The sequence below is a fragment of the Chaetodon trifascialis genome, chromosome 22 (assembly GCF_039877785.1).
Source record: "Chaetodon trifascialis isolate fChaTrf1 chromosome 22, fChaTrf1.hap1, whole genome shotgun sequence".
Classification (NCBI taxonomy): domain Eukaryota; kingdom Metazoa; phylum Chordata; class Actinopteri; order Chaetodontiformes; family Chaetodontidae; genus Chaetodon; species Chaetodon trifascialis.
Genome location: NC_092077.1, coordinates 12,894,182 through 13,144,274, shown reverse-complemented (window position 1 = coordinate 13,144,274; position 250,093 = coordinate 12,894,182). Strand labels below are relative to the sequence as shown.

At 43.6% G+C, this 250,093-nt stretch overlaps 1 protein-coding gene across 3 annotated transcripts; it reads left to right on the top strand.

Annotated features, from left to right (window-relative positions):
• Window positions 1-10,344: 10,344 nt before the first annotated feature.
• plxna4 (plexin A4) lies at window positions 10,345-241,424 on the top strand. Of its 3 annotated transcripts, XM_070992584.1 has the most exons (32): window positions 10,345-10,803; window positions 35,378-36,729; window positions 47,737-47,919; window positions 142,552-142,680; window positions 153,441-153,541; window positions 172,046-172,169; window positions 175,684-175,837; window positions 178,502-178,601; window positions 178,806-178,920; window positions 187,424-187,624; window positions 188,449-188,545; window positions 190,149-190,339; window positions 193,708-193,859; window positions 200,867-200,990; window positions 202,410-202,546; window positions 202,993-203,160; window positions 203,438-203,531; window positions 205,571-205,810; window positions 206,397-206,543; window positions 207,329-207,563; window positions 208,066-208,208; window positions 210,478-210,746; window positions 216,094-216,160; window positions 217,029-217,175; window positions 218,328-218,487; window positions 221,628-221,731; window positions 224,589-224,688; window positions 226,792-226,982; window positions 230,499-230,668; window positions 235,277-235,489; window positions 238,774-238,924; window positions 239,469-241,424. In XM_070992584.1, exons 2-32 carry the CDS (start codon window positions 35,482-35,484, stop codon window positions 239,562-239,564), a joined length of 5,751 nt encoding a protein of 1,916 aa, XP_070848685.1. In that variant the 5' UTR covers window positions 10,345-10,803; window positions 35,378-35,481; the 3' UTR covers window positions 239,565-241,424. The 3 variants fall into 3 exon arrangements, with proteins under 3 accessions (XP_070848685.1, XP_070848686.1, XP_070848687.1); XM_070992585.1 differs by lacking the exons at window positions 216,094-216,160; window positions 217,029-217,175; window positions 218,328-218,487; ... (5 more) ...; window positions 238,774-238,924; window positions 239,469-241,424 and adding an exon at window positions 214,859-214,927; XM_070992586.1 differs by lacking the exons at window positions 187,424-187,624; window positions 188,449-188,545; window positions 190,149-190,339; ... (18 more) ...; window positions 238,774-238,924; window positions 239,469-241,424 and adding an exon at window positions 182,048-182,198.
• Window positions 241,425-250,093: the final 8,669 nt, after the last annotated feature.

Sequence of the window (250,093 nt, the reverse complement as noted above, 5' to 3'; positions counted from 1 at the left end):
GCTTTGGCACTATGTGAATATATGTACAATATGTGTGAGGACCAGAGTGAGGAGGAAAATGGGAGAGATCGCTCACACCGCTTCTCTTCTTTCAATCAATAACCCTGTGATTCTAATAGACATTGATTGCATCTGAATCCCAGATCCCAACTCGCAAATGTGATTATAAAATGGCCAGTCTTGACACTTTATTGAAAACAATGAGGCTGGGAAGAGAACCGGGAGGAGGGAGGGAGTGGGAGTGACTGGCTGGGAAAGATGGATTAATCTTCTGCCTGTCAGCTTGCTGAAGTCTTCCCCTTCATCCACTTCTCCTTTCGCCTGTTTGTGTGCATGTGTGTGTTTACGTGCAAGGACATGTGCATGGTCCTTGCAAGATGTCAGGACTGGTGTGTGCACTGTGGCAAGTGAACTTTGGAAATAGCGACAATATTGACGAGTACACAGTACTTCCATTGCAGCAGGGCTGCAGTGTAAAGCTCATGCAGCTTGGCTTAGCTGCTCCGTTGTGGGCCTGCAAGGACCGTGACGGATGCATAGATGGACCTGTGAATCTCTATGAATCTGTCTAACAACCATCTCAAATCAAACACAATTCATATAGTGTTTGTCATATTGTTATTCTGGAATATAACGCAACAACAAGATGGACTAATGTGGAATTATGTTATTTAAACTTAAAGTCCAAATACATCAACCCTGTCTCCTGCAAATTAAGTTTACAAGCCTCTAATTTGATTTCCCAATTACGCTCTATTGAGAACCGTAATCACTGCCTGGGTTATGTTCACAGGCAACGTTTCTCAACTGAATGAGGCGCCACATTTATGTGCCACACAGAAGTCATAGGGAGGTGTTTGGGGTAGCTGGTGGCCACGGAAAGTGCGAGACTGTGCTTAGTTATGGCAACAAAAGCACTTTGGTGAAGGCTGGAGGAAGATGGCTTCAGTTAAATATCAATCAGCACATTGTGTCTTGCACATTGCAGACTTTTTCGTTATTAAACTAAGATCATGATACTTCACAAACTGTAACCAAGTGCTGCATGCCAAAACATTAAAAAAAAAAATTAATAATGCTGCATTAAAAGCAGATATTGTATTGCAAGAGCTCATATTTTGGCAGCCTGTAAACATTTTACTGATACTGAACATTTTGGCACTTGCCAAATAAGTTAACTAACAACACTCTCTCATTATGGTGGAATAATTAATTTGGGTGGCATAACATTCCCAAATTAGTCGCATACGAAAGTCGTCTGTAGGGGACGAGATTGTCATAAATTTGTCTTATGGATGAAAGATCAGCATTTTGTTTGCTTTCACTGACTGATCATAAACTGAAACTACTGGCTCAATCCACCACGGCGTTTTGCAGTAATTGCTGATGTAAACAACTCTTTGACACCCTCAGAAAACATCAATATATCGAGATGCAGTTCTTGTGGCATGTTAGTGCCTGAATTAAAAGATCTGTCAATCATTTTGGGACATGTAGTCGCTTCAGTCTTTCATTTTGAATTTCACTGGCGTGGCTACCGTCTTGTTTATGTTTAGAAATTGCGCCTTTAAAAAACAATTGCCGAAGCAGTAATCCATCCAGCTGCGGGTGATACTGTAACACTCTCAATATGTGTCGTTTTAACTTGAAATGTAAAAAATCCTAACCCTCACATATTGGCTGATAGCTGGCCACTTACTTTGGGGTCTTTCATTCGTCTGCTGCATGAACTCCAAATGTTGCATGTGGGAGTTCACTTGTTTTAATTCCTGTGTAACACGAGTGGGAGGTGGGCTGATGGTTGCTTTGTGGTCACATGACACAGTGGAAGCAACAATCATAGAATATGCAAAAGAAACTGGGAGAGGTTACCCAGTTTAAGCACACTAACGGGTGTAAAGTGTCCGTAAATGCTCAGGAAGTGATGCAGTCATGCTACTTCAGAATTCGAGAGGTGGTTAAACAGCGTCTGCATGCATTTACCCTCCACACCAGCCCTGCATTGCAGAGGATATCTTTTATGTGTGTCTGCTTTTCTTGTACATTGATGACATTTCCAGGATTTATATGCATGTCCATGTGTTTGCATGCATGTCTCTCGTCTGTGTAGGTGTATCAAATATGGGCTTGTATTTTCATTGAATGCGGTGCCAGTATCATCAGACACCCATGACTAAACTGCTGTGTGGTTTTGGATGGTTCTGGCAGGTATTGTATACTAGTTTACATAATTCCTTCTGCACTGAAAGCTGTGATGAAGCTATTTTCTAACCCCCTTATTTGGGTGACACAACTGTAGACCGAAATATCAGCCTCACCTTTTACCACCGCGCCTCTCGTTTACCTGCGAGTAAAATTGCTTTAAAAAAAAATCAAGTTATGGTTTCTTTTGAGCTGGAATTTAAAAGGAAAGGCTCGGTAATGCAGGAAAGGCTCAGCTTTTATGTCACAATTTATTCATTTGCTTCTACTCTGTGGTTTGAACAGTTTGTTCCTAGAGCAATGTCATTGTGGAATGATCAGAATGAGTTTTCCCCCTGACCTTTATATAGACAGGAAGCTTGTACATATACAGTATACCATTCGGCTTTGTGTGCTTGCTGCTTTTTCTTGCATTTATATATATATTTTTGATTGTAGAAACATCACAAGCAACGCAGAGAGGGATTATAAAGTATTACTACAACTACAGTACAAACGATTCAATGAAGGATTATCAAAGGCACGGTGGATCCAGGATGTGCGCATTAAAAGGGATTTCTTCAGTGACTGTGACTGCACGTGTAAACAACAAATGCTGTATCTTACGCATCCATTGATTTTTTTCTTTTTTCTTTTTTCAAATAAAGATGCTCTCCTGCATATTGTTTGACAAACAGGCTCGGATTTGTTGCTTTGTTGCCTTTTTACTATGTGTTCTCATTCAGCTTTTGTAAATCAAAGATATGCTTTATCGGAATAGTATGTTTATGCTCTTGTTATTCAGTGCAGACAGATTATAACAATATGATGTTTTGTCTCCATTCATATATTCATAGCTTTGGTGCAAAAATATTGTCAAATATGGAAGCATTGTAGTGTTTTGTCGACATGCCAGAGCATTCTCAGTTATTGTTTGTTAACAAAGTGCAGCAGAGCCTCTCTCAAAACCTGCATGCAAAATGAATACGATATAGTCTGTCACTCATTGCTTATGGTAACACATACAGCACTTTCTGGCAGGGTGCGATGACACTGCGTGTTTATGACATGTATTCATGCATGCATAATTACACCATTTACAGCTCTTCCATCAGACTTTGAGGACAATGATCAATTTAAAATGTAAATGTGTTCCCTCCGTGTTCAATCAATTAGCAGTGAAAATAACATTTGTGAGCAATTTAATGTTTTCCCTCCACATTCCTCCCTCTTCATCTTATTACTGGTGCTCATCGTATATCATCATGCACGGGCTGAATCAAGATCAAATGCCGTGGATGAAGTAGAAAGCACAGATTTTAAACTATATTCAGTTTGCTTGATGTGCAGCAGCAACACTGTGATCAGTGGAGAGGGTGAGATGCAGCTACAAGGATGGAGGAATTGTGGGAAGGGAGGATTAATCATTCAGTTTCTCCATCCATGTGTTTCGAGCATCAAAGTTGCGTGCATCTGGGTCTGTGATTTGCTTGTACTGTCATGTCCTTAAGAAACTTTCCTGTCTTCGAATATTCAATGTGATGTATTCAGACACATGTCAGAGTGATTTTAAGTGACACGTGTTTGTGTATGCAGTGGTGTAGCCGCTTTTTGAAGATGGTTTTACTGCAGGTCACAGGACCCAAAATAAGCTCATTACATGCACAAAAACATCCTTAGAAATCATTCAGTTAAGCCAGGAATATCAGGACAGATAAATATCACATGGCAAGACAATCTGAGGACAGGGACCTTCAAAATAAAGCTATTACGGACATGAACACACACATAAATGGATGCATTCCAAAAGGGAAGTGGAAAGAGGAATACCGACAGCATGTAATCTGGACCGGTGCCTGTCGATATTGAGCTGAAAGCTCCTGGTCAAGTTGGTGAAAGATGCTATCAATAGCTTATATGCACAAACCCCAGCAACAGATTCCCAGAATCACCATCGTGTGCGTGTGACAAAAAAAGCCAGCACAGATGAATGAAATACAAGTGACCTCTCACACTGGACAGTCTGGCGCGCCCCTTATCAGTCTACGCTGCCATGTGAAAGAGACAAAGACACTGTTATCATTTAGCTGGCAGCAAAAGGGACCTGGGGCCCTGACACACCACGCCAACAGTGGGCTGCTGGGTGCCACTGGGCCATCACCAAGCATCTGTTCCCCCTTATTTTTCACCTCCACTCCTTGTCTTGTTTTTCCACATGCAAAAGACACCAGTTGACGATACCAGCACAAAGCAAAGCGCACAAAAATGTGACAGAGCTGATTCGAACATTTTACCTCACATATTTTAAATGAGAATTTTGAGCAAGTGAAAAATACTGTTTATTCAAATGCACAGTGATGTGAAAATTGTAGCTTAGCTGGTTTGCTGCCTCTCTGCAATGTTCTTTGGATTGCAAATGCAGAACACTGACGAGTCATTTCCTGTATCACAGGCACAGAACATACCTACATGTCGGCTATCAAATCATTTGCAGGCTTTGCACGAGAAGGCTGAAATAGAAGGAAAGATATTAGACATCCATAGTGGTCAGTTTTGAATGATTCTACAAAACCCTTGATTATGTTCAATTATATATTTTTTTTACTTACAATACAAGGAATAATATCAGGAACTGTGCGCTCACTTTGAGTTTGAATCCATTCTCTAACTTTATTTTTGGTTGACTTGGATACTTACATGTATAACAGGAGTCCCCAGTTTCCAACCCCCGACCATCTGCACTGCCCATCCGAACGGAAGAGTTCAATTCTGGGGGGACAGACGCACGGTGGGGGTGGCTCGGTCTGGATCTCCATGGACATGAGCTTGGATCTCTGGAGAAATGGCTGGCAAAATACTGACTCACCTGGCCTTGGAGTGTGTTGGTACAGACCCACACACACACGCACACACAAACACACACACAAATGCACACAGCTATATGGACAGACAGACAGGCAGCTGCTAGCCTGATGGGGAGGCTGATGGAGATGATACATGCATGAATAAACACCCAGGACATGATGGAATAAAAACTGAAATGCACATTTACACAAAAAGCAGTAAGTCATCAATATGCAAACTAACTAATTATATGACTGAGTGACATATTCAACACACCCGTCCATCCACCCCCATGCACCTGCCCATGCACACACACACACACATACAAGATATACAGAAATGTCAGCTTCAATATAATTTACTATCCAGTCGCTCACAAAACAGACAGAAAATTGAAAACCTATTTACAATCCAAATCAATGGGATATCAGAGTGTCATTCATTGCGTCCATACAGCACATAAAACTTCATTAGCTCAGCGACACGCTAATAGATTTTCAACGAAAATGAGATATCATGGATGAAACTGACATATCCAGTGTTTCGGTGTGATTTAAACCAGGAGGCAATAAGCCTCAGAGAGAGTGAAGGGACTGGGCAGACACTTTTATGAAGATGGACACACTAAATCCAGCATCACCATTGGCAGCTCATAAATATTATCATCCTCAGGATAGAAATGACTTGTAAATTGACCATAAAGCGGATATACACACGCTTTGTATGCGTGATTTAGCAGCCTGCTGTATTGAGGGATATACAGTGACAGATGTGTGATGAATGTCTATTATGTGGGTGATACAGTGTATGTGTAGGGTGTGTGTGTTGGGCCTTGCAGGGGAAAGGGGAAGACCCCCGGGAACAGTGTACCACTGTTGGGTGATCTCTGTATCCCCACAGGCTTAAGATAAACCATGTACAGCTGTGTTTAAAGGGGTTCACCGAGTTAATTCAAAAGGACACAGGGACCCGATGCAGGCTTAGGCGCAGCTACACACATGCACACGCGTGCACAGTTTTTCGGCAAGATGAGGAGAGCCACTGAAATAACCCCATGCCAGCTGGCAACAGCATCCACACAGGCGCACAGATACACACGCGTACCTCCCTCCAACCCACTTGACTGCATTAAAAAGGAGGCTTCATCAAAGCTATTCATGTTGCCTCCATAAGTCATCATCTCATTTGCAAGACAAATGGGGAAGTCAGATTGGTCAGTGCATTTTAATAAAGAGCCAAGCACCGAGCTTGCATCCTCTTCTCCTCCTCTGCCCTCCCAGACGCAGGCTTTCACACAGCAGAGCCAGATTTACTGAGCTCCTAATATACCAACATTCTAATTTATACTTTAACACATGTATAACAACAAGCTGGCAGGCCCTGTTGCTATTTGTCACTATGCTTCTAATTCAATAAAACGAAATGTATCAGTGTCAGGAGAATCTTGTTGTGGGATTGAACCAATGTCTCGGCTTAATGTGCAGTAAATCTAAATCTAGGTTTTCACTTTGTCCAAAAAGTACACCCCAAACACCAGGAATGACTACAAAACTTAACTTTTAAAAGAACTTGGACAAAATGTTGAGAAAAAAAATGGAAATTTGAACATGTACGATGCCATGACAACTGGACAAACTTCATCTGCTGAGGAAGCTCCTGTGATACCGATAAAAGCTCAAAGCAGCTCCTGATGGATGATGTTTTGCCAACTACTGTTTCCAAGGTAGAGAATGAGGGTAACAAACATCACTGAAAACCAGTTCAAGAGCAAACAAACATTGTTTAGAGATTCATCTCCAAGCAATAAATAAATGTGGACTACTTCTGCATCCCTCATGTGTACAGTCTTGAATGACCATAAAGTAGTTTACCTGACCTGAAAGGTCCCTGTCACCATTATAAATATAAGGTATTTTTTACCATCTGAGAGAACAATGGACATTAAAATATTTGCCTGACATGCATGTCAATTTTCTACTTATCTGATCTATATGTTTTAAACCAACTGTGCTAAAAAAAACAAAACAAAAAACAATCTTGTGTGTTTAGGCTGTCAAGGCAAACCTATGTGTCCTTGGATTGGATTCATGTATGCTCATGCAGCACACAGATAGGATGGATGCCGATGATAAAACACAATTATACAGGCCCATTATCATTTGGTCCAAGCATGTTTGATTTACCGGTGGACCAGTCACCTTAACATTAATTTCATTAAGGTCATGCAATCCTGACCCTTCATGGAATGACTGTTGTCACTGTAGATTGCAGCACTATTGATTTGCTGTGCTTTGAAAGCTATCTGATATTGAGATCAACAGACTGTTGATTTAGCGCTGCGCTTGTGCTGAATAATTAAATGAAGCCAATTGGTCTGTTGATATCTATGCATTTTCATCCTCCAAATGACTCCGAGGGATACCCTCAGAGTCTGTCACATGGGCCAAAGTATAATAAATGAGCACAGACCTGACATACTGAAATCAATGACCTGTCAAAGAGAGAGATTTGGCCAAGTAGCGACCACCCCCAAATGCACAGCTATTGTTGATTTATTATGTGAATTGATTTACAAGAGGTCAGTCTTCCTCAGAGGTGACATTGGACTGTAAGACCTAAAAACCTTTCCGTTTGCTTTCATGTGTTTATTTGTTCACAAAAGAAAAAAAAAAAACAAAAAACATCTTTCATAATCCTTGTATTGATTTTTAAACTCCCACCCTGTCCAGAAGCAGTGCCCCTTCAGTGCATCTTTGCAAATTTAACAGGTCAGGCCAAGAGTGTCATACCCACAGAAGTTTATTTCAAATTCTGATATAAGTCCAGCAGTTTCAGGGTAAATTATAAGGGAAATGTACAGAGATATATAGGACACAATATCTTATTTGATGTAACACTGAAGCCATTAATAGCCATAACAGCTTGGTACAAGCAGATGCAGAATACGTGAGACTGCTCACAGCATGGAATAAAGTTTTCTAACTAATTTAAGACACCTGCGGGCAGAGTAAAACTTTCAAAGTCACGTCTACAGGCTCATTTATACATTTTTATCAGGCCTACTGGAATAAAATATTCCTCCACAAATCAACAGGCTATATGATTGAGCTTTAGCATGGAAAAGGTATAGTGGCTGGTCGTTTTACAACGTGCACTTGTTTTACAGTACCTCAAAAATATTTAGTCACTGAAGAAAAAAAAAAGACAGGAGGACGCGATGACAGTCACGTGACTCCAAAGTAGCGCTAATTGGTGCTGACACTTCCTGTTCCTGTAACATCATTAAATTCCATAAAACTCACCTGTTGTTTACTTTAAACCCTTAACTGGAGTTTAAATTAGTACCAGCCATGCATTTCAACACCGAGGTTTACTTATTTGATAGACAGCTGTGGAAAATATTCGAGGTGAGTAAGGTTTTTCAAATGTTTGGATGGTGACTTTTGACAATGTTTGCTATCCGTTGCAGGCGCCATGTTGGTAAAGTTAGCTTAAGTGCTAACTAAATTGGCTATGCTAGTGTTAGTTGTTTTGCTGTTATTTTTCGCCTGTAAAATTGTAGTATACATCCCATTTCCAGGCTTTCGGTCCTTCTTTTACACCCAAGAGACCAGTGACTCCACATATATGTGACCAATATTTCTGAAATATTGCTTAACAGCTTATTTTGTTTCATTTTGACCTCATAGCACGTCTCTTTTCTCATAAATTAAGCTAACTGTCACCAACATGAATGCTCAAAGAGGCAGCAGATCATTGAAGGCGAAGTTATTTGGGCTGACTTTTTTGTGATGTTTGTATAATATGCATCATAGTATGGCTTTGTACAGTTTAAACCCGTTGGTTCAAATCCCAAACGGTGAGTTGCCATAATGCTCACAGAGCCGGTGAAGCACTTTGCCTCAGTTTGTATTTATCAGTGTCAGTGTGGCTGTAAAGTTTCTTCGGCCTGTAGGTGGGGCTCTGATGCAGTGTTTCAAAGCGAGGAAACCCTCTGGAAGTGACAGCAGGGAGGGAGGGAGGGAGGGAGGGAGAGGATGCTGCAGCGGCCACGGATGCCCATCCAAAAGACCCCCGAGTACACGCTGCCTCCCTGAGGCTCGTGGACACTGGATAAACGGTCAGAGGGCGCATGCTCATTGTTTCATTAAGTTACTTATTTTCCCAGTTGTTTACCTCGAACCTACTGCCAAATCCCCAAACCCTCAGTCATATCATTGACTGTTTAAAATGCTAATATTTTGGGGGCTTGATCGGGAAGTTATCTCATGAGATGTAAATAAAGAGCTCAACATTGGCTCGATGTAGTGTGCAATATTTAGTAGATGTTTTGAGTTGTCTTTATGTGAAGGGAAGGAGTAGGCTTGATATTATGTTTTATTAAAAGGGCATTATTCCTGTACCCCCACATCGCTTATTTCGCTAAAGACATGATTACATAATTAGGTCTTTTAGAATATTAATTGCTTAAAATGTATGGGGGGAGGATGCACTCCTGAAGCATGTTAAAAGATCATCAAAGAACAAAAATGCAGACTCTAATCCCCTACAACTATGCAAGTGTCGTAATTATGTTGCTGTGTTGCCTAATCTCTATCTTTAAATGATCCTGCGATTAGATATTCAAATCCGATGATCTGATCATTTCACCCTGGCATTGTAGGGTATTTGTGTAAATTCCCCTTTGGCATTGCCAAATCCCATTCTCAACGGGATGGATGCATTACATAAACCTTGCATAAACCCCCTATTTTAACAAAGCATAAGCTCTGTTTAATCTCACATCGTCTGTCATATTGTTTGTTTTCTTAGGTGAAAAATATCCGTCAAAAGGTGGAACTGTTAAACCTGAAAAACAACTTTTTTTTTTTTTTTTTTTTTTTTTTTTTTAATTTTTCATAAAAGTGGTGTACGCGATTGCTTAGTGGGATTGTCTCCCTTCAGATGACACTTTGGCACTTTGTCTTCAAAGATATGAGATCACAAACATGATCATGGTCATAAATGGAGTGGGTTTTTTGTATGGAGCTCAGGGTATGTGCCATAGAATTGAAAATGTAACCCAAACGTAGCCCCCTCCAGACCCGAGATGTTACTGCGGGCGAGTCAGGATCCTTGAAGAAAAAACAAAACACAAAAAAACAGTCGCTTTGTGCAACGGGCAAAGCGCCATCTACTCAGTCCCTCCCGAGCCTCAAGATCCGCCGCGAAGCTGCAAACTCCGAGCCAGCGCACCTCTCTCTCTCTCTCTCTCTCTCCCCGTCCCTCCCGCACTCCCTCTCTTCCCTTCGCACTCCGCTGCAGCACCCTCGGCACCTCAGTTGAGCAGGAGCACCGCACTGAGTCACATCTATATACACACACGCTCTCTACACGCACACACACACACGTACACGCACACACACGCACACAAGCACAGCCTCCTGCGGTATCCCATACGGCGCAGCGGCTTTTCCAACGGCATACCAAGTGCGTCCTCGCCGGGGGATGGGAGGTGCTGCTCCCGGGTCTCAGAGAGCTCAGAGCGGCATAGTAGAGTCCTGCTGATCGGGGATGCTGCTGGAAGTCTGCTGCTATTTCTTTTTCCCGTGCAGGAATCGCCTTCCATCTACACCTCTACCGGGGATTTAAAGTGGACAAGACGTTTGATCAGGATATAACATTATTCTAAGCGTTTCTCATTTTTGGGGGGAGTAAAAGGAGTTGGGGATTGCTCTGGACGTGCCTCTTATCCGCAGTGTCGATGCGGCTGTGAAGTGATATCTGCATAGATTACAGGTAAGGAAAGAGGCTCGTCACGGCGTTAGTTTCCACAAACAGGACTGCTTTTAGAGTGTCTTGGTGCCATTATAGCCAGGTTTTGGGTGTGAGGTTGCCACTGCACCAGCCAGGTGACGGAGGCGTGTTGCACCTGTTCTAGCTGCGCCAAGCCCGCTCTGCGCACTCCGGAGATCGGGCGGGTTCCATTCCGAACCTGTCCATTTGGATCGTATCGCTAGCCCCAGGGAGAATTGCAGAAACATGTAATGACCTCCTTTTTCTCTCAACTTGGGACCCTGTATTGACTGGATTCCCTCCGTTTGCCGGTCCATATCACCCATGCCCTTCATCCCCTCTAAGCCAGAGAGAGCTGCATGTCCACAATGTGCTTGTTCCTCATCCGGCGTTAAACTCTGAAGGTTAAAAACTGAAAGATTTGTAGGGGATTCCGCGTCGGATTTACGCAGTGCCTTCGGGGATAAACCTGGTGCGTAGGACGAGCGTTTAGTGGCATGTCGACTCGTGGACCGCATTTGGGATTTCGGCTGTAAATAATGGAAATGGCCAAAACTAAAAGAGATTGTGTTACGCATGGTTTTGTGCAGGATGCTTCGCAACTGAGATTCTGTGACATGTTAAAATTAAAAGGCAGATCGGAAAACATCGTGAATTAACACAGCGTGGTTCTCTTGGAAAACTTCGTTAATCCATGCTGCTTTTGGAGCATGTTCTGCATTTGTAGGGATCCACGTTGGATTTGATGTAGCCTGAAACTACCCAAGCATGGCACCACGAAGAACCTTCCGAAACGTTTTTATTTGTATTTCTTTGGTAGTATCGGGGGTTCACAGTTGCTCAGTCCCCGTGAATCATTTTAACACACTTCTGCCTTTAAACATCTCCTTGTTGCCAGTGTATGACTATTTTTTTAGAACTCAATGTAGCCGCGCATTTATAATTTTGAGAGTAGCTGTGCCAACTGTGACTTGTATTTCTTTGAAAACGCGCGTTGCATTATGCAAAATGAACCGTAACAGGCGCATTTCTTCCCGTGTGGGTTCAGGATCGCTGGGATACGCCAGTCTCCTCTCAGAGCTTTTGAACTTGACCGCAGGGTTTGACTTTAGGGATACCCAAGTTACCAGAATGCTCTGTACTGTAACAACTCTACTGGGACATACTCTCTGTGGTATGCAGCAGGCTACTGAGTTTAATGTGACTTTAGGTAAAGTCACATTAAACGCAGTCACTCACTGTTATGACCTGAGTCATGGAAGTGCTGTCCTTTAGGGTCACATGCTGTGTGTACTTTGAGGTTAAACTTGTTCTTTTTGCAGATTATTAAAAAGTACTTGAAGGACTTTTGCTTTGATGCAGTAGTAACGAGGACAAGAGAGTGTTTGCGCCGGAGTACTTCACTATTTTCATAAATGTCAGTCATGTCCTGCATTCAGTAGATTATTTTGAACCCCGTTGCGGTGATCTGTAAATGTTCAATTCACTCGCTAGGCTAGATTTTTACGGCACTGCCAAATTACCGTTAAACAAATTTAGTGTCTTTCATTTATTGAGATGATTTAGAGGTATAACATTCACATCGGTCACCCTTCTCTTGATTGTTTCGCACTTTACCCTCTGTTGGAGTTGCGCCACATGGAGTAAGCCAAGAGACATGATGATGAGACATGAGTAATTTTTCCTGAGTTTTGTAGATCAGTCAATGATGTCTTAAAATGAAGCCTTTGTTCCGTACACAGTATCTTACTTTGTTATCAACACATTGGTTTTTACCAACATCCTAGCTGTACAGAAGGTTAATCACCCCCTTTGGCACAGCCTGTCTGTGTGTCATTTCCTGCTGTCGGTGTCATCTATGCTTGAATGGGATGGTTTGTTGGAGCTTGAGCTCATTTCTAGACATTTAAGCAAAGGAAGTAACAGCGGGGGCTCTTCAGCACGCGCTGAAGCCATGTAATGTGACGTTGCTCCCCGATTCCAAATGCAACTTTTTGTCTCTCTCCTGCTCCGTCGCTCCCTCCTTCCTCACCTCCCTTCCTCCCATCCTCTCGTGCACCTCATGCACAGAAGGCAGCTGCTCCAGCCTATGCAAAATGCAGATCCCTAGTACAGCAGTCACACTGAGTACTCTGAGCCCCTCTGCCGGTTTCTCCCTCCATCTATCCACCTGCACTCCAGGCTCAATGCATCAATTCAGTGTTGCCCCTCCAAACACTGTTTGATATAACTCTAAACTTAATGTACAACATTATGTTGTTGTTGTTGCACAGATGTCTTGCAAGCACTGTGATGATACATTTTGAGTTGTGTGGGTTTATTTATTTGGCTAATGATTCCAACAATAGGCTTACAAGCTTGTGTTCAGTGCACTGCTGCACACTGAAAAGAGTGTGGCTGAAGGGACGAGACTGTATCCTGGACAGACCATGAGGGGCAGTGTGGCTTCACAAGCTGATGCGGTGGATAGAGTGATCCCATTAACTCGGCTTTTGTTGACACCAATTTTGACTGTGTTTCAACGCTACAGTAACATTATATGTGGTGCGTTTATTGGGTAATTAATCAAAAGATCCACATGTTTATTAACATGTATGACAATTTTCAGTTTGATTATTAGGAAATAATCTCTTCATAGCATAAAGTTTATAGCATTTACACATGTGCTTTGGTACGATGGGGCAAGTCATGTGGTATTATTGGATTTCCTGCCTTTTTTTTTTTTGAGATCTGCATTGGGACTTAAGTCATTCTGATGGCACTTAAGGCAGATACAGCTGGTTGATGTGTAGTTTATTAGTTGTTGTTTAATTGTGTGAAGCTTCTGTTAGGTAAAGGCAAGTAGCTCACTTACAGGCCAAAGTTTCCTCTACTCCAGGCTGAAGTCCCTCTGCTTCTCTGTGTCAGTGCGACGGTGGCTGACAGGCCGGCTAGACTGTGTGAATTTGTTTGTCTGTTTTTCAATATTACTGTAACGTGCATCTTTGCTCATTCCTGAATGTTTCCATTTGTGTGCGCTTGTCCTCTTAGATGTATATACTTGTGTGTGTTTGTGTGTGTGCTCTGCTGCTGTCAAGGTCTCAGAGCAAAGTCATTTAGTCCCTGAGCAGTTTGATAATCCTATCCCATCTGTGTCTTGTCTCCTTGTCCTTTCACCAAATTCCAGCTCAGTTCTAAACTCTTAAAGGCTGTAAGAGCACTACTCAGTCACCCTCCCTTATGATCACCCCCCCCCCCTTCCCCCCTCCCTGTGTTCTGTCCATCAATGCCTGCCTATAGGAATTGGAGCGGCAGCCTTTATCGGCCTGTAAGCACCTCACATTGACATACTACCCCCTGTCTGTCGGCCAGTGTTACGGCTACAAGGCTGGAGTTTGGACCTGCAGAGCACGGCCCTGTCAATATTATGGCTTGCTAATGGATAAACTCTCACTCCAACCTTGGCAGTAAAGACATTCATTACATTTTAGGGGTGGTGCACTTGCACGAATGAGCTCCATAGAAAATCTTTGCAGTGTCTCCACGTCAAGTGGGAAACTATGAATGAGTATGAATGGGGAATCATAGAAAGATTCACCATAGTGATAGAAATGCCTGGTAGCAGTGTAGGCAAGACTCAGCAAGAAGTGTGCATGTGTGTGGGTGTGAATGATGCATCTGTGACTGGCCTGGCGAGGCCCTATACGAATTTCCTGGTCACAGAGATGTATCGTCATGTCAGACTGAATGATGCGTCTGTGGATTGGACTTGAATGGAGCTCTCTGTTTGTTCTCATTCTCTTTCTGTTGCTCTCTTTCTCACTTGATGCCTCTCTCTTTCTCGCTCACTCACTTTCCCCCTCTCTCTCTCTCAGGCACACACACCCTCTTAAACCCCTCTGGGCTGCGACAGGACTACCAGACGCAGGCTAGTGTCCAATTAGCCCCCCCCCTCCCATGCCACCAAACACCACAGAGAAGATTGCAAATTGTGTTTTTGTGTCACCAACTGTTCTTCCCACCTTAATCTGTCTCCCATATTTTCAGATGCTTAGACACATGACTATTTAACAATGGCTGCAGGGCCACAATTAAATCTAGCGTGTGCCTGTTTATTTGCGAAGTCCTAACATGTTTTTTCTGTAGGATGAGAGCTTTAACAAATTTAAGTGTATCTGGAGATGCATTTTGAATTAAAGTTATTCAATTTATTCGCCTCCTAATAGCTCTATCTTTTGTTATCTTGTCTGTATGGACTTGACCTTAGAGTAGCTTCAAATCTGATGTGTGATGTACGTGCAAGATTCAAAGTCTATTACATTTTAGTTGACACTATATTAGAAAGATGGTATCAGTGAGTGACGGCTTGATGGTTTTGATCTAAATTCCAATTCAGGGGGAGGATTCTCTGCTACATTAAGAGAGTAATTGCTTACAAGTATGTAATTAACCCTTTTGTAATGCACCACAGAGCTGCATATTGATGTTTGCCATAGCAATGACAGCAGAGATGTGAAGAGAGGATCTCCAAACAATAGGTGTTGTGAATTCTATGGGGAGAGATCAATACGCGTCACAACGTCCAATTTAATGAGAACCTTTGTTCTCCCCTGAATAGTTTACTCAGCACATGTGTGAGGCCTAGAGAGAGCATATATGTATGTATGTGTGTATGTGCGCACATATCCTGCTGTTCAGAACTTCCTTTTTCTCCTTGGCAGCCAGGGTCCTATTAAGCTGTCACGAGCCTTTATAATGGGGCCCAATGCATGTACATGCTACTATATCACAGTCGCACCAATTTTATTTTCTCCCTCCAGCCTTTTCTCATGCTTCCTTTCATCTTTTTTTTCTCAATCCCTCTCTCTCACTGACTGTTTCTGCCTCCAGCCCTCTCGTCCCATATCTTTCTGCCTCACTCTAAGCTGCCAAGCGCATAACTTTATCTGTGTGTGTTTGTGTGTCCCGACTGTCGTGACATTGGAATGACCTATGAGGCGGGATATAAAGTGAGAAGGAGACATGGGATGTTGCTGTGTTAGATGGGAATCAGGGAGATGTGGAAAGGCACCATCGTATCAGCCAGACTGCTCCTTTTGATAAGACCATATTAAGCGTTTCTCCCAGGTCTCTATGATTCATATGGAGCCGTGAGTCTGATATATAAACAGCTCTCTTTGATGCAGTGGCAGGTGACACGCTGCGCACATTGGCTCTTAACGTTTGTGTGTGCCAAGCCGAGCATGACAAGCAGTAAATTAGTTTTGTTTCAGATGCATGAAATGATGAGAAAATTGCAGACGGTCTTAGGGCATTTTCTTTCCCCTCCTGCTCTCTCTCATTTGCTCCTGTGCCGACGCCTTAAGTCCATGCAAGGATTAGGCCCCTAATTCTGTTTTCATCCTGTCTGTCGCAAAGAAGCATGGGCACGCATGCTTAAGTATGCATGCATGCTTGCACACACGTTTTATTAATCCATATCAGACAATACCTCAGAGCTCTCAATATTTATCATGTAACCTACAACCAACTGATGAATTCTGTTTTCTCTATGGCTTGTAATTTATCCCACGGGGTCTCTGTTCAGGCTTCCAGGTCCTGCAGTGTTTGGGCTTCTTTTCTCATCAATCCATTCTTTCAGTAACAAGGGCTTCTTTAAGTGAAACTGCAGGAGCAAATCATGTTTTGATGGTATGTTCCTTTAAACATGCAGTTCTAATGTCTTGTACTACATTATTATTATGGCTGTGAGTCCACAGTTCAACTAGTTGAGCATTAGGGCCTTGAGTGCCCTCAAAGTGGTGTTAGTAGTAGCTAGGTACATCCCAAACAACTAATTTCCCTCATGTTTCACAGGAAGTTTAATCGTAGACTAGGCTAAAAGTGAGAAAAAGTGAGGTTACTGTTTTTCCAAAATAAAAATTTTGTATCAGTGCTATTTGAAATGATTTCACATTCTTCAAAAACCAAATTGTATTTTAACTGCTGCTGAAATTTGTGATATTTTAACGTTAACATGAATAAGATAATTTTTAATGTGTACATGAATAAGATTCATGTCACTGATTAACCAAGTATTTCTGGTCCCGACTATTCGGGGTAATGTCTGTTTGTTGACAGGACTGTTTGTGTTCTTGGCACTTCAATCTGGTCCCAGCCCTGCTTTAACCTTATTGGTTGTAGGAGCTCTGGGGCGACATTTATGAGTGCTGTCTTTCAGAAAAGTTGTACTTGCTTCAACTTGAGCAGAGGATTAGTGCTAACGGCGCTCTGTGCTAAAGAGGTGAGTGACTTTTGAGAACATGCAAAACACCACCACCTAGAAGTAAAAGTAAGTAAACTAAGTAAAAGAATGCCAGCGTTAAGCTTTTGGTAGCTGCTTGGATGAAGCTTTTGTGAGACTGCCTCCAAGTTTTGCTGTGGGAAAAAAGACTGCGTGACCAGTACTAAAATTGCCATGCAAAATGATATGTTATTTAGAATAGTTTGTCTCTTACTGAAGTGTAGTGCTGCTATGATTGACAAGACCCCTGTTGGAATGGCCCTGTTGAGTAGTGTTGGCTGTCAAATATACTGAGAATGTGATACTGTTTGATTACTATATTTTTCCAATATAATATTGTTTCTTAGCAGGAGGGATCCTCTGTTGGGAGGATTTCAAGTTAATGATATGTCTCACCACCCTTGTGTCACCCCCACATACTCTCTGTTCCACTCGTTCTTGTCCCCTCTCTCTCTCTCTCTCACTTCCTGTCTGGCTTGAGTGTCAGTGGTGTCAGGGGGCATCAGTATGCAGCGTTACCACAGTAATTGTGAAACAGCAGGCTCAGTGAGGACCCCTGCCGTGCTATAGCCAGAAGGCAGTGGTGTGGGGGGAGGTTCTGTTTTACAGTATTACCCTCTCTGCAACACCCCACCTTCTCCTGTCCCCCCCCCCTCCCCTCAGGATATATCATACTCTAGCAGCATAATGTTGGGATGTTACAGAGAGACTTAACAAGGCTTACATTGGGTTTTCGTGTTATTCTTCTCTCTGTGTGCTACTCCCTTTTGAGTTTGGGATTTTGCCTTTCTTGAGGTTTTTTTCCCTCCTGTTGATGGGATTTGGAATGGCTTGTTTCTGTGCAAATGCAGTGATTGACTCTTAGCCAGGGCCCAGCTATCGCCAAGTGCTGGGGAGAAATTTGTTGCTCTCCTGGAATAAAAACGTGTTTCATTTGTTATTCTGGTGAAGCCTTGGACTTTCATCGCTGACGGGTATTGATTTTTGATTGCTGTGATTAAACTTGGAAGGGAAAGGGCGGCCGTGCTGGCATGTGAAAGTTTTGCCATGTACCCTAGCAAACCTCTCTCCCCAAACTGGTGAATCTGCAGGATTTGTGAATTCACACTTCCTATCATCCCTCAACTCTGACACATATGTTTTATGTGTGTCATCCTTCTCCCTCCCCTGTTGTGAAGATTCTTGGTACAGAGACTCACATCAATTGAACGCTGAAAGCTTTTTGCCATCTCAAGCTCGCATTTCTGCTGAGTGTAGGGAGGACCTATTAGATCTTTCCACTATGGTGACATGCACCATCCTTACCTTACCTGCCACCCACGCAACTAACAGTGTTCCTATGGCAACATAATTTGTCAACTGAGAACCCCTCTACAGAAATTGACAGTAACTGGACCCAGAAGATTCATTATTAACATTTTTATCAGTGAGAGAAAGGCACCAATGGTCTGGGATGGGGATTAAACAACCATTCATGTTAACATTCATTTGACAGTCTATGCAAGATGTCCAATAGTATCTATGTGGGCAAAGTCTTTGGCTGTTGAAACCAAGCCTCTGTACACACACGCAGCACAGGGAGTTGTTGTAGACATCAGCACTACTCCAATCCCCAGATGACAGGACTAGAAGAGGAAAGGTGAGCCACTTTGTTGTATTGCATCAAGCATCCTCCCTCTGACTTTTTCTCTGTTGGCTCACAAAAAGGCCATCTTCTCTCTCTCTGAGCCTACAAATGTAACAGTGGAGAAAGCACAAGTCCTGACAGAGGTTTCCATCCCTCCCTCCACCCTCCCCTTTCTTTGTGTCCATCCGTTCTGCATTGTCATGGCAGTCCTTCCTGCTGAGCTTTGATTGGCTTGTTCTGGGCCCACCGGCAAATCTGGCAGCCAGATAGGTGTGTGTGTGTTTGTGTGTGTGCGTGCATGCAAGAGGTTTTGCTCCATGTCTCCAGGAAAAGCAATGCAATGAGGTAAAGCTTGCAGGAAATCAAAGTATAAAAATGACCATGACCAACTGTGCAAAGACGAAAGCAGGGGAGGAGGAGAGGGAGGAAGAGAGAGAGGAGGGGTAAAACGCTGGATAACAATTTGCATCCTCTCACTTGCCACTGTGAACAACAGCTGGCTGGAAAGCTTGTCTGATGTGTTTATGCCATAGGCTTTGAGGGTTGGAGTTAAAGGGAGAGGGAAAGTTTGTGGGGAGACAAACAGTGGGGCGGGAGGGAGAGGCTGTGGGAATGAATGTAATGGAGCATGAACCTGCCTGAACTCCGTTTACCCACCAGTTTGTTTGTTTGCTGATGTTCAAGGGTGTTTTTCTTGTAAAATCAGAGTTGACTTTATAGTGTTGATGGCAACGGCTCTTTTGCATGTTTTTTAAAGCAAATGAAAGCACCCATAAATTACACTGTAAATTGTAACAATGACATTCAATAACGACCTTCTTTAAATTCATTGCTGTTACTGTAGCATGTTCGTAGACACACGTAGAATATGTGGGCACCCTGTGTTCTGTTACACCTTTTTAAAAGCGACATGTTTTGAATAGTCAACTACTGTCACGACGATGTGAAGCCAAGGAGGACTTGCGGCGACATAACCTAATTTACATTGACTGTTTGGTACATGAAAACACATACCTCTGCAGAGGAATTTAGCCTCGGCCCCAGCGAGTTTCTGTCCTGTAAATATCATTCATGTCAACATTTTAAGTTGCTATTACGACGGGGGAGGTTCACATTTTTCTGTAAGCTCCGATATATCTGGCCTCTAATCAAAGTCTAACAATCAATGGAATTAAACTGAAAAGTGCACACTATTTTTAATCCTCACATGGCCAACTGTGCAATCGTACAATCATCTTGATGACATGAATGCTTGCAGTTTGTTAACATGGGAATCTTTCCCAGTTCTACAATCCATCCCATATGACATGAACGCAGCATAAAGGCCTGTTCTCAACCTCCTCTTCTTCTTGCAGCCAGACATCCCCGTTCCTCGCGAGTTAGTTTTCTGCTTTGTGAGAGACGACCCCAGCTCTTGGTCAGTGGTTCCTGTTTAGATGGAAAGGGACACAAGCAAAGCACAAACAAAAAAAATGTAAAAGTGGTACAGTTGGCAACCTGCTCCATAGCAGAACTCACAACTCTCTCTCCTGTTGACAGCTCTGTTTTGTCTTCCTACATAGTGGCTCGCTCGCAAACCTCAGTTAGCCCACCCACCATTTCCAAAACCCAACGGCAGCAGTTGTGGAACAAAGCTGTTTTGCAACACTACTCAAGTTTCTCGTGTGATGTCTGTACGTTTGCACATCTTTCAGCAAACAAGTAGAAAACAAGTTACGCCTTGTTTCTGTTGTGGGCACTGTGATGTTAGTATACAAGGCCAAAGGGATCCTGTAGCAGTGGGGGATTTTGTGCCTGTGATGCCGTACACTGCCTGTGGTTTGTAATCTGTGTGTGCATGTGTGTAAGTGATAGAAAGTGTGAATGAGTCTGTAGCTTCTTCCAGAGTGATGACAGAGTGGATTTATGAGTCTGTGAATCATTTAATCATGGCCCTCATCCCACTAGACCTCTCTTCCCTCCTCCTCTCAGATGCCTCTTTGTGCCCCAGGATATCACAGACCAAGTATGACTCTGACATGAGGCTTGTGGTGCAGGTTTATGGCTGAATAGACATTCTTCGTACACACGCGTGCATAACCACACATTTAATCATTTTTGGAATATAATTAGCGACCCCAACAGCAGGTAATGTTTAAATGTTTGTTTTGTGTTAAGTAGAGCTAACTAAGAAACAGAAACACCTTGAAATCACACAGTATTTTTTAGTAGGGCAGACAAAACGTATAATAATGAGAATAAGACCTTATCTTAAACTCATTTGTGGAATCAGACCAATACATTATCAGGATGGTTGGTCAACAGATGGTTTGAGAAACATGCAATCATCAGTCTCTATGAGTATTAAATCACGCTTTTCGGATCATGCCTCTGAATGTCCCGCTTAGATGCTTTCATCAGTTCAAGGGCATCACCTCCATTGACCTGCTAGTTTACACTCTTTTTTTTATTGAGCAGCAATTGAGCTCTGACCCTTCCCTTTGCAGTCAAGCACAGCAAGGTGTGCAGGAGAAATATATAGGTGCGTGCATTACCCTCTGCGACACCCCCGTCATGTCCGATGTGTAGGCTGCAGAATCTGTTTATCTATTTAGTTTAAAGTCACTTTCATGGACATGTGCTGCATGAATCACTACCATTTTCACAGCAAGCCCAAGGGCAACTCTTTACTATAGTTATTGACACTTAATTGTAGCTGCTGGCATCATTCCAATATTAGTTTCTGTATATTACAGATGTGTACTTTCCTCATTAGACAGTAGAAGAATGACATTAAAGGGGTGTTTTTACACAAGTGTTCACATTAGTTTCGTGTTTAATGATAATTGGAATGGAGTGTGAAGATGTTTATTTTGGGGAGAAGCCCAGATATCACATAATTATTTAAGCACCATTGTTTCTGATGTTAATGACAGTGTTGCTTTACTTTCTCAGCACTGTGTGAAAGCGTCAACCATTGACTTTCTGTTTTTTTTTTTTTCCTTTGACCTTTTATGGAAATGACACATCCACTTCTCCACTTGTGCTCATTTGTCATGCCAGCTGTTTCTTTTCTGTCTCTGCTCTTTCTCAGGCAGTAGTTATAATACGGCACCATTTGCTGAATGTGTTTAAAAATGGGATATCTCAGCAGCTGGAAGGGCACTTTTGACACATCCTGTCAAACTGCTCATTTTTTAGTTTTCTGAGACCATTACTGCAGGGCTGCAAGTCTCTGCAGGTATAGACATTCTGTCTTCACTAGCATGTCCCACATTCTCCATCTATCCCACATGGCCTATACTTAGGTAATTTGCACTGGATGGGCATGCAGACAGGATGACAAAGTATGACAGAGAGAGTCAGGAGAGCCAGAAGTAAGGTCATGTTTTTCTTTCTAATTGAGGCAGTAGCAAAGTTGAGAGCAAGACGGAGTCAGAGAGGTACGTGAGAGATGAGACATGTTTGTATTGTATATATGACATCAACGTCCCTGCTCGACTCTTGCGCTGAACTGCTACTAGCTGCATCTGTTGGGTGTTAACACAACAGAGTACCATGAACAACAGTAAAATCCAATGTAGCGTTCAGTGTTTCCAATGTGTCAAATGATGTGTTGATTCAAGTCATTGGCAATTTTCTCCCTGAATTAATGTACTTATATAATTGTTAAATCATAATAGTAGTGATTTAGCCATAGTTCAAAGGATTAGTAGAGAGTTTACTAAATTTAGTAGGCAGTTAAACGTGAATTTGAAGGGAAATAACAATTTAAAAGGGCATTACAGGCCAGTTGACTGACCTCATTCCAGATGTGCATAGTAAACCAGGAGCTGAGATCTTTAAGACTCTTCCTCATCACCACTATGGATTATAAGGGAAAGCTGTAATCCATGTGCTTCAAGCAAAGCAAATCAAGTGCTGCACTGATGAGGCTCACAGATGTGCATGTTGCTCCTCTGTGAGTGTGTGTGCGATGGAATGGGATAAGATGGGATGGATTAATAGGACTGTTTTTGTCCAGTTGTTTATTCTTTGTCCTTTGTACTGAGCTCAGCACACCACACATGCACACACATTTGGTTAAACACTTGCACACCTGACACACAGTGATCATCTCCACAGACTGGCACGTACCTGAAAGCCACATTTAAAAAAAAAAAAAAAAAGAAACAAACAGACTGAGTGAGGGGATCAGAGAAAAATTAAAACAGCAGTTTAATGCTTTATTGTAATCACCACAAAGCCTGCTAAATTATCAAGCTTTCATGTCTTAGAAGTTAATCTCAGAGGTCAAGTCTGCTTTAGCTCTGTTCAGCAACAATAAGAGAGGAAGACGGGGAAAGCAGTGGATACAGTCAGTCACTGGGAAAGGGATTTAGAGGGAGAAACAGACAAATATGGAAAGATTACAAAGACTGAATAAAAAGTAACTGGCGTGAAACTGCCTGTGTGGTCAATGGTTGGTGATCAGTAGCTTCATTTGTCATGACGAAACATCTGAATTGGGGAAGGCCTGATCCTGTTTACAGCGATTCAGCCAGAAAACCTGATTTAGCCAGTGGGTGTGTTCAGAAGCAGTTATTTTGGCGTGTGGAGATAATGTAATTTTCTTTTTTTCCTTGGTGCCACACAAGCTGTAACCAGTTGGAAATAAACACCATTTGGACAGTGTTGTCAACGTCTTGATGTCTGAAAGTGGAGTGAATGATTAAGTATCACAGGATGTTAATGACAGCAAGGGTTATTTGGCAAAACTGAGTGTACTATACCTGATTCTCATATGGCAGTTAGAACAGTTGAACTTTAAAATAATGGTATGCAATACCAGATTGGCCAGTTGTCACCAATCCAGCTATGTGAGTCAGTACTGGACTGATATCTAATATTGGTATTGGTGCATCTCTTATTGTCTCTTGTGCAAGACTTTGACACTGATGTGGTTGCGGGGCTTTTGACACTTCTGTGGGCTCCTTTATTCTGTCTTTGTATTTAAATACAAGCCTTCCACATTTGTTTTTCATATATCCACTTCCATGATGCCGGTGGTTTAGTTTTGAGCCTATTCAAATGTTACAGTGAGAATTTACATGTGGTTTCTTTAAGGCACCAGTAGTCTCTGGGCTTGTCTCAACCAGCTTTCCAGCTCTTTGCACCATTCCCTTAGGGGTTGAGCTTTTATGTGTGTATGTTTATTCGTGTCTGCCAGAATGCCTGCATGTCCTCCTATAGAGTAGAGAATTTGGCATGTCATAACAGGAAAAGCACATACAGGTGTAATTAATAACAATTGATGATGGCTGAATTGCATGTGTGTGTTCCAGTTGGACGTACCTGTCTGTCGCTTACTGGAACGCTTAAATGAAATCAAGTCATTATTGTTGTTGTTATTAGCCAGGCCTGTGCTTTTGACATGTCAAAATGTCAGCTTAACCATGACAGCTTGCAAACAGCTTTGATAAACATGGTGACAAGCCTGGCTGTTAATCAGCATTTGTGGTCTTGGTTCTGCTGTAGCCTCATGGTGAAGTTACTTCTCTGTGTTCTCTGTGTTTGGAGGGCCACCCCAAATTAGACACACTCTGAAATGAGGGGAAACACCAAGGGAAGACTTATGACAGTTCTTTAGTCTCTACATGAAACATACAACCTCTCTCAGGTTCCCTCCATCCTTAGTCAGGAGGTTTCACCAGCTCACTCCCCCCTTTCAAATAACCTCCACTGTTATGATTGGAGGCCTAAAGTGTGCTGTGTGCAAAATGAAGTGTTATAATTCCTGATTTATTACCTGCTTCAGTGGCACTGATATGCGTGGATATTGCTGAGCGAGAGGCGCAGGGAAAAGTGGATAGGGACAGGCAAGAGAGGGGAAGAGTGAAGAGCTGATGTGAAAGAAGAGCTTGAAGGATGTCACCTTTGCTGGAAATCAAGTCTTAGCACAACTCAGCGGGCCCGACTGCATAAAGATTAAAACCTCAGAGGTCGCAGCGTGTGTGTGTGTGTGTGTGTGTGTGTGTGTGTGTGTGTGTGTGTGTGTGTGTGTGTGTGTGTGTGTGTGCGTGCGTGCGTGCGTGCGTGCGTGCGTGCGTGCGTGCGTGCGTGCGTGCGTGCGTGCGTGCGTGCGTGCGTGCGTGCGTTGTTATTCTGCTGTTTCTGAGGCAACGAACAATGATATCAATATTTGCGAGTTGTAAAATCTGGAAAAAATGCATTGGGTGATATTGTTCAACTCATTCTCATTCCTAGGTTGTCAAATGCCGACAACGTTCTGTCACGCCCCTTGGTGACACATACAGACAGAAAATCTTAGTTTGGGTTATGTACACGATGTTTTTTAAGTTGTTTATATAAGACTTTTGGTTTCAAACCGGACACAAACCCTGGTCTCCTGGGTGAAAGCCCTTTGGTTACCCATCCATCTAAGACAAACCCTTCCATATGCAAACCTTTCCACCTTTTCTACATCACCTTGCTCTGAGCAAGGTGATGCAAGCTCTGTGTATGAGAGCCAAGGGCTGTGAGAAAACATTGCTATTTGATGACCTGGGAATGACAGCGGTTTGTATTATTACATACTGTTAACATAAACATACTTGATAGGGATCCCTTAAATTTGGTTAAAAATTGTGACCAAGATACAACCTGGGCAGGACATTGTAGAGAAAAATAACTGCTCTCTGCCATTGCAACAATACATCTTAATTACTTCAAACATGTTTTTGGCGTTTCTCCAAGTCCACAGTCCTTATCAGCCCACATAGAAGCTGATATTGATGTATCTATGATGAGCTAAAATTGCCTGGTAATATTGGCCACGTGGATGTAATCAGCAGACTCTACTTCAGATAGACACAAGCCTTTCCATAGTGCTTGTTGAGCAGCAGCACAGCAAAATCCTACCTTAAAGGTGAAAACAGCAGAACCATTACACACACACACACACACACACACACACACACACACACACACACACACACACACACACACACACACACACACACACACACACACACACACACACACACACACACACACACTACCCTGACGTGTCTTGTTTCAGTGTTTCTCATACTGCAGCAAAACATTCAGACTCATTCCAGCTTCAAGCAAACTACAAGTCATAATTAATAGCTTTGTAAAGAGGAAAAAGGGATCCTGGAAACCTAAGATGAGACAGAAAGGAGGGGGGAGAGAGAGAGAGAGGTGAAACGTTACTCTCATGAAAAAAGTGAGCCCTGGAAGGAGAGCAAGGACAGGGAAGTAAGACTGGATGGATGGAGAAAGCGGGAGGATGTGTTGGGACTTAAGATGGTGCCAGTCGGCAGCCGATGGAAGCGAGAGCTGATTTGTCTACACGGCCCTGCATTCCTGTCTGCCCGTTAGCGTGGGGAATAAGGGAATTGGGATAGAGAAATGGAAAAGGAGAGAGAGAGAGAGCTAGGGGCTTTGAATTTGTTCTATGAAAGCAGCTGTCAGACAGTGCCTAGCAACACCATTTAAGAAGGATTCTTGGCTGCATTTACAGTAATTACAGCGAAATATCTGCCTTTTAATTCCGAACGGGCTTCTGTGGCACAACATGGCCATAACTAGGGGCCTGTTCAGAAGGATGATCGAGAGGATATCTTCTTTATTAACACAGAATGTTATGTGTGCTTCTTGTTAAATATAGATTAAAGAGAAATATTAAAGCTACGCTCTACTCTCCACAGCCTCACATTCGAATATGAGGCTTTTTGAAAAAGTCATTGTTTATAGCGTTGCTTGTCAGCAAGCGCAAATTTGCAATAGCTGTGACCATATACGCGCATGCATCCACACCAACGACCTTACAAACACTTGCCCGCCATGGCAGATTTTGCCTCATAGATAGCATTTTAACATTTTAAGCTATGTATTGGTTTGTTATTCTTTTATGCATACAGCTAATTAATAACTGCAAATGAAGCTCTTTCGGTCTTAACTTTCTAACATCATTTGTGCGATTCCAGTCCCTAATGCTCACTGATGAGTTGCTCGTGTGTCTTTGCTGGGACTCAGTCATCTTAATTGAATCCAGAGCTTCATTAAGTTCACCCTGTAAATGGCCCTCTCTGATCACTGCTGTGTGGTCTGTGTCAAACACAGAGGCCCCTCCTATTCAGGAAGTCGGTTGCAGTCTAACCCAATCAGAGCGAGGTGCTGACGGCAGGCCAGTGGGCTCTTCAACAGTCCTCCTAATGACATTAGAGCCTCTTGATCTGCACTGATGATAACACACTCCACCAATCTCAGCCTGCATCAGCACCCACTGCACAAAGGCCCAGCCCGAGCCAAGAGTGTGTGTGTGTGTGTGTGTGTGTGTGTGTGTGTGTGTGTGTGTGTGTGTGTGTGTGTGTGTGTGTGTGTGTGTGTGTGTGTGTGTGTGTGTGTGTGTGTGTGTGTCTGACTGACCTTACTTTGGAACCAAGGACTGTTTGAGAGCTGTGCTACCTCAAGGACTCTGTCTTTCCCCACTCTCTTTGCAGTGTAGTAACACCACTAGTGTTATTGTAACCACAACACAATGCAGAGATGATTATTTCTGTACAGAAAATATTATGAAGGGGCCGGACTCTGAGCGTATGTTTAGAAAAATGAGCACGTTTGGACCCCATCCTACTAAGGAGGATTAATAAGTCTCAGATGTGAAAGGGTGAAAGAGAAGGAGTGGCAAAAAATGAAAGAGATTTGAGCAAGGAAAGGGGATGGGCAGATGTCAGCTATTTCTCTAAAATCCAGAGGGGTTGTCCAGTTGGATGTTTGCCTAGACCCCTTCTTTGAAATGCTCTGACTCACTTTAAGAGAGCGAAAAGGAGAGGCAGACAGACAGCAAGAAGAAATGTGTGACACAGAAATTGTCTTTATGCTTGACACACTTATACTGGATCAGTGATTCACTGTGCTTGGCTATGCTTCTTTCATACAGTATCTTTTCAGGACACATACTTTTTATGCATTTTTGCCCCCTTTTTGCTGCTCCCACTCTTGTCACAAGAGTTTGTGGACAACCAGTCACAAGATGCTTTTTTTTCTTAACCTAGTGGTGAAAATCATACCTGGTCAACCAGCAGAGGTCTTAACTGGTGGAGCAACAAGGACAATGGTCCGTCACGAGCTTCCCACACATGCCAATTGTGTTTGATGGACCGCCTGGCTGAGCCAAAAGCGTTGCTTTCTTACACTGAAAACCTTTTTCTTCCACACCAGCCAAAATACCAAATAAGGATAAGATTCCCTTGAAAATTGAAGGTGCAGATTTTAAAACTCAGTGCGGCATGTTGTTGCTTGTAAACAGTGGTTTGATTGCTCCATCTGTACTACATAATGTCAGAGTCTCTCAGTCAGTTTTCTGTCATTCATATGATATGTAGCCAGTTGACAGTACAATCCTAAGGCTTTCTTTATAATATCAACAGCTCTGTGGTGGATTAGACCTCCTAACCCCGATCTAGACAGGGTATCTTGTGACAGTAATCCATGCTGCTAATCCACGTCTTGATGTAACCAAGGACACCCCGCCTTCCCTTGCTATCCTCTCTGTCCTTCTTTTTCTGCTGCTGCCTCCCTGAGAGAGATGAGTGTGCCATCTGTTTTGTGTATCAGCAGGGGTTAGCTTAGCCTGATAGGCATGTTAGACCTGATCACTCCATCATTATTTAAGTTTTTGCGGATTTGTCTGTTCACAGGTTTGTGTTTGTGCGGGAATGATAGGGCTGCACAATTACTCTTTATTTAGCATCTTAATTTCCTCTTGCTGCGCTTAATGATGGCATTCAGCCACACTGATTTGTTTGTTAATGTTTGTCATTCCCCTGAAAGGCTGCCCCCAAAAGTAATGGTTTTAATTATTTTGTAAGAATGAAAACAATTGTTAGCAGATGATAATTTTACAAATAGCCACCAGAAAATGGTGCATATGCATTTGTGTGAGGTAGAAAGTATTCAGGGTGTCAGAATGGTGGTAATGAGTCATTGGCCCTGTCCTTTGCTAAGTCTCTCATTACTGCAGACAGGTAGACTGTATTGTATGTGTTGTTGTTGTTGTTGTTCAGGTTCCCCTCTTCCCCCCAGCCACCAGCGAGCTGAAAAAGCCTCAGTTTACTTTGCTCTAGTTTAATTTGGTTTTTGCCAGTGTAGTAGTGGGGGGGCATAATGTACTGTTGTTGGTGCCAAGGTACAATGCCAGTTTGTGTGTGTGTTGAGGGGGCATTCCTGCTCTGTAAGCTCGCTGTGTTTGTGTGTATTTTATGCAAAAGTGTCAGGCTGGAGTGTGTGTCTTGCTGTGCTATGGTCTGGATGTTTGTGTGTGGATTGGCGAGTCTGCGTGTGTGTTTCTGTGTGTGCATTTGCGATTGTGATTATGCTGGGTAAGTGCAGGGACACTGTTTTGCTCCAGTCCCAGTGTGAGGCTGCGATGCAGAGTGACGCTTATTCCTCAGATCAGTGCCAGAACTCAGCAGGGAGGTGGTGGGGGGGTGGGTGGATCGAGGTTTGGGGGGGGGGGGAGCGGGGGTACTTCACCACTCCAGTCAGTACAGCCACTGATCTGGGACACACATCTCTGTCTGCTTGTTTTCTCTTCCTTCGTTTGCTTGTGTCACTGTCTTTCTCTCTGTCTTTTCTGTCTTTCTCTGACTCTCTCTTTTCTAACTCCCAGTCCCATGCTGAGTCTGATGCAATACTGATCTTCTACTACTACTAGTATGACTACTACTACTACTCCCTCTCACAACCCAAGCCCACTCAGTGCACCCAGGATATATCATATGCCGGACCAACTACCCATGTTCAGCGGTGAGATGACAAGCAGTAGGTTACGAGACATGTATCCAAGCTGCCAAACGGACCTCGTAGTAGCAGCTTAGCAGTGTCATAAGAGCAGGTGCATAGCCCAAGGCAGTCTTCACAAAAGCCTTAAGAATACCACAACAACAATCCACCACCATGACCCTTGCCAGCTGATGTTATGTCAACCAGAAAGACACATGCCTGTAATAGACAGCAGCGGCCATTCCCAGTGGTGCCACAAAAGGGCCCTTGGTCTGACTTATACCTACTACTATAACCTACAACCTACCTACTATTTAGGTACTGTAGATGTCTGGCAATGGACTGATTTCAAAGTAGTCATCAAAGCTTAAAATAAGTTGTAAATATTACCACATGCAAGTGCGACTTTTTATGGGAGAGGTGTGATCTGTTGCAGTGAAAATGCCCACATAAAATATTCTGTATGAGTGGAGTCTTTTTCTCTGACGACTAGCCTGCATCCTTGGATGGATCCAGCCATCCTTCCCTCCATCTCCCTATTCTAAGCAAATGGACACAGAAGTGAGTGACCTTCTTGTCGCCGGCGCAAGAAATGCTCTTAACATCTCCATTACTTCCCCCGAAACCTCACTGACCTTTTTTACTTTTCACTTTGCGTGGCTGAGCTCTATTGGACTTCACTTTTCCCCACATCCTGTCGTTATGTCTCTCTTACATCGTTGTCATAATTTGGCTTCTGTGTTGCTTTCAAGTCTGTTTACTCATTATGCAGTTGGGTTGGGCAATTGAATGACTATTTGGACTATCAGCAAATTACTGAGTCCTTTGCCGTTTTTTTTGGGGGGCAATTTTTTGTCATTTTATATTTTGCTAATTTAATGGTCTGCCTGTGAAGAACGAGTGAGCTCTGCTGCTCACTGACAGACTCTCGCTCAGAGAGCTAACACCAGCAACGGCAGAGACAGAGACTGCGGGGAAGACAGCACGTACAGCCAGAATATTTTCACATCTATCTCGGTAAATTAAGGATTTATTTCGACCAAACCAGAGTCGGTGATGCAACACTGGAAATCAAGACCGTTTTGTTGAGTTTTATTTCACTTCTGTCGAATTGTTGAAGTGTGTTTTACGATGAGTTAACAAGGCCATTGGGCTTGTCCTAGTTCAGTAAAAGGGTGAAACTTGAATTCAGAAGACTATATTTTTCTGTTTTGAAGAATAATAGATGTAGGAATATTCCCTTTATGGTTTTTGTTTTGTTTATTAGACTAATAAACGTAGCGCACATTTTGCAGCTGAAATTCTGTGCATGCACACTCATACAAATATGTCTGCCGTCGTCAGTTGTTGAGCTGGCGGTGGCTGGTGGGAAAATTTGAACACATGGCCCAGCCCTATTCTGCAATTGCCTTAATTGTTGTCTGGATGTGCACGCAACCGTCATTCATTCACCTCCTTTCACCCTGTGACAGATTACCTTAGATAAATGTGCAAAAATCTGTTTTTTTTCTTCATGAATATAAAGGATTATGTGTAATTACCCTACTTCTTACTCACTCATAATCTCCTAATCCCATTTGACTCATAGTATTTTTATGAATGTGATAGTTATTTTTAAATGTTTTTACTCTGTGAGAACTTAAGCTGTTTACCAAAGACTTTGACAGTTCCTTCATTTCCAAGTCATTTCTTCAACATAAATGCCTCCCCTCCATCAGTGTATAAATAGCAGGAGATTATTTTGTTGAGACATGCTTTTTGTTGTGGCTCCTTCAATTGTCATGTCTGGCCTCGGCTCTCCATTACACAGTCTTTGCCAAAGCAAAATGGCTCCTGACACATCCATAATAGCTTTGCCTAATACTGTTGTCCTTGAAATTAGCTTTCCAGCATCAAAATACTCGTGAAACAGGGCAATTTGTAGCAGTAGATCTTTGATCCCGACTGGGGTTTTTGTGTCTTGTCTGAAGTTTTGAGCAGTATTTCTGACAGCCAGACTTAATGTATGTGTGGGAGACTGAGCAGGTTTAGGATGTGGGGGGGTTACATCTTATCCATCTGCCAGCACATTTCTGGGGTGTTGCCATGATGACGGCACTTCTCCTGATGGAGCTGCAGACACATCCGTAGAACTAATAAATCTCCTCTCCTCTCCTCTGCTGGTTGTTTGGAAACCACATTTGACAACTGAAAACATGATAATGCCTTTCATTGGTGTAGTCACACATTTATAAATGTAAATGCACTTTATGTCTCCCTTTTGGGCTGTAGTTTCACAGTTATCATGTGATTCCCGGCAGCTGACAGCATTTAAAACCACAGAAAACAAAACGGGGAGGACAGAAACACCCCATTTAACTGAGCTAATATTCAGTGTTGAGCCTCACAGATGGAGATAATACACACAAACACAGACACGCACAGTGCGTCAGTTTTCCCCCACGGTTCCAGCAATACTGAAAATGTACGTTGGGGAAAGAGTTTGGTGCTAATCATGAATTCATTAGCACTCTTTGATGTCGATGTGTGAATCCATGATTGTCTGTGAGTGTGTGTGTTTGATGTGTGACTAAATCTGGCAGCCACGTCAGGTCACAGAACAAAGTTCGCTCTACCTTTTGCCTCTGATCTGCCACAACTTCTGGTCTAAACAGTCAGAGCAAGCATGAATATAAATTCTCTTAAATTGATATTTTTTTTCGACCTAATTACAAGTTATTTTACTGTCGTGCCATAGTTCTTGTTCTGTATCATCACTTTCTGTTCTTTTTGCCACCTTATTTTAATATGCATATATTATAGCAGGCAGAGGGTAAAGGCATGTACTAATGGCATCCAACTGGATAAAGATAAACTATGTGTTAGAATAATCAGTCTCTCTGTGTGTGTACATGTGCGCGCGCGCTTCTGATGTATAAATCGTCAAAACCAAAGCACGCTTTAATTAATAGCGCTTGATGATCAGCAGGCAAAGGCAAACAGCAGCTAAACGAGCTTGCCCCCCCGTCAGGGAGGATAATTGCATTTCACCAACAGATTCATGTGGCAGACACGCTGCCATTGCAGGGTACCGCTGATGAGGGTGTAAATTTTTTTTTTTCCCTTTCAGAGTTTTTAGTGTTTTGTGCTGCAAAACTCCCATTTATTTCTCAAGGGAGACCACTGGGAGCCTTTCTTTGGTTTTGTTTTGGATGTCAGCTGCGTTTGAGTGTGGCAGTGTTTATCCTCATGAGGATAGGTGGATGTGAAGGTGGTATAACAGCCTCTCCCTCTGTCTCTCACCGTGTCTCGCACCGTTCTTTTCCCTCCTTCCTCTCTGTCTCTTTTTCTATTAATAATAACTGCTGAATAAAGTTGTCTGGGAACGCTTCAGAGGAACGCTTTGTTACGGCCGTCCTTCCTGCTAGGTAAATGAGAGGTGGGAGCTCCAGTGCTGTTCCCTGTGTGAGATTAATATGCATCTCCCCTTTTATTTTTAGAGGAACATTAGGGCTCACTGCCCTGTCATTACTCCTTGAGTAATAGCAGCAGCCGCTTCCAGTATTCTTTAAACTCCTCTCTCGGCTGTCGCTCTCTCTTACACCTGCTTCCTCTTTCGTGAGTGGACACAATAACAGAAACACCTTTCATTGCAGTTGCCTCGCGGTAAATACAAATTTAGTGAATCTTTTTCCTCAGGCTCCCAAATGTGTTGATTTTAACTTAGCTCTTTTTTTTTTAAAGACACTGAATTTGTATTTACCGCAGGGTTAGTTTACGATACTTGTTTCTGTTATTTTGTCCACTGCCTGTATATCCATCTCTTCCTTCAGCCCCCCACCTTCATCACAGCTATGGTAATGATCGCTCTTTGACTCACACTCATCCCTGCACAAACACACACATCTCAACACACATCACCTTTTCTATCTCTGTATCAGTTTTTATCCCTCTCATCGTCCTCTCTGGTCCTCTTATCATGTGTTGAGAGGCTGCCTGCTCTGTTCTTTCTCTCTCTCTCTGCCTGCCAGGAGATGGAGTGGAGATTGGTAAGATTGCAGTGAGGTTGCGTTTGACACCACCACAACTTGTGATTGCTTGGATATGAACCTTAGATGAGATCTGTGGCTGGATAATATCAGGGAGCACCAGCATTTGTGGGTGCCAGCTTTCATAGCATTTATAGTAAAAAGCTTCTAAAGAATAGACTTAAGTTATTGTAATGGAAAAAAATATAATTGGCATGTAATGCCAAAATTAATAAAGAGGAAAAAAATAGAAAAAAAGTAATCGTCTCTGCATTTTTTTTTTTTTTTTTTGGCAATGTCGTGAAAATAATTGGAAGTTTTCTCATTTCATATTTTATTCAACATTGTTTTATTTTTTTTTTTGCTGTGAGCTAAAAACACAACCATGACATTGTTCAATAAAACTGTCTCTTTTGCTGCTGGAGATTTGCATTAAGTGTGACAGACAAGCTCTGGCATAGCTTTACTATGAGTGACACTTCAAAGTTTTTCCCATCTTCACCCTGTACCTCTCACACAGCAGCATGCAGATTGTTATAAATCAATTTTGAAAAGAGAAGATGTTGGTATTACTTGGACTATTTTTACATATTGCTAGATCACTCTGTAAGCACTTGTTTTAGGTCAAGTTAATACCTTGGTTGCTGAAAAATCTTTTTCTCTTAATTTAAAGCAGATGTTAGACTGTTTTGCATTTGTTTTCCTAAAAGACAAATTGATATATGTAAGAAAACATTTGATTATTCGATATTCGCATGTCAGTAGGAGGTAGGTTGACGACACCAGAATAATACTGTGGAGTTCCAGCGCAAGAAGCACTTTGGATTAGCGTTGCAGGACTTTTAATCTTGTGTGTCTTAGTGTATGTGTAAAACTAACACCTGGATATTACCCAGGTGAACACCACTCTTCATAATATCCACCCTGTCACAGGAGAGTCCTAATGAGCAGGCGACACACACTGGGGAACACCATGTTTACAGGAAATGCTGTCATTTCCTCTTGATAATCTGTGCTGGTTCATGTCTTATACTGTGTGCTGGGGTGGTTTGAGAGTGTAGATATAGCAGTTCTACCCACCACATGCATTTTCATTAAATTGGCATGGTTTTACATGAGTTGTGAGAGCGTGCCTGTCTGCTGTGGCTATACGATGCTGAGCCTTTGCAAATGACCTGAGGACGATAGGGAAGCTTATTTCTGCAACCACTTGCATTTCTTCCCTAATTGTTCCTCTTCTGACCGTAAACCCTTCGCTTTGTGTGTGTCTGTGTGCGTGTGTGTGTAGGTATGTTAAAGAGAGAAAGAAGGTCCTTTTCTCTCTGCTAGCAGTGTCAGCAGGTGAGCCGCCCTATTGGGAGAAAAGAGAGAAATCGCCAAAGCATGCAAATTGCTACTCCAAGGGGAGAATCAATTAGGTGCATAGCGGCTGGAGCAGAAAGGCAAGGAGGGGCGGAGAGGGGCAGGGGTCCATGCAGAGAGATGGTGCAGAGCCATGCTGATCACCTCCTCTGAGACAATGCATTACTCCTCCTCTTCTGTCCCCTTCCTCAGTCCGTGGACTGATCCTATTGGCTAAATCTCTCTCTGCACACTGCATTTTAAACATCCACTGTGCCTCAGCCTCATTCTTTTTTTGTCCAGCCCATTTCTTTTCTAAGTATAGATTTTGCTAGAGTCTCAAGTGTGTGGCCTCTTCACCTGTTTTGCTCATTATTCCTTGTAATGATGCTCTGCTATAATCTGTACCAGATAAAATTAGAACATAGATCACATGATGGAGTCTTCATAAGCATACTGTATAATGTATATCTATCAATACCTTATGACAGTTGGCTTGATAGTAATTTGTTGGTAATGCTTGTGTTCACGTTACTGGTTTTCACTGGGTTCTGTCTCTTCCTTCTTTAGGTACATAATGTCCTCCGTCTCAAGAGAGGCTTGATCCTGATTGGCCGACAGTACTGGACTGTGCCTCCTTCCCTCTCCTCACCATTCCCAGCCTCAGCACAGCCATGACGTCCCTCACCAGGACACGGACCTGCTTTTTTGTTTGCTGCTTCCTGTCTAGTCTGGCGCTTCCTGTGACATCACAAACAGTGGTACAAGCCCCACAGGCGCATAGCGCTGGCTCCCAGGTGATCACAGCGTCCCTTCAGGAGGAGGAGGAGTACGCATCATTTCGTGCTGAGAACCCTGAGTGGACATTCAACCATCTTGCGGTGGACTATCGCAATGGCAACGTTTATTTAGGAGCTGTTAATCGCATATACAAACTGTCCCCGGGCTTGGAGGTCCAGGTGTCCCATGAGACTGGCCCGGATGAAGACAACCGTAAGTGCTACCCACCACGTATTGTCCAACCCTGCAGTGAACCACTGACACTCACCAACAATGTCAACAAGATGCTTCTGATGGACTATCGGGAGAACCGGCTGCTGGCATGTGGCAGCCTCTACCAGGGCATCTGCAAACTGCTCCGCCTAGATGACCTCTTCAAACTGGGAGAGCCCTTCCACAAGAAGGAGCACTACCTCTCTGGTGTCAATGAGAGTGGCTCTGTGTTTGGTGTCATTGTCTCATATGGCAACGCGTCTCCGGACATGCTGTTTGTAGCCACAGCAGTGGATGGTAAGCCCGAGTACTTCCCTACCATCTCTAGCCGCAAGTTGGCCAGAAACTCGGAGGAGGATGGCATGTTTGCCTATGTCTTCCATGATGAGTTTGTGGCTTCTATGATTAAGATCCCCTCAGACACCTTCACTGTCATCCCAGACTTTGACATATACTACATTTATGGCTTTGCCAGTGGGAACTTTGTCTACTTCCTGACTTTACAGCCTGAAATGGGGGGCGGACCAACTACTGGGTCCTCCTCTGCTGGTCGGGAACAGGTCTACACCTCCAAGATAGTCCGCCTTTGCAAGGCAGACACCGCCTTCAACTCCTATGTGGAGGTACCTATCGGATGCATTAGTGGCAATGTGGAGTACCGATTACTCGAGGCGGCCTACTTGTCCAAAGCTGGTGCTATCCTGGCGCGCTCGCTAGACGTGGCGCCGGATGACGATGTTCTGTTCGCTGTCTTTTCAAAAGGCCAAAAGAGGCGTCCACGCCAGGCCTCGCAGGACTCTGCGTTGTGTGTCTTCTCTCTGCGGAAGATCAACGAGAAAATCAAGGAGAGGCTGCAGTCATGCTACAAGGGTGAGGGCACACTGGACCTGGCTTGGCTCAAAGTCAAAGATATTCCCTGCAGCAGTGCGGTGAGTACACACACACACACACACACACACACACACACACACACACACACACACACACACACACACACACACACACACACACACACACACACACACACACACACAGTATTTACAATATAATGGTCGTTACTTTTTGTTCCACACATACTTTCTCTACTGTCACATGACACATGCACTGCGCTCTAAACAGCAGGCATAGAGCAGTTCTATTTAAGGTGTAATTTAGACTGTATTAAGAAAATCCAATGAGTCTTCTATTGTGATGATTTCTAACCACGGGACACTACAGGTGAGTGTCTCTGGAGGAAAATCAGATATGAAGGCTCTCCCACATGTTACTATAATGAGCTTGGGTGCTCTGTGGGAGGCCTTCATGAACACCATGTTCTTGGGTGGGTTCATGCCCCATCACATTACGATGAGATATTAACCGTCCACTGCCTCTTTTAATCCGCTCACCCTTTAAACAATGCAGCTGAATGCTCAGCCAAATTACCATAATTCCATTCTCCATAACAGAATTACAAATTCACTGATTCAGTTCATTTGATTTCTCACTTTGTGCACATAAAAAACAAGGTTAAATTGGGTGTTACATGTTTAGACTGTCTTCACAAGCAGCCAAATCTGTTTCTTGTGTTTTTTGTGGTTGATCTCATATTATGTCATTAATAAAAGCTGCCAACCTCAAGAAATACAAAATGACCTTGATCGGAGTGCATGTGTTAGTTATCATGTTCTTCTGCGTGCTGTTGCGAGCATGGCTAAATGAACCATGCTCACTTGACAATTTTGAGTTCACAGAGGTGTAGATAATGGGTTAACGCTGTTTTTCAGCACACACAGCAGTTAAAGGTGTGTCACTGCAAATGGTTGAAAATGTTTGCCTTGGCATTTTTTGGGGAAATGTTCTAAAACTAAAACATTTTTATACATGATGAAATAAAATAGCACTTGGTGCATTCAAACTCCATGAGCTTTGTATCTTTAGGGAAGAGGACAATACAAATGTTTAAAGAAATATGATCATTGGAACAACAAATAGTGTTTCCCTCACTCAGACAAGTCATCTGTCATATCTACAAGAGCTACAAATGAAAATTTATACAGCCACAAATACTTTTAACGAGAATTTCATCTCTTGGTCATGGTCGTATTTCAGAAACATAAATTTGATCCCCTCACTGCTGCTCAGTCCATATTGTTCTGACCTTAGCCATACACTATCTCCAGACATTATGAAGTTGACCCTCTCCCGTGTTTAGTTCTGGATTCGCAGTGTTTATCTATTAATCCGTCTCTGGCATGGCACACGTTCCGGGGCGCTTTTGTCTGCTGCTTGAGGGCCTGATAAATCATGCCTGGGGTGGAGCTGTCAGCAGGGAGAGGAAGTGTGAGGGAGCACACAGGGGTTAGCGCTGAGGAATGATGCCATTTCAACATGCGCCACAGTATCGCCACCGCCACCGCATAAATTAGACCCCGCTGAACAAGTGACGGTGGACTCTGCACGAGATAGATGAGTTCTGACACACATACACACACGTGCCACCTCACTTTTAAGTATGGCTATTCCAGAGATGGAGAAGGTACTGTTAAAAGGCAGAGAGAGGCTCTTGATAACGTAGAATCATACCAATAAATAAATTGTTATATGAAAGGCTTATTATGTGATTTATTAAAACATAGATCAGATAATTCTAGGCTGCTTTAGAGTGGATTTCATGCTATAAATAGGGAGCCATATTTCAAAATATGAGCCCACAAACACACACATAAATCAGAGGCCTATTGCTTGAGCATTAGTAAATTAGTAGATGTAGATAGAAGCCATATATATTTCCTGTGAGTGTTTTCACAATGAGAACATGTAAGCTATGGAGACGAACTCATCTCATGTGCGTCTGTGATGGATGGTTATCTTTCTAATATCCCATGGTCGATTTTTATTTTTTATTTTTTTCCCTCTTTCTTATGAATCGTCGCTTGTTAGCTTCTGATTAATTCCTGTGCTGCCTTAAATGATGCATGACTGGGGGCGCCATGTCTCTGATATCATCAGAAATGTAGCCTAAACTCATCGTTCACGTCTTCTCCACTCTGTGCTCCCCATGGGTGCAGAGAGCCAACATAGACACGCACACAGTGCACGTACACACGCGTGCTCATCGTCTTTCTTGAACGTACCAAACAAGATTGCTTTTAAAATTGTGGAAGTCTGAGTGCTTTTTGGGTTTCTACGCTCATAAGACACTCTAATTGAAGAATCACACAACCACATAAATATCAAATAAGGGTCTTACTCACTCTGTTACAACTCTTACACTTCTCTTACACAGTCTTGCTTTGCTTTCTCTCATTTAGCCCTGCAAGAAAATGTTAAAAAGTCAATAAAAATGGTTTGTTTTGGGATCAAAGATGGGATTTAGACCAATGGAGATTGGTATGGAATAGCTGCAGTGTAAAACTGTAAGGTCTAAATCCATGTACAGATACTATACAATATGTGTACTATGTAAAGCAATTTTTAAAAATAACTATGCCCACTGATAAGTTTTTTTTACTCACTTAAAGGGAATCTTTCAGCTCATTTACATTTTCGCCCAGTATTTCTTTTGACATTGGTAGTACTTGAGACATTTTCTGAGCTTGTAAGAGGACCTCATGTGCAGTGAGTTGGGGAAACACAACAATATTTGGATGTGTCTGCAATATAATTAGCTTAAACCGTCTCCTATCAAACAATAATTTTTGATAGAAGTGTTTCAGAAACAATTGATTGGATAATTTTTAGAATAAAAAATCCTCTTGTGAATAAACAATGAAGCCATTCATCATCTGTGATTAATTTCTAGTCATTTTGGTGAAGCTGAAATGCTGAGATACCGATGTTTTCGAGTGAGAAATAATAATTAAAATCGGGATAAATATGTTCAAGGACGCAAGTACATTTACAGGCGTGAGTAAGCCCTCGCTACTGTCAGACCTTTGTTGCCTTACACCATCTTTAAGAGGCTTTCAGTTAGAGTGGGAGAGATGAGAAGTTGAGAAAAAAGTACGTACAGAGAGTGGCATGATGGGTGAGAGAGCAGCAGAGAGGATAGATGGTAAGAGCAGGAGTGAGTGGGGGGGATGCGTCCTCTCTCCCCCAAATGGCCACGCTTGGCTGAGCCACATAATGCGTGCTCAACAGTATAAGTCTGCAAAGGGCCTGCATCCATAGATCATTGTGAAGTGGCATGTGACCTATAAAAAAAACGCTGCCTGCTCCCTACATGTTCACTGTGTCAGCAGAAAAAAAAACAGAACAACAAAACAGCGGGATCGCAATAAATTCACTCTCTGCTCTCTTCCCTCTCGTCCTTGATTCATTGCTCACTGCCGGTGCTGCTCTTTTCTCCTTTTGCCTGTCCTTCCCCTCATCTTCCTTTAAAAATAGTTGCCACCATCCCCAGCTTCTCATTCTGTTATCCTCCACCTCCTTGACTCTGTCTCTCTCTGCCTTTTATGTCCTCTTACAATGCTTTCCATAAGCACACAGCAAAGTGCTGTCTCTCACCCCCACCCCGCCCCCTGCAAACATGGATGAGAAAATTACAAGGTCGCCTGTAAGTCCCTGACAGGCCGCGGCCATCCCCTCATCCCTTCTGCTAATGATCATTAATTACATGTCATTAACTAACATGCCACGGGCTATTCTTCCACATTTGTCATGTGCTATCGACTTCACATTCTGAATTCACTCCAATTAATTAGATTATTCTACCCGGCTGCTGTTTCTTTGAGTCTTTTTCTTGATCTCTCTCGCAGCCCTCCCAACACACGTGCTCACCCCTCCCTCATTTCATCTTTCACTTGAAAGGAACTCTTCCAGTATGACATTGTGCCCCCCCCCCCACCCCCCCGTGCTAATTTTTCATGTTATTAACGCCTTTCTTTCATCAGTTTTGTTCTGTGTTTGACCAACCTTTGAATGGTGTTGTCTCCTGTGCTGACCATCTCCATCCCTCCTCCTCCTCCTCCTCCTCCTCCTCCTCCTCCTGATTGCGGAGCTTAATCAGTAGCTGGCTGCTGCTGCTGCTGATGATGAGTCAGTCTAGGCCACATCCTCAGGAAGGGAAAGGCTAGTGGATTCATTAAGAACATCCAGACTGCCCCCCCTCCCCACTTCACCCCACTCCATCCACATATCCGCTATCCTGCTTGCTGGCTGGCTCGCTAATTAAATCTCCATACATGATACCACTTGCTAAAGGTCAGAATCCATCACAATATCATTATTCTGTGATTAAACAACTGTCTCTCGCTTCCTTCACCATACTCTGATGACTTGCCCCCACCTGAACACACCGACTGAATTGGGTGTTGTTTTTGGCCTCTTAAAAAACTCTTTTTTGCGCTCTGCCTCTTTTCCCCCACTGTGTAACTCTCGTACTCCCCAGTGAGCAGGACTGTACAATATTTAAAAAAGCAATTTTGCAAAATACACTGATTCGCCAGGTACATTTACAGACCATATCAAATGCAATCCAATATGTCAACAGCTAATCCAATCCAACAGCCAGTACAATGAAGTCCTACGTGTATGGAGTTTATCATAGCCATACATTTGTTGTATAACATTATACTTAAATATGTCTCTTTAGCACAAATGTAATACCTTTAAATGTGATACAGTCCAACACGACTCCTCACATGTTGAGTCATAATGTTTCTGACACAGCATTAACAACAAGAAAATATGAGAGCTACTGTTTTGGAAGCATTGGATGTTACTAAGCACACCTAATAAACTGTCAAGTCTGTGTAGGACGTTTTAACACTTGAATAAATACAGTTTTGGCTGAAAACAAAAGGTAATGCCTAGTAATCCTTTCAAAAGCAATAATCAAAGATTTTCTACCTGTACACAGCGAAGCAGAAAACCTGGGTTAGAAAGTTAAGTGACACGTCTCTCTCTTTACGATATTGAGTTCTATTTTCAGCTCCTAGTTTGCTTTGTGAATTCCTCCCCCCCCCATCTCTGCATCTCTTAAACTCCCCTCTTGCCTCTGACATTCTCCCTCTCCTGGCTCTGCTTTAGTGATGTCTCAGTTTCTCTCCAAAAATCGTCATGCTGTTTTGTTAGTTCCTGATTTGATTGTTTTCCCTAACCAATATGTAGTATGTGGCATAGCTGCTCAGCTAAGGGTTGGCAGGTACGAGCAACCGCAAACATGATTTAACAAAATATCACAGGCTTATCAAAGCTTGCCTCCTCACAATGAAACCTGCCAACAGAACACGCAAATAAATCAACTTTGTTTCAGGCGCACCCTGAGAAGTCTAGTATACCCATACACCCTCTGATACACATTTACTGCATTTCCCACCATTGTTTAGTATGAATGTGCACACACTCGCACCATCATTCCCCGTTTTGCATTCTGTAACTGCACTGATCTGCCAAGATTGATGGCACATCTTCCCCGTGATGACATCACTGTGCAGCATTGAACCAGCCCCGTGTGTGTGCGCCCATTTATATATTCTTCCTTTTTTCACTTCTAATCATTGTGACTGGTTTTCGAAACAGTCCCCAGGGCGCCATACAAAGGGGAAGTTAAATCTACTTGGTGACAGCTCTTGTACTCTGTATTCAAACTGAATTTTGAGCATGATTCAGTGAGAGCACTGGAAAAAAAAAAAAAAAAAAGCTCTCTTATGGAATGCCCCGCGGATGCCTTAACAAAACGACAAAGAGTACTGAAGCCCAGCCATCAGAAACAGATCCTACAATTACTCGTGCTCTTACCAAGGCAATAAACTGCTCATTTGAGCTCAAGAAGAAGAATTCAGTGTTTCAGATCGGCCAGATGTGTTCGTCGTTGAAGCACAATCCACGTCCCTGTCTGTCATAAAACATTCTTTTCTTACTGTGATTGCAAAATGCCACATTTTCCATCTGCAAACTGTTTTCTTGTCAGCCGTTCATCCTAACTCCGCACTGACCTGCCCAACATGGCTTGCTCTTGAGCTAATATCTGCACACTGTATACGTTTCATCCTAGAAATATGTCACTGCTGCTTGCACTCCTTATAATGTTTGTACATGTGTAATCAGAAGTAATTATGCGTGTTTGTAAGAACATTTGACCAGCGGGGCTTTGATGCTGAGTCCTCTCTCTTCCTTTGGCGCTCCGCATCTCGCTTTGTGTTTCCTGAAACAGGCATCTCAAAGCAGAAGAGCCCTCAGAGGACTCAATTGGGTATAAAGTTGGACAGTTTCCAAAATAGACACTTTTTGCGAAGAGGGAAATAGGAAAATGATTTATGGAGACAGGACACAAGTGGGAGAGTGCATCTCACATCTGTGTGTTTGTGGCTGTGCGCACTTCATGGTGTGTGTGATTCTGTGCTCTGTGACGCGTTGCTAGTGTGATGGAGGGCACCATGGATCAGTAGTCAGACAGACTACGTCTTGGCAGAGTAGCCAGTGGTCCATCTGATACACATCACACACGCATAAGCACACACAAGCACACATACACTCTTAACTCACAGGCATACAAACAAATAAAGGCGTCATGAAATAAACATTTCATAGCAGATTGGATCTGTGGAGACAAACACATTCTGCATAAAGCAACATGAAACTGTTTTCATTCAGTCCAATTTGCTTCCTGCAATGTGCTGGTGAAATACATCGGAATGATTCCTTTAAAGGATTAGCAGAACATACTTTACATACCTCCCAATCATTGTCAACCAAACACTCTCCAGCATAGCTTGATGTACAGCTCAAGTAATGAATACCATTTTTGTATCGGCTTCACTTCAAAGTGACTCACTGTTGCTGCATGAGTCACCCAGCCGATGTTTTAGCATAGTTAAATTGAATGTTGACATTATATCTTACAATGAACACTGCAAACCCACTTAGTCAAGACATAATTCTCTAGTGGCGCCAATCATCCTGGCAGGTCAGTCATTTAGCACAGTAGGGCTAGAGGAAATACTGGATATTTAAGTGGCTGATTATGCAAAGCGCAACCACAAGGATGCATTTTTTTCCCCTCCATTTTACTCATCCAGTTTTTATTTGAGAAGTTTTCTCATGTAATCATAACCATAAACAACTGTTGCGTGACGGCTTTTTATAATAAAAGACAAAGTGAAGAATCAGCATAGTGAAATAGACTGAGGAATAAAAGTCATTGAAACTGCCACGTCAAGTTTAATAACCGCGTTCAAAAAGAATGGCTTGAAGTGCAAGAAAATGCGCTCCTTGGAGCCTCCAACGGTTGAGCAGCGACATTAAGCGAAACGTCTCTGTGGTTTAATGTGTGTCATTAACTTCGTGAACTCGCAGCCAATAGAACAGGCCCCCACAACAGTGCAAGCCCAGATTAGGCCATACATCAGAGAGCGTTGGAGAGCGGATCTCTTTCAGTCCCCACTAATCGCATTGAGCAACTCTCTCTCTCTTTCGCGTGCGCCCACTGCCCCCTCTTCCTCGCCACTCTGTATCTGCTGATCCCTCTGCACAGTCCAGAAGAGAGCTCTCTTTGTGCTGGTGCTGGCAGGCAAACAGAAGCAGAGAGATGGATATGGCTGAGAGTGACCTGATTCTGCCTCAGTGCCTGGCCTCTGTCCAAATACAGAGACTCTCCTCTCCTGTCCCTCTGTCTTTCGGGAGGAACCCCCTGTCTCTCTCGTCCATTGCTACGCTGCGGGACGCCAGCTCAGATACCTACCAGACCTGAGCAAGAACTGAGGTTGTAGATACACGGCATTCGAGGTGTTACTCGCTCTCTGACTTGCACACATGTTCATATGTGTACAACTAATGCTCGCTGTAGCAGCAATAAGTTGTTCAAATCATGTATCTGCAGTAACCATAGACAGAGGAATATGGACGCCTTGAGCCAAAATTCACTGCTTTCCTTACTTTTTCTCTTTAATGTGTTCAAAGAAATTGATTGAAGGGAAAAAAAGTAGGAAGTAAATGCCCAAATAACCTTGTTTAAGGTAGCCAGTCCTTTGTGATGTAGTTATTCTGTGTGAGCGGTCAGCACCACTTTGTTCTTTGGGGTTATAGTGCATCATTTTGTTGAGACCTACTACAGTTCATAATTTGTGTCTCTACAGAAGTTAATCATCTGTGCATACAAGCAACTCATGAATAAGGTCCCTGGAATGCAAAAGACAGAGAAAAGGAAGAAAAAACATCAAGTTTGCCTGTAATCAGCTTGTAAAGCAACGGCGATCAGAAATGTTGGTGAGAAAAAGCAATGAAAGCCCTCTGAGTTTGAAAATGCATTAATGAAATGGGTTGAGAGCAAGAAAAGGGGCATAAAACATGACAGAAGCAGTGACAGCGGTGTCTTATTGGCAGACAATGTCAAAGGCCACCTTGATATTATTTGGTATTCTGACTAGAGACGTCTTTGGCATCACAACTACAAATGTCATGTTTTGGTGGAGGCGTAATGAAAATGTGTCTGCTTCCTGAAAGGGCTGACAGACAGAAAGTATATTTCATAAGATTGCAGAATGCGGGACGGAGATGGCGGCCGTGATTGGCAACCAGCAGAAATAATACAGCATGTGTCAGTGACGAGAGATGAAAACACACACGTTTTCAACACGTATAAAAACATCCTCATTTCACACATGCATCGCCCCTCACTTAGGCAGACACACAAATAAGAAACAGAAAGATAATGAGCACTGATGATGAAATCCACATTTACTTTTTTGGAAAAGTAATCAATCTTTGGAGAACTGGCTGCACCTTTGTTATCGTTTGATGCAGCATTCAATCATTGAGGCCCCAAATACTAAAAAGTGCCCCATTTTGCCTCTGATAGACCCTGTTAACCTCTTAACCCCGGAATGATGAGGCTCCTTTATAACTCTTGGCAACACAGAGGCGGTGTTTCTTTCTGTCACAGAAAACAAGGAATATTAATGAACGCACAGAGCGAGAGCTTTAGTGGTGACTGTAGAGCACATACAGTAAGTGGACACTCGTTGAGATCAGTGCTGGCTTGTTAGCACGTCAGAAAGGAAGAGGAATTGCGTTGATTATGAATCGTGTCAGAAAGGCAGGTGGAGTAACACGGCAAAGCGCAGTGATATTTCATTGTGATTCTACGGAGTGACCCTGGCTCTCATCACAGCACCATTAATCTAGCAGCGAGCCACCGCACGACTTGTAGGACGGAGAGTGCATTCTTGACAACAGCTCATTCTCAAAAGGTCGCGGCAGAGAGAAGGCAAGGAGAGGGCAACGAATTGGAGGAAAAATTGTCCACTTTATTATGTTTTTGTTGTGCACCGGTATTCATCTTTGTTTACGCTCTTTGGCATCTCAGTCTTGCATCGTTATCTATCATCTCTCCTTCCCTGCGTCTTTGGTTTTGCTCCCCTTTGTCCTCGTCTCAACCCTCTAACCATGTGACACGATCTTGACCCAAATTCAGGTCTATTGATCATTCATACCACTTCATATAACCCCATGTTATAGCCTAAAGCTCACTGTGGCCGAGACCAGCAGTGTTCCATTTGTCTAATGAAAGCAGACCTCATATTTCCTCTGTGGATCCGTCTGAGGCTTCTGATGATGATGGCCTTTAGTGAAAGCTTGTGAGGAGACACTTGGCGCTTGCAAGATTGATTGAGAGCCCAGGGGGTGCGCTTCCAGGAGGAAATAAGACATAAAGTAACCCTCTGCCCCCCCCTCCCCCGAGCATCCCACCTTTGACAGCTCAAACCACGAGGCAACTGTAGATCTCAAGTGGCTGGAAAAGTTTTAAGCCAAATGAAAGCCAAGATCTTATTGGTGCATGTTTGTGCCTGTGTGAGCCCCAGGTAGTTCGCCATAAGCTTCAAGTAAGACTTTACCTTTTGCCTTGTTTTGCTTCATCTGACATTTTCCTGTGGTTGTTATACATTAATTTGATTTCAGCTAACCTTGCGTTTTGCTTATTATTAGCTATTATGAACCAGTGAATGCCCAATCGTTCATATCAGACCATAATGTATTACAAGGGCTTCATTTGAACATTGAAATCAGTTGGTAATGAATTGCTTTTCATAAAGTCATTACAGTAACGTTTGTGTTTCATAACTCATACCCAGTATCTCACCTCAGTGCCGACGTTTTCTGTGCATTTTGAAGGAAAGTAAAGGCGGCGTCTGCTGCCAAGGCATTTCTCCCCACAGCAACCCACCACACTGCCAAGCTATTAATCAAGAGCAATGCCTGCTTCAGTCCTAAACCCAGTGTTTCAAATCCATCCATACACACAGAATAATGACCAATCCCCAGCGCCATTATTCTCTTATCAAAACCCATAAGTCATTCTGCCCACAGTGACTGGTATGAATATCCCCCCTGCAGGATGAAACATACGCATGCAAACACAAAATGTAGAGAGGCATGAAACATGAAATACACACATCTCTATTTAATCACAAAATCACAGCAGCATGTCCAAAGGGAAAGCATAAGAGATGAACCTTCGTCACGAGTTGCATGACAGTTTTTACATATATGTTTTTAGATATTTCGATGCAGTGCGGTGATTTGCCTCAATGTGACGATGCAGCACTTCTTTTTTTTCCCATGTTTTCCTCTGCTCTCTTAAATCATTTCACATTGAATATCCTGCCGCGCTGGCATTTCTGCAGTTGCTGTTGAATTGGGTGGACGGTGGGGAATTGTGCCTGACAGAGCAGCCTCTGGCACTGTTACAGAGCAAGCGCCTGACTGCAGTCTTCTTCCATCTTCATCTCCCTCTTACTTTTGTTCCACATTTGCAGTTCATTGCATGTGCACCAGCAGATGCGCACAAATGTACAAATGCTCACACATTCTCTCATGGTGACTTCCCCCTATCCATATCTGTTCCTTATAAAAAAACACACTCAGACGCAAAAAGTATTGATTCATATTTTCAGTAATCTCAAGCTCACTCTTTGTTACTAAATACTCATCTCTCTTCTTCATCTCCACTGCAGCTCTTGACCATTGATGACGACTTTTGTGGCCTCGACATGAACGCGCCACTGGGCGTGTCCGAGATGGTGCGTGGCAAGCCCCTCTTCTCCGACGCTGTTGACAAAATGTCCTCCGTCATTGCCTACGTCTACAAGAACCACTCACTGGTCTTCGTGGGCACTAAAAGCGGACAAGTCAAGAAGGTAAGGAGCAGGAATGTGGGAAGAAGTGTCTCAGAGATGGCTGAATTGATGAAGGCAGAGATTTGGTTTCTTTCTTTTCGAATGTAGAGTACGGGCTGGGAATTGGGGACTGCTGGATTGGAGGAAGTAGTAGTAAGGCAGATTGACTTTCAGGCAAATCAGCTGAGTCGGCTGTATTTGCAGGAGGATGAGGTGTGTGTGTGAAATAGAGTGAGAGTGAAAGGAGGAAGTGTGTGTACTTCACTGTGGTGAGAATTTGAGTGTGTGTGTATGTGTGTGTTTTGAGGAAGGGGGGTGTGGGGGGGATCAGGAGAACCCCTAAGGGGGTTTTATTTCTAGAGCCAAGCCTATCTGGTATCTCTCAACATCCTCCTCATCCACTGCACCATATATCACACATACACTTGTATACACCCAGTATCAGGAGTATCCGCTGTACTTTTCCTTCACTTTGGACTCGTAGAAAATCCAGAGCCCTGGGGGCGGATTGTAGCACACATCAGCATGTTGCAGAACTTGCTAGACAGCACAGATCAGCATGTTGCAGAATCGATTAGGCAAAGTTTCTTATCTGTTTTTTGGGGCAAATTGATGGATCAGAATAGGATGAAATACATCATTTATTAAGATATGACTTAGCTGCATTACATTGTATCAGTACAAGGAACTACACAGTCTGAAGCACATGTGTTTTTTATGATTTAGCATTAATGACAGTTTTGCGTAATAATGCAATAAGGGGCAATCTAGATTATTTTTAACTGAGTAGTCATTTTATGAAATGGGCTCGAATGGCTTTGAAGCTGTAAACCTGTGGAATTCTTTTTGCAGCTGGGACCGTCAGCCATAGTGAACATCTTCGCCTATAACTGTCTCTTCCTTGAAAAACATGTCACATTCTGTGTGACAGCAAAGCCCTTGGCTAAACAAGATTTGTCCCCTCAGAGTTAAACAGCACTGGATAAGCTGGGTTTTGGCGTGTTGTGGCTTCCACCTTAGACTTTCCTCATGCCCCTGTGCCCTTCCCCGTGTGGCAGCCCTTTTCTGGGCTAATGGGATGATGCACTGCTGCTAGGTGTGATAGAAGGGTGGTAGCGCCTGTGCTTTTACTCCAGCTTTCTCGCACTCACGCACACACACATATATATCACAGGGCCATGACTGAGACTAATTGTGGGGCGGCTAGGCCAGTGAGCCTCACAGGCCTGGGGAAAACAGCATTACACAGAGAGGAGGAATGAGAGAAGGATGGAGTGAGTGAAGGAGGCAGAGGAGAGTTGAGCTGGAGGGGAGAGATTGGACAGAGATGGACTGTATTCCTGAAATGCATGTCTTAACAGGAGGAAGGCTGGCTGTTTGTATGTGCTGTGGTTGAAACTGGAAAGACAGAGTGGAGAAAGTTAAACAAAGATGCGATTAAGGCCAGAACAAACAGCTGATGTCAAGGGGTGTGTTTCTGCCGATACACAGGCAGACCGGAGCGTTGGTTGTCACGTTGTTTGTTTTTGTTGATTATGGACACCTGCCTGTGTTTGTTGTTTTTGCTCCGCACAGGAGCAGAGTGGTAGAGGCGGCGTTTTTCCATGTTGTATGACAATAACCAACACAGAGGCAGATGTTTCAAACAGGGGAAATATGTAATCATATTTAATACCTACTGCTAATCTGTGATGGTGAGTGCCAGTTAGGAAGGGAACACTTGAGTTTTTAAAGCACTCCAAGTTTCAGGGTTTTTTAAAATATTGTTTTTACTTTAGGATGTTAGTAGCATTTCTTTCCTGGTTCTCATGCTGCTTTTCTTTTTCTTTCCCTTGGCTCCAGACATCCCTCTCAAAACCGCATATTGACACTTTAGAGAATCACGTCTGCAGGATTTTGGCATTGTACTGACTCAATCTTGACATGAATGAACTTCAGATCGGGCACGTATGTTATATTCAGGCAAAGAAACCCCATAGACACATACCATCTTTGGCAGAAGGTGGTCAATATCCTTTGTCAAGTCAGGCGTACACACATGCACACACAGCCCCATTACAATCCCATCCTCCCCTCCCATGTACATACTTCCCCTCCCCTGTCGTTAACCGTATACCATTAGATGACATCACAGGCAATAAAGGACAACAAGACAATAAAAGGTCTGAGCTTCAGTCCACCTCCTTCATCAGTGACTTTATAACCCCTCGGCTAATGGATGTTGATTTATCTACACTTCTCCACCTTTCTTGTTCCATCCCTCAGACCCCCCCTCCTCCTCATTCCTCTCCCTTCTTCTCTCACTCACTCTATTTCACTCTTTCCGTTTTTGTCAGTGTTATTTATGATCCCGTGACTAACACATCACAATGAATAAATGTAAGCATTACGGTAAAAGAGAGCGGATGGACTTTAATGCATTGATGTTTGGGTTGAGCTAAATGTTAGTGTTTACAAGCTCACATTTATGACATCATGAAGTTGAGCTGGGCAGAGAGCTGAGTGAATTAAATTCAATTTGCTTGTGAAATTGTTTTATGTTATGGGAGTGAGAGTAAAATTTCGCTAGTATAATGCAAGGCCCATGGACCAGACTGCAGACATGGTTGCATTTCTACAGTATACCGATGAGGGCAGTCACTAACATGACACATCCCCCAGCTCCTAAAGCTAACCTTATACATGCTTTACCTTAACTTCAACCTAACTACAGATGAGTTGGCAGGACAGTGTGTGAGAAAGCCCCAGGGACGGACTTGGGCGGTTAGGCTCCATTAACGTTGAGTATCTTCATGTAATGCGGGCCCACGAAGACAGGACATGCTTCTCTGGAGTCTCGACGCCTGTGGTGATGGAGTGATTCTCCTGGAAAAATCTGGAGAACGCTGTGGTCTGGGCTGAGGAGTGGGGGGTGGCGTAGTGGATTGTATTGTTGTTCTGAGAGACGAGCAGAATGTCGGTCTTGTGGGAAAGCAAAAGTGACAGAAAATGTGCAAAGTAAGGTTGGCCGGGAAAGAAACAACAGACATTCACCAGCCAAAATTTCCTCACTTTCTCACGCTCTCACAGTCTACCAATTTTAAGTTTGTCCTCACAGAGATAGCAGTACGAGACCACACACATAGATAACCCATGACTTGGATGTCTCAGATGCTGAGTAGCTGTGTTGTGTAAAGTCCAGATTGACACAGTCCAAGCTGAATTTCGTAACACCCTGCTGTCAGCATAAAACAGGCAGTGCTGTCGAATCAGTAGTATTGTGAACATACCCACAGCTACTGCCATGCCTGGCCTTTACTGTCTCACACAAGGCTTAAAACCTCACAGCACACAGCGCTTATATGATCTGTACACCTCCATGCCTTTTCCTCTCTCTTTGTTTCCACCTCACCTCTAGCTCTTTTGAATTGAATCTGCTCTTCACCATACCACACTTCCCAGCATCTTTCTCCTCTTATTTCTTTGCTTCCTTTCCCTTACTCCACCTCTGCTTGCCCTCTCCTCGTAATTTCCCTCTTCCTTTTCCCTTCATCTCCCTCCCTCCCTCCGTCTATCTGTCCATGGCTGAGTGGAGTTGCTGTGAGAGCTCTTTGATGACTACCTCCTGCCATTGGAAGTGAATGGACCATATGGCTTCTGTCAGCCTGTCCGTCGGTCAGTTTGTGTGTGCGTTGGTCTGTGGCTATTAGGAGATGGAGATGTGATGGAGATAAAAGGCTGTGGCTGGGTAAGGTTTAAACCCATTTGGTGCAGGTCAGTGCACAGGAGCAGGTCAAGGGGAAAGCCTTAACCCCCTGCAGGCTTTGGTTTAGTTCATGGTCATCTGGTCAGGCTACACATTAGCATGACAGGTACACTTGTGTATGTGGACACATATGCATGATACTCACACACTGCACACTATTGCACGAATCAAGATAAGCATGCATGCATCATTGAACACCCGCACACCACAGGCTGCTGGACAAAGGCTGACCAGGTACCTCCATGGGGCCGTGGATGGAGAGGTGGACTAGGAGACGAGAGGGAGGTGTGAAGAGAGGGAAAAGATGAGATTGAGGGCCACCTGCCGAGGTGCTAATGCATCTCCACTCTGTCTGTCCCGATGGGGGAGCATTGGCGCTCAATACAATGAGCAGCTAACCTTGAACTTGACAGAGACAGAGGCACAAAAATGAGCCAGGCATGGCATGCAGAGTGTAGTGCGGCCAAAGAAGCTGAGGTTATATGTGTGTATTTCTGCACTAGCTATTACCCGTTTTCACAAAACACAGCCAAAAAAGCAGTGTTTTGTATAAACGCATGCTTTATGAGTGATGGTACAGAAGGAAGAATAGAAAGCAGAAAAAATGTCTTTTCCACAGGGCATTTGTCAGTATTTGGCCAGGGGGCAAAGAGCAAGGTGTTTGGTTGTGACAATTCGTTCGTGCAGTCACCACTTTTCAATCTGTTCCAATCAGACAGAGAAGAGGCAAGAATAGGCAAACACCAGGAAACAAAGAGGGAGGAGAATTTGTGTGACAAGGAAACAAGAAAGCGAGAGGAGAGGATAGACACGAGAGATGGAGATGGAGACAGGTGAATGAAAGGGTAGTTTGCAGAGCCTCTTGAGGGAGAGGAGGGAGACTTGCACGAATAGGGTTGAGAGAGAGAGAGAGATCTGTCATTTAATGTTGACAGAGGAGATGACATGAGCTACAAACAGGCCAATTCCGACGCTGAATGGTTAATGGTTGTTGTCGGAAAGGGAAAGGTCAAGCTCTCACTTTTGACTCAACCTCTGCCGATTTTGATGGCAAGTTTCATACCCTGTACAGCTCTCTCCAGCTACAGCGATCGTTCTGCCTTTCACCACCTGTCTGTCGTCCTCCTCACAAGCATGCTATTTATCTTTCATTTAATGTTTCCGCTCACTTGATTTCCTCTGCCATGTCACTCTTTGTTAACTCTTCCTCACGTACCTCCTATCCACGCCACACATGTAAATTCTGTAAATGAAAATTTCCACTGAGCGTCTCAGTTTGTTCAGCTTGACTGCACAAGTATTTGAAAAAGCCGACGGAGATGAGAGAAGCTCATTTCACACCACTGCGTCGATGTGTTTTCATATGAAAGTTTAACAGTAAAACTATATCTGTAAAAAGTTGACATTACCTCTCTGTATGAACATATGGGGACACTGATTTCTATTAACGGCTCAAAGGCTTTGTGTGCTTAAGTGTTAAGATAAAAAGTCAGACTGGATTTATGCGCAGCAACATTTTAAAGCACCTTAAACCTAATCAGGTAAAAATAGTTTAGATTGCAGAGCAACATTGACTGAAATATATGTCCAATTACTTTCCTTTGAGTTTATTACAATCACAATTAACGCTGCATTTCTGTTGCAGTTTCTGTCTGATGAATGAACAGGGCGGCTCTGCTAACTGGCTTTGCTGTTGGCACAATAGATTATAGATGGTTAGATAGACGCGTGTGTGGGAGTGAGCGCTTTTACTTGAGATATTTATTGCTCTGGACCAGTCCCATATGTTTTGTGAGTTGATTGTGTCCTTGTTTTGCATTTGTGCGTGCGCTCGTCTGTGCGTGTGTGTATGATGGGTTGGTTAGCCCCAGATGCAGATTATTGAAATGGGCTGAGCTGAGCCGTGGTCAGTGGAGCAGAGGATTAACTGCTTAGAGCTAATGATGAAATATGCTTTAGGACGAGCAGGCATCATGTGTGCGTGTGTGTGTGTGTGTGGACAGTGGTTTATGTTTGAAGCCCCCCCTCCCACTCTTGTTATGCTACAAACACAATGCTCCTCAACACAGGTGCACACACGTGCACACACTGCTACTATCACCCGGGCTGGTAGCCATTACAACCGCACCCAGTAGTCCATTCATTCTGGCCAGTGGTCGAAACCCCTGCTGCATGTCAATGTTCCCATACTGTTAAGTATTCCTCAGCAGTCTTCCTAGTTGCCTTGGCACTGTTCGTGTGTGTGTGTGTGTGTGTGTGTGTGTGTGTGTGTATGTGCGCGCGCGCATGTGTTGCTGCTCCCACAGCAGCTAGCGTAGCAAGCTCAGTCGTGAGTTGCCATGGCAGCACAGGCTGTTCGATGCGCAGGGTAGGATGTATAGAACGCGGGGAAGACTCACACACACGCAAATATACGAGAGTGTATTGTAATATGCTCTGTATTTAATTCCCAGGGAAGCACACAGCACTGCACACACGTCATGCCGACACAGCGGCGCGCATGAAGATGATCCGATCCGATGATAGCGGGCTGGTGTTCGATGACAGGTGCCGTCCACCTCACAGCTATAAGGCTGATTGAACACACAATATTAATGCGGCCGTGTTCTCGTCTCCCTGTATTAAGTGTTGTCTGTTACCCTGCTTTGCTCTGCTGTTTGTTCTAGAGATAGAAAGGCATGTCAAGGGGAATCAGTCAATGGGAACCCCTCGGCAGCCCCCGCCACCCCCCTTCACCTTATGCTTCTTGTCGTAGCTCTTTTTTTTTTGCACCATTGTTCCTGGCCAATTGTTTCTACATACATCTTCTTCTGGTAATTGCCTGGTGCACAATGTCTGCCTAGGCGCCCTTCCAAAGTCCAATTTCTCCTCTAGATTTAGGGAGCTTGTAAATAGTGTGTGTGTGCGTGTTGTACTTGTATATGAGTCTCTATGTATATGTTAGTCAATTCTGTGCAGAGAATCACGGCAGCTAATGAGAAGTGAAGTCCAGTAATGGCCTGGGAAGAGGATCAGAAGGTAGTGGCTGCCTCGTGTACTCTCAATCCCCACAATACTTGCCGTGCCTGCTGCCAACACAAAAACCCTCGTCCAGTAGCCAGGCGGTCTGACTGGGCAGCAGGCAGGGTCCATGTTGAATTCAGTCAGGAAGCACTCGCTTGTTGATGGATATGGGGCAGAGTAGGAGGGAAGAAGGCAAAGAGAGGGGAGGTGAGGAATGGGAGATGTGGTGGCTTGGGGATTGGAGGATGGAGCCGATGTAGAGTTGAAAAAAGACAAGGAGGAGACGAAGAGAGAGACGGTTGGATGGATGGATGCATGATGGCGAAACAGAAAAGACAGATGGAGAGATGCAGAGAGGCATATATTGCTGGGAGATTGAATGTGGAACACATGGCGAGGGTGAGAGATAGAAAGTAGAGACGGACGGATGCAGAGATAAACTGAGGGCTAAATAATCCAAGAGAGGAAAAATGAAACGGTGGAGGGACATGGAAACAGAGAGTGAGGTAGAAGTAGAAAACAAGGGGCCCCCAGGGAGTGATAGAGCATGTCTTCCAGACCATTACGGAAGTTATCCCTGCACACACACGCACACACGCACATGCACACACTCACGCATGCAAGTACATACACCTCAACTTTTCCATCTGGCCATTCACCGAGACACAATGTTTAGCTGATGAAAGACATGAGGAACGAGGGGGAAAGCAATTTCTCCTCTGATTTAGACAGAGTATCACATGGCGCTCAGGTTAGCAAAGAGCAACCGCTGTGCGCCCTGCCGTCCTGACTCAACAGATACACAGAGTGTCCTGATATGGTGGATGACATTGCTTGTGCTTTCATCGCGTTCAACCTTTGTGTGTGCGTACGTATGCAAAAATAGCTGTTCACCTCACGTGTGTTCAGGTGTGTATTTATAGATGCCATTGCTGCAGCGTGGCCTTATCCCTCCTTTTCTGGGCTCCTTTATAATTGATGAGCTGCCAGGGGCTGAGCAGGGCAATAACGCACACATACACACAAACACACACACAACCAACCTTGGTAACCAGCTGCTTCACTGCACGTTGACACCATGTTTGCACACATACACACGCACACTAAGTCAGAACCACTCGATTGCTTTAAGCTCCTGTGTTGCTGCAGCTTGTCACAAAGGTGAGCCTCCAGCTATGAATCATGGTCCATGTAGTCCTGGATGCTGTTCATATTGCCTTCTGATTAGCTGCAGCAGCTCTTAGTCTCTTTTTTTATTTAGAAAGATAATTTTTTTCTGAAATGAGAGGCAGAAAGAGAGCGGGTGATGGCTGCAAAGGGGAGAGGGCAGCAGAGAGAGACTGAACGAGTGAAAAGGGCAAAATTGGTGAGCAAGAATGATGGGTGAAAGCTAGAGATGGAGAGAATGTTGAGAAAGGGTAAAGGGAGACAGTCTGATGGGAGCAGAGGGTGAGAGTGGTGAAATAGAGTTTGACGTTCATTTCACTCTTGTGAGTCTGCACCTATTGAGAAGAGTACCAGTATGTGGCAGCCTATTGAGCTGTGAGTGATTTGAGTGGCTATTCTCTGCAGTGTGTACGTGGAGTTGAAAGGCTTGAGCCAGCAGAGAAGTTGGAGAGAGAAAATGACTAACTTCAGTCTGATCTTTTGCATTTCCTGGCAGTTTGAACTGCAGTTGACTCTGATGTGTTGCTGGCTCCGGGTTAAGACAAGGTTGGCTGCTGGGAACGATGAGTCAAGGTCTGGGGACATAAACAAATCAAAGGGCTGACACTGAATTTGGAATCTGTACTTTGATCGCGAGTATGATTTGCGCCTGTCGTTTTTTTTTTTTATCTCTTCAGTGGATGGTTCCTCTCAGAATTCTCAGACCTTGGTGGAGAACAGTATTTTGTCAGTTCAGATTACTTTTTGTGTAGTAGTGTGTGTGTTTCCCCTTGTGTGGAGTGAAGGACTGCAGCAATCTTGCCATGTTTTGACTGTTAAGAATATGTTGAAGTCTAGTATGTGTGTGTGGGCACGACGTGAACATAACATGGAAACCTTGGAAAAGCAGTCGTCCTTTTTGTGATGTTTCTAATGTTGAATTGTTGATGAGGCTGATACAGTCACTTCCAAAGTCATTTTGGTCCATGCACAAGTTTCTGCTGAGCATTGCCAGACCACAGTGAGCAATGCAAAAATTGTGGGTTGGCTTTGTGAAGCTGAGAAATGCTTAATTTGTGGATCATTTAAATATTCATGCAGCTTGTTCATCAGTGTCTCAGATAGCGGGGAATGCAGTCTCAGCCATGTTAAGACACCAACCCTTAAGAAACAGCAAATGCAAGGATGGTGTTGAGTAAATTTTATTATCTGGTGGCAGGTGAACTACAAGCTGCAACACCAAATACTCCTTCTTTCCTCCTTCCTTTCTTTTCTTTATAAATTCTACCATTTCATTTGTTTCGACTCAGCTCTCCCTGTTCTCTGCCTCCTCCTAGCTTCACAGCGTCGGATGCTCTCCTCCCCATGCATATCTTTGCTTATCATTCTCTCCTTCATTTCTTCCCCTTCTTTCTATTCTAATTAACATGTTGTTGTGTGGCTGTCCAGAGAGAAAAGCTGGCAGCCTGTGTGTGTTTACAAGCTGCTCAATGAGGATGGCTCTGCCAGGCAGGCATGGGGCCTATATAATGAAGCAAGTTTGAGTCAGTGAGACTCTCTTTGGGTTACCTGTCTTCACTGACACTGGTGACTGTGGACAAAAAGTAAGCTAGCTCGCAGCTGAAGCTGTTAAGCCTGGATTAACGCACAAGCACGTTCATGTGAAGCAACATCTAGTTTGAAGAAGCTGATTGGTTGGTAGGCGGGATGATTAAACATTTTGATCTGATCTTATGAACTAAACCTTATCTGGAGCGGGTTAGCCATCTTTTCAATTTAATAGTAGTCCAGCTTTGTGATTCTGGAAAGCCCAAAGTTAGCTCACTAATCTGGCTTTGTAATAAAAGCTGCTGCCTCCAAAGGTATGCTGCAAATGCTCTCTGTCTGCAGCAGCACATATGCACACGTATATGCACAGACACCCTGATCTACACCCAGAGACGGGACAAATGTGAAGACTGACTGCGCTCATTGTGAAGAAGCAGACAAGCTGGAAAACTGGAGTAAAATCTACCAACATCACAGACATACTCTAAAAATTCCTGCCCCAAATGTATACTTGCATGTTTTGGGGCTGATCGAGGCATTTGACATCACAGCCATGCATCAGATGACATCACATAATTGCTTCGTTACATCTCTCAAATATTAATACTCACACAACACATCTTGAGTTTGTCTCCCTGCTTTGCCCCGTCAGGCTCACCCTCAAAGCCTAGATCTTCTCCCTCCGTTAATTAGCATCACTATTAACATTTTTCAGCCATATCAAGTCTATGTCAAGGCAGCAAATGGGAATGTAATTATGTCCGAGCTTGCCGTGTGTTCCCCTCTCTCGTCTCCTGATGGATCATTGAGTAGGTAACCACAGAGAAACACTCCAAACAAAGCTGTCTCCCGCACACATATACACACACAATTACACGTTTACACAGACTTCTACCCATGTCAAAGGTGACTGAACAGTTAAGAATCACCCTCTGTGGCTGCTACTGAAGGAAGACTCCACTGCTTTTTTCCCCCCCTGCGCATTGGAAGAAGCGCTTGAATTGGCATTAATTACTCTTGTGTAGCAGACTGTGAAGGCATGGGCTCTCCAACACTTGATTAACAATTCCTAAAAGTGATTTACCATTAATTAAATGGTATAGAAAAAAAAGTTTATAATAGCTGCACCCCAACAAAATTACAGTGTATTAATTATCATTTCAATTTTGTTTCATGCGTTGGCATTTGCCTGTGTGCGAGAACCAAATCATTGCTTGGCGATTGTTAATTTGTGCTCCAGCAGTAGAAAATCAATACAATGTCTAGCAACTAATCACACAGTGTGTTCCTGTGTAGCTCAGTGGATGAGTGGCTAGCGGTAAGCCTGCCAGGGCCAGAATGTTATTTCCCATCAATGCCTCCCATATACCATAATTATGGTATATGGGAGGCATATTATTTAGTTTTACAGTCATAACCAGCCATAACGTAAGGGTCATGATAATAAAGGATAAGTGAAGATTAATGTCCTTTTCATTCCAGGACTGGCTTTATCAGACGCAAAATAATGTTCTCCGTGTCGAGTATGTCTCTCTTTCTTTTTCATTCCACTCTACACAAACTTTCATCACTTTGTAATGGATTTTCTCAAAATCGTTGATGGATGACTGGTTGAAGCAGATCCATTTTCTCCCCATTTCGTGTAGGCAGAAGTGCATGTAGCACCCATAGTTCTATGATAACTCTCAGGCTTTGGATTCCTAGAAGCAGCTCATCCCTCTTTCTCTTATTCTTCACCTCTGTACCTCCATCCTTTTCTTCCTAACTTACCTCCCCTCTCCAAGTCCCTGTGATTTATGGCTGAGTCTGTGGAGCTATAGAGGACACACCACTGCAGGTGAGCCCTCTGCCTCCCCTCCCTCTCTCACTACCTCTTTCCCTGCAAGCTTCTAGCCAATCATTGCACACCGTAGGTCTCTTGGGGCGACGCGTGCCCCCATGCACCTTTCTCTCTCCTCCACCTCTTCCATCTCTCTTTCACTCTCTCTCTCTTTCTCTCTCACTCTGCAGAGAACAGTTTGCCTCACAACTGGGTCATTCGCTCTCCTCCCTGCAGTAAATGCTAGCAGCCAGTCAGGGAGGCGAGGCTAGGCTGCACTCTGTAGCTAGGCTCAACTGCAAGGGAGACTTGTGAGACTGCAGATGGAAATGTTTGCTGTCGAGGGTGTTGCGTACGTGGGTGTATTCAAACCTGTTGCGATCGAAGGTAGATTAAGATGGAAAAGGTGTGTGGATGGGTGTGTGTGAATGTGACATTTCCTTATGTTTGTGTGTGCATGTTGGTATATTCTGTGTTGTGTTTGGAAGCTTCTATAAGCTTCCACATGTATTAAGCCTCCTGCAAACATCAGTTGCATCTCCCAGCACCTGTTTATTTGTTTGTTTGTTTGGGGTTATTTGCACATTCTTATATTGCTCAGCTTGTCCTCCTACGCATCTCACAGACACACATGCTCACACACACCCTCTAATGTTGCTGCAGTGGTGTCAGTGAGTTGGGGTTTATATTACTATGACTTGCCCATTAAGCAGATGCCAGCGTAAACATCTTTAAAAGGGTCCCTGCGTCTGTCTGCCTGACATCAAGACTTTGAAGTGTGCCTCAGGTACCCGGAGCTGCTTCATAGACACAATGATGGCAGAGATGGAAAGTGAGAGAGATTGGGGGAGTAAATAAATGAGATAGAAGGAGGGAGAGAGATGAAAAAAACAGCAGAGGAAAGTAAAAAGAGACGGAAAATTAACATCTGTAATCTTACACACCTATCCTCGCAGTCTTTTCCTCTCACCTCCTCTCCTCGCCCTTTCTTTTCCCATCCTCAACACAGACCTTAATAAGTGGATTTTTATCTCAGCTACACCAGCGCTCCCAAAGGATTGTGGGATTTTTTTTCCCCCCTGCTGCACACACAGAATGGTAATTGCCAATCTGCAGTTAGAGACACTCCTTGTTTTTTAAGGAATAAGGTAGAATTGTTTAAAAAAAAAAAACCCTCTGCTTTTTAAAATGTTGGTTGTGGCTTGATGTGGTTGTTTATATTAGCTTAACTGCCATCACACCTCCTTAATCTGTGTGTATCTCAGAGTTCACATAGCATCCTCATCACTGTCTGGACTGAGACACATTTTCAGTGGCCTGTGTCGGCCGAGGGTTCTCCTCCCTTCCTCTCACTCCTCTTTCTCTCTGAATCTCGCCTTCACACGGGATGGGATGCACGGCGCGGTACCCAAGTTCAGCCATGCATGCAGATTACAAAAACTGATTTCTAACACGTTACGCACAAAATGATTCAGTTTCTGCCCTAAAACTACACACCTGACATGTTTGCACTAGACATCTTAAAGCAGCAGAAAAGCACTGGAACAAGGACCCTTGTGGAGTTGATTTAATCATGATTTCTGTTTGACACATCTGTCTTTCTTAGCTTGCTAGTATGTGTATTTAAGGCAGTAACAAGCTTCATTGAGGACATTCTGTTCATGTCCAGCTCTGGCCTTGATATGGATGACATACTACATATCTCCTCTTCGGCCTGATGAGTATGATATGGCTGTTGTCAGTTGTGTCCGCTATGGTACTATGCACTTATGCCCTCCCCACACACAGGCGCTCACTCTGCCCCAACTCTCTGTTGCATCCATGCCCTCCACTCCGTTTCCATCAACTCCTGCCAAATAAAGCCAGGGAGGGAGCCAGTGCAACTCTTCATTAATTGTTTTTAGGAAAACAATACCCCCTGAGCCTTCAATCCACTCGCACAAACACACTCAAAGCACACACTTTGTGACTCCTTTTGAGCAGTTGCACATGAGACTCAATCACCCTCCATCTTTCCCCTTCACTCGCTCCATCTCTCAGTAAGTGCCAGCCAGCCTGCTTGATATTCATTCCTGCTGTGAGACTGGACTTGTGGTTTAAAATGGATTACAAAACAGACCTACAGTGTGTTGCTGCGCGTGTGCATTTTTGTGTATCTATTTGAAGTCGTTTTTATAAACATTCATCACTAAAATAAAAAATACAATAAAAGCAGAGGGACCCGGCATGATGCGTGAGAAGTTGTCAGATAGTTCTGTTAGTGTCTGCTTCCTATTTCCTGTCTCTAATGTAACAGAAAACAAATGATCCAGAGGGTGAGGCTGGGAGAGAAAGATGATCCCTCTTGTTCAGTACGATACTCTTTTGCGAGCGAAAGGATAAAAAGCGTTGGGAATACCATGTTTCCTCTCGTATCTGTCGAAATATTGTCTGCCAGTATGACATCAGCCAGTACAACCTCAGTAAGTCAGGTCTTGCTGCTGTAATAGTCAAAGATGGATTTAGGTTAGCCGTCACAGTAGCACTGCAGCTCCACAAACTGCTGAGAGATGTGTGTGTTTTTAGTGTGTCTTTGTGCTGTAGCACCTGCCTGAATCCTCTAAAAAGCCAACACCATGGATATTTTTTATCCCTTTCTCCACGTCCTTGATTCCTGACACTTGAGCACCCTGGGAAATGTGACTTCCAAGGACATGCTGATGTGCACACCCCCCAACCCCAGTTCCTTTTTCCCTCCGTCTGGTTTCATTGTTGACTAAAACTCAGTGCGGCACCTCGTCTACTACACTCTTCCCTGGAGATGGAGGCCTAGTTTTTGCTCCCCATATGTAATCAACTTCTCCCCTTTCATTAATGTTAAGCCCTTAGCACATAGAGGAAGGGGAAAGAGCTTAGTCACCGAATGTGCTGAATATCAATCAGAGAAAAGGTTTTGGGTTGAGAGAGGATGTGGAGAGGAGGTGGGAAGAGCATTTTGAGAGGGAAAGGTACAGCGAGGACTCGCGAAAATGTGCATTAAATATGTAATATAACAAAAAAGAAAAATGAGATGTCGGAGAGACAACATCCTTTAGTCTCATTTCAACATTCCTCCCATCTTTTTGTCTTCGTCTCTTGGTAAATCTCTCTGTCTGTGTTTGGCTAACAAGCCCCACACTTTGCCAGGCAGGCACGTGGCTGTGGCCGTTCCATCTGGTTTGGCTCTCCAGATCTCTCCTCGTTAGGCCATTACTGCCGTTTAGTCTCAGCTGCCCGCTCCTACAACTGGCAAACCAACCAAACCACTGTCCTCCTCTCCTTCTGCCGCCACCATCATTGCTTGGCCCTCGTCCGCAGTAGCAGCTTAACTGTCAGCCCCAAGTCCTGTCCAGTAAGATTTGCAGCCACATTCAGTTTAAAAAAAGGAAAAAGCCGAGCATTGTGTGCATTCTCAGCAGAACTGTTGTGACCAGTGAAATTCATATGTGACCAAACCCCGCTGTGAAGCAGACACTTTTTGGGATTGCAATTTCATGTTCAATTTTTAAAATCTGTAAATGAAATGATCAAAGGTACATTTAAAACAGCGGCAAAAACAAAAAACACACATAATGCATCATTCTTGCATCGCTTTGCATCATCAGCACATTTTAAATGTGCATTTAAAGGTGGAAACTGCTGGTTTAGCTCGTATTTATTCTCACTTGTACCTTGTGTTGTGATACAATGCCCTACAGTTTAGGCTCTGATTCCCCGGCGGCTTAACACACTACAGATGTAACTGTGTGTGTTAGAACGTGTTGGCAGGCACCCTGTTTCACACAGCGTGGGCCACAGACTTGGCCAACGAAGACACGCCGAGGGAGACACGTTCAGAAATAGAAACATCAGTCCTATCCAGACGGATGAAGAAATGGGAAAGCAAGGAGGTAGTGAATAATGCCAGAGCATGGGAAGGAGCCGTTGCCCCCTTATATTGCCCCTCACAGCTTTCCTCACATGATTGGCTGATCTGTTCGTCAGTCAAATAATGTCGTAGTGAGCTGATGTCTTCGTGTCGCTCCCCATGTTGCAGCCGCCACTCATTGGAGATTTTTTGCTTCCAACCTTGCTCAAGATCATCAGGCCAGCGAGCAGCTGCTGAATAATCTACTCCTGTCTCATTTGAACATAGGGCCAACATGTCTAGCAGTAGTTGAATAATGAGCTTGCGATGCCAATTTGGGAGTTTTTGTTGGTGCAGAGATGGTGGGTGGGGGTGGTGCATGTTGGATGATATGCAAAATGAGCAAAACGAGCAAATGAGGAGGAGGAATGGAGGGTGCATTCTCATCTCGTAGGAAAACATTATTTAGGCTTCATTTTTCCCAGAAGAATACCAGCAAAAGTGCTCGAGCCCTCCAGAGCTCTGACTCAAAAAAAAAAATCAGTTTTTCCTTTTTCTTCTGAATATGTATAATGATATTGAAGATAAACTCTGGACCCTTCTTTCCTTTATCTTATCCTTTATTTCTTTCCATTACTCTAATGCTCCCTATTACTTCTCTCCCTTCAGGAGAAAAATAAACACACTCTGGGTTTGTCCAATAATTGGTGATTATTTTTAGCCATCTCTCAGCATGCTGAAAGGGCTGTTTTCTAAACCTGGAAGTCTTTCACAAAAAAGGGTGTTTTATCAAAAGTCACAATTGAGGTGTTAAGATACATGTTCTTTCTTAAGTAAATACAAGTTGAGAGTGATGTAGTCAATAGGCTGTAAACCATAAGAGCATTTTCCAACATCCTTGCTGATAAAAGTGGCTCAACCCAGACTGAACTGAACTGTTTTTGCTGCATCACCATGGCAGATAACTGTGAGAACAGCTACTCAGTGTTATCCAGCCCTGTGTATTACGTGCATGGTGCTGCTGCTGTCCTCAGTCAGAAATAAAGCATGTTTATATCAGTAGAACTCTTCCTGCATAAGCAAATCATCACTCACTGTTCCCACATAAACATACATGGATGTGTTCGTGTGCACACACTCTGCACACTCAAACACTTAGCTTCCTCATGTTAAATGGCCACTAATTCTCTGTATCAGGGGATTATACATAATTGATTTATGGATGAGGAGTGAAATTACTCATCAGTTGAAAGAAAAAAGGCATTTTGTCTTCTGGCTGAAGCATGCCAAACTGTATTTTGGAGTTAATAGAGGAGATGTGCTCAAGGCCATCTATACAGCCTTTGTTAATACACTGCAGTACAGTAAGTACTGTATGTCTAAAACTGATGATGATTTTATAAAATGATGACGCATGCTCAATCTGAAGCAAACGGCATTGCTCAGAAAGTGTCACCATCCAAGAGATTAGACCCTGAGGCCAGTGTAAGCAACTAACTGCTACTAGCAGTAGTCTGCTCCATTGTGTCACATGTTAAAGGGACATGAACCCGTGTTTGTCTTTTTCTTGTTGTTGGCAGGCAGGCTCATAGCTAAGCAGACGGAATACACGCTCTATAAACTCTTTCACTGACTCTCCACCGTGTTTGTTGCTCGACTCAGAGCAGTTTAGAAAAATATCGATCTCAAGCTATAAAATGGTCCCAACCCTGCCTCACACTCACTGACCGCAGTCACCTTTTTTCCCTGTCTTATTTGGATACGCCCCCTTGCAGCTGTGTGAGCGTGCGTGTGTTTGTGTGTCAAACAGAAACCCGAGCCAGCGCTGAGCACTAACTCATCAAAGGTAATTCATTGTGTTAGCATACAGTAGGCAAAAGATCTGTGTCTACATTACAGTTGATATGGCAGATCCATTTCAGTGGAGTTTGATGTTTTCCCTGGGCCCTCTGTTAATAAACGGCTGCTTTGCTGAAAGTGGAGGCATTTCTCCCCTCGAGTTGCCTGTACAGTGATAGCACATCCAGACTGCTGCTGTTGCTAGGCTCTGTTGCTAGGTAACTATTTATCTACTATTATGGGATTCTGTGGGGCTCAATGGGGAAGTTAGCACAGACAATTTGGCCTTCTGTTTTGTACACTGTGTGGTGTCATGTTATGCATATTCAAGTCGCAAGTGTGAACGCTCTGCTGCAGTGGAGGTAAACAACAGCTGCAAGTCAACTGCTGCCTACAACATATTCATGTATAAATATACAGCACAAGACCAAAAAACAGAACAATAGAATACAAGGCAGTGTCATGAATCATTCAGATGCACAGAGCATGCTCTCTTTCTGTCTGAAACAGTGATAGACGTTTTGTCTGCTGTTACAGAGGCTGGTAAGGGTCAAGGGGAAGGCCGAGTGCTAATTGAGAGCTCAGCTATTTATACAAGAGTGACTTCTACTGTATCTCTCGACCCGTCCTGTCCACACGCATACAGATACACACACACAAACCTCCTCTCAATCCCTCTACCTGTCAGCCGGCAGTAGATCGTTTCACTCCTTCTCAGTCCTTTCAGAGGTGAGTCTCTGACCTTCCCGGCCCATCCATTAAAAGTATTACTGTTCAATCTAATCTAACACAGTCTACGGGACTACACACAGATGCCATAAACACACACACGGCACCATTATATCATCAAAGTGGGCATGCTCAATGTCATCTCCAGCAGTGTGGGCTCACCGTTGAACGGGGAAAAAGGAGATGATTGATGTCAATCAGTGGCACATTTGCATGCCAATGGGACTGTGAATAGGCATTTACAGAGTGAATAGTTAATTTCCTTGCAGGCCTAAGAAAACCTCCTCTTCTCCTCCTGTGGGGTAAGAGACACTGAGTGTGCAGGTTTTTGCTGATGGTCTCCACATTTTCATAATATGAATTGGATTAATTGCATGAGTTGTAGGATTAAACGGGCATCTGTTGACAGTAAGGAGAACTGAAGTGATGGTTTTCATGCGAGTAATCTCTCAATCAGAGGAAAATCTACACTGTTCAATGTTGTAACAATGATATTTCCTTGACACATAGAGCACGTTACTCCTTACAACTACAACTAATCAGTTTTGATTCCCCAAGAGCTTTAGCTAAGGTTGAATATTTTCTCTGGACACAAGCATAATCTAGTTGCTATGAAAGTGGTATGCCATAAATCTTGGCTTGCCCTGTGAAACTGACTTATTGCATATTCCATGGATATGGTGGTGTGTGTTTACACAAGCCTGTGCTTGCTTGTGGATGTGGTGAATCAAACACAGTAAAGGAAGTGCTTTTACTGGAAATGAACACCCATAAAGACAATGGAAGAGGTCTTATGTGAGTGCATGTGTGTGTACGTGCATCAGTCGGTGTGTGTTGTTCAGACCTCTGTCCAGGTGATGAATGATCCAGGGAGCTGAGTGGAGGAGAGTGTCTGTAAAACACCCGTCGTTTCCCTGTTCCTACCATCCTCCATCCTTTCATCTGTACTCTCTTTCTGTAGCTAAAATCCCCTTCGCTTTCTCTCTTGCAGCCTCCCATTTTGTCTGTTTCTCCGTGTCATCTATCTCTTTTTACTCCCAAACCTCATCTCTGTCTGTGGCGCTTCAGGCCAAAGCTCTGGCGGTAAACAAATGAGCGCAATATTATTTTACGGGACAGCGACTTCAAAGTTTCCCTCTGTTTGGAACAATTAACAAGGCAATGACCTGAGGGAACAATGCAAGAGGAGACGAGTAGAGGAGAGAGAAATGGAGGAGGGGAAGCATATTTGGCAAAAGACAGATGAGGGGAGTATGTTTAAAAACAAGACTGAGCCAGTGGTGCTTTGTGAAGAAGAGAGGGAAAGAAAGATGGACACGAGAAGGTCAATATGAAAAGCATGAGCAAATGAAGGGATAGAGGGATTGGACAGCGAGGAGGGAAAGTTGGGTTTTGATATAGTGTGATTTGGTGATATGATTGATAAGGTGTCCAGGATTTGTAAGTAAAACTGGGGCTAATTTTCTGCATGAACAGTGTTAAGAGACTTCCAGATAGAGCTGGCCTCCAAGGCTTGCATTGCAGCGAAAAGTCAAAGATAATGAAAAGTCAAAGATGACTCAAGGAGAATTTTGTTAAGAAGCATCTTTAAAATTCGGTTGTGTGTGCCATTAATGGCATACACTGACGCTGAGGCAGACGCTGAGGCAGACGCTAATGATTTAGCTTTGCAGAAACCTGATAATGCTTTCATGGGTTTGAATCAGTTTTTAGCTTTTGATTCTGGGTCAGTTTTGGAGGAATTTGGCAGCTATGGAGCAGGATTTCCCTCTGATTTGCAAGAACAAAGTGTTTTTGATTTGCTACAATTCAGAGTGATGTCTCTGACTAGCTTCTTCTTCACTGCAATGACGGCTGATGCACATGGGTATCACAGCACTTCCAGCGTTCCTCCATACTTAGGGGAAAAATATAATTACCCAAGAACGAGGGCGACATGGTAAAACTATCCCAGGACACTTGAGTGCTTATATATATAAAGGAACATTGAGGATATATCAAATAAACTTCAAAATGTAAATGTACAGTGGGGGAAATGCTTCCAGAACCAGAGGCTCCATCCACGTTAGACTCCATCACTCACTTGGATATATGATTTTGTTCTGCTGCACCTGTCCGCCTCGACCATTATGGCTGTTTGTCTTTACCCCTCAGATCTCAGCCAGCCACCAGCACCCCACACATACACTACACAGACACTATTTAAACGCCATCAACACCACCCAGCTCCCTGCCTTTATATCATGGCGTCTTGCCCTTGTTTGTGCCAACTACCCCGTGCTGTGCCAACTAACAACCTCCCTGCAACCCTCCATACACATACAGACTAACGCACACATGCACAGGGAGCTGCACCCCCCCCCCCCCCCCCCCCCCAAACCAGCTGAGATGAAAAGGCCGTGGATCACACAACTGCTAAACTTTGATCAATCTGGCAACAAGTGTAAATAGGATCATTAATAGGGATTTAGCAGGGGGCTGCCGTCTGCGATTACACATAGGCAAACACGCACATGTGCTTTTTTTCAGCTGCTAGTATTTTAGATAGCTCCTTTTGCTGCACACACACACACACACACACACACACACACACACACACACACACGTGCACACACACAGACACAGTTCATTTTTCTGTTTCCAGAGACAAGATGCAGCATGCAAACAGAGTACCAACAGGGTCTTTAATTGGGGTGTAATCTGAAAAGTGTAATTTGCCTAGAGTGGATAGAGAGATCTGACAGCAAGAGTAGAAGAAGGAGGGATGGGAGGAGAGGATTACTGTGGGGTTGGAATAAGAAAATTGTGCGGATGAGCGTAGAAAAACAAGATGGCGAGCATGGTGGCAAGGCGAGGGAAGAGGAACACAAAAAGACAAAATGTAAAGAAAGTGGGATTCAGTGACAGAAATCGTGAAGCGAGGCAGACAGAACGAGAGATGAGCTGAGAGGCTGCAAAACAGTACGCTTCATATATTTTCCCCAGTATTATATCATGTGTCACTCATGCTGTCTCCATTCTGTCTTATTCTCTCATACACAGCCGCTCCTCAGATTACAGCCATTTGCCACATTTGATCTGGTCCTAAACAAGTCTCAATCCAATTCAAATCCACAAATCAGTGAGTCTTCCCCTCCCTAAACTCCTTAGATTTCTATTGCCAAAACCCGATTACATCGCTTTTATAACCCACAAAACCCACTGCTGCTGTGGCTTTCGAGCTGCAAGCCTCTTATCTATCAAAATGGACTAATGAGTTTGAAGCTCACCACCGCCAAAGCCAAGGTAGAGAGAGAGAGGAATTGTGGCCGTGTTGCACATGGCTGGTTGATTCCTCCCACGAAAACACGAAAATTTGATCATGGAGATAAAATTGTAGGACAACTGTGGTCTCCCAGCAGGAGTGAATAAGGGCTGTAATTCTAAAAACAAGTAGCTTTCAAGCTCTGACTTTTGTTGCCCTTTATAGCCACCATAATGTTTTTTTTCCTCCATTTCTTTTTGTGTGTGTAATGTAATTTTGTTTGTCCTTTGTTTGCCTTTTATTCACGAGAAATTAATCCCTAAAATGTCATAAAATTAAGTTACTTCTGCTATTGAATCACTCATTCATGAATTTACTCGGCAGTCTACTCAGCAGTGGCTATAGATCACGACTGGAGACTTAAAAAGGCACCGAACCAGTGACTCCACTATGCTACAATAACATTATCTTTATTCATTGGCTTCGTCTTCTGTGGTAAGATCAATTATGATGAGCATGTGTTTATCCAGCCAAGGTCATAGAGTATCACTCTATTGTTGAGCTTTTCAATATGTTTCTGACCTCAACCCTCACCTTCACCTCCTGAACCTTGACCCCTGACCCGTGACCCTGGTGTTGTCTATAATACTATTGTTTGTCTAGTGAGCAAGGCCAAAAGATTGAGCAGGGAAAGGCAGCTGTTGCTACTTGTTTTAATGGGCTACTTAGGCTTTACAAGTCTGAACTTGTGTCTTCTGGGTTGTTGCTATCTTCTATTATACACCCCCCCCCCCCCCCCCCTTATCCATCCTCTTACTCCACCTTTGGCTCCCTCCTTCTTCTAAAATGAAATGAGCCTGGCAGTTGGCATTTTGCTTTTTGGACGGCAGCCCCCCCATGTTCAATTATTCATGCTGAACTCCTCGCTCCCCACAGCTATGGAAGCTAGAACACACACACACTCTCACACACACACACTCTGCTCTGTAAATGCATGTGCCATGTGTTGGCAGTGATATTTTTGGGGCTTTGTTTTGCGAAGGGGAACTGGCAGCTTCATATTGAGTGCCACACACAAGTGAGAGACTATTATTGGAGATGAAGGCAAAGGGTTTCTATTTCTCTCAGCAGTTTGGACGTCATTTTCTATGAGACTTCAGACTCGCATTATCACAATTCCCAGTTGTTGTTTTTTGCCTCTATTTGAGGTTCTTTTGAAACACTGTCCTCACTTTTGTTTATTTGCCAATCTTCCATAATGCCCATCAAACACCGCATCTCCTTTATTTCCCGTGCTTTTCAGGTTCACCTATTTCTCATTCATCTATTTTTTTCTCTTCAGTCCATTTCCCATCCATGGTCTGCTCATTTTTCATTCATCTGCTTTTTCCTCCAGAACCCATTCATCTCCATACTCTCTCCATCTCCCCCTGTGTGCAGCTTGATGTCCCTCCCCTTCTAATCCACCCTCACGCATGTTGTTATTCTCTCTCAGTGCTGTGACAGTGGCTCTGGCAGGGTTAGGTAACAGTGTGCAGCGTGCCCTACTGAGCTGTGGTGAATTATTCAGTCAGCAGGACATGAGGCTACGCTCTTATGTCAACTGGAATTACAAGTTACAAAATACCGTATGTTCAAAAGAGAAAGTGAGGCATCAGCTCAGCAGTGTGTGTTGATAAGAAATGAGAAGTGAGAGAGTCAGGTGTGCCCTGAGATTTAGCTTCCTTAAAAAAGAAAATTAACATAAAGCAAAGATATAGCACGTTCAGTATTTGTGCTATCTCATACTACATTTTCTTCCTTCAGTATTGTGATCATAGTGCGCTGTGATGTGACATCTCAACAACTGATAGTTTAGCGCAGCTTTTAAATTTGTTGTCTTGTGCCGGTGCAGTGCTGCATTACAAAGACTGCCAAAATATGGGTTAGCATATGTGCTGATTTAAGCAGCAGGGCACAGGATATTCAGTCAGGGCTGTTTTGTCATAGAGGTGCAAGAGGTTGGGAAGAAAAGCATGTCTAAGAAGAGGAGATGAGTCAGTGGGGCAGAGGAAGGACAGCAGGAAGAGAGCAGAGGGAAGAATAAGATCAAGGTGAATTACCGGGGACTTGATTTTTAAAACTGCCAGAAAAAGCTGGATGAAGCGAGGGGGTGATGAGAAAGGAGGAAATAATGGACATGTGAGCGAGTGAGACAGGAATGGACAGAGGACTCCTGATGTGAGTCATCTAGCCGGTGAGGGATGGGTCACCATGGACACAGCCGCTGACCCCTGCACTGATGCCCGATCTATTGATCCCATTAAAGCTACACCTCTGTGTTTCTCTTCCTCTCTTTCTCTGTGGTTGCTTTCCTGTCTGACTGTATTAATCTTAATGAGATCAACATCTCTCTGTGCGTCTGTCCGTGTGCATCAATTTCTGTCCATCTGCCTGACTCCCTCTGCGCTCCCGCCCTCCTATTTTAGCATCTATTTTGTCCTTTTAACGGTTGGCTGCATGTGGTTTATAGTTTAAGTGCCACAATAGCGCGCATTATGCAAATCATGATTAAATACATGATGATGACATAATACCATGAGATAACCTAATAAATACAAATATATTGGGCCAAACATAAATCTGAATAAAACTAGGCCCCCGTGTTTAAACCCATTCCTGTCCGTGTAACTCTTAACGTCAGTTCTGTCCTCATTTTATGTCCTTTCTGCAACTCTATCACTCAGTAGGTTTGAAATATTTGTCTTTTGCTAATGGGGCTCACTGCAGAGAACAACTGCAGAAAGGCCATCAACAAAGAGCGCAGGTTTCGCTGGATATACTGTACGTGTAGGAGAGAGAAGTGCAGTCCGATTACTCACCAGTGAGATCATTCGCAATTAGCCCCCTTTGTGCAAATATAAAAGGTTATCAGCCATGTGGTGAAGTGTGCACACGCAAACACACACACGCAAACACACAAGCATCCTCATTTAAAGCCATTAAAGTTGTTTCTGTGGGAAATGTCCTCGTCGGCAAAGCTTTGCCGTTCTACACTGAGACTTGATTAGAGGTTGATTTAATGCTCTCCAAACAATGAGCTCCTGTTTATTTCCAATTAGCATGATGGATGCAGACTATAACAAACATACTGCCCCCCCCCCCCAATCTCCCACCTCCTGTCTCTTTCTCTCTCCCTTTCTTTCATTTGAACACAGTTTTCTTGGATGGCACTCACATGGCAACAGCTCGTTTTAACATGAATGTTGCCAGGGAGGAGCAATTTAACGACTGTGGTTGTAGCTGCACCATATTACTTATTAATTGGATGCTCAATGTACCTAACCTCTTTGAGGATTGAGCTGGATGCTGCTTTGTGTTGCCTTGAGAGATTTATTCAGAATTTCTTTGGTCATTGAGGTGATTCCCAAGGATATTTGTATTGTTTCCATGCATTTTTGCAAAATTTGACATACAGTGTAAATCATTTTTAATGTGTATTCTCTGTATGAGTAGTGGATCCCTTACTCTTAATATTTCTGTGACTAGAGGTGTGACTGTATGTTTAAGGATGGTATTTGATGGTCATTGTGTTCACACTATCTACAATCAAAATGAAATAAAGTCCATGTAGTCAGATCTGAGCACCTCTCCAGATGACAGAGATAAGTATGTACGCACACACACGCTGTTAGGACACTATAGGTTCCACTAGATACACACATAACCAGGCAAACTCACATAAACAATTACAGTTTAGCCAATGCAGTAGTTTCCTTCTGATACTTTATAGAGATGAATTATCTCAACTCTGTAATCTGTATCAAATTGCACCCAGGGAGCCCCAAGCTATCAGTCTGCCGCACATTCACCTTGACACATCCCATCATTTAAAATCAGATGCACTCAAAGCTCTATTTGCAGGCAAAGAGGGGGTGGCAATTTTATGCATTTCTGATCTGAAACTTGAACAAGCCCTTTCCTCTCCATGCTGGCTTTCAATAAATTCAGATGATTTCCCGTGTCATTAAATGCGGAATTTGACTTGCAAATCGCCTCCTTGTGCTCTCTGTGACGACGAGATGAACACACAGTGCAACACACACACATCCAGACATACAGAAGCAGACAGACAGCACTCGTGTAGCTCATGTTTAATTAAGCGGTTTGTCTGTGAGAGAGAGAGTGATGGGCCTAGCACACTGTTCGCTCAACGTGCGTTTTCTTCAATAAACTTTTCCTTTCACTACTCAATATCCTGTGGCCCTATAGGGGGCAGTACCTATTGGTGGCCTCTTTTGTCCTCTGCCAGCATGACCAAGGTAAACATCCTCTTGGATTATCTCTTTCATTCTTTATCTCCCTCTCTTCCTCCTTTCACCCTCCTTTCTTCACCCTCTCTCCCGCCTTCTCATCCTCTTTCACACTCACTCCATCTTGATTCTGTGTCTTTTTTCCGTCTCAGAGATGAAAGCCTCCCCACAGCTCCTTTCAGTCCTCCTGAAGCGGCCCAAATGAGGTAGCTTATCTGATGAATCCCCCCACTCATCCCCCCCCAGAGACAGACAGACAGAGAAAAACACTTTCGTACACACATGCTTGCAAATACATGTCTTGCTAGCTTACACTCTCACAACACTGGCTCACTCTCGGCTGTAAAATAGACCCATTTATACACACTCTTTTCGAGGTCCATAACTCACTTATGCACCATATAAACATATGCATAGGCGGATAATAAGTAAAACACCCACACAGACACACATACGGTGTGCCTGGAGGCATGGCAGGCCTGGTGGGAGATCGGCGGGCCTGGCATCATGGTATGAGGTGCCTGGCGTCGGGTCCCCAGGGGCAGTGGGCTGACTGTGATGTTAGGTTATTGGGCTCCGCACAGCAATGCCTTTTGGTCTGCTCTGTAGGGGGGCGTGAGGGAGTGCGTACGTATGACGGCTTTTATTAAACAGTAATCCCAACAGCTGTTGTTCAGCCGAGCATCTCCCCTTCCCCCAATTCGCTTCCTATGTTCTTTCTCTTCCTTCCTTCTTTTCAGGCCTCCGTATATTTTCAGACAGGAGCACAGCACGAGCCAACCCCATCCACCAGAGACCCCTTATTACCAACTCATCTCCTAAACATTATACGCTTATACGACTGATTTACATTAGCAGATTTGTTTAGTAGGAAATGTAACGCAAGCTGGATTCTATTTTTAATCAACATAACAAGGAAATTAATGTAACTAAATTTAACTACAAGCTGTAAAATGTTTGTATTGAACAAATCTCCAAATTAATTAATTTTTCCACTATGTAGCAAATAAAGCAGGACTAACTTTTTCTATGGTTATGTTAAGGCATGTCAAACTTGACGGTGGTCATGGTTAACTAAAACTGCAGTGTTTCCTGAACCAAATGTTTTAGTAGCCGAAACCTCACAACATGTGGGTTGTCAGCACCTAAACTCTGGGCTCCAGCGTCACAATCTTGCTTGTTTGAAACAGTGTTGCCAGTGAATGTAATTCAGCCAGCAGTGACTTTCCCTCCCAAACATATTTACCAAAGGAGGCATCGGCAGCAGTGTTTAAGACTATTTTGTAGGAAATTGAATTGATGTACTTCCTTAAAGCAGTTCAAGTTCAATCCCAGTGTATCTATGCTGGCTATGATGTTCAGACCGCAAGCGACACCGTTTCCAATAGACATGTGTATCTCTTTGTGTGTGTGTTAGTAAACCCTTTAATGTAGCATAAGAATTAATGACTCAGAGTGCAAAGGGTAAAAGTGCAGCTGTACACTAGCACCTGCACTCCACTCACACGACCCCTTATACCTGCAGCTGGCTACCGATTGAGCTGTTCCTCACCCAGGGGACCCCCTCAATGAGGGACACACGTGTCTCTCTCCTAATTACCTCCCTTACACCAGCTTGCCAAGTGTGCACCCCTTCCTCCTTCTCTGGTTCTTAATAAGAAGAAAAGATACTGTACTTTCATCTGTCACCATGCGTTCATACATCTTCCCATCCGTTTTTACTTCCCTCTCTTGGCTTCCCTCCCTCTCTGCTGTCTGTCTGTCACCCAAGACATGCTGTCCCACCCCAGCTCTCTCCCCCAGGCTTCTGCCCTCTCCCCTGGGTACCATGTGGAGGAAAGGCCCCGGCTTTGTCTCCCTGTCTAGACCCTGACACCAACCACAAGGGAAGAGAACTTAATGATGGGTTCAGCAAATGTGCTTACTGGCTCTAACCCACATGGGTGTGGGGGCGCACACACACACATTCTTTCTCCTTCTTTTTCCTTTCTCTTGCCCTCCGTCACACTCACTCACTCACTCTTTGTGACAGGAATGACAATAGTGCCGTCTGTTCCCTGTATCATTAACATGTCCCCCACTGTACTTATCCTGTTGGGTACATAATTAAAGATTATTTTAATCTAATAGTCATACAATTTAAGTCTGACACTGAAACTAATAAACTGTGCGCATTATCCACTCTTTGACTCAATACTAATACAGCTAAATAGTCTCCATACGAGTGGTCGGTTGTTGTAGCAGGAGAGTGTTAACCTAACTTTGATGTGATTCTTTTGATGGATTGTTTCAGTTTCATCATGCTTGTTGCGGCAGAACATGCAGGCGAGTGAAGAAAACCTCCATCCAGAGGCATCACGCTATTGACATTCATGTTTCAAAGGAGTAACATTAGTATTCACAGATATCTCCGAATCATTCAAATGAATGGAGGCACATTTAATGTCTTTGCTTATGTGTGAAATTGGGGATGACGTGTTTTTCATGCCAATGTTAAAACACTGGGCTTCGGCATGGATCTGAATATGAATTGTCACTTTTTCAGGATGTGAAGGTGTTTTTTATGGTTGTTCACATCATCTCGTGTGTAGTTAGGACTTCCATATCAACGCCGCTCTCAGCTGAGGGTGTTACATTGTTCTGCTGATTGTGAAACGTAGACACAGCAGCTTGAAAAATCTCTTTGAGGAAGATTTAGACCACATAATTGAGAATTCATTTGCAATACGGTATTCAAATTCTTCCTGAATGTATTTGTTTTCTGTTTAAGGCGATTGAATGTCGAAAAAAAAATAATGAACTTGCGCATTCTAATTAAAACTATATTTACTCAATGTTTCTCATGCATGCACCATTTAATCCTTGAAAGTCAATGACATTGTAATATCCTCAAATGGAAGTCTGTGCAAGATTTAAAACCCAAACTTTGAGCATAACAACACTGCACTGCGGCTGGCTTCACCTCTGGGTGACCTACAGCAGTTTGGTGACTCAGATGTTATACAACTTTTCTCCATGATTCACATGTTAAAGCGCTCTAATTTAGTGTGTGGCAGTCCTGTGCGACACACTCGGTGTCACAGAAAATACAATAAAACAGGAAATACTATGAGATTGCATGGAGCTAAGAAAAAAACAAATAAATCTACAAACCCATACCCCATTGTCTATGAGGAGGTGAAAATCAGGACTGGTATTAAAAATGCATGAGTTTGCCTTTGGTTGGAAAATGACTTGACTGGCAGGAGGCAATATACAAAGATTGTCTCTGACTCTTGTCTCATACTGTCTGTCTTCCTCTGTTTATTTCCCCTCTCTTTCTCAAGCACACAGTCTGTTCTGAGCACTAATGAGAAATCAGGCATGGCTGCCGAATGCTTTGGTCATGATGGTCAGGACAAGAGATGGACGTTGCCCTTTTCCTCTCCTGTGTTTGTTTGGCTGTGATTGTGTGAGCAGTGAGCCAAAGGACAGGGTCGCTGGTGTTGAATGATAAACTGCATATGAAGTGTGTTCAAGCCATCGGTCGACGAGGCATTGCACATTTATGATAATGATTTGATCATGTATATTTTTGGCATCAGAAAAGGGTTTGAGTTCACGAGCTAAGAAAGAATGTTAAAAGTAATATTGATAACACTGCGCACCGTGTGTGTGTGTGTGTGTGTGTGTGTGTGTGTGTGTGTGTGTGTGTGTGTGTGTGTGTGTGTGTGTGTGTGTGTGTGTGTGTGTTTGATTTGTTGTAACTGTCTGTAGACAGGGTGTGAGTGTCTGGGAAGAGGTCTGGTTGATGGAGGGTTTAGGTCTGGTTGGCTGTCAGATTCAGTGTCTTCCAGCATGTCTGTGAGTATGTCTGCATCAAAAATATGATGCAAGTGTTCAGTTCTCTTTTTAATTGTGTTTTTATTTGACATTTAACTCTGTTTCAGCTGGAAGGTGCTCTGTGCTGTCGTCAGTAGCCTGCTATGCTCCAAATTTGTATTCTTGATCACATTGTGGACTGTAGTTTAAGTGTATCTCTTTCCTTGTGTTTTGGTTTAATTGCAGCAGCCCTGCTCTTGTCTCTCTCTCCCTCTTTGTCTCTACCTCTCTCTCTCTCTTTCTGTGTGTGTGTTTTCTGGCCACTGGCTCTTGCTCTCTCTACAGGCAGTCTAATGAGCACACAGACTTCTGTGGAACACACAAATACAGCTGTAACTGCAAGTGCGCACGTGCACACACACACACACACAGCTTGATTGGGCCCTGCCAGTGAATCTCTCTTCAACCCTAATGAGCAATGCTGGACAACCAGTATAACAATCATATCTCTGTTTCTGTGTTTGTCTGTTTGCACTGGAAGCTGTGAGCCAATGCTAATTCTACAGTAAACTCTCTGTGGCTCGATGAGCACGGTTTTACTTCAGTACTCCTCAGCCGCACAGCCACGCTGAAGAGTAATATACATCTTAGAGCTCTTTGGTGGTTTTTGTTGGCATAATAAGCTGCTTAAATCTGAAAAGGAATAGTATAGAGGAGGCCGGGATGGGATATGGGTGGAGTGGTTTAGCATTATGAAAACAGCTGTGGTTTCTTCAGTGTTTGTTGTAAGAGTCAAGGATAAAAGTCATTTGCCATTTGTTTGGAATTGAGTGATGAAATACAGATCCTCTGTTGAAATTGGGCCATTTTTGCTGGAGGGACTGCGTGTGTGTTTTTTGGGAATGTGTTTTGGCAGAGTTCCTCCATATATTGTGCAACTGTTTGAGTACTTTGTCCCTCAGTGCCCTTCAGTTAATGTCCTGTCTCCACATTTGTGCGTCTGTGTATATTCAGCAGGCCAGCAACTCTTTTGTTGCTGTTGAATTTCTTAATCTTGAAGAGATAGCTTCAGTGTGATAGCCTTGACATCTGACCTCCAATTGCAATCCGTAGATGAGTTCCTGACACTCTACTCTAGCAACGTTTGCTATTTTGGTCTATTCACACATCACTTAATGCATGTGCGATAAGGAGGAATAATCTCAACAAAGTACAGTTTTATGAAGTAGAGATCAGTCTTTTTGTCCCTCTGCCTCTTCTCCAGTCTCCCAGCAAGATGTCGATCACAAGTAGATGTAACACAGAACTTGGTGGTGTAAAGTCATTATCTGTTTGTGTGTGTGCGTGTGTGAATTAAATTAATTTCAGTAGACTGGCCATTGTCTTGTAGCAGACACAACATCTGGATTTTGTAACAGCTCACTCCTAATAGACAAACAATAGTATTATTTACCCCGATCAAGGCTCTTCCTAATCATGTTTTAGAACATTATGTACTGATACTAACTCTGCATAATCAGGTCTTGGCTGTCTTGATGGAAAAACAGCAGAAATATATCAGCAATGCAGCAGTGGAGGATAAAGCAACTTTACTGTAGTTCAGTTTGATTTTGTCCTCTGTTTTCTTCTGTTTCAGTGAGCCTACAAACCAGTTTTGTCGTTTATAGCCTCACATAACTTTTTATAACATTTTATAGCATACTGTATATCACAGGAAGCAGTGCCAACAAAGATTGTTTTCCTGAATATATTTGCTTAATGATGACCGCCACATAGCTAGCCTCGTTTTGCTCTGTGTATCTTTAAACCGGCTGTGTGTTTTGATCACCAGAGACGTGTTCAGGATGGGCCACAATGTTGTTTTGTTTGTGTTATTTTTTTCAGGCTGCAGGGAGCAGCAGCTTTGTCGTACTGGGTCTCTTCCTCCAGCATTTCCATCTCTCTTGCCTCTCCTCTCACCCCTCTGGTGGACATCTGTGCTCTATCACACACAACACAAAGAATTAAACACAGACGCACACTTTTTCCTGCTCCCTCACTGTTCATGTGGCACTTCGAATCCACAGCCAATTTAGATTCTTTGATGACTGTGCGCGTGCGGATGTTCATGTATGTGTGTTTTGTGTGTGTGTTCTAATGTGTATACACCTTTTCTAAACATAAAGACCGTTTTAATCATTTGACACACATGCACACACTCTCCCATCCACGCCTCAGGGAGCATGTCACTTAGTTTGACCTGTGGAGTTTTGGCACCAGATGTCTCCAGCTGGCACTGCTGGAGACATATGCTACATATCCATCCGTGTGTGTGTGTGTGTGTGTGTGTGTGTGTGTGTGTGTGTGTGTGTGTGTGTGTGTGTGTGTGTGTGTGTACCTCGGCACTTTCAATAAGCTCCAGTGTTTGCTTTTGCCTTATTTCCTTTGATTTTCATTTCCAATCTTCTCTTGGTTGCGTTCCCCTTTCTTTTTCCATTCCACTGTTGTCTTTCCCCCCGATTCTGTCATAACTCTCTCCTCTCTATCAGCGTATTTTCTAAATAAGCAGTGCCTCTCCACATTTAAGTATCAAGACCACTGCCGCCGTTGTGTTAAAGAAAATTGTTTGGCCCAACTCCCAGCTGCTTTGTGCTGTAACTCACCCCGAGGGAAAATAGAAAAGCTTTGTAGAGTATAATATCCACCTATGTGTACGTTTGTGTGTACCTTGTTGTTTGTCCCTCCGCACACAGAGAGGTGTGACAGATTTCCATGTGGACACATGGACACAGTGTCACTTACAGTAAGAAAATGAATGAGCGTTCCTTACACTTTAGTAACCCTTTTGGTTTGCCCTCCTCTCATTCATCATTTATGAGGCCATTTATTCTTCAGCATGCACAAGGATGTTCCTTTATTTTGTAGCGTTGAATAATTCAGCTGCTTGTTGTGATGGATGCCCACGATGATAAGGGATAGTAACACATGTGTACACGAGCTTGCACATACACACGGGCGAGATTCCCCTCTGTAATCTATGGGGATTCTTCTTCCGTTGTTTATCGCTGCTGTGTGTGTGTGCGTGTTTCCCATGGTAGATGATGATGAGTCATAGACTTGCCTGATCATGTACTGTTTAGGAGCAGCACCTTTTTAGCGAGGACAACATCCACTATTCTGTGATGATATCAGAGGAGCATGTGTGCACTTTTACACCTTTTGTGAGTTGGTGGCCATCCACTTTTGTGTGGCTGTGGCTCGTTTCATTTTGTGGTGAAGCGAATATGAAACGATCAAGGCTCACATATCCACCATTAACGAGTAGCATGCATATTGTAGCATAAAGGCGTATTGAAACTGCGCTATTGCATGACCTGCTGCTCAGTACCAAATGGCCACCGTGACCCTCTTTTTCATCCGTAGGTCCGAGCACTGCTGAAATAAAAGCAGCTGTGTAAAACAGAATTCTCCTCTGCTTTCATCTTCAGCATTGCAGCTGCCGAACAGCTTCTTCTCCCGCCTCGAAGAGCAATCAGAAGTCTATACAGTAGTGCACCTTCACAGAAACGAGAGGAGGGTGACAGCAGGGCGAAGGTGTAAATGTCATCACATTAAATCAGATCTAGATACAGTCAGAAGATGAGACCTATTTTAATGCCAAGTGTGAAGGGGGTCAGTTAGTTTTATTGGCATAACAACAAAAGTGCGAGGTTGCCTTTGGGATTGCTCACTACGTTGTATGTTGTAATAGCTTCAGTTTTGAGTTTCCACTTCTGTCTGTTAACTCAAAGGTCATCACTGTCGAGACGATTTGCAATTTGTCAGAGACACAAATTTGCATATCAGACTTCACCTACTTCTCCCTCTTCATTAAAATTTAACTCTGAGTGAATTCACTTCACCTCCGTGAGTGAATCCCCTGATCTCGGCAACTCCATTAAAATGAATTGAAATTTGGAATGAATACAGGTGTGACCAAGCCCCTTCTCTTTCTCCATCACACACACACACGCGCACACACACACACACACACATACGCACACACATCTCTGTCTGATGGAAAGTTGCACCCTCTCCTGTGGTCTCCAGCTCTGTCAGCTTTCCGTCGTGTTGAGACAAACAGTGATTTGCTCCACTGTTTTTGTTTACAGTTTGTTACATCATGGCACCTTTCACCGTTCTCCCCTGTTATTACAACTGATTTGTCTGTTTTTGCTGTTGTTCTGGAAATGGAGCCTCAGACAGCGAGAGAGAGAGAGAGAGAGAGAGAGAGAGAGAGAGACTGAATTCATACGCAGCAAGCCAAAGCACAGGAGGAAAAAATGGAGAATAAAAGAGTTTTTGCATTTGTCTGTTACGAGGGTGTGTGAGTTTCTGTTTGTGATGTGCGGCGCGTCACTTCAGTGTTACTTGTGACAGGCGAGTGGGCTGGCTGGCTTATTCGTGGACCTCCAGGCCCCACGAACATCATACTTCATGAGCATCTCTTAGCAGGTTTACCTCCCACCTCTGCTGCTGATGTTGCCAGTGTGGGGGGGAGTTTCACACAACACACATACTTACACATACTTTAGGTGCTTGAGCCCACATAAAGGCAGAAGTATAAACTCACACATACACATCTCTGACCAAATTTAAATTTACTGCACTGAATAACCACTAATGAGGTTCGTGTCCAGACTTTCAGTCGTAAAATACTGCTACCCTCTAGTTCATAGAACATGGCTAAATTTAAAAGATGTTATACTATGATATCATTAATAATGGAACACACATATTCATGGTCACACAGGGACCCGCACTGCACTGATGGTAACCCCCCAGTCCTGATTTATCATTCATAAGTGGAGACGCATCTGAATTTTAAATGGGCACAATCCCCCCACAAATCAGCCAAAGTTGTAATCGTGGTTGGTTTGTTGTTGTTGTAACTATATTCTTTCTGGACACCAAATGAACAACGGAAAAGTTTTGATCTTTCGTAAAATGTTTTTTTTCTCTCAATTATAGTTCTGCTCTAAGTGCGATGAGATCACATACACATGACATCCTTTGACAACTTGGAGCTGGATCCACAAATGTGATAATGATTTCATTAAGCAGAGCTGAGACAAAGTTGGTTCCTCTGACTCAGTCCACACAAGCAGCGCTTCGCCCATGGGGGTGTCTCCCGCTCTCTGTTAAAGGTTGTGGTGCAGACTTCTCTATATTTCTGAACAGCTTAAACAGCAAGGCTCCCCAGAGATCAATTAATAGTTTATAGAAGAGAGGAGAGAGCAGTGAAATTGCCTGTCTTAGTGGTTCACGCTCTGATGCGCCACCGCCAACTTTTGCTTAATTAGGCCAAAAATATCTTTAAAAACTTGACTGCTAAAAACATTTTTGTTTATGTTTTCACAGGTTCAAAATTGAGTTTTTAATGTTTATGTGGCTTTATAAGAGAGTGTGTACTGCTGTGCTAAATCAGTTATTTTCAAGGCTTTTTCAACAAGAAGGAAAACAAGCCGGAGTCTAAAAGCCCGCTAATACCCCTAGTGGATGCGCTGTGCATTACAACTGGGCCTGGTCACCGCTGATGGTTTGACTGATTGAGGAAGCAATCAAGCATTGCTATACTTATTATATTCATGTTAGCAGGGCTGTAAAAAATACCAAAGTGACAACTGCAGCACTGAAATTTTGCACCATCCACAGACGAGGGTAACACACTCAGTGCCCTGTTTTTCTTGCCAATCAGGGATGAGTGTACTGAATATTTCAGGTTGTGAAGACAAAATGTTGATCAAACCTAAGATATGCTCAAATGCTCTATTTATTATGTTCGACATACTGTAAACATACTCTCTGCTGTATAAAATGAAGGTTGTGTTGGGCCTCAGTGACCTGTTGTCGGAGCTCAGTGACCTGCAGTCGGAGCAGACGCAGTATGTGTAGGTCAGAGTCAGATCAGCACCATGGACAGTGACCAGGGAAGCCCCTCAGATCGGTATCAACTCATGTCATCATGTCATGGAGCCATCTGAAATAATTCTGAAATCTTCTGGTCAGTTCATAGTGTAAGGATCCAGTTGCATGTTTAGTCAAGTCTTTGTCAATATAAATGAAATGCTCACGGTCCCTCCAGCTCTGAGAACTTAATTGGATTTTGTTTGACCAGAAGGTCTAAGTGTATTACGGAAGTATGGACTGTTTCCTCTTGTTTTATTCTTCTTGGGTCAACATCATCTCTTTTAATGTCATGAATTTATTGCAGATGGGCACTGCAGCGATTCTGCCAGGGGTCAGTGAATGCTGTAGCACTGCAGTGGTAGCGGCTGCTGAAGAGCACACTGTAGAGCAGACTGGAGACTCGAGGCCCAGTCTGAGCCCAGGCATAAACACACAACTCATGATAGTCTGCCCTCATCTGCACTCCAGATGAAAGAGACAGCAAGGGAAAGAGAGGTTGATGAAAACAGTAACTTATGTAGTCAGGAAAAGAGGCAGAGGACAGGAGAACAGTGACAGCATGTCATGGTGTTGAAGAAAGATGAAAACTGAGCTGTTCTGAGACAGATTCATCCCTTCTTCTTTAATAGCTGTCTTATATGTAGCCCTAGCCTTTTTCCCTTTACAACAAATTAATCTTTGTATTATAACCTGTTAAGCATATTATTCTTCAGCTCTGTGTTCATTTTTGTCTTGCATGAAGCTCATTGCCGATTAATTATTCAAAGTAAAGGGAATGTAGTGCAGCTGGCCATATTTCTTTTTTAGCTTTTTTAGCTTATTATTACACTGCCTGCTTAAGATCTAGATGATGCATGTGCTGTGCTTTCATATGCAACACGATTGTAAATGGGTGAGCGTGTGAAGATCACGTGTGCAAAGGAGAAACATATGTGCAGGTCTTGATGTAAAACACGTCGCTAACATGACACTGTGTTAGCATGCTTCTCCATTTGGTACTGAAAGATTGTAAGAAAGGAGACAGTGAGCATTGCGCAGTGCTTTCTTATGTGCATAAATGCGACTGACGTATCGGTTATGTCATTTGTCAGTCATGGCGTTGTGTGAGCAGGCATATATTACATGTATACACAATTAATTGTATCTGAGGCTCACGCACTTGCACACAGGGCATCTCCAGAGGGGCAGCATACATCTGCTCTTCCCTCATTAACTCCATGCAGAATGCCATTTGTCAGCTGCACTGTCATCGGCTTCAGTCGGCCACATGTGTGTTCAGAGATGGATCAGGTGGAAAGCTCAAATCCCAGCAGGCTTCCTTGACCCCGCCTCCACAGACATCAGTCCAGAGCCAGTCGCTCACCTGCTGCTTCACCTTTGACACAAACACCTGGGGAAAAGATGGGGTGCACTTTGTCCGTGGAAAGCTGTTGTAGCGCTTTGATGGATTCTGTTTCCTCACTTCCCTTTTGTCATGTAACACTACCACACCGTGTTTGCATCCTTCTCAAACTCTCTGTGTTTCTGGTGGTTTAATATGCTCTCACATCCACACCCTCCTTCTCCTTCCAACCCCGTCTATTCCAAGGAGGAAACACACCGGTGGTTTTGACCAATCTTGTCCCATTTAAATAGGCCAAGCCAGAAATAGTGTGCCCATGTAATAGTCTGAAATCAGGCCTCATCAACTCGAGTCTTGGTTAATGAAACCAAGATATGTGCAGTTCATTTCCTTGTCTTAACCTTGATGGCAGGTTCTCCGTGTTCATCGGACGGATACGCTGGCTGGAAAGATCTGATATGTATTTTCATCATACTTACAAGGTTTGTAATATTCCTTTCATATGGGAGTTGTATTATTAAAACATGAAGAGATTGAGTAACCTTGAGACTCTGACTCCAACACATGCTCTCTTCGCCGTTGCCATGGTAACGCAGCAGCAGCGCCTTGCAGTGTGATTTTCTCACAAGCTCACTGCAGTTTTCATTCCAGTGGATTTTGTCTCCACTCAAAGTTTCCACCTGCATGGAGATGACCCAACAGCACACACACACATAGAGAGAGAGAGAGAGAGAGAGAGAGAGAGAGAGAGAGAGAGAGAGAGAGAGAGAGAGAGAGAGAGAGAGAGAGAGAGAGAGAGAGAGAGAGAGAGAGAGAGAGAGAGAGAGAGAGAGAGAGAGAGAGAGAGAGAGAGAGAGAGAGAGAGAGAGAGAGAGAGAGAGAGAGAGAGAGGTGACGGGATGTGTTTGTGGGTGCACACGAGTCTGCATGAACGCATGTGTACAATATGGCAGGTAGTGTGTGTGTGTGTGTGTGTGTGTAGACAGAGAGAGATAACCATGATTGGGTGTGTGACTATCAACGTGGCTTCATGTGAAGCAGCCCCCTCTCACTTGCCTATCTGCCTCTAGAGATAAGACCGACACACACACAGTCAGGCATGCAGCATGTACACACAATTTAAAGTTTGATCACTTGATATGTATCTTTGCTCCATCACCACCATCATTTCTTCACGTGTTTTTGGGCATCTGGGGGCCGCAGGGAGCAAAGAGTCATACCATCATGCCATACACTCAGTGTATTTGAATCTGGCTCATGACCTTTATTTCATGTTCCCATCTGTCCTGTTACTCTCTAGTGTGTAATACTCAATGTAGCTCTGCAAATATATGATAATATTTATACAGACCAATCTTTGTGCCAGATATCCATGTATGAAAGTAGTAGTATGCACTATAGTGACATATCCGATCTCACCACATTGTCTAAGAAGACTATTTCTGGCTTTCAGTGTCTCATGACAAATCTGCGTATGCTCGGTGGCTGTCATTCTGCCTTTCCATCTGATTTAGTCCACGTTAACAACATTCGGGGGGATGGCAACACCTGTCGATGAGCACTGCAGAACAGGTGCCATCGCGCCATGGGAGCTGCTGAGTCACTCTCACACACACACATACACAATAGACGCCGCTCGGAAAGAATCTCAATGAACCATGACTCATTTTGTTGTATGGCCTTGTCATGGCGTTGACGTATTTGGACAATCGTTTTTTTGTTGGTCCAACATTGAAGCGATGGCTGAAAATATGCACCAGTCAGCTTTTTGACCTGGACTTAATGTTTTAATACGAAACCCAACATAACCCACAGCACAGATGATGAAACGACAGGCTGTCTGAGCCACCAACATGCTGACACGTTGACTCCAAAAAAGTTGGGACGCTGCGTGAAACAGAAATAAAAACAGAATGAAATCATTTGCAAACGAACTGTGTTCACGGACAACGGTTTTACAAACTGTTCCTGAGCCCGTGTGGTAATATCCTCTATGCAATCATGTTCCACAAAGCGGTGAACCTCACTCCATCCTCGCTTGTGAACGACTGCGCTTTTTGAGGATGCCAATGAACCTGTTTGCCTGTTGAATGTTCCAAACAGGTGTTTTTGGAGCAGTATTTTGTTGCCCCTGTTTGAAACATGTTGCTGCATCAAATTCAGAATAAGCATACATTTAGAAAAATCCATGAAAATGATGGGATCAAGCATTAAATACAGTGTCTTTGTGCAGTTTTCTGTTGCCCGGCATCAGGGCTGTAGGTTGAAATGCTGTGGTGTTATAAGGATCAGTAATGGAGAGACACAAAATTTCCATGCATTATGTGTACTGCAGTAGAAACTCACTGGCTTTAGCTTTAAACTCTCCATGCTCCACTCTCTCGCTGACATTTCTATATACGTAGAGTGAATTGGAAAACCCCAGGGGTTTATATGGTCTGAAGCTCAGCAACTTCTGCTTGTGTCTAACCTCTCTGTTACTACATGAAGCTGGGAGCTCATGCTGTGTCTGTCTCTGCTGCAGTTATAGCTAAGCCTCAACCCAGGGGAGCATCTCTCCAAGCCGCCTGAAAAACAACAGCAGCGAAAGACACTTTTGGACACGACAGGAACAGCATCCTCTGTTGGTTTATGTTTCTCCCACTCTCTCCTCGGCCTGCTGTAAATTCCCAGCTCTGCTCTTCCTTTTCTTGGCGTCACTTGCGCCACATCTTCACCTTCTCTTCTCTAATTCTGTGCTTGGCGTGTTGCTGTTGCTTGTTACTTTGATCCCATCCTTCCACGTATATCCTCAGCTCTTTCCTCCTCACCCTCCCTCCATTTTTTTCCTTCCTCTTCGCCACCTTGAATTCTACTCCTCCCTTACTCCTCCCTTCCTCCCTCCCCTCCTGTCTCCTGCTATATGCCAGCCAAGCTCCCGCTCCCCACTACGTATCTTTACCCGGGCAGCGCTGCCAACAATTAGAACACATTACTGCCAATTGTGCCACCTGCGGCCCCCTGAAAGGCAGAAAAAGAGGAGAGGAGGGGACGGCACTGTGCCAGTGGAGGTGGGGTGGATGTGTATGTGGTGGGGAGGTGGAGTGCTTTACAGCATTCTGGATACTGCCACAAAGCACAGTGTTTAATTACCAATAAGCACTGGTTTAATCAGGGGCCTGAATACTGCCGGATAGACAGACTGCAACTGTCCCCTTCTTTGTGGGGGGCTTGGATATGTAGGAATGGTAACTGTGTGTGTGTGTGTGTGTGTGTGTGTGTGTGTGTGTGTGTGTGTGTGTGTGTGTGTGTGTGTGTGTGTGTGTGTGTGTGTGTGTGTGTGTGTGTGTGTGTGTGTGTGTGTGTGTGTGTGTGTGTGTGTGTGTGTACGTGTGTGCAGGGGTTTATGGTTAAGCTGTCGTTTGGTTGTGGAAGAATGAATCGCAGGCTTGGTTAGATTGGGGAGGGGGGTCTTGTGTAGGGGGTCCATTATTGTTTTGAAAATAATTCACTGGTTGTGGAAATGAGATAGTGGAGAGACAGAAGCACAGAGAGAGAGACATTGTGTGTGTTTGCACACATTCACACCTGCATTTTGGCCAAGGACTGGCTCAAATCACAGTGAATTGGATGTGTTGTGCGAGGCTTGAGTGAAAGCAGTCTCTTTTCTGGTCTTGTGGAGAAAACGAAGAGGTGTCTGTGAGGAGATTTAGCCCGGAGCCAAAACCAATTCACAACCACTCCACACTGGAGAGGGGTCTTATCCCCCCAACCTGCCCTCGCGATGACAGGCCCGAGCCTCCTGCACACACAGACACACACATAAACACAGTGATAGATGCACAGTGGTATGCTGTAACTTGTGCTGCTTGCATAAAATATGAAAACGTGCACTCCCTTCGACACAGCTGCACCGTGTGCCAAGGTAGTATTAAAGCCTCAGTGTTTTTCAGTGCAGGCTGAAGCTAGTGGCCAGATGAGAATGTAATCCTCCATTGTGTTTTAAATGGATCAACCTGAGAGCTTAGTGAAGGCTGGAGAGACTGCAAGGAGACACATACACACACACAGTGTATTTACTCGTATTCACTGTTTTAAGTTGTCTCCAGTATATTATAGCTACTTCATCACTACTTCTATTATGTGTGTGTGTGTGTGTGTGTGTGTGTGTGTGTGTGTGTGTGTGTGTGTGTGTGTGTGTGTGTGTGTTACCTTGCAATAACAGAGCTACAGCTGGTCGATAGGATGTAGTCTGCTTTCCAGAAGTGTCTGTGTTGTTTGGAGAGAGTGTGTGTCCCAGCTGTAGCACACACATAACTCTCCCCAATGAATAAATGATGTTGTGTCATAGTGCTGTGGCCCACCTCCCTCACAGACACACACTCCCCCTCACTACACACATGTACACACAAACGAACGTGCATACACGCACATGTTCACTAGCACAGATGAGACACACACACACGCTCTCGCTTGACACCTTGACCCTGGTCATTGAAGACCAGATGTTTTGAGGTGCTCTTGCTTAAAAGCTGCAGATTCTTGGAGTCAGTGACAGGCAATTTTCATTCACCCTCATTCTACATCCATCTATTCCTTCTCTTTTCATCCATCCCTCTGTCCTTCTCTCTCCTCTGCCCCCCCCCCCCAGTCTTCTCTAGGGTCTCGATGAGTAATTGCTCGGGGCTTCAGAGAGAAGGAGGGATGGAAAGAAAAAGAGAGAGGAGGGTGTATGAGAGCGAGTGTATATGAGAAACAGAGCAGGAGTGAAGGGAGGTTGAAATGAAGAGGATTGAATGTATGTGTGTCGGTGTGTGTGCACTGTGGAGGGTATATGTGCGCATGTGAGGAGCGAGACATTGTGCGTGCATGTGTGTGTGTGTGTGAGGCACAGTGGGATCATTGATCTGCTGAAAGTGCAATGTGTGTGCTGAATTAGAGGAGCAGGCACAGGGCTTTGAGCTTGTAAAACACTCCCACAGTTATAGCTCTTAGCGCTCTCTGTCTGTCTGTCTCTCAGTCACACACACACATAAACACGCGCACTCACACACACAGATCTATATTTGGGTGTTACTTACACTATCCAGACTGAGTGTGTGAGTGCTTTTATTTATGCCTTATCTGTGAATAGGTGACTGTGTGGGGATATCAGCAGCTTTATTTGGACTGTGCAAACCTGGCTGCTGGGAAAATGGATGGAACATTTTATGTAACCTCAATCTAAGTGAAGCAAATGAGTCAGCAAATGACTGAATACTTTTCCTATTGAGCTCTAGGTTTACAGTGTCAGCTGCACATTTGTAGACCATAAAGAAGTTATCAGTAATACATTCTGACTTCACAAGTTTGCTGGCAAATAAATGGGTTTACATTGCAGGATGGCTGTGTAGTATAAACCGTGAAAGTAAGAAGGTTAATCAGGTGAAATTTAAAAAAGCCCTAATTCAACACAAAAGAACCCACTCATGGAAAACATTTGAAACGATTAACAGGTATAATTGAATGAACAGTGACTCAAATGATTGACAGATTGAAGAAGTAAACTTTTGGTCCTCCCCTCCGTCCTCCTCATTCAGCTCTCAGCCAAGGCGTGTTCCCAGTGTGACTGAGCAGAGCTATGCAACTCCTAATGGACACAATCTGTCTGACATGCATGTGCAATCAATATTAATTCTCTTATCTGAGACCCAAGCTCCATCCCATTGTTCAGCCATTCAGTCACATGTCACCTGCTTCAGCCTGATTGCGAGCCTGACATGCCAGATTAGCTTGGCGGCCAGTGGGAAGATAGCAAGGCAATCGGAGCTTATCTGTGGCGTGGCACAGTGCAAGTGCTCGACAGCAGAGACTGGCATTATGAGGATAAAGGCTCTGATTTTCAGATGTGTGAATTCAAATATGATGGGTAGGGTTTTAATTGCTCAGACAGTTCACAGTAACAATGGTGAAAACTAGAGTGATGATGAAGCTAATGATGACTCACTCCTCGTTCAGAGCTCAAGTCCATAACCATTCCTATTGAAGACTACTGCAAGGCAAGAGCACAGTTTTCAGTGATATTATTTATGTTCTCAAACCCAAAATGTCTCTAATTTTTAGAACAAGGCTCTGGTCATCCCTGTCTGTGGACAACTACTGAATCAGTGTGAGGCCAATGCTTTCCTCGCACAGTGACGTCCAGTTTACTCCTTTTGGTTGGCAGTTTAAGGTCTTGAGGTGCAAAATCAAGTGATATAGGAAAGCTTGAACCTTGGGTGAACCTCACAAAGTGGTGCACAAGATGTATCCATCACTGTTTTGTTGCACTTGTTAATATGATTATAGAACCTAATGTCCTGGCCACTTTGTAGGCAGTGCTTCTCATTATGAATACTACAATACAGCTGATGACAGTTATGACAAAAAATGATTGCATAGGCATTTATGATCCCAATGGAAGTGACAAGGCTCGAAAGGAGAAGATAATGTTTAACATGCTGACCACAGTAGGCCTGTGGAAAACAATTCAAAAATACCATGAGCAGCCATAAGACGTTCAGATCCAACCCCAGCCCACCTGCTGTTGACCATTAACATAATGAACTAGCACCCATCTCCATACAAATTACTGCTTAAAGCTTTAAGAGCATCTGGGAGCCCTAATGTAGTGTCTCCAAACTTTCCAAAGATGATGTATTGATTGTGCCAATCAATGGGCCTAAAAAGCCATAAGTGCATCTGGTAACCATAATGGCGGCACTTAAAAGAAGGATGGATGAGTGTAATATGCACTAAGCATCATTGTCTCTGATGGAGGAAGAAGGAGGGAGAGGTGGATGGAGGAATGCAGAGCAGGAGTCGTTAAAGCAGCGACAAATAGAAAGAAATGAGTGCGAGGGGAAGGGAGAGGGAGAACGTGTGAAACAGACATGGGTGGAAGTAAGATTTGAAGCTGTGCTGGAAAAGAAGTAGGAGGGTTGGTTTTTGATGGCATGAAGTGAGAGGTAGTTTAAAGAGAAACAGCTCCTCTCCTTGTCTCATGTAAGAAAAAGCTCTTCTTGTCCGTGGTGCCGATCATGTATCTGATGAGCAACTGCATGTAAAGTGTTGTTGTGGCTTCAGCGTCGTCCTGTCTGCCCCCCTTTCCTGCTTCTTTGCATGTTAATGATTAATGTGCCGGCAAGCAGGGGGTCCTCTCCTCCATCAGAGCTGTGGCTGTCCTTCCTTTCACTATCCATCCATCCATCCATCATGCTCTCTTCCCATTCTTTGTTCCACATTTACCGTTGAGCGGTGATTTGTGTCAGCTATGCTCTGATACCGAGACCCAGTTTTGAATATGAAGGATTGCAGACAGTGCACATTAGGCATGACAACACATTGATCCCCAACTTCTTCTGTGAGCGGAAAGGAAATGAGTATATCGTAGCAAATAAACAAAGTGAATTCAGATAAGGAACTGAATAAATGTACCCTAACTTTTTGAAAATACAGATTTTGTATCCTGATGGCAAACTTTTCCTGATGTTTGCCGTCCTCTATTGTATCCTGTAGCTTCTCAACTCTGTTCAGCTGCACCCTGCCCTCCACTAAAAGCCCACCTGGCCCTCAGCAGCTGGGCTACACTACAGGCCATTTGGGCTCATCAAACATTCATTGACCCAAATCTCTGTCCTTCCACCTACCCACCCCTTATTTTCCTCATCTTCCCTTTTCAAATAGCCTTCAGAGATTATCGAGCATTTTTAATTTGAATCTAAAAAGCCTCATAAGGCTCTAAAGAAGCGAGATCAAGAGGGATGAGCCCCCAGGTTCTTACGAGAAATACATTTTTTACAGTACATGCTGGGATTGTACAGTTCCTGATGGAGCAACTAAAATTTAAGCTTTGTACAATGGACATGGGAATTTCTCTCATTACACTAAACAGGTTGGATCTGTGGATATACCTGCCCCAAGGGTTGAGGCTTTAGGACTGATTTATATGTATAGAGGGGTATGTCTGTCTGGGAGGAAGCGAGGAAAAAAGAGGTAAAAGAAGGAGGAGATGAGTGCAGGAACAGTAAAAGAGTATTAGAGAGGAGGTGGAAAGCCCTTAGACCTAATCCAGGAAAGATGGTCTCACTTAGCTTTTAGATATCCCACCACCTTGAAAAGCCCTGAAGGCCTCCAGTGGCGCATTCCCAGCTCATAAACTCATGCATGTTTTAGAAGGGCTCACCTCTGGGTTAGGGGTGGTGGGGGGTGGGGGGTGGGGGTATTGACTGGTCTAGGATACACAACATCCCACAATGGAGCGGGAGATGGAATAAGAGCCACAGAGAGCATCCCTAAGGCAAACTGTGTAACTCTGACCCACCATATTTCATACTCCTTTATCCTCTCCTCCTCCCCCTACATGCTCTCAAGACCCCAACACTTCAGGGAGAGGGGCTTCGGAGGGCAAAGTGCTTCTCCCCTGACAGCAGATGTTGTGTGTTTGAAATAAGGGGACCTTCTTATTGTCCTTCCTTTGATTCATAAGTGGCCCTATCTTCTGTAATGGAAATAATGTGAAATACCAACGGATCTCCTCTGAGTCGACACGTCACACTGAATAACACACATAACCAAAGGGGTACGACAGGAGGTTTGTGGGACAGCGCCCCCATTTTCTGCTTTACAGAGACTCATGGAGTAAAGTGTGTTTTGATTGATGATCCCAGCCAATAACTGGCCCAGCATATGTCCATGCACGTGACACTATTGATTCCCAAAACTCCCAACCCTCCCCCTACACACACACACACACACACACACACACACACACACACACACACACACACACACACACACACACACACACTTAAGCTTGTGTTGACACAATACAGATGACCTAAACACAGAAGGGAGATTATCAGAGATCAGGTATCACATTTTAGGAGCTCTTTTGTCAGTTTCCATTATGTTATGTAGATTAGTGCCTTACAGCACGTACTCCATCATGAAAATGAACCAAATACACAGCAGGTGTGTTGCAGCGTGTCTTGTTATCCAACTATGAAAGTTTGATTATTTTCTGTTTTCACTTTTTGTGTTTGCCAGAGCTTGATGGATATTTTTGGACGCGGTCCACCTCATTAGCAGCCAGTTTTTAAAGCCAATTCAGCTTCGTATTCCAAATTTGTATTTGATCAATTTCTCATCATTTACTGATTAAATTTTCTCTCCCTCTCCATCGAGCAAGAAAAATGTTTTTTCAAATGCTGTTTAACTGATTGGGCCAAAGCTGATAAGCACCTCATGACTTTATTCAGTAATAAAAATGTCATTTCTCCAAATTACTCTCATGTAATTGAAACCAGCGTTCACACATGGACACCAACTCTCACGGGCACTCGTACCTTCCAGATAGTGTTTACCAGAATTGCAGCAACAACTTCTTCATGAGTCCCTCCCTCAAATATCCAAAATATCCTTTCAGTCTCTCCTCTTCCATTCATAAATCTCAGTCAATGATGTCCCCAGGCCAACTCTGTCTTTCGACCCCAGCAATCAGTAAGTGGTCTAGACATATTTAACACTGTGGCACTGTATCACTTGGAAAGGTCAGGGGTTAAACACAATGCAGAGGTGAGAGGCATTGCCCCGGGTGTCACCCCTGGGGCAAAGGCTGTCTTGTGTGCACACACACACGCACACACACACACACACACACACACACGCAGAGGCTCTTTATGCATTCATGACTTGTCTCTACCATTATCCAAACAAAGGAGTGTGTCAGGTGTGGAATTGAGTGGTTCACTGGTTCTATGTATGCCATGATCATCCATAACTCTATAGCTATTAGTTGTTATACATCAGAGGTCTTCATTATGTCTGCCTTATGACAGGCCTCTGTTAAACAGGCTTGAAGGGTCAAGACTCCTTGAGGTTAAAAATCCCGGACACATTAGAGGAAGATATAAATAGTGAACAAAGAAGGGCAATACATGTTTGTCCTGTTGCATCACTGTGTGAGATGGTGAAGGATGGACAGACAGTATGATATTATGGACAGCAGTTAAGTGTGTTAGACACTTGATGACAGCAGTGGCAGTAAATATTTAACTGGGTCAAGTACCGCTGTCCCCCCCAGGCACGATGAGCTGGGGATTTTTGTGTGCGTCTGCCGCTTCTCATGTGGTTTTTGTGCATGTTTGCGTAGGATGTAGTGACCCAAGCTTACATTTTTGACGCCTGTCTTCATGCCAGCATAAGCACGAACAGAGACACACACACACACACACACACACACACACACACACACACGCTCTCTGGTGACATCTGACCTCAATTTAGAGTCAGAGGTAGCCTGAGGGAAGGTGATGAGTTGAATGGAGACAGACAGACCGATAGGGTTAGAAACTGGACATTGGCTGCTATTGATGACACACAAAGAGCTTCGTCTCTGTCTGCTCAGTCTTTCATCATCTTCATCATCACAACAGAGGCATCCGTGTTTCTTTCATCAAGCTTTCTCTCTCTTATCTAGTTCCAAAAGTGATTAATGTTTTGACCTTCTGGTTTCTTCTCTTCTTTCTCTTGTCTGTGCTATATCCGCCCTTATTTTTTTCCCTTTCACACTTGATTATAGTAGTATAAAAACTGCAGTTTTTGGTTGAAACTCAATTTCTTCGCCATTGTGGGCAATATCTTTTCTGATGTTGCATTGAAACTATGCAGTTGGGCTGAGTTTAGACGAATTACACTTGGTTATAGCTGCTCAAGGGATGGAATTATAAAGGAATATTTGTCATTTGTCTCTTAAGTTTGTATATAAGACAATGATGCACACACAGAGACATACACAGCCGCCCACTCACCAAGCACAACAGACACACAAGATGCAAGACAGATCCAGGAGCAGATGCACAGGTATTTAATTAGGACTGACTGCAGCTGTTACTGTTTATTACCTAGACATTGTGAAGATAGACGTCTGAAATACACACACACAGGTCAACCATTTGTTTGAGGTGGCATCCCAGGGGAACATTAGCAGTGTGTATTTGCTGGAACAGTGCATGTGCGTGTGTGCGCGCATGTGTGTACAGAAGTGTCCCCAAATACACCATCCACCGATGTGCAGGGTTGCAGAGCCAGGCACGTCCACCGCCTGCTCTGTGGTAATGGTGTCCTCTCTATCGCAGCAGAAGCTGTGTGAGTGGGAGACCATAAATGCTCATATACATACGTCGAACAAACTAAGAGCCCATTCACTCAACGTGCACACACACTCACACACACTCATGCACACACCAGATGGCCTGCTGTTGTCTCTTATCCTCTTCTCCCTCCTAGTGTTTCTCCATATCTGTATTTTTCTCTCCCTCCCGTTCAACTTCGCTTGCCTGTAGCTCATGTGCGTTGCTATGTCCCATTTGCGCTTTTCCACATTTTTTATTAATCTCTCTCTTCTGCCACATCCTTATTTTTGTGTATCCCCGTACTCCCTTTCTCCCCCCTCCCCTCCATCCCTTGTCTTCAGGTGACAGGTCCCCTGCTTGCAGTTTACGCTGTCGTGTTCTCTGTCTGCTCTCTGTCAGCATCAACGCACAACAACAACACACACACACAGTTGCGCAATTGGGATGCTACTCGGCTTTTTGCAATTTCAGAAAACCTGATATTTGAAACTGTCGCAGCGTCTGACTTTTCAGCAATTTTACATTACCATCATGTAGGACTATGGCTTTCCGAAGGTAGCACAGTTCTAAACCCAAGCGATGCTCTATTACTAAAAGTGTATCTTGAATATCACATGCTCATCCAATGTAGAATAAAAAATGGCTAATTAGGATGCTATGTTAGCTTGAGTTCTTGGAAAAATGATCAAAACATTTACATCCACTACTTCACTGTTCATCGTCATTATATTCCAAGCTTAACACAGTGCACTAAATCTCCTGCTTTTCTCATTCTGAACGCACAAACCTGTTGAAGTTGTCAGTAGTCACATTGCATCGGATGCGCATTATAGAGCACATTGATAAATAATGTAAGTATTGTGTGTACTTTGTAGACACAGTCTATGTGTTGCTGCTTCTGATGAACCTGGGCAACGTGTTTGTTTCAGGTTCACCGGTTAACAGCCATTAGTTTCTGTTTGCGCATGCCTTCCTCTTCCTTTTATGCTCCAGCATACATACATACAGGTCGTGTGAGCACACCCCACCTTAACTCCCTTCATATTTGCACTTTGTGTTAAGAACTAGGCTAGTATGATGAATGTTCGTGTGATGATCCATGGCTGTTCTCCATTCCAGTAGATCCCATGGGGAGCCCTCTGCTCTCTGTCTCGCACAGGTTTGCTAGTGAGCTAACGGCCTCCTCCATGCTGAATGGTTACTGTGATGAATGATTAACATGCACCCTTGCTAAATGATGGCCAATAGATCATTTATATGGTAACTGGAGAGGAAGACCTTACAGAAACCAATGGGGAGAGTGAGTGAGCATGTTGCAGCCTCGGCTGCATCTGTCTCCGACTGTCTCATTCACCACAGTAGCCTCTTCCTGTGCTATTTCCCAGGTTCAGTGATTTCCCAACTGCCCAGCTAAAGTGTCTGTATTGTTTTCCCTACATGCAGTTCTGCGTTAACCCATCTCTGCTCCAGCACATCACCTTATTAGCCGATGTGTGTTCAGTCGCTGTCCTCAGTGCTAGATTGCTGTGTGCTTCTGGCTGACTGATTCCTCTGCTCAGTTTGGGTTTCTGTGTGTGAGTCAACCTTAGTCGCGCTCTGTTCATGATCCAGAGCCTCTGTATCCCCCCCCCCGTTCAGCTTGTCTGTCTGCTTGCTGGCATCTGTGTCATGTTGCAGTGGCCAGTGTCAGCCGCTGAGGTAGTGCTTTGGCCTTGGCAGACTCTCAGACTAGCACATGCCCCACAGCAAACAGCACTCGCACCTTGGGTCTATTCCATTGGTCATCAACAGTCTCTTCTGCGCCTCTCAGCATCCTCCCGCATATGTCCTCTTCTTCTTCCATCTACTGCCCCGCTTTCTCTCACTCCTTTCCCTGCATGGTGTGCTGTGAAGACAGCCGTGAAACACAGCCTCATTTCCCCAGCTCTCTCCCAGGGAAACCCAAATGAAAAGATACTACCAACCTTTTCTTTCTCCTGCCACGCCGCTCACCATAAATGCTGACAAGAGACTGCAGTACCATCTCTGACCTTTTACAGGGCTCTCAGAACACACACATACACACACCATTCCTATTACAGGCAGTGCCTTTGAATCAGCAGAGTCTGGGATGGTGTGGAGGAATTTAATGACACACAATGTCGCTTCAATTTTAGTGCTCCACGGCCAGGCGACCAGGTGCACCATTTGTCCTTTATTCAAAGGAGAAAGGGGGGCTTGAGTGGCCCTTAACCGGCCTGACTGTGAGAGAGTGAGGGAATGAGGGACTGAGTGAGGAGGGGTGCGTTCTTGTACTCAGATTTGAATGAATATAAGATCTTTATATCTTTCTTTCTGTTAAATTTACAGCATGGCCGCCAAATCCCACATTTAAAATCCATAGTAAAGCCCCTCAAATTCCCCCATCTCCTTCCTGTCTCCCTATTGCCGCCCTTCTAAGCTGTCCATATTTCATGATGGCTGGGTTGTCCTTTCATCATGCCCTATGACCCCACAGTATGTCTTCCAGGTATAGAGGATGAGGAACAGAGAGGCAATGGCCTTAAATATCCTTTATGGAAATACTGCTCAGCCTCCTCTCAGACCCCGTGCACAGCCCCTCCTCTGGCCCCCCGTTCCCCGATCAATAAATAATGGGGTGAGGCGGCGAGAGTGTGCAGCTAACAGATTGTGAGAGAGGGAAGAGAAAGCAAGGAGCGAGGGAACGAGAGTGCTTGCTGCATTGCAACGAGAAGCTGTGGGAGCTGTCAATGGTTAGAGAAACCGAAAGACAGGGAGGGAGATGAGAGGCTGAGGAGGAGAGAACAACAATGGCAGAGAGATGAAGTGAAAAAAGGAAGAAAAGGTGTTAAAGAGAAGTGAAAAGGTTTATTTTGTATGTAAAGTGAAAGGAATAACAGAAGGCTATAATAAGTTTGCACCATAAAATACAGTTACTGTATGTAGTACACATAAGAGGAAGATAAAATGGTGTAGTTTGGGGTCTCCTGTGTAGATATAAGAGATCAGAGAGGATGATGCAAAATAGGAATTTTAAACAACATTCCTTAGAACTGGGGCACTTCAAAATCACTGCAAATCAGACCGCTAATGTTCAAGAGTTGGCTAACACAGAGCGAGGAAAGATGGAGGCAAAAAGGGAAAATAAAACAGCTCTGCTCAGAGTTTACTGCCATCAGTATTTTCTATGTCTGCCAGTTGTAAAACTCTTGATGTTCTGGCCACTAATTTCCATTTTCCTTAGGCCCAGGCCTGCTGCTGTTCCTGTCAATTGTATTCTATTGACAGGTAATTACCGCCATATTAAGAACAGTCATTAGTTGCTGTGAAATAATGTCGTGAATTCTACAGGTAATTAGTTTGAGCCACAGTCGAGTGTGTGAAGGCTGTGTGCAGACAAAAACAAGAAGCGCTTAAGCCCCCTCTGTTGCTCCCTGAAGTATTTGAAGTACGGGCACACACGGCAGTGCACTTCCTCAGACATACTCACGCTCACATGCACAAACACACATACTACAATCCTCCTTTCCCCCAAGTGTTTACTTAGTGCAGCCTTATTTTAGGAGAACCAGTCTCAGTACCCATTTCCCCTGGCACAGAAATGTCAGCTGTGGCTCATCTAAATGACGCCCATCTGTTGAACCTTAATCAAAATTTCCATAATTTTCTTCATGCACTATTATGTTCCCTCCCTCCCCTTCTCCCTCCATCTCCCCACTGTCCGTCTCTTATCTCGTTTGCAGGGTTTAAATGCTAATTCATAAAATGGGGAGTATTCTCAGGGTGGCCACATATGTTGTGGAAATGTGAATTTGAAATATGATAATGAAATAAGTGGCTCCCACTGTATCAGACCTGCTCCCTCCATGAAAAGGGTCTTGACCCGCTGTGGTACTGTTATAATAGACGGAGGGTATGCAGTGAGGGGTGGAGTGATGTTCCTCAATGTGTCCAGTCTCCTTTGCACTGCACTTTGCCATGATGACTGCAAATGGCTCTGCATCCTTTGGGGCTATGGTATGGATTTTCCTTTCCCTTTAAAGCAGGTCTAAAGTGAAGTATGTCGCGGGGCTCGCTAATCAGTTGACATCTAGAAACACCCTTTGGTGGCTGACAGGACAGGCAGTTGATGTGCTGCTTCAGCTGATTTAGTCTCACCCTTTTATTTGGTTGCAGCAAGCTGGACAGTTGATAATACTCTTGCTTTTGTGAACACCGCTTCTCCACCTAAATAGCTTGTGCAGTCAGGCAAAACCAGCTGGCTATTAGTTGGGTAATGGTTATTGTTTGTGCTTTTTAGATCATATTGAAGAAATGTGGATTTGTGTTATTGTTCAGTTGATTAATTTAAGACTAAAAATAATTAAAAAGATATTTACAAAAGAACATAAATAGAATTCCATTTCACGCCCAGTGACCTTTCATACAGCAAAAAATACTGGTATTACAAATACTAGCATTAGATGTTTTCCACCTTTCTGGCCTTTTTTTTTTTTGGAGAAAAATGTATAACTCACCCAAACATCATAGTCAGCGGTACATTAGAAACAAGCCCCATCTGTCTCAGCCTGATGAGACCTAAATGTGAGCCAGCATCCCCACAAAATACATTCAACTCACGGGTCCAGCTCTAAGCAGGGAAGAGTTAGCACTTCCTGTCAGCCCGAGACACAAGGCTATTTGGACTGGGGCTGACCGTTGTTTACATTTCACCTCTGTTCAGATTCTCTGTCCTTTAAACACTATGCCAAACACACTTGCAGTCAGCTCCTGTGTGCTGCAGTCTTCAAACTCTCTCAGGAACAGTGTGCAGACAATCGTCAGCGAGCTGCTCTCATGTGCTGTTTTTCCCCTTGTATCTCAAAAAACTGAAAATGTCACAAGTTGTGTATCCTTAGTGACTCATCTCCAACCTGCAGAGGGAACTATTGCCATTTTTCAGCTCCTTGCTAAAGCTTATCCATTAAGACTGTTGTGAGAGACACACTGCATCAAACTGTGTTTTGGCTGCACAGTTACGGTCTTTTATCTTTAATCCCAGCAAGGCTGTCCTCTTAAAGCGTCTGTCTGAGGGCTCCGAGGGGCAGACTGCATGGTTACTCATGATGCTAAACCAGCACTTAACAAGGGCCTGGGAACCTTAGGGCATTTAATGGCATGTGCAAGTTTTTTAGCGCCAGACAATCATCCTCAGTGTATTGATGGGGAGCGCTGCGTCCGTAGAGTGGCTTAGCTCGTGAGGCACTCAATTTACTGTTCTCTCAACAGAGTCAAAATGAAAGGTGTAATTGACAAAAATTGTTTTCATTTGCCATTATTTAAATAGGGATTTAGTAAGGGAAATTGATATCGGCAGGTGTTCTCATCTTATCATGGTAAAAACATCACAGACAAAAAGCACACAACCCCTAAAGGTCCTCTCACCTTTACAGAACAACACAGGGGACCCGAATAATCTCGCATATAACACCGAAAACAGCAATTACTGGCCACTTCAGGGCCTATTATGGCTGACAGTGATTAATAAAACCAGTGTTGCTACATCAACGAAAACGGGAAGTGAATGTAAACGGTTGACCAAAGAGGCCAGGACGGCAAGAGAAATCTGGAGCTTTCAGATAAAAATTCCCTCTTTGCTTTCAACTAATTATCCTTCTTGCCTCGTCAGTCCCCAAACCAAGCCCATTCTATCACAGATAAGCCTCAGGGGACAAAGCTCAGGCAAAAAAAGTATGAATATTTATGTTGGTGTGTGTGTGTGTGAGGTTGAGTGTGTGTGTGTGTGTGTGTGTGTGTGTGTGTGTGTGTGTGTGTGTGTGTGTGTGTGTGTGTGTGTGTGTGTGTGTGTGTGTGTGTGTGTGTGTGTGTGTGTGTGTGTTTAATTACGAGTGGGATGCATACCAGTGTGTTTGTACATGCATAGTCTTATGTATACAGCATACTATTGTGCTGTTTGTCCAGTGGATATTCAGGAGGGAGTGGGGGAGAATGGAAAGAGAGGCTGTGCCAGCAGGCAGCATTATTCCCCGCGGGTAGTGTTGATTAATGAATCACATCTTTCTAACCTGAGGCTGCTACTGTGCCGCTGCACTTTCGCAGTACTGCAGAGCGCCAGTCAGCCCCGTGCCAGCCTGCCTCGCTGGCACAACATGGCACAGGGTGTGGGTGCTGTCACCGCTAACAGGGGCTGAGAGTTAGCACGAGGGGAAGAAAATTAGATTCCGGGTATGAGCGGAAACTGCCTGACAAATTCGATCATTTCAGCCTGTGGGTGTTTTTTTCGCTTCACACAAACAACCCCCCGCGGAATGTTGTTGAATTAGTTTGACATATGTGGTTATTATGTGGTGTAAATTGAGCATTTCATTTTTTGAATTGTTTTGTTGTGCCAGTCTTGATCATTTTTGCTCAAAATGGATTATTGTGTATCCCTGTTTTATGCCCACTCAGCACTTTATTAATATATTTTTTCTTTCCTTTTCTCCCTTTCTTCCATATTCCCATGTTGCCTCTGCTACTGCACACCTTTTGAATTGGACCTCTCCCAATATCAGGTATGTAAACACATTTAAGACACACTGTGCAGCTGTTTGGACAGGCAGCTGTAAATGTAAAAAAAATAACATGTTAGAAATTTAGCTTTATGCATATCAGGTCGCTTACAACAGGAAGCCTTCATAGTTGTGTGTAATATTTTACTTCCTGTGGTCTTCCTGTTATGCTAGCTACACAACCTCATCACAGCTTTCGAGCCTCACACACTTGCTGTGTGTGCCCAGACTTATCCAGCCTGTCTGGAGGTTCAAGTTGGTGACTTTATGGTGGGCCAGGTCAAAATGTTCCTGTTGCACCCACTTCATCTTGTGCCAGCTGAGCCTTTGAGTGCTGACTGAGCATTACAGACAAAAATTAATGTGCGGCCATGTGATGTCGCGCAGGTGTGTGCGTGCCTGTCCTGTGTGACCTGCATGCCCATTCTGTTTGGGCCATTGCCCCTGGCTAGAAGCTGTTTTAATCAATTTTCAGCTGGCACAGCAGGCACCACACCTCGAGCTCAGCATCCGGTATGTGTTTGGAGCTTCTGTCCTCCCTCTGCTCTGTGCTGTTTTTCTTGTGTCTTTTTTCATGTTATTCTTTTGCAGCATGTGGAGCAGTGGTACTTGAGGTATGAGCAGACAGTTTGCATATACAGCCAAGATCAGCCTCGTTCTTTGAATTATTTCTTTTCCATTACCTGAACCTGTCCTCACGCTGGCCTGGATGTGGATGGATGTTGCTAAACAGTCGTGTCAACTCTAAATATGTAGAAAAAAGTGTGTGTTTGCTCCCCAGTGATAACACGATGTCAGCCTGTACTTCCCTTAGATGCACACACCTTAATAACATTGCTTGAGGCAGATATTGCTGTGCAGCAGTGTTTACCTCCTACCACACATTAGCTCCACAGAGGGCCCAGTAATGACTGTGGGACTGAGTGGCAGAGCGAGTGTTTGTGTGTGCATGTGCACATGCAAATGTTTGCTTAATGTTTTATGTTTAGAGAGTGATTGCTTTCATAAAAACTACATGTGTATGTCATGTCTCTCTGTGTAAGACAGCAAATTACTGGTTGTGGACTGGTGTTAGTTTGTCGGTGTTTGTGTGGGCAGGCTGGCATTTGGCACACCGAGAACTCTGAAGAGGAAAAAAATCCATATCAAGTCTACTGCACATCTGTGCTCATCTCAGCTTCCTTCTCTCCTCTCTTACCCACAGACACACAGACACACACACACACACATACGGTCTTGCACAAGCCAGTGAAGTTAAAAAGTCCACCACGGCTCTAAACGCTCTTACAGCCTCTTTCATAATGAGTAACTCAGCACTCCTTAGATCTAATGGCAGTTTTATTAGTTCTCCATGGTGATGTCGCACACTGATTGGCTTTTGATGAGGTTTCCCAGTGTCGCACATCCTCACATGTCAGGCAACGATGAAATTTTCATAATCTGCTCGGTCTAAACACACACAAGAAAAGAAAACACAAACACATTAAACACAAACTCAATTATGCAAGCAGCCACTCATGTGGTCTCACACTGACCTAGATGGAGACATGCAGACAAAAACGCTTGCACATCAAGGGATCCTTTCACTCATTTCACATTGTGCTGTTGGCGATGATGACCCTATCATGCCTGCCTACCCCAGAGGTGTTGGTTGCTTTGCTGTTGCAGTGGTAACCTGTCTTTACAGTCAGTGAGCAAGATTAATAACTTAATAATGCTCGCTTTTTTCCCCTTATCTTCTTCACTTCCCTGTTGTTTTCTCCATTTATCCAGTATTAAGACAGACTGTAGTTCCCTATACTGCTGTGCATGTGGGTGTTGCATAATGATCATCATTAGCCTTTTTAGCAGAGCTGCCCTGCTTGATCTGAAGGTGATTGATTCAGTGCTATGCTGCAAGCGCAACACTCTCTTTCTTTTAAAAAACACATCTCACCATGATTTTTTTCCCCATGTTAAAAAAAGCCGGTTTTGCCCTCTGAACTGCCGCACATTTTTGTTGAAGTACCATTGCCCTGATAGAAAGTGTTTCCATCCGGATACATAGAAATCTTGAAATGAATCCTTGACTTCTCTGATATCGATCATATCTGGGTCAAACAGCGGTGTCAAAGAAATCCCCGTGTATTTATAACCTGCCTACTTTCCCAGGTACGTCAATTTTGCCGCATGTCAATTATATGCATACATAGTGTAAGACAAGTGTCAATCACAGGATGAAAACAACTTCCGTGTTCTTTCCTGTGATTTGTGAAACATTCGGAAACTCGTTGCCTCGCCCCACATGGCAGAAAGCAGGAATATGAGACTGGGAGCCTATATACACCAAAGATTTGCAAAGTTTCCCCAGTTTCACATTTTCTCCCAGAATTCCTTTTGACATTCAGTTGCCAACAGACATGTCTGAACTGAGGAACTGTTGGTGTGCATATGATGTGACAGATAACGGCATGCTGCTGAATCCTATTGGCAGATTTCCTGCGTCTAAGTGTGTTTATGTCATGTATTGAAAATGTCTTGTGTTGAAATATCTACAGTGATCCACCATACTGGACATACTGCAGATCATAATTCCCCTTTCTCTCAGTGTTTGCAAGCACATGTAAACGTCATTTTACCTTTTTTTTCTTGAGGAAAATACATTCAGAAAGCAATATGCACCACCACAGGAATTATCTTGCCAACGTGCGCTGTCGCTCTTGCTGTTATCATCAAGATTTTAAGTGGAAGCCTATTGACCTTTTAGCCAGCGCTTTTCCTCGCCCATTACAAAGGAGGCTGTTAAGCTCTTAACAGGACTTTTTAGCTAGATTTTCAATTGCTGTCTCTTGGTGAAAAACCCTGCCACGAGATGAAAAGCACTTAATCCGTCAGGTGATGTCAGAGGGCTGTGACGTGTCAAGAGAGAAAAAGCGAGTGAGCAGGACAGCCTGTGATTTTTTTATTTTATTTATTTAATTTTTTTGCTCTTAGTTAACTAGGCTTTGGTCTGGATATACTCTTTTTCTGTATTCCCCTTTTCCCAAGTCTCAATCATATATTTTTCTAAAATCCTCCACCTTTCTTTTCTGCTGTTTCTGCCTCACTAACCTTCTGCAACATCTCTCACCCCTGCTGTGCCCTCCTCTAAAGCCCTTCCAATCCAACCTGGCAACACCTGCCTCCCCCAACACGGAGCCACTCCGTCTCTCGCTCTGCATCTTTGTCTATCTGACTCCCACCTAGTGTACACCGTCATCCTCCCACACAATTTAACTGATAGTGTAATGCATGCTAATTTAGGCAGATGAGATGTGTAGCGGCAGAAGTGCCACATCTCCCAGCATGGTGTCATCGGCTGGTGTGATCGCTCTTTACCTGGAGGAGATGCTGTGGAACAGCAGGCTGGGCAGCTGGAGGGAGGGGGTGAAAACGGAAGATGGGTGATTATACGTAAACCTGAAAATAGGAGCAGAAACATCTCAGAATTATCTTGGTTTTCCTGAGAAACAGGGCACACCAAATGACACTGAAGTGACTCTGCAGCTTGTATTTTGAGAGTGCTGTGCAGTTTTTATACCCATTTCAAGTGCTTTTTAAAGTAGATACATGTAGTGCATGAGAATATCTTAAGAAATAACATGCACGCGTGCACCATATAGATTTGAAACACCAATTTTAGGAGAAAGATAAGCATTGAACACATGTTAAGCTACAATGATCGACTGTATCTAATATCACACAGTGGGCATTGGCACCTATACCATTAAAAGAAAAACTCCTTAAACTCATTAAGGTCACACAGTCACCTGCTTGTCTGAATATGAAGTGCTGTTTCGAGGTTTGTCCCTCAGTCTCCCCTGTTGTCTGCAGTAGCCGTGTAGCTGTTTCATGGTGGATGCAGGTCTGGATGTTTCTCATGACACAGCAGCAGCCCATCTGGCCTGATTGAAATTCCTTGAGTGTGTTTGCTGACTCATTGTTTATCTCTCCACTGTCATACTATCCTGACTGACAAGATAAGACACGTCGAGGTCATACACTGCTGCACACACACACTCCCGGACCTTGAGGTAACTGCGCCTGCATAGTCAGCTGTCAAAGGTTCATTGATTTATAGCTCACTGGCACCTGTTAAATGAATCACTTCTCCTCAAATTATTAACGGTTAGTTATTGAGAGAGTATTTGTGTTTTTAAAAGTTAGTTGCCGTTGTGTCATTTGTGCTGTCACTCCTCCATTAAAAAAGCAGATTTTCTTGGAGATGTAGTTAAACAGCTACAGCTAAATGAGTTGACAGGCAGCCTGCAGACAATGTGATTCAAGGTGACACGTAAACATGACGAGATAAGAGGTGAAAAATATCCCTTCAACTCCTGTAACGGCTTATTTGCTTTCTCGTGCAACGCGGGACGCCAAAACCCCTGGCAAGAGTTTGCGCCGAAGAGAGGATGGTAATAAATTGAAGTAAAGATGGAAATAAATAGCTTTAGCAGATTCCGCTGCAGTGCTCTGCCCCAGCCATGTGGGTCTAACTGTGAAGCCATTATTATTACTATCATTATTGAAACCATAGTGAGCTGCTAGTCTCACAGCTATCTCAATATCACATTAAAATGCCAATCATGACAAGTACTCGGCACTCACTTCCTCTCGCGCTCCTCAGATTTTCCCTCAATCTCTTTGCTCCTTTAGAAGGAGGGACTTCTGTTGTAGCTCTCTTCTCGCTCTCTCCCCACTCACTGGAGTAAGTGTACAATCCTAACTGATTGGGGGGAAAAACAGAGGATTGCATAAATAATTTATCGTTTTCGCTCTGTGGGTGAAACAATATGATTTTCTTCCCTGTTTCTCCTCGCACCGCTCTTTGTCTCTCGTGTGTTTGCCGCTCATCTTCTCCACTTATCCTTCCTCTTACTCTCCATCCCCTTCAGTGTTTTCTTACCATCTCCACCTCCTTTCACCACACGCCACGGGGAGTTTTGGACCTTTCCAGTACTTACCAAATTTACTTGTCCACCATAAATTCTCTTGCAGTATCTCCAATGGAACATCTCTCAGTCCATTTCCCCCTACGGCTTTTAAAATATGTATGACTGCCATTGCCCGCACTAGATCACAGAGTGGACAAAGCTCATCTAAATGGGGCTTAAATTATGTAGGGTGAATACCAGCATAGTGCTGGCATGCAAACCAGCTGTTGAAAAGTGTTTCCATGGTAATGTACTACGATCTGAGAAAATGTGCTTTTCGTCGTTTTACTGTAGCGTGACAGCATTTCAGTGTGCACGCCTGTGTCTATGTGCGCCAGTGTGTATGTGTGTATGCCCTTTGGCAACGTGTCCCTCACATTTTCAGTGGCCAGGTTTTGATAAAGCTCCCCATTCAGTAGAGGAAGGCTTTGAAGCAGATGTGTGTGTGTGTGTGTGTGTGTGTGTGTGTGTGTGTGTGTGTGTGTGTGTGTGTGTGTGAGTGTGAGTGTGAGAGAGAGAGAGAGAGAGACAAAGGGAGAGCACAGTGTAATATCTACAACAAGGGTGCCAGAAGTAGGGGGTCCAAAGGGGCCATTCCTCCCTACATTTCAGCACTGACTCACATTCTTTTTAAGTCTATTCTCGCAAATTCCCCTGTTTCATTCCCGTCCATTCTAAGACATTAGGTAGAATAAAGCAGGAAAAATTAAAGAGGAAGAATATTTACATTTTACAGCGAGCATCAGTGGCCACCGCCACCATGATGAGTGGCCGCTTCGGCCGATCCAGGCAGGACAGATAGAGGAAGAGACGTCGCTTTGAAGGCTTTGGTAGACTTGTGCACGCGGGACCAATTCGTAGCCTAAAACCCTGTGAGTAAAGGCGGCTGAAGTGTTGAGGTTTCATGCCAGCACGGTTTGGAAATGATCAGACCTATTTCTGTTTGTTAAACACGTTACCTGGATCTTTTTCTCTCCCCGCCCTCTTCTTTATGAAAGCGGACCAACTGTCATGCTGCTGCTGCTGCTGCTTTATTTCAAAGTGAAATGAATGTTTCTTAATTGGACATTAAACCCGTAGCTGAAATCTATTCAGCCAGTCAACACACACGTTGGGAAAGTTCATGTGAATTAGTATTTGTTCATGTGAAGTCTTTGGTTTTATCAACCGCTACACACACACTCCTGAGATGAATCCGCTGCCCTTGATCTACGATGCATCCTATCTTTTCTTTCTATGTGTACTACATATCTTGCCTTTTTGTATAGCTGGTGTCGGCCTTGTTTTCCTTAAGCATAATTAAGGGTTATTACATCTTTGGTCTCATTTCTTAGTTGTTGCCATCATTTCAATCACTAAAACCAAGCAGGTTTTCTAGAGACCAGCTTCCTGCTTGACCTGCTATACCGTCACTGTCCACACACAACTTTCCTGCATAATGAGGGGATTACTGGGACATGTCTGCTGGTCTGATCATCTGAACGCTTCTCTTTTCTTGCCTCATCAGACTTTGTTGTAGCTACGCCTCCATGTTCCCAAATCACAGCAGTCGCTTTGGTGAGTTAAACGTTTGGTCAGTAGAATAATGGGCAAAACTACAAAAACAAGACCGAAGCTGTAATTTTCCTTTTCATGGCCACTGGCTGACCCTTTATTCTGCTCTGTTTCTTCATGTGGTCTCGAGTCCTTTTTAGTGACACACTGGATTTTTCATATTATCAGCCATGTTTGCATATTGAGCTTATTCCTGCTCTCTCTTCTCAACTGCTGAACTTGTCCGGCTTCCCTGATTAAAGTTGTGATGATTAAAATGCACAGCAGCTGCCAAAGAGATCCAGTATTGACTTCAAAACGCCCCCTTTGAAGCTATATGTTCTTTAAAAAAGGCAGCTACTGAACATGTCGTGCAATATTGTTCCAAGCTCATATCAAACTTGACCAAACAGCAATTAGTGGAAGCGAACCTGCGTCCTGTTCTTTCCTGCCGACTGGCTGTGAGTCACTCCACGCCTTATGAATATTCACAACTGCGGCTGGTCTGCTTTTTGTTTTCACCCTCTGTCTTTCTTTAGTTGTCCCTCTCTGAGCAGTGGCCCTTTTTTTTTTTTCCACCTACGCGAAAGCACAGATATACAGAAGCGCGCACACACACACATACACACTTGTCTCACTCACTCACACAATAGTGGTTGGAAAGGCAACCTGATACTCGCTCCATTCATGAATATTCATCCACACCTGCTTCCGGCAGAAAGTTTTTAGCAGGTTTCATTGCAGCTCAGACAGAAGTTTGGACCTGAGCTCTTTTGTCTATTGTGTGAGTGTGTGCTTGTCCCACAGCTGTTGTTTCAATTCATATTAAAGGCTATAACCATGCTTTCTATATATCCTTTTCTCAGTATAATTCTAGATGCACAATGAAGTAATATCTTTTGCTTCATAAAAATATATTAACGTAATTGGTTGATATTTTGACCTTGTGGTAAAATTATGTTTTTATTCTCCTGGTGGGAGCTTACATATCATATTTCTACTGCCTATGAAATAGCAAGGGTTACTAAATGGTGACAGGCTGATTTGTTTTGTGCTAATAGCTCGGCCATTATGCAAATTATGGCCGAGCATTTTCTTGCCAGCCTCGGGCTATAAGGAGCTTTGGTGGTACCCGCGGTGTCAGGTGTACAGTACTCACTGATCTATACCTCAAGGAAAGTCTGTGATGTCATCAAGCAGACAAGAGCAGTGATGCAACATCAATGGAGGGTTTGGAAATCACTGTAGGCTAGAGAGAGCAAGGTTGAGGGGATTACAGTTTGGTGAGAAGGGTTTTGCAGATTGACGGTGTTGCCCCGGGCTGTTGGGGTGTGTGTGTGTATGTGTGTGTGTGTGTGCATGGAGGCTGGCATTTATGCATGGAGTATGTGTTTATGTCTGAGGCAGTTTGTGCCAAACCTTTTACAGCTTCAGTTTACAGCTTATTTGAAGGTGTTTGGTTTAGTTACGCCTGCCTGTCTTCCATCTTTTTTTTTTCTTTCCCCCTTTCATTCTCTTCACTTTTCCAACCTTATTTTCCTCCCGTCATCCCTCACTTCATTCTTAACACTATCTGCCCTTGCTTCTCTCCCTGCGTGCTTTCTATTCCTTCTAATCCTTCTCCTCTCCATCCCTCCATCCCTCAGACAGCCATCAGTGTTTGAGATGCTGTGTTGGGAGAGTTAAGAGAGCAGTGGAACATGAGACTCACTCATTAAAGAGAGGAGTTATTGGCCCGATCCAGTCACACAGCGACAATATCTCCTTCTCCACCTCCTTTTCCTCTCCCTCACACACGTGCACACACAGACACACAAACCAGCCCCCTTCCCAGAAAGCTGCCAGCGTTGAGAGGGTGCGTTTGGGGGACGAGCAGAGCAGGAGAACACGACATGCTCATTAAAGAGAGAAGTTATTGGCCTGGTCCACTCACACAGACAAAATAGCAAGCAGAACTTCTCTGTAGTGAGTGCCAGCACTGGTGGGAAAAGTGGAGACAAAAGAGGAGGGAGGGAATAAGTGAGGAGGGAGTGATGGAGGTGCATCAGAGGAAGAACGGGAAAGAGAAGTTTGTCTGGCTTGGCTCTTCGGATGACGGTGCGGTTGTCTTTCCCTTCTCTTTTTTTCTTTATGTGTATGTGGGTAGGTGGGTGGATGGTGCTGTGTGTGCATGTATTAAACCAGTTCCAGGATGGGAAGATAAAAGACACAGAGGACCCTTTGATGTCTTCCTCAAAGACCATATCAGTTAAACACCAAACCAAATAGCACTCAACTTTTTTTTTTTTTTTTTTGGACAATGTTATTTACACATCAGAGCAACATAACGCGCACTGACTTCAAACATGGCTGCCCACTTGGACAAGTAAATGATTGAATATCCTCAATCATTTATCTGTATATGAAGAGTCCCATTCCAAAATTGGATCAAATGGGAGACTTGCTTTGAGAAAATGATTGCTTTCATTACCATAAAATGCATGTAAATATATATAATTGAAATGGAATCAACTTGTGTAGCGACATTGATGCTGCCATTAAGTCATTTTAGTCTATCTCGAGACTGTATTCAACACTGGATGAGGTATTTAAGCATTGTATCCCATTCCCTCTAATTTAGCTGTCCAACTGCACAAAATCGAAAGACGTGTGTTAAGCTCTCTGGTCCATTCCTGCCTGCTGGGCTGCATATTACATGCACAGTTGTCCCCCTTTGGCTCTGTATGACCATCCTTACCGGTCAAAAACATATGTTGATTTAACCTTGGCCTCGTCACCAAAATCACTGTCCCTTGGGTGTGGGTCTGATCGGATGGTGCACCTCATCTTAAATCACCAAACAGTACTATGACCTCATTTTGACGTGGCGTCGATGATCTCATTGCCGAGCACATAATAAACTTTTCAATCGAGACACAGTTGCAAATGCGTCACTGGACACTGATGGCATGTTGATTCGGTGTTACTCACCTGTTTATGCAGGACGATGTCATCAGCTGATGTGTTTAAAGCTCATTTTGGAGCTCATAGAATAAGTGATTACATTCCTCTGTTTTAAAGTTAGACTTGGGAGATAAGTAATGCTAAAAGATTTTCTGCCTTGCTCAGCCTTTGTTAGTGTGGCCTCTGTCTCTCAGTGTGCCTCCCTCACGCCTCTCTTTTCCCCGTTAGCCTCTCCACACCTTACCTTCTCCTTCTCTCTGCAGATTGCTGCTATTTGGACATAATCCACACAAGTACTGAGATATCTTTGCTTCTCTCTTGCTCTCATTCCCACAGTGGGAACCAACATGGCGGCCAATTACACTGCTAGACAATGCTTGCCATAAATCATCCATTGGACTGTCTGACACATGGGGACGCAGCACTAGAGGAAACATGCTTTCCTCTATTCTCTTCTCCTCTTTCTGCTCACTCTCTCCTTCCTTTGTTCCTTCCTTTTCTCTATTTATGAACTGGTTCAGAGAATCCTATGTTGCATTGCAGCCATGCTTTGCCACGTTCAATCTGCACGTCTGCTCCTGTTTCTTTTTGGTGCAAAGTTCTCATTGATTTGTCTTTTAACCTGTTCTCGCTTCATTTAAATCACATTTCTTTTCTTACCTTTGATGCTTATTTTAGGTTTTCATCAAGGTTGTCATTTTGTTTTTATCTTTGTCACTGCCTGTCTCGCTCCCCTAATCTAACTCGGCATGATTTAATGACGTGCCCGTTACTGAACAAATGTTTTTAACTGAGCTTTCAAGTAGGTTAATTATTTGGCTCAATGGTATTTAAGTACAGTAGGTTTTTGTTGTAGTTTGCGTCCATCATAAGTCTTGTTTGCACATTAGTTGTAGGCTCTGCTATTGACAGCCCTCTACCCTTCTTCTTCCTCTTCCTTTCTTCCTTTTCTTCTCCTCCACTGTGTCTCTGAACTCTGTAGTAGTGAGGAGGCTCTTTCTGTTTTCTCTTGTCTCGCTCTCTTTATATTTTACTGCTTTTCTCTTCCTCTGCTTGCATGTCAGGGAGGCCATAAGGGAGAAGAGGTTTTGATGGGGAGAAGCGGGAGAAAGAAGAGAGATGCAGCGTTGGGTCAGAGGCAGAGTTTAATGGGAAATAAGGGAGATTAATTGAGGAGGGATTTGGTTTTGTGTTGGACAGTTCTGTATAAAGTGCATGCATTTTAAATGGTATGAATAACTATTTACAGATGTTTACATTCTGCAGTGTGTTTTCCATTCTTCTTCATGTGACATTGGCGGGTATTCCAGCAGGAAATGATAGACCTGAGAGAGTTGGATGCGCTTGCATAAAGATATTTCTTGTGTGTGTATTCTTCTGAGATGGTGTCTTTGTATTTCTGTGTTCACTCAGAGGTGTGTTTACTTGACTCAGATGGCAAAGGATATGTTTGGTTGTGCACTGGTGTGTGCATGTGATAGGAAGGCAGCAGGTCAGTGTTTGTGATCAGGGCTGTGCTGGTGCCCTCTATGGTTTGGTGTGAGTGTACTTTGTTGCACAGTGAAGGACCATGTCAAGATGGTTGTGCGTGGATGTGTGTGTGAGAGAAAGTCTGGCCGTGTGTCTATACATTAGTGCGTGAAAAAGTGATTCTGGAGGTGAGTGCATGCAGACGGGCCTTATCTTCTGTTCCACACACACTGTTTCACTCAAGGACATGTTTTAGACATCAGTGTGAACATGCTCTCTCTCTACACACACACACACACACACACACACACACACACACACACACACACACACACACACACACACACACACACACACACACTTTTCAAAAGCAACCACTTTGGCTGGAACAGATCAGAAATCTTACAATTATTTTCATTTTGAAGCTTCATGCAACAAGAATTTGCAGCCATGTATGCTTCACAATAACAGCTTGACCTTGACGAAGTGTTTTTAAACGTTTCCTCCGTATGTTGAAAGGATTACACGACGTTCTCTCCTCATGAGCTGTGTGTTGAACCTGGGTTATGAATTCTCTCATCAGCGTGCCTCCACGTGCAGCGCAAGAGTGCCTGGATTTGCCTTCAGTTTGATTTATTACTGGTGCATCTCCGTTGGAACAACATAAATACGACCAGCCTGCAGCGATGTTGTAGGAACATTGATAGAGAATTCGGGTGTGTTGCTGTTGTAACAGTGGAGCCTCCCTCTGGCAGTGTGTGTTAATTAAAGTAGTGCATGGCAACCTTGAGAGAGGCCTGATAACACTGAGCAATGCCATGTTTATGACTTTTGCAAGCCTCTGAGACACACATGCACGTGCATATCAATCTACACAAACCTACTTGACACACACACAAACGTGTGAACCCACATGTGCAATCAGTAATTAGCCTTTCCTGTTTTTTTTTTTCTTTGCACTTTTCATTTAGATACTAATAGATTCTGTTAATGTCTGGGTCTTGCACTATAACACCTCTTCATCCTCCCATATATGCCTCCCAGCTCTCTTTACTATGTTTACGCAGGCACAGCAGCAGTCATAAAGAGCTTCTCCAGCGCACTGCATTTATTCTAATCAGCTGTTTTATTATTGCATTTTGTTATGTAACTCCACAATGATGGAGTTGAGGACTTCTCCTGGGGGTGACATGCTCCATCAGATTTTTTTTATATCTGGGTTTACTAGAGTTTTCCTATATATTTTATTACTATTTCCTTCTTTAACTATGTAGTTGTGATTATTTATATTCTGAGTCAAACACATTCTTCTAATATTCTCATAGCTCATAGCTCACACCCCCCTCTCCCTGTGGTATTGGTTTCTTCCAAAAGTTGCGAGATGAAATCGGTTCACAACAGCTGGTGCACACGCACACAGCTCTGTGTTGGCCATCAGTGCTGGAGGAGATGAAGGCCGCAGCTTCACGGTGTGTTGCTGAAGTGGTTAGCACTTTTTTAAACGTGTGAAAATGAAGTGCAAGTAGTTGTACACACCTAATTGCATTTGAGAAGTATAGACATAGTCTGCTTTGCAAGATAGTTGGTAGAGATCACAAGAGTAGTAGCCATCTGTCAGTCGTCACAGTCAAGACAAAGAAGAGGACACAGGAAGTGAACTTGCAAGTGAACAAACATATTAAGCCTATTATTATTATTATTATTACTATTATTATTATTAAAATGGTCACGAACATTTACTCGGCTATTATTCCCCCCTGTCCCCAGGTGATATCAGTGTGCGTAGGTGTGGTTACAGGCTGTATGCACTGAGGCTAGTGGTGAAGATGGATCTTTGAAGGAGGCTGAGCCATTTGGAAAATAGGTTACTTCAGCTCAGTCTGAGCTTTTATTCGAAATGAAGCGGACGCTGCTATGTGATGTCAGCCCAGTCTCATCTGGACGCATGCTGCTTCCTATGCATTGTGTCTGAAAATGGGGCTATTACCATGTTAGTAGGCTCCTTTCATCTTGGCTTTATTATGTATGTGCTTCAAATTAATTTGCATTTTGGATATGATCATATGAAGTTATCCCCCTTAAAAGTTTCGTGTGAAGCAGGCACCAACATCTTTAATATATATGTTAAATTGCAGAAAATGTTCTTTTTCTTTTTTTTTCCATGGAGGACCTCCATGCTGCAGACTTTTGGCTTGCATGACCTCCCTGTCTTTTAATACTTTTTGTTTTTGTAATGTTAAGCAAATTTTCTAAATTAAATGTGTATGACTTGTCTTTAATCAGCCCACCTGTCATCTTAGATGAACAAATAAATGATTAATACTATCATAAATCTATGTTTTGAATAAGATGCAATTCATGATGATTTATAAGGTACTGAATGGTGACTTTGGCCCACATCAGCACATGGCAGTTCTGGTGTTAATAACATTTTAGATCACAGTTTTGTGATAGAAAATGCAACTGCAGAAAGAGTGACAAGTCCTAATGGCTAAGGCTCTATAAATAAGGTTCCATCTGTGCAATTTGTTGATTCCCAGAATCCATATTTATCTCCCTCTGCAAATAAAAATCAATGACTGATGATGATGAAGTGTGATATCAGATAGTGTCAGACAGTCTAAATGTCTTTGGAAGTTAAAGGGATAAAGAACCAAGCAATGTTGTATGACAGGGTATAGATGTGTGACCTTCAGTAGGATCCATCCCAGTGGAAATACACCTTTCTGAAATACCAAGATACAGAAACACACACGCACACACACACACACTGTCACATGTTCATGTATTTTTTTTTTTTTTTGTCAAGAACAGGATGCTGGTAATTGGGTTATGCTGTCTTTCAAAGGGAATGTGAGCTGCAGTAATGATGGGATCAGCAGGCTGCCTGTGTTACATGTCAAAATGTGATCTAGTTGTGTTTCGGCGCAAGGCATTAGAGGACGTCCCTGAATCTGATCGTATCTGTGCTCTATGTGATTTCCTCTTGTCATCCAATACCTCAAATCTGAACCAGAATCAGCTGGTGAGATCACTCAGATCGCATTCAGTTTGGTAGCAGAAATAGTGAAGATGAATGGGGCAGGAACTTGGCTCGGGCGCGTGTGTGATGTCTGTCTCCTCATCTGTATCTGTGTGTTGTGTGTGTGCATGGATGTTGCATCTATATGTGCCCGATAAGAATCTATACACTCTGTGACAGCCAATATAAATCCTTTTATGAACATCTTTATCAGTGTGATGGGAGTCCCAGCACCCTGGCCCTGCTTGGGTCAGATTGTTACATCAGTGTGACAGCTCTGCCTTTACTTGTGACTCTACCCGACAAAGATATAGATAGACTTTATTACTCCCAACTGCTTCTAAGGCCGCATAAGCTGCTTTTATCATAGCAATATAGTGGGAATTATGATCAGACGGCATCTTGTATCACTATCAAAGCATAGAAATAATGTTTTTGGTGTAAGTAAAGGTGAGAGTGGAAGAAACTTTCTTAACTTTGGTATGATTCTGATCATTACAAATTGCATCATTGATTCAAAAGGAATTGGCTTTTTGCTTGTTCAAACCAGATGGTCAGCAGCTCAACAGCAGCTCTGGAGCTGATTCAGGATCATTCTCAAAGACACACCAGCGTCGTGGATGCTTGCCAGTGCAGAGGCTTGAGCCTTGTGTTTCCGGTTGCACCTGACACGACTCTTTGGGAGTTCTATCTTCACACAAGCAAAACAACAAACAGTAAAAATGTCTAGTTAAACCCACTATCATCATCTTTTTCATGTTTGCTCCACAACCCTGTAGCCTTCTATCGTTCCTCTTCAAGGAGAACAATTTCCAATGCACAATACACTATTCTCTGTGTCGCATACTGTGTCTGAATTGTGCTTGAAAAAGGCCAGAATAGAAGACACGTGGAGAAATGTTATGAATATTATATAACATAATATGATATATAACTAAGGTGCAGAATGAGATTAACCTTAGACGTGAGAGGTCCGACTTTTTTTAGGTCTGCACCAAAATGTCAGGAGGTGACATTTCAAGCCCAAATATTGCTCTCAGACATGATGTGACAGTCATACATCCATAAAAAGAAATTCACAGTGACAACATGGAACAAATGCATGTCTTTCTTTTTGTCATCTCTGCAGTTACACGTACATATGACACTGTAAATAAGATGAAGCAGAATTAGTTCTTTCATCTCTCCAACAAAGTACAGATGTCACAGGCAGTAATGGCTCCTCTCTCATTCTCTTGGCATAACCAGGACTGACATTTTTATAATTACAATTCTCCTTCACCACTGTGGACCAAACCACTGTCATTATTAATTCATTCCGGGGGATGTAGGAGGAGAGGAGGGAGGGACAGACGCAACAAGGAAGAGGAGAGACGGAGGAAAAAAGAGGAAGAAAAGGTCGGAAGAGCAGAGATTGCAGGGAAGAAAGAGTTGGGGGGGCTCGGAGGGCGGGATGAAGGAGCAGAGGATTGAGATAAGAGAGGAAGAGACGGGAGGACAACTCATTGTTGATGCTGAAGGACAAATACGTTTGCGTAAGAAAGGAAGTTGGGGATGAACTCTTGTCTCATCGTCTCTCTGAGTAGATTCCCTCAGGGTTTCTGTTGCTGGTAGGGGACTGCAGGTGGACTCGTCCTCCCCTCTCTTCCTCTCCCTTTTCCCTCCGTAGTCCTCGCCATGCCGCACCAGTCCCTGTTGCCATGGTAACACGGGGCGAGCCGAGCCACGTAACAGAGGGATGCAAGCAGGAAGACAGCGAGAGAGAAAGAGGCAGAGAAAGAAAGGTCTAGAGGGATCCACTCTTCCATTTCTGTAATCTACAGGGAAAGGGGGTGTCCCCCCTCAGGTCCACCTCAGTGGAAAAACATATTGAAGAGATATGTGTGCTTTCAGAGAGCACATGCTTTGGATGTCCATGCTCTCGTCTCTCTGCTTGGCTTGATTTCTGCATTTTTATGCTGTATTCTTTTTGCATGGCCGTTGAGGCTTCACTGCTTAGTTTGGAATAAGCAAACCACAGATATGTTGAAACTTTACTTTTTCAGGGGGGGTTATATCTTTCAGTTTGATTTTGGGACAGCTTTTTGGTGAAGGTCTGGTCAGGTTTAAGCACAAGTTGGAAAAGCATCACGTTTTGGCTTAAAATACCCGGTGTAGTCAGCACAGGCATGGCTGGAAAATGTCACTTCTATTAATATGGTGGTGTGGTTGTGAACAGTGATCTGCTGCTTGGCAGGTGTCTCGCCTAGCTGTCACACCGTAACCATCGCCTCCTCCTGAATTGAGCTGAGAAAAACTCAGCTCACATGCTTGTACCAGTAATTTGAGCCACGTCACTTTGATACCTGTTGTAGAGATGTTAATATGATACGTATGAAACGTACAAATGTAAAGTATCCAGGGTTTGCAGAGTTCAGCGACGCCAACGTTTATTCAGATTTGTGATGAGCGGTGCTTTTGACTTCGAATGCCTGTATCATCTAACTTTATCACCACAGTAGATATATTTATGTCCATATTTGTGTTCTTTTTAGTAATTTGCACTGCAGATCACCCACAATGAGGTGAAACTAGTTTATAACTGTGACACCAGATGGTCCATCATCTCCACTGAATGTTCACAAAATTTCATACTTCACATTTTAGTTATCATATAATGTGTTGGCTCTTACAAAGCACAGTGTGTTACCTATCATGGAGTGTGTGTGTGTGTGTGTGTGTGTGTGTGTGTGTGTGTGTGTGTGTGTGTGTGTGTGTGTGTGTGTGTGTGTGTGTGTGTGTGTGTGTGTGTGTGTGTGTGTGTGTGTGTGTCTCTTTATTGCCCCATGCCAATAGAAGCTCACTCTAAAAGCCTCAAATGCTTTTATAGTTAGTCTCTTGGTGTCGGTTGTGCGTCTGTGTTTGTATAAAAGCTGCCAGGATAAGCTTATTAACACATTAACAAAAAAAACGGGGCTGTTAATCAGATGGCATTTTAGGCACAGTTGGAAGTGACGTGTGTGCACACGTGTTTGCGGGAATATGTGCTTTCAAACAGACAGGCACACATAAACAGAACAATCCAAACAACCAACCAACTCATTACAACTCTCCCCGCTTAGCAAAAGGCAAAGATAACAGGGAAGCAGGCAGAGCGAAAGCACTGCGGTGCTTATTCAGCAGCAGAGCTTGACTTTTGAGACCAACATGAGTACGATTAGAGCACTTTATTGAACCATTTTGAATAGCTGCCTGGCCTTGTTTATGAATAGATCCCGACTCCATGGTCCCCTGCTCATTCACTGCGGCGTTCTGAGGAAATGTCTTTTGCTGGAACTAAAAGTCTAATATGAGAAGTGTTTGCCCCGTCGCCTGATACAAGACACACCGGTGGTGTCGTTCTGTATCCACTATCACTGAAGAGAGGGACAATTCTGTTTTGAATTAGCATGCAAGTATTGTGATAGTATGGAATCAAGAGATAAGCAGATCGTCCTGGTCCTACCTGAGTCCTCCTCCTTGGTTTTTCGGCTCCCAGCTGCAGTAACTTGTACCATGATGTGTCCTTTCCTGTACTCTCTGGATGTTCCATCCATTGTTCAGTGTATTGGAAAGAAAAAACATTTTGTCTGTCAGATATTCTGATATATGCAATGAGTATTTGAGGTTGGAATGTCAAATTTGAGGGTAAATTTGAAGAGTTGTTGGAGGCCGTGGACCTCGGAGCTCATTAGTGCGTGTCCTGTCTAAAAGCAGATCTTCAGCTGTGTCTTTTTTGTCTCTGACAGCGTATGTGTCACACTATGCTTCGCCAACAAACAAGCAAGCTGCTTTCTTGTTAAGCAAATATTTCATGACCTCCCATCCCGAATTTACGCTTCCCTGTGATCGGGCTAATGGTCAGTAGTCTGCTGATTGTCGTACCAAAGTGTGTGTCCACATCCGCGCACAGGGAACGCAGACAAACTGCACGTGCGCATGTATGTGTCTGAGCGTGCGCACGAACATGCACATGGAATAAGAATTAACCCTGTGAAGTGAGGGGGATAATTCCATGGTAATTAGTGTTCTGTGTAATCAGTTTTTATTTTCCTGTGCCGTTGTTAGGCGCTACAGACAAAACAAAAGGAGGCTTGCACGCATCTCTCCCTCTCTCGCCCCCTAATTACAAACATATCCAATTAATTACACACAAGTCCCGCTTTCATCTGTGTGCACCACGTGAGAGGCAGAGATGAGAATGCAAAGCAGCCAGGCAGGAGCAGCGACGCACACTAATACACAAGGAAGAAATTAATAATTAGTCACACACTGGCATTATATGTATGCATATGCACACTTGACTGATGTTGATTTGACTGTCGACTAAAAGTTGTGCAGGGTAGCTGTGCGTGTGCAGCATATTGCCTGTGTGCCTCTTTGCATGCTGTTGAAGAGACAGGTGAATTCTCCTTTGATTATTTTGCGTGTGTGTGTGTGTGCAAATGGCTTGTGTCTTATCAGTAAGGGGATTAATACACACCTGCTGTTTGAAATAAAGCAATTTAGCAGGATGGAGGATCTGAGTAGCCTCCAGCACGTCTTCCAGCTCTAGTTTCTTCTCGCTTTTTCTGTTGGACAAGTTGAACATGAAGTAAATTCGGGTAAATTTTAAATTTTCAGTATGCAGTTTTATGCTCTTCAGATCTTTAAGATTATATTTTCATATGATGTCTTTCTGATTTACTGCCCTCTACCCAGACCTGTGTGCATCCAGTGCCCAGGTACCTGGCAGCCTTAGTGACTTGTGTGTAGCTCTGTATCTCCCCCACGCCCTCCCTTTCTCTTACTCTCCCTATAAGGCATTCACACTATTTCTTTAGTTGAGAAAGTAAAGGCCTTTGGGCCTTATGTTTTTCAATTACACACGGTGCAGAGATTGAGGGGAACTTGGGGAGGGGGTCTACAGAGAGAAATGGAGAGAGTGTTAGCTGTCTTCTAGTCTGTGAGTGTCCCCTCAGGGAGGCTGTCCAGGTAAAGCAGAGGCGTTTGTTCTTATTTAGTGCCTGTGGCTGGCTGTGATTTAGCCTGCCCTGGGCCTATAGGGCCTGAGCTTAGAGGAAACAGCCTTGTTGAGGAGAGAGAGAAGGAGGATAAAGGTGAGCAGAATAGAGGCAAAGGTCCGGCAGAGGATCGCGGACAAGAGTGGAGTTTGAAATAAGACAGAGATGAAGCAGGGAGAGGTAAAGAGGGACATTAGTAGAGGAGGCTATTGGAAAGGTACAAGGAAATGAAAAGGGTGCGATGAAAGATGAGGAAAGAACTGAAGAAATAAAAGGGATGGGTGAATTGGCTGTTTCAGTGGCTCAGGGTATGACTGCAGAGAGGCTTGGTTGACTGGCATGGGTGTTTGCCACTTGTGTCTGAGGTCATTCAGTGCATGCGTGAGAAAGATTAAGACAGATAGACAAAGCTTAAGTCATTGTCAAGCTCTAGTGACAGTAATGATTGTGTTCTATGCCCCTTAAACGCCTTAGGTCATTGCATTGAGCCTAGCCCTACTCCATAGGCATTTCTGCCCCAAGGCCAAGTGTCTTTGGCTGTGAAATGGTTCTCAGTCTCACCCTCTCAATGCCAAAACCACCGTGAAGTGGACTTCAGCCTGTATCAATGACTCCTCTTCATGGACTCCTCCATTATAACCAATTCAAAAGCCGTGGCTGCACGCATTCACATCAGCGGCATTCTTTGGCTGGTCTAGTTCCTCCTTTTTATGAAACCCTTTATCACTGACACCCACAGAACATCAGATCAAGGTTATTTATGCTTTTTTTTCCCTCCAAGGTTGATTATCCATGCATTCTTTCAGAGAGTGCGTGTGTGCGCGCGTGAGGGTGGAATCACAATGAGCCATTGTGCGCTTATTTGAGTTTTGACCACCCTCCTGACCCCCTGTGATGATTGACAGGCCTTTTGTCCAATAGAGAGGACTCACTCAGACCCCCTGCTGTGGCTGCAGTTTTGTTTTGCTGTGGGTTTTTTGTGGAATCTGAAAAATTGTTTCAGTCTAGATTTCTTTGAGGTGTCATCGGATGCCTGCTCCCATGGAAGCACGCACAAGTCCACGCACATCCACGTGCACGCAAGAGACACGGACGCTCACACACCTTTGATCTTTACACACACCACTAGAGCCCCCAGCCCCTTTGCCTCTCCCACTGTCCATCCCTGTCAAGCCGTGGCAGCCCAATGGCTTTTTGTCCATTCTCTCACCCCAGTGGCAGTAGCTTTGTCCTCCTTTAAAGCATCGAGTAGACATCTGCCTTGCATAACCCCAGGTGGCTTTGGAAGTGTATGTCAGAGCCAATTTACTAATATTGAATACAGTGGCACACACATGTCCCACAGTGCCATGAATCATCGAGTCTGTTCTTTCAGCAGCTTTTATTTTACAGTCGGTTGAATGTATCCACTACACGACGTATAGACGGTAATTTAAATAGAACTAGACAAAAATAGTCTGCGAACATTTGTGTATATGTTTAATCCCAGAATAATACAGTCGCAGACGCTTGCCCTATCACTGGCTTGGCCTGATCTTCATTGTCTTTTTGTGAAAGTGATGTTGCAAATAAAGCATTACCACCAAATTTCTTTCTCTCCAGCGTAGTTAACCCTTACCATTCACTCGGCTGGTTTTGTGGATTTTTTGAAAGGAAAATTGTCAGGTTTTTACCCAGTAGTAATAATAATATTCATATCAGCAGGTAATTACAGTTCCTTCAATAGAGAGCTAATCCACATGTGCCCTCTCTGTGTTATCGGGGTGCATACCAGGGGAGCTTTGGAGGTAGGCCCATAGAAAGACCTAAATTACTCTTTTATTCTGGGAGAAGACACACATAGAGGTTTGTGCGTACACACTCTTAAACGACACCCACATACTTCCGTCTCTGCCTGTTTCTCCCTCCTACACACACCTCCCCTCATTCCTCTCTCATCGGCGCCATATCTTACTCCATTTCCCCCTACAATGGCTGCGCTGTATTAGAACCGTCCCTGAACCCCTGCAGCCATACTCTTTCCCCAGGCACAGACTATGACACAGTTGGCTGGGGCAGAAGAAAGACCCTCTGGCCCTGCCTCATTAAAATGGTAAAGAGCTAGTGGAGGATAGGAAAGCTAATCCTTCTACCAGTCCCCTCCTAGAGTCCTCATCTCCTGGCCTAAGACCGGGCTTGCTAAAATACATTGCCCCTGGGAGATGGAAGTGATAGGGCTCAAATGGGACAGTTTAGGGGCAACAGAGGTGGGTTCAGGGGAAGTTTGAGTGTATTGGTGCTTTAGCTGTACACAGTTAAAGAGCATGATCCTAGATTTCTAAACATCAAATTGTGTCTCATGGTTAACGTCAGAAGAGAAATTTCTTATAACTGAGCAGCCTATGCAGTAGAAAAATGCAATCATTTTGTAAATTGGTGCGACCACAGGAAACAGAGAAAAATACATATGTGTTTGAAAACTACCCACATTATAAGCTGGTTGAAAATCATCAAAGTTTCCCTTTAAGCACAAGTTGATCAACAGCAATGGATGCGGAAAGGTTTCTGCAATAATTTGATTTCTGATATAACAGCCTAAATGTTGGCAATTTCACCTTAACAGGCTTGGATCAAATCATTTTTGAAGCTGACTCTTATCACACAGGATCTCTGGTTTTTGGGATACCAGACGAGCAGCTTTCAGCAATCCAGTAAATAATTTTTGATATTTGACTCTTTTGTGAAACTTAACTCCAGAGTCAATGCAGCCAAACCACACTGCATCAGTCATTCAGTGACTCAGTATGTAAGTTGCAGGGCTTGCAAAGCAAGAGGAAAGAATGTTGTTAATTTCCCCAAAGACTGACATTACACAGGCTAGCTGAGTAGTGACAACAATAATCCCTTTTACTATTACCACACAGTGACAGCCAGCAAAAAAATGCTGTGGTATATTTTGTGGTATTAATTGCATTTATTGATTACAGTCTAAACACCACAGTGCCAGCAACTTAGTAATGCACCAATTGATTGAATGCACAATTAGTGTTACATGCACTGGTTTTACCATTTAGGCAGTATTGGTTCCAGTAACTCTACACACCCAGAAGAATGGGAAAGACGTGTCGAGAAAGTGGAAGAGGCTGGTCAATGTGCTTACTCAGCAGGCTCACCTGAAGACTTCCTGACAGATAACGATGCTCAGCTTTCATCCCACAGAGAGGGAGAGACAGAGAGAGAAAGACAGGAAAAGGGTGAGCGAACCCATCTGTCTGTGTCCAAAGTTAAAGCACTGAGGCAGCACTCCCCTCCAGACTGTGCAATTAACCCGCTCTGGAGGCTGAGAGGAACATTCAGCCCTGCGGCTGCTGCTCTGAGAAGGAGACCCTGACGAAGACCCTCACGGCTGTCTGTTTGGACTAAATTAATGTGTGGCAGTGGACAGCAGCAGTGTTATTTTATTCATATGTTAGTTCTAAATTTGTGCAGTTACTGAAGCATTCCAATTAAATAATGAAACAAAATTGTATTTTAATAAGGAAAGTACTATTGGCAGAAGTTATTATTTATGCATGTGGTAGCCTAGATATATCAGGGTTTAGGGAAGTCAACCTTACCTCCCCTTAACTCTGTGCCCTGGTAGCTCATACCTTCTGCTATATAAATATATAATATGAATATATATATATACTTGACATTTACCCATATTTGCATTTAATGATACACAAGTAATAGAAAAAAAGTGCTCCAAACTCGGTGAATTGTCTTGTTTGCATTCTTTATGTTATATTCATGCTGTGTTATTGAGAATTTGCAGAGTGTTGCTTTCCAACTTTGCACGTTGTTGTTGATGTTTCAGTTTATAATTACTTTCTTGGCTGATCACAGCCATTTCACATCACCTCTTCAGTGAAACAATGCACTTCCCACGGCGCCTGACAAATTAGCTGTTTTCTGGAAAGCTTTAGTCATAAATGCTCATCGTTACAGGGTAAGACTCAGCTCGTGTCTTTGCGGGCGTGTGTGCGCGCACATGCAGGATTCTGCAGGCCGCGTCTGCGGCACGTTCATCACTTCTTTCATTCAGTCATTTATTGAGCCAGCTCGCCTCAAGTGACTTCTCAATCCGCACACAGAGGATGTGGACAGCGACCAAACAGCCTCTGAGGGCCTATTGAGAAAAGTGTACATGATTCAGGGAAATAAGCACCACATACTGTTAGCTATGATTATGAGAATTATCATGACATGCATGTTAGTGTGTTCATTATGTGTAATTTCCATTTTTTCTGCATGGGGGTGGTAGTTTCTGCCAAAGACTAAAGAATCATTATTTGCAGAAATTGCTACTTCAGTACAATTTGTGAGAGTAAAAGCACAGCTTTGTTATTCTCCCCACCCTTCCCTTGTTTTCCTCCCTAGTCCTTCTCTTTCTCTCCCTGTTTTCTTGCCAAATTAGTGCGTTGTGCCGAACATAAAGCAGTTGGACTGGGAGTGAAGGCTGTGATTTGGCATGTATGTTGTGCGCAGTCACGGCATTTATTTTTTAGAGGTTGTGTGTGGTTTACTAGTGCAGCCCTTTTGCCTGTCATGTCTGGCCTATATTTGACTGACATACTGTACTCTACTGTACTATACAATGGTGTTGTATTTCAGCAGTCTCACACTCTCAAGTGCGCGCGCACACACAATGCCTATGTGTGGGCTGGCAGTTAGCCAAGGCCATAGTCATAAGGCAGTGACAGTAGATGACAGCAGCAAGATTAAAGGGTGTGGGAGTTGTGAGCAGGGCTGGAAGACTGGCAGCTCCATAAATATCCCATGCAGGGATGCCCCTAATGCTTCATAGCACCCTATCATCACATAAGCCCATCATAGAGGATAGACCTGCAACAATGAGATTTGAATGTGAGTGTGTCTGAAGGAGAATACAAAGCTAGGTTCAGTTCTTGGTATAAATGCCCTCACATCCCGTCTAACACAAAGGTGCATTCACAAAAGGAAGTGGAGAGGTTTCGCTCCAGTCGGTGCTGAAATGATTACTCGGTTTATTGATTAGTGAATTGACAGCAACATTAATTGACCACAAATTCCTTTAATCATTCATTCATCATGCAAAATATAACTTTATTATGTTGTTGATGTTGACTTGAGAATCAGTTAATCTCAAAAATAATCAGCACTAACACTGATCGTTATTAGTGGCCCTAGATGCAGTGATATTTTAAAATCAGTAACGCCTGAGTGGAGTGTCTGAGTCTGTCTTCTACTCGAGATACGGAGCTTATTTGTGGAAAATGACAACTGTAGGAGGATTCACTAATACAGAATGGATACACATTTGTGGCGGGTATTTTGGATTTGCTGCTCAAACACGGTTAAAGAAAGCACATTTTGTTTTTAAATCTCCACATGTGCTGCTATCTGTACAGACAGGCACACACACACACACACACACACACACAGACACACACACACACACACACACACACACACACACACACACACACACACACACACACACACAGTAGTATAAATTGTGTTTTCTCAGTAACCAGACCTTGCTGTCATATACATAAATGTCACACTCCAGTGTAGCTACACCGGATACTCACCCACTGACACAGTCCCCCCATTTCCACAGCAGCAACACACACGCAGACACTTGCGAAAAACACATAAACACACAAACGCACACCCACACACAGACTGAAGCAGAGCGATAAACAGCTGGAGGCCCTTCTGTAATTAAACCTGTACTTCTCTTTGTATGCTGTCAATGCATATATGTGGGCAGACACACACACACACACACACACACACACACACACACACTCACACACTCAGGCACATTTTTAGTTGCATTTACATCTCATGCATTCTTTCTCTCTAGGCTGAATAAATTTTGGAGTGCTGCGTGCTGATGAGTGGTGCCGATCTGACTCAATTACACCGTAAACACATCTCCAGGTGTATTGTCGTCTTGCCACAGCCGTTCAGCTTTTAACTGTTTGTGCGTTCATATCTAATAAAAAACACACAAGAGTTCGTTTGGTACACTTCAGGTATGTTGATCTTCTTGATGTGACGTTTGAGCAATTTTCTTGATTTTCACTCTTACGAATTTTGTTGTTTTCTTCCAAGTGTAATTTCCGTTCACACAGCGCCGGTTTGTGTGCACTTCTCATATTGTGTACGTTGTTTATGTTTATGGTATCTCCCTTTTTGTGTTGCCTTAGCCAACGCATGTGTGTGTGTATGCGTGCACATATTTGTCTGTCCCCAGTGAGGTGTGCTCTCAGCTCTGAGTGGGAGTTTCACAGACAGCCAAGAGACCAGCGGGGAAATTTCCCATCAGCCAGTGCAGCGTGCAGTGCAGGTTAACCACTGAAGGCTCTGAAATCCATAGTTGCAGCACCACACAGCCTCTCCCGCTCTCTCTCTCTCTCTCTCTCTCTCTCTTTCCCTCACCCTTTCTCCCCCACTCCCTCGCTCTTTCTGTCTCCCCAGATGAATCGGAGCAGAGATGAAAAGCTTTCAGGAATGCTGGCAGACAGGCAGTGCTTTACAGTAATCTAACCTGGGGAAGATGAAAGCCAGCTGGGAAGCTGGGAATAGAGCGAGGAGGGGGGAAAGGTGAAAGAAAGAGAAGGACAGGGTAGAGTTTTGGGAAAGAAAGGAGCAGAAGGACTCGATAGAAAGAGAGCAAAGGAATGAGTGACAGAAGGGTAGAAGAGAAATGGGATGCAGAGGTAGCAAGAGATGGGTAGTTTATGAAGAACGCTGAGGGAATAGATGACAAAATGGGTAAAATGCTCAGAAGAGAGAGAGCAAAACTTACCTGGAAGTTAGAAATGGTGACATACATATCATGTTGGCGCAAGTGAGCTTTTTTTTTTTTTTCATATTTGGCTTACCTTGAAGGATAATTCTGGCTTATTACAACTTATTATTTGGTTATCATTTCTATTGATTATGGTAAGATCATACTCATCAGGTGAATTACTGAGACACTTAATAAACTGAATTTTCCTCAAAGAGAGACAGCAGCAGCTAGTTGCATTTAATCTACTTTTTTGCTTAGTAGAAGTGTACGCCCTTAATGTGACTTTTGATGAGGCTTCAGAATTTAAGCTGGATATTTTGGTAATTTTTTTTCTATCATGTACGATAGTAATGTAGATGGTGACAGACGAGGGAAAATGAAGGTGGGGATTAAACGAAAACAAACCATGAAAATGGGCTGCTGCATTTGGCATTGTAATTATTGTAAGTCAGTGTCATTTGGAGAGGTTGACACATAGTGTAATTGTAACTGTCACAGCGATGACAGCGGCCCAACACAAACCTGTGGAGTTTAAATTTCAGATCCTCTTCAGTGGAACAAACTCAATTGCAACACCGCTCACTGAACACTGAAGTAGCATCAAGTGTACCACTGTTGTCACTCGAATGGCTTTGGCAGGTGGGGGGGGGGGGCTTCCTTTGTGCGCGCGCGCGTGTTTGTGTGTGCGTTCTTTGAATCGTCATGTAGGTGGAGCAGGCCTGTCGCTGCTGTGACAAATCCCACCTCATGCACCTTGTACTTCCTGCGCAGAATGAGAGAAGCGCACCGCAGCAAAACGCCACCCCACCTAATTGAAATTTTGAGGTATAAGAGGATTTCTGCACAACGTGAGCTGACAGGCTCCATTCACCAAATATCCTCTTAGACTCCTCTCTCTCTCTGTCTCTCTCTCTTCCTGCAAAAGAATGAACTTTTATCTGTCTTCAAGTTTTAGTGCAGCTTACACCCATCTCTATCTGAATGTTCTGCAGATGATCTGTCTCACTTCCTCTCAATCTTTCCTCTTTGCATCTCTCTCTCTCTGTTATTCAGAGAATCCCTCCGGCAGGGACACTTGATTTTTCTGTTTGCCCGTCATACTTTTTCATATGTCATGTTGTAAAAGGGCAGAGTACGTAGACGGAGAAGGACTGAATGTAGGTAATAAGATAAGGAGATGAAGGATGGAGAAGGGGAGATGAGATGGTAAAGAAAGACGAACGGAGTGCAGGAGAGACGAGGCCGAGTGGGAGTTAGAAGACAGGGGACAGCTGTGGTCACAGACTTTTAAATCAACTGTCTGAATAGAGAAATACTGAACAATGTTCAAGTTATGAATCCCTTTAATGCATTGGGATTAATATCAACCAACAATTTATTTTTTTTCTACAGTGTCTAATTGTGTGTATGTTCATTTCACACATCTAATAAACAAACTCACGCATCCACATGCTTGCGCGCTGAAACGTAGCAGTGACGCTATCGATTGTATTCAAACATGCTTGCGTGCTCCTTTTATTCGCTCCCTCGTCTTTGTGATTAGATAACCAACCATCCTGAAACAACACGCTCATTTATTTACGGAGTGAAGTTATTTGACTCCCACTGTGAAGCCTCCATTATCATGCACAATACATTGCTTTTGTGTTACGGCATAATGCATGGGCGTGAAACTCTAATGTGCTCCCTTGATAAAGAAGCGCTAATTTTAGAAAAACCTCCCGTGGAGTCAGTGAAAGGACGGCCCTCGCTTGTGATGTCTTCATCGGTAGAAGAGCGCAAATGTGTTTGAAAATAACACAGAGACCTAGATTGTACGGACTGAGCTCCTGACCAGGTCGGGAATCATTTTTTTGACTCTTTGACTTCATTATTTGTCTAATATCGCTAAATTTAAAGCAATTGCCATACCACCTAGTGTCACTCAGGCGTCGTAGTCATTTTTCTTTTTTCCGAGAAGCCCAGAAAACTCTGTTGCTGTATAAATGTTTAAGTAGGGCCGCAGCCTAATAATGAAATTCAGGGTGAGGTATTGCACCACATACAGGCAGACAAAGAAATGAACTTGTGTTGTGATTAATGTGTTTGCCTCTGGTAGATGTTTGGAGTGAGAACAAGATGGGATGAAAAGAGAAGAGAAAAGGAAATAGAAGTAACTTCAGGGAGCTGGTTGGGCTAGTGTGTCCAGCGATCTTATGGCAAATGTCCACTGCAGAATGGCTAGCTTTAGAGCACCTGTGGCTACAAATGTGATTTGTTCTTGATTGTCGTGCATTTTTTTTTTTTTGCATCCAGTATGTGCGTTGTTTTGATTTTTGACACTCTCAAGGCAAATTCACAAACTCGCTCAGATAATTGTTTTTTCCAATCACCTTTGACGGCAGGCGGATAGTTTTTATGTGAATTGTGGGTAAATTAAATGGCTTCATAGCATTTCTGCTGTCTGTGCCACCATAAATATACAAAGCTAAAGTTAATGGCCAAAATGGCATCAAGGAAGTCTGCAAGTCACATGCGGCTCCTGCAGCAGGTGGACATTGAAATTATTATATCAGCCAGTTCTGTAGTTGTTCCGACACACACAGCCTTCATGGAGTGCATCCTAACCATTTTCAGTAGACACTGGCCTTTAGTCTACTCTCTCTCTCTCAGTCTCACCACCTTTTCTCCAGTGATTGCCATTACTGTCGCACATGCCTTCAGGCTTTTCTGCAGTGTTATTCCTTGCACTCCCTGTCCTCCTCACTCCCCTAGTTTTTCATTTTCTCACCCTCTGCCTGCCTCTTTGTCTCCCTCTCTCTCTCCATCCCCTGCTATGCCGGCAATGCAATTTTTCACTTCAGTGGGAAAACAGGTATAATAGAGGGAGTGCGCCAGTCTGTTTAATAAAGGACTAAAGGCAAAGAGGAGAGATGAAGGAAAAATGGAAGCGCCCTAGGGGCTGAAAACAAGAGAATATACACACATACTACATGCACAGATACACAGTTGCACAGACAATAAGGAGGGAACACAGAAGTTCACACACCTGCTTATCTCTGAGGAATTGGTTGTGAGGTGCTTCCCTATTTAATTAGAAACTTTGGTCGGTACCTCATAAATCACCACAACATAAAACTGAAGGGTAGGCAATGAATGTTTCCCCATGTACACACTAGTGCGCACACACACAAATCCACACACGTCTGAAGGGAAAGCTAAGGCGATTGGTAATTCATGAATTCATGAGTGTGATGTGATCTTCAGCTTCAGTCAGTGATCCATAGAGTTAATATGTGTGCGTGTGTGTGTGTGTGTGTGTGTGTGTGTGTGTGTGTGTGTGTGTGTGTGTGTGTGTGTGTGTGTGTGTGTGTGTGTGTGTGTGTGTGTGTGTGTGTGTGTGTGTGTGTGTGTGTGTGTATCATCACAGTTGACACCAGTAGAATGTTATATCACTGCTGTCTGGAAAATTTCTGGATAAACGTGTGCTTTGCCAGCTTTTGGAAAACAGATAAATTCCCATCCTAAGATCATTTTACTCAACTCTGTGATCACACCTGAGCAAAGACACGGGACAGAGGCCATGTCGTGTTGAGAAACAGAGCACGGGGTGCAGAAAGGTCACCGTGTGACTGTGGCTGCACTTGGGACATGGTGTGTGCGTACGTGCGTGTGTGTGTGTGTGTGTGTGTGTGTGTGTGTGTGTGTGTGTGTGTGTGTGTGTGTGTGTGTGTGTGTGCGTGTGTGCGTGAGCGCGCTTCTGTCTCCAGAGTTATTCTGATGGCAGTGTGTTGTAACAGGATCCAGGGTGATGTCTGCTCTCAGACAGCGTCTGGCTCTCAGCTCCCCATCTATTATTCACACACCTGGATACACACACACACACACACACACACACACACACACACACACCTTCTCCCCTTATGTCTCACTCTTTTCTCCACTTTTTTTCCCACATTTGTGGCTGCACGTTTAAAAGTTCACATTTGTTGACTTTTTCTTGCTGGGTTTTTTTTTTTTTTTGTGCTCGTCGTGAGCCTTAGTTTGTATGCACGTGTCTCTGTGTGTATTTATGTATTTGTGCTTATCTCCCAGGAAACCAATCACACTCTTGAAGTCAATGAACTGCGCTGTTTGCCCTGGTAAACAAGCTGAAAATTAGTATTGACCAGAGAGAAGAGGACAGACTGATAAGCAGTAAAGGAAAGAGATAGATATCCACTAAAACAAAGCATAGTCTGGAAAAAAAAGGACCACAGAGCTCTCAAAGTCATCCCTTCACCTACGCTAAAGTTGATCTGAGCCTGTCAGTAGGTCATTATCAGACCTAGACATCTCCACCACCATTTGTGGATAGGTTGCTGATTGACATTTATGGACACAGAGTATGGTCCAATCAAGAAAAAGCTATTGAGTTTGCTCTGTTAAGACTGTGAAAGTATGCACCCCTGCTATTGTGTTGTGAAACACAACCTTACAGAGGGATGGGTAAAGGTCACATGGGGAGTGTTTGAGATGATCCTGTGAATGTTTGATCAAAGTCTGTCACCAGACCATTAACGTAAAGAGCTCCTATTCATCTGAAGCTCCGGAGGAGAACTAGACACCTGTACTATGTGAGGCTGATCAAAGGTTTTCCTAGCATTGCTATTTTCGTGTGTCCAATTAATTATGACCTTAAGTTATCTGAGATCAGTGATTATCGGTCTCCTCCTGCTCAAAAGACAAACCGATCCTCTACTCATTATCCTCAACGGTTGGATACATTGGTGATCGACAGTTAAGGAAGCAGGATGCATCAACTAACAGAAATACCTTTGTTAACTTATGTGACTCAGTGGAAGGATGGACATCATTGTCCTTCCATTGTTACATGTATACATGTGGACTTTTGCTTTTTGAGTTTTCAGTCTGGACCTAACCAGCTTCCCAACAAACAAACTTCCATGCACACATACTCTGTACACTATGGGCAGAGATGTTCGCTGCAAAGGTCCTTTATGCAAAGGCTGCATGCCAGTCATTGTGGGAGGAAAGGAGGCAGGGACATTAGGGAGCAGTGCTGTGATAAACATGCTCCAATTTGTGGTCTCTAATGGAGAGAACACAAATTTATTGATGGTTATGATGATAAAAAGTACCCCATTTTCACTCAACTTTAAGTCAATGTGACATTTATTACTTCTTGTTATTCATATAGCTAACTGCCACAGTAAATAGATCCTTAAATGGAACCCGTTTTATTTACAGGTAGAAAGAGAGACTTCAGGTTTCTGTCCGTCTTTTCCTCTTCGACCTTCTCGTCTTTTTCCGCTTCCCTCTCCTTCGCTAACATCAAAGCTAGCTGCGTCTGGCTGTGCCATATGTCCAGCTACCTGGGTGCTCCAGTTGTGCTCCACCTGCACACAACCTTTATATCTCTGTCAAATACACACATGCACACACATACAGACCCCCTGAGTATAATCTCACAGTGATTATACTCGGGGGCGGTATTTATAGTGTTCAACCTGCTGAAACAGTTTGCCAGTCGCACTCCTCCAAATGAATGGCATCCATAGCTCTGAGTTTGTGCACTGCTGTGTTGCCTGAAAGGCCAAGTCTTGATTCAACACAATAGGCTGATTTGGTGCCCTCACTACTCCGGGGAGCATGTTGACTTCATTAATGGCTCCCAAAGCCTTTTAGCTCTCACACAGTGGCCTCTGGTCACAAAATATAATGGGGTGCACGCCAGTCTGTAACGCTGCCACCGGGTTGCACCACTAATAGAGACACAGGTGGTGATGTGCGCTCAAATTATGCCGTTGCCTCTGTGGGGTCCTTGAGGCCCAGCCAGTAGCTGCAGCAGCAGTGGTGGGAACAGCAGCTCTTATCACCGCAGAATAACGGGGTAAGAAAGCAAAAACAGTAGAGGAAATAATTGGTTTGAAAGAGAAATGTGCGTATAGGTTTTTCTCAGCCTGGCCAGGTATTTGTCTGCACTAAATGAGGTCTGTCAGGAGATCTCTACCTGTCGCCTCTAACACCCTGCTGCGGCTCTAATGAGACAGCGAAAGAGGAATTGGATGGGAAAAGACGGAGGGAAAGCAGGATGAGGAATAGAGGAGTTGTGTAGAGAGAGACGAGCTCTGACACCTCTGCACGGTAAAAGTGATGGAATGATGCATATTGCGAGCAAAAATGGCAAAACTGAACAGTTGATGGACAGAGAAATGACGCAAGACCGTAAGAACAGAAAGAAGCAACTGAGGGGAAAAAGAATAAGAGATGCAGCAGTTGTGGAAAAGGACAATTGTCTCGATGAAGCAGGACTTGTTCTTCACTGGGCGCATTGCATACGTTTGTGTAGCTTTTCCTGTCCACTTCCACATATATTACAGCATAAAGCGACAGGTAATCTTCCTATATTATTTGGAAAAAAATGGCCACCATCAAGAACCATATACCAACAGGCTTTGAAAATGAAAAAAACAACCCATGAAGGCTGCAAGGCTTTTTATTTCCAGTCACATCTGTCAGTGGAGAGAGTGAAGGATCTGAAAATGTGCAAGCACTATTAAAAGAGAATAAATGGGAGGACAAATAGAAAACACACTGTTCTAGCAGCAGAGGAGTAGAGTCTGCAGCAAACATAGGGAGTGAAATTTGAAAAGAACAGAAGGAGAAAATTCAGAGAAAGTGAGTTGTTAGATGTCAAGCGGTCACAAATGTTCTCAAGATTGAACTGGCCATAAGCCTGCAGGTATTTCAGTCAACCTCATGACTTACAGGTTGAGACAGAACGAGAGGAACAGATAGAGGGAGTGAGGGAGGGGGGAGCAAAAGCAATAGTGGAGGAGAGAAATGAGTAACAAAAGCTGAGCTGTGAGCCCCCTGCCTGGTCACAGTGCTCTAAGGCAGCTCAGCAGTGAAGGGAATGATAGCAGGGAGACCTGTCACTCACCCTTTGAAGCCATGGGGGAGACTGAGGGAGGAGATGAGAGCGGGGGGAGAAATGAGTTAGGAAGCCTCCAGATACTTGTCCCCTTTCACGTCCGACACCATCATCCCTCACAATAACATACTTGTCCTTCTCTTTGCCTCTCTCCTTGCTTTTCCTGTCTATCTCTCAGCAGGGGGATAAGGTTAGATTAGTAGGCCGCATGGACCTGCAGGCTAACAGGTACCACACCTTTAATGCCACAACGGTCAGTCACTGAGCCAGGGGTCCCCCTACGGCTCTGTCTGCTGTGGTGTCAGATCCCAGATGTGGGGTGGTGGAGACTGAAGCAGCACCAACACAAACAAACACGTGCTTGTTCACTCACAAAACGTCAAATTGATTTTTGGTTTTCGCGTATCTGCATTTCTTTAACTTTCCTCTCGAGCTCCTTTTGCATTGCTGCTGCTATCTGGCCACACTCAGACCACCCACTAAAACCCCCATTGTCTTAGCTATACCACTTTTATCTCACAGCGCAGAGTTGTGGAGGTTTTCCGGAAGTTTCTTTAAACCTTCAGTTCCTAAACAAGCTGGCCAAAAAACAACATCTGCAGAGGATTAATCTCAATAAAACCAAACGCAACAGGAGGGCCATTATAGAGGTCAGTATTCTGCGTAGTTTGGACACAGCCAACGCGAGTCTCTGTAGTTACTTCCCTGCTAACAATGACATTTCCCTGATTTGCACCCACAAAGCTTCCCTTCCCTCACAGTGCAAGCATCCGGGGAAATGCATTAATTAAAATCCTGCTGTGTAGCAGATACGCCTAATCGCAAACATAAAACAGAGAATAGTGAATTAAAGCACAGAATGAGTTCAGTTCCACTCTGTGGGGTTTTTTTGCCCACTCATCCTCCTATAGAGAGAGAAGTTGAGCCGGAAGGAAAGAAGGAAGGAAGGAAAGAAGAGGGGATTTTTAAAGTGGCATTAATGAATGAATATTTTGCCTCCATAAAGGGAAGCAGTAAAGCATTGAGTTGATGTCGTACCTTTGGATAACTGCAAGATGTCCCCATTATAGCTCATCATAAAAGATAAAATACTATGCCAAGAGACATTGTACATGTAGAAGTACCACACCATCAATCATTCATGTGTCACCTGCAGTACTTGTTTTAGACACCACATATTTTTAGTGCCTTCCTCTCTGGCCGGTCTTCCTCTCACATAGAGTAGAAACATCTGTCTGCATTTGAGTGGGAAAAATGGCTTAAATGGCATCAAAAGTCACATTAAATAGTAGAATTTATCTTGCATTAAGGGGCATCACCCTTCCAAAAGGGAAAATTGATAGCCAATTAATTAAGTCTGATCAAATATACCATCAGTTTGGAACCATGATTAATAATTAAATAACCCAAATTACCATATCAATAGCTAGTAAAGGTTGAAGGGTTGTGGCATTCTGGATAGTAGAGGTTGGCAGCATACACTCTTGTTCAACATTAAATAGACCAGCATACATATTCAAAAGGATTTATTTAAAAGAGAACAAGATTAAAACACTCAATTAATTTACAGAAATGTACCGAACTAAAGAACAAAAAAAAGGGGGTAAAGAGAGAGAAAGAGAGAGAGAAAAGAGTCACAGGTTGTAGGCCTCACTCGACCGATGGTAGCTGAAAGCTGGATCCATGATTCATACGCAGGTGTGGATACCTGGAAGATTCTGGGAAACATGAGAGACTCGTAATAAAAGTTCAGCTTCAGTCAAACAATGAACAAATTCATCTGTGGGGTTTCCATTGTCCCTACATACCCAACTCTCGGCAATGAATAGTGGATCATATGTGATTGTCTGCTCCAGCAATGCTACCCACCCAGCCTGGCATCTCACATTAGTGTGCCACATCCTCGTTAATACCCTGAGATTAATGTCAAATCATCCACACTCCCCCACGACTCTCGCACCAGTCCATCTCGCCTGAAGCTATATATTGAGGCATTGAATGTGAAGAAGAGGGTTTGTCCTGGCATTGATTGACACAGAGAGATGGATCCAGTCCGCCTCCTAGCCTCCTTTCCTTCTGTTATCCCCCCCCCCCCCCCCCTCTCTTTCTCTCTGTCTGCCATATGTTTCAGTGAGCTGGACAGATTTGGGCAATCAGACAGCCACCATTGTATTGCTGTCGGTATGAATAGAATGCGTGAAGAGACACATTGCCATTATGTAGTGACGATACGTTGTTTCCTTTCTTTCACAGTGAATGTTCCTCTCAGTCGTCTCTGTCTGTCTGGCTGTCTCTCTTTCTTGGCTCTTATTGCATGTCCTGCCTTGCCTGGTTGAATGCCTAACACTCTGCTGTGGTTTGACAAAGAGGGTTGAAACCTGAGCGAAGTGTGCCAGGTCGGGTTACAGTGGCATTTGGCATGTGGCTATGCTGTCGCTGCTCCAAAATGTTTCTGATTGATATCTTGTACAGGGTAGACACCCAAAAGGTTCAAGTGGAGACCTCAGGAGACCTCTGTGTGCTCGTCTTGCTTGTAGTTTGACTGTCTTGCCTTTTAAAATGAAATAACTCTAAGATGTTACCAGTTTATGGAAATTGACAACATTATCACGATAGTGGTAGCCAGTCTCTGAATGTCCTGAATAAGCTGCATGTGTTTATTTTGTTTACAAAAACTGCTGCACATTTTACCTACAGTTTCATTGCTGACATCAGGGAACGCAACCCTGTTAGAGTCGCTAAGGGAAACCAACAAAACAGTGTAATCCACCCATCCTAAAGTTAAGCTAGGAAGTAGTTTTGCAGGGTCTATGTCTAACAACATAATTAGCCTAGTTATAGTTTAACAGTCTTCATTCCAGATCTTAGCATTGAACAGCGTTACCAATAAAGTGCAAGACCGTAATTGTTAAAAAAAACAAACCTTTCTCTTTTAAAGCCTTTTGTACTGTAAGTAAATTTTGGAACAATGCTATCTTTTGATCATATCCACCAGAAAAAAGGTTCATGACCCTTTCTGGCTGCAGAAATGCTGGCACTGACTCCGGGTTTGCCCATGCACGTTTCAGGGATTTGGTGGAATTCCTCATGCAAAGTGTTGTGGTAATTTAAGTTTCCCAGCATGCTGTATGACTTTGGATGACATTCTACTCCACTTCCACTCACCTCACTGTGGTGGCATGGCCCATGTCAGACCACAGTGATACTATAGTCAGCAGCTTATTCTGGCTTCCACCGGCAGCAGCATGTTGGTCATGGTGTGTGTTCCAGCCATGGTGCGTTAGTGTGTGTGCCATGCTTAACAGACTGCAACTCTGTGTGACTAGCCATCCTTTTGCCACCCCAAAATCCATGCCATCGCAGGCAAGGACACAATCCTCCAATCTCTCTGACACTCCTCACTCAGGACCACACACGCAGTTCCTCCGGTTCAGTTCTTGCATGTTTTAGGAAGCACACTTTCATCGTAGGGGTTGTTCTGACTGAGTATTTCCTGCACTTGGCCTTCACAGTCATCCATGCTAACACTACTCCAGCAGTATTATTTTTATGTCTCCCGAGGATTTGACTCTCTCTAAAATAAGAACAATCCATCTCACCACTTGATGTAAAACAGTTTCTATGTAATGGCATATCTGAAATCAATAGAAGTTCTCAGATGTGTCACCAGAAGTGCTGAATTTCAAAGGGCAGTTTTCATTGGACGAAGGTTCCAGAGGGGTAACAACATTATTGACCTAGCATTTATAAGGTGTCTATTGGATCATCCAATGATAAAACAAACAATCCGTGTTTTGACATTGGAATAACTTGATACAAGATTGTTTTTTTTTTCTGATTGTTGATAGATTTTCATTGCATGTTGTGTTTTTTATTGCACAACAAAACGTGAACAATTCAAGCACAGGTCTTAGTTATTTTATCTATGTAAAACAGCACATGTATGGCAAGACAAAGACTCCAGCATTACATTTTCACCTGCTTCAAAATGGATTCCATGCAGAGTCAGAGGAAGTGCGGTAGTTTCCTTGGGCTTTTGTGGTGCACAGTGCCAACACGAGGAAACTGAGAGAGGGTACTCCTGTGGTTTTCACACCGGAATGGCTTCCCTGTCTGTATCACACCTTCTGCTAGCTGTTAGCCCCATGGAGAGTGGGAGATAGTCACTTTGGGCACATTATTTTCATTGACAGATTCAAAGCAGAAATACCATCTGCACATGGGGTTGCATTTGTTTTTCTCTGCACTGTAACACTGGAAATGTATCTACAGTTGGCTGTATTTCTGATATATCAACACTGCCCTCACATTCTGTTATTATACTTCAATGATAGATCCTGTGAAAATGAAGGATAGTCACTGATCTCAAAAGGTTTGAGTATTGGTTTGAGTAGGTTATGTATTTTAGTGTTCGTGTGACAGTAAAGATTAAAAAAGGTGCATCTGCACTGCAGAAGCCACTGCCTTTATCTCCATCTCCTGTGATGTGTTAGTGTAGTTATCCCTTGCAGCCACTAGGGGGATACAGGTCATTGCCAGGGTGGTTATTAATGGAGAACTAGGATTTCTGTGTACGGTCTCCGGTGTCGTGTGGATTTCTCCCACACATGCGCACGCATACAACGTGCACAGAGCGATCGAAGGAGCGTTTACTACTCACATTCTGCAGGGCTGAGGAAGTGTGCTCTGTGAGTCAAAAGTGGCAGTAGCTCTCCCCACTCTCCCCAGAGTATCTGTCATTACCATATGAGTAGCTCCAGCCAGACAGGCTGTGTGTGTCTGTGTGTGTCTGTGTGTGTGTGTGTGTGTGTGTGTGTACGAATGTAAGCGTGTGAAAGTGAAAGAGAGTGATATGCCAATGTTTCTGTACATGCAAGTGCTTGTGTGAACACACGTACTTGCATGTGTGCGCTTATGTGTGGGCCCAAGGCATCTCTCACCTTCCCACAACTCTGAGGCAAAATTAAGTCTGTCTGGCAGTGAATGTCTATTGTGTAGTGCTAATGTGATAGCGAGATTAGCATTGTAATCCATTTAGCATAGAGCAGCTAATCCACTTTATTACTGTTGAAAAGGAATCAGATAATATTGGCTAGCACCACTGTGGCTGCCTTAATGATTTTAGGCTGATGAAAAAATTACTTTAAGATATATTAATAATCACTGTTGCTGACAATGAAACTAGGATTAGTCGTTTCATAACAAAACATAACCACTGGCTTTGGCTTTTCATCAAGGGAATTAAGGTATTGGTTGTGTTCAGTCCATGCTGAGTGGGCTTTTTGTTTTTAGACAGTGTGTTTAGAATAGTGATCTGTTTATTTTCATTTGCTTTCAGAGTACTGTGCGTGTTTTCGGTGAATATTTTGCAGTATTATTCCTTCAAAGTGCACAGTTTAATAGCAAGGGAGATGAAGTCTGCTGTAACTGTTTTAAAACCTGACCCCGCTGTGTTGTACAGGGTAAAACTGCTATTAAACATGCTATATGTTCCAATTATTGTACAAATAACTCCACTTGTCTTTGATTTGTCTCTTTCTCCCTTATGTGTTCCCCTCCGGTCCCTCTGTGACTCAACCAGCCAGCGTTGCATGCTTGCGGACATGCTGTGCACTCCCTGGTGGCTCATTTGTTTTGTTGGTGGTCAGATTGAGGATTAATATACAGGAGCTTCCCCTTGCAGCCCCCCTGCTCCCTGGTGACTGTGGATCTGTCCCAGCACAATAAAAGTCTGTATTCAGCCATTGTCGTAGACTATCTGCCCTTTAACTCCGCTCAGCAATTGGCTCCACACTTCTTCCTTATACAGTGGGGCCAAGCTGATAAACACACAAACCTTCAGATGCATGCACATGCACACACATGCTGTGTGCAGTGCACACACACACACCACGCCTCAAATTAACTCAGCGCATCGGGCAGATTAGATAACCCCCACCTGCTGAATCTGGCCCCGGCTCGCGTGGAAGTTTCTTTCTTCCTACCTCCCTCTCTTCTTTCCCTCTCTCCTATTCACCTTCTGTTCTTTTCTTTGCAACTGACCCTAGCGCATACAATGGTTCCCAGTGAAAGTGTGTGCGGCTTTGATACGCAGAACTCAAGGTCCTTTGAGATCAAGATCACTACACAAGCCAAGCAGGAGGCAGAGCGAGAGAGGAAGAATGGCTGTGAAACAAAGGAGTGGAGGGTGAAATCAGGGTGAAAGATGGTGCCTGTTTAAAGAAATGTCATGTTGTGAAACTGGATATCAGTAGAAGCAGCAGGAGTAGGGCAGGATGTAAACTGCACCCTCCGTACTTAGGTTTACTATACAATAGTTGATTGTCTAAGCAAAGACAAAGAAAAGTTCCACTGGGCTACAGTAGAGCAGCTGATGGCTGTTGATTGGTTTCTGTTGTAATGCAGAATGAAGTTAAGACTGGAGCATCGGGCACTGAAGAATATAGAATGTGCATATTGTGTTTATAGTACTTGCTATTTGATTATGATGAGGCTAGAGATACGGAGAAAATTGTCCCCTGCATTTATGAGTGCACACATTATTTTGATGTGACTATTTGGTCTCTCCTTAACAACACTTGTCTCAGTGGAAGACAAAGAAATCCACCACAATCATTTTTGTCAAGTCTAAACAAAGTTTTCATTTGGCACAGCTTTCGTACTTAAAAGTTCAGTCCAGCTACCTCAAACAGTTAATGACTCTCAGCCTGAAAGAGACTTTAGCTTTAGGCGGGCCAGGAGAAAGGTATTTTTAATGATATGCTGACAGAGAGTGTGTTGTCATCAGCATACTATAATTAATCATGAAGTGACTCACCTGTCTGCATGACCATCTGCTTCCTGTCCAATTATCCCCGGCTTGTGCCTGTTACCTGTGAACCCTTAAGTGCTGAAGAGCACAAAGAACTACCAAGAGTCATCACAACTTTAACGAGACTTGCTTCACACCTATCTGCAAGCCTACACAGGTCTGTGTGTGTGTGTGTTAGCGTGTATTCTACTGGGTGCTGAAAGTTGCTTGGGTAGGTATGTGTCAGAACTGTGTGTTACTGGAAAATTACTGCCAGAGGACCAGATTTAGAAAGGATCATTTGGAACGCGCCCCATGAGTGTGTGCGTGTGTGTGACGATGTAAGCAGATGTTCGGGCACAACCCATAACACTTCCATCACACCACCAAGTGTGTGTGGGGCCAATTCCATGCACTTTCTGCTGAGTAAACACACCTAGGGGCCCACAGACCACACCTCTTGCCCAGATGCTTAATTACCCTAATCACTTTTGAATGGCTGTAACTGTGATAGAGAAAGATGAGCTGCACAGATACAGCGCTGAATGAGATGATACATGGGGAAATCCTGAAGCAGGATGTCTGAGATGGGCAATTTTGTCAATAATAATGTTGAAAAGTACCTTTTTAATGATACCTTGATTCCTAATTGCACACTTTGTTGTCCTAGAACACCACCTTTGTTCCACTGCCAAGTGTTTCCTTGAGGACGACACCATTACTCTTTCTCACGTTGCTTCTCTTTTATCTCAGCTGCTCTTTTCGTGATATGCTTTCAGCCCTTTCATTAACTGAGGTTGTTTTATTTGTTTTAATTGCTGGCTTTTCTGTACTTTTCACTACTTGTGGGATACATAACACAGTGTACGTAATGGTTGTTGAACTGCTACCTGAGTGCAGGGGCAGGGGGGTTGTTTAGTTGAGTCTGTTGTTAGTCTGCTCTGCATGACGTCAGAATCCATGGCGCTGACCACGGCTCTGAAATGTCAGTAGCTGAGCTGTGCTGTGTATTGATACATCCATGGCTCTGTCCATGGTGCTGAAGTAGCAGACAGATTTGTTGTGCCTTTTTCTGTCACTCCCATCCTTCTGTCAGTTTCATCTTTGAACTATATGCTGTAAATACTCAATTCTGTGCTACACTGCAGCTTAAATGCTCTATAGAGTCGTGTCATATATAATATATAATGTATCGATATGCTTCTGTGTTTTTCCAGATCCGGGTCGACGGCTCCTCTCGAGCTCTGCAGTATGAGACGGTGCAGGCGGTGGAGAATGGGCCCATCCTCAGAGACATGGCCTTCTCTTCGGACCACCACTACCTCTATGTCATGTCGGAGACTCAGGTCAGACACACACACAGACGCACACATCACACAACGCAGACGTCCCCCCCGCTGAGTCAGTATCACAACCACTGGCATTTATCATTTTGTCATGTCACAGGGTAGAATAACCTTTGGTGTAGCATAGAGGATTTCATTACAGCCTGGCTGGAGGAGAGAAAGGGATTAGATGGACTGTTGGATGCTATGGCTGTGTGTTTCTACAGAAACAGACCGTAAGGGTTGGGCTGGAATGAATAAATGTGTTGAATTATTGGGAGAGAGGAGAGTGGTCTCATTCCACTCGTCTGTGTGTGTTGGTGTGTATGTCTATGCGCAGACACATTCACACAGACACACCGCCGCTCTTAGTACCTTTGATGACATGGAATGTGGAGCGAAATAGCAGCACTCTGTGTAATGGACACAGAGACTGTGAACACCACCTATCAGAAGCAAAACCTTGCTAAAGTAGCCCCATGGAAAGTCCATAACACACAAGCTGTGCGCACATAAAAGCACACGCACACACACAACCATGACTCACTGTTAAGTATTTACCTTCTTTTTCTGTGGCACACCAAAAGACCCACAGCCCACGAGCATGTCCTTACAGTGCTGTGCGTTTTCTACATGTACAGTAAGCACATGTGTGTGTCTTATGTGGGGGAATAATGAGTTAAACACTGTTCAGATACATACAGGCTTCATCTGACCGAACCTGATGTGTTGAGCCTCGAGTCCCCTTTTTCTCGAAAATGATTTCATTCATTTGTTGTCCTCACAGTCGTGATCCCAAAAGTTAATTCATCACAGAAACCATAAACACACGTCTTACATTCAGCACAAGCATCATCTTTTCATCAAGCGCTGCTGAAGGCCCAGTAATCAAATCACTCAAAGATGGGTTCATCAATCAACGAACCCATGGTGGATCTCGCTCTTTTCAGTTAATTGTTGCCCCATTTATTCTTCATTATTGATGCGGCTGTTATGATATTGCAGTCGCTCGGAAGTTCAGATAATATGCATATCATTCCCTCTCTCCCACCTCTTTATCTCCTGCCACCCGTAATCACAGAAGGCCGCTGGTGTTTTGTTGGCAGCGATAGCCCGGCTACCCCTGTATATTGTCTCGGCTTCCAGAGGATTATAGACCTCTCTGGCACCGTGAAAGTGTCAGTATTTACTAATGTGTAGTGCAATTTGTTTGTGTGTGTGTGTGCAAATGTGTGTACATTCTAAGAGCCCAGATTATCCTGATAACACTCTAAATATCAGACAGACGGTGAGTTGAAGGTGCCCTTTCCAATGCAGCTCTCATTGCCTATCCTGAGTCATTCCATCTGCAGAGGGAATGGGAAAGGACGGAAGGGAGAGAGGGAGAGACACAAGTTAGAAGAATAAGGACATTTAGGATGCTGTTTTTGTCATGGCATCCTATTATATCCAATTACTCCTTGTACAAATCTGTTAACCAGCAATGTGAGATTTTTGTTTGCTTTTTTTTTCTCTTTCTTTTTGGATTGCACCGCGTGTAATTGGGCTTCCGGAAGATATTACAGAATAACAATTGAATTGTTAGGAATGCTTCATTTCCATTCCTTCCCATTATGTTGGATTCCTTTATGTCTCGCTGTTATCGCCCAACATCATGTTACAAATTTAGCATTTTTAATTTGCATGCCAATTAGCTTATATTGAAAAAAAAAAAGTGAGGGAACAAGTGAGCTTTGTTGGCCAAACAGCGGAGTGTGTGTGTGAGTGTGTTCGGCCTTCGTAGTAATTAGTCTATTAGCCTAGTTAGAGAGCTGACCTCCACTAACTGTTTAAGAGGAACATCTGGGAATTAACAAACACACAAATATCGAGAGCGGTTAATGAACACAACACATACACACAGACACACACTCCTATACTGCTGAAGGCTCAGTTCGTTACGATACCCCTCTGCTTACTACAGTCATTGAAGTTTGAGACCTTAATGCCAGTTGAAACAGCTGAAAGACGCTGCTTTATATTAACTGTCTGATTGACTGTTTCAGTAAGCTGTGTTTCCAAGCCTCTGCAGTCACTGACGGTGAGCACAGATTGCTTCATCTCAAATGCGGGGAACGCAAAGCAACAGTATTTTGGCATAACAGGTAACACATGTGCACATTTCCCAGTCCCAGTGGTGGCAACCGCTCTTAAAGCAGCCTGAACTGGTCAATAGCAGAAGGCCACCTGCTGTTCCTGGGGCCTGGGACCCAGACACTCAGAGAGAGTGTGATAAATGGAACGAGGGTGGAATACAGAGACAGGAAACACATGATGGAAACGGAGAAGAGGAGGGGGGCCCACAACAGGAGGCTGAGAACAGAGTTGGTCGATACCGCTCCTCTCCTGCTGTTCTTAGCCTCAAAACCCTCCCCTTCAGATTGGTGATGCTGAGCCAGGGGTGGATGGAGAGGCAGAGTCCTCTCCTCTTCCTCTGGATCCTGGCTGATGTGACAGTCCAGTACAGCGCTGTGAGGGAAAGAGAATCAGTTGAGGGATGGATAATGGAGAGAAAGGGTCAGTTTGTAGAATTTAGTGGGCTATATTGGCAGAAATGGAATATAATATTCATAGTTCTGTTTTTGTTTGTGTATAATCACATGAAAATAATTGTTTCTGTTGCCTTAAAATGAGCCCTCCACCATGTTTCTAGAGTAGCCCAGCACTTTTAGCGGCCACCATCAGAGAGGGTGAGGTGAGGAGTGTTTGGTTGGTTGCAGCCTACCACGTCACCACTAGATGCCACTCAGTCCTGCACACTGGTCCTTTAAGTAAGGCTGTAGTCATAAATGTTAATGCTAAAGGTGGAGTTGAAGTACACGTTTGGGGTATAAGGAGAACAGAGACCATCTTTCTTTATCAATGGACACATTTGTATTTTATGACCTAGCTGGCTAGCTTTCCACCACAGAATAAAAGAATATAAACATGATTTCTGAGAGACTGTAGGGACTGAAAACCACCGTGTGGTAATGCGTGACTGCATAATGATATGTATAATCAACTTTAAATAAGTGGTGGTGTGGTGGGACCACTGGAACACCTTGACAGAGAAACATACCTCCAGCTTCAGGGAGGGGCGTCATGCTGAGAGTCACACCGTACCCTGCTTGTCTGTGTCACATTATACAGTCATTAGAGAAGAAAGCTGGCCAAACACACACACACACACACACACACACACACACACACGCACCCGTGCATTATTGTGCACTGCAAAAAAAGAAATACTCCCCACATCCCCGTCATTGCGTTTTTCTCATCCTCCATTTAATTTCTCTTCCAGACTTGAAATCTCTGTCTTTCTTTCTTTCCACCATCCTGTGTCTGTGTCCTCTTTGTTATGTTTGTTTTTCTTTGAGGATTATAGATTTTTGCTCCTGCAACCCCTATTCATTTCTAAGGGGATTTGTAAAGCGAATGAGGATTCAGCCTTTTGTGTTCCTTGCTCCTCTTTCTGCATCTCCTCTCTCACCATCTTTATTCCATTTCTAACCTTTCTCACTCCCCACTGTCATTTTTTTTACCCATGCCATCCCCCAATCCTCCATTCCTGCATTTTTTTTTCTTAACCAGTCCCTGCTACCATAGTAATCTGTCATCCCTACTCTCTCATTAGTCCAGTGATTGGCTGTCCTCTAATTGGATCTCTCTCTTAGACACACACACACACACACACACACACACACACACACATGCACAAGTCTTCTTATTAGCGGGTTAAATAGATGTTCTGGTGGAAAGAGGACAGTGAGATTACAAAATGGGCTGTGATTATGGATGTTCGGGTTGGTGTTTGAGTGACAGGGGGCAGGTCAATCCCACTGTTAGCATGAGCTGGTGCTGTGCTTCACTTCTATGTTACTATCCTGTTAACACTGGTTCATCTGTCAGCCACAATGAGGATGTCTGAGGAGAATGGATGAGGCGGTGTCAGTGGAGGCGGGGGGGATCATGTCACCGTTAGTTCAGTCTGTAAATTAAAAGTACAAATCACACACTAACAAGGGGCTCATATTTAATGGCTCCTATCTATTACAAACTGTATTTTTTGTTTTAATGTAATTTATTATCGATTGATTAAACACTGGAAAACAAAAGCTCTGTCAAATCGTGTCACTATTGTGTAAGTAAAATTAATAAGCCATAGTAATTATTTTAAGTGTTACCCAACTCTTTCTGGGAAAAAAAAGCACGCACTCATAAATTACTGTTACTGCGTGAATATAGTATATGTTGGAATCTGTTGGAAAGACGCACCTTTTTCATGACTGTTCATGCAGTGAAATGGAATAAAAGTAACTGTTTGGACCCGATTGTGAGAAAGTAATTTGAATGAACATGATTTTGTTCGCAGGGTACATTACTCAGCAGCTGGCTGTGCTGAGACATGATTTCCAGGGTAGTTCAAGCAGTGTTTGTTGTGTCTTAGTCATTCAGTCCAGCCCCCATCGTCCCCATAGCCATCCCACTACCCTCCAGCGACCCAGCAAAACACATTAACTCATCCTGCCTGCAACTGTTCAGTCAGTCAGTGGGTAGATTTTATCAAGTATGTCCCAACGTCTTGCTTAAGTCATTTCTTTTCTACACACACACAAGGTTTCTACATTCTGCATATAAACTGTTGCTCGAAAGTGCTGGGACTGCCACACTCACGGTGCTAAATTATTGATATTCAGTGTAGCAAATGCAGATCTGTAAGTGTGAATTATTGAAAATGTGTACTATAGTGGGGTGAGATCGTTCAAAGTCAAATGCTTTTTTTTTCTGTTTTGAAACCCCTCAGGGAACTCCGACAAGCCAATTTGCGGAAGTATCTCGTCTTCGCATCTCATCAAAGATGTTTAATACCAGAATCCTTTAATTCCTATCAGCGGGAAACTTTTTAGCACATCCTTTACAGTGTGGGTTCCTCACCCCTGTAGTGTGTGGCTGTGAGTTGTGAAGGTGTTCAGATGTGCATATTATGTTGTGTCCCAGTTTAGCTGCAGGCTGCTGTGGTCTAACAAGCCAAGTGAACAGAGCTTATATGTTGCAGCCATTGCTGCCTGACACGCTTCTGAAAAATGTCAACGAAGTGGGGCAGGCAAGGTTGGAGTGAACTCTTGGCTCACTCAAAGTCCCTTCTGAAGTTTCACCTTTGTGTTCTCACTCTTTCTCTCCCTTGTTCTCCCTCGCTGTTTTTCAGTGCGTCGCTCAATCTTGTATTCTTCTCTCTTTCCCCATTGCAGATAGCTGTGAATCGACAAGCCCATTATACTGTCTAACAGACAGATAGTTCATAAAATCTCTCATTCATGTGAGTCATCATCAGCATCTTTTGCCAGCGTCTTGGCTGCTGGAAATAGTCCAAACTGTGCACTCTGTCTGCGTGATACAGGCCTTATTTTTACCCAGGCTAGGCCCCAGGGCAAGATGATGCAGCCTGTGCAGAATTAGCCACATATGTGTGCGTGTCTGAGTTTGTGTGGCTATATTTCTAGCACCTGCCAATAAGAGACTAAATGTAAGTCCTGTTTGTGCACTGAAGGGTCAAACCTCACCCTGCATCTTCAACATGACTCTAGCACTATGGGTGACGCTTCAGTGGGACAATTTTAGCATGACGTAATGGCGAGTTGTGCTTAGCATGCTTCAGCCTTTGGTTGCTAATTTGGTAAGCATAGACATATGCTTACATATGCTTAATGCAGGAAATTCCAATCTGTAAAGTTTTATGAGTAAACTGCCTCAGGCATGTTCAACTACTTTTTGGTGTGCATGGGGGGGCCTCACCCTATTTGGAATGGAAAGATAAGTGAAAATGATTGATTGTATCCGAGTCGTTTGTCATGCGCTGACAATCCTGACAGCGCAATGGATGGCTTTCTCATTTGACCTCTGAGAACGTCAAATGAAGACAATATTGCGCTTGCAGCCACTGGCCCGCTCTGTTAACTGAGTTTATGATATAACGCCGTTGGTCGGTGGTTGACGGATTGAGTGGCGCGTCGGCTGCGACGAGGCAGTGGGTCGTTCACGTGTCCCTCGCATCATTTGACTCCCGCGTCAATCTGTCCTCCATCCACCTGGAGAGGAGGGGGGTGGGACCTGGGAGGACAAGGAGAGAGAGGCACAGGCACCACTAAATGAATGATAGAAGTAATGGACATTAAGTGATGGATAGCAAAGAAAGTAAGAGACAGAGCAGAAACTTTGAGTAGTTGAGAGGAAATAGATTTTGTTCCACCACTTGTAATGAAATAATATGAACACTGTGATTTCCCTCAATACTGCACACTGAATGTTATCCAGGGAGGCTCAAAGAGAGTCTACATGCTTATGGAAATATGGTTGCTGATTGGTTGAGAGTGTCAAGCCTGTTTCCATTTGCAGGACATGCTGTTGTGATAACAGTGGGTCAGGAATAATTATTCCTACCCATCATAACATATATGGATGATGATTGCATTTCATCAGGTTTTAATGATTTTTGCTGATTTGCTTACAGTCATCTACGTAACTTTAGGGTCTTTAATTAGAGATGACTGCTGCTGTAAGCAGAGATTTATCTTTGACGCATGCACGCAACATAGTTAACTTATATTTTCTTACTAGGAAAAAACCTACAATAATGCAGCATTATGTACATTTAACCAAATCATTTCTTATTAATTTCTGCCTCCCTGCCATTAGTAATGATGCACTGCCAGCATTGTGCCAAACTAATGAACAAACTCACACTGGGGAAGGAGAAAAAGACGAAGCTAGCCTGGGGAAAGAAGAGGAAAGATAAGAGAAGTTCAGTGTGCCCTACAGGCTGTAAGGCAGGATTGGACTATCACTTTAATTTCCCTCTCTCTGTTCATGTGGAGTGGTGGAGTTTGGCTGCAGGTGAAATCCCTGTTTAATTACAAGTGGAGGGGGCAGGAAAAGAGTAGGATAAAGAGAAGAACAGAGGCGAGGCAGAAGAATTAGTTAATAATAAAAGTCTCTGCAGATTTATTAAATGATCACTTTCCCACTTCAGGTTGACTCCAAGGCCCCTGGCATTATGTAAGGAGGAGGGGTGACAGAGAGAAAAGAAGGAAAGAGGAAAGAAAAACAAAGTCGAGCTTTATCATTTCCTCGGCGTAGCGATGAAGATCTTGAAGGGGAAATTCTGAATATGCTTGAAGTGAAGACGCCTCCTCCCTCTCTCCCTTTGACACCTGTCTTCCACAGATACAATACACACACACGCTTACTGTATATGCCGCTTATATAATTTGATGCCATTGTGCCGCCACATTAAATGATCAAGTAAGTCTTCATCTCTCTCCCCACACATTAATACACCGAGTACATCTGTGATCTTGGCCTTTTTTAAAAACAGCATTATATTCAGCAGCTTCCATCTGTCCCTATTGTGGGAGGAGGGAGAGTGCAGGGTGTAATGGCTGTCATTTGCTCACCTGAAACAGGGGGGAATTATAAATGCCATGCACCCCGTCCTTTGTATTTATCCCTGCTGATATGATAGCGCAGCCATAGTGAAGAGACACTGAGCCATAATGGCTGCCCCTCTGGCGAAGCTCCGAGAAGAAGATTGCATGAAATGAATGTGATATCGAGATGAGAGAGACAAGGGGTGCATTGGGTCGTTTAGCCACCAAATCCCTCAATTTTTTTTGATAAAAGAGGGGACAAAAGTGTTGCCTTCTTGAGTGTGCGTGTGTGTGTGTCAGATAGAGAATGGAGGCTCTGGAGAGATGATGAATGTATGATCTTGCACACCTCAGAGCGTCTGAGTGACACAGAAAGACAGACAGACAGAGGGAGAATGAATGATATCAGGATCCGCGCTCTGGAACAGAGGATTCACATTGGCACCCATCGCCTCTGCTGGGCCCTGAATGCCGTGTGTGTTTGTCTTTGTGTGTGTGTGTTTTATCTGCTGAGAAAACCATTTCCCCTGATGCAGGCATCTGAGGCCTCGATAGGCATCAGGAGGTCCCTTCCATTCTCCAAAGTCTAAATCCGTGTGTGTTTTTGTATATACGTGTACATGTGGGTGACGCGTGTATCGGCATATCTGCCACCGATGAAGTGTTAAATTATAAAGCATTCAGATATGGTGGCATTGTTTGCTACAGTTCTGTCTGGGTGCTTAGCTTTTATGGCAGATCACGAGGTGACAAACCACTCGACGCGGTGACATGGCGACGTAGATTACATAAACGCACACACACACGTGAACAAGGGGAGATTGTGGTTTCATACACTCTCATGATAAGGCTTTGGCAGCTGAGACCTTTCCATAGGCTAACACAATGGCCTTTCTCTTCAGTTACTAAGAGCTTATTTAGGCGGCAGTGGGCTGAAGCAGCGGCGGATCTCAGGAGGAGGAGCAGGATTGGTGGAGAGTGACAGGAAGGGAGGAAATCTATCATGTGAGATGCGTTGAGGATCAGAGTTGAGTTTGATCGTCACACACACACACACACACACACTCTTGCACCACTATCCTTGATTCCATCTCAAACTCATTCCCTTTATCTACCTAATGCAAATGCACTTCTACACAGTATAGGGAGGGCAAAACATACCACACGATTTTTCTGCCCCAAAACGCGCACACACACACACACACACACACACACACACACACACACACACACACACACACACACACACACACACACACACAGCTGAATGAATTTAGAGGGGGCGTATCTTCTTGTCAAAGTCAAGAGGAATCCTGCACGCCATTACAGATTAAAAAGTGTGTGTGTGCACGTCTGCCTGAGTATTCTATTTATAGAGAGACACACACAGAAGAGACACAAATACAGAGAGCAAGAGGGAGATCCATGTAGTGGTGTGTTTTAGACTCCATCTCCATCATGCCAGTGTGTCAGTGTCTGACTTCAGTTGACAGTATGTGTGTCTTTGTGTTTCACATGGCGGAATGTGACTTTCACCGCGAGTGTGGGCAAAATTGTAGCACCGACTTGTCGTGTTTTTACTTGAGAGAGAGGCTGACATGCAGGCATCTGTGCGATAGTCTGTGCGTTCGACACAGAGAACCGCCGTCAGTGCCAGGCTGCGCTTTAGAGATACCACTGCGCATAGGCGTTTCTGATCTCTTGTTACATTCAGCCATGCCCTACATTGGATGGTTTAATTATGGTCCTTTTCATACCCTCAAATATGGAATTTAGCCAGTAAAATGTGGTGCAAAGACATGTATAATTGCATCACTTACACCTGGAGGTATGAAGAGAGACTAGTATCCAACAGAATTCGATCCTCCACACCCACTGGAGGTGGTGCACTGAAGCTGTGAAGTGATTTGGAATTTGCCAAGATTACACCAGTGCCCATCATCACCGCCATAGTGTCTTTAAACGAGGCACTAGAACTCCCATCCTCCCCAGCTAGCTGCACTGGTGCTCATTGCATTGAAGTATCATGAGGAAAAGGAAAGCGCCTGGAAAAAGGCAAAAGATTTGTTAACCTGCATCTGAGACTTGTATTTCAAGATGTAATTTACTGTGCAGGCACACACAAACACAAACACAAACAAGCACACGCACAACTTTACCCTCATCATAACCCAATATCTGTCCCAAACTGATGATGTCGTCTCTCTTTCTCAGCTGTCATCGGCGAGTAGCGTGAGTGACAGCGGTCATCCACCAATGACGGCTCATTAATCAAAAGTGCCAGCAACACCTATTATTGCACCATGCTGTTGCCATGGTGACAAGAGGAGGGGACGGCTGAGATCTACCTCAGCTCTGGCCCTTGCGCTCGGTCGCTCAAGGCTCATGCCAATCAGTGCCAGTCAATGCCAGTTTGAATTGGCAGGGCTATATATCATAATAGATGGACTGCTCTCCCAAGTGGCCAAGTTTCCCATATGGAACCAGTGGAGAAAGATGGAAGCTGTCAAGTAGTTAGATTTTCCTGAAAATCAGTGCTGATACAAAATACGTTGCACTTTCCATATTTGTTTGCCATGTTTGTTTTTTACACTCTCGTGTGCATATGGCTCTAAATAATGTTAGAAACAGATTACATTGTTGGAATTTGCATGTTAAAGGTGTATGAAAGCTGCAGTTTGATTTAATAGGGACAATTTCCAGCTACAAACATTGATGGTGGTTTCTGATCTGAGTGACTCAGGTTGCAAACAGTAAGGCGGCAACAAAATACGTAGTGTTCTGAGTAAAGATTGCAACCCTGCGACACTGTTCACCTCTCCACCTACACATACTTTGCATAGCATCTGATGGCAGCAAGTTCTGTTTCTATTCTAAGTCCTATTCTGTAGAGGTTGTCTAAGGTACTCTGCTACATTTTTAGTAGATTCAAAGCAGCACCTGTGACCATGAAAATTGACCATTATCCAGCAAATCAAACTCCATGTACACTTTCACTGCATTTGTGTTACCTGTAAGCCCTCGCTGGCACACGAGGAACAGAAATTCATTATGCTTGCCTAACCTGAGGAGGATTTTTCTGAGTTGGCAAATAACTGAAAACAGTATTTTGATGTGTCTAATCCATTTATTATCATAGATTCACCCTTCCTTGCTGTCTCTCTATACATACAACTGAAGCAAGCGTATCCAAACAGTGCCGTTCTTAATTAAAAACATTACATTTTTCTTGCGTTTCCCCTTCCCTCGCTCATCTTCATTTTATACATACAAACATGTAAACTTTGAATGTGTCTCCACTGTATTTAGTCCTTGTTTCATGTTTCTCTGCAGCTCTCAAGGGTGCCAGTGGAGGCCTGTGGTCAGTACTCAACCTGCAGTGAGTGTCTCGGATCAGGAGATCCCCACTGCGGCTGGTGTGTCCTGCACAACATGTAAGTACTACTAGAGCTGCCATTGGGCACAAGACATGCACAAAACACACACACACACACACACACACACACACACACACACACACACAACACACCACGTATTCAGTTTGTTCACAAAGCTTCAAACATCCTAACCAGACAGTCTGGGGGTGGGTGGGGGGTTGCAGCGTTCGGGTTGTTAGCCTCCCCTGCCTCCATGACGCCTGGGCCCATGCCCAGTACTCCATCCCTTGCAGCCCTTGAGCATTCAGGGACTCCTCTAACCCAGGCCAACTCTCAGATTGCTTCCCTGGGGCTCGGCCTTGTGCCAGCGTCCCCCTTGGATCCATTACCAAACCTAACCACTGGCATTGTTTACCAGGCCTGAAACCAGAGCCTGGTGAGAGCACAGACACTGGCAGGCACCGCCAGGCCTCTGATGGGCACCACTCCAAACTTCAGGAGTTGACACGAGGAGAGTGATAGCTTCTGTTATTGTAACTGAACTAGAAACTGTCGAGTGAGATTTTTAAGATTATCTCATTAACTACACTTCACTCACTCACTCACTGTCGTGCTAACCTGCTCTCTATCCTGCATTTTTTTCCTTTTTTCCCTTTCAGCTCGTTGGCCTGTGTCATTCTCTCTTTCACACTCACACTCACACACACAGATGCACACATATTCACACACACCCCAGCTGCTGTCAAACCCTTGTCCCTCAAGATTGGAGTAGAAGATAGTGCTTGCTGGGGGCAGGGAGATTTCCCACTCCACTGTAAATTGAAAATTGGTTTCTTGTGTTGGTGCTAGCCCTTGGGTAGAGAAAGAGAGAGTGTGTGTGTGAATGTGTGTGTGTGAGTGAGTGAGACTGAATGTGACTGAGTGCATTTAGGACCTTCATCCCTGTTGGCATGAGAGGGGACATGGTAGGGGCAGAAAAGCAGTGTAAGTGTGAGAGAAACACAGAAACTGGGAAAGGAAGGACGATGGACAGATTGAGAAAATAACAGGGAGGCTGGCAAACAGACTAGTGGAAAAGAGACGAAAGAATAGTCAATTCTGCGAGAGATGAGAAGAAAAAGAAAGCTATCAGGATGGTCGTCCAGGGTACAAACTTCTAACATCTTAATTCCACAGGGCACAACGCCATTTTGTTCTGTCCTCAGCACGGACCCCACCATTAGCATTTCAGATGTGGGCTGTTTTGCCTGCTTGATTTTGTTTATTTGGTCTTTTCCCCCTATTTTTGAGAGTCTGTAGAGGGTTTTATTTTGAAAATCGGCTGGATGCTCTATGCTGTTCATATGTTTGACTTCCTGCCCGGCTCGGTCTGCTCTGTGCAACTAGACGCAGCTTCCGTTAAAAAGGAGACCGCGTGCGTATTTGCAGCAGAGTGACGAGGTGCTTCAGCATCGCAGTCGGGACACGAAAAGAGCACAGAGCTGTGAAAGAGGGTGAAATGTGATAAACTGACAGATGTCTGACAAAGGTCTTAGAGAGGAAAAGAGCAAGTTTGTGTGCATGGAAGGAGAAATAGAGGATGGATGAGTTTAAGGTCTCCAGGGCAAGAAAGTGCATTAGCACAGAGAGGACACAATCTGATGGGTTATGGGTCACATACCAGAGGTTAGAGGCAAAGTCTCTCTCTCACACAGATGCACACACACACACACAGCATGAATACACAATGTGCAAGTCCAGAGTTTCATGTTTATCACAATTTCTTGTATTAAACTCCCTCTTTGAACAAACTACAGTTAAGTAAGCATCAATCAACCGTATGGTTTGTTTTAGTAGATCATTTAATTTAAAGATGATTTGTCCAAAGATAAAGGAGTGACATCAATGTAAACAACAAATTAAAGGCCCCCAGTGAGCAGATATTATGCAGATATTTACCACTTTAAGTGTGTGTGTGTGTGTGTGTGTGTGTGTGTGTGTGTGTGTGTTAGCACAAACCCATTAACACCCTGGACATCCTCCCGGTCAGAGCAAATGGGCGGCCACAGATTGGCCTGTCACACTCACCCTGATAGAATCGGCTCACCTCGGCTCACCCCTCTCTTCGCTCACATACACACAAGGACACACGCACACACGCGCGCCTCTTGCTGGAGAATTAGTGTCAAGTCGCCAAAACGAGAACAGAGCCCAGAGAGAGCGAAAATAGCCAAATGCTACTTTCGTCGATCTCAGGTGTCGAGGTGTTTGACCATTACAAGGGCAGGTGTGTTTTGTTCGTGTGTGTTTGTTCGCACCACACACACACACACACACACACACACACACACACACACACACACACACACACACACACACACACACACACTCCTGTCAGTTGGACACACACTTTTGCACCTCTCCCTCACCCTTGTTGCACACAGACACAAACACACATTAAATGCACAACCCAGAGTGACTAATCGCCCACAGGTTTAGTTTTCCCAAAGTCCCTCCTCTTCATCACTCTCCACCCCCCAGCTTGTGGGTTCTTAACAGGGTCTTGGTGTAACTGAAGCTCCTCTGAGTGCCACCTCTACCACAGGTCAGGACTCTGCTATGTCTGCCTGCTCTGTCATTCTCTGTTGCATTGACCACTGTCCAGTCTTTGGCACCTGACATATTCATTGTTGGCCCTCTTTACTTCAGTCGACTTCCTGTAAATTTGACATGTACAGCTTTTTAACAAAGGCTTCACCTGGAATTCACAGTTAACTCACTTACTGCTACAAGCACTCTCTCCAAATTGCAGTTGCAAACCTCACTTAAACACTGATTACATTTGAGGAAAAATGGCAAATAATTGTCAGATGATTCAGCAATACCGCGTTTGTTAAAATCACTGCTTGTGCAAGTCACACACATGAAAATATACATGTATTGATGCAAAAATACTCCACACCCATCGAGTACTCTGCATAAATTTGTCACCTTTTCTCTGCAGGTCAGTTTTCTTTGGTCTCTTGAGGATGATTGTAAAATAATTGGCTGTCTCCACATAAAAACACACACTGAGATGACATGGCCTCAGAATTTAAGCTTTGATGAGCTCTAGGTAAACTTGCCAAGTGAACAGCTCATGTGTCTCTCCACTCTGTCCTCACACCCCCTTTATTTTCTGATATGTCACATGAGGTCAGTAGGGGAGCAAGACCATTAACAGGCCTGACTCGCAGCCTGGTGGAGTACATCCCAGCAGGTCTCGCAAACATCCGAAGAGAAGGATGATCACACAGACACACGGCCAGCTTTAGTGAAAATACAGAGGGAACAATTCATTACAGTCCTCATCAACTCTATTTTCAGTCTCTGGGATAATAGCATCAGTGGTCACCTCAGTCATCCTCCAGACCCCTGAGGACATATAGGCAACATGTGTCACAGTCTATGATGCAAATGTGCTGAAGGATGAGGAAGTTGAAGAAAGAAAAGAAGTGCTATCTTAGAGATAGTGTGACCGTGAATTAACAGCACATTAAATCTGTCCTTGGTGAGCAGGTCTGACACACACATCTCTGACAAAAGGCCTGCTCTCCAGGCATCTCAGCCATAACAAAGCAACGTGTCCAGTGCCAGCTGCACTATTTGATATTCAGGAAATAGAAATATCTTATGTCCTTCATTCTCCTCTCACTTCCACTTGAGGATCTTGGCACAAAACCATTTTTATTTATCTTGAATGACATTAAAAAGAATCAGTCTAGACAGATGTATAGGTAGATACAGGCATTGATGGGTGGATGGTGAACATAAAAATCCTCTATTATGTTGTATCAATTTCTCACTGACTGTAATGCTTCACAAGAAAGTTTTTGCTTTTATTTTAAGGAGATCAGAGCTTTTAAAAGAGGGCGTCACTGCAAGACACCATAGACTTGTCCAGCTTCCAAGTCTCCACTATCCACTTGTATGCGGAGTGCATTCTGAGCATTTGTATTTCCACTGTAGTAATGCTTAAAAAAAACACGACTGCAAAATCCTCTCATGCTTGCCTCCGGTTCTGTGATTGGCCAGGGGTCTTGCTCAGCCGTAGCTTGAATTGATTAACCCGACGTGACAGAACGTAGCCAACGGAAAAACCAGTGAATGAGCATCCATAAGTGAATGGCAGAATTTCGACGCCCACAGGGTCAGTCTGCAGTGCCGTGGAGAAGAGGGACAACAGATGGATGTTTTGAGAATTATAATGGAGTATAGTTTTTTGGGGTTTTTTTTTTCATATTTTGTGCTATGCTGGCTTGCTTTCCTTGGCCTTTCCCAGGTTAAAGATATTTCTACAAAGAATAAAACTGAGAACAGGCATTGTGCCTAGTACACTGACTGCAGACCAAAGGTTTAAATAATTCATCTTTAATAACTTCTAGCAAAAAGGCCAAAACACGAGGAACCCTTGGAATCCACACAGATATTCTCTTACCCACACTTCCTCTGTGCTGGAAGGAGGGCTGCTGAGGGGAAGGAGAGCATGCGGTTCATCATCAAAGTGTTCTTCCAGATAGTTTGTTGTTCCCAATCAACCTTGAAATCACCTCGCTGGTCTGAGAGCAAACAGAATGCAAGCTCTCCCTCTCTCTCGCTCCCTCTCTCTATCAGCATTGCCTTTATTTACTTTATAGATCGGTGAGAAGAGCCGTTAGAGAGAACACCAGGGGAAGAGGAGAAAGACAATCAATAGTACAGGGGAGGAAATCAACAGGAGTGTATGGTGCACCTGTGTGTGTGTGTGTGTGGGGGGGGGGGGGGGGTGAGAGAGGAAGAGATTGCAGTCATTGTCCTTGACAAACATTGACCATTCATTTAGAAAAGCAAATGTCTTCATTTCTAGACATATGCTCCCATTTATCCTATCAGCTACATATCCTACATACCCCCCTATGTATTTCTCGAGCCGACTAGACAAACTTCATCTCAGATAACCCCGCCTGCCGTTAGCCCTGCCACCATTCGAGCAAACCTGAAGCCTCACCTGTCAACCAAACTGTCTCGGCCTATCACGCTCACGCTTTCCGCTGAGATGCACGACTTATGCTAATGCCTGTCTAACTCGGCAGGTGAAAGGAAGGTCTTCACTCATATTGCCACCCCTTTTCATCGTTCCCCCTCTTTCCACTCTTTCAGCACTGACATTGGATGTCACACTCTGTCAATCAGAGGAGAGTCTCAAAGAGGACGCTTACAGAGGATTACCTAAAAGGCAGTATGTAAGAAGCAGAGTGTGGGTGTAGGCCTATGCACATTAGCAAGCATAAATACATACATGCTTATGTTGTGCATACTTGACTTCTACTCTGCATATGCTAGTTCTGTGCTAGTCAGGATAATGTTTCCTTTACACAAGACTGGCGAGGCGTATTCCTTTCTCTGCGTGGTTTCCATCCACACTTCAACCCCTGCAAGCAAGGCCCGGGTACCTCTGCAGTGAGTCAATATGGCAGAAACGTTACAGCTACGTTTTGGATACGTTACCTCCCCTAATGCCGCTCTGTCAGCTGTCAGTTTTGCAAGCGGTTAACTAGGCTGTCAACGCGCCTGTCATGCGTGACAGCCAGACAGATTGGAAACCATATTTGGAGAAGTAGCATTGTCAAAATGAATGTCATCATATTTGGCATGGATGTTGAGAATATCTCACATTACTCTGTGATATCGGTGTCAGTTTGGAACAAGTAGTGCTAATGTTGCAATATCTTCACGTTAATAATTGGTATGACATATCTCAATCTCAGCGTTTGGCTGCGATAGGAGTAATACCCCCGGAGCGCTGAAATCATTTTCTCTTTCTCACTTTTTCACACTTTTTCTTTTTCTTCTCCTGCCCTCCCTCTCTCTTCACTATCATTCGAATCACATGCACTTATCATATACTGTATTTTTGTGTGTATGTTTGTGTCTACACATATTTATGCGTATCTGTGCTTCCATGAAATCCACTGACAGTCTCTTTATGCGCATGTATCATCAGCTTCACTGTGTTTGTTCCCTAGTATACATTCTCACTTCTGCACACATGTGCCCAGTATGTTTTGTCTTCAGTGGGGTGTTTGCCATTAAACAGCATGGCTCTCCTTCTCTTTCCTCTCTTCCCCCAAACACTCATAAACATCGATCCCTCCTTCCTGAAGTGGAACAGGGACAGTAAAGTCATCTGTGCCACTGGCCACAGGCAAATGCGTTCTCTTAGTTCATTAGAGAAGGTCTGTCTATACAATCAATAGTAAACTTCTAGAGGTAAATTGTAATACACAGGGGAGTCCTTATGAATCATGTGGACCCATACAAACTGGGTTAGGAGTCACATTTTCCACGACTGCTTTGTACGTTTCCCTTCAGATAAGCACTCTGGTTCATCAGCATGAACAGAGAAGAGAAATCTGCATGCTTTTATGCAGCTGTATCCTGGAGTCACACAGTAAACAGTTGGCAGACACACGCGCGAGCTTATTAGGCCGATTCAAGAAAGTTCAGGAAGTCATGGGCAAACACACAAAATGGCTGATAAAACTTGCAAGTCATGCTGCAAAGCTCCTTGTCTTCAAAATCCTTTGTTTTCCCAAGACATCTTTGGTGCTGTCAAACGAATAACCTTTTCAGAGGGAAAAGCTAATTGGCAGATCCATTGAATGCTTTCTCTCTCTCGCGCTCCCCTCCCTCCCTCATATTCATTCTGCACCGCCGCTACCTGTCGCTGTGTCATAGTCATTCGCTACCTCAGTGTGCTCATTACTGTGATATGCCACACTAATGCTAATTAAATTGCAGCGCCACAATTAGCATGCTACCAGAGACTGGTGTTTGGTTGTGGCCATCACTAGCTGGAGTGAGATCCAACATTAGACGGTCATCTTTAAGTAAAAACATCAGCTTACATTAGAGGCCAAACTAGAAGCAAGCAGGCGGATACTCCAATAAAACAGTTTGTTTGTGTTAACTGCCTGTTTGAATGAACAATAGCGGTGGTGTTCCTAAGTGTTATGTGGTCTACTTTTAAACTTGCCAGCTCTTACCGTGTTTTATCGATTGCTGGCATCGTGGACCAGCGGAGTGGAAATGATGCTTAGACACAATTAAAATTAGTTTATTGTTGAAAGGGCCAGCAATTAGAAAAGCAACAAATATCTGAAATAATATCCAAAGGTTAATTTACTTGTGATACAGACAGACACGTGATAAAAGACAAAGTTGCCCTGAGGAAAGATAATTTAATTAGTGGACTTTCTGAGCCAAGATGCAAGGACAAGGACAAAGAGGAGATAATGAAAGGAAAAGAAAAGACAAACAGGAAATGATAATGAAAAACGGATGCTTTCTGCTCAATGAAGACACATTAGAGGACTGAGAAAGTGTTTTTATTGTGTTATCATTCATAGTTTGTAAAGATAAAGAATAAAGTAGTCCGTATTTTTTGACAAACTGCAGTGTTTGTTTTGTTTGTTTGTTTCTGAACTAACGGCTAAAATCCAGCAGGCTTTAGTTTCAGCTTCACTCTTGAAGTTCTGCACTTTGAAATTCCTTTGAGATGCACTTTGCAGATCAGAACATCCTCAGTGATGACTGACCTATAAGACGTTGAAAGCCCTTTCATTAAAATTAATTTCAACTATGACAACGCACTGCTCAGCCTCCCATCCCCAAGTGGAGGAGCTGGATTTGGTATTTTAACAAGTGCTAAAAATTACTTGGTAAACTCTCAAAGATTTATTCAAAGTTGTTTCTTTGATCTTGAGATCCTTGCATCCATGGCACTTGCTCTGATGTCTGTGCCCAGGGGAGGATGGCCATCCCCTGAGTATGGGTGACTGGTCCCCCCCCCCTCTTCACCTCCACCCTCCACCTCTTGCTGGATGCTAAGGGAAGTTGAGGGAAGGGAACAAGGCCAAGAAGTGACAGGGGCATCAGGACGGAACGGAGTGCTGCACCTCCCAGTTCCCTCTCAACTGTCACCACCATAGTATGAAGACTTGCACGCGCACACACATACAGACACACCAGTCTACCCGGTGCCAACACACACACACGAGCACATGCACAGTAGCTGCATGCCCACTTCTAAGTCAGGACCATTGCTCACTGTCACCTATTGTCACCCTACCACACAGGGAAACACAGACACTTGAAAATGGACATGCACACACTCACAGTGGGGAAGACGTCTTGCTTTTGTCCGGCAGAGCATGAACCACACACAGGGAGTGACATGAGACATGGAGGATGAGTGAGAGATGCGCTGACAGCCACAGGAAGTGAAGGTTTACGGCCATGTTTTCCACACAATAAGAGGAGACGAGAGAAACAGTTCACATAAATTCACAGGCAGAAAGAATAGGCATGGGAAATCTTCCAGTGAAAAGCAAAAATTAAACTCCAGGATCAGGTACTCAAGCTGAGGATACGAGGAAACATGCACACATGCGGTTCACCTTGACTATGATGGAGAGTGGGTGTGTGTGAAGGTACTCATGCAGGTCACCTCACATGTCACCTCGTATAGGTGGCGCTTTGGCAGTATCGGTGTCGTAGGAATAGAATAACCTACAGTAATCCCCACTAATTGGTCAGGATTAGTATCAGATAGCATACTCAAGGTTGGTAAGACATTATAGTGCCATTAGTTTTTATGTATAGATTTACTCGTAAGCTTTGAATAAAGGAACGCTTTAGAGTGTCAACTGTGACAACCAGGCATGTTTTGTTTACGCTGCATTTCTGGAACCAAATTGCATTATCTCTTGTAAAAAAAAAATCTTAAGACTTCACAAAACATGTTGCATGCATTTGCTTAATAAACATCAGCCAATTCCCCCCCATTCATTTTTCCCTGCGTGAGCTGTTTATGAATGCACTAAACAGACAAGCTCTTTGATCAGCGTGTCTTTAGAAATGAAATCTTTTCAAGCTTTTCACAAGCGCTCTGCATTTGACGTGTTGATTCTGAAATGAGTCGATGTTGAAGGCGCATGATGTAACATTTCTGTGGCAAAATGTCTTAAAGGCCCGTATTACATATTTTTTTGAGTTGTGTGCCAGTGTTATCCAAAAGTTTCCAAGTGTATTCAAACCCAGAGAAATGCGTAATTTTCCTTAAGGTAATGGGGCTTTTTATGTGGTTTCCTGTCAATGCAACACATGAAACACCAGATAATACTTCAGAGAGTGAGGAGGGAAGTCTGCGACTGTGACTCAACATAATGTGAATAAAACTTAAACACATTACCTTGTCCATTAGTCATGTCAGATAGGTTTTCATTGCCAATGGTGGCTTAACAATGAGGACAAGAACTCCCATGCTCCCACGCTGCTTCAAGACATTATCTCTGTCTTTTGCTTTCATTGTTTCGATTGAGGTGCAGAAATTACACACTGCGTTTAAGCGTCCTCTCAGGTAGAATAGGCACCATCTATGCAAATGCTTTGTTAATTTTTATAGTTGCATGTTAGAAAATATACGTATAATGAATGAGGTAAGACTCTACCATACAAAATGATAAATATTCTCAATGTGTCTTCTCATTCAGAGTTACACACTGCCTTGTGGCTGTGAATAAATGCACCTTAACTCAGAAGGCTGGATATTGCCTGTCTGGATCAATAGTATCATATGCTGCCCTCAACAGCTGCACGCATGCAGGGTCATAACACAATATATGGAAGATAAAAGCAAAATGCACTATTGAGATCCCATTGAAAAGCAGCCCTCCGGTGTCCTGCACTATCACCCCGAGCAGCAGTTATGAAAACATCAAACAGGAGACTCCGATTCACAAATACCTTGGGATAACACTGTAGATGCAATGCAGTGATACAGCGCTGCTTTCCCTTGTTGGTACCCAGGCTTTTATTTTATGAATGTGAGGTCAGATTGTGTGTTGATGTAGTAATTTGTAAATGGGACAGTGATATATGAGCTGTTTGGAACTCTTCCAGTGTTAGCTTTAAGCTCCTTTGTGAGTCTTATCCCATCTAATCTATCATGTAAATTCACTTTGGTCATCTCTAAACACAAAGAATAAGCAATCTTAGAACTCCCATGAACATTTCTGACTCCATTTTCAAGTAAATAAGTGTATGCATGTAATTAAGATGTATGAATAACCTACAAGGTAGTTAGTTTGATGATCAAAAAGGATTATTTCCGTAGTGACCGTGCTCCCCCTGCCCTCATTTGTGTCACTAAACTGCTCCTTAATCGTCTAATCTGTTTTCAGAAGAAAAAAAAATCATAAAACAAAATAATTCATGTAAATAATTCATAAAAGCTAATTTTGTAAATGACATCTGCTTTCTCATCACTCTCTTTAACCTTCCTGTCCCTCACACACACACACACCAACATACCTCTGAGCCAGACAGATAAAGCTGTTTAATATAGAGAACCTGGCCTAATGGCATCTTCAGGGGCAGCACTGGCATCACATATGCTAGATAAACAGCCTAATAAGCCTGCCACACCGTCCCACCAATAGATAGCTCTGCCAGGGGATTGTTTGCTTGTTTGTTGTGTGTGCGTGCCAGAGAGAAAGAGAGATGAAGGAAGTCGGTGGCACGGCTTTTGACAGCTGCTAAAATTGCATGGTGGAGTGTGACACCAAAAGTCAAGGCAGAGAGAAACAGCTGCTGCTTGTTTGCTCAGAGGGCCAGATAAATGCTGCCGTCCGACCGCCATCTTTTCTAGAGTGTTTGTGTTGCACGAGAGAAAAATACTGGATTCATGGAGGATGCTGGAAATAGGAAGCGCTAATAACCTTCGTCTTATTTCAATGTTTATTGAACGTTAATTGACTGAATCAGGCTCTCTCCCTGCTTTACTCTGTGTTTCATCTTCTGTGTGTATTTTTAAGAGATTGTTTAATCTCTTATGGCTAACTCTGCAAACTGTCAGCAGGAGTGTTTCTGTGTAATTTTCCGCTAAGCTGGTGTCCTTGCATTGGTAGTACGTAAAGAGGGGGGCAGCCACTCTGCAATTTGTATGTCTTTGGGTATGGGCTCATATGAAAGACACAGACTCTGTGTGTGTGTGCGTGCGTGTGCATGCGTGTGTGTGTGTGTGTGTGTGTGTGTGTGTGTGTGTGTGTGTGTGTGTGTGTGTGTGTGTGTGTGTGTGTGTGTGTGTGTGTGTGTGTGTGTGTGTGCACAAACGGGAGAAACAGGGTCATGGCCACTGGGCCAGGTAATGACTCTCCCACCAGCCCCTCCATGCGGATTTCTGCTCTGTGGACCACCACTCTTAATGATAGCACAAGGAGGCGCACCGAGTGTTGTGTGTGCGTTTGCGTGTTTACGTGCGTCTGTGGACACATGTGCGAGCGAGAGGATGTAGCCAGGCTGAATGTCGGTCGATGTGTGTGATTTGACTGAATCTCTGTGACACAGCTCCTCCTCTACAGTACCTCCTATGTGGGTATTAGTATGTATGGGATTCCACGCAGTGTCTGATGATGCATGGGTAGTATGGTAATTGGGTTTCAGCCGGACCACAGAATGCCTGTTTGCTCTGCACTGGTTTGCCATAAACAGTGGTGTAAGATCAGAAACCCAGTTATGTACTATACAACAAATGCTTAAAAAAATTCACTGCAGGGGAGGCTTTTTTTTGGTTGTGCACAGAAATATGAATGCATGTATGAAGTATTGTATCTTTCCTATATATGTATACACTTTTTGAACACTCGTGTCTCATACTCGTACTGTGCGTGCATGCACTGTATGGCCAGGTGTTTGTTTCCTCCACTGACATGAACATTTAATGGAGCTGAGGATGGCTGGACATCGGCTTTGTGAGAATTTAATAGCTTTCATTTCCCAGACTGCTTGACCTTCTCAGTGCCTCGCATTAGATATGCATTACACCTGAAGTCTCACATGGCCAGATACATCTGCACCCTCTCTTTAGTATATTCTCTCTCTCCGCTCCCCTGAGCCCTTCAGCCTGCGCCCCGCTGATACTCGACTAGTTTCAGCCACAAGGGATCAAACCCTGAATTATACTTTGTCCTACTGCCTTCAAAATGCCAAAAAAAAAAAATACTGCATGTTTGACTCTGACTATGGTCACTGTTTATTTTTGGGTTAGGTTTAGATAAGGGCTAGGTTTAGATAGGGTTAGGGTTAGGATTGGGTAAGGACGCAGTGTTAGGGTTAGGGTTAGGGTTGGTTTCGTTTCCATGATGCTACATTAAACACTGAACTTCCCAAATTTCTCCTTTTAAATTATATTTTTCACAGTTCCACAAACAAAGTTCTGCTCTTTAAGTTCTGCCCTCTTTGTTCTTCCCGTTCTTTTTATGTAGTTTTCAGTCATTTACAGGGTACGTCTCATTATATTGGTGCACATTTCAAACCCTAACCATGAGTCAAAGAATGAGTGGCTGTCAGGCATGTTCGTCGTTAAAGTTAAAGGTTACTATCTGATGATACTGTAGTCTGGTCTGTGTAGCGGGGCTTGCAGTGAATTACCAATTTCAATTCACCACTTAATGTTGATTGATGGGTATTTTTTGGTCTGTGTGCACATACTGCACAGAATAATAAGATCATCTTGTACTCTAAACAGTGTAGTCAATTAAATCATCAAAAGGGCTAAATGATGATGAATATTGTGTGATGAAATATATTATCCACAAGACCATCTATTTTTGAATGGCCATGGCAGCCTCATCAGCAACAATTGCACAGGCAAGAAATCCTTCTCTGCCCTCCTCTCAGTCTCACTCTAATTGTGTCACCTTATCAAAGGCTGGGAGAAACAAGAGTGCAGATTAGTTTCCATTCAGGGCCAATCTAATCCTTTCAGCTCGCTCTCTCATGATGTGTCATTGCCAGTCAGTCAAACAGCTCTGCACAACACCAGTGTTTACTCACCAAATGAATGGATGTTGGACATCTAATTCTCCACCAAAAAGATAGCCCCAGTCAGGCTTTTTATGACTGTTATTTGAAATCTAAATCGCTTTGATTTCTGGGGTTCTCTAAATGGTCCATTCTTTGATGTTTACAAAGGGTGGGATTGTTTCATATTGTTACAAAGGATGCAATCTTTTTTCTTTCAAGGTCTGTCTGGATAGTAATTGAAAACAATTATCCAGTGCTTTGCTCTGATAATACCCACCTCTTACATCAGCTAAACCATGTACAGCATTATCTTCAGTACTCTTTCACTGGAACACCACATCAGGCGGAGCAGCTTCATAAATATCCCCTTCACAGTGGCGCAGGCGTTTGGGGTAATCCAAATCAATATGTGTGCGTGTCTTACACATTGACATGAGAGATTCAGTCAGGATGCACGACCACCTCTTAAAGAAGAACGCATATATCTTAGCTGCTGTCACCCACTAGCATCTCAGTTATTTATGCAGAATGAACATAAACGTGGTAATTATGTAATATGGAAGGGTAAATTTTGAACATGAAATACAAACTGGAACTTCTAGGCCTCTCAAATGTCAAAATACAATAAGTGTATGATTGACAGAATTTAAGTCTTTTTTCATTTTGTCAGTGTCTGCGAGGCAAACACTGTGTTGGCGGATGACATTGCATTGTGCCACAGAAAAAGTGGACTCTGGAGCATTTTTTCACAGGGATGCCATACCTTTTGTTGGTGTAGCTCTCTGCAGAGGCGCTGCCCTTGCAGTGGTCTAATTGGATTGGATAAAAAAAAACCTTGTGTGTGTTTTTTGCCATTGTTCAGTGAGAAGAAAAAGCCTCCCTCTTCTGCTGAGTCACAGTCCCTGCATGGCCCATGTCTGGGATGTCAAAGCTAATAATTCGACCTGTTGCCTGTTTCATCCTACCCAGCAAGTCTGTGACCTTCTGACTCTGAGAAAGAGATGAAACTCACAGCCCCTGAAGGACTATATGACATCTTCAGAGATAAACAGAGGGCAATGCAATTCACTGGCTTGCACGGCCACCTCTTTTTATAAGCAGGATGGTATAACACAAGTCCGTGAAGACATGTATACAGTAAAAGCTGGCATTGTATCATGTCAGGCTAGAGGCCTGCATTCATACAGCAAGAACCATGATACGTAATCAGTGTTGAATATCCTAATCTTTAGGATCAACGCTCAAATGAAGACAACATGAGATCCCATTCTGTTTTTTCACATGTAAATTCATTTGGTTTAGTTGTCTGTTTAGGAGTCTGGCAGAAGGGTCCAACATAAGGGTTTGCAATCACTGGTCTTTTCTTCAGATTGATGTTCCTTGTTGCAGTTGAGCAAGGCTGTTTGTTTTTTAATGAAAATTTCCATGTTCACTCTACATTTGCATAACAAGCAAAACAAATTGCCTTATGTCCACTTCTCAGAGCAAGTGATGTCCCCTCTCTAATGATACTGTGTTAACAGGCCCATGTCCAGTTGTGCCAGGTCTAGTTGTTGCACTCATCAGCTCACAGTGTCTCATTACGTCTTCTTGGCTTGTAACTGCATTAAGATACATTGTAAAACTGCAGTTAAAACTTGTTCGCTGCAAATCTTCTCAGACATAATTATTCCTCATAAACATTGCACATTGTGACCCGCACACATAAAATCAAACCTAAAAATGTTACGTGGTGCACGATTGACATTAACAAGTCTTTGCATAATGTCTTGTTTACTGTCTTTCTGTTGCAGTTTCCCTGCATCATCACCCTTCTATTCCTCGCTTCCCCCGCTGTTATTTACAGCAGCGAGCATCTCCAGAGATGATGTCATAAGCTTTGGCCATATGGAGAGCCAAAGTGAAACACTGATTGCCTTCAGGGCTTTCTGCCAGAAAGCCTTTCTGGCAGAAAGCCTTTAGGAAGTCAGGTGATGTAGAGTAAAGAGCAACAAAGGTCGCTTTGGGAGGAGGTGGTGTGGGTTGAATGAGTCAAACACAGGACTTTCACCCAGGGGACTGAGGTTTATGTCCCATGTACAGTGGTGTGCAAAAGTTTGGGTACCCCTGGTGAAAATTAAAATGGAAAAGGGCTTTAAGCAGACATTTGGGCACCCTGCATGGTCAGTACTTAGTAACACTCCCTTTGGCAAGTATCACAGCTTGTAAAGGCTTTTTGTAGCCAGCTGAGAGACTTTCAGTTCTTATTTGGGGGATTTTTACCCTTCCTTACAAAATGCTTCTAGTTCTGTGAGAGGCTTGGGCCGTCTTTCTTGCATGCACTACTCGTTTGAGGTCAGTCATATTTTTGATGAGGTTTAGGCCGGGGGACTGTGAGGGCTAATGCAAAACTGAGGTGTGCTTTGGATCATTATCCTGTTGTAGAAGCCGTCCTCTTTTCATCTTCAGCTTCCTTACAGACGGTGTGATGTTTGCTTCCAGAATTTGCTGGTATTTAATTGAATCCATTCTTCCCTCTACCAGTGAAATGTTCCCCGTGCCGCTGGCTGCAACACAAGCCCAAAGCATGATCGATCCACCCCCGAGCTTGACAGCGGGAGAGATGTTCTTTTCATGAAATTCTGCACCCTTTTTTCTCCAAATATACCTTCGCACATTGAGACCAGAAAGTTCTATTTTAACTTCATCAGTCCACAGGACCTGCTTCCAAAGAAGACTAAAATATTCCTTTGCAAGTTGTGACATTGAATTTTGTGGTGAGGACGCAGGGAAAGGTTTTCTTCTAATGACTCTCATATGAAGGTCATATTTGTGCGACTGTTGCTACACAGTAGAAGAGTGCACCACAACGCCAGTCTGCTAAATCTTCCTTGCATGTTGATAACGTCACAGTTTGTGTCTAATGACGTTGGTGCCATCTCATTGCCATCTTGTCTTAGTCATGTAATGTAGTCATGCAAGTACTAAGGTTTTTTTCCAAGGGAGCTGATTTTTCTGTGCTCACAAAAACAGCAATTGTTATATTTGTTATAGTCGCACTGCTGTCGTGGATGCCAATCTGCCTAATAGTATGGAAAGTAAAACCCCCCACACACACACTGAATGAGGAATTGCATTGAGTTACAGAAACAAGTGGAGCACAGGCTAGCCCAGGCTTGACACCATAGCTTTGTCTTTCTGTAGGGTTCAGCGAGGTATAACAAGCATTTATCAATGCTGAGCACATCTCTCATAAATCAAAACACTGCTTGGCATCTCTGTATGGTTCGACCTGTGACGCCACAGCATCCTTTGAGATGTGCAAAGATAAGGGGGAGAAACTGCATACTGTATACTGCGTTTTTTTATCATCTAAGACACAATTATAACCTTAACTCCACATATGTCGGTCAGTTAGTTCAGGGTTAGGTATGAGCCAGCTGTAAAAGATCTCACATTCACTTCTAAAGCTGTTTTCATTTTCCAAATGATCTGTGCTTGATATGTAGGTGGGCTGGTCCACGTCTTCCCGAGCACGGCCAAAGTCCATTGGCAAAGACTCTTAACAGGATAATAAACAACATTAAACTGGAACCTGGAAAATTACCAGTCAGTTAGAATTAATAGCATCTCATTTACACTGTCCACAAAGACTGTAAGGTGAGAAATGTTTTCTCATGACTGGGGGTTTTTATTCTTGGAAGTATATCTCCCTTCACACAGTCTGGTTCATGTATGAAAGCGTTTGATTGAAGCTAATCTGAGGGCCTTTATTAGGTGCTTATTGTTATCAGTGTTTATTATTTTGTTCTGTAATTTCTTAAAATAAATGTCCTATGCTGCTCTCAGCATCCTTAAGGAATCAATAAAATGTAGGTGTTTATAAAGATATTGAGAAGAAGAGCGCATAGATGCATATTTACTGTGTATCTGACAGAGTGGGAGAAATTGATTGAATGGCATAAACCTGTTCATTCATTTGCTATTCAGTTGCAATGATTCAGTTGCTCAGAGTGATGATTCACTTAGAGAGATTGTGCCAGTAAATGCTAATAATACATTTTAGGCATGAAATTTGGGGCTTTTCAACCAAAACAGTGACACTGTCAGGGAGAGAGCACAAAGACAGAAACCTCATTATACGAATACACACACAAATAAACACAAGGCGAACGCAAAATGTCCCACTGAGCATCTTTTTACGCCGCTGTTCTTCCATGTGTGTAAACATCCGACCTGTGGGTATGTGAGGAAGCAAACTTAAGTGTGTATGTTTTTATGTATATTTGTACGCCAAAGCGGGTTTTTGTGTGCGCTGTTTGCCAGGGGGTACTTATATGATGTGGTCTTATTAAATCAGTGCTAGAAAAGGAGGAACAGACAGGAGTGATAGAGAAGCACAAAGGAACCCGAAGCGATTAAACCCCTACTCAAACCGGCTTAGCAGCGAAAGCTTCACAGAAAGCCAACAATGGTTGCCTTCCTTTTAAATCTTGGCTCTCTTTTGCTTTCTTTTCCACACTCTCTCCCTCTCTCTCCTGCACTACCCCTCCTCCTGCTCTCTCCCCCTCTCTCAAACAGATTATTTCTTTTCTTTTTCTGTATGTCTGTCTTCTTTGCGGCACGTTAGGCCGCTTAACTTTACAATGCTCATGTCAGGTCAAAACCCACCCTCCCTCAATCTCCCAAATTCAGGATAAAAAGCGTCTTGCTGCATAAGGTATTACTGTATCTCAGACGTCAACCACCTCGAAAGTCTTTCTTTCATCCATTCATTACGACCCCTTCCTTTCTTTTCATTCTTTTCTTTCTCTAAAGGAGTTTTAGGACACTCTGGATTTGCCAGGTTGTTAATTGCGCAGCAAGTTTTTGTCTAAATCAATAGGGGACTTGCATAAGTTTATGAGGGGATTAGATGAGAACCAGAGTTGGTGTGTACGTGAGGAGACGAGTAGAAGGTTGAGGTTATATCGCAACGCGGGGCGTTTGAGTTCCCGCTGAATTTCTCACCGAGCATACATTTATCAACAACTTCAAGCTTCATCAGTGTTTTATCAGCCATTTCTGCTGTAATGTTTAACTTAGAGACTTTCCTCTGGAGGTGTTTTGTGGGAATGAATTGCAGTTCAAACCCATTTAGATGTTCAAACTATGGGGAGTTACCCTGCAGTATGTCAGGGGATAATGTCTGGAACAGGAGCTAGTAAATTCCTCTTGGAGCACAAAGGGTCCAGTCCCCCAACTCCCCAAACCACTGTAGTGGACTGGATTAGACCACCTGGTGTGGTATTAAGAGATGGAGGAATCCATCCCTGCCCCCCTCCCACCCCCACCAACATCCAGATCTCCACCTGCACTTGGCATTGCCCATGAATGCCAGTCATTAAGATAGCCTTACAAAGACGGGGGCTACCTCTTTCCCAATGGGCCGGCTCCACTTCCACACACACAGCAGCCATTGTTTTAAATGCCACTGCTCCCGCCCCCTGGAGACCGGGTTTCCATTCACCGGCCACTGTAGCTAGTACGCCGCAAGAGAGGAAATATGATAAATGTGTCTAACTTTGTCTGTCAGGGAGCGGCGGGGCATTCTCTTTTTCCCAGGTGCCAACAGGTGGGACGGGGTAAGCCCTGGTCAGGTTACGAGATTCAGTGTGTATGTGCGTTTGTCATCCATGAATAACGCCCCTTCTCTTGTGTTTTTTTTTTTTTTTCCAGGTGCACCAGAAAGGAGAAATGCGAGCGCTCATCAGAGCCCCGTCGCTTTGCATCAGACATCAAGCAGTGCGTGCGCCTCAGTGTCCACCCAAACAACATCTCAGTGTCCCAGTTCAGTGTGACGGTGAGTGGAAACACACTACTCCTCAAATACACTGAGAGACAGTTACCTGTTTTCTAAAGCCTCACGCAGTTTCTTCATCTATACTAGTTGTCATTATCTTGTTGTTTTATTCTTTTTTTCTTTTAAATGCCATTTAAAGGATGAAATGTAGTGAAATTTTAATTAGAAGTAATTCAACGAAGTTTTTGTTCAGTTCAGCAGTCATTTGTTTTAGTGGAGCCATATTGCAGTAAACAGTGAGGCTAGCTGAACATGTTCCTAGTGAGAAAATCTTGTCTGGCAGATTGACAATATCACACTCTCAAGCATAATTTGTAATGCGATGTAATTATGCTCTAGATACTGATTAGTAGCTGGTGTTAACTCTATAATCCTGCTTTACATCATTTTACCGCCTGCCAACATGCATCCTTCAAATCCTGACCTCACAACTTTCAGTCCCGTCCAGTGAAATACTCTCCCAACAAATGTCAACAATCATTAACAGCACACAGTTTAGCTCAGCAATGTTTATTGTGATTGTTGGCAACTAAATGCAGCCCTTTTTTTCCCCTGGACATTTCATTCTAAAACAGCTGCCGTAGTTAAGGGCTCTGAATGGTTTTTGATTGTTTAAGTGTATTGATTAGTGTGCAAGGCGCTTTAATAGATTGTAAAAAAAAAAATGTCTCTGCAGGAGCTGGACAAATACAAACACTTTTTGTGTAGTTGCTTTTGGCTTTGTTTTCTCCACTTTTCAGCTGAGTCTGTGTTAGCACTCATTCTCATTATCTGTTAAATAACACAGGTGCTCATTTATTCCCTGATTCTGCATATAGTTTATGTTGCTATGTATAGACTCCAGTGATGTGTTGCATTTGGGTGCAATTAATCAAACACCCATGGCTGTTTCCTCACTTTGTCCCCTTGCACTTCTCTAGATTTCACCTCCACTAAAGGCCAATTCTTGATTTGGCATTTATTTCTAACTGGGGCAGGAACATGTGGCTGCTAGTGTTTTAATGGCTGCATGTCTCCACCTAAGGGTGTGTGCTTTTACCGCATGCTCAGGAGAAGATGTCACATGTCATGGCTTACTGTTTTTCTTCAAAACTCAGCGTGTTGAAAGATACCCTATATCAAAGGTTGCAACAATGATGTTGTGAAAATCCTATTGACCTTAATCACCTTAAGCGATGTCACATTTCAGTTCCCATTTCCTTTTTAATGTCGGTTTGGAAAGGGCTTTGAATCTCTGCCACCAAGTGCATAAATATCCAATATGATTTTCTAAGGTCAAGCCTGAATGACTATTCTCCATCTGTGTTTGCTCTGAGGGTCACATGAGAGGTGTTGATTTTCTGAGGTACACCTCTGCATCCTTCTAATGATATTCATGGGCTGTGTGTGTGTATGTGTGTGTGAGCCTTTAGAGAGTGTTTAACCTTTTCCCAGCGAGCAGCCTTTACCCAAAGGCTATGCCACACGTATCCCATCCAGCTGATTGCAGGGCAGAGGCTTGTGCCAGACAGACAGGGGCTCCTCCTTAACCTTTGTGTTATTAAATATTTGTTTGGAAAGATAAGCCAAGGCTTTCTCGAGAGCAACAGGCGCTTTCCACTGCAGACCCATTCGAAGAAAATCTATTATTTTCTTACATTTAATCTCTTTGGCTGTTGATGAAAAGTTGCTTTTTTTATAGCGAAAGCCTCAACAGGAATAGTTTCTATATCCTTACATATATTAAAGTTAAACTATGTATTCGTTTCAAGTCTTAACACAAATAAAAACCTGACGAAATTGCAGAATGGAAGTAGATATAAAGTCGAGTCAAAGCCTTTTTTTCTCCGCTGTCTTTTGTCTGGCATCAGCTTTTGAATAAATTCTCACCAATCGTTTGCAGCTAGGACTATTTTTTCTCACCATGGCAACATGAATAGCCCATCACCACATATCCTTTGCATTAGATATGGTGTTTAGTAAACTACAGGAGGGCATTTGTGTATGTGTATGTGCGTGTAGCGGATGTTTCTGTTCATGAGTAGGTTATTTTCGTATTTATGCAGCCCTGCTGTGGCTGGACTTCGCCGTGACTACTCTAAATGTAATTGAGGAAACTCAAGGTCTGGCTGAATTCCCTCCTTAAAAGGAAAAATAAATTAAAGCGAGAGAAGAAGGTGAGAGGAAGAGTGAGCAACGAATGAGAGAGCGGATGTGTAAGAGATAGAAGCCCAGTTGTGCACTGTCCATCTTACAGGGGAAGCTGTTTATGTGTTCACGCCTTTTCATTAAACAGCAATATAAAAACAGCGCGGGTCAGCCCGACTCCGCCACTGAGGCAGTTTTCAGCCTCACACCACAAGTGCACTATGGACCGCACCTCAAATCAATGCCCGGACCAAGGCCCACTGTGGACACACTTTTCCATCAATATGTATATTTTGGTCTTGACCCCACTCCACCCCCCTCCACAACCCTCTTTTTTCCTTCTGATTCAAGGACAGCGGGTTTTTTTCTTTCTTCCACCTGCTCCACCTGAAGCCAGTTTCTGCTGAGATGCAGAGAGAGCTTACACAGCGTTTTCTAGATGGAAAGATTTGCATTCTCTATTTCCCAGAGTCCACTTTTCTCACCCTGTCCAGCAGCCTGTATGCCTGCGCGGTTCTCTCCTCCGTTCTTCACTGTGTTATTCTTCAGCTCAGTCCTCCTGCAAACTCTGTCCTCCTCTTGTCCATAGTCTCATAGCATCCTGCACTTTGCTTCCCCTGTCTACATTCAGTTGACTCCTCTAACTCCTCATCCTTCCACTTACCTTTTGTCATTTCTTTCACTCTCTCACATAAAAGCACTTATTGTTCTTGCTGAGCCAGAGAGTCAGGACATTATAATGCAATGTTAAATCCATACAGCTCATTAATGCCACAGGGCATTATGTTAGGGAGCTCAGAAGGCAGTAGTGCTTGTGACTATCAGATTTCAGTTTTGAGTCTATCTGCATCAGAGTGTTTTAATGTCGTTTGGACGTCTGGGCAGGATGCATCTGATCACTGAACCTCTCATTCAGGAAGTCCCCCTGTGGCTCCTCTGGCCGCTGACCACACTGCAGGTGGATCTTTGCTCTGCACAGAGCTCGCAGCTGTGCTTCTCATCAGCAGTACTGTGTTACAGTCATATCTGAAGAACAAACTGGCTCCAAAACTGATCTGAAGTGCCCACAGATGTGGGAGTTTGAGCCCTGTAATCACATGATATCAGTTGGGGCACAGATCTAATTTGTTTATCTCTCACCGTAGTTACCATAATAAAATGGACTTCGCCAGTAATATTCACTTTGTGGTGTTATGAATGTGAAATTTAATGAATCCTCCCTACTTCCGATGACTTTCATGAGCTCATTTCATTATTCTTTTATTATATTTCTATTGTATCATATGTCTGGTAAAAGCCCATGAAATTACTATAAAGTGACTAGCATGTTATTGCACAGAATACAGACAATTCTTAACACCCTTTTCTACCTTTCCCCTCGCTACAGTTGGTGTTGGAGGCCCATAATGTCCCAGAACTTTCCGCGGGTGTCAACTGCACCTTTGAGGACCTGGCTGAGATGAATGGTTTGGTGGAGGGCAACCGGATCAAGTGCTCCTCTCCAGCTGAGAAAGAGATGCCACGCATTATTGTTGACAAAGGTAAAGGTGGACCTTTTGCAGCCTTTTTGCCCAAAAGAACCATCAGTGAAGCAGTGGATGTCACTCTATTGGCATTTGATTTGATGTTTGGGTCGCACACATATACCGAAACTATTCCTGTGTACATGAACATCAACACCAGCAAAGCTTGCTGATAACCTGTCGAAATGTCATGATTTGTAATATAAAGAAAAAACCATTGCTAGCATCAACTAGTACAACATTAAAGCAGCTGTTGAATACAAACATGTCTGTCACAGAGACATGCATTCATGCGCATGCCCCCATGATAGTCCTAGGGCTATGATTGTTCTATGAATTTTTGTTTTCTCGTTGCCATCAGTAACTCAGTGGGCCTCGGAGCAGCGCCCTAGGACATGTTTAGTAATCGAATGAACACTAGTTACTAGGCTGCTGTGGGATTTATTTACCACCCTCCCTCAAAGTGGATATGCTCCAGAGGGGAGTGATGGGACCCATGTTAACCCCAGTGTGAAAAAGAATATGAAGCTGCACAGCTAAGTGTTTTACCGCAGCATTTCAGCTAATTTAGTGCCTGGAGATTACACAGTCCTCACAGACAGTGTCACTGTTTCCATTGCTTTTAAGAAGCAAACACATTTCTGACAATATTCATTCACAAGCAAAGAGGAGAAAATCTATTTTTCTCTCTCTAATTCCCCTGCTCTTAACCTCCCCTCTCCGTGGTCGGCCGAGCCTGGTCTAATTGAACAAAGCTTCCATCTGGGAAGGCCTGTCCCCAGGCAGGCAGGCAATCCTTCATCACCAACACTCATTCTGTCCCCATGTTGAGATAATGAAGATGCCATCTCCTTCCATGCTTCCACAAAAAGAAAAGATGAATAATGAATGAAAGGAGAAAATAGAACAGAAAAAGGCAATCAATTACGCTCAAAATTTAAACACAAAGGAATGCTTGCTGATGTTTTTTTAGACCCCACCGCTCTTGATTGCCGAGCTCTGAAGATGAAAGATGACAAAATGATATTAACACTTAGTTGTGTGTCACTTGTAAAAATGTTATCTGTATTTTATTTATTTTTATTTTATTTTTTTTTTAGATATTGGAGCCGAAAAACAAACATTAGATTTAGTGCAGTCTTAAGTGCAGAGAGCTTAAGTGAGCAGACCATCAAGAAATTACAGTGCTGGAGAGACCTTTTAGGCCTCCGCTTTACGCATGCACAAATACTCACACTTCCCTTCATTTATTCAGTGCACCCACATGAACAGAAGCCTCACACACACACACACACACACACACACACACACACACACACACACACACACACACTGCCATGAACAAACATACTGCACCACTGCAATAAAATAATCCACTGACAGACAGCACACATGTACAGATGTAAGGCTGACAGGGACCCTGAGGGTGCTTTGGGGAATTAAAGGCATTTGTTTAATGTTTGCCATGTCACAGCCACATGTAAAGCTGGCAATGCTGCAGTCATACAAGCATAGATGAGTGGATATGTACTCTCAGACACACATAAATAAAGCGCACAGCATTTCTTCTTGTCTTTTGCTTCATCTTTTTCGTTCACACCCAAAAATGCACATGGTTAAACCCTGCTTCGGAAGAAAATCTTCCACATTTTTGCCTGTATTTGAACCTTTCATCCTCCATCTTTACTAGTTCTCATTAGCCTAAGCTTGGTTGAAAGAGAGAAAAGAAGGGAGAGTGATGGAGGGAGTGAAGAGAGGGAGGGATAGATAGGGTTAGCAGGCTTCAAGGTAACATTTAGGTGGCCTAATTAGGACAGATCCGTTGTCAGCGGTGCTTTACTGTGATTGATGAATGATTCCTTCTTTGTTAGAGAGACGGAGAGAGACACGGGGGAGAAGGAGTCGCAGTGTGGAAGGAAGCAAGGAGACCTGTGTGTAGAGATAAAGTGGGGATGAGAGAGAGAGGTACAGAGGTAGTGTAGCGAGAGAGTAGTTAGATGTGTGGATGTGCTGTTGAATTAAACATGAACTCCTTCATTAGGGCCAGACAAAAGGACACACCAAATACAGATGAGGCACACCTCGCATACACACACACACTTGCACACGCAAACACACACACAGTTTCTGTTTCATCTTTATCCCCCTTTACCTTGTCAAAGACACTCTCAAAGACTTTTCCGGGGGAATATTTTCCATCCCAAGGGAAACGTGTGTGCACCAACTTTTATTGTCTCCTGTAAGGCTGCAGGGATAGGGAGACTTAACCCAACAAAACCCTTCTACTCTCCCCGTCTCTTAAGATACTGCATTTTACCACCGCAACAGGCTGAGCACCTGTGGCTCAAAGCAGCGCAGTCATCTTTCCTTCATGGGAAAATCTAATGTGACTCGACACTGAAAAAGGATATGTGAACAAGTGAATAAAAAGATTATCTTACAGGCAGGGGCTCTTTAGAAGTGCCTACCCACTGCTCTTGCTGGAAAAGTAGCTGTGACATGCAACCATTACCATTATAATACTATTTTATTTCTGCTGCTTATTTCAAGAGTTGAATAAAAATGTCAATAAATGCTTCCGAAACAAAAGCATTTCTCGCTCCTCTTTGTTCTTCTTCTTCTCCTTCTGTCTCCCTCTGTGCAACAAACTATTAATCTTGACTACGGATCTGTTTTCTCTAGGCGACCACCAGATTGTGCAGCTCTACCTGAAGTCCAAGGAGACAGGCCTGGCATTCGCTAACACCAGTTTTGTGTTCTACAACTGTAGCGTGCACAAGTCGTAAGTCTATTTATAGCTCTCGAGAGCGCTTCTCCCTAGCTTGTCATATTTCTGATCTCTTCATATTGATGAAAAAACTGTCTGATTCATAAGCTGTTGGAAATTGTATTGTTTATATCAGTAAGTCGGCATATTGAGCTTCTGTTCCCTTGTGTGTATCTGCTAATTCACGACCCTGTCTTGCCTCCTCTCTGCTCCGTTCAGGTGTCTGTCTTGTGTGAGTAGTCCTTACCAGTGCCACTGGTGTAAATACAGGCATGACTGTACCCACGACCCTCGCACATGTTCCTTCCAGGAGGGCCGAGTCAAGAAGCCGGAGGTGAGTCCCAGGCCAGGCGATAGAAGTGTACTTTTTTCTTATTTGTACGTTAACTCCAATTATCCAGTCATCAAACCCGCCTGTAGGTGCTGCTAGGAAAGTGGAACTTTCAGTGGAGGGCTGAGCTGTTGTCAGGGGGCCCAGAATTTCTAGCAACGCGTTTGCCTGTAAGTTCAAAGACAAACGGTCGCCCATTAAGACAATGTCCAAGAATTCCCATAGCTTTTAATGCTGCCCAGCTCCGGCCAGCCTCTTCGTATTGAGCCAGCTCAGTAATAAAACATGGTGAAGTAAATTGAGGGGAAATGTTTGGCTACGTGAAACTAATAGCCATCATTCTAGGTTTCGCATGCAAAAAGAGTTATGTTAAAAGGATTGAGACACCTTTTGGCTGTAGTGCTTCCATCTGGCATGAGTCTCTTGGCATGTCTCGCTCTTGACTGCACATCAAAGGGCAGTGGAAACTAATAAAACGGAGCCATTTCCTCTCGCCCATCCCTATTCCCTGCGACAGCTTAGTCTGTGTGAATTATCAATAGTATTGGCAGCCAGTTCTATTCCCGTCGAAGCAGAGCCCACCGTAATTAGGCTGCTCTGCTGCAGAGGACAAGCCACTCACTGGATGGGGTACATTCAGTGAATGCCCCCAACCCGCCCAGTCGCCGTCCTGTGAGAGAGGTCTCACTCTGATTTAGAGTCCCTGCCACAACGGCGGCCTTCAGGGCAGAGCAAGGAGGTAAAAGAAGGTTTGGGTGTGTGCCCACGCATGTGTGTAACCTCTGCTGTGAGCCAGTGGGTACAATATGAGTGTGTCAGCGTGCCTCTATGTATTTTTATGAGTGTGTGTTTATCTGAATACAGTTTTTCCCTGCCTGTGCCCTGCCAAATCACGGTAGTTTTCGGGGGAGGCTTTTACGGGGAGTTAGTGGCCTGTTAATCCTAGCCTGAGGTGAGCTATGATGAAGATCACTAGTGCTCATGTCTGGGTTGGCAGACGCTGCACGACGGGCAGGGACAAGCTTAGCCAGATTGCCTCCTTTGATGAGCAGTCTGCTCTCAATTGTGTTATTCCACCCATGTTTCCCCCGAGCCATTCAACCTGTGCAGACGATATTATTTTCTTTTTCCGCCTTTTCCATTATCCTTTTGAACCTTCCTGCTTAGTCAGGCCCAAGCCTGAGTCTTTTGCAGGTTTACGTTTCCAATTAACTCAGGGGCTGGTGGTCAATATTGACTGAGGATAATAATGTGTGTCCTATTGTGTTGCTGACTAAAAGAAAACCATAAATAAAGCGGAGGGGATTTGGTATTTGCACATTAATGACATCCCTTTTTTGACGTGTTGTTTCATAAAAAGCAGGTGTTTTGCAGGCTTAATGATTTTTAATTTGCTTTTAATTAACCCTTCAAATCCAAGGTCATGTATTTGCTGCCAGATTTTTGGTTTCCACTGAATTAATAATTTAGACACACACACAAGCTTAAGAACATGCAGACACACGCACGACTATCCATTGAATCATTCCCAAATTTCACAAAAGGCTACAAGTCAACTTTGCTCTGTGAAATGGGATGGCCTCTTTCTGCTGCAGATGACTTTTTGTGTACTATTACAATTAAGGGATTTCAGGCAGTGATCTGAATAATCCCTTAGCGCTATGCTAATGATGGAGACCAGAGAAATCTCCCTACTGGTTGAGCTTGTTGTTAGTATGCATGGCAGGACAGAGTTAAAGCCAGGCCTGGGCGTACAGTGAGTGCCTTTTTATTCATGCCTGCTATGATATGGGCGCTCGGATCAGACATTTGCCTGTTGGCGCATTATCCAAGGCCACGTCCCTGTTTGCCCTCTCCACATCTCAAGGACTTAGCCATTCTGATGAGCTTCGCTGACAAAGAGCGTGCAGGCAGCTTCACTTGGTTACACTGAATAAATAGCCAAAAGTTATCCCTGACCACGACAGTTGCGTTGATTATGCTAAACAGGCTGTGCTTGTTTACCCAATAAACTAGTGTTTGTTTACCTGCATATTTAGCGTTGTTTCTTACTGCATCCCCCATCCCTTAAGTCAGGCATGTCAAACTCATTCCACAAAGGGCCGAGTGGCTGAAGGTTTTCTTTCCAACCAAGCAGCAGCACACCAGACTTGACTCATTTCATTAGCTGATCTCAGTCTTCAGACAGCTGATTGGTCAGACTGTGTGCTCTTGATTGGTTGGAGGAAAAACCTGCAGCCACACAGCCCTTTGTGGAATGAGTTTGACATGCCTGCCTTAAGTGCATACATAGCCTCGCCTAAAGCAGCTGAAAGTGAGGACAGTTCCTGTTCTCTTTGTCTGATGGAAACCACTGGAGGATATTTCCCTTTCTTCTTCTTCTGTCTACGACACAGCATGTTCACATGCTTAGCTGCTGCCAAGCCTTTCCCTCATATATTCAGCTGGTAGGGAGATACAAAATATTAATGTCAGCGAATATATATCACTACCCCTTAGCACGTCCTCGCATTAGCTACTTCTCGTCTGAGTTGCGGTGATCGATGCCTGGGAGTTTATTTACCAGGAACTTATTGATCAAGTGATCTAGATAATTTTATTAAAGAAGCTAAATGCCAGCAGTAATAGCTGTTTAGTTGCCAATATTAGACAGGAATGGTAGAGAGACGTGCTTAGGTTCGATTCATAGACAGATCAATGTCATACGCAGGCACTGACTGCTGAGGAGTCAGTTGAGTATTTATAGATTGAAGACCAAAGGGACATGTTGAAATTGAGAGTGAGAGCAAATGAAACAAAATGGGGGAAAACAAACCGAAAGTGAAAGATTAATGAGCTTCATAATGCCATCAAACTGCTCCAGCATGGGGATCTTCCACAGTCTCCCACAGCCTTGGTCTTATTTTTGTCATTCCTATTGGTAATAGTATTATACTCACCACATGAGTTGCTGAGATCTGGGAAAAACGCACAAAAGACAAAGACAAACAGTGAAATTACTAACCTGTCTGTAAACATCACAAGCACAGTTTACAGACTACTGAGTGAAGCTTAACCGAAGTTCATCCATGCTACTCATTCGTTGACCTTTCTCTCTCTCTCGCTGTTCTCCCGCTTTCTTCGTAATCAGCCGACTATGGGCGTTTCCTCCTTCTGTTAAACCAGATTCAGCCATGATCTCAACCAGCCAATCATATCGTTGCTGTCAAACTTGAAATCTGTTTCGCTGTACGCTCGCTGCTATCAGCTGTCATTTCATTGCGAGTCAGCGCGACCCTCCTTCACCACATTCACATCCAGTTCCAGCGCCCTGGTCTGAGCTCGCCAGAAGCCTCTTCCTGTTCACATCCATCCAGATCTAAGCCATTCTCTTCATCCCATCATCATCACCACCACACCGTCGGAGGGGGTGTCGTGTGTTACTCATGGCTTAAAATATGATGACATCACAATGGGGTCTTGTACCAATAAAAGATTTGATGAAGTCTCAGTAGTTGTGTGAACACAGTTTTCCTCCACGTGTTGTAATAAAACTTAATTTTTCTTCAAGAACAAGGATGGAGATGTGGAGAGAGAGAAAAAAAGAGGGTTGTATTTGGGGGGAAAAAAAAAAAACTTAAGGTGGGATTGAAACAAGGTGAGGAGCAGCAGGGAAGGAGGGAAGATGAGCAAAGAGACGGAGAGTGTCTTTGCCCGAGGCTCTGTAGGAGATGATAAAACAGAGGCCAGTTAAGGGGAGTTCTTGGTAACCGCAAGGTGTGTGTGTGTGTGTGTGTGTGTGTGTGTGTGTGTGTGTGTGTGTGTGTGTGTGTGTGTGTGTGGTACGTGTACTGTATAAAAACTTAAGATCCTCTTCATCTTCACACCTTACACTGCTATAATTATGGGCCTCTCTCTCTCTTTCGCTCTCACCCTCCCTCCTTCCTTGCTTCAAACTATGCCAAGGGCTTTTACATTCACAGTTCCCACTCTGCTGCCTACTCTCTGTCACTCTCCCTATCTCCACCCTTCACACCTCCCACCAGCCTCCAATTATCAGATCTAAGTAGGTCCTGGAGAAGAAACGAAGTCAGGAACGAGAGGAGGACAGAGAATCAGTGAGAGGGAGTTGATAAGAGAAATGAGAAGGGTCAGTGAGCTAGATAGGACGAACAACACAGGCTGTATTTGGAGAGAGATAAATGAAGGAGGGGTAAAGCAAGAGCATGACAGAGAATCAGAGATGAGGTCAGAGAAAACAATGAGTCAGTGATGGAGGGAGGAACAATGAAGGATAATTACATGGAGAAAAACGAGGCGCTTACTTGGTTTTCAGAAGTCGGGGCTATTATGTGGTTATGATGAGTCATGCTATTGACAGGTACTTTTCTCTTTCTAGTTCAGGTCCTCGATTGCATGACTCTAAGACTGTCACCAAAGTTCACATCTTCATGAAAAAGACACATAACACATACATAAACTAGTCTGCTTCACGTCTACGATGTACAGCACTTCGTAGTCTCTCTCGCCTCCTACTCCACCAGAAAAAATATAAAAATATATTAAAGGGTTGTTTTGCCCAAATTACAAATGTGTTCTCACTTACCTCTTATGGTAACTACCCATGCAAATAGTTTTGGATAAATTTATCCTGGTTTTTCCAGGTGAAAATCAACAGCAGCATCTCTTTCCAGAAACAGTTTCCCTGTTACTCTCATAGAAAACTGCAGTTGTCAATGGATAGTGTTGACAGATAGCTCTGCAGATTATTCACAAAAACCGGGGCCCTGTTTCTAGAAAGACATGCTGCATTTTTCAATGCAATTTGGAAATGATATGAACACTGTAAATGCAAATAATAAACCTGATTGTCATTGGTCATTGACCAGACATGTTTGTGTGATGGGATCATTGACATTACACCCCAATACACTTCACACAGGGACATTGACCATACATGTCACATGCCATGTGGGGATAAGAGCTGCACTGTGACTCTGTCCACACAAATGATGGTTGAATTCAATTTCCTCAAACCTGTGACTCAAAAATCCTCCTTTCAGAGTCAAGCAGTCAACAGTGTGGAGCCTGACTGAGTGACGAGTTGCAAGTGAATTCTTGTTTTCTGTATGCCACTGTATAGCTACAGTATGTGCATGTAGGATGTGGTTATTGTGTGTGTCTGTGATTTGCCTCTGTTATTTATCGCACTTCAGCAATTTGGGGTTGAGAGGGTGGAGATCGGAAATAAACGCACAGACATTAGAGCAACTTAATGTTGACATAAATCTTAACAGGCGTCAGCAAGCATCACTGCCAACGCCACCAGCATCAGTAGCCAACTAGCATATACATGTGTTTGTCCAAACCGCTGAAAGCCCATTTGGCCTCAGGAACTGCTGGCAGCGATCACGGCGTGTTATATTACTGTGTCTGAGTGTGTAAGAATGCGTACAAACAGAAAAATCTGAGCTAAGTAGGAGGAAAAAAAGAGTACCAGCAGCATAGATGCTTACAGATTCCCTTTGACATTATGAATTTTTCATTGTTGTTCAAGCACGTCACGCATCTGTTTTGCGTTTTGTGCTTTTACATTTTGCTGTTTCTTCTGTCACAGAACTTAAAAAGGATATTAAGATTTTACTGATTGTGAACCGGCACGAGGAATGACAGTTTGTGCTTCTGGCAAGGTTGACAGTGTGCATTTGTGCGAGCGTGTGGGTGAACCGTGCTTCATGATTACAGAGGTTTAGTTTATGGGGTTAAATAAACCTGTGATTGTTTGTTTATGTGTGAAAGAATGTGTTTATGTGTGCATGTGTGATCATTTTGCTGACACTTCCTAGGTGTGAACTTGAAGTGAAAAACATACTCTGATGCCGATGTTGTAAAGAGAATTGTTGTAGGTTTTAATGAAACAGTGCATATGTGTGCATGAGTGTGTAGTCAGCAGCTGTTTGAATTTCCTTTTTGAAGTTTCCTCCATGACACGTTGTCATAAAGGCAGATGATGCAAGAGATGCTGTCTGGCTCTGACATGTGGCGTTTATCTTGTACTGTAATGAGATTCCAAGGCTGTAGTTTATTCCCTGTATCTGTTTGCATTCATATTGTATGTGTGTTAACCTTGAATCTGCTCGCATGTACACGAATGAAAGCCACGCAGACAGTGTCAAGTGTCAGTTCAGGCTTTATTCACACATGTGTGGACGGAAACGTCTGTGACGTGCAAAGGAAGTTCTGCTGCTTTTTATCCCTGTCTGATGGCATGAAGGTACACGGAGATGGTCAGTGTCCATGTGTGAAGGGTAGTGCCGTGTCTGGTCAGTGGAGACATAGACCTGATTCCAGCAGATGTTAAGCCGCAGAATACTGACCTGACTCCCAGAAAGCTTGGTAGTCTGTCAGATATTAACTCTGGTGAAGTTCAAGTCAGTATGCAAAAAACACCATTAAATAAAGTGCATTTAGCGGTGATGCTCTGTGTGCGTGTGTGTATGTGTGTGTGCGCACAATCCTATCACCTTATCACCATATGCCCCTATCAGTATAGATCTGTGTCTTCAGGATTCAGCTTTAGTCACCGTGTTAAGTCATACCCCAGTGCTTCCCATGCCTTCATTTCCACAGACCAGATCATATTTATTGTCCCTATTGTTCAAGCGTATTAACTGGAAGAGATGTGATTAAAAATGGATCGCATCTCTCTTTGCTCTCCCACTCATTTTCATTCTCCAAATACGAGCCCTCGTTCTTAGCAAAATGAGATTTGGGAGAGCAAACATGCATGCGCCACCTCTTCCTTCCTCTCCTCCACCGCTGAACTCACTCACCCTGTTTGTCATTTATCTATAATGACTTTGTGAATAGTGTCACAGAGTGTTCCCCCTCTCTCTCGCCACCCAGTCAGTCACTCAGCCTAACCCAATCAAGTGGCTTTTAATGAACTTCAAACAAGTGTTATCACCCAGTTCAACGTGCGCTATGCTTCACTCCCCCCCAGCTCCAACCATGCGGGGGCTCCCCTTATCTTCTCTCCTTCTTTTCACCCTCTTTCCTTCAGCCTCTTTGACGTTCTAAAGCTCCTCCTGTCACATATGCTTAATGGTATTTTTTTGCCTCTTTCAGTCACTCTGTTCTTTTGTTGTTCCTCTCTCTTATTTTGCCTATTTCGCTCCCTCCCTCTACCACAACTCCTCAGCAGAAACATGAAACAGCTCAGGGAAGTGCTGTTCTCTATGTACTATCTTCACCCTCCTTTACTTCCCTCCTCACCTCCTTCTTGTCACTCACCTGTTTTTCTTCCCACTTGTCCTATCTGTCCTCCATTGTGCGTCCTTCCTTTTCTCTTCTCTGTCCATCTCTTCCCTTCTCCACACCTGTTCTCCTCCTCTTTCTTCATCTCCTCTTCATCTCTCAGGCAAATAATAGGATCTCTATATTTAGGCAGCTACTCTCACCTCAGTTGATTGGCTGTTAATTTTAGACCACCAATTGCTAAGTGACTCATCTCCCTTTCTCTCTCCGAGGCTCTCTCTGTCATTCATTCTTGCACAAATCAACCTTATTTTGATCCATCAGTGACATCTGAACAAAAACATGAACACAACAACCAAACTGAGAGCTCACCTCATTTCTGCCGGGGTGTCTGTTTCATCATCTCATTAACGCTCCCGTCCTGTGGATGATGATGGTGGAGTACATATTGAGCTGGCCCCCTTCACTCTCAGTGAATGGGAGCAGGTCCTAGGAGTGTCCAGCCAGGAGACTCAGCTGATCTCAACCCATTATGAACTATCACAAATACAAGCACGCAAACAGCAAGAGCAGTGCTCTGGAGTGGCTATGCCGTTCAATTAAGCTGAGGTACTGTACCTAATGAGAAAAATGATGAGAGCATTGATGGCTCTGTGAGTTTGCAGTACACTCCATGGCAGTCATGTTGGTGGAATATTCCTGGTGCATCTCAGTGTCTCCAAATAGATTTAGCAGGTTGAGCATCACCTTTTTTCATAGTCTTCACAGTTAACCAGTGCTTATTAGCATGCATATTAGCAGCATATTGGCTCTTTATTAGTCATTATGAAGCACTTATTATATCTTCTATAACCACCAGGTCATTAGCTTTCTCTCAAAAACCTCCTAATGACTGTTCATTGATAAGGAAGTTGTTGTACATGATTTCCCTTCTTAATAACCTAACCCTTAACAACCATAGCCCACACAATAGCAGTATTAATTGTTTTATCTGTGATGCCAAAATTTGCCAAAATATTGCATATAAACTATGAAGGGTTGTATTAATATTTGTGAAAGTGGAGTTTGTTGTCCGGCTAACTTTTAACATTTGTTCCATTCAGATTTTAAAAAATGAGTTGTGTACTTCACTGTGTGCCTAATAATATTTCACATGACATTGCAGGGTCTCCTCGAGTAACATCAATCTATTTGCAGCTATGCATTAATCCTGGTGAGAAGGCTGGTAGCTGAACGCTAATCCTTTATTGTATTTTTGTCTCTCTTCCAGGGGTGTCCCCAGTTGCTGCCTGCAGACAGGATCCTTGTGCCAGTCAATGTGGTAAAGCCGATCACCCTGCGAGCAAAGAACCTCCCCCAGCCCCAGTCTGGACAGAGGGGGTATGAGTGTCTGCTGACCATCCAGGGAAACGAGCACAGAGTTCCTGCTCTGCGCTTCAACAGCTCCTCAGTACAGTGTCAAAACACATCGGTGAGGATGAGTGTGTGCTTCTGTCTGTGTGTGTGTTTTACTTGCCAGTTTCTGTAGCATATCATCATTGACCACCACCCACCCACACACCAACACAATCTCTATAAAAACGGCCGTTCCTATAAAGTTCTCCTATAAAAATGACAATATTTTTTCAATCTCTCGCACACACATATAGCCCACACCGATTCCAGCTTTCCTATTCTAGCTAGACAGTGGGTAGATGAGACAAGAGCCAGACTTTGTCTCTCCTACACAACCATCCCTGCGATCATGCTCCATTCACTGACTGAATAATACATTGACAGCAATGAAAGACTAGCATGAAAAAGGCTTTCTGCTGGTCTCGATGCTAATCATCTGTTGATACAATAACATCTCATCTTCCTGTCTATCTTCATCACTCTGAGTGTGTGTGTCAGCATCTGTGTGTAGAAGTGTCTGCGTGATTTATGCGTATAATCACACTACAATCCAAATATTGCACTTTGATTGAGCAGTGAAGGAGGGAAACTGTAATTTAGCGTAAAATTATGATTCTAGCACCAACCCTCCATGCTGCTGGTGTTACAGAACCAAATGAAAGATGCTCTCGTCTCTGAAAGCTCTTGTTTTTGTGGGTACGACGTGTGACTTCATGTGTGTATTCACTGTGTCTACAGCCACCTGTTGATGATGTGTTTTGCATTTAAAGGAGTATTGTGATACTAGAGCCTTTTGGACTTAAGAGATAATAGACAGTTTAAAGTAGCTCAACAGCTTCTCTCTCTCTCTCCCTTCGCCGCCTCTCTCCTTCTTTCCCTCTCTGGTTGCCATGGCGATAGTATTTCTATGATGGGATGGAGATGAGCAGTCTTCCCGTGGAGCTGACCGTCATCTGGAACGGAGATTTCAGCATCGACAACCCCGCCCACAACAAAGGTGAGCATGCACATAGGCACGAGCATGTGTGCACTCGAGCGCACACGAATCCACATCAGCTCTTCCCATAGTTCTCATAGTATCATAAGAAACCAGACGCACACACATATAAACTCTGACTTTGCGCACACACATATAGACACAAACACACATTAAAGCCACTGCCTCCCCATTGTTGCCCTTGGAGCCGGTCTCCATGGCAACAGACGGGCTTGTGCTGAGGTGCAGCATCCATCCCCTGATGTTTTCATGTAGGGTGGTTAACTTTAACACATCCTCTCTCACGCCGTCCTTCTGTGGGTCTCTGTGTCCTGTCCCGTCTCTCCTGCTCTCCGTCGTTGTCTGTCTGTCTCTTCCAAACTCTCTAAATTCCATTTTCTTGCCTCCTCACAAATATTATTTCTTTTCAGCTGTTTCTCTTATTTGCTCTGCCAGCACCTCTCTGGGAGTTTGGCAATCTATCCATCTGTGTCGCCACTGCCTCTCCTCCTCCCTTCATTTAATTTTTCTCATCTCAGCAGTTCAGTGTGCTTTACTGGCATAAATTTCAGAAGAGCAGTAATGGAAAAAAAATAACCAATAATAAAAATTAAACTGAACTCTATGCTAGCTTGTTATTTCAGGCTGGTTTTGTGGAGCATACATAGGTATAGCATATGCTATACTTCACTGCCTCTCATTTGTTTTCTGTCCAACTCTCCATCTACTCACAGTACATGTGAAATGACAGCTCAGAACTGAATTTTTAAAAATTCAGCTGCCGAGCTTGCTTCAGTTTGGCCACTGGCGATCGACTACTGTGAGCGATCCATGCTGGGGCAGGCAAACAGCAGCATGCTGGGGGTTGTAGTTCTCTGACAGGAAAACAACTAATTTTAACCAAAGGCAGTGGAGTCAGGCAAAGGAAACGTATTGTTAAAATGTGGATGATATGCCAACATGACACTGCGCTGTAAGGCAAAGTTTGTACAGTGTTTGTGTGCATGTGTGTCTGAGGCAAATACGGAGTACAAAACATATCCTTGAGCATAAGTGTAAAATCAAAGAAGCAATGAAAGTTGGAGAAAGAGAAGGAAATGCTTGAACTAGAGAATCCTCTTCTACCCTCCTCCTACCTTTGTTTGCCTGTGGAGGAAGCGGCTCCTAGGGCATCATTTGATGGACAGATCACACATGCATCTAATGGCAATTAAAAAGAAAGTGGTTGGCCCGTTGCCATGGAGATGGTATGTGAAATCTGTGGTGGGTGAGCAGAGGCGAGAGGCAGCAGTGTAGGAAACTCAAAGAGAGGGAGGAAGGGGGGGGTATATAGCCACGATGATAGATGGAGAGATAATGAGACAAAGATATCAACAAATGTCGCTCTCAAAATGTTCAGTTTGTTGTTCACATATTCAAACAGCAGCTGACAGACACTGAGAGATTCTGGTAAACAACCCGAATTTTAGTTAGTTGTGTGTTTTGAAGTGTTTGTCCATCATTTTAGAGGCTTTTGCACAAAATAAATTAGCATGCATTTGCTGGTGTAATCATTCGTAGAAAGGTTTCTCTACCCTCTCGTGACCTTCCCTTGCTCACCCCTCACTTCCTCTCTCCTGCACAGTCCATCTGTACAAGTGTGACGCCCAGCGAGGAAGCTGCGGCTTGTGTCTGAAGGCAGACCCGCTGTTCGGCTGTGTTTGGTGTAAAGGAGAGAACCGCTGCACCCTCAAGCAGCACTGCCCCCACCCCGAGAACCAGTGGCTGGAGCACAACGGCATCAACAGCAAGTGCACCCACCCACGGATCACGCAGGTGGGACACACATGCAGCGCATATACACAACCACTTACATGTGCCAAGCAATACCAACATTAATTCAAGAGCCTTTCGAATCAAAGGCCGCACATAAACACATACACATAATTACAGTGCAGCGATGGGACATACTTACATTCATCACCTCTGAGACAGTGTTGGCAGTTGATCATTTCAACATAATGGCAGAGGCTGTGAGTCACCAGCAGCTATTCAGTCTGACAGCATTTGTGAGGAACGATATATTTTACAGTGCAGTAACACATTTCTCTCATCAAAAGTTTGAACGATAATGATACACCAGAATCATAGCAATCATGTGAGGTTTTTTTTTTTTTTTTTAAGATGTCCTTTCTGTTTGCTCTTCTCTTACTTTCAATGTGGCCGTACAAACACTTGGATAGTAAGACCTAGAAAGAGAGAAATCATCCCCATTCCTGTTAGATATCAATCAACTCGGCACAGATGTCCCCGCAAACCTCCACTTAACCCAGTGTGCTCCTGCAAACCACAGACACTGTGTGAGGCCAGTAGACTTGACCTGTGCAAAACATCTAAAGGGGCCAATAGCAGAAGGGATACGGGTCATCGAGATGAAGGATAAGGGGATACAAAGGACAAGATGGATGGAACGAAGCCCAGATGAAGTGAGAGGAGGATGGATTGGGTTTACATGAAAGAAAGGTGGTGACGGATGGGTAGACTGAGCTGGAATAGAGTCACATGAGGCAGAAGGGGTGAAAGAAGATCCCTACATCCTCCCCATTTCCCCCCATGATGGATATGATGGAAGCTTCTCTCTGCATCCTTTTTCCCGAGGAGGAGAGTTAGCAGCAGATGGTGTCTGACTAGAGATGAAGGGATGAAGCAAAGCATGAATAAAAAAGACACAAGGGGGAATCCCATTTGGTGTCCCGGGGAGTGATGGGTTTGGATGCAGGGAGGGAAGAGGGATACAGGAATGGAAGGTTAATCCCTTCTCCCCTCTCCACTCTCTACAACATCCTACACAGACCAGCATACAGATAAGTGGCCGACCTCGTTGGAGATTTACCGAAAGCAGCGCCGTAAACCCCATTGTTTCTTGTAACCTTGAATGCACCGCGAATCTGACATGAATCTCCACAGATCCACAGATGATGTGCAGCACAGCTTTCTCCTGAATAATGTAAAGGAGGATTGTCAGACACAGGAGAGAAAAGTTTGAAATCTCTGGACACTGAGGACGCCGTTGTCTCTTAATTACCTTATCTTCAACTCATTGATAACCCAAACCATTATTTTTATCCAGGAAAAATGAAATTAGCACTTGAGGAAGGTGGCATGATATCTTGTCCCTCGTTGCACTTATTAAAGAGTCTGGATCAGTCAGGTGCACTCAATCACTCCTCCACTCTAGTGTTTGTCTTCACCCCGAGCAGTGGATTTATTCCTGGAGATGGGCCCTGTATTTCTCCTTACATCCCTGAGGCTGCAGCAGGGACATATTGCAGCCCTCTCACGTCCCCCATAAAAACTGTCAGTGGGTGAGGAGTGAGGACTTTTCCAAGACGACCGGGGCCCTAATGCATTCTAATACGCTTCATTATAATGACATCTCCCATCAACAATATGAGAGGGAGAGACTCGCAATGGAAAGATGGAAAGAGAAAGAGAAAGGGAGAGAGAGAGAAGTGATTAAGCGTTTGCCTCTACCCAACCGTCAATTATCTTGTCAAAGTCACAAATCTAATCAACGCCTCATTGCGTCTCCCCTTCTCTCTCTTTTTCATTCTTCTGCTTCTTCCTTCTCCTTCACTCTTTTTCCTTAAGTCTTTCTCCCTCTCCATCCTCCACATTTGCTAATAAATGGAGAGCCACGATGCATTGTGTGCAATCTTTTTAATTGCATGTATTGTAGCCCCGTTCCCACAAGGCTCCTTTTTCCATTAAGATATCAGCAGGGAGCCTTATTAATCAGAGACATTGAACCATACAATCACGATATCTCCCACATGGCAGCCACAGGACTTGTGTCGTGCATGACCTGGCTTGAGCTTGCCTCTGTCATTCGATTGGCTAGTTCTTTTCAAGCCCAGTAGTTTAAGTTCAGAAACAATCAGATAGCCAAATTAAAATAGTTTGATGCACTTGTGGCAGTAACATAAGAATTATCGTAGTACAACACACTGGAGCTTTCAGCCATAAGATCAAGCCCCACATACACACTCAGCACTCTACCTGTGAACACCGCAGGGGGTCACGCTGCCAACTCTAAACTGAGCAGAGAAGCGATGAGAGCCTCAGCCTCAGTGAAAATCCTCGGGATCACTATTTTTCAGGGGGATGGTGACACAGCACCATTAAAGCTGGGCGCCTGTCTGCTGCATGCAGCACGGAGGACTTCTGTTTGGCAGAGACAGATAGGAACAGACTATTCTGTGTCCGTCGCTAACATCCATCCATCTGGGCTGGCCTGATGATGTGCGCACACACACACAGACACACACACACAAACACACACGCTGGCCAAAAAGTAATTGTGTGAGTAAAGTGCTGATGGATGTTGGAACCGCCTCATCAACAATGAGAGATGCTACTGATAAATCAAAGGATACTGTGATTACTGCAAAGATGTCACCCAATGCCAAGTATTAAGTTAATCTTATATAAGATATTGTTGTGGTTTTCAGTGAATACAGGATTGAGAAATGACAATCCCTTGACCCTGATTCTTGACCCCTTGGCTGTCACTGGAGCTGGTATTTTGTCGTTTATTGTCTCTTTCCTGCAGCCGCCATAATGCGTGAACAGACAAAACAATGAGATAAAAAATCTATAGCTATCATTCTTCACCTGAAGCTCTCTCATGATATGAATGAATTTAAAATAATGGCCCAGAGTGAGAACTGTGTACAGTATGGACAAGAGGTTGAGAGATGGCAGCTAATGGAAAAATCAAATAGGAATCAGATTGTGTTTATACACTAAAATAGCTTTTTAATCTTTGCCAAAGAAATATGAGTCAAGGAAGTGTAGAGCACAACGCAGTATCCATGTCAGGATCGATGTCAGACTGTTTATTATACTGTGATTCAGCCAGCAGTATTAAGTCCCACTTGTGCCATGTCAAAGCCAATGTCAGTTTCTTTTTTCAAACATTTCTGGTAAATATGGTGACATTAAATGGACTTAATACATGTGAATATGGAAAAAAGACATACTTTCTTCCACATTATCACACAAATGTTACTGACTTGGGCTGCCTCTCATCGTCTTGTGCCCACTGACACATATTCTTTTGCGCAATGAACTAATGCTCGTTGTTTAGGAAAACAAACAATTCACATCTTCAGAATCATCAGTCTAGATTTGAACTCCAACAGATCACCCCTCTCCGGGGTCCCAGAGAGGGCGGCACGCTCGTGACGATCCGTGGTGAGAACCTGGGACTGGAATTCAGAGAGATCCAGGGCAATGTGAAGGTGGCCGAAGTGGATTGCACCCCCATACGTGATGGCTACATCCCTGCCGAACAGTAAGTCACGTTTTTCACTGATGACTGAATATATGTAGCAGGTCGCAGTACAAATAGCATGTCATTCCCACCTTGTCTCATTTGTAATTCCTGCAGAGCAGTAAGTCTCATTTGAGGCAGCAGCCAGTTGATAGCAGCTATTGATAGCACATACACTCATAATTACAGGTGATAATGAGCTTTTCTGTGTAGTAAATCACCATTTTGTTGAACAAAATGTACATAATATCTTTGATTATAGACTTTTCCACCTGCACTGGAACCATAGGGAGAAGTCAAACTGTAATTTGGAACAGCAGCAAAGCTAAATCATGAATTCAGTGTAATGTTTCTGCTCTCCCTTCACTCGCCATAATCCCATTGAAAGCACTTCATGCCCTGCAGGGAACAAGACACTTGAGTCACACAGGGATACAACACTACGTTACCTGTGTTACCCACACGACAGAGCCATAACAAGTCAGCATGACTAACTGACCATGAGTCAGTCCTCACCTCAGGGTATTTGAGTGCATGTGTGCCCCTATGTGCAAGGCGGGAATGGAGAGAATATGACATGAGCGCTAAACGAATGCTAAATTGGCCTAATCCGCAGACCAGATGATATTGTGATTTGAATTAACTGCAAGTCACAGTGATAGATTACAAGAGACTTGTATGTGGTCTACTGTGGGTAGCAAAGAACAACTCCATATTTTTTTTTTTTTTTTTTTTTAACTTTTTATTTATAAACATGTAAATAGAACATGAGATCATCATGGGTGGTACAGTTAAAATCAAAGTATTCTATTACACATACATACTGTGCATACACATACATCATAGCCAAATGTCACACTTTTCAAGGCGCATATTCGATCCATTTTTCCCAGCGTTCCATACACTTCTCCAATTGGAGTCTTAAAATAAAAGTAAGTTTCTCCATACAGTAAATTTCATGAATGATCCCGTGCCACTGGATCAGTGTTGGAGGATCTACTTGCATCCACCTTCTGGTTATGGCTTTCCTACCACTAGCCAGAAGAATCTTCAACAAGTATCTGTCCTTATGCGAGACTGTTTTCGGAATTTTGCCGAGATATAAAACAACAAAAGAAAATTCCAAATCCACTCTTATAATTTTATTTATTTCGGTTAATACCTCCCTCCAAAATAAATGGATTTTCGGGCAGGACCAAAAAACATGAACATGGTTAGCCATAGGGGTTCCACATTGTCTCCAACAAAAGCCTCGGCTCTGTGTGCCTGTTCGTAGTGCTGTTAATTTAGGAGTTATAAAAAATCTCACTACATTCTTCCAGCCGAACTCTCGTAGAGATCTGGAGTTTGCAGTGGTTGCCTGTGTCTCACATATTTCTATCCAGGTCTCTTCTGATATTTGTGTTTCTGACTCCTTCTCCCACTTTTGTTTAATAGATAACGTGGAATGATTTTTAGAAGCTTGTATACTTCCATATATTCTTGAGACCAACTTTTTATTATCTTTCTTTTCATAAGCCTCATGAAATATTGAGATTAAATTGTATTCCCTCTCCTCCTTGATTTGTAATTTTTTATTATAATAGTCTCTGACTTGCAGGTATCTATGGAAGTCCTGCTTCTCCAGTCCAAATGTGGCTGAGATAGACTCATAACTCTGAAATTTACTGTTTGAGATGAGTGAACAAAAGGACGTGATCCCTCTCCTAACCCACTGTTTAAAGCCCCTGTCCAATCTAGCAGGTTCAAATTCTGGATCATATGCTATCCAATTCAAGACTCTTGCCTGTTTCTCTATTTGTAACTTCCTCAGAACCTTAAACCATAGTTTGAGAGTGAATACAGTCCATTGATTCAAACTGTTATAATGTTTTTCTGCTTGGTTTTTATTTCCTATAATAGATTGTATTGGAATTTTTAACTGTGTAGTTTCCAAGCATTTCCATTTAGATTCATAATTTGGAGAGCACCAGTATACTAAGGGTTTCAACTGTGCAGCATAGTAATAATCCTGTAAACATGGTAAAGCTCTCCCTCCCTTCTCTTTTTTTAGCTGCAGAGTCTTGAACTGTATCCTAGGTCTTCTACTGCTCCAAATGAACCTCGAGATCCAGGCATTCCACTCATCAAATTGTTTTTGGGGCACCTCTAGAGGCAAAGACTGGAAGAGAAAAAGAAGCCGTGGCAGCACATTCATTTTAATGATTTCTATTCTATTACTCATGTCCAGTGGGAGGAGTGTCCATCTAGAAATATCAGATTTGATCTCCTTATTAATGGGGCCGTAGTTATTTTCAAAAAATTTTGACATATCTTTAGAAAGGTTTATTCCTAAATATTTTATTTTGGGCGAGTCCCATTTAAAATTGTATTTCCCTTTAATATCTGGGTGGGGAATATAGTTAAATGTGAGGGTTTGGGTTTTTTGGATATTAAGCTTATATCCAGAGTATAAATTATATTCTTTTAGCAGGGACATCAATTTTGGGATGCTTGAGTCTGGGCTTGTAATAAAAACCAAGACATCATCCGCAAACATACAAATCTTATGTTCTTCTCCTCTAATCATAGTCCCCTTTATCCCAGAGTCCTCTCTAATCGCTTGAGCAAGGGGTTCAATAAATAATGCAAATAGGGTCGGACTCAGGGGACAGCCTTGGCGTGTCCCTCTTTCCAAATGAATAGTTTGCGACAGGTGTCCATTAACCCTAATCCTGGCTGTTGGAAAAAAGTATAATGCTCTAATACATTTAATAAAACCATCTTTGAAGCCGAATCTAGCAAGTACCCTGTATAAATATTCCCAACCCACCGAGTCAAATGCCTTTTCAGCATCTAGGCTGATTAAAATTGCGCTGATGTTTTCTGATGTAATATGACTCACCACCTGTAAAGTTCTCCTTAAATTATCCTGTGTCTGTCTGTTTAGTACAAAACCTGCTTGGTCCAAATCTACCAGCTCCGGGACAATGGACTCCAGTCTCCTAGATAGGATTGAAGCAAATAATTTATAGTCTACATTTAAGACTGATATTGGTCTGTATGAGCTGCATTCATTTTTATCTTTCCCTTCTTTCAGGATGATAGAAATAACTGCTTCCTTCCATGATTGGGGGGCTTCTCCTGTTCTCAGTGTATGGTTGAAACAGTTAAGCAGAACAGGTGTTATCTGTTGTTTAAATGTTTTGTACCACTCAGACGGATAGCCATCCGAACCTGGAGCCTTATTAGCTTTCAATCTCGAAATGGCTTTGTTCAGTTCTTCTGCCGTTATCTCAGTCATAATTTCTTTATTTTGTTGTTCTCCTATAGATGGCAAATCTAGCGAACTTAGAAAAGTCTCTATTGTTGTAATATCTACCATGGTCGGTTGGTTATATAGTTCTTTATAATATAGTTCGAAAGCATGTTGAATGTCCTCTAATTCACTGCAAACTTTTTGTGTCTTGGGGTTTCTAATCTTATAAATCATATTTTTCCCCCGCTGTTTTTGAATCCTCCAGGAGAGTAGTTTCATTGCCCTATGCCCTGTCTCATAATACTTTTGTTTAGTGAATTTAAGTTGTTTTTCTATTTCTTCATCGTATATACCATTTATATCCTGTTTAATTTTGTTTATTTTAATTAATATTTGTGGATCTCTTCGTTCCATGTGTCTAGTTTCTAATGACTTCATTTCCGCTTGTAGCTCTACAAGTCTTCTCTGTTTTTCCTTTTTACGAAAAGCTGTGAGGGCAATAATTTTGCCTCGAACAACTGCCTTTGCTGCGTCCCATAAAATATTTGGAGACACCTCCCCATTATCGTTATTTTGTAAATAAGTTTTAAATTCCTGTTGAATCTGTTTTTGAACTGTTTTATCATTTAAAATGCTTGTATTAAGTCTCCAAAGTGTATTTTTCCGTTGCTTAGTTAGGTGCAGGGTTAGGTACACCCCTGAATGATCGGATACATCCCTAATCCCAATTTTACAGTTCCTGACTCTGTGCCAGTCTGACTTATACATAAACAAATAATCAATTCGTGAGTATACCGAGTGACATGGGGAATAATAGGTGAATTGTTTTTCTCCTGGATGGGACTCTCTCCACACGTCTATCAGACCCAACTCTGTAAGCATCCTCTGAACTAGGATGGCGTTAGGACTTTTCTTTTGGCGCTGATTAGATGTGTCTAATTTTGGTTGCAGTTGGACATTAAGATCACCACCACAAATTAGAATTCCTCGTGTTTCTAAAACTATCAATTCAAACAATTTTTTGAAGAACATTTTTTTGCTCCCTGGGGGGGCATACACATTAAGTAGAGTTACTTCTTCATTGTCTAATTTACCCTTTACTAAAACGAATCTCCCTTCCTTGTCTTTCACTTCTGAAATAAATTCAAAATTTACTGCATTAGGGATCAGTATAGCCACTCCCCTCCTACGGGCTGATTTATGAGATGAGTAATAGGTATTTTGAAATCCAAATTTTTTAAATTTTTCATGTTCTGAAGAGGACAAATGAGTCTCTTGCCAAAAAACTACCTGCAGCTTTTCTCGTTTCATTTTAGCAATTATTTTACTCCTTTTGATCGGGTTATGCAGCCCATTGACATTTAGTGTGACTATCTTATATTCCTGATGATGCATATACTCTTTTCAACCTGTGTACACTTGTGTAACATTACCCATGATATCCCGAACAAGGACAGTGAACAAAAAAACAGCAGAACAAAAACCAAAGACTTCCAAGTCCGAAGTTCAAATAAAACCTCAAGTTGAGAGGGGATCCTCGTGTCCGTCGGGGGCCTCTCATCAGTATCAGAAGAGATACTGTGCATCGGTGACATTCTTATCAAGTCAGTTTCTCCAAAACCGGTATAATGTTCCATCTTGTCAAGTACAGTAAATAATAATTTGTACTCTCTTTGTAAATTGGCATATAGTTGAGAAACACAGGAATTATCTTCTCAGGTAACTTTTAGCAAAGAAAAATCTAATTCCTTAATAGGTTGAAAATTAAGTTGTAGGAGCATTTTCTTTTTGGGTATAAAAATCAAAATAAGTAATACATTGGGGTTAATAACACTTTTCTTTTGAGACCCAGTGTAATTAATTAATAAAAAAAAAAAAAAAAAAAAAAAGGGGGGGGGGGGAGTCCAAAGGGGGGTTGGACCCAGAACCTCACAGGGTGATATTTCAATTAACAGTCACTGGGTTCAACTTCTGTAGAGGCATATGGCTCCAATCACTCACCCCACAATGTGTGAATATGTTAACCCTCAGATGTTTCACTCGCCAGCGGCAGTTGCTCCAGGTGGAGCACGCTGAAAGCTCCGTAGTCTCTCTCTTATCCGCCCTTGGTCCACTACCTGTCTGCAGCGATCTGCACCTGCCCTCTCCCACGTTACCAATCTCCGCTGCTTCAGCGCTACAGGGTCAGGCTCCTTCACGATCTCCATAGGGAAACCTCTCTTCTTCAGGTCTTTGGCCGCCTCTGCTGCGCTCTCGTAGATCTGCGTGCCGCTATCAAAAAACACCTTCAACTTGGCTGGATGTGGCGTTTGGAAGCGGATCCCTTTGGCTTTAAGCTCTCTCAATATGCCCACATATGCCTTTCTTTTCTTCAGTATTTCGGGGGGGTAATCTTGATCAAAATAGATCCTTTTCCCCTCGTAACGAACATCTTTCTTTTTCCACGCCGTACGCAGTACCTGTTCTTTCACTCTGAACTCGAGGAAGCAAATCACCAGTGATCTCGGCGGTGCGTCTTTGGGAGGCTTTGGGGCGAGCGCCCGGTGGCAGCGCTGTATTCCGAGGTCCATGTCCGCGACCGGCAGGCCGACTTCTGATTTTATTAGCTTCGTTACAAACTCCGACAGATTGGACCCCTCTGATTCCTCCGGTACTCCGTATATACGGAGATTGTTGCGGCGCGAGCGTGCTTCTAGCTCGGTTAACTTAGCCTGCAGGGCCTCTTGTTTATCTAGCGCCTGGGCGAGAGCCTCATTCGCTGCCGTATTCCAATCTTCAATATCAGATATGCGCTGCTCGGCCTCGCCCACTCTTGCTATGGTGGCTTGTAGCTCACCTGTAGCTTCCTCGAGTTTTCGGTTGATTTCTCCTCTAAACTCATTCAACTCCTTCTTCATGTCGTTACGAAAGGAAAGTCGAAATTCACTCATTTCACTTTTAACATCCGACCTGAGCGCACGAATCTCGTTATAGATGGCCTGCATGACGGGGTTAGCTTCTTCCTCGTCAGCGCCGCCATTGTTCTCATAACTTTCCTCGTCGCTGTAGTATTTTCCTTCGACGGTCTCAACCCTTTCACGTCTTGAACCTTGTTTACCTTTACTCTTTTTTTGCTTATCCCCTTCCATGTTAAGTTTCTGGCAGTTTTTTTTTTTAATCTAATGTTCTTCAAAAGGGATAAATCTCCAACCGGTTAGGAGCGGGGTGTTTAAGCTGCCATTCGCTTCAGCGTCACAACCGGAAGTCAACAACTCCATATTTCATAGCAGCACACGTGCAAGCACAGCACACACACCGCACACACCGTCCCATAATCATTTTAAAAAGTTCAAGAGGTTACATTTATTTGACACTTGGGTTTAATCCACAGCTTTGGTTCCTTACAGGTGCCGTCGATGGAATTATTTTAAACTAGTTTTAAGTTGGCTTATCAACAGACCCAGTGCTTACTCTGCTTAGAAAGTAAGTTGTGTGCCAGCACTTTCTATGCTGACCCAGCAGAAGAGGTAGCTGTATTTGAGGTCATGTGAAAGGATAGAGACTTTTTACTTTTTTTTTCCCCCCTACAAGTTGGCAGTGTGCAGGAGGTGAAGTCGCTGCCAAATAATATATTATTTTATTGGGGTTTTAATACAGGTTTAGGTCTATTCTTATCACATAATCTGCTTTGCATTTGCTGGAGCTGCAGCAGGTTTTCATATAAGCGTATACATTTGTGTATTTGTGCATAAACATTCCTTTTTTTTCCACATATGCCACAGTTATGCCAATGTGTGTGTGCTTTTTTTAGGATTGTGTGTGAGATGGGTAAAGCAGAGAAGAGCCAATATACTGGGAATGTGCAGGTGTGTGTCGGGGTTGGAGAGTGCAGACCAGAATTCATGGCAAAATCCTCCAAGTACTACTATTTTGTGGTGAGTCTGTGCTTTCGATATATGATCTCTTTGCATTAACATGCAGACATTTTAACTAAAAAATAATGAGATTTTGCATCGGCATTGGATTTGCCTTTTTGTAATACATCCTACACTAACATCACAGTTTTCTCTGGTCACTTCTGGTTATTTGATCGTCTCAAAGACTCTGGTGATGGATGCTTTACATACAACATTTTGCTGATATGAGCAGGACGGCACCCATGCTGCACGTCACCCTCTGCATGTTAGCACCTTGCTGGTTGTCGGCCTGTGCTCTCACCTACTGTATGTACATGTTTCCCTGTATATTTGGCTGTGATCCCACATGGTTTTCGTGGTTCTCACCATGAGTCTCCTCCTCAGCATTCTTCTCATGTGCATATCAGCAGTGAGAATAACTGACAGCCACTAATGAGCGCAGGATGAGAAGGAAACACTGATGTGTTATTAAAACATTTTTCTGATATGAGCGTATTAGAACATACAAGACGCACTTGCTTTGTTCTTTCAGCACTCACTCTGTACACAATCAGCATCAGTCTCACACACACACTCACTCACTCGCAGTTATTGCCATTATGTCCTCATTTTATGCAGTGATATCATTTTTACTGCCATCCATTAATGGGTGCTGGCCGAGGTTTATTTCTCAATGGGGGTCCCTGCACAGGATTATATGATGTTGGGTCTAGATGTCACACCACACGGCAGGCTGGAGATGAGATTATAAGAAGGTCCAATGAACTGGGGGAGGATTTACTTTATGCCCTGTTTCCAGTGGACGACATCAGCTGCTGCTGTGTCACTTCAATTTGAAAGCTTTCCTCCACAGAAAAGTGTATGTAAGGTGACGGCAGGTAAATATTAACACTCCAAGGCCTTTTTAGCGGACAATGCTTGTTCAGTTGATTTTTGTCTGGAGCCCACAGCTTATTAAAACAAATCTGCAGCTTATCGTATAGGAGCAAATGTGTGTTTCAACCTCTAATTTTAGAAATGTTTTTCCATTACTGAGGGAGAAAAGGGGTTTATTTTTTAACAAGGAGTTATGACTGGGCATTAGCAAAGCGTTGTATTTTGTTCGGTAAAACAAACAGCACAGTGCTTATTATAGTAACATGAGTTGACCATTATAGTGAAGCTGTATAATATTAAAAAGTTAAACATTTTGATTTGTTCACTGCATGCTCTCATATGCATAAATCATAACAAATTAACGGTGCAAACTCAACTTTTAGTGTACAAAAACAGTGCAGAGTGCATCATATTTTCACTGAGGATTTCTATACTGTTGCCTCATCACCGTGTTAATCTAAGGCAGTATGTTGTGAGCATTAGAATTTCACTGTTACGCCGCTTACCTTGACTTCACCCTCTGATTGACTTGTGACCTCTGAACCTCTGCCCTAACTCCAGATCCCAAGGATTATCAACCTCAAGCCCAGCCGAGGGCCAGTCTCTGGGGGAACCATTGTCAACATCACCGGCAGCCACCTTGATGCTGGGAGCAACGTGTCAATCATGTTTAAGGACCAGCCATGCACTTACCTGAGGTTAGTGGGGAACAAGCCAGAGCTGATCCGACCACGCGCACTAAAACAGTCAATTAAAAGCTCAGTCAGAGGCAGTGTTAGTCAAACTACAGGCAGAAAACCTATCTGACAGCTCTCAGATCGTTTCTAGATTGTATTTTTTCTCACATAAACTGAGACAATAATTAAACATCATGGGAGGAAAAATTGGTGGTGATCAAGGAGTGGTGTATAATTTTTTAAATTACAAAGCTTCAATCTGTTGTTTGGTGATGGTGATTTTTTTAATGAGTTGAAAATGGCTTTTTCTTATAGTATAAATTATTGGGGAATGGCATAGTATTACAGACATTGTATTATTGTAATACACCACTTCAACACTGAGTCCAGTCCAGTCAATGAACTACTATCTATACTGTATCTTTAACTAATATAACAAGCTTTTCATCATCCTGTCATCACCTCAGGAGGGGTGGCCAGTGGCTCACCTGCAGAACCCATGCGTCCCTGCATGGCTATGGAAACGTGTCCGTGTCTGTGAGCATAGACAAGGCTCATCTCCAGAAAGACCTGCGCTTTGAGTATGTGGAAGATCCAACCATCACCAAGATTGAGCCTGAGTGGAGCATCTACAGGTATGGTACAAGGACAGTTAACTTTGCTGTGGATAGAGATATCCCAATGAAGCAGCCGCTTCAATGAACAGCAGCAAATGAGGCCTGTTAATAAAATCCACGCAGAAATGAAGCCTTTAACCGGACCATATAAATCTACAGCGTCATAACTTAACACCGGCAGCGTGAGCAAATGTCAAAGCGATATCAATATCAGTGAGAAATTTATATCACCATCTGTCAAAACAATCTGAACTATCCTTTTACCCTTGTTGTCAATCTTCTCTCCCTGTCGCAGTGGACATACTCCAGTGACAGTGACAGGAACTAACCTGGACATCATTCAGACCCCGCTCATCAGAGCCAAGTATAACAGCCATGAGACACTCAATGTAAGTGATTGGGAACACAATGTGGGTGATTGAGGGAGGCTGCCTTGTGGTTCGCCTTCTTTCTGTCTTTTTTATAACACTGTTTTTTGTATGTGTATATGTTATGGATGTGTTTTTTGTGTATTATTTTTTATGCATGTGTATTTTTTTTGTTTTAGTTCAGAAATAAAGTCAGGTGACACATATATAGTGCAAATATGTACATAAACACAGTCAATGAAACATCTTCACCACCACGGTGTTCCTGAGTCCCTAACTTCCCTTGTCAGTGAGATATCCCAAAGGAAGTCAGCTGTAGTGAATGTCACAGTAATTTTCTCTTTTCCAGAGCATGACTAAATGCCTCAGTGCCACTTTTAGGTAAATGGGTCAAGGAAAAAACTCAGCGAACACTGAGAGGGCATTGTGAAAATCAGCAGGTTGCAATTGAATTAATAGAGAATGATGTCATTCCTCTCCACACCTTTGTAACAATAGGGACACTTTGACACCGCACTACAAGCCCTTATCAAGTTCTTGTACCCTCTGTTCACCCTTTTACCCATGAGAGGATAGATAAAGCCATACAAGGGTCTCTGTGATCTGATTGAAAGAAAAGGGAGTAACAGAATGCGGTAATGCTATCTTCATGGTCCATTTGAGCATGACCTTGCACCGCGTTTAACATCTGTGCTCACCTGTACGGGGCATTGTGTCTCGAGCTACTGTACAGGCAGCTTGTATTTTGAACCAACATAAATTAAATGTGCTGGCGGATAATGTGCCCCCACGCCTCACTCTCTCAGCCTCACACAGCAAGAGAAACAATAAACATCCAAAGCCTTTTTAAGCGATGTTTGTGAGCAGAGAGAGGTTGTTTTTGTTTGTTTTCTTTGCTGTTACCTTTGTACATCAGTGCATGATACATGTCAGTGGTGTCCCAAAGACCTTGCAGGATTTGTCATGTTTGATGTTCAAGGAGCCAATTAGAGTGACAGGCTGCAGCTTGAGTGGCTGCATGGCCGAGGTTACTGTGGAAATGTTAAATGTCTGTGAATGAGACGGAAATGTCTGTGAATGAGGCCTTTGCTGGTGGTTGATTTGTCAATTCCCTGACAGACAGAGAGGAATGGAGATGTTAGAGAGATATTGAAGGGGCGCATGGCATGACAATGACAGATCAGACAATCTGTGCTTGTTTATAAAACTGGCTTAGAGATGCAAGTAAAGAGGATGAATTTAAACTAATGTCAAATAAAAGACCAGGGCAAAGGAAAAAACAACACAAAACAAGAGTGAGACGCTGGAAGAAAGACACAAGAGACGCTGTAATTGAGCAGTAAAGTGGTATAGAGAAAGATGAGTGACAGAATAAGAATGTGTCAGAGAGAAGAAAAGATCACAGAGAAGAATAATAGGGACAAGGAATAAAGAGGTGATGAGAGGGTGGGGGTGTCTTTCTGGAGGGTAATGAAGGAAGGGTAAGACCTAGTTATCACTCCTGAATCTTCACACATCAAAGCCTGATTGTGGCACGACTGCACACGCTCTCCAACTACGCCTCATTTGGTGGCTTTCTTTGAGGAAAATACTCCAGCAGGTTCGTCTTTGCACTTTTTGAAATGGAAGCCTGCCAGTTTGAATTGAGTCCCAAGTGGGCTTTAGTGAAACGTAAACCTTTGACATAAAAGAGTCACACCAACTGCTGATGGGATATCTTGGCGTATAGTAAAGTTGGTGCGTGTTCCGAGTGCCAGTATGTCAGAGCTTTAGCTCCAAAGAGGAACGAGTGAGGTAATAGGGAACTTGGTTATCATTTGAGGTTTCCTGAGATCCAGCCATTGAAAATGATATGAATAACATGGACTGATGCATAGTCACTCACAGTATCTTCAGTAAGATGGAGAGCACATAGGAAAATACCAATGAAGCATCATTTTCTGGACACTAAGTTTATATTTGTGTCAGTTTCTCTGCTTCCACTAAGCACTTCCATTCCACTTGCCGAAGATACGTTCATTCCTGAATATAACTCCTTTCGTCTCTCGGTCTTCTGACAGTTGTGCCAGGTGGTCAGCCCGACATCCATGCTGTGCCAGGCCCCAGAGCTGCCCATCAGTCTGGCCCGGCAGCAAGAGGTGCCTGAAAGACCTGATGAGTTTGGCTTCAAACTGGATGATGTCCAGGCTCTGATGGCCCTCAACAACACCAACTTTATCTACTACCCCAATCCTGAGTTTGAACCACTCAGTGTGTCTGGGGTGCTGGAGCTTAAACCTGGATCACCCATAATACTGAAGGTAGGTGGATAGATATTAGCCACACTTACTTACAGTCACTATTTATCGATTGTAAGAAGCTTACTCTCAGTGGAATATCAGCAGTAACTGTTTAGTGTGAAGCTCAAGGAAGGAAATGTTCAATTTGCATGAGAAGTAAGATAATACAGCATTTTTCAGGCTGGTCGTAATACTGCAGATATGTACGGAAATACTGCAGTACTTTCATCATCATCATCACTGAACCATAGGCTCAATCACCATTGTCTTAAATCATTCTGTGATAGATAGTGGCTTAAGAGACATTGATTTAAATGAAAATCTTCAAGATTACAACTATAATATTGTGATATTGATTTCAATCGTATCACTCAGCTCTATGTTTAACATATATTGATGTCTCCATGTAAGGCTATCACAAGCAAACCCGCAGGCAGTGTTTTCAGTCCAGTCAGTGTTAGATTACTATTAAAGGAACAGACAGCTCTGCCTATATTAATAATATACATATCAATATAGCAGACCACAATAAAGACCATTACCCATAACGTATGCCCCTGTCTCACCTCCCACTTCAACAACATTATGGATGGATTCTCTCTTGCAGGGGCGGAACTTCCTTCCACCAACCAACAGTGGTAATGGAAAGCTGAACTACACAGTTCTGATTGGCGAGAAGCCCTGCATGTTAACCGTGTCAGAGACCCAGCTCCTCTGTGAGTCACCCAACCTGACGGGGCGACACAAGGTCCTGGTGAGTGACACAGCACATGCTCACAAAGATAACCGCACACACACACACACACACACACACACACACACACACACACACACGACAGATAGACAGGCTACGGTGGAGAAGACAGACAGACCTACAATCGATTGACAGTTTTACAAACAGAAAGACAGACATTCCTCTTGCTGCTTTCTATCCAACTTGTCCACTTTGAGACAGACTACAGCTCTAATCCAATCAGCTGTGTGGTTCCTGTTTCTGCCCACAAGCAGACAAAAGACAAACAAATAAGCCTTCAATAAGAAGGATTAGGGCCTCGGCAAACTCAATAAAGATTCCATTTGTGGTTTTAAGAGGGACCACTTTGAACAAGGCACTTCCTGATGTTACCACCTGAACCCAGCACCATCGACAGAGATGGACAGTTGGTGGATGCACAAATAAACAGACGTGTGCACACATTTAAATTGCAAATCAATATGTCTGTCTGTCTGAGCTTTGTTTTGATTTTGAAGACAGAGAAGTGTTATATGAATCTAAAAGTGAATACTATGTCATGGTTTATAAGTATTTGTGCTTTTGTTTTGTTTTGAAGAAGACCCTCATTTCTTCTCAAGGGTCAAGTTATTGAGCCTTTTCCAAGTATTATGGCTGAGTGATATCTAAGCGGTACATTGAGCCTCATGTTTCTTCATGTTTTAAGTATTCGAACAAGATACTAACATGTGGCCCTTCCCTATGAAAGTCTTCCAAGAAAGCATGCAGTAACCATAATCTGCCCCTTTATCTTTCACCATCACAAGGCACGTGTGGGTGGCATAGAGTTCTCCCCAGGTGTGGTCCACATCACGTCTGACAGCCCACTCAGCAGCACGGCGATCATTGGCATCGCCGCGGCTGGAGCCCTGCTCATCCTCTTCATCGTGGTGGTGCTCATTGCCTACAAGCGCAAGTCCCGCGAGAGTGACCTGACCCTGAAGAGGCTGCAGATGCAGATGGACAACCTTGAGTCACGTGTGGCTCTGGAGTGCAAAGAGGGTAAGAGGTTGATGCGTAGCAGGTTATGTGGATTTTGAGTGTTTCCTCCTCAATAGATCCCGTGAACTTTGCTACCCTGGAAACATCCTACGCTTTCTGAATGATTTATTTACTCTGTTTGAACAAGAACACTCCTGCGGAACAAAATGCCAACTCACTATCTTGTGAAAAGTCCTCTCTATTTACAACTCTTTTCCGAGTACTTAAAGTTGACTGTGGAATCCATTCAGTGTGAGAAGTCTAGCAGATGTGACAGAAATAAAGGTGGAGTGTTGATGAGTGAGTTGAAAATAGAGTATGTGCCAGACAGTTTTTGTGGTATTCAGCATTGCCAGCCTCCAGTGCTTCCACTTTAGCTATCATTTCCTATTTATATATCTAAGAAATGAATGACTTGCCTGGAAACTATCTATCATAGGTGCCATAAAAATACTATCATAAGCTCATTGTTTTGCTGCAAAATAACTAAATAATTGGTTCGTGTATCTGATTCATCCATCAGCTTTTGCAGAGCTCCAGACAGACATCCATGAGCTGACCAGTGATCTGGATGGAGCAGGAATCCCCTTCCTGGACTACAGGACCTACACCATGAGGGTCCTTTTCCCAGGCATCGAGGAGCATCCTGTCCTCAGAGATCTGGAGGTGTGCAAGAATGTTTCACTGTTATTCAAACTGCATTACATATGTGACGAAGGAGCTCTTTGTCTGAAACAGTCCTTGTTAAATTGACTTAATGCTGTTTCGATTCTGCAGATTTTTATTGACGATATGTGAGAAATACAGATGCGCTGATCAGCAGTTCTTAGGAATTCATGGAAGAGCAGATGTTGATCCCAATTTCCCAGTCAATTTAACGTTAGCCTGGGCAACTGAAGAACTTACCTGTTCTTCAGTCTCTATCAAATAACAATCGCAATGCAATTAGCCTTATTTGAAAAGAGAGCAAAATGAGCAAACAAATTAACAATGCGGTGGGTCACAGCAGGTGAAATTGACACCGATGTTGTTTGTGTTGCTGTCTGGTAAACAAAAGCCTTTTTGATGGCCGACAGCAACACTTTTTCAAAAACAAACAAGGCAGCCCTCAAATCAGGAGCGCGCTCTCGTTAATAACTCCAACGATATGAGACGCTGCGCCGTTTTCTCCCTCCACCTCAAAAACAAATTAAAAGTCAATCAGAGGGAGCAACGCAAAAGAAAAAAATCAAGTCATTTATCCCCAGTGGTGACATTGACAGACAGCCATAATTGAGCAGGTCGTCTTGTTCCATTAAGAGAATGATGGACCCCCATTTCACTGCCCTCAGGGTTGGCCACTCTATCCCTGATGAGAATTTCCCAGTAATAAGCAATATTAATTATGTTTTAATTGGTATAAATGTCGATCTGTATGATGAGTGTAATGTGGAATAGAAGCCTAATGAAAAAAGCAGCAGGCTTGTCTTGTCGCTTGATGGCTGCCTAATTGTTATTGATGTGTCGGACAATTTAAAGTCAAGTTTTTGAATGTGGGCTGTAAGTAGTTAGAAATACCACAGGTGATGGAGCGTCTGTCGAGGTTTACTGAAAAAATGGGAAGTTTGCTCAATACTGAAGTATTTAAAAACCTACCAGGCTCCCAGTTAAAATGAGAATTGCACATAGAAGGATGCATCACAGTATAGTCTGGCATTTGTCAGCTCAATAAAGCCTGTTTTTTGACATTTTATTTGTTCCATGTAACTGTTAAGGTTTATTCTTAGCAGTCAAAATCACTTCCTTTTCCTCTGTTTTCAACAACAGTATCACTTTACAGGACATTTTGCTGTTTTTATGCACTGTCTCTCCATAATCCTATGAGACATGTTAAAAATAATTGTGTTATGGTACTGTTCAATATATTTTATTTGGGAAGATACAAAAGAAGGCAGAAAACACGCACACACAGATTCTCAGATTTCCATCTGTGTCTGTATTCACATGCTCATATAAACTGTACATGCACAAAAAAGGCAAACACTAACACTTAAAACACACGTGCACATGCGAACACTGTACGCATCCTGCCAGGCGGTATGAAATTAGACTTGCAACTTAACAATAGCTCCCAGCAGGTTACAAGGGGTTCCTCCAGGAAAGGTAAAAAGACAGAACATATGCTGGATGACAGCTGCATTGGGTACAAAGAGATGCTGTCTTTCCACGAGTGCTCTTGACAGATAGAAAAAAAAGAAACGTAATCTCAATAGGTGATGTTTATGGAAAGAAAAAACAGAGAAAAGAGGCATGTGCGGTAAGTGACTGGTATAAATGGTGCAGGGACAATCTGGGCGCAGACGAGGGGAATTCACACCGCTGCACTCCCTTTCTACTTGCATTAGTCTGGAACACAGCGCCATCAAAGTAATAAACATTCCCTCAAGAGGCTTTGTGTTTTCCTGCCTTTATTCTCAACCTTCAGACTAAACGTAACAAAAGCAGGAAGATGTTAAACTTCCCATCTCCAGAGATTCCTTTTTCTTCCTTGCATTCTGTTTCTCTCTGCTTTCCTTCGTGACTTATGAAGGTGGATGTATTAGCTGAAGTTATACTAGTAGAGTAAAACCACACATGGCTGTATTTGTTACCAGAGTTGGGAGGGTTACTTTAGAAATGTAATAGGTTACAGCTTACTAGTTACCCTTTTAAAAAAGTTTACTATTTTAATTATTTAATACAAGTAATATACATATATAGATATATATTGCTTGTCACCTCCAAGTATTTTTGGACTAATCTTGACCTTGCACAAGCAGTACCCAACTGAGTTTTGTCTCCTTCTAAGAAAAAGAGACTTTTTTTTATTTTTCTTGGCGTAATCATTTCGGCCTCCTCCACGACTGGCAAATTAATGTATCTCAGTCGAGTGAACATTTCTCTTGTTTCCTCACAGGTGCCAGGTTACCGCCAAGAGCAGGTGGAGAAGGGGCTGAAGCTCTTTGGCCAGCTCATTAACAACAAAGTCTACCTGCTGTGTTTTATTCGCACTCTGGAGGCCCAGCGTGGTTTCTCCATGAGGGACCGTGGCAACGTGGCCTCGCTTATCATGACAGTGCTGCAGAGCAAGTTGGAGTACGCCACTGATGTCCTGAAGCACCTGCTGTCTGACCTCATAGACCGCAACCTCGAGAGCAAGAACCACCCCAAGCTACTGCTCCGCAGGTGAGAAGCAGGCACAGAAAAAGAAGTACAGAGTTTAACTGTCTAACAAACGGCCACAGTTACACAGCTGGAAGTTTACGTTTAGTCAAACCAGATGTCTGTCCTTCATTTCCGCCTGACAAAAACGGGCCCTGTGCTAAATATTCAAACACACACATCCAATTCCTCTAAACTTATATCGTGCTTGGTTAGGGATAAAGATGAAGGTTTGACTGTTGAATGTAAACCCATTACTAACAAGAACAGGATGTGCTTCTCAGTGTTTTCCTGTCTGTGACATGTTTGGATTAACTCCTGTGACCTTGAATTGCTGGCTCTCTCTCAGATACCAGAGTGCATTGCCACGCACATCATTAGCAAAATAATAATGATTAATTAGCAGAGAATCCAATTTCAAATAGCTGAAGAGGAGGAAAAAAAAACACTCATTTGTGGAAAAAAGGGAGAAAGTGAAACTGTGAAAGCTTGCACTCTGGCACAATCACAATCCTCCATTGGATTTGTAGTCAAAGCCATAATGGCATGCACTTGAACACACAGCACTGTATGTGATTATGCTTCCTGCCCGCGGTGTTTGGTAAATGTGATGATTATGGTTACTTGAGTGAACCGGCTTCCTCACAGCTGTTGTGTACGTGTGTGATGTGTTCATGCACGTTTCTACATATCTACACACAGTATTGTATGTTTCTTTTTGCTTGGGGGTTGTCAGTGAAGTCTTTACACTCCCAGATGATTTGACAGGCATGTCACAAATTAATTTGTCCGTCTAATTTTAATTATTCTTCTAATTCTGAGTCTCCCTCTGGCTAAAAGCTCATCTCTGCCCGTAAAGAAACACACAAATAGGATAAGCATATACTGTGTTTAATGCAGAGGGGGCTGAAATGAATGCAGCCCGTCGAACCATCCCTAAGACGGTGGGCATATTCACCTCATGAAAGCCTGTTTAGACTCTACTTGGTGATGCAGAGAGAGATTAATGATGTCTGGGCAAGAGGCATGATTAATTGCAGCCAGAGCTCACTGAGCATGGTGCAGTCACAAAACAATGGAGTTAACCGCTGATCCTGGCAGTAGATACAACTTAAGAGATGGCGTGTACAGGAGGGATGGGGGGAGGCAGTCAAGGACAATGAAGACACTTAAAGCTGTGTTACCAAGTGAGGAAAGCTGACTGCTGGGCCAAGAAGTAGTGACATCAGCTCTTTGATCATTTAGTTTACATGTCACCAGCACCTTGCGTGTGCTATACCCCGATATGTTTGTCAAAATTTGATAGTGAACATGAAATGTGCTGCAAAGACTAACCAACAGCTGTTCTTCAAGCACAGCCCAAATACAGTCTTGTATCACACTGTCTTTCCACGGTCCCTCTCTTCCTTGTCATCAATGGAGAGGGAGAAAGACGACCTGGGGAAGACGCCTTCGCGTTCAGCCAGCACTGGAGGGAGAGCACATGTTTACAACAAATGCACGCCCGGTTTGATTGCCCATTTGTCATACACACGATTGCGATGGGCACTGACCAGACTGGCCTCATCTCATTCTTCCTCCTCGGATGCGCTCATTAGTCCTTCAACATCCCAGCATGCATTTCAGATGTGATGAGGCAGTGTGAGCAAGCTACGCCACCCCATAGTGTGGGCTGACTGGCGTGTCCTTGGATAGCAGCTGAAAATAGCCCAGATACACAGGCATAAGGCTGTGAAGATGAAGCTTAATATTGTCTAGGAAAGACAGCACCCCTCCCTCTCTTCTTCTCTCCCTTTAATTTGTTCTGTCTGTTCTCTCTTTCTCTCTTGCACCATGTTTACTCATTTTGAGTGTTATTCTCCCTCACTACCTGCCTCCGTCTGCTCCCTCTCCACTGCTCTCGCCTCTATTTGTCTTCAGTTCTGAAGCTTGTGCCGCTTGCGTCGCACCGTCACTGTCTTTATCTCTCTCTTCCTCTCTTATACTCGCTCTCTCAATCTATATTCCCAGCTCTTCCTCCCCTCCTCTCCCCCCCTCCCCTGTTTTCTTGATTGCTAAATCAATGCTTAAAGTGCGTGAGCAGGGTGTCTCTGGCACAGCATCTGAGCACGGCTACCCACTGCCTCCTCTTCCAAGAAATCTGTGTGTGTGTACACGTGTGTGTGTGTGTGTGTGTGTGTGTGTGTGTGTGTGTGTGTGTGTGTGTGTGTGTGTGTGTGTGTGTGTGTGTGTGTGTGTGTGTGTCTTTTTGCTCTCTCTCCACACACAAACACACATCCTTCCATCTGTCCCATCTCAACCTGTGCTGAAGCACAACCACCAGGCAAGCTAACTAACGAGAGCCTTCCACAACCATCTGTCGCATTCCTTGCTGCATTCCCCTCCTTTAACTCCTTCTTCCTTCCCTCCATTGCTCCATCTCTCACTCGCCTCCCCCCAACGCCATCCCTCGTCCCATCACGCAGAGTTTAAACAGCCTGTCCATAGCCTTAAGTTTAGTTTGGCTGCAGTTGATGCGTCAAAGTAGCAGTTTTAATATTGGTCAATAAATGAAAGTCCAATATGTTTCTGATTGCAACCTTGCTTCTGCTCCAGCGTGGACACACAATACATCACGCAGGGTTGAAGGCCCCTACTTGTGCTTGATCGTGTGTGAGTAATAGACAGAATAAATGTATACAGTCAGCGTCAGCTGCTAGCCATCACCGAGAGATATGATGACCAGTGTTCCTCACCGGGAGCCGGAGTGGGAAATGGAAATGATTTCTGACTTCAAGCGGCGCTGTTTCAACATGCAACTGAAGCCAAGGGAAGACTCTCAGATGCAGTTACATGTTTGGTTAACACAGCTGCTCCTTTTTATGAGAATGTCGCCTTGAGATTAGCTTTTTCCTTTAATCTCGGTTTGTAATGTGATGTTTGTGATGGATCTTACAGGCACCATGAAAGGGCGTCTTTGCTTACTAAATACAGTATGTAGTCTCAAAATGATCAGTCAATTAAATAAGCAGTTTTTGATCATTTTGATGGTTGACTGTCAAAACAAAGTGGCAAAACACTGTTTGGTTCCAGCTTCTTAAACGTGGGAAATTGTTGGTCAGACAAAAAAAAGTATTTGAAGATGCTATCTCGATTTCTGGGATTGGAATTTCTCACTATTCTCTAACATTTTACAATTAATCTGCAAAATATCTTCAAGTATTCGATGCAGTGAGGGATCATTCTAAAGTGTATATCAAAGAAAGCCAGTAAAGGAAAGAGGCTAATTGATATATTTGATTTGCTAATGCTTAGATTTCATGTTTACATTTATCAGCAGAGACTCGCTTCTCCAGGAAGTAACAGCTTTTCATATAGATACACAAATACATGTTACTGGCAGCTACAACGAACCAAAATGTTCAATGTGTGATGAAGCACTGATTCCCATCAACCCTACCTCAGTAATCAGGGGGAACTAAGCACTGCCAGGTCCCCTCTGCTCTAGATCATTCTCAATGCCCACTGCCCCTCTGACTGGCTGCCAAGTAGGCAAGCTCGGCCATGCCAACACGCCACGGCACATTTCATTGCATTAACCCAAACATAGGTTGTGCTGTGTTTAGAGCAGCAGCTGAGGAGAGTTTTGGAGAAGACTGTTTGAAAGTTGTAATACCAAATGCTAACATTAGATCTTGAAGCAGCTCCGTCACAGAGCCATTTTTATCCTTGTTCCCCATAGACTGTGCTGTGATCGAGAATGAGCATAAGCAAACTGGTGCGGTCGTGCCAAGACTTCTTATTACTGCAGGGCTGGCACCCGCTGCCAGAAGCGTGCGCAGACACACACACAATAAACACTAGTCAGCACACATGGTAATTTCTGAATACATGCGCAATGGGATTAATTTGTGCTTTTTGCACACTAGCCTTAAAACAGCCACACACTTGTCCACTTTACACAGGCACACAAAAACACAGTATCTATTGGAAGTGAGTAAAGAAAAAGACATTTAAAAGGAAGCAAAGGGAAGGCCACACTCAGCCAAGCCATTTCTTCTCGTTCTTTTCTTCATTTTCCCCTTTCACTGCTCCCTCCCTCCTTCCTTCCCTGTGCACCTCCTCCTTTCTCCATGCTCCTTTCATCCCTTTGATAGATGGGTTACATTTGTGGAAATGGAGAGGATTTGGAAGTGTGTATGATTACATGATCCAGAGTGGGCACAGCCAGAGGGAGAGAGGAAGACAGCAAGGACACATGAAAGAAAAGATGAAACGTGACCTTGCTGACCCTTGGATCTGTGGACGGAGGAAGGGCGGGGGGGGCCGGCAAAATGAAAGTGCGGGCACAGCAAGGGGCAGGAAGTTAATCCCCCCCAGGTGTTGTGCCAGTGTTGGCAGGGGGTGCCAGGCCAACCCACTGGCACAGCGGACATCATGCCCCCACCTCGCACCTCAGTGTGGAGCCCCTTAAAGAGGCTGTATGAATGGTGAAAAGTGGGAGGGCTGCAGGTGGCAGCTGAAACGCGGGGCAAAACCTACACACACACACACACACACACACACACACACACACACACACACACACACACACACACACACACACACACACACACACACACGGACACAATGGACCTTAATCCTGAAATATTGATGCCTATGGTAGTTGCTCATTGAAAGCAGAGGGGAGGGGTGTGTGTTTGAGTTGTTCTGACAGATTACCCACACACTCCTGCTGCTGGTCAAGAAGGTTGCTGTCAAAGGATATCCGATCCTCGCCTCTCATCTTTCTCCCCTCGCCACCGCCGCTGTTGTTATTATGTATGCATATTAGCCATTCACACGGGATCAATCACACTGTTGGCCCAGGTCAACACATACACACACACACACGCACAAACCCAGACGCACACCATTTTGCCACACCAGTGGAGCATGGATGCCAGGCGGAGAAAGAGAGGGAGATGTATTCATTCACTTTCTATTGTACACGGATCGAGTGTTAGTCCAGTGAATAGGCAAGGGAGCGCTTGATAATGAGGCCAGTGTTATTACAGAGCCGCTGCAGCCCCTAACGACATCAATCCACTGGGATCAAATAAAGGCTTTTAATTGCTTTGCCACATATTAAAATCCCCGCCGCCATAGACGAGCTGCCCTTGGCGTGCCTGAGCATAAAAGCCATCCGAAAAGATTGTCTGAAAGGCCATCATATAGCACGGGCAAAGCCTCTCTCAATTCATGTCTTTGCAATTATATTTGTGTAACGAAAGCCTATTCAGCGGTCATCATTTTTAGCAGAATATGTGATGACAGCGTTGAATATTTATGATGGTAATAAGAGCGTGGGGATCATATGTTCATTATGTGCTTTGTGTCTGTGTGTTTGCAGGACTGAGTCTGTTGCAGAGAAAATGCTGACCAACTGGTTTACGTTCCTCCTCTACAAGTTTCTAAAGGTAACTCTTAAATATTTATTCTCAACTTTACTGAACATTTTAAGATCCTGGAGGAAAAAGTGGTTTAGTACTAGCCCCAAACAACTAGATGAAATCACTGTCACCTGACTACTGGCTTCATTAGTGTCTCCACTGATAGTTAATCGTTGTGTTTATTACTCTCAGCTTTTTTAATAGAATATATAAAAAAATACACATAAGTGGACTTCTTCTGTATTATAGTACTTCTCCTACTCTGTTAGTCTTGATAAAAAAAAGCGTCCTGCCATAACTGCCTCTAAGATTCAGAGAATAAGTTTTTCTGCTAGCATGTAGGCTGATGTCATTGTGCAACTGACAAGGAGTACCTTTTACTCCATAGGGCACCTGTATGTCCCAAAAAATGTCAAAAAATGTCCCATTTTTCTCCCCCATCTCTCCACTCATCCCTTTACTGCAGCTGGGAGGCGAATAAAAACAATGATAAATGGTCGGTCTCCTCTGTTTGATAAACAGCAGTGTTTTCAGGAGGGAAGACGGGGGTGGCTTCAAGAGTCTGTCTTTTATGACATTTTTCACTGCTTATCCATCAAATGCTTCCCAAACTCCGGCTTCGTTTAAGCAAAGTGTATATATATTGATAGGTGGAACAATTTTCTTTAATTTAGGGCAACCATAGAGTCTAGTGATGTTTATAAGTCTGGCTCAGCAACTCTGAAGGCAAGGCAGTCGGGAAAGCATGACAAAAAGCAACTACAACATTTTTGATAGATATTTTCTCCGACATTATTAAACTTTGCTGACAGTGAGTGGAGTGCAGAAATTGCTTCAAAGTTTTCTTCCTCCCTCTAAACTTTCTGTGTTCCTCTCTCTCCAAATCTCTTTGCAGGAGTGTGCAGGCGAACCTCTCTTCTCTCTTTTCTGTGCCATCAAGCAGCAGATGGAGAAAGGCCCCATTGACTCCATCACAGGAGAGGCACGCTACTCACTCAGCGAGGACAAGCTCATCAGACAACAGATTGACTACAAGACTCTGGTAAGAGGTTCACCTGCCCAGAGGTCCAAGGGCTAAAAGGGGACACTTAATATGCTTTCAGGGACAAGAGGAGAGAGAAAAGGTGGTTATGGGTTGTCGGTCATGAGATTAGCAACGGACATAAAGTTGTCATTGTCACGCTTGACATGCAGGGGGCACGGGAGTGGCGACCTCACTTCCTGTTGAGACCGGAGCTGTCAAGGAAAGAGCAGGGCTGTGGGATGAGGAGGATGGAAAGAGATTATGCATGTGTGTGTTTCTGAACAAGCAGAGAGACGCTGAAGTTCTCCCTTCCTCAAACCTCACATTTATTCCCCAAGTCTGTCTGTTGTCCTTTTTTTCCTCTGTGACTCTGTTTCAGAGGGGAAACTGAGACACTGTTCAGTCCATCTGTCTCTCTCTTCCAGTGTCACGTCTGTTTGTACTTTATGTTCTGGGAGAACAGATTTTCCTCTCTCAACGCCCGTGGAACTGTGATAGGGAAAAGAGGCCCATCAGGTTTGCCTTTTACAACAGAATCCCCAGTACTCCAGTATAGACATGTAGAAAACTACACTTAAAGATAAAGAACATTTTAAGAAAAGTTGATTTTTTTGTGTAGAGATACAAGTTTGGGACGGTATATACATAGACAATAACACATTTATCCTCTCACTTACAATTCATATTTGTGTTAATCTTCTAATCTGGGTATTTCCATCCAGCACCTGCAGGTTGTACTGAAAGAACTGATGGATTTCCTTGTAATATTATAATTACAGTAGCTGACTTGCTGCTCATCAGTTCAGGTGGATTCATTTCTGTCTCTCCTCTATCTTTGAGGAATGAGCACTTTCCCTGTAATTCTCTCACAGACCCTTTTTATTGGAGCTCCACTGAGTACCAGTCCACACTGCAATCAACATTATTAGCATAAAACATACAAACCTTTTCTCTGCCATGATGCTTGGATGTTTTTATCTCCAAGTCGACTGCCACAGTTGCAAAATATTGCAAGAAACCTAAACTATTGATGCCCAAAAACATGAACCCCATGGGAAATGTAACAAAGCTGTCTTTTAAAACAACATGGGAGTTTGGGATAATGTTCACTGGCAGTTTGCTGCCAGCCCCTACCTCACAGTGGCAGTCTTGTGTGTATTTCCCCTACAGGTGGTGAACTGCATCCATCCAGAGAATGAGAAAAGTCCAGAGATCCAGGTGAAGGTGCTGAACTGTGACACCATCAGCCAGGTGAAGGAGAAGATCCTGGATGCCATCTACAAGAACGTCCCACACTCCCATCGCCTAAAAGCTTCCGACATGGACCTGGGTACGAATCTTAGTCTTTGTCATAGAGAAATAATGTGAAAAAGTGGGCAAACAGTCACCTTTGGTTGCTGGAACATTTGTTTACCTTCCACATAGTCCAAGAACTTTACGTTTCTTCATATATTTGCATGCAGATTATGGGATATTAATAATTCCACATTTCAGAGCTGTCGTTGATTAAACATTTCTACCCATGCCGTGTTTCCCATCTATGTGCCTGGAGAAAAGCAGGCTGAACTTAGACACCCATTGATTTTCACAAAGGCCTCTCCCACCCTCTCTTAAAAAGTACAAGTCTTCTTAGATATACAGGAGAAGCTTTCTTTTCAACCTCAGGAGGCTTGACTTCCTGGCTCTCTCAGTCAGATGTCTGAGATTGGTCTCTCCCCTCCCCAAACTTCCCATCGATCCACCCTCTTGTCGACTAGCGTCTGAGTCACATGATTGATCAGCTAATCAATCGAGAGGCTCAGTGATCTTTTCCTTACAAAATCATTTCCCTAGTGTGCTTCTTTTTCTTTTTTTTCTCCTTTCTTTTCCCTAAGTTGAACTGTTTTTCTTAGGAATCTCAATTGTCTCTGAAGACATGTAGTGCTCAGGTTTTTTGGTACACCTTGTGTGTGTGCACATGTGCACAGACATGCATGCTTGTGAGCAACAATATTATCCATTATTGTTTATCTGCCCATACCTACGGGCTGTCTCTGCACCATGCACCATGCTTTTTATGGTTTAATATTGCCAGATGGATTTTGTAAGCCCCCGTTGTGTGTTCGTAATAGCATATTCATAACCAACCCCGGCTCTAAGATGGGCTGAGCGCATACCGTGGGGAATCTGCCTGTGTGATCGCTAAGTGAAGAGATTGGTTTAGCCTTTTGACAACATTCCTGGATAAAATTGTTTTATGGCCCCCTTTGGGCAGGATGTGTTGTTCTATTATTGTTTTATTACAAGGGGGAATTGGAAATTGTGAGAGTTAGCTGGCCACTCGCTCCGTATGTGAGAGAGCATGAGTAAATATGCAAGCTCACACGCGTAATTCAACTTCTTCACTGTTTACACAACGTATCTGACATGCTGCACAGATTAGAAGAAATATCTCTCCTGTCCATAAACAGACAGAGAGCACATGTTTGTATCATCACACCCCTGTAGGTTTTTTTATTTGCAATTCATGCTGTTTAAATTAGCATATGTATGTTGAGGATAATGTTTGTCGGAAACAGGTCTTTAATTTGATCGTTTAGTTATTTTGAGGCACTTTCTCTTTGTATACAGATGATATCAGCGGGTCTCATGATCTCTGACACACACACACATACACAGCCTGATTGCAGTGGCTGATACGGATAATGGCATTGTGGCAGGCCTGTCCTGAGACAGATTGTCCAGGAGTGCTGTTATCCCAGATATTGTTCTTAATTCCCCTCTGCTGCAATCTGCAATCCCCCCACGCAGGGTTTCAGAGAAGATGGGCCCTGAGAACAAAGAATCTGGGCCTCGTGTGTGTGTGTGTGTATCCCTGTGTCCCGTGTTACCAGTAGCAAATGTGTGTCATGCATCTCAGTGGAGAACAGTCACCTTCAGCCTTTCTCTTCACCATCAGCTTGCAAACACTCCCCAAAGCCCTTATCTCTTTGGCTGTATGTGAGTCTGAAATGCAAGTCTGCACACCCTGTTCTCTTCCTGCTGAGTAGCGACCAGTGGATTTGGGAATCAGAGTAATCTCAGTTTGCTCTGCTTTCAAACCAAGTTTATTCTTTTATTCGTCCCTTTCTGCCTTCCTTTTTTCTCATTCCTTCATTTGTTTACCGAGCCTCGACTGGAGACGGGCGCTCATTTGCATCTTTATGGGAAGACGTACTGTATAGACCAAAACAACAGGAGAATCTTTATTTCCTGCAGATTTTTCAGATGCTAACACAATTCTGGCCGATCCTCCAAAGACAGGCCTCATCATGCACCGCAGTGATTGCCGCTTTGTTTTCCTGTTTGTGATCAGAATAGGAGATGACAGTGGCCGCCGCAAGTGGGAAGCACAGCAAGGAGGCGCAGGCACAATAACGTATTCATAAAGCCCATGATGTCTGCAAAAAGAATAGAGGAATCAACTGCTAGTTTGTTGTCGAGATGATTCCTTTTTCACTTATGATAATGTTGCCGGGGCATTGTGAGATGTTTCTATCAAAGCTTTTGTTTTGTTTTGTGCTGAGGTTGCACAGATATGGGAAGCCTGTTGTGTTTGCGGTGTAGATGTAATTCGGTTGTAAGGTCATGTAAATGTCGTCTTGTTTTTTAAATGAAAGACACTGTCATGATCTGCAAGCTTTAAAGCCATTGCTTTATGTTTGCAGGCTGACTAGTTTCTCCATATCCTGCCGGGATGGATGTGAGTGTAGTCTGCTTCTACCGAAGCTCCCAGCAATATAAGAGCAGCTAGGCAGGGGGCTTAGAGCAGTGGATGGGGGTTTGACAAGGGGAGAGCAAGGACCAACAGCGCCTTCAGAGAGCAGAGCATAAGGGCCAGTGCTGCAGATGGAGAAGGAAGTGCACAAGCCCTGGGCATGCAGCCGTAATCACACCCATCGATCGCACCAGCGAGCGAGATGGAAAGCTAAGAGGGAGAGGTTTATTCTAAAAAAGAGCAGAGTGGGTGATTAATTCAACTCGCCTCTTGTTACTGTGGCTCACGTGTGTGCCATTTCTCTTTTGGTTCTTCGTCTCTTTGCCTCTCTCTTCCACTCCTACTCTCAAGATTTTGTTTTTCTCCTCTTTTTGACTCTCTTTAGGCTTTTCGTGACAGCATGAAACGATTGTTCTGAAGGAAGCAAAGAAAAACCTCAGTAGATGAAGATGGAGATAGTGACAACTAGTTCTCTGGCAGAACTTTTCAACTACACAACGTCATTTCTTTAACTTCAACATATTGATTGCTTCTAAAAACACACCCTCAGGATTTTGCCATTTATCTGTCTTGTTAAAAAACACCACGGTCTCCTAAGAAATCCAACATTAGGACAACCAAAATCCCTCGTTTCTTGTACCAAAGAAATAGCAAGACTTTGACATATCTTGACAGATATGAGTAAAAAGTAAATAGTGTCAACATGGTTGGTAATACACTGATCTTTTTGGCAGAATGGCGTCAGGGTCGAGGACAGCGCATGATCCTGCAGGATGAGGACGTCACCACGAAGATCGAAGGTGACTGGAAGAGACTGAACATGCTGGCCCATTATCAGGTACGACTGGCTGTATATTCTAAAATTCAGTCAACTGTAACCAGCATTAAGCTCATTAAAATACCCAAAGATATGTTTCCTTGGGGTCTGTGTTTGTCTGCAGTGTTGGACACCCATAAACGTACTTATTTGAGCAAAATTTCGAAGTTGTTGAAGTTTTTAGAAGTACAAAGGGTTTATAAAGTTTTAGATCTCACACAGAAAAGAGTGAAAAAAAGAAAGATTGCTAATCTGCTGAGACTTAGCCCTCTGGAGCTTGTAATAGATAGATTACATCTTTTGTTTGAAGACGTTCACGTCTTCTTTCAAGAAAGGTACCGTTGTTTTCATCCCATTCCCACGGCAAAAGTGCACAAACACAAGGCTGCAACACATCTCTGACACATTAAGAAAACTTTATGATACCAAGCACAAGGCCTCATATTTAGCATTAATCTTGTGTTGTGTTTTACACATTAATTTCAGCCTTGCTCTTCTTTACCTCCCATCATCCCTCTATCTGCTGATGCCCGCCCAAATCACCTCAACCTTTTCCTCTCTTTTCCTGATAATCTTCACTGAGCTCCAAAACCATCTAATGGACAATGCAGTCAAAGCACTTTCTCACCATTTAGTTGTGCAAGTCTTCAGCTGACACACACCATCAACACAAGTTATCTGTCAGGCGAAGGGGAATGAGGCAGGAAGTGACCAACGACAGTAACACTTGGATGTAATCCCTTATATGTGAAGAGGGGGAGAGGGATCGAGATAAAATCTGATGTGCGGCCCAATTGCCGGCTTATCTCTGAAATGGATTATTAACATAGATTTCATATACAGAATAGACACACAAGGTACTGTATGCACAAATGTACAGTTAATAGCACAAGTTAAAGTCTGATTATGCATATTTATAACAGGAAGTAACATGAAAACACACACATACCTTTATGTAGAACAAACACATATCAGCAGGTGTTTTGTGCCTCACGAGTAGCGACCGTCCATCCAGCCCACCAGAATGAGAGCGGATGGAGAAACAGGCCGGCTTTGTCAACATGCTGTTAATAATACGAGCCGCTACGCGAGCGGCGACTGTCCGCTCCAAGTGCAGTTTGCACGGTGCCTAAATTAAATGTCAGCATCAGCAAGTGTCAACAGGCTCCGAGTGCGTGGCGCGGGTGGAATGGATTAGAGAGCTGATTCAAATCGGAGATAAGATAATGAAGACAGAAGTTAATTCCTTTTTTTTTCAGGCCAGGGAATAAGGGCGTCTTATCCTTGACAGACCGCAATGAAAAAAAACTACTCCCATCCACTTCAAATTAGTGAGCGGGCGAAGCAAAGGGCGAGGAAGGGAGGGGACACCACAAACATATTCAGACTTCAGTCAAGGGCATCTGTAATTCTATGCTGAGCATTTCCACTCATGTTGTTGTGACTTTATTTCACAAAAAAAAGGTTAAATGTATAAATGACTTTGTTGAAGATCTTGTCGCTTCGCTAATCAAATACATCGGTGCACTCTATTGATTGATGCCAACCCAGATGTGCTACTTTGTTTGGTCTCGGGATGTCCTCCAGACGTGTAATCTAAATATTGTTTGACTTGTTCGGAGCTAATATGACCGACCAGACACACTCAATAGAATCATGTGCTCTCCTCCATTAAGATAATCTGGTTTGATCTGCCACTAGTCAAACTCACCCACTCGCACTGCCTTCAGTTACAGTGTGGCAGTTTGCATCACAAACTCAGTGAAAAGTTTGATGTCTTGTTCAGGAAAACATCACATCAGTTTGGCATTTGCCATATCAGATCTTTCTGGCCCCATAATGAGAGACATATCTCTCCTCCTCGCCTCTTTCAGGAAACTGTGCTCTGCTTTCGGCCTTTATCCTCTCCTGCAAATGTTATTTCCCCAAATGCCACTCCGCCTCTTCATTATGTGCCATTGTGCTCTGCTTGTTCATATATCCATTCAACATGTAAGAGCAGTGATCAGGGAGCGTGCTTAAGGGTATTGGAGAGTTGGGGGTTCCCCACAAAGGAATAACAAGATTTGCCCTGTGGGCCTCCTGCTTACAATAATATAAACGTATTATGCGTAAGGAGCAGATTGAGTGACTGGATGAAATAATGATACAATCTTAATAAGACCCCAGCTCTCTCACGCACACACACACACACACACACACACACACAAATACACAAATGGCCCCTGGTTCTCATTCCCTGTCCCATCCACCCACACTATGATAGAGATCACTTCAATTAACCCTGCCTTACCCTGCAGCACGGGTAGCCAGATTATGCAGAATATGGGTATACTGTGTGTGTGTGTAAATGTGTGTGTGTGTGTGTGTGTGTGTGGGCACGGCTGGGACAGAGCACATCCCAGTTGTGTTAATTGAATCCTGTCTGGCTTTTTGGAGGAGGAGGCGCACACGATTGAGTCATTCATTCACTCGCACACACTTATTTACACGTAGACCAACACACACACTGCTAGATTGTTCACACCATCATACACACATGCACACACACACACACTATCCAGCCCTAGAGGAAAGGTATTATTGAATAGAGACTGTGGGACATCCCCTCTCACACAGGCCTGTATGATGCTCTGCTAAACTCTCCCTCCCCCTGTCAGTCATCATATGCATGTGTGGGCTGAATAGAGCACATAAGGGTAATAAGATATTCTGTTTATCCACATGAAACCAGAATAGATGCAGAGAAATATAGAAAATGACACCAGCACTGATTGGTTGTGTTAGAAATCTGCTCTCATGAAAAAAACAAAATCTCTGCAAATGGCTTTCGTTTTCAATCGTGAATTTGCATAAAACATGTATGTCTGCCTTTCAGGTCCCTGATAATGCAGTAATGGCCTTGGTTCCCAAGCAAGTTACAGCCTACAATTCAGTAAACAACTCTACCGTGTCTCGAACTTCTGCAAGTAAATACGGTAAGCTGACCTATTTCTGTACATGTACAAGTATCAGTGGTATCTGTGTCACACTCATGCATTGGTATTATTTCATATTGTTATTAAATATTAAGAAGTACAACATTACAGCAATAAACTGGACCCTTTGTCAGGTGCAGGGGGAAAGTGTGTCATTTAAATAAATTGTATTTCCCTCACCATTGGTGTGGCTTCAGTCATGCACGTGCATGCAAACCTCAAAATGATCCTTATACGCAAAAATACACTTAAAAATCATTTGAGGAATAGTTTAAGTCACACACACAAGACTAAAAACACAAAATATGTGCATAAACAACATTATTAGAGAAAGTAGGGAAAAGAAATACAGCCACCTGAGAGTGCACGAGCATCCACAGGACCCTGCATGACAACACTGACAGACCTAGAAAGACACAATTTAGAGTAGTTGAAAGGATTTCTAAAACATAACAAGAGACCAAATGGACTTTTTCTTCTGTTGTTCTGGCCTCTTGAGACTCCAAAGTACGTCCATGTGTTTTTTTCCGCCTGTCCATCTGCTCCATGTCTCCTTGAACCTGAGAAACCATCAAGTTAGTTGCTGATCAAAGGGCCGGCCTCAGTGGCCACAAACACTTCAGACACATCAAATGTGGTGCCACATTATTAGCATCGCCTCATCTCCATACGGTCTCACCTCGCTGCTGCGGCTCCAAATTAGACCAGATAAGACAAGGTGCAACAGAAAAGGGGGGGAGGATGCCAGGGCTATCTCCCTCTGCTGTTTTTTTAAGGGACTGACTTCAAACACAAGTGTGATCCACTTCGCAACTGGCGTGGTACTTGAGAGTGACTTTGAACTCTTTCCGAACACAATGGCCAAATAGTGGAGAAAGAGACGAGGTTGAATTTAATATAGCTGCTGAAGAGGGAGAGCAGAGCGGGAGGGAAAGTTGTGGAAAAGGTACAGAGATAAAGACAAACACTGTGTAACATCTCGAGTCAGACCATGAAAGCAGAACCCTTTGTGTCTTTGATGTAACGTTTCCATCAAAAACCACAAGGAGAGGGAAAAAAGAAACAGCAGGAAAATAACACCTCCTTTGTGTGGAGCTGGATCAGAATAGAATCCAAGCAGAAATCTCTCTCCTGTGTATCCCTGACTCTGCATCACCCTCAGCTTTCTAACTTCTTGAATAAATAATTAGCGCAAAATGAATGTGCTACCCACTCGGCCTCCTCACACAGACCCAGCTCACATCAACTTGCACTCACACAACCTCAAAAAGGCACAATTAGCGCTGCGCTTGTCCAGCGTCCCTGACAAAAAAAAATAAAAAATTCAACACTCGACGCAGATCTTTAAACAAAACTGCAGCTAAATATTGCTCACCGAAGTCCAAATATTTTCAGCTGATCAGTGTAATTAAGTTTCAGCAGTCGACATGCACACACACGCACACACCCCTTCTCTGTATCTGATATCTCCAGCTGTCTCCTTTTCCCTGAACTCTCTCCTCACGCTTTTTTCTCTGGACAGATTGATTTCTGTCACGGTGAAAAACACTCCTTTTTCTTTCCCCACTCCTCTCTCTAAACCGCACCCACTGATCAATTTTTTTTCACACTGTGTAAACATTCATTGAGCCATGTGTTTGGAAATGTCATCGCCACTCCGGCCATTGGGTGGGCCATACATATTTCATCTCGTCTGACACCTGTTCGATTTTGTGTCAGCCGGCGATGCCATGCCTCGTCCCCAGGAGAAGACGGCATGAAAAATTAAGCATGCACACTTTCTAAAAGTTTCATATCCAATCTCACAGACCTGTAAATTGGAAGCCACGAGCTGTATTCTGTGGCTGACATGCAGGTTATGGCTTTCTTTGCCTCTCTGGTGAAGCGACTGGGTTGGATTTTGAGATTGTTTTTTTCATTTGTTTCTGTGTTTGTGCTGCTCTTTTCTTCTTGCTTATCTCACACTCTGCTCTGATTCAGCTTTTTATTGTCAGGTCAAAATTCACCTTATTACTGCAAGCAAACACTGACTGCACATTGTGGTTTTCTGACCTGTTGATTTACATCAGAACTGCATGAACTAATGCATGTTGTTCTACACAGAGAACATGATCAAGTACACCGGAAGCCCTGACAGCCTGCGCTCCCGTACTCCCATGATCACTCCTGACCTCGAGAGCGGGGTCAAGGTTTGGCACCTTGTGAAGAACCACGAGCACGGAGACCAAAAGGAGGGCGACCGCGGCAGTAAGATGGTCTCAGAGATCTACCTGACACGACTTCTGGCTACCAAGGTGGGCCTCTCAGTCTAGGACTCTCAGTCCTACTGTATGTGAAAAACACTTTATATTAAGGTAAACATTCACCATTAACTAGTTGCTTATTAGCATGCATATTAGTATCATATTGACTTTCTATTAGTCATTATAAAAGCACTTATAAAGGCCTAACTCTGTGGATTAAGGTTAAGGTTATGAAGGTGGTAATTCATGTACAATAATGTCCTTCTGTACAATCAATAAGCAGTAATTAGGAGGTTATTGAGGGAAAACTCTTAGTTGATGGCTTAGTAGTTATAGAATATGGTCATGCAGAATTAGGCATTATTAAATGCTTTATAATGACGAGTTGAGCCAACATGCTGCTAATATTCATTCTACATAAGCAGCTATAAGTAATTATTTCAGGCTGTTTTTTTTCTCGAAGCAGTTCAGAAGGTGAAAGGTAAAAGGTCACGCTAACCTTCACCCTGTGCTGCTGTGACTCAGATCCCCCTCATTTAATTTAAATATTCATGTTTACTTTGGATGAGTCATCTCAGAGGAAAAGATTATTCAAATGTATTCCTCTATCCCCTCAGGTGAGAAACGAGAAAATAGATATTTCTGTTTGTTTTCTCATTTCATTGCTGTTGCGTTAACGCAGCGGCATATCAACAAGGGCAAAGAAGAAAAGACCCATGAAGCCAGTGAAGGTGTTTCTGTAATGAAAAAAAATGATCAGGCAAAAATAGAAATGGCTATAAAATGAGTCTCTTTGAGTGTGTATTGCGACAATGGCCTCCAGAAAAAAAGAAAAAAAAAGAGTTAATTTGGTTTGAAGGGAAAAGTGACTTTGATCCAACAGCTGAATGCAAATTTCCAATCCACTCTGAAAGCACCACCTCCCTCTGTTTTTCTCATCAAGACATCCGCTCTATCAGACGCAGACAGAGGCGCGCAGGGAAGCTAGCAGAAAAAAACTCTGATCTGAGAAATGTTCCGGCTGTAATATTTTTTGAATCAGGAACACTTCAGCTTGTTTTTTAGTATCATTTTTTTATTTTAATCCACTGTCCCCTGCTTGTTTAACATCAGCTGCAAACACACACACTGGCAGTGGTCTAAAACGGAGTGTGTCACACAGTAAACAGGGCAAGAAAGAAAGAGGAAGCGGGGGAATAAAATCATTCCTGAATGTCTTTAGCCAATTAGCAGACCACATGAAACTCATTTGTCACATGGCTTCACAAGCAAGTCCAGATTTTTTGGTGTCCCTCTCTTCAGAGGAGTCTTTATGTGAGGCTATACAACTTCTGCAGAACAGTGGCCTCTCATTGCAATTACAGCATAATGGTTAGTGCTAAATTACAGCAATAGCATGATTCGTGGCAATAGCTATCTATAAAGTTTACAGCATTAGCTAGCATTAGCCGAAACCTTCTGAACGTATTGAACCAAAACAAGAAAAAAATGCATTTTATTTTCAAGAGAGGATGAATTATTTCTTCTTTACAAAGTTTCACAGTCTTCCTTTCATCAGCAGGCAGCAGCAGCAGTTCAGTGTTGCTGGAGAAAACACAGACATCACAGGCTAAACAGACAAACAACTGATCACCTCTCTCTCTGTCTACACTTGGGTGAACTAATGACTGCAGATGTGTGGGTAGATGAGCGAAAGCAGGTGATCATTTAAAGCAGATAACCGAGACAGCAAAACAGGACACGATGAGCCGCATATTAAGAAACTAATAAACATATTGGAGGCTGCAGAACGGGAGGTAGGAGGGGAGGAGGGAGCAGCCGTCACCATGACACTTACCGCGTAGCCCTCCGCACACCTACACACATGTGCGCGTCACCTCTCGGCCTCTGTGAGCCGCTCTATTTCCCTGCCATTATCCCATTCGGGAGGGCAGGAAGGCGGCTTCTGACGGCAGACAGCACATCATCTTTCCAGATGGATTGTTTTTGTGAAATAACCAGTTTATCTTGGCCGGCCATCTCTCATGGTGAGAAATGATTGGGCAGACAGGCAGTGTAATTGACTGCGTTTGGCTTTCACCTTGCCAATAAATACCTCTCCCTGGCAACGCCGCTGACGTCTCTCATATTAGCTCCATCAGTGTCACTCTGACTGAGTGTGGGTACGGGGCCTGTTCATGTGTGTGGAGAGCGGAGGGCCGCTGGGAAGGATTGCATTTCCTGTTCTCTCTCGTACACTCAAGACCGTGTGTGTGCCCATCTGTACCTCACGGTGGCTCCTCTCTATTTCTGTTTCGCCACCGTTCTGATTATTTGCCTTCCCCTCATTTCAATGTAAAGGCAGGCAGCATCAAAACTTCCAGATGACACATTGTGTTTAGAGTGCGGTCTAATGACGGGGGTAGATGGTCATGGGGGGGATGTGTCGGCAGTTTTAGCTCCACCAGGGAACACGAGAACCCTGTTGATGATGACAGTGTTGATGCATAAGTCCCCCTTGAGATAGAGGATGACATAAAATGTCACGGCCTCAGTACTTGTAGGCACACATGCAGGCGTTAGTATCTGCACGCACATATACTGTAAGCATGCACAGATAAAATGTTAGGCCTCCCTTTGCCAGCTAATGCAGCCTGTCACTTGGAAGGCACGTGGGCTTGATAAAGAGATACCAGATTCCATCTTCATAGAAAAACGATAAGCTGTCGGGATTGTGGGCCACATTAGAATTATAGCCGTGATTGTCGGACTAACAGGATTCTCTCCTCCCACTCTCTTCCACCTCCCTTGACTCGGTGATTCGGTCACCCCCTCCAACCCAAATTGGATTTTTATTTGCCAGTGCCTGTACACACCTCATCTGCCACACTCAATGGCCTCTTCTCCTGATAGGAAACCTCTGTCGTTTCATTTCCATCCCTCGCTCTCGCCTTTTCCCATGCATCCCATCAGCTCATTCTTTACAAGAGGATTAGATTCTCTCACTCTCTGTCTCTCCTCTCTCTTCTCCTCCTCCTCCTTAAAGTCGCCAACATTAAATCAAATTAGGGTCAATGGTGCAGTGTGGGAGCTAATCCGGCAGCACAAAGAGGCTTAGGAGATGCGCCTCCTGTTCCCAGATATTATTAAAAGTCAGCTGTGAAATAACAATTTCCCCCATCAAAGCTGCAAGCAGATTGAGGGACCGGGTCTGCGAGATAGGAACCAGACACATAAACATCGGAGCTAGGGGAGAAAGTGACATGCACTGCACAACTCATGAACTCACACAGGTAAAATATGGTTTATGCCAATCTTTCTGTCCACATTGGACTTTGATATGTTGCAAAATATATTACAGTGACTATCTCATTCACTGGTTCCGACGGGTCCCGTTCAATATACATACTGGCTGAACACACTGAAATTGCAAAGACTGGAGCTTCTTGTATATTTTCCAAGTCACCTTTATTGATTGTGTTTGCCTTGTTCATTCCTGTGTAGCAGTGGAAACTTGAATATATATAATTATGAGGTTTTTTGGCGTCATGTGATCGGTTTTCCATCTCCCCTGTCCCTCCTCTGCAGGGTACGTTACAGAAGTTTGTGGACGACCTGTTTGAGACCATCTTCAGCACGGCCCATCGAGGCAGCGCCCTGCCCCTGGCCATCAAGTACATGTTTGACTTCCTGGACGAGCAGGCCGACAAACACAACATCCATGACCCGCATGTCCGACACACATGGAAGAGCAACTGGTGAGCGGAGCATCTGAATGTGCCGCACAGACTGAACACAGACACGTACACAGAAGTAGAGCGCTCTGCTGTGAATGTTTAAGAAAGTGGGGAGTTATTCAAATCTTTGACAGACATAAACTTCATTTCAGTTTTAGCGCTCCGGTGTGGTGCCTTTGGCTTCACTCATGACATTTTCCTTCTGCACTCTTTAAGGCACTGCAGACATAATCAGTACATTCTGGCACATTTCACATGGCATAGCCCTGGTGTTGCCCTGTGTCAGTGCCAAGCTTCACCACACGCCTCTTCCATTGCTAATATCCATTAACCACAGGGGTGTGTAATCTTCATTAAAGCCAACCACGAGGGGCTAATCCAATTGGCTGCCAAGACTCTCTTTCTATTATCATGGATAACTGGGCCAAAAAACGCCTGTCACTGTGGAAATCTCCATAGTGACAAATGTCCGCACTCAGGTGGAGGAAGTGCACCTCTAAATTAATATCTACTGATTAATTTAGACCAGACTGACCTCTGTGAGTCCACCTTAAGAGGCTGGTAGGGGTTAAAGAACCAACAGTGCACCAGAACACGGTGAGGAGGGAAATGAAAAGGTGAAGAAAGGGAAGTGAACTCAGCGGGAGTTAAACGCACACTAATATCTCATTAGCCTCCTGGCCTCTGCCAAGATCCCAGCAAGCATCACTCAGCCCAGGGGAACCAAGGAGATGGGAGGATAAAATTGATGTGCATCGAGGGACAAATAGAAAGATGGAGGGAGGAATGGGAAAGGGTTAGCAAATGAAGGGGGAGAAATATTATTTACTTTACACTATAGTCCTAATTTTGGTCCATTCCTGCATCTGGGCCATTTGCAGTGTGTGTTAAGTGTTTTCTGAGAGCGCAACGGGTCGCTCTTGCATTAGACTTTTAATGGAATGGGCTCTCACTAGAGGGCTGTGAATGAATAGCAATTTATCATAACACGCCATCACAAAAAGCCACTTAGATTGCACACAACAGTTTGTCCTGATGCCACCACAGATATCTTCTCTGTGTGGGATGTGCGCGTTCGTGCGCGCCTGGCCGTAACCTTTAATCGGCTCAAAAGAGTGCAATCTTGGCTGCGACAAAAGCCTTCATTTTGTCTGACGGCAGAGAATAATAATGGCCGTGCCCCTCCCATGCTGGGCCCCTGCCCCATTAAACTGACCAGGCCCATTGTCATCATACATGCCATTAAGTTCAACCAGAGCCCCTACATCCCCCTGCTACCCCCACCTCCCCTTCATGGTTTCCCCGCACATCGTCTGATGTAGCACTTATGTTTGATCAGGACCTATACGGTTACAGGTTTGCAATATTGACATTATTGTAATATCATAACAGGGGAGATGGCCCAATGGTAGAACCACCAACCAGCACACACGTCCCAGAGGACATTGTTTGAGCATGCCAGCAGTGCGTCTCTGTGATCCTCTCGCTGTTCTGGATCTACATGTTGCTGCTGTCACTTTGATTGTGACACATAGTATAGAATTTGTTATTAATAGTAGATAGATCAGAGAATATTATAGATCCGAGACCAAACTGAGAGAAATGCGGGCCTGAGAGAGGGGCACAATTACAAATCCATCTGCTACTTCAGCACCACGGACAGCGCCATGGATTTATCAATACACAGCTAGGCTACTGATAATTCCGAGCCATGGTCGGATAAAGGATCAATGAGTCAGGCAGACTGGATTAACATATTCAGCGAAACAACCCCTCTGCCCCTCCACTCTCTCTGCTGCTAAGGGATGGGCACAACATCCATGCACTTTGACAGAGACATAAAGATGGCATCCAGGTTTTAGTCTAACCCAGGAAACCATCTGTGACCCCTCACAAACCAAGGCCATCCTTCATCCTTCTCGTGATTGCAGTAGTAGTAAAAATGTGTGTGAATTTTAGAAGCTAAAATTCACTGAAAATGTTTCTGCATTGTGTTGCAATGCATATTTGTATGCATGTACAGTGAGTGTGTGCATGCATGAGTCACTGGCTCCTAGAGCATCTCCAGATGGTATCTTTTGGATTAGCAGCAGTGTGTCAGCATCTCCTCTCATCCTCATGTCTCTGTATTTGGTGTGTGTGTCTGTCTGCACTGTGTGTTTGTCATGTGAGGATGCAGCAGACAGAATCTTAATTATTGTGCAAAACTGGCACACACACACCCCTCTTTTCTGCATGCAGATGACCACCTATCTGCTGTCTGAACCCACTCAGATTATAAATGGCATCATTAGGACTTTGAGGGTCAAGCCAATTATATGGAATTAGTGAAGTTTTCATATTGTTTGAAGCCCTTTTGTACAGACATGTAGCTTGTTCAGGAGTAGATTGCAGCTTCCCATTCACATGAATGGTCGTGTCCTTTCGCCTACTGAGGTCCAGTTGGAACAAGGCCCAGCCAGGTCACCTTTATAAAGCCGTTAATTCAGACCTTACATCGCTGCATGAAAAAGGTCAGGCTCAGTCACTTCCCTCTCCGTGCTGTCATGCCCTGAGTGGGATGCCCCGAATCACAACATCTGTGACCCTTTGGCTGCCAATGGCAAGCAACTTCATTAGGTCCGCCTGCAGGAATGGGCCAACATCCCACAACTGCAGCTTCAGAGGTTCAAAGTGTCAATCAGTGCACGCGACTGAAGGACCGCAGGGAGACTTAGATGGTGTGGATGTACTTGTGTGTTGCTTTTGTTGTCTTCCTTTGCAGCAAAGTGCCTGTCGCAAAAACATTTAGAACAGCCAAGCTTACGGTAGTGTGGTGGTTTTGTCAATCATGGCTGGTAAGCTTGGTAAGTTGGTTCGGATCAGCAGAGTTGATTGACGCCTTTGAAATGGGCAGTGTACTCCATCCATGAAATCCATGAAATAGATCTGCTTACATCAGCACTATATAGTAAATAAAACTACTGTAGTGACTGTTGTTTATATTATCAAATGCTTCCTGTTTTTTTTAAATGATATAAGCACTCTATAGCTTTAGATCGATGGACAGAGCAACAGCCTTTTAATAAAAAGGCTTTTTCTGATTCTGCTAGCGTAACTCCTCTAGGATAAGAGATGCCCTTGATCTTGGCAGCTGATATTTAACCTAATCCCTGACCAAAAGAACCGATCATGGCCACCAGATTCAGATTCCTAAAACTACTCAGCGTGAGTGAACAGCTGAAGAAATTCTGCGCTTTGCCTATTTTCAACACAATAGGTAATATGTAGATGTTATTATGGTGATCATTTTGGAACGGCTCATGCCTCAAATCACAGGGCAGCTGGGCCAAATCGCCAACAATTGAGGGGACGCAGCAGCGGTGTTAATATCCCTTTGATCCCTGCGCCTAATCCCACTAGATTCTTTGCTTAGATTAATTTTGAAGTCATAATGCTGATTTTTTTTTTTCTTCCTCTGACTCCAAATCCTCTTTTGTTAGATTGTACATGTGAATGGCTTTGTGGGTGGTTGTGCTTGGATAAATGCTTAGTGGGATGTAGGGGAGCATCGGTAGTATTTAAACGATTGCATTTTAGTTTGGGTTTTTGCCCCCCCTCCCCAATCCTTTAATATTGTGCCACACAGACAAACGCCTATGCAGGCTAGGCTGCAGTGTCTTTCCTGTGTGATTTTTGCCACATCAGCTAAAAGAGCATAGCCCAGAGAATAGTAAAGATACAGAGATCCAAGTAACACTCAGCTCTTTCTTAATACCACCTGAGCCCTTTCACTGCAACACACAGATAAAGCTGGCCCTATATCTATTCATTTTGGCAGAAACAAGCCCAGCAAATAAACAGACTTGTATATTTTTATTATTCTGGACAGGCACAAAATAGGACCCACTTGCACAAACAAGGCAATATGAACTGTGTCAGTGTGCGGCCCCCAGCGAGGACCCCTGGACACTGCTGGAAAAAAATGAGAGCCAGCCACCACCTGGTTTTAAAGATAAAGGCTTTATTGAATTGAGCACACACATCAAATAGAGCACATCGGCAACAGCAGGGCCTGTGTACTGGCTTTGCAAAGTGAATGAATCCTCGTCCCCCTTCTGGTGCATAATATGCTCACGCCTATTGCCCGGCTGGCCGTAGCAAATATAAAAATGGCATGTAGGGACTTAATCTCAGAGCAGTTCAACCGGACAGCACTGTTGTTTAACTTCACACTCTTTGTTGCTCTGTTTGTTTGTATGTCTATTTGAGCATTGTGTCACTGAGATGGTGCAGAACAATCAGTGCAAAAGTAATTTGTTTGACAGGAGGCCCAACACAACAGAGTAGATCAACATGCAGAACATGTTCGAAGTAATTTGTCTCATACAGTAAGCTGTTTTTCTAACAGATGACATTTTGTTTACAGGTTGCAGTACAATTTCAGTTAAAGTAAAACACCCATAACATCATTTCTTATAGTGGGAAAGTGAAATATTGAACAAGAAAGTGTCAGGAAAACCCATTCAAACAGAGACTGACTGCAGCACAACAACATATTTTACTGTTGTTTGACTGTAATAAAAAAAGTAAAACTTCTAAGTTTCTATAATCACAACTACTTTGTTCTCTTCCTCCCCCTCTCTGCAGCCTACCTCTGCGTTTCTGGGTGAATGTGATCAAGAACCCCCAGTTTGTGTTTGACATACATAAGAGCAGCATCACAGATGCCTGTCTGTCCGTGGTGGCCCAGACCTTCATGGACTCCTGCTCCACCTCAGAACATCGCCTTGGGAAGGACTCACCCTCCAACAAGCTGCTTTATGCCAAGGACATTCCCAGCTACAAGAGCTGGGTGGAGAGGTGAGCTGTCGATAAAACGTACACGTGTAAACACCACACGCTGGATGGATGAGGGGAGGAAATGTGTGTGTATGTGTGGGCTGCGCTCTTATGTGAGTGGAAGCATCAGGAAACCTGCATTAGCCATGTTTCATTCCACACACACACAATGCAAGTGTAGCACTGTGATCTATGGGCCATGAAACCCAATCCAAATTACAACACAGTGGGAATGGATGGGAGTGCCCAGGGCTCGAGATCTACAGTACAGAGCAGTCAGTGTGGAGGAGTAAAAGAGGGGGGAGAGAGTTTTTTTGAGAGTAGCAGGAGGTAGGAGCCAGTAATTTGTTAAAATGAGAGTTTTATTAAATTTATTTGTCAGCAGGGGAGGCGAAGAGGTCCTGAATAAAAGATGGGGCAGTGTGAAGCAGTCACAGTATTTATGTGTCGGTAGGTTTGTCACCAGGCAAGCCTCGGGACGAGAACATGTGCGCTGTTTGAATAGGTGGAACCAAATGAGGAGCTTGAGGCTCAGGACTGTACTCATTAGTCGTCTGTGCGTCTGCAGAGTGAGGAAATAGTGAGGTCCGCTGCCGATTCATCCCAGGAGATGTTCGGATACTGTAAGCAGAAAAATGATCTGTGTGGGGTGGACGGAGACTGCTGCTGCTGCTGCGGGGGGCACAACAAGCAGAAATATTAGCCTGTATTCAGTGACTGTTTAAAGCGCCGGTTTGTGTGTACACACTGTTGTTAAAGACCAAACATGCATACTCAGGGGTTTTCAGGAAATGCTGTTTGTGTAAATAGAAACATCCCAGTGTCCTGTAGTGTATATAAATCATGCCTGCGTTGCAAGTTTGGTGGAGCAGTACCATCAGCAGTGAACACCCCACAGTGGAACTGCGTTATTCAGTTGGAAAAGCCTCAGTAATAAAGTAATGACTGAGTAAGATTGGAGCTAGCGCTGCTTCACTCTGCTGTCCAACTGTGACAAAGTAAGGGTCATGCCAGGGAGAGGATTTAAAAGGCAGAATGCAGCGGCTCTGACACAAGGCTGCAAGGAGAGAGGGAAGAAAGTGAACACTGTAGAGGTACAGAAAGGTCCTTTTCTCGCCGTTATGCTGCAACTTAATTGTAAGGATAGGAAGTCTTTACCTGGGGAGCAGGCTAATGGAAAGATGTGATCGTCTCTGCAGAGACAGAACACATGAAGACATCGAGTTTGTGCTACGCTGCAATCAACCTACAACCAAAACTACTGGAGAGGCTAATAAATGACATGAGCCAGGAATGGGACGAGTGTGCATCTTCAGCAGTTTGTCATTTTCTCTTCTGTTTGGGGTTTGCAGGCAGAGCCACGATATCCCGCAGAGCTTTTTACTCGCTGCACTATGTTGATGTTATTAATTTGGGGCTGCGAAGTGAAGCAGGCTAGCGAGATATTGACACTTGCCTTGAATTTGATGTGGGAGTTGATGGTCTCCAGACAATGACAAATCCATCACGGCTGTCACAACATTATTTGTTTACGAGAGTGTTTTCATATGGATCAGTACATTTGCAAACATTTTATGGCCCTCTTTTTTTTTTTTTTAAGGCAGCTCATATTGCACAAATATGTTCTGTGGACTGCTTCTATTCAAAGGGTGTTTATTATTTTACAATTACTATTTGTCATGTGGCAGATGCTTTTTTCCAAAGCGACGTGCATATGAGATTTTCATACATCACAAACAAGGGTGTGGACAGGAGAGAACAACAAGAGTAAGGGTCCTAATGCTAATTTCTCCTCCAACTGGACACAGGTGCTACAAGGTAATGAATGGAGTGAATAAATAGTCTTTTGTTTGTTAAAGAAACAAGGTGTTCAGCGAGGAGCTCGGTCTTTAGCCTTTTCCTAAAGGTCAAGAGGGACTCTGCAGATCAAATGGAGTTTGGTAAGTGGTTCCACCACTGAGAAACCACAGAAGAAAAGAGTAGCTAGAGACTTGGCATGGGCAAGAGAGGCCACATGCTGTTTAAAAGTGAGCTGGAGTAGAGGTTGTCATTACTCGCGTCCCCGTGTCCTCTGCTCAGTGGACTCTCGCAAGTCTTTATCCAAAAGGGTCTTCACACAAAAGGGCTGAAGCGCAAAAGGCATTGACACTGACCAGATGCTCAGTGGCAACAAAAGCCAGCTACCAGCCCAGATCCAGACTGAAGACAGAAATAAGGAAAGAAACACTTACTGACCGATTGCCCACTCCTATATTCCACAGCCGTCTTCTTCCGTTTAGTAGCTTAGCTCAGTCTCTCCTTTGAAGATCTGGAGTGAAAACCCTAACCCCTTTCATTACTTGGCAGTAGCTTTTGTAAATTTGTCAGCTGAAAAATATTCGGCCAGTATTATGTTAACATCATCACTCCCTGGAGGCATGTCTGTGGAGCACTTCATGAACATTGTGTGTACTGTGTCTTAAAAGACACTTTAGTTGTGGTTGCGATCAGGTGCAGACAGCTGAACTGCGTTTCACTCACGCTTTACAAAATCAGAGTCTGTCCTGTCAAATTCATGAGAGACAGACAACTGACACTGCCAGCTTTTACCAGATGTGCGCGGAAGAAAATGCATCTTTGGCTAATATTTCCTCCCAGTCACTGTTTTAGTTCTGTTAAGAAAAACTTTTCTCTTCCTAAAACAAGCACACCTGGTCTCTACACTAACAATCCCCTGCTAGGAGCTCCCTACAACTGCCCTGCAGCACTGAACAGGTGTTGATGTGTGTGTGTGACCTCTGTGCAAAGGCTATGAGCAACACCCACCTGCCTTTTCCTTTGCTCAGTTTGCTCTGAAGACTTGCTTCCTGGCAAAAGCAGCGCTCCCTCACACATGCCCAGACTTACCCAGCCAAACACCAGGCCCGTCCTCCAGCGGCTGCAGCTACAGGAATTTAATATGTAAATAACCAGCTTTAATTAACACAGTTGATAGGGGCAACACAGCTGCTGCTGACATTGACTGATTACCCTTACCTCAATGCAGTGTATGCGTTCTGTTGTGGCGTTCAAGGTTGAAATCTACGGCCTGTCAGTGTTTACCACGACTGCATTTCAGTCATGTCACAATGCGACACACTTGTTGCCTCTGTCTACATGCATTAGTTACAGATCTTCAAAGAAGAGCCGTAAACCACCGCAGGCCAAGGCCAACAGCAGCACCGTCTGCATTAAAACAGCACTCTGCTTCCCCAGTCTTCTAACAGTAACAGTGTCCTCAGCTGTTGTCCTAACTTCAGTTTGTGCTTTGTTTTATTCCTCTTCAGGTACTACTCCGACATTAGTAAGATGCCAGCGATCAGCGACCAGGACATGAACGCCTACTTGGCAGAACAGTCACGGATGCACATGAACGAGTTCAACAGCATGAGCTCCCTCAGTGAGATTTACTCCTATGTGGGCAAATACACTGAGGAGGTATGTAATACTGACACTTACTGTACACTTCTGATATAACACATCTGTATCATCTTTACCTATGATTTAGTACACTGATGTTACTTATTTTTCTTAAGAAAAGTTAAGGGAATGCTTAAAATTGGTAATCAACATTCATATCAATCTAGCAAATAACACATAAAATGAAATTGCCTATTTTGTTTTACTATTGGTAGACTATTAGTAGACTTTGATGCTGGTAAAGTTTATGACTGAAGGTAATTTAGATGTTCATGGTGGCCAGCTAGTAAGAGGACAGTCGGAAAAGTTAAGTGAAGGTGTGTCTCGATGGTTTGAAGCTTGCTTCTCTGTGTAGGATGGCAGCTGGTGTCAGGATTCACAGCAGCTCTAATGGATTCCAGTGTCCATCAGGACAGAAACAAGCTTACATTGAGCAGTAACTGTTTTGCATTTACAAGTAAACAGAAGAGACGTCTTGTTCATGTTATGTTAAACACCAGGTTTGAAAGCACTGGTTGCAGTGGTTTCCAGTGACCTGTTTACCTTGTTGTCCCGCTGGCAGATTGTTTGCGCGCTGGAGCAGGACGACGCAGCCAGGAAACAGAGGCTGGCCTTCAAGCTGGAGCAGGTGGTGGCCTTCATGAGTCTGGAGAGCTGAGGACCGCACTTCCCAGGGCGCACTGGGAAGAGACCCCATCAGAAACCGAGCCGTGCCTGAGCGAAGACCTGTCCCCATCTTTTTTCATCATGTGACTTCCTCCCTCCGCCTTTCAAAGATGACTTCTTCCTTGACCTTTTTTTCTGCTTCCTCTCCCCCAAGAAGTATTTACTTTTCCTCATCCACTCTGCTGCATAGACTAGTTTACCTGAATAAATCTGAAGGGTGGTTCGGGGCTGAGGTTGGCGTCTCCCACAGTGCAATGCGGGGGATTCCTCAGCTTCACCACGGGGAGAGCTTCAAGGGGTGATTGCTTGAAAGCTGGCCATATTGGCATACTTCAGTCCCCCTGCTGGAAGAGAAGAGGGGAAAAAACATTTTTATGTTGCCTTCAAGAATTTACACTGATAGGTAATTCTTTAAAAACCACGGTGTTGGCTTTCCATTTTGTTGAGAACTTTTTTCAAAATAGGATAGTTAAAATGAAACCATCTCTAGAGTCCAGTTTATTGTAGTTCTATATTCAATATACGGAATCAAGAGGAAACATCACAAATGATGACTGCAAGCCAAATGAACATGAAGAAAATTAATGCAAGGATGGTTTGCCAAGTTTACACTGTACCTACAAGCGAAGCAAACATATCTGCGAAATTTGGGGCGAGTCCAGGCAAACCTAGAATGTTCCTGTGTTCTTTCAATGTAGCTGGAGTTGTATTTAAGAAAAAGACTGATGGGGGGGGTTGGGAAGGATTAGTGCTTCTCCAAACTTTTCCTTTCTTGAAATGTGACTGACGTTAAAACTTTACAAACCAGAGCATTCTCCCGATCTAGACCCCCCCTTTGCAACATTCGCACATTTCTCCCCGTCCAGCATTTACTTCAAAGAAATGCTCATGATTTCTGCTTCCATCCGGCTTATGTGGCTACTGCAAAATTAACCTATTAGACTAAACCCCGGAGGCCCCGACCCAAGTTGGATCCTCTTTAAGAAGCACACAAACAACTCTGGAAGACGGTGTTCTGACTTCTCATCCAAACATCAGGAGCGGTCTTCGTCTGGCTCTTGCCACTTCCAATCTTGTGCCGCCACTGCGAAGGTCTATCAAAGCACACACACACACACACACACACACACACACAATCAGCAGCTGCCCCCAAGATCCTGACTGCCCAGATATCTACGCCAGCCCTGGAGGGGGTAACAGAAGAGCTGACTGAAATGCACTGGGTAAGAAACTGCTTGATCGTTAAAAATAAGAAGAATGATTCAGTACTGTGTAGCCAGACGATGGCTGACGGCCTCCTGAACGGGCTCTGTTGTGAGAGTAGCACTTCTTTCCCGGGATGTTCTTATTTAAAGACTTTTGTGTGGAGGAATCAAACAAGATGGACTTAGTCGGTCAGCCAAAAACCAAAGGAGCTTGAAATTTTCAAAACGGTCAAAAATGTATTTGTAAAGTGCCACTGAGGAACTGACAACAACAACAACAAAAAAAAGGACTACGTAGAAGACGACCACTTCTGGGACAAAAAAAATATTGTGACTGGAACTTTAAGAAACCTGTGTGATTTTTCTGACCTCAGTGTGTCGAGGTGAGAGGCTCTGTGGGCGAGGTGATCTGATCCTCCTTTCTCTTTCCATCGTCCCGGGTCTCTCCAGCTCTCGGCACACCGTTCGCCCTCGTGTCCGGCTCCTGACTTACCAGTTTTCTTTTCTGTTTTGCACAAGCGTTGGAGATGGTAGCTAGTTGCATACGGCAAAACCCCAACTCTTGAGTGTGTAACTGTTGAGGCGCTCTTGTCTGTATTAGTGTAGTTGTCCTCAGTGGCGGCAGGGGGCGGCCTTCTCCAAGCCTCAAAAAAGAAAAAATAAAGAAAAAGGAAAAAAAAAAAATCAGATAAAGCAGAGCAGGAACAGAACAAGATGTGAGCATCACAGCAGGATAACCAGAAAATGACAGACATTTAAAGTAGATAAGACTTGTTGGAGAGAGCGATTGAAAGAGAGACCATGGAGGCGCCCTCCGTACCCTTTGACCTCTGCCCTTTCTTTTGCCTTGACAACGTGCCCCATGTGGTGATGTGAATGTGTGAAGACCGCCCTAGGTCCACCTTGGGTCCTTTATTGGCTTTTTAAGCGCATGTAAAACGTAAACAATTTAAGAAACTTATTTAAAAAAAGTGAAAAATAAGAAAATTAAGCCTTGCAATGATGATGTGGATGTGTTCTTTTATCTTTCTTTTGCTTGGAAGAATCGAGATGGAAAAAGTGGATTGTTCATGTAATAAAAACTATAACTTCCGTTTAAGGTGGAACCTTTATCCAGTTCAACCCTGCTGCAGAAGCTCATGCCCATGGTTTTGTCAAGTGTTAGATGCTAAATAAAACAGATATTATATACCCTTGCATGTTGACCTATTTGGATGGTATGACGTGGAACTGCCTTGCTCAAAGATATTTATATACTTCTACTACTACTACTAGGGACTTTAAAGTCATTTACAAGCCAGCTGTTCATTTGAAGATTACAGATCTCACATGAACAATGTTTTTTTTTCCTTTTTTTGGGGGAAACACAGAAGATGCAAGTTGAGTCTTGCTCTGTCTTTGCTGCTATTACATCTTGTTTTGAGAGTTTTCTGCTGCATTAGGTTGATTACTTCATCATAACTGCTTGGTCGTTTTCTTCTGCATCAGTTGGGCCCAGAACAGAAAAAAGAAGCATTTGAAGTGATGAAGCCCTGTTTTCAAAAAGCTACCGATGGTGAAGCAAGCGTGTTGTTTGACAAAGGTTCATTTCATAAAAAGCAACAAAAGACTGCATCAGCTCGCCACCATGTGTGTCTCAAAACATAAACCTAAACCATAAACCTATATAACTATTCCTTGAAGAACACGTGGAAGAAACAACCTATACATGTAATTAAGCAACTTTTTACAGGACAGGGTCATTAGGCTTAATAGTAGACTTATGTTTAAGATCGAGTTTGGCAAGTGACTGTTTCTGTCTTAGCCCTCGTGTCAAATGTGTGTGAGATATCCGCATCGTCGTCTTTTAATTACTGTCTGCAGGTATACAGTATGATGAATGTCTGTCGTTTCAACTTGGAGGGGTACATTCACAAGGTGTTTGCTGGACGAGTTAAGCTGTAAACATATCAAAACTCATCATATGTGTTATTGGAAAATGAGGGGAATGAGGATTAATTCATGCAAGGCTGACATTAATAAGAACCGTGCTACTGAAACACCTTCAGACCATTGCAAACAACCTCTTTCATTCATGTAGCCAGTGTATACTCTGTCTAGATACCCAAAGTTTCCCCTCGCAGCCGTGTGTTCATCAATAACACAAGGTGAGAGTCCTGGACTGTCGTTGTGAATCTGCCCCCCGGCCTTTCATTTCTCCCTGCCCCCCCGTCCCCTCCCCTGCAACAAAGGTTGTCTGCTAGTAGCCACCCTTGTGTTGCCAAGAGCACAGATAAAGTTTCCACCTTTAAACGTTTTGTAGGAACTAAAAATGTCCTCCTAGCTCAGTGTTATAGCAGGTGTTACAGAAACATGCTAGAAAAGACTTTTACTAGACCATATTTGAAAGATAAAGAGTATCTTATCGAGAGATAAAAACGAAACCTGGGGGATATAAGGCGAGCTTCTCTAACTTTGTTATAATTAATTGTATACCTGTGTATGTAAATATAATGCATTCCTATTTTGCAGTCAAGAACAAAATACTATTTGTAATATAGAATAAACTTTATTATGAAACCAAGCATCTCATGATTGTTTTTGTTCTTTGGGTCACTTTGCAGACTGCAGTGTTGTTGGAGGCTAATTGACTTTTGAATTATACTGTTGTTTACTTTGAGAAAAAGATACTGAAATCTGAAATACCCCGGGCTGAATATTAAAGCACTACCGGCCAGATTTAGACTTTGACGTGCCCCTTACTCCACTGGGAAACACATCGCCTCCTGCAAGATGCACACTTGATAAATATTTAAAGAACTGTTCAACCTCTAAGACCTCTTCACAGGCTAACTGTGGGTGGAGCCACGCTGACAGTTTGATGCTGTCATCAAAATCTGATCAGAAACGTGAAAAACATCAGCCCAAACAGGTGCAACAACACCAGCACAGCAGATTGGGAGAGGTGTCAGTCAAGCACAGTCCTGAGATCAGGGACAGTCTCGTGTGGGTGCACCTGGCATTACAAGGACTTTAAATCAAATGGCCATATTTTCCAAGTCCAAGCCGTATGCTACCTACACACCATTTAGGCACATTGTTATTTAAAACCTGAAGCAGGAAGCAGTGACGGATAGCTCTGAATTCCTGGAATGCGCTCGCTGCAGACCACACTGTGTGTTGCCAAATAGCTCCAGTTTTCCTTCCCATCATACTGACAGGTGCTACGTCAGCCAGACTGGGCGTTCAGGGAGTCTGAGGCCACCTCAGGTCTCCCACTGTCTGGTGGCAGGCAGAGCAAAAAAAAAAAAAAAACAGTAGATGCACAAAGATGCATAACTAAGAGCCATTTCCATTGAGAGCACAATCATTTCTAATTATTCTCCGTGCTGTCGACTGTATGCGTGTCAGGATACACAAGAACAAATGCTGTGCTGTATATAGCAGCAGGACAAGACCTCTCCCGTGAAAGGAAACCCCTCTGCCTTTCAGATGCATAATGACCCAAATCATTTTCGACTTTGTTAAGTATCCGAATCATTCAAATGATGCTTTTATCCAGTTAATTCAAAGTGTATGGCCTGATTTTCCACAGTACCACCGGGGAAGATAAAGAAAGCGAGGGCTGGAATAAATCTTCGCACAGGGGGAGTCATGCTCCGAGTGAATAATCCAATTCTAGGAGTAACTCAAAGAGTAAATCTCTAAAAAATATGCAAATCAGCATCCAACAGTCATACCTGTGAGCTTACCTCTAAGCCCAGAAGCCTAGCTCACAGTATCGACTTCCAATTCAGTCAAAACCATCGTCATCATAGTGGTCGATTTGGTGTTACAAAGCAGCTTCCCTACCCAATAACAAAGTGTCATGCCAGGGAGAACAAAAACAAACATCTCTGCATGCCCCCCCGAAAACAATAGTAGAGAACTTTTCAACTCAGCTGCAACAAAGCCTTCTGGGAAACAAGGTGGCGGCAGCACGCAGCCTGAAAAGCAATGGCTGCAATCTGCCATAAAACAGAAAGAAGAAGAGGCAATTATGCACGGCTGATAACCATGGAGGAGCCACAGGGGAGGAGGAGGAGGAGGAGGTCCAATATTAGGACATTTTTTCTCCAAAAAGTCTCAACCAACTAAGTTTCATATTCCCTTTCAGCACGATGGTTGTAGCTAATGGCTCACAGTTTCACACTGTTAACGCTGATCTACTTACAAAAGCACAAGAATGGAACAATTTGGCTGAATGTGGGAGCTGTCAGAGTGATCCTTTAAGCTAAAGATTTCCACTGTCATCGCTTGTGTGCAGATTTAGACTTGGGAGCCTTTTAGATTAAAATTAATTCATTTATCATTGATGTGAACGGGTGAGACACGCACATTTTAAGAGGTCACTCCCCCAAACAAAAGGAACAAAAGGGGCCAGAAGGCTAACTGATGCCCACATGCGGATTGGCTCATCAGCAATAACATGAAATGAGAAAAGTTGATCTACAGGAGAATAAATATTTGAAAGCACTGCAGGACGGCTGAGAGCCTTAATATTCCATTATATTTGGAATTGTCACCTGGTGCCTGAATTTTGTGTTTTTCTTTCCATAAATAAAGATATAAAGAAATTTGGTGCATTAAAATTCACCAGATTGCAGGAAATGAAGTGTTTGACGCTCAAAATTTCGTGGGGGAGCTACAGGGGTCTGGTCTGCGAGAAGCAGCTGACAGCAGCAGTAGATACTCGATTTATGGAGCCAGATGTTCATGCATTCAGGTCGATGTGCAGCTAGCCTCCTTAAACTCCCTAAATGCTATTTTTCCAGTACCGGTTTAAAAAGTTTCACCCAGCTCGTCTTCTCCTCCTAATGAGGAAAGTTTACAGAAACAAACAGGATTCAGCGGGGCTGAATATACATTATACAGATGTAAATTCAATACATCTTCCCAACTTTGACAACTTCTCCATCCCATCTTCCAAGTTGGATTTGGTAGTTAGAAACTGGCTGATGGATTCTCTAATTAATGAGTAAGGCTGGCTCGCTGGGCCTGGACCTCTCATTGTGTTTGGCTCTAACTCAGCCTATTACCACTCCAAGTGATGCAAATGCTGCTTAACTCCTAATCTGAGTAGCAAAATAAGCTCCGCGGGGTAAATCCATGGATTTTCTTTATATTGTCAAGAGGCATGTTACAAAAGCTCCTCTGCTTTAATGAGAGGTGTTTCCTGACATGATGTAACCCCAGCTATTATAATGAAGGCAACGCAAATATCCAAAATAATTAGGAAACAGCAGCATTGGTAAAGATTAGTTGAACCTAGAAGCTTCCTCCTCTTGAAGTCAATCTCGCAGACCTGAAGCCATTGAGGAAATCAAAGAGGGAAATCCCTGCCTCTGAGCACTCATCCGTCTACAAAGCTTAGCTGCAGTAAACACGCCGGTTTATTTTACTCTACAATCTGCATTATTCAATATCATACATCAAAGGCAGTCAAAACACACACTTTAACGCACTAATTTTCTGTTTTTTTCTTGTGGCCCATCAGCTTCGTTATCTCACAGAACACACGGTTGGCTTTCTGCAACATCAACTTTTTCCGCTGCACAATAAAGAGCAGCACCGGCGCTGCGCAGCGAGGCCATCCTCAAACACCTTCCCAGAGACACGCGGGACTTTAAAAGTCAGAGGTAAGCTAAAAAAAAAGGACAAGTAAATGAAAAACAGGAGTGACAGATGAGGAAATCGAAAGTTCTGTGCAGCAAAGGAGGGCAGGGGAGGCGTGAAGTGGAGAAAACAGAGTGACAACCTGCTGGAGGGGTATGCCCACAGACGGGAGGCGGCGGCACTCCGGAAAGTGGCTGACGGAGACGAGAGATTGAATTGGCCCAGTGTCACCCTCCATATACCAACCAGTGAACTGGGAGTAATGGGTGAGAAATAGAAGGAGGGAAGGTGGAAGGAGAGAGAGAAAGAGAGGCAGGGAGAGGAGAAAGGGCCACCGAGTGTCACCCTAATTTTCTGACCAGTGAGGTGGGAATAATGGAAGAGAGGTAAGAGGCACCTCTGAGGGGTGATGGGTTGGGAGAGGTTGGATGGAGGTAGTGAAGGGGGCAGGATGATAGAGAGCCGGCTATGATTGCTTCACGCCAGGGGTGGTTTTCCACACTCCCATGATCACCGCAGCCCTTTCACCCCAAACCCCCCCTCAACCCTGCATCGCGTCCACACACACTGATGTGGAAAAAAGAAAAGATTAGAAGGTCCGTGGGATCATACCTGTCTGTTCCACGGAGGTAAAGCGACGCACAGACGACGGGGAGCACAGAGGAGTTTGGTGCTTCGCTGGCAATCGGTGCCAGAGGGCACGCGGGGTTACGGGATCGGATAATCGATAAGGCTGAATCTGCAGCTTTGGGGACTTGAACCCATATTCATCCCCTGTCCACCTCAGCTTAACAGACTTATCTTCAATACAAGAGACTATTAGATTTACTGTCAACGGAGCAATTCGAAAGATTAATATCACTCTATCAGCTGCTGTGTTTGAGTAACAGGTCCAGGCAGGAAACTAATGTTACAGCGTTATCGTGGAGTATAAAAACACTTCAAGCTTAGTGATGGTTTAGCCCGGCTAATGGCGCCGGTCTGTCTCGTGTTGCTGATGGATCTCTGACACTCGGCAGCTTTGGAGCATGAAGACGGCAGAGGAGAAGAAGGGGATTTCATCTGAGGCACAAAAAGCTCAAATCTTGTTCTATCATCTCTCTGCTTTGGGCTTTTTTAGTTTTCAAAAGGTTGCAGCATCTTAAAGTTCACTCGCCTTTTACTGTTTTCAAGCTTGTTCTAATGACAAACGCCAACAGCATGACAGTCAGTTGTTCCTGTGCAATCACAGTTTCAAAAATGGAGTAAAAATGTTTGACTTCTGCCAAAAATCATGTTAATAATCTCTGTCCGAGCCAAAATCTGTTATCAAAACATCTGTGTGACTCAGAGTTTCGCGGTGATGTTTCTCATGTGGCTCCTGTCATGAGGGTAAGTGGCTGCCGTGTCGGCGGCCTGACCGGCAGCCTGCGTGGATTGATGAGGAGTGCAGCTTGGACGCTGGCTGATGGGTATAATTTCAACAGTGGACTCAGAAATATTGACAACTGCACGCAAGCAGATGGGAGCAATTACCGCTATTCGTCCATTCTCCTCCGTCTGCTCTGTCTTAGTAAACATTTGTGTTGCTGGTGGCGGCAGGGACAGAGCGGGAAGGAATTCAGACACACTCGACGCTACAGCCAGAGACTCAAAAGGCCCTATTCAGTTCCTGTTAAAAGTTTGCTTTATTTCCTTTTGCTGCCACAAATAAACTCAATCCCTGACACACTTGTATGGTTGTTTTTTTGTCTTAGGCGTAGCTGCGTACGTGGGAGGTGTTCGATCCCAGCATGTAGCTGAGCTGGAGAGGATGGCCTATACGTCGTAAGTATTTGCGTTACTTTGAATTTGTTGGTGAAAGGGACAAAAATATTACAATGTACTGCAAAGTGTGGCTGGATGATGCTCGACTTTAAATCTGAAGAAGCACCTGGAGCTCAGCACCGTTATGCAACGTCTCTATTTCTACTGTTCCCACTTGATTGAGCGGCTGCTCTTCCTGTTATTAGTGTTCAGAGTTACAAATTTTGGGCTGCAGGCGAGGTCACGCAATGAGTCAATACATTCAAAGACACGCGCCCTGAAGGTTACGTGACCAACATGCGCAAGGATTCACAAAAGGTCTTTATTACCAGCAATGCAGAAGTACTCAAACAGGCTACTTCACTCAGCAGTTAATTTCAAATATTTAAAGTTTCCCAACGCTGATCTTGTTTATGCTCAGATTATGGTGTGTGACTCAGACTACAGACTACACCTCTGGAACCTGCTCTCTATCTCAAACACACCTGATAAATCAGCAGCACAGTACGGGGTCTACACACGTCCTGTTATGCTAAACAATGCCATTGATCTTACACAACCCTGCCTCTCACACACACATGCACATGCGCACACACACACGCACACACATCCTACACGCTCTGAAGTTACTCCTTTATGGGCTCCACAAATCTTCGCCCCCATTTCAGCTCCTAATCAATAACAACCATGCAATTCCTTCTAAACTGCACATTTGCTCGGGCTGCGGCACCATATGCTCACACTGAAACACGAATTACCGGAGCTGTGTGAGCCTATACAACACAGCAAATTGATTATCTGGTTGAGAAGTACATTGAATTTATTATTGCTTTATTGTCCGCTTACATGTCCTGCACGTTTCTCCCTGTTGATAATGGATTATAGCTGTGCAACAGACAGGTATGATCCCAAAAATCCCTGTGCTGCATAAACACAGACACATGTCGAGGCTCCAGGAAGAGGAAATGGTTTCAGACAGAATTGATTTGGCTCAACGCTGTGACAGATGTACGCTTTACTGCTCTTCCTCAAGTTACAGTTCCATTACAAAACACTCTTTAGCCATGAACCATGGAGCTACGTTCAAGACAATATGCAACAGAATCAAACTTTCGATGTGTAAACTGCACTGCAGCTTTTCCACATTTGTACATTTGCACTTTTGAACATGACCACTTGTATGTATTTGTCTTTAAACAACAAAAATGAAAGAATAATTTCAGCATTAAATAATAAATAAGACCCATGAAATGCAGATTTTATGACAGAAACAGTGTAATCATGTTACTTACAAGAGTGCAGGCGTTCTAATTTTTCAGTAATATTGCCAATCAAACATAACTTCTTACCTTTGCCATTTAAAGTAATTGCTTAATCACATTTGGACGACCAATTTTCTTTCATGCCCAATGAAGCTTAAAAGAAGAAGCACCAGACAATTAATGGCAAATGTTACTGTGGCTCCATGCAACACAAAAGGAATATCATGAGTTATGTATGCAATGCGTGCCTGCATTCACTGCACAGTAATTTATAGGATAAAAAAATAAAAATAAAATAAACATGGAAACTGAAAAGGCTAATATCCTGCTGCTTAGTATCTGAAGACAGCTGAAAAAAAGGAATCAGTGTTCCTGTGAGCTGCTCCGGTGGGGCAGCAGACAAAGGGCAGCCCTCTATCATAGTCGGCCACCTGTGGGCTTCTGTCCCTGGCTCAGTCACGCTCCTCATTCCCCCCATGTTAGCCTGTCTACAATGGACAGAAGCCCATCAGCTGGCCTCAGCGCTGTCCCGTCCCTGTGGGCCAACTGCTGCATGATACACAAAGGAGAATCCCGCCAGGCACAATAACACAGATTAACACAAATACCCGCCACCCCCACCCAAAAAAAACCCC

Coding starts and splice junctions, on each gene's coding strand:
- plxna4 (XM_070992584.1), top strand. CDS start 35,482: ATGACGTCCCTCACCAGGACACGGACCTGCTTTTTTGTTTGCTGCTTC. Junction 217,176..218,327: donor AGATTGACTACAAGACTCTG/GTAAGAGGTTCA, acceptor TTTCCCCTACAG/GTGGTGAACTGCATCCATCC. Junction 218,488..221,627: donor AGCTTCCGACATGGACCTGG/GTACGAATCTTA, acceptor TCTTTTTGGCAG/AATGGCGTCAGGGTCGAGGA.